The sequence below is a fragment of the Eubalaena glacialis genome, chromosome 3 (genome assembly GCF_028564815.1).
Source record: "Eubalaena glacialis isolate mEubGla1 chromosome 3, mEubGla1.1.hap2.+ XY, whole genome shotgun sequence".
Taxonomy (NCBI): Eukaryota; Metazoa; Chordata; class Mammalia; order Artiodactyla; family Balaenidae; genus Eubalaena; species Eubalaena glacialis.
This window is the reverse complement of record NC_083718.1, coordinates 123332556-123620913: the sequence shown is the minus strand read 5'-3', so window position 1 is coordinate 123620913 and position 288358 is coordinate 123332556. Positions and strand designations below refer to the sequence as shown.

Genomic DNA, 288358 nt, shown 5'->3' with positions numbered 1-288358 from the left:
TTTCTATAGCTTAGATATTTTCATGTATTTATGTACTTCAAGCTCAGGGAATACATTTATTTTCCATCTCCTCAAGAGACTATAAAACTGTCAACATGATCTGAGTGCACAAGTAGAAGTTCACTAAACGCCCAGTAGGATGCTAGCCATGGAACTTCTAGAGCCATCCTGGGCAAGTAGAACCTTTTGGGCCTGGCCTTTAAAATTAAAACAATGTATATCTGTATTTATTTATAGTTATATAAATACCCACTCTTGGGTATTTATATGAAGAAAACAAAAACACTAAATAGAAAAGATACATGCACCTCTCTGTTTATTGCAGCATTATTTACAATAGCAAAGAAGCAACCCAAGTGCCCATCAATAGATGAATGGATAAAGAAGATGTGGTGTATATATATATATATACATATATACAATGGAATATTACTCAGCCATTAAAAAAGAATGAAATCTTGCCTTTTGCAACATTTGGATGGACCTAGAGGGTATTATTGCTAAGTGAAATAAGACAGAGGAAGACAAATACTATATGATTTCACTTATATGTGGAATCTAAAAAACCTAACAAACATAACAAAACAAAAACAGAGTTATAGATACAGAGAACAAACAGGTAGTTTCCAGAGGGGAAGGACATGGGGAGAGGAAAGAAAAAAGTGAAGGAGATTAAGAGGTACAGACTTTCAGTTGCAAAATAAATGAGTCACAGGTATGAAACGTACAATGTGGGAAATATAGTCAATACCTATGTAATATCCTTCTGTGGTGACATATCGTAACTGGACTTAACATGGTGATCATTTTGAAACGTATGGAAGTACTAAAACACTATGTTTTATACCAGGAACTAACAATGTTGTATGTATACTATATTCCAAAAACAAACAAACTCATAGGAAAAAAGATCAGATTTGTGATTACCAGAGGTGGGGGGTAGGGGAAGGGGAATTAGATGAAGACGGTCAAAAGGTACAAACATCCAGTTATAAGATAAATAAATACTAGGGATCCAATGTACAACATGATCAATATAATTAACACTGCTGTATGTTACATATGAAAGTTTTAAGAGAGTAAATCCTAAGAGTTCTCATCACAAGAAAAAAATTGTTTTTCTATTTCTTTAATTTTTTATCTATATGAAGTGACTGATGTTCACTAAACTTATTGTGATAATCACGTCATGATTCATATAAGTCAAATCATTATGCTGTACACCTTAAACTTATACAGTGCTATATGTCAATTATATCTCAATAAAACTGAAGAAAAAAAACAAAAAAATTTAAATAATGTTTATCTTTGTTTATTTATAGCTGCAAAACTAGAAGATGTCCAAATTCCATAACCCCATAAAATATTATTGTTGAAATTATCAAACTATCCCTTATACACTGGATATAACTAAAGACTTGAGAACAAACTGAAACCCAGGTTAGAGTTCAACATTTGAAACAGTCTGCTAAGACAGATCACAGAAGCTCTTCAGTCTCAGTGGAATTCTCCCTCAGTAGGGACAGCCCAACACAGGGAAGGTTAATCAAACAACAGAGTGGAAAATGAAACCTTTCCACAAAAGTCCAGTGGTAGCTCTACCAGTTTAGGTACCTAAAGCTGAAACTGATTATACTCATGGTGTCCACTGTCAGGACCTTACAGAAAACGTAGGCAGGCTAGGCACACGGCAGTTAGGGTGAGCTGCAGAAGAGACCCACCAAGTGCAGTGGGATACTCTTCTTTCTGTTACTCATCTAGCAGTTTGACCTTTCCCCATTCTACTTAGTGAGACTAAACGTGCTGTGATTTTTCTACCCCTGTTTTCCTGATGCGCTCTGGCATTCCAGCACCTGTGTTTCTGACCTCATTTTCTTTGTGTTGTCTTGGCCTCACCTTAGGCCCTGAACTCTGTGCTGTTTACCTGGGATCCTTAAACTAGTGACCTAAGTGATCATTTCTCTAGATTCTATTTTCCCAACAATTAACCTGGTTATAGGGCTCCAACTGGCAGGACTTGGGCTACTTCTGCTGTCACTCATTCCGCCGGGTGCTTCTGTATGCCTGCTGCCCCAGACACCAGTGGCTTAGTGCCCTCCTGATAATGCTGGTGCTTTTGCTTTTGGAATAATCAGGCCAAGAGAAAGAGCTTCACAAAAAGACCTTTTGTGCTGGCAACTGTAGACAAGGCAGTCTATTCAGCGTGAACCAATCCAGTGAAGCAAGCCTGGCAGACAGAAAACAAAACAAAACAAAACCACAACCTCACACAACGAGTTGAATTAATCAACTCAGTTATTCTAGGGCAACCTTACTTGTTGAGAGTGCAGTCTCTCCAGTAAAACTGCAGGGTGCAAATCCATCCCTGGCTCCACCACTTGCTGCAAGACCTTAGGCAAATTATTTAACTGATGGGTGCCTCAGTTTCTGTGAAAAGGGGATAGATGTGTTGGAAGGCTAAATATGAAATCATTCATGTAACCATCTACAATAATCCTGGCATATAAGTAGTGCTCAGTAAGTTATTAATGGTTTGATAGAGAATCAACCCATTTCCTCTAACTTAGACACAAAATCATCAGCTCACTCAGAAAATGCCCTGACCTGGAGAAGTGAGAAAGAACCAGGGTAAAGTCTTATTATCTGTTTATATTAGGACATAATGTGAACTAATCTCTTCTCTACCCCAGCCCTGCCCTATGGGAGGCAGCGAAAAGTAGGAAATGAGCCTAACCTGTTAAAGGTGATTGATAACTACTGATTGATAAATAAAGCAGGTAAACAGAGCAGGTAAACAGAACTAACTTCATCAGAAGTCCTAGAATATCAAGCTTAGACTCTCTCTACTCCAGGGGTCCCCAACCCCCGGGCTGTGGATCGGTACCGGTCCGCAGCCTGTTAGGAACCGGGCCGCACAGCAGGAGGTGAGTGGCGGGTGAGCCAGTGAAGCTTCAGCTGCCATTCCCCATCGCTCGCATTACCGCCTGAACCATCCCCGCCCTCCCCCCCACCCCCCCCCCCGGTCCGTGGAAAAATTGTCTTCCACGAAACCGGTCCCTGGTGTCAAAAAGTTTGGGGACCGCTGCTCTACTCAACATACCAAGCAAATCTCAACCAGGTTATAGTGTTTCTCAACAGGGGAACTCTTAGGGTGAAGTCACTTTAAAGAAAAGAGTGTAGTCAATGCATTTTTCCTCCAAATAATTCTGACAAAATTCTCATTATTTTGAGTGTTTATTAAATGCCTACTGAGTACATAGTACTACTGGATGCATATCCACTTTAAGGTTTATTTGAATCAAGACAAATCACTGTGAGTTTCTGGCACCCTTGAATAGGATTTCTAGTCTATTTAGTAGCCATGTCTGAAGTGGCAAGTTATTTTTGAGCCCCGAGTAATAGCCATTAACACAGTATAACTTAAAACCAACTTTTAATTTTTGTTATTTTTGTGAAGCTAAGTCAAACACTAGGCTTGACAATATTTCTGTTACAATTTTAATACCTTTTGGCCTGAATGATTGCATTGAATAATCCTAACAAGGTTGAGACAAGCACGTGGTTTATTCAGACACAGATACAGAGTCCAGACACACACAGGGACATGACTCAAAGCTTTTGAGCCCCCGTAGTGCTTACTGTCTGTACTATACAGACTTACCACTAGGAGCTCCAGTCAACATTCACATTTAGTAGTTGAAAGTTAAACCATTTGGTGGATATTCTTCTCTACATGCCCTCCCTAGATGAGATATCTAGAGGATCAGCTGCTATGAACAGAAGTAGGGGGCTTTTGAGAGGAGAAAGGCATGCAATATAGCAAAAGGGATGAACAAGGTTCAGATCTCAAAGAAAGTAATAGAGAAGGAGGGTCAAAACCTGCAAGTTGAGTGTGGAAAAGCAGGGTGATGGCTTATAGAACAGAATGGAGAAGGACATGGTGAAAGGTTTTTATTACCACAGAAAGAAAGGCTTCATATGGAAAAAATCTATAAGCCGGAGCATTATGTTTTCAGTACACTGAGTAGTCTCACACCCTTTTGTGTATTATAGGATAGAGGCTCATTTCAGGTGAAGATGGTACAAGAGAATTCTAAGAAAAGTGACTGGTTCTAGAATAAGGGTAAAGAAAATTAGACTGAAGTGAAGTTGAAGAATGAAGTCAAAATAGACACAGGAAATGGAAAAAAAGGAACCAGTGATAAAGAAAGATATATTATAAGGGGGAAAAAAATACAAAAAATAATCTTATGATTTCCTTTGAATTTAGACTCACCTTTAGAAGATAGACATTTTGGGCAGTATATTTTAACATTTTGAGTGCTAACCATTGGGACACTTAGTTCAGGGAGATGTAGTTTTTACATTTCAAGATCCATATCCTGAGATCAACTTTAACATAGTAATGATCATACTCATCATAAGCAGAACATAATAACTGGATATAGTCAATTAAATGTCATTGAGTACTACTTTTACTTCTTACAAGTCTTGGGATCTTTTGCTCTTAATATTTAAAGGTACATGTGAATTTTACACAAACTATCTACTTTTTCTCTAAAAGCTAACACACTAATAGCCCCTGACTGAATTCCCCTTGGAAGCTATATTTTTCTAAGTAAGAGAAATCAACTGAAGACAACTTTTAAATATTTCTAACCAAGAGGACTGCAATATTCAATCAAGTTAATGTTATCAGTGTGGTGATTATTTGAATATCTTTGATGTCAGAGCCATGCCTCAGAATTTCAAAATTCACTTCACTTTGAAATCAAAGTATACATGCTCTTTTGCTACTGTAATATAAAATATATATATTAAAATTTTATCAAAAAATTGAACACACAAAAGGAAAGTGCAAACGTTGCCAAGGATTTTGATAAAAATTTAATTTGTTTTCAAATATCTTATTATCTATGAAATATATAAAACATAAGCTAGCTATGAATGTGGTGTATATTTTACTGTTTGTTTGACAAAAGACTGACGTTTCACTGCCATGGGTTTACATTAGCATATGCATTTTTAAAAGACAGATGTATGTATTATAATGGAAAAAAAAAATTGGGCCAGGATTTGGGAAGCCTATGTTTTAGCCTCAATCCTGCCCTTGTCTCCTAGCTGTGCAATTTTTTTAACTTTTTTTTTCTCTTTTAAACTGGGAATAATATGTTCCCTACCTAGCTACCTAGTTCATTGAGCATAAAAAAGATAGTTTCAAACCAAATCTGTAAAATTGTATGAATCATAATTAGTTATTTAAATGCAGTTTCCTTAGGAGTCATAAACAACTTCACTCACTAAAAGTTTGCTGTCCAATATATTGCTATCTCTCTCTTCTTCATATTGCCAAACGCTTACACTTTCTTCTACTAGTGGAAAAAGTCAGAGAAGGAAAAGAGAGATGAAAACATTTCACTTTTCAAATCCATCCTTTTATTATCATACTTTAAACTACACTGGTTGAAGATTTTGAGAGAGATGGCATTGAATTCAACACTTAAAATCAAGTGCTTGATGTCTTGTTTGTACCTTTTGACTTTGAATAGCTTCGTGTGAAGAGTTAAGAATGGAAGCAAAGAATGCAACAAAAAATAACATTTCAAAAATGAACACTCCAGAAAGAGGATGTTTTATTGTTAGGATCATTATTATTATTCTAGCCCTAGCATAGTAGGGGATCAGGGATATTTATGGTATGAATGAATGAATAAATGAATGAATGTTTATCGTTACAAGAAAAATTTTTATTCTTCTTATACTTAATTATTTGCCGTGGAGGCACTGTTACCACGAGTTTTTTTTTTTTTTTTTTTTCTTTTCTGTCCCCAAGTAATTGCTTTTCCCGGGATTTCTGAATTGTGATTTGTTACCTCTTTGTCAAATGTTAAGACCTATAGTCACCTTTTAAGTTTGGCAAGTTCAGTAGTAACACTTATCTCTTCTACTTAATCTAGAGGTGAGATTTCCAGAAGCATCTTAAAGAAAAGAGGAACAGGGCTTAGAGAATTTTAAAAATAAATAAATAAATAAATAAAAAGCCACTGTCCTTGCAAAAGAGTGACGTGAGAGTTAAGGAAGTTAAGAGACAAAACTGAACAAATGAGTCTGAGGAGAAAGCTAGCCTTTTGCAGAGTAAAAGGAAACAGAAAGATTGAAGTACTTTTGACCAGCCTAATGAAGGGTTTTGAAATTGAGGGTCCTTAGAAGAAACATGGAATTAGAACAAGTTAAAGAAGTAAAGAATGTAGGGAATGAATGGAGAGGGCTTGTTTGTCTAGAGTTGGTGCCTTAATAGAAAAAAAGGCAGGCCGGCAGCTATGGCTGCAGCTGGTAAATTGACATGTGTAAGAATGGGGGCAGGAAAACACAGTGCTAATGACAGAGATTTTTTTTTTTTTTTTTAAAGAGCACATGAACTAATCCAAAGGAGTTACTTAAAATTACAGTTCACTTTTTCTCTCTCTTTCCCAGAATTTTTTAAAGAGAAGAGGGAGAGGGAAAAGAAAGGGGTAATTTATAGGATGTACCTTAGGAACCATTATTAGAAGAATAAAAAAGAGAAATACTGGCAAACAGAAGTACATTAGAAATGCAGTAATTAAAAGGTTCTATAAGAAAAAGAAAAAAATCAGAGCTAATAGTCTTCTATTAACCTACTGTGACTTACAACTCACATTTCACGTTTTTTCTAGTACAAAGATCTCTGTTACCATGTGTAACATCCACATGCAATTTTTGTTGTTGTAGCCACGGATATGTAGTAATGAGTAGATCTTAACTGGTTTTTGTATGTTCCTCTAGTTCATCTCCTTTAATTTTAGGTGATGAACCATAGCTACTCTGTTAGTAACTGATATCTATTTTGGTAATACAGCAGTTATCAAAAAGTGATAAGGAGAAACAATGAAATGCATTACAACATTGAAGGAAAGGAAAGGATGAGGATAGATGTAACTGGTGTGAAGTGTATTTATTCTGGGAAAACTGAGATAGTATGTAAATGTTGGAAGTGAAAAGTTAGAGATATATGTAGAAAATAAAGTGGGAATAAGAAAATTGTAAACAGTGTGATGAATCAGTTCTTAAGGTAATTAACCTAAATTCCTGATGGGTGTTTAAGCATTCTATGAACACATGAAAGCACTTGTGTTTCTAAATATTAAATTAAGATATGCTCAAAATTTCATGAGGAATCAATATCCATTAAAATACTCGGCATGTTTGGCAATGTTCTAAACACTCCTCACATCGTCTCATTTAAAATACTTCTAAATTGTATAAGGTAGGAACTAATATAATCCCCATTTTATAAATGAGAAACTGATGAATAGAGTTGTGAAGCAGCTTGCCCAAAGTCACACAGGTAGTTAAGCGGTAGAAATTTCAAATACAGGTTAAGTCTGGTTTCAAACACAGGTTGACTCCTGAGCCAGGCCCTGGTAACCACTGTATCATCTGTGTCCAAGAGAACCATAAAGATAAAATATTACTCTTGTAAGTGAAATGTTTACAAAGAAACCAGCAATAGTATTTAAGTACTTCATTGGAAAGGCAGCACACTCAAAGGAGCAAAGAAAGATCTTAGTGTTCTCTATTCCAGGGCTGAAGATGGTCTCTCTCCCAGCCTTATTGCAGTGAACAAAGTGCTGCTCAAAGATAATGTCTCCCAGTGCCTAACTTATGGCAAGGCAGTGTCTGAGACATTGGTGAAAATAGAGCAGAAGAGCAAAATGCAACAACCAGATGTCCCTGTTTATGTTCCTCTTTCTTCTGTTGTATATGCTCTCCCCCGAGTCCAGCTCAAATTAAATCACACGAAATTATGTTTGAAGATTATCTGTGTGTTACTTGAGATGATAATATTTCATAAATTTTTTTAATGTTATCTGCAATAACTCTTGCACCTCACTTGTTTCAAGGACAGCATAGGAATTAATTTGAGAACAAACCAAAGTACTCCAGTACCTTAACGATCATTAAGCATTGAGTTGATAACAGAAAAAGCCAGAGATGGATGACTGCAACTCACCCTGTCAGTTCAAAGGGGAAGCATCTCAGAAGATGATAAGTACAAAAGCCTTTTGTCTTGATAACTAGATGCAGCATTCCCTTTGGGTTATTAAAGACCCATTGTGAAGCTAAAAAGAGAAGACTTCATAATATTAAGAAGAAAAATAGTTTAACTTTTCTAACAATATAAAATTTACAATGTGCATAGGCAGATATAGTCTCTCTTGATCTATCTCTCTGAGAAGTAGATAGCTCTGTATCCTTGGGAAAGTCACTTATTCTTTCTTGAGCTTCAGCTTCCTCAATTGTAAGATGGGAAAAACAGTGATTCTCCTTAAGCAAGTTACTTAACCTCTCTGTTCCCCAGTTTCCTCATTTGTAAGATGAGAGAAACAATAGTATTAGGTTGAAATTCAACAGTGTTTCACCTACAGAAATGCCAATTTCATATGGTTTATTCTAATAGCTACAGCGTGGTTGTGAAGATTAAATGGGTAGATACAACTAAAATAGAGCCCAGGGATTCCCCTGGTGGCACAGTGGTTAAGAATCTGCCTGCCAATACAGGGGACACGGGTTCGAGCCCTGGTCCAGGAAGATCCCACATGCCACGGAGCAACTAAGCCCGTGTGCCACAACTACTGAGCCTGCGCTCTAGAGCCTGCGAGCCACAGTTACTGAGCCCGCGTGTCACAACTGCTGAAGCCCGTGCACCTAGAGCCCGTGGGCCACAACAAGAGAAGCCACCGCAAGGGGAAGCCCTTGTACCGCAATGAAGAGCAGCCCCTGCTCGCCACAACTAGAGAAAGCCCGCGTGCAGCAACGAAAACCCAACGCAGCCAAAAATAAATTTAAAAAACAAATTTTTTTAAATCTCTTAAAAAATATAAAATAAAATAGAGCCCAGCTCTTAGTACACACTCAGTGAATATGATCTCAGTTCACCCTCATAATAGTCCTGTGAAAGATAATAGTGTTCCACCTTTGAATTTAAATTTATGTGAAAATACATAAATAGTATTTATGGATTTATAAGAGGAGAAAAGGGTAGCTTTGTCCTGTGGTTTCTAGGCTGATCAGTGTTTATATATTGTATCAGCCAGCTTGCAAGGTCTTTGAGCTGCTTTTCCCTCCCATTCAAATTTGTCATCCACGTGGTGGTTGGCTAGTTTTGTGTTTGAGGTTTTAATAAAACCTCATGTAACTTTGTTTACCTTATAAAATGGCTTGAGGCCAAAAGAATAAGTATTCCTATGCTCATCAATTCAGAGAAGGATATAAAAGCATGTCATGTCAGAGGAGATTTTTCAATGGATTCAGTACTGCTTGGTTAAAAAGAAATAAATTAAAATACAATTTATTATATAATATTATACTGCACAAGGATAAATAAAATGAAAGTTCAGAGTCATTTCTTTGTATATTCTGATTATTTTGTGGAAAGTTTTTCGTTTTGATTTTGATTTTTATAATGCCAGTTGTATGCTCCTTGCCAGTGGACATTGTGCCTTTGCAAGTATATGTGTATAATATTAACATTGGTATGTATTAAAAAGGAATAATTTATTAAATTGAAAGTATAGGATGCTAAATATTATGAAGGCAAAATGAGTAAAAGAAACAAATATTTTTAAAACTAACCTATATTTTATAAAGTGCCCTTGAGAATGAGCTACAAAAATGATATGCATATTGTGTAAAGTGTTCTCTACTGTGAATAAATGTACTATATAAAAGTCAAGATATTATTATAGTTAATAAGCCTTATTATTGGATTCTCTTGCCAATAATTTAAATAGTATAGTAGCTATTTTTGGCTACTGTTCTCTTCAAGAATAAGTAAACTAATTCAAACTTGTACTTTAAATATTATTTATTTGAGATAGAATGTACCAGGATTTTTTCCTGTAAAATATTTTTGAACATGTGTGAAATCTAAATAATTAAGATGTAGTCATATTTTGTGAACACTATCAAAAAATAAAGATCAACAGAAAAACATACTGTAGGTCTTTCTCCCACCCTTTCTTTTTTCTCAAATGATTACATTTGAGAGGATTACTGTAATTTTTGAAAGGATTGAAAGGAATAGAACAGTAATCTTACTGAAAAGGAATTTTGATAATTGAATATCAACATATTATCTTATTTGACTGAAAAAACAATTTTTCCTTTAATAGTATATATGTAGCGAGAGAGAAAGTGTGTATGTAGAAATACATAGAACCAGTATATTTTTTATTGGGTTTTTTGTTTGTTTTAATTCTAGGATCTTATTTCTAAGTGGTGACTTTAGACAGAAGCTAACATCATCTTCATTTTACCAAAGAGAAGGCTAGAGATAAGAGAGTAGGAGTGATTTGCCCAAAGTTTCACAAGTATCAGGAAGCGTTCAATCCAGAACTCAAATTCCCTTGTCCAACACTCTTTCTTTACATATGGATACTACTGACTTCTGTTTACTAATCTATCTTAGAATTAACCACTTTCATATTCTTACTTTTCTTTCCTCTTAATTGATAATATCAATTCTTTAAATTTATAATGGTATTATTAGAGTAGACATATACCTATTGAGGTAAAAAATAAAATGCCAGTTTTTGCTTGGGAATAATAGAAGACTTTTGGACCGTATCCACAACCTAAATGATTAAAATTGAGTCACTATTTGTGGGAGTTACTGAAATATTTATCTGGAAAGTAGCTAATGAACAATAGGAAGATTTATAGATTTTGTCTATCTCAATTGCTTCATTTTCTGTTCATTCTTGTTCAAGGACACATGAGCTCTATCAGCAGACTGAAGTATAATTCAGCTACTATGACTTTTTTTTAGAGATAATTATCTTTTTAAAAAATTTATTTATATTATTTATTTTATTTTTGGCTGTGTTGGGTCTTTGTTGCTGCACGCAGGCTTTCCTCTAGTTGCAGCAAGCGAGGGCTACTCTTCGTTGTGGTGCGAGGGCTTCTCATTGCGGTGGCTTCTCTTGTTGCGGAGCATGGGCTCTAGGCGCGCGGGCTTCAGTAGTTGTGGCGCACGGGCTCAGTAGTTGTGGCTCGCAGGCTCTAGAGTGCAGGTTCAATAGCTGTGGTGCATGGGCTTAGTTGCTCCGCGGCATGTGGGATCTTCCTGGACCAGAGCTCAAACCTGTGTCCCCTGCATTGGCAGGAGGATTCTTAACCACTGCGCCACCAGGGAAGCCCCAACTATGACATTTTTTAAATAAAAATAATTTTAAAAAATTATGAAGATTTTGTAACTCATGTAGAAATCCTAAGCAATATAAGAAAGTTTCTCTTTCTTTTTCTTTTTTTTTACTTTTTTGGCTGCACAGTTTGCAGGATCTTAGTTCCCCAACCAGGGATTTTACCTTCACCCTTGGCAGTGCAAGTGTGGAGTCCTAACCACTGGACCACCAGGGAATTCCCAGAAAGTTTCTTTTTCAATTTAAAAGTCCACTTGAACTGCTTCCTCAACTAAGGCTTTCTTTCCCTTCTACCTTCCCAATTTACCATCTTGTTTGATATTTTCTCATTTTTACAAAATGATTTAGATGCAGCTAAGAGTTCACTATAAATTTGACCCAAACTTAAAGAAAACCAGCCAACAAATATGAGAATAATATATTTCCCATCCTGAGAAAGATAATCTCATTGGATAAAATGACAAACTAATGACAAAAAAACTAACCATCTGTCTAAGACAGCTCACCTACCATTACCTCCACTCATTCATACTCTATTTTATCATCTTATTTTTCTTCTTAGTATTTACAATAAACTGGCATACCACATATGCCTGTTTGTTGTCTTTTTTCCCCTCACTAGATAGTAAGCTCCATGAGAACAGAAAGTTAGATAGATTTTTATTTTCTTAAAATGTGCCTGATACATATAGATTCTTCATAAATACTCGAGTGAGTAAATAAACTAGAAATTCGTTGTTTGGGGAATATAATTTCGTAGTTAAGTGAATAAAACTAACTATATTTGTTGAAAAGATTTCTAAAATCTCTGTAGTGACCATGGCAATATTTTGATTATGATTGAGCATCATATTCTTTTTTAGAACCATAATTCTGAATATCATTTATTATTATATAGTATAATATATGTCATGGGAGTTACAGTAAAATCCATACTGACTTCATAACTGACCCTGTTTTGAATAAATTTCAGTTTGGATGTGATTTCTTATGATTGGCCAATTTCCCTGAAAGGCAAATAAGTAAAATATATTGATCAATTGAGAACTGCAGCTAATTGGGTTTTTTTTAATAGTAATCTTTTATTTATTTATTTATTTATTTTTTAATATTTATTTTTTGGCTATGTTGGGTCTTCGTTTCTGTGCGAGGACTTTCTCTAGTTGCGGCAAGCGGGGGCCACTCTTCGTCGCGGTGCGCGGGCCTCTTCACTATCGCGGCCTCTCCCTTTGCGGAGCACAGGCTCCAGACGCGCAGGCTCAGCAGTTGTGGCTCACGGGCCCAGTTGCTCCGCAGCATGTGGGATCTTCCCAGACCAGGGCTCGAACCCGTGTCCCCTGCATTAGCAGGTAGACTCTCAACCACTGCGCCACCAGGGAAGCCCGCTAATTGGGTTTTTACTAAAATTTGTTATACTGGCACAGAGCAGGCACTTAATAAATATTTGCCAAATATGTGAAATCTAGTTAGTTAAAGTGGGCTTATTATTTTGTTTTTAGTTTCTCAAACAAAACGAAAACTTTTCAGTTAAGTCTGTAATATGCAGCAGCATTAGAATCCACACAGCAGACAAACAAGTTAAAAGTATTTCAAGTTCTCAGGTCTCTTCTTCTTTTTCATATTCCTTTCCCCTTGCCTTTTATGCTCTTTCCTTCCCTCTTTTTCCTGAGAAATTTAGGACTAAATCCACTGTGAGGGAACAAAGAAGGTAAGCATCCGTAGGGAGTGTGGACGAGGAGAGCCTCTGCAGCCTAAAGAGCAGTGTTGTGGCTCAGGAAGGGTGAGAAGGGTGGAGGGTGTGTTTAGCAGCAATAGGATACTGGTTACACACAGCGAGATTGATCAAATAGGTAACTATGTTAAGGATAATCGGGAGATAGGGTTTTCATTGTTGCAGGAAGTAGTTACAAATATGAAAAGAGAGAAACTGCATTGGATCCTGTGGCATTGGTTTGGAATGGAGATATCAGAGTGAACTCCTGAAGTTTCATAGATAGAGACAGAGGTAAATAGAGATGTTAATATGTGTACATACATGTAGAGATAGATATATAAATAGATGAATTTTTTCATACATATATTTCCTTGGTTCCAGATCCTGAGAACAATGACACACCCAAAACAATGGGCACATCTGCACACTTTCCTCCCAAACATTGGTTTCTAAATATCATTCTCAACTTAAAAAAAAAAAAAAAAGGACTTCTTAGAGAAATAGCTGATTCCTGAGCTGGGACATGAAATATACAAAAATGAGCCTAGAATATCTCATTATGCCACAAGTATGGAAGTTACTCATATGATGCCAGGGACATGTCAAAAAAGAAGTCAGGTTAATGGGAATCATGATGACCGTATCTGAGACTACTTGAAAATCAAACTGACTAATAGTAACAGCAGATTATATCCCACTGGATAAAATGTATATCCACAAGTCCATACTGATATAAATAAATAAATACTTAATATAGTTGTAAAAAAAGGGGAAAAAAGAGCAATTTTACAATGATCCCCTTAATCATGAGATCAATATTAACATAACAAGTAATGTGCCAACTGATAGGATACTACAGGAATATTGGATACTTTTCTTTAAAACAATATATGAAAGTACATAATTTTAAAAACTATGACATCGTAATATCAAATTTGTCTATAATTTAAATATTAAATATTTAGATTAGAATATTACCCTCATGTAGTGGAATAAAATGAAATGTTTTACTTGTGTTTTATCTCTAGTTTAGCTGGTCAAACAAGTAATAATTGTTACCATATCTGCACATTTAAACTATCTGGAAGATTGTCATTATTATTCCTATTACTAGCAAGGGATCACAGAAGCTGGCTATCTTTCCCCAAAGGAAAAAAAATTTAAAGGAGACTACCTTTTGAATACGCCTTTCCCTATTTTGAGGAATATTCTTTATTCTTCTGTGGAATTGAGTTGTGGTATAAGGGGGCTGGAATATGACTGGAGAGGTGAGAAGTATGTGGGTCCCAGGTTATCTGAGATTTGCTGGCATTTTATCGAAAAGATTTTGCCCCATGCTAAATGGATGCCAACTTCAGGGAGTTCCTTTTCGTCAGGCATGGTGGTGTGCTGACAGAAGCCAAGAAATAATAACAAGGCTTCTTGGACTTCATGGACTCTTTCTTAATTTGGGAGAAAATTAACTTTTCACAAATATTATCATTTGAAGAAATTTATGGTATTCATTTAAGAAAACACTCAGAATTCCATGTTACTAAGGACAAGTTAGGCTAAAGTCAATAACATACTATAATGGGTTCAAAATACAAATCTCCTGCTCTATAGTTATGGAAACTTAGACACGTTATTTAACCTCTTTATACCTCATTTTCTTCATATGTAAAATGAGAGTAATAATAACACCCAAGTCCTAGGATTATTATGAGCATTAAATGAGACAACACATGTAAATTGCTTAAAGTAGTACCTGGAACATAGGAAACACTCACTAATTCTAACCATTATCACAATTATTGGAGATCAAGGAACAAAGACAAAGATATCATGCAAAAACAGAAGCTATGTTAAGAAATCAGTGATTTCTTGGACTTCCCTTGTGGCACAGTGGTTAAGAATCTGCCTGCCAATGCAGGGGACACGGGTTTGAGCCCTGGTCCGGGAAGATCCCACATGCCGCAGAGCAACTGAGCCCGTGTGCCACAACTACTGAAGCCCGTGAGCCTAGAGCCCATGCTCTGCAACAAGACAAGCCACCCACCGCAATGAGAAGCCCGCACACCGCAACGAAGACCCAATGCAGCCAAAAATAAATAAATTTTAAAAATAAAATAAAATAAATCAGTGATTTCTTAGAATACATTTTGATTGATCGCTCTCTGAATAAATCTGTTTATTGTTATGTACCTGACACCATATTAGGGCACACAGATTTTTTTTCAATCTGTAAGAATAGGGATGATAATAGCAATATTCCTCACAGCATTATTATAAGGATTTAATTATAAAACTTAACAATTTGCCTGGCGCTATTAATAAGCATTCAAAAAACGCTAGTTGTACTACTATTACTAATTATTATTATCATTATGATATAATAAGATCAGAGTTTGAGAGATACTTGTGAGGGAATAATTACATTTTATAGTGTGAGAAGAACAGAAGAGCTAATATTTCAAGTCTTTTAAAGAATAAATACAGTTTTTCCAGATGGAGAGGAGGGAAAGAACATTCATTGATTCCCCATGTGTTTTACCTAAATTTGACTTGTTTTCAAAAAGTCAGTGGGCCCACAATTATTCCATTGAGAAAGTGCTTTTGAATTGACCATGTCCCCACAAGCTAATCAATCAACAGGTAATTGAGCACCAAATCTGTGAAATATACAGATAAAGTCCACATTCTCTCTTTGTTAGCATACTTTCCATGAGGTTGACATACTAATCTTCCTAAATGCAGTTTTCAGTATGCCATAACTGCCGGAAAACATAGAGTAGTTCTCAGATGCCTGCCGTATCAAGTGCAAATGACTGTCTAGCTTTAAGGATCCTCTGCCGTCTTGCAGTTCAGGGTCTAGCACCAGCACCAACATCATCTGGGAACTTGTTAGAAATAGATAATCTCATACCTCAATCCAGACCTACCAATTAAAGTCTACAGTTTAACAAGATCCAGAGATATGCAAATTAAAATTTGAGAAGCACTTCTCTACAATACCTATTAATCTAAACCAAACAAAATCACTAACCCATAATACAACCCATGGTCCCATCAAGAAGGATTAAATCCTTTCACTAATATCTCTGCATTCAAAGCAATTGAATTTTGCTCATGTTCTTAACTCTACTAGAAATACTTTATTTCCTTCCTACCTGCTATTTAAACCCCATCCATTCCTGAAGGCCCAGTGAAAAAATCTCATATCTTCTGTCAAACTAAGACCATTTCTAACTACACTAACCTTCCTGAATACTTCTTGCATTTAGGTCAACGCCATTTCATTCCTCTTACTATTCATACATTATTCATTGAATAATCATTTTCTGAATGCTTATTATTGTTTACCAGGCACTGTTGCACTGCCCAGAATGCAAACAAAAATGCAAATTTCCCCTGCCCTCATTAAGCTCACAGTCAGAGCAATAATGGTTCACTAGAGATACCTTAAACTCCACAGGTAAGAAGTGCAAGCTGGTAGATGTAGGGGTGCAGGACCATATTGGGTAAAACTACATGATTTGTGCTTTTTCTCAGTTAAATCTACTTAAATGAAGGAAGTAATGTAGAAATATATTAAAAGCTTCTGTGGCATGAAATAGATTAACATTTTAACTGATAGAGACAAAACAGAGATATTGTGCTTTGTTTCATGTTAAATTCATAACCCTGTAGATGATTGTAAGGATTTTTTAGGCCAGCAATGTATTTTTCTTCATTCATTCAACAAATACCAGAATTTTTTTTTTTTAACATCTTTATTGGAGTATAATTGCTTTACAATGGTGTGTTCATTTCTGCTACCAGAATTTTAAAGTAGCTCCTATTTGTCCTTTTGTGGCTCCTTAACTTTCTCGGACATGGTAGGCACTAAATAAATACTTGTTGATTGAAGACAGTCTTTGATCTAAAGTTGGGGACTAGGTTTACACACATGGAACAACCATTGCACAAATGCAGCCCTTTCCTTCTACTGCTACGCATGACATAAGGAAATGTTCATGAATTTGCAATGACACTTTGGTTTACTAGTAGTGTCTTTTGGATCAAAACGTTCCTCCAGGGTGCCATGGAAATATTTCTGTCTCTCTGTAACTTATGTTCGTGTTCACCAGAGACTGGTTGGAGCACAGCCAACCAAATGGGACTGGCTAGTAAAAGCTTTTGCGGGTGAAGATTTTGGAAACAAGTTTCAAGACCATTTGCCAGCAAAACCTCAGCAGGTGTAATTTTAAACAACATAATGTAAAGATTTGATTTGCAGAGGCCCGGAGGGGCAAGGGAGATAAAATACTTAATGAAGTATTAACATCCCATAGTCTTTGAGAGTAAAAATGCAAGTTAGCATTTCTTGGTGTTGCAAAACAACTCATCAGCTCTTTAGATTGAAAGAGATGCTTCTGGTAGACAGCCATTCTTCAAAAGATCTCATGCTCTAAACAACAGCACTGGAGTACATAACGGTTGGATACTACGCAAGACCTTTGTGAGCCCCTTGGTTCCTTCAACGTGATTCAAGAGAGGATCACACAAGGAAATTTCAAAATCAAACTAAGTAAAAAGACTATTTCCAACTAACATAAACTAGAACTTCACGGAATCTAGTATTACACAAAAAGTAAACATTACTTTGACTCAAGAATCAACAACTTCTTTATATTTATAACCTTCAAATAGGTTACAACTTTATCTTATTCAGCAATCTTGCTGAAGATGAGCATTCCCACGTGGAGTTCAATTTTCTCTTTAACTTCTCATTTCTCTGGGTACAGAAAAAAAGCTCCGGACCCTTAATTGAGCAATTGCTATTTCTTAAGTGAATATAGAGTTTGAGAATAATGCCAAAATCTTCCTTTCATCCAGAGAACAAGTCTAACATAGGCAGTGGTGTACACCTTGTCTGGCAGCACCCCAGCTTCAGGCAGAAGAGCCAAGTCAAGACTGAACGGGGAGCTCATTCTTCACCCCTATTCAATCCCTGCCATCTACTGAGGTTCTTGAAGGAATGCCAGTTAGGACCAATTTACGTGTCTCCTTGGAGGTTTTAGATAGCTCTTCACTAAGAACTGTTTGTTTATCTCATTTAGACCATTTCTCCAGAGTAGGATTCGCAAACTACCTGCTGAATATGCTGTTTGCAGACCATTGCTAGGTTTCCATACCAGTATAAAGCACTGGTACTTGAAAAATTCATTTAGACTCATCTGAACTCCCAGATCCAAATTTGTGGAGTGCTTCAACCACATTTTTACAACGTTGTCCCAGAATCAAGCAACAGAAAATAAAGGGTTCATATACAAACAGTACCTGGAATATGCTTAGACAAGGAAATTGGTGCTTCATAGCTTGTGCCATTGTTTAAGTAATTCTAATTGTTTTAAGTTTTTCTTTATAGAGAGCTGGAATCTGCTTTTCTGGAACTTGTGTCATTTGTCTTAGCTTTCTAAGACACTCAATGTCTCCTTTACATAAGACTTTCAAATATTTGAAGACAGGTTTCATGCTTCCCCTCCTGTATAGGTTTCTGTTTTTAATTAAACATCTATTCCTTCAGCTATTCCTAAGGTTATGCGGCTTCCAAACTTCATCATTAATGAGAAGTTAGCTTTTCAATAACTACATTTTGAACATAATCTGCTAATAATCAGCTCAAAGCTCAAAATATATGACTTGTATTTTACAGAATATTTTTTATGTTTGGTTAAGTTTTGATTGAATGCTATGTTTAGTGGTCTGTAATACATAAGATGCAATCTAGAAATTGCTATTAAAATGTTGGACTGGTAGAACCAGGTACAGAAAGCATCTTTTTGGTGGTCTCAATTAATGAAAATTTTACTAGACACTACTAAGTGGTGATTGAAAAACCATGCTGAAATATTACTGTCAGCTACTGGTATAAAATTTCTCACCAAAGAACTATCACAACTTCAGGATAAAATGTTTGTTATCTAAATACAAATTTATAGCAGCCACTAAAATTGTTAGGAAGACCTTAGATTACTTTGCTCCTTAATCACAGTTTAAAATAATTTTTATTACACGGTATCAAATTAAAAGTTACTATTTTTAAAAATTCCAAACATTTATAAAAATATAATAAGCTAACACTTTAAGTCGGACTTGAAGACAGTTTGAATATTCCTTATCTGCCCACAAAAGTTTCTCTAGTCTTTTGCAAAATGCTAAAGTGATGATTTGTCCAACAATGTAGATGGTTAATATTCACCCACGTGACATCAACAATTTAATGCATCATGCTTTCACTTCTCATTAAAATTGCTTCATTACTGAAGCTTAACCAAATTTTCTTCATGCTTGGCCCTCCATTTAAGTCTGTTACCCTACAGTTTTCTTCCTATATCAGATTTTGCTTTGTCTTGAATTATTTTCTTTCCTTCTTTTACCTGCTTTCAAGAAATAGAAAAAGCCTCTTTGATGTGCCAATTCAAAGTATGTTCAGATAAAAGGTAAATAATTCAATAGGCTTTTGAGGAGGGTTGACATCTGAATGTTGGAGGTTGTTTACTCATCGGCTCTCCTATTGAGGTCAGGTGACCCACATTAGTGACTTGCTGGAGTGAGTTTTGAATTTGTAAAAAACTTCCGATGAAGAATAGTGACAGAAATAGCAAAGAAATATCAATGAAGTAGGAAAGTCCAAGTGTATGTTCTTATCAAGTCTTATACTTGTCCAATAGTTACAAACCTCTCTGAAAATATTTATATGTGTGCGTGGAGGCAAGTTGCCCATTGTAAGAAGTGTTATCAGGTTTATCAGGACTTGGTTGTAAATTTAACTACACAGTTTTGGCTCATAGAGAAATGAGGAGGAAATATCTGATTAAAGTGTGCATTGCTGCTGAGGCAAGTGAATGTTGCCATAGCAATTGAGATGAAATGTGCAAGAAGTGAGATAATTAAATCTAACCCCTTTAGTAGTTTTGACAGTCAATGCACTGCCAATAGGAAAAGTTATCTGCAGTATTAAGATAAAACACATTCCTCATGGAAAGTCTCCTTACTAGTATTTTGTTGTTCCCTTTCTAAATACATTGCTTTAGGTGTCTAATTTGAATGTTCTTTTGTAATAATCAAATACAGTTTTGACCTTGGTCTGCAGCTGCCTAGAATTTCTGCTGGTTTATTGTATCATGGGAGTAGACATCTATAAAAAAAAAATCCATTTTTTTCCCCTCTAGTTCTTAAAAAAAAGTATACTAAAGCCAAAGCTGTCATATTTGAGCTTGAAATTCAATAATATCTAGAACGTGCTGCCCTCTTCAGGAGCTGATGCTTAAAAATACTTTGATTTTTTTTTTTTAGCAGTTTAGTAATTATAAATATAAGCTATAATATCAAAAGTTGTATTAATAATTCTTTAGAAATAAGCACTACACACAATAAAGTATTTCTAAGTCTAAAATTTTCCCTTGAAAATCTTTCATTAAAAATCAATAAATACAAAATATTTTGAAATAAATTATTAATATTTATAATTAAATATGAAAAACAGCTTTCTTAGGAGAAACTATGCTTGTGGGGAGAATTCCTCAATTATTACAGAATGTCAGACTTCCACATTTACTACCCAAATGTTTCTTTAGATTAAAAATGTCTAAAAAATGAGGTATTTTCTATGTGAAAAACTAAGTAGGACACCTTTCAAATCTTAATTTTATCCTCCAGCGAAAAGTCAGTAAATTTTGTCAGTATTTGTCATTTGAAATTTTCACTAATTTTCATTTACTGAAACATCATCTTTCTTGGAAATAATGATTTCAAGTTACACTAACACATTATAATTTTTAGTCAGGATTACTTTATTTGAAAAAAACATTGAAGGATCTGAAATGTCATTATCCAAAAATTAAAGTAAATCCCTTTTCTGCATATGTTATTTATGCTATCATCTAGTTTTAGCAGAGGGAGATGCACTCAGTGTGTTTTTCTCTAGATTAAGTTTATGATTCTTACAAAAACATAAAGGAACAGAAAATGACCAAAAGTTTATGATTCTTACAAGAACATAAAGGAACAGAGAATGACCAATATGTAATGACATTATATATCAGGATATGAGAAAAGCGTATTTTGTTACATCCTGACATGTTCCTTTTTTTTTTAAATATCTTTATAGGAGTGTAATTGCTTTACAATGTTGTGTTAGTTTCTGCTGTACAGCAAAGTGAATCAGCTATATGTATACATATATTAGAACTATTGACACTAAGAAAGGTTATTTTGTACTAATTATTAATTGTGAAAGTCAATGTTAATTTAAAAATTTTAAAGGACAGAATAAATTTAAGAACGTATATACCTTTTCAAAATACAAATTTGTTCTGATTCTTACCATGTGATGCAGTTAAAACCTGTTTTTAATCAACAGAAAACAATAAGAAAAAATGTAGCTCTTTATTACCACTTATTTAGTGTAGAAAAATAGGAGCTTGGACTCTTAATTCTGTTTTCAGCTCCTACATCAGATTTTCAATTCAAGGTTCCAAAAAGGAAATGTATTTGCATATAAATAGATGCAATGGTCATTAATGCTGACTTCAAGAAAGTAAAATGCCCCTCAGTTTTCCTTAAAGAGTTTTAAGTATAGCTGTCCTATCTGTTATCAATGAAAAATTCAACTGAACTAAAGGGGAGAAAGAAAAAAAAAAAACTTTTGACAGTATTCTCTTAATCCAATAATATTTTGGGGGGGAAATAAAATGTTTTATTCCTGACTTTGAAAGTACTTATCACAATAGTTGTTTAATCCTAAGGTAGCTCTGTCCAAAGGCATGTAATACACATTCAAAAATTCTTAGAACACTGATTTGTGTTTTCTGCAATAGATTTACTTCATTTTTGTTTTGGTGCTGATGCATTACATTTGGCAGTTAGGATCCCTGTGGATGGAGATATAATAAATAATAATATTTTCTTTGCTTTCCAGGGTATTTATGGCACAATGATAAATTTCATCTTTCCCAGAATGGTAAGTAAAGAGCTCTTTCTATATTTGGTAGTACTGAACACAAACAAGAAAAAGTGAATTGTTATAATAAAAGTGGAGTATCATATGCTAAATGTATTGAACGATCTGATAATTATAAGGTAGCATATACTCTTGAAATAAATGGATACCGCATTCAAATTCTATAAGCATTCCAAAATTCTCACCAACTATGCTACAGGCCCTTCAGAGGGAATATAAGGTTTTTGCTTTCTCTGTTGGTTTGCATTTGAACACAGCGTACTCCATATTTTGTTTTCTGCGGTAATTTATTTTAAAATACACACAGATATAGAAATAAATGTGGTTTACATTCTATGAGCAAAAAGAAAAAGCATATCTGTGATACACATTGAAAGTGGGTGGGTAAGAGTCCTTTGGAATTTTTACTGTTACATAAAAACTGATTGTAATCTATGTTTGACCAGGGCTTTGCAGCATCTGTGAATTTTAAAATGTTTGTTTTCTAAAAGTATATATCATAACTTCTCCAAGGCAAGCTAGCTACTGTATGATTTTGTCTAAACTCATAGTTTTGTTGTCTTTATGTTTATGTGACTTGAAATGGTAATAATAAATTTAGTCTTAATCATAACCTCTTTACAATTTAAATAACAATAAAAATCAATCTTATTGAATGGGAAAGGTCCATGTAAAATTATATTTCTTAACAAGTTATTACTGTCTCCTACAAAGTTCTTCCCCCCATTGGTTCTTGCATATTCCCTATAACAAGAAGGAATTTCTCACTGTAGAAAAAAATCACTTTGAAATAAACCAATCATCGAAAAGTGCTATGTTAAGTGAAAAAGCAGAACACATTATAAATACATTATATGTTGTGCACATTTGTGCTTGTGTATCGAGAGGAGAGAGAATTGGGATCATATTGTAGGCTTAGAAAAAAGACTAACAAAAGGCACACAAACAGTGGGAACATAGGTAGTTTAGTAGTCTTCATTTCTTCTTAATTTTCTGAATTTCCTTTAATAAATATGTATTATTCTTATCTGAATAAAAGCATTATTTGAATAACAGGCTATTCAAAACAGTATATTATTATTAACAAAATATATATATACATATATATATATATATACATACAGTTGAGGAAATACCTCTTTGTGCCAATTGCATAACCAAAATGATCTTATACAATTAAAAAAGAAAACAAAAACCTTCCAAACCTTCCTAATCCCATAAGGAACTAAAAATATAAATTGAATATTAATTGAGTAAAATTATACAATAAAACAATGAAGGATTTAAAATCAGGTTGAAGCTATTACTTTTATTAATTTTACTCTAATACAGAAGCACTCCTAGAATTCAGGCATATGTGTGAAAAAAAAATAAACCTTTTTAAACTGAAATAAAAAGATCTGCAGCCTCACATTGGTTTTTAGCATATAAGAATTTGGTGTTTTATGAACTTTTTTCAGAAGAAGGAAAAATCTATGTAGGAAAAGGCCAAAATATGAAGGTAAACCTTTTAAAATAAACTCACACTTTGTCAGTAGATCATACTAGTTAGTAATAGCAGAAAACTTTGATCTAAAATCTACTGTGTAATTTACCCAGCTACAACCAATTGTCATCTTTGCAACTTGAATGTGCAGACTTATTTTAAGGTCCAAGGTTAAAAGAAAACAAAGTATGTTAGCAGAAGAGATAGTTTTAACCTAAAATAATGTTAATAAATCATGTTAATAGTAAGCATAATAAATAACGCAAATAATCAAATATTTTTGAGATTAAAGATTTCTTCTCAAGAGTAATTTATCATACATTGTAAACTCAGCATTAAAATATCAATTGTAGTTACATCTCACGTGTCCAGCAACTTATCTGGAAATAAGCCAATAATTTTAGACTACAGTTCACATTAACACTTCCCAGGTCCTCACTTCCATCTTACTTGCTCTCAGTTTGCATAAAATTATGACAGAACTGGTTCTCTGATTGTCTAGCTCACAAACTGGAAGGCAAACTAGCAAAGCTGGGAGGGACCAGAGAAGAACACATTGAAAAGCTAGAGGCTTTTCACACCTATTCACCACCAGTAAGAACTGAGGAAACAAAGATTAGTTGTATGATATTGAGTAAGACATATCATACACTTGGGTTCAAAATTCCTGATCTGTTAAATTGAGCAGTCATACTGGAACATTTTTAATAAAATCTAAATTCCTTTCTAGCCCTAGAATTTTGCAATGAAATAATATATCCTTAAACTTACTATACAGAGCAAAAGATAATATTGGGCGATTTGGGAGTTGTTAAAATGAGAAAGGTTTTAATGATTAAAAGGGTAAATTTCATTTATTTGCAAAATTCACTTATATCGATTCAAATTATATACTGTAAATGAGAGATTATATACTGTGTATTTTGCTGATATTCTTTCCATATTACTATTTTTAAAACGTACCTAGAAATTTAACCTGAATTTTCTCACCTTGAATGAGGTACCACTACATTTAGTGTGGGAGAGAAAATCTAACATCAGCCCCTTCTAAAGAATGGGGAGCCAAATTCAACCCTATTTGTATATGGAAATATATATTTCTAATAGGTTTATGCTGCCAAGATGCTAAACTGAAATACCGGGAATCAAAAATTTTAATTTATAGTTTTATTTTTTGCATCCACTCTGTAACATCTTTAGTACAAGTAACATAACATGACATTTTAGAAAGCAAACAAAATTAACCTCCTGTCCATAACCAAGAGCAGGGTCAATGTAACAAATTATTGGATAAATAATACATCTGCTTATTCAAATTATTTCTTTCTGACTTATAAGTGTGCAAATTTAAATAAGCAGCCAAAGTTCTGAATTACTACGTGAAATGAGTTGAAATGTAAATATATATTTTGTTGACATGTATCTATTAAAACTGAACAGAATAAATCTTCAGCATTACCAAAAATCTTTAATAGATTGGAGATAAATGACAACAATTTAAATAAAGAAAATTTCTCAGTGTAATTTGCATTTCAACAAAATAGATGTTTCCTCTCATTCACAATGAACAAAGTTTGAGTGCATATTTCTGTGAATAGTCACAGCATCTAATCTTTAATCAACAATAAAATATACTTTATTTCTGGGGATATTAATACAAATTTGTAACTTTATTTCGTTAATGATAAAAGTGCCATGTTGGACTTAACTATAGCCAGTGGTCATTTTGCCATTTATTTTTTAAAATTCTACAACAGTTTCCAATATATCAAATGTCCATTTTTAGGTCAGATGATAATAATATTAAAACATTGTTAATTGGCCAACAGGTTGATTACTTTCAAGGTTTTGAAAAAAGCAAAGATAAAAACAGGCCTCTCCTTCTCTTTCAATTAAAATTGCATGCAATTATTCTTGTAGATTATAGATCTCCTTTGGGATTTCCGGTTTCAAACAACTTTTTGGTTCATTTCACAGGAATAATATTCATCTTAATTAGGAAAAACAATTGATGGGCTTTTTACAAGAGGGAGTTCACTCTGTGCACTGATTACTACCATTAGATTATCCTATTTAAGAAAAAAAAAAGCCCTGCTTTTAAAGCAGTTAGTTGAATATGTTATCTATTAGTAGCCATTGTCTTTGAAGACAGAATGTCTTTCTTGATGAATGGTTAATCCATTTTGTTTTAACCACCGAATTTTCCTAAGCAATATTCTAAATTGGCTTCTAAAATTATTTCAAATATATAAACATACCAATCAAATATATAAACTAAAATTATTAAATAAATTAAAAAATATATTTCTGGGGTGTTACTGAATTGTTTTACACAGTTTATAAGGTTAAAATACTTGTTTCCTTTAAAAATTTTTTATTGATATTTAGTAGCTAAAAAGTAAAATTTCAAATACATAATAAGTAACAAATCAAAAATACTTAAGTCCCGTTTCCCTTCTACAATTACTTAACCCTCATTTCAACGAGTTAAACAGTATTCTAAATTTTCTCTATCCCTTGTTTTCCCTTGTAATTTTGTCTCATGTATTTGCATCCCTAAACATACTTTTGTTTGGTTTACATGTTTGCAATAATATGTAAATGAAAGTTACTTTTCCATTCATCATTAAGTCTTGAGTTTCAACCATTTACTGCACATAACTATAATCCATTAGTTTACACTGTTGTATAGTATTCCATTTTATGACATAATTTATTTCTCCTCTTTAATGTTGATGGATTTTTGGGTTGCTTCAGTTCTTTATGTTTTCTTTTTACTATTACACATAGTCCTGCTATGAACATTCTTTAACATGTACAAATGGATAGGTACAAAAATTTCTCTAGGGCAAGTTGTTCTTAACCTGGAGTGATTTTGCCCTGAGGAATATTTGGCAAAGTGTGGAAACATTTTTGGTTATCATAACTTGGAGCATGCTACTGGTTTTTAGTAAGTAAAGGCCAGGGATGCCCTAAACATCCTATAAGGCACAAGACGGCTCCCACAACAAAGAATTATCTGAACTAAAATGCCAATAGTACAAGGCTGAGTAACTTTGCTCTAGAATATATGCTTGAAAATGAAATTGCTGAATCATAGAGTATGGAAAATTTCAAATTTATTAGATAATTGCTAACTGTTGTTCAAAGTATCAATTTTATACCCCTACCAGGAGTATAAATATCAATGTTCCAATAGATCTGCATTCTTGTCAGCACCTAATATTGTCAGATACTTTAAAATTTTTTATCAATTTTGTGAAGGTGAAATAAAAACTCCTCAGAGTTTCAATTTTCAATTCCTTGATTACTAATAAGATTGTGTATCTTTTCCCATATTATTGACAATTAGAGCTTCCTATTCTATGAGGTACTGTTTCCTTTTAAACAATTTTTAAAAATTGAATTTTAGGCAATACATATACTAATCCATTCTTCTTTATTTGTGTGACAAGTGTCCTTTTCTAGTTCATGAATTGTCTTTTCACTTCTTTAAGGTGCCCTTTTATGGACAGAGCTCTTAATCTTAATGCAGTTAAACTTAGCAAACACTCCTGTTTTGCTTATATTTTACATTTTCCACTTAATAAATCTTACCCTTTATCTTCTGTGTTTTAACATTTGCTTTTTACATTTAAGTCTTTAATCAATTTGAAATTTTTTTTGTATGATGTCAGGCAGAAATAAATTTTTAAAACTAGAAACCATAGTCTTAGCACCATGTATTGAATAGTTTATGCTTTCCTCGCTGATCTTCAGAGTTAGACTTTTCATGAATCAAGTTTCCATATACTGTATTTATAATCTAGTTTTTGGGTCTGTGTTTTACTGTACCTCTTTACCAATATTATACTGCTAAAATTATTAGAATTTTATAATAACTGTAAAAATTTGATAAGTTCTTCCATTCTTCTTCAAGAACACCTTTGTTCCTGTGGCCCTTTACTTTTCTATATTAAGTCTTGGGAAAAGCTTGTCAATGCCACCTCCTACACATGCAAAAAACTTGATTGAAATATTTTAGAATCTACAGATCAATCTGAAGGGGACTTATACTTGTATTATAAATTTTAGTGTTCCAATCCAAGAATATGGTTTACTTTTCCATTTGTTTGGATTTTCTATAATGTTTTTCAAAAAGATTTTATTTCTCGCATAAATTTGTTATATTTATCTCTAAATACTTTTTTAATAAAATATTTTTAAATTATATCTTCCAATAATTTCTTTTGTGTAGTGATAGTTTCTAACGTTTGAGACACAGAAATACAAATAATTTTGTATTTTTATTTTATTCAACAAATCTTCAAAACTTTCTTATTAATTATCATAATTTATCTGTATTTTCTCTAGGATTTCCTATGTAAGCAATCTAACTTCTGTTAGTAATGCCAGCTTTATTTCTTCCTTTCCAGTTCTTATACTTTCATTTTTTCCTTGTGTACTCCACCAACCAGACCTCCAGTTCAATATTATATAGAAATTGTAATAGTAGACAACTTTCTTTTTTCCTGATTTTTAAAATAAAATGCTTTGAACATTTCAACATTAAGTTGTAGGTTTTTTGGACTTCCCTGGTGGTCCAGTGGCTAAGACTCCATGCTCCCAATGCAGGAGGCCTAGGTTCGATCCCTGGTCAGGGAAATAGATCCCACATGACGCAACTAAGAGTTCTCATGTCGCAACCAAAGATCCCGCGTGCCGCAACTAAGACCCGGTGCAGCCAAATGAATAAATAAATATTAAAAAAAAAAGTTGTAGGTTTTTTTGCAGATATCCTTTATCAAGTTAAGAAATTTTCTTTCTATTTTTAGTTTGCTTTGTTTTTTGTTTGTTTGTTTTTAATCTTTGAGGATGCTGAATTTTATCAAGTGTTTTTTCCTACATTAATTTAGAGGAAAATATGATTTTTCTCACAAAGGATTGCTGAGAACTGAAGTATTTCTCACTCTAAGGGCATTTGCTGAGTGGAGTGAACATGAATTTCACTTTTCATGTCCTTGCTGGCACAAGGGGAAAGTGACAAAGCCCAGGATTCAGTGCTGGAATGCAAAATGGATATATCCTCATTGTTAACCTGATCTACAAATAAATCCATCCCACAGAGGACGGCAAGGTAAATTACAAAATGCATAACTAAAGAGAAAAAAATTCTCCCTTGAAATATCATAATCAGAAACCGACATTACTGTTTCCAGCAAGAATTTTATAATCTCAGTGGTCTAAAGACTCCAAGATAAGAAATTTAGCTTAAACTTGTCCCTAGTTGTACCTTTTGTGCCCGGCAGAATCAAAAGAAAATCCCCTCTGGAGAGCCTAACTTTATTCCATCTCTCCAAGAACTTTTACAGATAAAATTCCATGAGTACAAGCCCACAATCAGAAATCACAAAAACACTGTAAAACAAACAAACAAAAAAACAAAAACAACAAAGAAAAAATGAGCAGGAATCAGGTAAAAAAAGATAAAAAGCAGAATTAGACCCACAAAGACTTCAAATATTGAAATTGCCATTATCATTCTTTTTTGTCTCCTTCTCTTTTATTCCCATTCTTGTTGCCCATAAAACTATATCTAAAAATTAAATTATTTTTTAACATTTGATTTCCTCAAAATAACATAAACCCTTCTTTTCTATAAAATTAGAAATTAACAATATAATCAAGTTTTAACTTGCTAAGCTAAACCTAGTTACACTGAAATGGAGTTTGATCTTGACATTTAACTTTCAAGCTATAAGAACTGCAGTGAACAAAAAAAAATAAAATTAGAAATAAGAATAGGTACTTTTCTGTTTAGTTTAAATGAAGAAGTATAATTGTAAATATTGTATTAGGCTAAAAATAATATATTTCTGTCTATATAATATATTGCTGTCTATATTGCTGTCTATAATATAGAATCTTTTTTTTCAGTCTGCAGTGTTTTTAGATAGATTCCTTTTAGCTAAATACTCAAAATGATAAATATATTATAAATTATCAGAGTATCTCTAGGAGTTTCTTTTTTTTTTTTTTTCTTTTTCTTTTTTTGGCTGCCGTGTGGCTGGTGGGATCTTAGTTCCCTGACCAGTGATTGAACCTGGGCCCTCAGCAGTGAAAGCGCTGAGCCCTAACCACTGGACTGCCAGGGAATTCCCAAGTATGGTGTTTCTTTTTCAAGGACTTTCTTTACATTTGTGTTTTGAAAAGTTTTAAAAAGAATTTGTGTTCTCACTTAACCTTGAACCTCTGATTGGTCTTATGTTGGGCACTTGGCCAAAGCTGAGCCAGTCATAGTCTGTCCTTGTAATTTTATAAACTGGAATCACAGAACAGACTCTTAGGCAAAGAGAGAATATACTGGTTGATGAATCCCAGGGAAGACTGATTCTGAACCTTAATTCCAGTTATTAAACTTTCTAGGGATCCATGAACCAGTAAATTGCCTTTGCTGAAGCTTATTTGAGTTGTTTCTGTAACTTGCAACTAAAACAGTCCTGATACCCTTATATAAAGAAAATTAAATTCTGAGATGGTTTTCCTGCATGCTGGTAGTCATAGGAGACGATGGATGAATAATGCCTTTAATACCTTTTCCACCATAAGGGAAGGGGATTGGGAAGAGTTCCTGGGTGAGTTTTTTTGAAGCCCTGCCTGGACCAGAACATACCTCTCACCTCTGATTTATTCCTGAGGCAGGTCAAAGTAAGGATTACCTAAGATTATTCCTTATGACAAGGTTTAGGACCACTAGTATTTGGACAGTTAAACTTCTGGTATCTAGAGGGCTTCCATCAAGAAGCCCTTTCTGCATGTAATATTACTTTGCAGTTACTTTCTACTTGAGATTTTACATGGCCTGAATGGAAGAGGAAAGGACTGAAATTTAAGGGATGAATGTAACAATTATTGAGCATTTTATGCTATGTTAAGGACCTGGCTGGTCTGTTTTATTTCTAGTTAGTTGTTAAGGGCTGAATTATGTCCCTCCAAAATTCATGTGTTGAAGTCCAAACCCCCAGGACCTCAAAATATGACTATATTTGCAGATAGTCTTTAAAGAAGTTATTAAGGTTAAATGAGGTCATTGGGGGTGAGCCCTAATCCAATATGACTGGTGTCCTTTTAAGAAGATGACATGAAGACATAGAGAGGAAGATGACATGAAGACATCATAGAGAGAAGATGGCCATCTACAAGCCAGGGAGAGTTCTCAGAAGAAATAACCCTGTCTGTCAAATCTACCCATAAGATTTCTTTCAAATGTTTTCACTATTACTACCTTAATTTAGGCTGTGTTTTTCTTATTTGAAATATTCTAATAACCAGCAGCTCCTCATCATTCTAATTCAAGTATTCATAGTCATGTTAGCCACTAGATTGTGAATTTGTTGAGAATGAAATCTACTCTGTACTCTCTTCTTATCCTCAGTATATAGTCTACGGTTCCTAAACCTGGCTGTGCATCAGAATTTGGGGTGGCATTTTTTAATTACAGATTTTTAGGCCCCAGACCATATCTGTTGAGTCAGAATCTACAGGCTTGTGGGCTGGAAATTGGTATTTTTAATATGTTCCTAAGTTGATCATATAAGTAATGGACAACTGTTACTTTTATTTGCCCATCTTTTTATTAATGGTCATGTGATATCTTCCTCAAAACTTCCTACCTCGGCCTTTTGTCCTGTATTTCTTACTGTGCCTTCCATTATCACCGTGTTTTTTGAATAATAAATCTACTTACACTTTTTTAAAGTAGAGTGGTTATTCTTTTACATTGATGATGCATTTCAGGAATTTTCCTGTTGAAGGCCTATATTTATTGTAAGTATGTCCATACCCTGAGAAGCTACAAAAATGTCATGAAGATACTTTAATATGTATAATAGTAAGAATAAATGAAGCCTATCCAGTCTGTGCACTGTGAAACTGATTAAGCAGGTTTCAGAACTAGGATGTTCCCTTCACTACTGTCTCCAACTATATGAAAGAACTGGCAGAAACATTTGCTTCTCCTATAGTTATTTTGTGGCCTGGCCCTATTCATATTGGTACAAATTGTGTGGTAGGAACACAAATGAAAAGTGGGTTTAGAGTTCACCTTGGAAAAGAGGAAGTAATGTCTCAAATTCTTCTCTAGACCTCCATATTGTAAACTTAATTCATACACCTATCATATGGCAAAATTTGACAACTTTATACTCTGAAAAGAAAAATCACACTGCTTTTCTTACTTGAAAAAACAGCTTCAAGGCCTAAAGCAGTGGGTCTTTGTATCTACTCACAGATAGGAAACAGGAATCTAGAAAAAGATAACAAATAATGCCAATCCTTTGAGATAAACTCTGCTGTTAGTCTATACTTGAAATCAAAGGCACTCTTTCTAACCATACTTAGATAACAAAAGAAGAACTTGCTGAATATATCTGCCAAACTGATTAATTCTATTGATACTTGTTTTGTGTCTATTATATCAAGCATTATATAGTATAAGAAGATCAAAACAGACATGATTCCCGATTTTGTGGAGTTTTCAGTTTAGTTACTAGAAGTCCTGGTTTAAAAAAAAAAAAAAAGGAGGGATGCTTGCAAGAGCCTGGAATGCAGGCAGAGAGGTAGACTGTGTAAGAAGAGGTCATGCCCAAATGAAGCTTCCTGGAGGGACCACTTATTCTGTGCTCAGATGTCAACAGCCAGGAGTACCTTGGAACTTGAACAAACAAATGAGCGTGACCTTTCAGTACAGTCTTTACTACCTGTGCATACTTTGTGAAAAGGCTGGTACAAAAAATAATATTATCCATGGTCTACTTTTCCTGTTCTAAATGTATACATTCATGTTTTCATTACACAAATATTTTATTAAAAGTACTTATAAAATAAGACCCCTTAAGCAGTCTGAAAGACCTCAGTATGAAGTGATATATTAACCAGTGATATATTAACTACCTAGTCCTTGGCTTATTTAACCACACAGAACAATAAAATTTTAGTGTTTTCAGACTTGGGTTAGCATCTCCACGAACAGGAAAATCAGTATTTCCTCTATCAAGATACTGCATCTTTGAAAAATTCTGACTACAAGAGGTTCTGTTTTTAAACTGAAATAGGCCTCATTGTATCTTGCAGCATCTTAATTCAGCCTCTTTGGACAATTCAGAATAAAGCTAATCTCTCTTTCACATAATAATTTTTTAATTCAAAAAATATAGGTGATATTTTTATAAAACTAGGATAGGCTTAGTAAAGAAGATCGGGAAAATTAAAAGAAGTAGACAAAAGAAGGAAATAGCTATATTCCCAGTACCGAAAACAATCACTTTTAAAATTTTGATATATCTATTTCCAGTTTTTTAATACTGTAAATAGTTTTGATTCTCTGTTATTTCACATAATTTTATCATATGTAAACATACACACACATACATAATACAATTTAGTTTCTATCTATTGGGGGGAGCCTGCTGTAGAGGATAAGTGGGCAGTACTGGAGAAAGATAGACTTGGGTTCAAATGGAAGCATTATCACTCACTAGCATTTATGGCCTTGGGTATGTTACTTAATCTCTCTCAGTCTCAGTTTTCTAATCTATAACCAGAACGCACTATTGGGGTTGCGGCTAGCATTAATTAATGTAAAATGATTAGCACAGTGCCTAGCGAATAATAAATGATGAATAATGATTCAAATTATTATTATTATGTTTACAGTATTCCGATATAGCTATCAAATATAATGACTTTCAGGCTAAAAGTTCCTCAATTCTTTCAGCCTTTTCTCATATGAGATGGTTTTAAGTCCCTTTACCACGCAGGCTGCTAAATACTAGAAGTTTTCAAATCTTTTCATTCCTATCTTCCGTAAAATGTAGCTCTCAGAACTGAGCATGGTAATCTGAACAGCTCGAAATTAGTCAGATTATGTCCCCCATCATTCTATTCACATCTTAAATTTATTAATGCAGCCAAATTATTTCTTCTTCATCTTTTTCTTCTCTTCTTGTTCTTCTTCCTCTCCTCCTTTTCCTCCCCATCCCCCCATCCTTCTTGTAACCATATTATACCATTGATTCACTGCCAAGTAAAGCTCCTCTATTTTCCCATGAGTACTGTTACTACGTCATATATCCCTCAAATCGAATTTAGGTAGTTGGTGTTTTGGTCCCAAGGCAGGACTTCACAGTTATTCCAACCAAATTGTATATTGTTGGATTTTGTTCATCTTTTAATTGTTAAGAATTTTCAGATCTTAATCTTGTAATCCAGTGTATTTACTCACCTTCCTTATCTCATGTAACTGATTTTTGATAGGAATGCCTTCTTATGGTTTTATCTCAGTCATTGATAAATATGTTCACATTAGACAAGGCCAGAGACAAAGGCCTGTGGTATATCACTGGACAAACCCTCCTTCAGGCTGACGCAGATTCATTAAAATTGCCATTGGGTGCAGTCATTCAGCCAGATATGAAAACACATAATAGTACTATCCCTAAACCTATATTTCTCCATCTGGTCCACAAGATTATAAAGAAAGACCTTATTAAATGACTTGCTAGAATCCAAATAGCTAGTGCCTTGATATACTAGTTTATTAACTTTGTAGAACAGAACATATAAAATTGGGCTGAATAGCTTATTCTTGTTGAATTTACACTTTTTCCTAATAACCACTTTTTTAAAATGTGCACAAAATTATCTTTTATAAGTATGATCTAGGCTATTCTCCCCCCACACAACATAAGTTTCATGGATCTGAAGTTTGCAGACTCTGCAATTTTTTGAACATGAAGTATTCTTCTCTTATCCCGTCTACTATATTTTCTCAAAGGTAATCAGCTAAATACTCCATCTCACTTAGAAGTCTCTGGTAATAATTCAGAAAGGTCAAGAGGCATATTGTCAGCTATACTAGTCAGGGTCTCCCAGTATAGCATACAGGTAAAGTACTCAGACCATAGACTTAACCATCTTGGTTCAAATCCTAGGTCTATACTTCTCTAGTTGTATGATCTGGGACAAACTATTCAACCTGATATAAGGCATGCTTTATAGAGTTGTTATGATGATTGAGTGAATACATCTAAATACTGAGTGTATGCCACCTACTAGGGACTCGATAAATGTCACCTATATTATAATCCCTTTACCTATTTTGCCTTTCCATTTTTAGCCAGTGTCTAGTCGTCTGACTTCATTCATTGAACAAATATTTATTGAATAGTACTTGGTTCATACAAGGCCTGGAGATACTGTACTGAACAAATCAAAGTCCCTGTACTCATAAAGCTTACATCCTAATACAGCAGAAAGAAGTAACTTAAGTATGTAAAATAATGGCAGTCAGTGATTAAAGGAATGAAAAGTTTAAGGGTTAGAGGATGTCAGAGAGAATTATTTTAGAAAGGGTGGTCCAGGTGCTCTCTGAATAGGTGACATGTAAGCAGAGATGAATGAACCAGCAGGGAAGAAACATAAAGGAGTAAAGACATTTTGCTTTCTCTTTTTCATGAATGAATTTTACATTTTCAACTTTAGAAGATGGGTCTGCTCCTGTATGGATTTTATTCCTCGTTTCATGCTAAGGAGATCATTTTTGGTTCTCTTTAGTCTCTCTCACAAGCCGCAGCTCATTTTGTGCTTTAGTCTTGCTGATGTTATTTTTATAGGTCTATGCTACCTTCACATATTTGTGCTTGATTATGTGTCCCCTTTTACCATCTTTTGCACATGCTGTTTGAAATTCAGAGCCTGTCAGTAGGTCCCTGTGCAGCATACTGGCTTCTTTAGTTTCCTCCCCATTTTCTTGCTCATTAGAATCATTTGTGTTTGCATAGGCAGAACACTGCTTAAATCAAACTGCAAGAGCGCATGGTTGCTTCTCCCCAAGGTTCCAATCATTTTATTTTACCTACTGGTTTCTGTCAGAACTGGGTCCAGAGTAGAGTTCCCCTTACTGCTTACTCTGCCTTCTGGGAAATGAAATTATCAGCAAGGCTGGTCAAGAAATTGTCAGTGTGTTGCTTTCTGAGGAATGAGAGTTTCTGTGGATACTTTGAGACTAAAATCCCTAACACTAAGATGTGTTGCTGCCCTGATAATTTTGTGGCCTGCACTAGAAAAGCATCCTTCTGACCAGGAAGTCTGTAATGCAATCATATAATGCTATCAGTTCTCTGTGTTTTTCATGTCACGTTCGTCTAGATTTTTCTCCAGTGTTCCTTTACCCACTCTAATTTACATGTAGGTTCCTTGCTTCTAACCGGCAAGGATTATTCAGTTACCTTTTAATCAGCATGGTCTACTTATAATTTAAAATAGATTGGATTAAAGATTAAATTGTTTATGTGACCAAACTTTATGCCCAGGAAACCAGGAAGTTTCCATACAGCTTTATATTAACAAGCAGAGTGAAATCCTAGAAAACTTTGGAACAGAAGGTAGATTCTCTTCTAATGAAGCCATATACTAGCTTGCAGATTCATCACATGTCAGAACTGAAGGGCCCTTAACGTAAAGATGAAATGTCTGGACCCTCTACTTTTACGGATGAGCAAATTGTGGCCTAAAAAGGTTAGTTAGTTGACTTTTCCACAGTCTCACAGTTAGTTAGGGATAGTTACTGCAAGAAAAGGTTATTTTTTCCCTTAAGTCAATAAATTTCACCCCTACCACGTTACCTTCCATTAATAGCCCAGAGTCTTACTTCCTTTTCTGTGAAATCCAAATGATAATATCTGCCACCCTTCCTACCTCACGCAGTTGTTGTGAGAAGGGAAGGAGATAACAGATGTGTAATAATAGTGGTTGTGTAAAGTGGTATTATTATGATAATGATTTTAATGGTTTAATCTGTAGGTTTCTCTGGGCTTTTTTTCCTTCTTGTTTAAGTGATTTGCATTTTAAATTTAAATCTGTGGTGAAATGTGCTTACTTTGTTAAAGATTCACAACAAATTGTAGGCTGCATCACACAGAAGAAAGAGCCCTAGTTTTGGCTTCCCTGAGACCAAGATGGTAATCTTTATTTCCTTACTCAAGGGATACATGACAATGCATCCTCTTAACTTCTCTGATTTTCGTTTTCTCATCTGTTAAAGGGCTAAACATTCCTATCTTTTACAGTTCTGAAAACTGATACAGAAAGGCTCGATATCAGTGGTAATTTTTTTATTTTTTTTATTTTTTTCCTTCTTCCTCAGACTATGAGCTTTTTGCTGGCACACACTATTTATTTATCCTTGTATTCCTAGGGTCAGGCACTCAGTAGCTATACACTATGTTTGTTAAATGAATTATTTACCAAGGTGAACAACACAGAGTGGGTCTGAGGGTGGCAGCATTTTGTAAGTCAGTGTTTTTTCAACTCTGAAGAGCACAGCATTGAGTTTTGTGGAGGTCCTTCAGGACTGCTAAAATCAGTGATGAGGGCATAACTGAGAGTGAACTCTCGGCCTTTATCTTGCTTTAATCAGAGCAGGCATACTTGTTTCTTATTAATGTATTGGGCGGCTACGTAAGATTGTTTTCAGAGGAAAAGGGTTTTCAGCTAAAAGAAAACTGAAACAAGATGCTTAGGCGTTCGTCTTAAAGACACATCTAATACTTCTTTTACCATTACGCACCTTAGGCAAGTTAACCTTTCTTTGTCACAATTTCCTCATTTATCGTAGGACGTATAGCATTTTAGGTTGGTTATAGATGGGCAGGAAGATATCACATGCACACCTGCCATTTCCTAATGTATTTAGACAAGAATACCAAAGTAAGGAATTCCCTAGCGGTCCAGTGGTTAGGACTCCGTGCTCTCATTGCCTAAGGCCCAGGTTCAATCCCTGGTCAGGGAACTAAGATGGCCCAGGTTCAATCCCTGGTCAGGGAACTAAGATGCCACAAGACAAGCTACACGGCATGGCCAGAAAAAAAAATACCAAAGTGGATTCCACCTGGATCCAGGTGGCCACTTGTATCAGGAGCAGGTGCATGCAGATGCAGTGTACCTTGGCTTGGCCTTTCTCTTCTTCGGCTTCCCTGTGGGTCACAGAGCTGCCGGGGACACTACCGCCAGGGTTGAAAACCACAATTTTTTAAACTCAAACTGGCCACTCTAGAATAATTTACACTCATGGCCTAGATACTTGCATGTAAGAAAATGCTTATAAACATCAGGCTCTCCCAGTTCTAGAACCAAACTAGCACAAGCAAGAAAACCTTCTCTAGGCAGAATGGGGAGGAGCTGGCAAAGTCAGGACAGGGCGTCCCCGAGTAGTATCTGTGCCTCCAGCTTCCAGTGTTCCCGTCTCCCTGGAAGTTTATTTGGAAGATTAAATAAAGTAGGGGTAATACTAAAATATTTAGTAATGTGTAAATTGTTGGGCTTGGGCACTGATAGATCAGAACAGATGCTGGCCATAAACTACCAGCAAGCCTTGCCAAGTCTTGCCAGCTGAATGATAGCCCTAAAATGAAGTAACGTTAAAAAGTCTTCATGATATCTGACACAAAGATGGTGCTTGATTAAATGTTCATCCCCTAGCCTGCCCCACCCCCATCTCTTGAACAAAATCCTGTAAAAACAAAACAAAAAAAGGCAAATCCAAGAAGACATATCCCCAAATAACCTGAGAAGTCAAGCTTATTATCTCATTAGTACAATATATTAATGAGGGGATAATTCCTAACACCAAAATTCATTGTGGTCTATAGTAAAATAGATATATTCTAAAAATTAATTGTACACTATTCCTTGAATTAGAACCCAGCTGTTAAATAATAGTATATCTTAGTTATACCCAGGGGCCACTGTCTCTCTTCTGAGTTTATCATTTTCCCTGCTAGAAATGGTTAATTCATTAAATTTAGTTATACTCTCTCAGTTGTTTTAAGACAGTGTTTCCCAGGGTTGGCAGTGGAAATGCGGAACACTCTACCAAAACCACTTGGGTCTTTTTCTCCACTCCCTCAAGTCCTTCCAGAGATTTTGATGCCTTCCTTCCTATTAAACATCTGCCAGAACGAGCCTTTGGAAGTGTGTATACGATACACTAGGTAACTTAGCTCAGAGAAAAGTAAAACTAGCCTTTGGTTGGGGGGGTTTGTTGTTGCTGTAGTTAGAACAAAAGAGGAAAGAGAGAAGGTATCTGTGGAGCAGAGGCAAAACTGAGCTGTATCAACTCAATAGTGCAGAAGACAGGGTGGAGAGATGGACCAGAAGTAGAGAAGAGATGGAAGGACAAGTAACTGACCAGCTTCACCATTTAGTCAGGACTCTCCCTGATCTCATCATCAGGTCATGCACTTGCTGAGCACTGGGAATCTTATAACAGCCTTTCTGTTTATGTGGTTGCTAGAAAGACTAAAGGCAAATCTAAGGCTAGCACACATAAAGGCATACATCGCCTATACTGACTTTTCCTGCTTTTTTACTTTCCAATCCTTATTTTCTCTTTGCCTTATTACCATTCTTACTCTCTTTTTTTTTTTTAAATTGGGGTATAGCTGATGTAAATATTATATAAGTTTCAGTTGTATAACATACTGATTCACAATTTTTAAAGGTTACAGCTACTATAAAATATTGGCTATATTCCCTGTTTTGTACAATATATCCTCATGGCTTATTTATTTTATACATAGTAGTTTGTACCTCTTCATCCCTTACCCCGATCTTGTCCCTCCTTCCTTCTCTCTCCCCATTGGTAGCCATTAGATTGTTCTCTGTATCTGTGAGTCTTTTTCTTTTTTGTTATATTCACTAGCTTGTTTTATTTTTTAGATTCCACATATGATATCACATATAAATGATATCATACAGTATTTGCCTTTCTCTGTCTGACTTATTTCACTTAGCATAATAACCTCCAAGTCTATCCATGTTATTGCAAATGGCAAAATTTTATTCTTTTTTATGGCTGAGGAGTATTCCATTGAATTTATGTACCACATCTTCTTTATCCATTCAGCTGTTGTTGGACACTTAGGTTGCTTCCATAGCTTGGCCTTAGTTATTCTTATTACTTTTATTTTTATTTGTTTGTAAATCTCCTCAAATTATTTTTGGACTCTGAAGTGTTATAAGTGAATAAATATAAATTAGGATGTGTAACAGACAACTGTCTTTAACTGTATTTAGCTCTTACAGAGTATAATAAGTTTAACCAGATAATCTTCTAATATTATGGATTTAAGGAAAAACGAAGCACTTATAACTAAAAAAGAATGAAAATCATAAGCTATGAACGTAACTAAGAGTGAGTGGATTCTTCAAATTGCGAACAAAATAAAACAAAGTACCAGCAACAACACTGGCATACATATGATAATAAATTTTTATGTAGTCAATATAAAGCTGTATGTTTCAAAATGTACTTCCAAAATTCTTTGCTCTAATACAACCCAGTGTGTAAGAATATGTAAGAATATTCAAAAGTGCTACACATTAACTCATACAATTTTAGGCATTTATGTAGGAGTATTTGAAGAACTGTCAACTGTCTTATGCTATTGATGATACCAAAATAATAGCAAATATTTGAGGACTTACTGTGTGTCAGATACTACCTGTATTAATTCATATAACACTTACAGCAACACTATAAAAATACATGAAATTATTATTTCCCATTTTATAAGTGAGGAAAGAAAATAACAGTTAATTTAAAGATGAGCTTCCATAACTTATGCAAGGATACACAGCTTGAAAAAGGTGGAGCTGAGATCTGAATCCAGGTGGCCTGGTCCAAATTTTAAGCTTTTAAGTTACTTTGCTTTTCTGAAAAAAATTTTTTTAAAAAAAGAGCATCTTAAAATTAGCATTAACCAAAGTTAACTGAATTTACACTTTACTTTATAAGACCCTTTTCAGATCTTTTTCAACTGATCTTTTTTAAGGTAAGGGAGAAGAAAAGGTTACTCTTCAATATAGCCTTATTTTTCAAAAGTAATATCGTGCCTTTTTGGAAAGGATATGTCAAGTGCTTCAGTGGTGCTGTTTCAAAAACTTTTGGAGAGAAAAATGATTTAAAATGGTATTTACTAAATTCTTCACTGTACGAAATTGCAGAATTTTAAGTAAGAAGTGAACATAAATGATTTCACCTAGGTATAGACTCATGGGATGCTCATTAAGCATCAAGAAAAGAAATTTCACTTCTTAATGTATGTATTCTATTGAGTCAAAAATAACAGTAAAAATGTTTCATACTTTTTAGCATGGACACAGACTAAGTTAATTGGCCAAATTAATTATCCAATTTTATGAATTGAATATAACTTTTATCTTACAATTTGTCAGGAAAAGTGAAAAGGGAGAAAAGACAAATTTTTTGAAAAATAAATACTATAATTACTGGAAGCTCAATTTTGTTTTCGTCATTTAGAAGTGCCTTGCTTAGTGAAAAAAAAAAAGAAAACTTCTAATATGAAGGAGATTCAATCATATATGCCAGTGCCTGTTTCTAGGTTGCAAGGGAAATGATTCGTGATGATTTTCTTTTAAATGGTGTCTATCCCAACAATTGACAGATATAATTGTTCTAATAAAGTTTTAATGGTGAAGCTGCCTAGATAGCTTTGTTTTTTTTTTAAATTTATTTATTTTATTTATTTATTTTTGGCTGCATTGGGTCTTCGTTGCTGCGCGCAGGCTTTCTCTAGCTGCGGCGAGCAGGGGCTGCTCTTCGTTGTGGTGCGCAGGCTTCTTATTGCAGTGGCTTCTCTTGTTGTGGAGCACGGGCTCTAGGCGCGCGGGCTTCAGTAGTTGCAGCACGCGGGCTCAGTAGTTGTGGCACACGGGCTTAGATGCTCCGTGGCATGTGGGATCTTCCCAGACCAGGGCTTGAACCCGTGTCCCCTGCATTGGCAGGCGGATTCTTAACCACTGCGCCGCCAGGGAAGTCCAAAGATAGTTTTTTAATTAAATAATAAAATGGGGGTGGTGGGATGAATTGGGAGATTGGGATTGACATATATACACTAATATGTATAAAATAGATAACTAATAAGAACCTGCTGTATTAAGAAAAAGAAGAAGAAAAATGGTAGGCAGGTGTTTGTGTGCTTTAAGAAAAGAACAGTTAGTTGAAAATTTTGTAAAACTGTTAAATAGGGGAGAGCAGTATTTCAATAAGACTATGAAATGAGCACAAAGGTCTTTTCAGAGTGTATATATTACTCAGGATTTTTAACTGATACAAAGGATATTATGCCAACAATATAATTTATAGGAATTTTTAAATGCTAGCATGTTTAATATGAGTGATTCTCACTTTGTGGAGTTGTTCGTTATCATCACATTTTCTAGTTGGCATACCTATGTAAAATAGAGTTATAGTTCATGGGAAAATGTTTTGACCTATAATCATAATAGAAATTTGTAAATCAAAATAAAAAATAAAATTAGGAATAATAATAATACAAATAATACTAAATATAAGAAACATAACATATATTAGCAATAGTAAAAAAAAAAAAAATTTTCCTAACTCAGGTTCAGTAGATAATCTCAATTCTAAATAGTCTCCTTTGAAAAGTATAATCTTAAGAAAGAATATTTTTTGAACATATCTGAGACAATCAATTACTTCTAGTAATTTTTAGTAAAAGCTTAGCTTGTTTGCTTTAAAACATTTTGCACTTAACAGTTTCTGCTAAATTAACGTCTTAATTATTTGTTTAACTAGTAAGTCTTCTAAACTGTATGTATTAATCCTTAAAAGGGTGTTTGTTTCCATTTATTTGGTTGAAAAAGACTGGTTCCTTTCATTTGTCCTCCCTTGAGCTATATTTATGGGATATTAGGTAGTACAGAAGAATCAAAATCATCATTTGTTAATGCCAAAGTACCTTCCCCTGTAGGGAAACTGAACTGGCCTCAGAAAGAAAAGAAAGTGCAAGAGTAAACATCAGTGGAAGAGTGGTGGAAAGTAGTTTCAAGTGGGGAGAAAAAGAGAAAGCTATTAAATGTGAATATAAGTAGAGAGGATTAAGCCAATCAGTAAGAATAAGGGGGGCACTATAACTTTATTATTGAGTTGCGTAGTAAGTGCACAGAGGAGTTAGTATATATGTACAGCCTCACAGAAAAGCACTATTACTACTACTTAGTATATTTCTTCATAGCCTATAATGTGTATTAACAGTATAATTCACACATTTGTTCACATATAAACTGTTGGCCATTGGAGCTCAAAAATTAAAACATTTACAGGAGCCAGGAAGAAAAAGTTAGTGAGTGAAAGGCAGTTGGGAGAAATATATAGTCCTCTTGATCTATCTTTCCTTTCCCACTTTACAGAGATAGAGGTGAAGATACATTTCACTTTCTTTTAATGCCACTTTTAAAGTAGAACACAAAACATTATCACAAATTGGGTCACTCAAGGCACAAGACACTGCCTTGGTTATGAGGAGGTAATAAGGAATGGTGGAGAATGTGGTGAGTCCAAGAGTGGACCTTTTGTTTGAAAGGGAAAGCCTCTACTGCTGAGTGTTGCTATGAGGTAATATATGTCAAAGTTGCTGGATATTTCCTTTTTTTTTTCGCCCCCAGAAGCTGGAAATCCAAGTTTTAATTGAACCCTTCTAATTTTTAAAAGTTGATGAAAAATAGATTAAAAACAAAACAAAACAAAACACTGTGTGGCCCAACATCTATGGGGCTAATAAATTATCTTTGTTGGTTAGATTTTATATAGGTCAGTGGTTTGTGATCTCTATTATATGCTGTGCTAACAGTTGGGCATATAAAGTTTAGTGAGATTTTAAAGGAGTTTACTATCTAGGGGGGAGGAGTAAATCAATAAATACAGTGTAATAAGTGCTATGATAATCAATGTTCATTCTGATGGTCCTTCAACACTGAAAAATTCCATGTCATCAAAGAAAGATAAAATAATATTCAGTGTGATTTTCTTAGATAGCAAAGTACTTACTAATATATTTTGGTAAGTTTTTTTTCTTTTTTTTTTAAAAAAAACCAGGAATGTAAGCAAAAAGAAACAACATTTAAAGTGTCAGCAGAAAGTCAGAACATCTTCCTTGGAAATTTTAATTAATTAATTTACTCTTTTTTTAAGTTAATTTTTATTGGAGTATAATTGCTTTACAATGTTGTGTTAGCTTCTGCTGTACAGCAAAGTGAATCAGCTATACATATACATATATCCTCCTTTTTTGGATTTCCTTCCCATTTAGGTCACCATAATTTACTCTTTAAGATAATATTAATAACATTTGCTGGTGATTTGGAAGGAAAAAATTGATTAAAATGCTTTTTGGCTCTTGAATGTAGGGTTCCAGTCTTTGCTTAGTGAATCATAAGTGAACTAAAATGGAAGTATGATACTTTTTACCATAATGTATAAGATGTCAGATGTTTTGCCTTTAAATACAACCAAAGTGCCGGGGTGCAAAATATAACCCTTGAAAAGCTTCATGTAAGCCCCTCGATTCTATTTTCTGAGGTTCCCTAGACACATCTTTATCTCATGTAAGTTGTTGGGACAGAAAAAGTCGAAGGCAGAAGGACTGTTCTAGGTAAAATGGAACAGAAAACCAACTTTTCAACTTCTCTGAGTTGAAAAACTCAAATGCATTAATTAATCTTCTGCCTACTTCCTACCTCCCCAACACACACAGACAGAGGCACAGACACACGCTAAGATAATTAATAGTGCTAGAAACTCCTTGAACAATTGGTCTCTATTTGTTTTTCTCTTCACGTAAAAGCACACATACACACAAACATTGTTATTAACTTTAAAACATTAAAATTTCATTGTAATCACTAATTTGTGTAGATATTAAAATACTTACATATGGCCTATAAAAACATTTCAATAAATTGACTAAACAAATTTGTTAAGAAGTAAATTTATGTGTGTGTTGTTTATATGTACACTTGTGATAAGTACATTTGTACAAGATTTCTAGGTTGTTTGACTTATAATATCTACATCAGCAAAGCAGTGCTATAATATTTGTATAACAAGCAGCTGCCTTATTGAACTAAATATTATAATAGTATTTATGATTATAGGATTCTAACTCATTTTTCCATAAATGCTTTCCAACAACCAACTACAGCTCAGGCCCTTTGCTAGACAATAAAGAAGCCACTGTTCGTCAAAAATCTGAGAGTAGGAGAAATGATTAGAAAACGACTTCATCTGATTGGTGCATACCAATACCAATTGGTGCATTTGGGAGGCTATTTACATTTCTAGATACAAGAACATGGGTAGGGAGGAAGGTGCTTCCAGAGAGGAAGTTCCAGAAAGCAGTTTTAGACATCTAACGAACTTCTAAAAGACTACTGTCTCCCTAAGAGTTCATGATGCTACTTTGGTATATCAGGGACTTTTAAAAGTTGTGTGAGAGTGCTGGGTGATTTTCATACCTCCTTACTAAGATTTGAGTATTGTGGGTAATGGGTATACAATGGTACAGTGTTATAGCTGGTTTTACGGATGGTTGGACAAGTGGGAGAAGACGTGGAGAAGACAGAGACTTCAAATTTTGTTACATGTCACAAGCACAGATTGAGATTTTCATGTAAGTAAAGTTAGTACCTCCCTGGTAAATTAAAGTTAAAAGAAATTTGTTGAAAGGATGGATCACAAAATTAAAATAAAACCCGAATGAACCCACCAAAACTTTATATAATAGAGAGGGGAACAGTACTACAAAGGTAAAACTGGATGGAGTTTCCAAAAGAAAGGTGACTTAGAAGGTTTTACCATATATATATATATATATATATATGTATATATATATATATATATATATATATATATATATACACAACTTGTTTTGTTGTGTGTAGGAGATACATAAGTGAAAGCTTATTTTCCTGCATGTTTAAAAATAAAATTTATGATAACTTGTCATAAATTTATTCCATAACCTCACCAAAGTTGGAGAAAAATCCAATGGTTTCATTATTTTTGTTAATAAAAACGCATCTTCAGGGGAAAAGAAGAATAATAAGATCTCTTTGAGAGAAAATTTTGTGAAGTAATAGTCTGTGAAGAGAGTGTATATAGTTAAAATTCCTGAATGCCATGCATATTAAACATATTATATAAATTTTTATGTCCTAATTAGTTTTGTATACTTGCTTATAAATTTTTGTGTATATTCTTATTTATTTTCCATGTGTATTTGCCCTGTTTCCACAGATGATTTATTTCTCTGGGGATAGAGTATGTTTACTACTTTCCAGTAGCACCTAGAGCACTGAATTGAGGAAAGCAGGTTTTCTTAGTGTTGAATAATTGCCTTTATTAGTCTTGCATTTTGAAAAATATGTCAGCCTACAATCTCAGTAAAAATGCGGGATTAAAAATGAATATAGAAAATCACATGCATGTTTCTCTGACATTAGATCACCCTGCTGTGTCAAATGTAGCACAAATGGCCTTTTAACAGGGGTCCTGTGCAAACAGTGGGTGATCAAAGCACACATCGGCAGCAACACCAAGTCACACTGCTGGTGTCAAGGACAATGTATTCTGAATTCTGTTCTGTATTTCTTCTGTGATATTGTGCCAGAAGACAAATATATAGACACAGGTATATACATATACATGTGCACATATTTTACAGAAATTACATAATTCATTCAAATAAATTATTTAAATGATTTAAAAATTCTTTTGTCAAACAGATTAATGGAACCTTGTTATTCAAAAGATAAATCATTTTAAATGAAGTGGCAAAGACTTCAAGGGCTAATAAAGGTTTTATGAGAGATAAACTTTTAATGAATTAATACTTTTGCATGTACTTATTTTCTATAAACATAAATATACATACAAATGCTTACAATGATATTTATATCAACATTTCTGACTGATTTTTTAAGAAAACAGTATTCACAGTGTTTAAAATAATGTATTTTTATAGATTTGGTTTTTAGGAGCTGATGGATTACAATTCACCAAGCAAAGTAGAAGGAGGTTTAAATAATAGTGCCATAAATATTATTATTTGTGTAATGAGATAAAATAAACGAACTTTTTTTCTATTTGTAACTTACATGAATCCAGTGATCATTAGTCTTGAACAATTTTATATATGCCTTTTTCTAGGGCTTGAAATGTATTTAGCACTCAAGTCTTTTTGCTGTGGAGGTCTTAATCAGAAAGATATTTTGCTCTAGAAAATTATGGTGAACTAGTATTTGTATAACAAGACCTTAATACCCTGGGAAAAATTTTAAGGATTTTTATGAAGCTCAGTACACATTCTTCAGCTAAATTTTGGCATAGTTTCAATTGAGACTACAGTGAAATTCAATTGGTTTATTTTATAATTAAAAACAAGGAAATCATAGTAACAAAAATATATAATGTATAGCACTCGTGTTTATAATAGAAACATCCATAAAGAAAGAAACATGTTCTAACTTTTCTCATTACTCCAGAGGGAATTGCATCTTTAATCACACAAAGCACAACTGCTTTCTAATTTTGTTTAAAAAGTGTTTCAATACTTACAAAAACCAGATCAGGTTATTGTAAATTTAGAGCAAATTAGAATCATTGGCCTCTGCTCAGCTCTATGTAAGGTTTCTATGTAAATCATAAACTTAATGGCATACTAAGACACACATCTGTTTCACTTTTGTAGAAGTTAATAATCTAACTAGAGTATTTAAACACTTCTTTCATTAACTGGAAAATTCAGGCAAAGATAGACTTCCCTCAGTGATAAGGTATAATATTTTACCTCTGAATTTTGATAAGCTATAAATCTACCTAAGTAGTTAAAGAGTTTTCTAAAGATTGAATTTAGTATCTATTTTTGACATCACATGATTTCCTCCTGTATAGAAATATTCAATATAAACAACAGGCCAGCATTATCATCTCAAATCTACATCTGCATAATTCTTTTTGATTTATATAAATCATATTTAAAATCATTTTGTAACAGGGCACTGGCAAGTAAACACTGAATAATTATATGAAATGTCAAAATTCATTTAAAAAAATATTTTTCAGATTCCTTATTTGATTACCCATAAGTTTATTTTAAAATGATAAATGATAGTCTTCTGGGGATCCATATTATTTAAAAATAGTTTACATACTTTGATTTCTCAAACATTTACATTTTATAGCTAGCATTCTTTTCTCTGATTTTATTTTAAAAAATTCAACTTTTTTCTGATTTTAACAGACTATAAATATTTTTCATGTTATTTCCATAATCTCTTTCCTTGAGACATGCCACTTCATATATAGCAGTAGCAGAATATATTATAATGAATTATTGTGTTTCAATTATCATTAGATAATAAACAGGAAATTAGTTTTTCTTGCTGTGTATTCTACATTGTCTGAACAATGAAATATATGTGGTTTGAATTTGGGTCATTAAATTCAGGTAGTAAGGACATAGTACTAATTAAATTGCTGTCATAAATTACAGTCCCATAATGAAGGGGAACATTCTTTTAATGCACTAATAATCCTCTTTAGTTATATTGTAGATATGTGATTTTGGCAACCAGGATAGTTGGATAAGAGTGTGGATGGTTCAGTGCAGCACATCTCCATCACTGAATCAAAATCATTCAAAGAATATATTATCCAGGTGATAGTTTGGCAACTTCTTTTTAATGTAGAATAGCTGGAGAGATTATGTGTTTTTATTGTTTAACCTAAACCAGAATTTCTTCATTGAATATCACTCAACAAAACCTTATCACTACCAAATCATTTCAGTACCTCTTTGAGATATCGATGACATTTTAGTATGATTCTAAATTTGGATGCTAATTAAAAGAAAATAAAAGATTCTTTTCTAATGCACTTTTACTTATCACAAAAACGTATGCCTATTACATCATTGTTTGGTCTAGGACCTAAGTGAGGGATTTCATAGTGACTTTAAGAATGCATTGTAAAGAGTTGCAATAAGTTGAAAACTTAATTATAAAGATTTAAATTATTCTTGAAAATAGAGATGGCAACATTCTATTATCAAGAAACTATGATGAGAACTCGGTTGAGAAGAAAAATCTCTGCAAATTGCTGTTCTAGTTTCCACATGCTCAGACAAATTTATTTTTATTAAAATATATACAACCAATAAAGGCCTTTTAAAAATACAGTAAAAAAGATAAGTGTAGTTAAAAAATAGCCATCATATTAATTAGAGAACAAAATAATGAATGTTAGTAACAGCTTATACGATCAAAAAGTCAAGGTCAAACATCTCATGTTACACAAGTTTAGATTATCAAATATTTTCAAAACTGAAACAAAGCAATTTTGTGTTTAAAAATACTAAGATCACATATTTCAATTATCATTTTATGCTGTATCATTAGGATAACTTCAATGTATTCTAATATGAAATATTACAAGTGTTATATAATTATATCTTTGACTCACCTTCTAAAATGCCAAGAGGGCATTTGTGAGTTTGTTTCCTGACTCTTAAAAGCCTTTTGCAAGTTTTGCCATACTACAGTGAACTATGACATGAATAATCAAAGTCATATTCTCAGAGGCACTAAAAATTCAATTTAAACTTGCGTGAAATTGCTATTTCACAAAGACTTGTGCTTTTAGGTTACCTTTAGTTTAACAATTTAAAAAAAAAAATTAAAGAAATTTCATCTGTGTTGTTGACAGAGGTTTGCATGTATAGAAAAGGGACGAGGAGGCTCATTTTTAAACTACATACTTTAATAAGAAAACGTTTGGTTATGAGAATTTATGATGAAAAAATAATTATTATAAGAAGTCATAGACAGCTTTCTATAAAATGAGTGTTCTTATAGTTACACTTCCTGGTTTGACAGAAACATTGATAGAAGATCTATAAGACACGATTATAGAAAATCCTCAAGGTGCAGACATTACCAACAGTTATGAGAATAATCTATGCGAAAGCAAGAAGGACTAACTTTGAGTTGGGTAAGACTCAGTGGAGCAATATTATGAGGGGCATCTTTTATAACTCGCTTACTTTTGAGTATCATAATGGTATGAAAATTGTATAATCCTTTATACAAAATTAGACATATATAAATACTCTAAGCGCACAGAAAGAGTCAAGCTACCAGTTGTTTTGGTGGATATTTTTAAGAAGTATTAATTACAAACTGATAGGTATTTAATAATATATGTGATCAGGTACTTCTAAATAATATCATTAAGTACAGCACACCATAATCATATTTATAATACAGTTTAAACTATCATTATTTTTGGAGACTGCATCTCTACATTTTAGATAGGGTTTGGCCTTCTTGGACCAAGATTTACTCAGCCTGGAGAGAACTGGGAGAAGAATTAAAAGCTTAATGGCTTTGCCAAATGCTTTCATATGTTTCTTCTCTCATGGATAATGAGTTCTGATTTCTTTTCAGCCTACATGCATGGCAAAACTAAAATGAAAAACAATGCTAGGAAGGAACTTTCAAGGAGTTCTAGTTAAGTCTGGGTATTCACATAATTGCTTTGATCTGCTCTAGAGCTTTATAAGATTTATTTTCTAGAGTAGGGAAAACGTTTCAGCACTAAGCATCATTGAACAGTAACGAAGAAAAGGGAACACAACGTTTAGGATGAAATCTAGCTAATTTTATTTCTATTTCTGTATTAGAAACTAGAGCAGTTTCACATGTTTTTATTTGTTTTATTTTAGAACTCTCACAGAGCTCTCTCATCAAAGGCAAAAATAATGAATACAATCTATTCTCACTGGTAGTTCTCTACAGCTTGTAGCTCACACTTCACACAATTTCTGATCCAGCATCAAGACCTGGATCCTCTCTCTGCCCCACCCAAGTCCACCTCCATGTGGCCCCTTTTATAAATTTATTTATTTATTTTTGGCTGTGTTGGGTCTTCGTTTCTGTGCGCAAGCTTTCTCTAGTTGCGGCGAGCGGGGGCTACTCTTCATCGCGGTGCGAGGGCTTCTCATTGTTGTGGCTTCTCTTGTTGTGGAGCGCAGGCTTCTCATTGTCGTGGCTCCTCTTGTTGTGGAGCACAGGCTCTACACGCGCAGGCTCAGTAGTTGTGGCTCACGGGCTTAGTTGCTCCGCGGCATGTGGGATCTTCCCAGACCAGGGCTCGAACCCGTGTCCTCTGCATTGGCAGGCAGATTCTTAACCACTGCGCCACCAGGGAAGCCACCAGGGAAGCCACCAGGGAAGCCACCAGGGAAGCCACCAGGGAAGCCCTTTTAGAACTGGCTTACCTATATCCAAGTTTGCCGGGGTGGGGCATTGAAGAGGTTACTCACAGTGTTCTACTGTCTTATACTAACCGCGATACTTTGCAACCACGCCCATTTTCATACTTTTTCAGATTCGTTAAATTGGTACCCATATTATTATCATTCATATTTGTATTTTGACAAGTGCCTCATCACTTCCCTCTAAACGAAGATGCCTGGATGGTAAATAGCTTTAAAAATTAGCATAATTTCTGTATCAGAAATATGTGAATCCATTGAATAAAATAATCTTTAGTTTCATAAAGATGTTTAAATTAAAAACATGAGTTTCTACAGTTGGAAAAAACATGTATGGTTAAAATGTTTGAAGCCCATCAATCTCTCAAACCACATAAACTAATAAGTTCCTTCTGTTTTCTTTGAATGAAATCACCATGAGTGGTTAGATGTTGATTTAACATAAAACAAATGGAAATGGGTGTTTCCTTTGTCCTTTGTAGAATTTATTTTTAAAAACAATTAGCAAGTATTATGAATAAGTCAATGATTTTGCCATTACTTAAATAATAGTATAGATTGTGTAGTTAAATTGATTGGATTGCAGGGAATGCATAACATACTCCAACTCCCCTTAGCTTGCTAACATCTGCGGACATTATTAAGTTTCTCATTTCATTTTTTTCTACCATAACACCTGTATTGTTATAAATTATGTTTTGAATTGTCATGAAGTGTCAGACAAATTATGTTTTCTGGATGTGTGTGTGTGTCATTTAAGTGTTCCTTTGTAATGGCAGGTTTGTGGCTAACAGCTTAATCTTGAATATATCAATGCAATTAAAAGCTCTGTTTCAATTCTTTGTGGATACAAAGAAGGTTGAAGCATTATTATGTGTAAAGTGCAAGGAAAGAATTAAAAATTCTTTAATATTTAAAACATTATCCTAGAGAAGGGATACATTTAGATATAATTATAAAAACAGCAAGCTTATTATATGCTTAAGAAAAAAGTGTTGAACTCTTTGAACTCTAAAATACATATACTATTGAGTTAAAATTAAAAACTTGTTTGAGGCATTTCCCACTCCCTATAGATTTAACCCACTTCTGACAATTTCTTTCCCCTCCCATGCATCCTCCTTTTTTTGTAGTCTCTTCAGGAACATAGTGGAGAGTGACTCACTTATGTCCTGAGCATCAAAGTGCATCAGACCTAAGAAATGAAGACAGTGGGTTCTTCCTGAGATTCTTTCTGAGAGAGTTAAATAAACAAGTAAATGAGCCAACATATGGGCAGCTTAATTCAGGCAAAATTTTCTATTGATTACTTACTAAGCTTACTAAATAAAAACTTCAGCCCAAGTTCTGCCTCCCCAAAGAAAATAGCATTAAACTGATCCATGCACTCATTGGGACTTCTTGTGAATCATGCCTAGATGAATGAAAAATCTTCAAAGATGAACAAAAGAAAGGGCTAAAATTTTTCGGTAAATGCAAATTATTATCAGTTTGACATATCTTGGCTTACAATACTGAATAAAATAATTTTAAATTCCAAAGGAGACTGTGATATAAATGACCACTGAGGTCTGAGAATTCTATAAGTCTTCCTTCTTTTCAACTACTTTAAAGAAGCCTGATTTAGTTTTCCTAGGTAGATCTGTCGTATGTATAAATTTTGACAGATGTAAAAACGAAATAAGGTTTCACACTAGCTCTGCATGTGTTTTTCTTTTTTTCTAGACTAGTTTATATCCTGCATCGACAATATTTGAATTACGTTATCTAAGAAATTCCAAATGGAAGTGTTTATGTAGTTTAAAGCACCAATGCTCTATGTGGCTCCTCTTATCTTTTGTATTGGTGAGAATGTTAAAACATCAATACATTAAGTAGAAAAAAATGTGATCATCAAGGATTCTTCTTTGAACCTGAGAATTACAATGAATCAACCGAAAGAGCATGTTTCAGTTATTTGCACGTATGTACTTTTAACTTGTTTTTTTACAAGTTGAGAGAAAACTTGACTAAAAGCTGGATTTACTTTAGTACTACAAATATCTGGCTTTGTGACAAAACATAGGTATTTAGAGTCTTCACGTCTTTTGAACAATCTGCTGTTGACATTTTAATAACACTGTTGTTTGGAATGATTTCTGAAGTATGATGACTGCAACATACCCACAGCAACAAAAAGTACATATTGTTTCTGAAAGCAAAGAAGCTCAAGTTTCATCCTATTTTCTAGAGATTTTAAGTCTTGGAGAATCAGTTTTTCTTGAAAACCAACGCAAACATGCTTCTTTAATTGATGCCTTCATTCATTAGTATGAACAGTGATTTAGAAATACATCTTAGCTCAGAAATTTTGTAATTAAAAAAAAAATCCAGGTTTGATTTTACTCGTATGCAAAGGACACAACTGGCTTTCGAACATTTTTCAAGCACGATTTTCTCCGTCGTGGTCTATTCTTTTTAGTTTGGGTCCATCGTAGGCGCTGTCTGGTTGTTTGCTAACACTACCAACAGAGAGGCGCAAGGAAGTGTGGTCAGAGGACAAGAGCAAAAGCAGTTTCAATGTAAGGAAATGAGGGAAACAGACCTAAACAGCACGATGAATGCGCTTGCGAGTAGAGCCTTGTAGTCTCCTTTCCTTCCTTTGCTTTTCCTGGTGGGTTTAATCAAAAACAAACAAAACGCTCTTGTGAAATATAGTCAATAAAGTCAAAGTTTGGCTAGCTCTCTGTAACTACAAAGAAAAAGTCATCGCAATTTTAAAAAAATGTAACTTTCATTAACGAGCCCGCCGGAAATCTCAGGTATCAAAGACGCATTAACCATGGAGCGTCCCCCGCGCGCCCCAGCCGGACAGAGGCAGCCGAGGCGAACAGACGTTCTTTCTCCTCCGAGCAGTCACACAAAAGGAGGACCGCGGAAACTAAAAGTTTAGGGGCCTCTGGCTCGCCGCGCGGAGAAAAGAGAAAACCTGGAGACGGGGTGGGTAAAAGACGCATCCTGGGCGCCTCTCCGAAGTGCAGGCTAGGAGAGAGCTCCTGAGCCTGGAGGGAAGAGGGGAAGGGACCCCGAGTTCCGGGCCAGACCCCTGCGCCCCGCCTCGGAGGCCGGAGGGCCGCGCTCTCCCAAATACCTTTCACCCCGTTCCAGAAATAAAATAAATGTTTCTAAAGTGCGTGTGTGTGCACAGGATGGACAGCGCGCGCCGGCGGAGCGCGCGGAGGACCGAGCGCGCAGTGAGTGGAGTTTGGGGAGGTGGGGCTCGGGATGGAATGGGTGTGTTGACGCTGGGGGCTGGATGCGGAGCCCCGAGACCCGGGGGGGCGAGCCGATGGGGAGGGAGAGGAGGGGCGCTAGCCACCGCAGGCCGCCTCCGAGGCGCGTTCAGCGGCCGTGCGCGCGCGTCCCTCGCCGCCGCCGCCGCCGCCCGGACAGCCCTGCGGCCGCCCCGCCGGCGGAGCCGGGGCCGGCCTGTTCTCGGGCGGCTGCTGGGCCACCGCCACCCGAACAGCTCGAGCCCGTAAGTGTCCCCTTTCGCTCCCCTCCCCACCACCGACGCAGCTGCTCAAATGGAGTGGAAAATGGCCATTGGGCCGCAGTGAGTTATAGATTATCTGCTCCACGTTTTGTACTTAGCTGCCTGTAATCTTCTTTTGAGTTTGCCTGAGCCCCTTGCTGGAAAAATCAGGAGGGAGAGGTTTGGCCTTTGCCGCTGTACAAGTTAATATGTTTATATGATTAGCCGAACTCGCGGGGGTGGGGAGGTGGAGATTTGGGGTGGAGGAGGTGTTGGAAGAGGAGGAGGAGGAGGAAGAGAAGGAGGCTGGGAGGTGACTCCAGTTCAGACCTCGCGGAGAGTCTGTGTCAGGACTTCGCACTCCCCCGTCTCTCTCCCTCGCTCCCTCTCGCTCCCTCTCTCTCCCTCACACTCTCTCCGCGCGCACACACACACACACACACACGCAGAGGTACCGGAGCGAAATTGGGAGCTTACCGGAGAATCCTTGGGATCGTTGTGGGGGGGCACCTCCCCTCCGTTGCTGCGCGTCGCGCGTCTCGTCCCTACACCTCCCCGCTTCCCCGAGCCCCAGTCCTCGCCTTCAGCCAGTCTTGGGGCAGCGGCCACCGCTCAGCCTCGGCCCGGAGACCCGAAATGTGAGGAGGGGCCGCTGCAGTCTCCTGCCCGAGGCCGCAGGGTCGGCGCGAGGGATGCCAGCCGGCCGGCGCGGACGGCGGGCTGAGGGGCTTCGCCTGACGAACTGAGTTGGCCTCGCGCCGCCGGCGTCTGCCCGCCCCTCCCGCGTCTGCAGCTCGGAGGGGACTCCCAAGTCTGCGCACCTCTGTCGAGCTTTTGCCTCTGCCACCCCTTTCGCTCTGCTTCCCGAATTTATCTTTCCGAGGGAGCGTGCGGTCTGGGGGCGCGTGCGCGTGTGCAAAAGACCCCTCTCGTGGAGCGGCGTGTGGGAAACTGCAGGAAAATGTTGACCTAACCCCAGGAGCCGCCCGGCGCTGGCTGCTTGGCTGGAGGAGGAGGCGGCGGCGGCGGCGGCCAAGCAGGAGGACGCGCCGAGCCACGGCGCTGCCTCCCGCTCGGACTCGGCGGCCGGCGACCCGCTCGCGGCCGGCCTCGGCCCTCGCCGGCCCGGGTGGCCGCTGTCCTCTGCGCCTCTCTCCGCGCGGCTCCCGTGCCAGACGGCCCGCCCCCGGGGGCGCGCTCGCAGACCGAGGTAAGAGCCGTGGGAGCGAACAATGTGCCTCTGTGCCGGGCTACGGAGACCTGTTTGCTTTGCGCCTCCCGCCCGGGGGTGGATGCTGGAGGTGGAGGGAGCCGCGGGTGAGTTGGGGCTCGGCTGTTTGTTTATGTTCGGCCGGGCCAAGGGGGAGACCCGCGCCGGCTCGGGTTGCTCGCCCCCTCCTCTTCCTCCCCCTCCTCGGAAATCGATCCGCAGAACTCCCCTTCCCGTCCAGCCTGCTGCTGCTTCGCCCTGCGAGCGTAGGGACGCTCACTTGGCTGTAGTCTAGTTGCAGGGGGCTCCGGGAGGAGAGGGGAGGGTAGGATTGGGTTCGGCATTTTTTGATTTACTGAAAGCCTGGGTCAGAAGGTGCCGTTCGCTCTCTCACAGCCCGTCTGGGGAGGGGGAAGGTGGGGCGCACCCTCGGTGGGGCCGGAGGCCGGGAGGTGAGCGCGCCCCCGTCCCCCCGCCTCAGCTGCCTGCAGACCCGTCCCGGGCTGTGAGTGGAGCGGGGAGGCCGAGCGCTGGGGGAGAGTTCTGGGCAAGCGGACGGGGGTGGGGTGGGGTGGGGTGGGGGGTGGGGGGATGGGATGAGTTGTTGCGGGTGGTTTCTTCTCGTCGGTTAGGTGGTGTGGAGAGGCGAGGATGTCAGCAAAGCGCAGCCAGATGTGGCCGGGCCGGCACTGTGGCTAGCAGCGATTAGGGGCGGCGCAGCGGGGCCGGGCACCCGGCAGGCTCTGGGGAGGCCGAGTGCCTCCCGCGCCCGCAGTGAGAGGGCAGCAGCGGGCCGCGCTGGGCCTGCGGGCTAAGTTATGGGGTGTGGGCTTCTGGGCTTGGCGCTGGGGCTGCGAGTCTCTGGAAGCCTGGTCTGTGGGAGCCGGGTGCCGGGTGGGGTGCGGCGGGGAAAACGGCGTGGGAGGGGCGCGAGGCCAGGGAGGCCAGCCCCCGCCACCCGCGCTAACCGAGCGTGGGCTCGTTGCTTGGCTGGGGCTACCCGACCCTCTGGTGGAGAGGCGGGGGCGAGGGAAGCGACGAAAGCGCCGCAGCGGTGGGGAGGCACTCCTGCAAGAGTCCTTCGCTTGGGATCTGGAAAGTTTGTTCCTTTCGCTCAGACTGCGGGGCTTGGGTGTGGGGAAATCTCTGGAAGCTTTACTTTGTGCCAAAGTGTCAATGAGCGGCGGCTAAGGAACGTATGTCTTTATTCATATTTATTTTTTTATCCTCTGCTCACTCTGTCCCCTGAAAGCGTAGTTGGAGGGGCAAGTCCTGCGGTGTCCGTCTTCTTTCCCCACCTTCTGTGGACTCCTCCCCCCTCATCCTTTTCCCCTTCTCTGGCCCCCTCATTCCGTTCTTCCTGATGCAGACTGTTGTCTCAGATTCAGACCCAGGAAATGTTTTCCTTCTGTTTCTTGAAAGGTGTCAGGCTGCTTAGCAGCTTCTCCAAGCAGCCTGGGAGCGTCTGAGCCGCAGCCACCAGCCATATGGTTCCCGTTACAAAGGCCAGGTTCTTAGGCACTCTCCTCCTCGCCCCCGCCCCCAATTCTTAAATTTTCTTCTGCATTCTTTACACTATGTGTACTTCTCTTTTCCAGAGGCGTACATTTAACGGACGTTGGTTGGTCCATTCATTTCCCTGGCAGTGTTTGTCTGGAACGGGCCCCACCGAGTTTGCTCTTTGCTCAACTCGAGTTGCACAATGAGGAAAAGTCACATCCGTTTGGTAAATGATTGCCTGTTGGGATGTCTCTTACTAAATCAAGTTTGATCTTGGGAAAACCTTAAAAGACGGGCACTAAGGAGGCAATCTGCCTCCATAGCAGAAAAATAGAATAGTTTGTGTGGTGTCTTTGGCAACATTCCCAGTTGTGATGGGACTCTTGACCTAGGTAAAAGGTAACTGTAACTTAAATTTAGTATCTAAGAAAATCTACTTCTGTCCAGGTGTGTTATGGAACTTTTGGTTGTCCCTCCCTCCACCCTCCAATGCATTTATGCATGATAGAATACTGCAGAACAAATGTTCTGTTGTTTAGTTTCTTCAGACATTCCGATTCTCTCCTTTTGTTACTTGCCTCTAAAAGAGGTGCCATTTCACATCATTCTGCACAAATTGTTTGAATTAATGCAAGTGTGAATTCTTACCGTTTGAAGGGGACCATTAGCATATCAAAGGTTTCTTAGCTTCAGCTCAATTGAGAAAACTTCAGCCTGTCTTCCATTTGCTTCCAAGTGGAGGCCCAAAGGGCAATGAGAATTGTAAAGGGTAAAAATAAGGAGGTGGATTCAGGCTGTGTTTCTGAACTTTTACTGTTTTGTAATTATGTGAGCGAAAAACATTGTCTGTTGCTGTGGAGCCCTTCCAAATGGAAAGACAATTATTTTCTATTGATAAATGGTTTGTTCCTAGAAAAAGAGTGACCTTTTATTTTATGATAGTCACTGTTGCCTGTCTTGGGGTCCCTTCAGTGGAAGAGAGAGTGAGAGAGCTTTTCCTTCTAACTTAATACTTTTCTAGGGCCTACACTTTGTTATATTAGTAAAATGGCTGAGAAAGGCTTTTAATTAATGTATAAAACAATAGAAATCTTGTAATAAGAGGACACTCATTTTTATACCTAGGAAACTTTATTTTTAATATACTTGTTAAATTAATAGGTAAAAAAAAGTCAGTGGAGAGTTTTGAGTATTAAAAACTCAACATGGACTTTGTTAATGCAACTTCTGTTGCCAGTGTAAGTTTGAAAAAGATTTCTAAGTGATACTGAAATTTTTCATGAATTTCATATGGAGATAATTGTTTGAATATTGATTGTTTTGTCTCAAAATTTTTGTATTTTACCTAACAGTAAACTCTAGAGGTCAGCTTAAAGGAGGTTTTTCTTACTATATATAGCTAGAGTATACTAGTGCTTTTTTACATTTGCAGAGAGATACGTTCTCTGAATTTCTTTTAACAACTCAATATGCATGAATGAAGAAACAAATAACAAGTACTTGGGTCATTTGGGTCATTTTATGGCGAGCAGATGGGTCAAGGGAGAACTTTTATCTTCAACTTCTGGGGAAATATTAGTTTTATTTATTTAGCTTTAGATTTCCTAAAACCTAGTTTTAAGATGAAAGTGAATCTCAGGGACGGTTTGGAGATTTGTAAGCGCATATTTTTTTATAGTTTTACCTTTGATGGTTGGTTGATTTTGAACGTGAATTGATATCCCTTCATTAGAGGGGTCTTTTTTTGTTTCCACATGTTCAGAACTCCTTGTTTTTCTTTTAAAAGTGAAAATTAATAAAAAGTTTTGGAGGGAAAAATAATCATTAATCACCTAACATTTTTAGTCTTCAGTGTAATAGGATGATACTTTTTTTTCAGATTAAGATGAGGATTTTTTAGTGGCATTCAAATTGTATCTTATTACCCTGAAATCATTTTATGATAGTTTATCTGATCTCTTCAGTTGTCTAAGAAGTACTTTCGAGGTAAAAAGGCCCACATTGATGTAATTGCTATTATTGCACTTAAGTTGCTGTTAACTAGTCTGCTTTGAATGCAGAGTGCTATAAGGAAAACACATTATCCTTTAGAGCTATTAGTGATAATCTAAAAATTGTCTTGAAAACATTGCTCTTCATTTTATACGACGGTGATCGTGAATTCCGCAAATCTCTAAAGGTGTAAAATGCAGTGAAAAGAAGATTTTTCAACATTTAGATGACAAAATTGGACTACTTAGAGAAAAAATTAATGTGTTGTAGAAGCACTTCAGCTGCCATTTTCAGTCACTGGGTTACTATGTGTTGGCAACAGAAAACGAATTTAGAAATGCAGATAGCTCTGGGAGCAGGTAGTTGGGGAAATCAGAATATTGAATCATGTGGAGTAAGACAAACCAATTACTTGAGGTTTTAACTTGAAGATTTCCACTAAATGTAATTTTTTTCAGGCTTTTGACTCTGCTTTATTAATGGACTAACATCAAAGCAGAAAACAAAACTTGCAAATGTTATAAAAACTAGTATAAATATACAGATCTCACAAGGAGTACTACAAGTCTTAATTTAAGACAAGCAGTTGGAGTTTTTATTGCTGCAATTTTCACAATGAGCAGAAACGTTAACACCAAGCTTCTGGGCGTTTCCTTTCTTAAAATTGTCAAGAGGAGAGCTTTAAAAGTAAGGTTTACTTGGGGTTAGAACTTTGTTTGATGATTATTGGAGCTTTCTGTGTTTCATTAAAATTTTTAAAATAGTATTTTAGTGTCTTAAGTAATATAGGAACATATGAGCTAAGATTGAGATGTTGGGAAGGTCAGAAGGTAACCAGAAGTCTGCACACCATAGTGATAAAATGTTATTGCTCTATTTTCTATGAAAATATTTATTTGACCTAACTTTTGTAAATAAATATTCAGTAACACTGAGTTTACTGTCAAGTGTAGTATGAGATGAAGAGAGCATTACAGTATATTCTATTTTAAGGTATGAGCCAAACCCTACCTGATAGAAATCTGTTTTCATTTTAATAAGAATCCATACCACTTGCACAGATTAACTGTACATAGATTAGGAATGAAATGCAGTTTTGGAAATTTGAAGAATTTAGTGTCATACAGGATTGCTATTTAAAAATAGTAACTTTAGCTGCTAGACTTGGAAAGGACTTAAAATCCTGTTTGTGTTTTGGTCGTATCAGTTACTAAGGTAATTTGTTTAAATATTAGTTCACATTACCTAAATAGATATCTGTTTTGTAACTATTTTCAAGAAAGATTAAAACATTTCTATTTTAAAGATAGATTATGGTCATAGCTTGGTTAACTTCTCTCTTACATAACACTAATTAGTCTGTAGTCCCACCCAAATATTCGTCTCTTCAAATAATTCTTGATTGAAGGTTGAAAGGTTGAAAAGTATTTAATCACCCAGATTACTGTAATTAGACTTGATGTTATCAGAAAAATTGAAACTGTTATCTGAAATCTTTTTGCTACTCAAGATTGGTCAAATAGTGATTATTATTTTTTAATGCTTTAAGAAAAAGGTTAAGGAAATGGGTTAATTTAGAGATAGTTAATTATTGGAATTACGGAAGTAGAATCCTAAAATAATGTCATTTTTCTTGACCTGGTGTGATAACTTTTAAAGGAGTAACTATAACTAGGGTCTAATTCCTAAATTTTATTCACGACTGCAATGTGGTATTTTGAGTTTAATATATAGGTTTTGTTAAATATATGTTATAAACTATAAAAATACCCTAAATGCTATTCTGATGTAAGTAGGTATTGTTTTGAGTGGATCATTGTGTCATATGAGAAAAGGTCCTAAACAACCAAAAATACCTAAAAAATCTTTTTAGATCGTTTATCTGATGGACTTAATGTAGGCTACAATTTACAGACACTTTCCAATATATTCTTAAACAGTTTTTAAAAAGCTGTTTCTTACCAAAAAAATTCCCTTATTTTGTAAATAAAAATTACCTTAAAAAAAAAAAAGGTAGAGCGAATGAAAGAACCAAGTGCTTAACACCTGCAAGTAAAGTGCAGCTTATAGCAAAATGCTATTGATTGCTTTGGAAGCACAGAGCAAGTTTAAATACAATTTGTTTAATTACAACAAAAATGCAGTTTTATGAAGTAATATAGTTTGTCTTTGCAAAGGATTTTATGCATTGTGTGGTGGTAAATAAAATCCCATCAGTTGTATAAATTTGTTCAATTACCAGAACGGCTAAAAGAAAAAAAATCAATTTACTTTGAAAAGCAACAGAAATTAGATTACCTTGGTTAGGAGGAACTTGCTAGTAGTGTCTAAATTGCTTAATAATATCAAAAGTTACCATGTTTCACAGTGTAAGGATATTGGCGCCTGTTTTTATATGCATACATCTTGTTTACTTGGGGACTTTGGTTATGTGAACATTTTTTCTTTTTGCTTTCCATTTTTGTTTTTATGGAAGCTATTGCATGACGTAGTCGCTTTTCTGGATTTCTAGAATTCGTAATCAGTTGATATTTCAGATAAGTGTAGTGAAAAATCAGATGTAATTTTATGAATCAAAAGGAACTAATCCATCAGTAGGGATAGCTAGGTTATAATCAGCCAAAGAAACACATATTCAAAATTTTTACTGACTCGAATTATACGGAACTCTACATCTTAAATTCTTACAGCAGTAAAGTGGCATGGGATTCATCGGAGCAGATAGCTGGGCACCTGTTTTATTACCACCTGGATTCGTTCTGGCACCCAGATTTATCTAAGTGCAAGCACAGGCACAACTGCTCGTCACAGCTACCCGGCTGTTTTTAGGTCATGAAGTCAACTTCCTGGAATTTCTGGGGAAACCAGTTGAAAAGGGAGGACAAATGTCACTTTAAATAGAGATGTTTAAATCAGATTTTTGCCTGAGGGTAAAATTTAGGTCTGTTTTAGCCCGGATGTAATGTCTCCCTCTACAGAGCACAGCATTAATCACGACCTGACAGGAAAACGTATGCTGAGCAAAACGGGCCCCTGTTGGTCTTGCCATTGATTTTTCCAATCTGTGAGGAGTACATTATAAACATTAAAATTCACACACAGGGATTACACCTTAATCTCTGAATTTCAGTAATGAAATGAGTTGCTTAAAAGAAGCCTACTTAAAGCTGAAGATTCTTTGGGAGACTTTTTTTTAAAGGATAGATTCAATACTTTAATAAAAATAGAAATATAAGATTAAAAAGCAGGAAGGTTAAGCAGAAGTTAACTTCCTGAAATAATGACCAGATCTTAATTCTGTTTTAAGATGCGTGAAGTAACTTCAAAACTTTTTTTTAATCTGGTAACTGAAAAAAGAAACAGGGATAAAACTATTAGTTCTTGGACATGAGAGATAGGAGAAATTGAAAAGGTGGTTAACTTTAGACTTAGATCAATTCAAACACATATTACTTTCCCAGAGCAAAACCAGATACAACCCTGTGTCTTTCTCTAGATGAATAACAAAAACTTTAGCCATTGTAGTAGCAAAGAAGAATGCACTGTGAGATTCCTAATAAAAGAGAAAGGATTTAGTTTTGTTCTTTCAGTTATTAGATAATACTCTTTAACTCCTTTCTTGGTCGAATATATACACACATGTACTTACATAAGCATACATTTTTGGCTATTCTGTTTCTCTGTATACATCAGTATTTATTAACAGCTATTGGCTAAAAATTAGCACAGATACAAGTTTAAAATGTAAAATATGTATGATTAAGTTACCTGTTTTTAAACTGATTTTGAAAATGATATGACTTACTTGATCTCTGTTTGTTCTCAAAGGTATTTCCTGCCTTTGGACCATGAAATTCTTATGCTGTGCACACTTTGCCTCATTTTGTAGGTGTTTTTACATCAGTCCATACCTCAAACAGATTATTGGACTGGATTTAGATGACATAATAATCTAACCCCAATTACTGTCAAAAATGGTTCTTGGCTGTCGGGGGCGGTCTAGGTGACCTTGCATTTGACTAATGCTTTCTCTTGTAGAGGATAGTAAGTAGTGTTTATCTGTAGAGAGAGGAAAAGAGAATTCTCCTTGTTTTCTTTATAACGTGAGCTCTAACTTTAATCATTTATTCTTAAAATTAAATAGTATGACACCACTTCATATAATGGGTGAGTGTTTACAAGATTTTCAATAAGGTCTCTAGTTGATAAAATATTTGTTTTATGTAGATTATGTTTACTTAATCAGTTGTCAACTGCAATTTACTACATGAAAAAATCATGTTGAAAGCTATTTTCCCTGTGTCTTTACTTTGAAGAAAAGTATTTCTATTTGGAATTGTTATTTCTTTATTCCACTGGTACCTTCCCCGCAGAAATTTTATTCCTCTGCTTTAAAAGCCTACCATTTTTTACTGTTTATTACTGTGGTTATTGATAAGAAATTACAGAACACATTTTTTATATAGCATTTTCTTTATTCATCTTTTTAATCTCAGTATGCTTATGGCATGTATTAAATCTTAAAATTCTTGGCTTTTCTATGGTTAATGTCCAAGACAGTTTGGGAAACCTTAATTTTGGTGATGTAAGCTTATGCATTTGTATCCCAGTGATTGCACGTATTTTCGTAGAATTTGATAAAGGTTTAGTGTATTAAATGAAGAATTGATCCATTTTATATATCTTGTTTTCCATTTCAGAAGAGATGGACGTAATTCTAAAACACTTGATTTTGCTTCATATTCATCAACAAATAAAAATTACAGTAAAATTAAGATATCCTAGATATTTTCACTTTTACTAAGGACACTTTACTGTTTTTGTCCTTTTCAAAGTTCTGTTTGTCATGTGAAAGATATTTGACTATTAGGTGCTTCCTCTTGATAACGTCATTGATGATGAATAATGGGGGGACGTCCCCTCCCTTTGTTTTTTCTGCTGCAAATGCTTTGTCACCCATAGCCTTGATGGAAGCCACTTTTTATATTGCCTTTGGTTTTAAACTAGGTCTGCAGCCTGAATATTTAAAAGTATAAGTGAAACAAAATTTTATTTCTTTCTTGTAAGTAAAACCTCACTAAAACCTCTGCTTATTATACATTGCTTTTCCCATTAACCTTCTTTTCTTTGTTTAATTGGAAAAAAGAAATATAATTGATATATCTGTATATTTCTATATGTTTCAGTATGAAAGTTAGCATATCTTTCATAATTTTACTTGTTTAAGAATCTTAGTTTTAAAAAAAAAATCACTTTTTATAAGCCTGTCAATTCATTTATAGGTAAGCCAAACTGAATTGCCTCAAATTTACAGTCACTGCTTATATGCTATAAAGGTGGGGTGTGCATATTAGAAGGGGAAAATCTTAAAGGAGAGGGGAAATAAACATAGTCCAGAAAATTTTTTGGCAAACCTTGCCCCCAAGACTTTGAAATGGTTCTTAACTTTGCTTTTTTTTCCTCCCTTGGCAGAGATGCACCTTTATCTCTGTATACCTGGGGAAAGGAACATAGCAAAAGAGGAGAATGTGTAAACAAAAATCTAAAACAGATTCTGAAAAAGATATTATGGAGCGGTAAAGAACATTTTTCAAAGCAATTCAGTTTCTTTTTCCTTTTTGTATTGAATTAATGAAAATATTTTTATTTTTCAAAAGTAAATACTCTCTGGTTTAAGTTTATGAATTCTAAATAAGAAGAAAATGTAGTTGTTTCTGTGGTCATTTAAAATTGATTTTTTATCTTTCACTGTAAATCAGTCGTAAGATGCCGCTTTTGATTGCTTACTTTGCAGACAGAAGATGCACCAGGTAAATGGGTTGGGCAGCTTTGTGTTGGGTGGTCTACCATTTCAGGCTGGTACTGTGTAAGCAAGGTAATGTTTTCTTTTCCTTGAAATACACTTTGTGAGAGTAGCTCTTGGGTGACTGAAAAGTTTGTGTATCCTCCCTGCTCTAGCTGCATTCTTAACCAAGATGAAGTACAAGAATAATAATGTTGAACCACAGATTTTTAGGAGCAGTTATTTTAATCAGATAATTGGTAAGGAGGAGGGAACAATGCTAGATAGTAGCATTTTTATGCAATGGTGACCTGCATCTTTACGCACACAACTGCCTCCATGTTTCAGATATTTTTGCTAACCATTTTGCCAACCTTTGTTATTACCTGTAGAGGGAGCTTGCATATGAGATAAAATAATCAAAGCAGTATAAATTGATTATTTCCCTTTTGAAAATGATACTTTATTAAGATATTTTTTATTTTTGTTTGAGAAAAATTGTTCTAAGGAAAATAAAGCATTTTGAGATTAGCCAAATTCTAGTGAAATTTAATGCAAGGTATTTATAATTTTATGTATTTACAGATTACATTTTATTTTCTGTATTTACCTTTTCTTAATTAGTAAAAATTGCTAGAAAGATAATGAAAATAAGGAATCAGGTTCATTTTGAGATTCTTATTTTTTTAAATGATTGGCTAAAGCTCTGGGAGGATGGTCTCAGACCTCTCGTTTAATACCTAATAATTGTTAAAAGAGCGATCCGAATTTTTTAGGTAATTTTCCAGATTATGTAAAATGTAAAACAATCACTTAACAGTAAGGAGTAAATTACATTCCTCTACATTTAATTAATAGATCAAATTAGATGTGTTGCATATGCTCTTCTCTAAAAACAAACATGATCACCTTGGATTAGTGACTTTTACTTGCAAAAATGGACCGATTCGTGCAGTGACACTTAAACAAGGAAACTGCTAATAAGGACCTTCTGTTAAGTGGTTTAGGAAACTGCTAACTTGGTAAAAAATGAATGCAGACATGATAGACTGCTTGATTAAAAACTGAATTCTGTTTATGAACCCCGTGTCAACTAAATTTCTAAGAAATTATTAATCAGATACTCAGGAATAACTTGAGAGTTTTGCAGGCAGGTGTTTTGGTAATCCGGGTGGAAAGACTTAAGGAGCATTTGGATCTCTTTAGTGAGCGAATTTTTCACGTTACCTGTGTATGTTTAATTGTGCCAGGAAATTTAAGGACAGGATATTGTGTTAAATTCTACTAAAAATGAATCATTTTATTTTAATTTTACATTTTGGTATAGTAACATTGCTTAAGAATTTGCTTGTTAGGAAGAAGGAAGGTTATCTACTTACTTATCCATCCTTGAAAAGAGATATAATAGTTCATTTTTTCCCTTAGTTTACCAAAGGATGAGATGACAAATAAAAATATTTGTATTTTAAAAGGCTGTTTCTTACTGAAATTTACCGTTGTGGATTTATTATTTTATTAGCTAATCTTTACTAGTGTGGAAAGTTATATTATTAACTGTTATACAGAATGACCCTGTAAGTTTGGAAACTGTTGTCTAATAAAGAGATTTATGGTACTGGCATGGGCTTTTGTATAAGTATTACCCTCTCAGCATGGTCCTGTATTATCTTAACAAGTCTGTGCTACATTTATGCAGAACATTTTCATACCAGGGTAAGAATATTAACAACAGCAATTACATTTCAATAGGATTACGATGGTATGTTTTACAAAAGTGTCCAAATACTCCTTTCCATAGAATTATTGATAGACATCCTGTACTGCCAACTTTACTTCATTGCCTTAAATAATATGATAAAAAGATTTCTTATCATAGTTGGTGCTAAATATGATAATATGATAAGCACTGGAAAATGGAATCTGATATTACAGTTCATTACCCTTTTCCCTCAAATATCACACCTCCCTTCACAGTGAGGTAAGGGTTACTAGGGAGAATTCATTCCAGGAAAATTATTGCGTGAGGAACAGTAAGTGTCACGGAGTGCATAACTTCTGTGAGGTTACTGGAAAAGCACAGCTAGGGTAAGTTCTACTTGTTTTGTCTTAAATCTGAAGGTAGACTAACTACTGAGTGATTTTTAAAATAATGAAATTTGAATTGTGAAGAAAATGTGTTATTGAAAAATTATTGTTGTAAAAGGATTATTGTTATTTCATTATATTGGAGATGTTTATGATGAGAGAGTTAATTGGCAGCTGCTTTTCAGTTTAAAATAACCCGACATTCTTTGTAAATTACCAAAGAAATTTTTATTAAATATTCTCGAATGAATAATAAAAAAGAGTATGAATTATGATAAAACATCCTGTCATTTGTATAAATGTTAAGAGTAGATATGTATTAGTTGTTCCTGCATCTATATGAGCAGATCGCTTTTTTAAATAAGCTATGAGGATAATATAATATAAAGAATAATTCTCCAGATAAGGGTAATATGTGTTATGAATGTACATTTGAAATAATCTTTTTAGTATAAGTTTTATAAAAATAGAAATTCCTATAAAAAAAAGACTTGATACCTTTTATACTGTTTGAACTGAAGCCAAATATTTTAACATGTTAACATCTTAAACAGAAATTAACAACTGTAGTAAAGCCTAAATAATATTTCTTCACAATTTTGTATATACCTATATGAAGAGTCTGGAATGCAAAACTGTGAATCTGCATGTTTTCATAAATGTATTGGAAAATAATTTTTAAATGTATTTTAAATTGCCTTATTACCAGGATTTAAAAACTACAGTTTTCATTTTAATTATAAAAATAAACAGTATTAGTTTCTTTTTGCCTTTATGTTTCAAAGGCGTTTCCTTTCGTCTATTTGATAGATATATTCAAATTGAAAAAAAAAGACTTTTTATTATGTATACTTCGTATAACATGATTTTGTGACATTCACATAATATTGTTAATTGAAAACTGCATTAAAGAGTGAAAATGTTAAGACCCTAGAATATCAAATTTCTATTCATTTCTAAAAAGAGTAAGTTATAAGATGTTATGTATTTTTAATAAAAAGTATGCTATTTTTGTAAGAAAAAGATATTACAAATTATCTCCAATAATTTAGGCATAATTGTATTGCCTTACATAAAAATAAATACAATACCTAAGGAAATATCTGAAATTCAAAATAAAAATACTGATGCTTTTTACTTATGGATAATTTTGTCTCATATTTGCTTTCCATATTTCAATATAAATATGATTCATAAAACCTTTTTTGAGATTTATATTTAAGAAGGAAAAGAAAACCTACTGAATCGTTGAATTTTTATGTAATGTTTTTTTAAAAATTAGTTTATATTTAATGCTCTTTAAATCAGTTTATTGATTCAAAAGGCATTTTTGTTTTGACCAAATTTAAGTCAAAGCAGAAAGGTAGTTGAGTGGCCCTAAGTAAAAAGTTGGTTTAGGTTCAAGAAAAAGGCTTAGCCCAGCATTTTACTACTTGTCAGAGTATCATAACAAATGCTCTGTTATCTCTTAGTAGTAGTTACTGGCCCCCAATAACTAATGTAAAAATAAATACCTGGGCCTATGAAATGACTTGAATTACACTTCAAAAAAACCTTTGTTTTAACTCTTTGCTATGTGGGATTCAGATAACAGCTGCAGCACACTAAGGTATTTACGAACACAGGTCTCAAAGCACTTTCCTATCTTCGTGATCGCTATAGGAATTTAGGGTTGATGGGCGCTTGTAAAATATTTTGTAGAACTGTGGTGACATAGAATTATAATAAACTTGATGGTCAGTCGTAACTTTTATACTTGGCTGTTTTAATAATGTAGTCATTCTCCCACATCTCCCATGTGTTTTCTTTTCTTAACTAATTTTTTGGTATTGTGTTATACGTTAAGTACATAAGTTCTTTAGACATTTCAGCCTGGAAACCTATAATTGGTTTCATTAAAATGAGAATAGATATCTTTTAAGACAATTATTATTCAGTTAATAATACTACATGATTAAAAAACCCAGGTACAAATCTTAAGTATCTTAGAATTCACATTTTCTAGAGTTGAATTTTTCAAAAACATTTAGAATTGATTTTTAGTAGTTTAAGAATATTCTTTAAAGAAATTAGAGAATAAGAATTAGAGCTCTTAGAACAATACTAAGTTGAAAACCCTATAGTACAACCATTGCTTAAGTATTTTAAGAATATTGAGAATCTTGTAGATTACATATACTAATAGCTTCATTCTCTATATTGCCTGTTAATTCTGTGAAAACCAAGAGGAGCGTATCAAGAGGGTTGCAATTAACTCACCAAGATGTTAACTTTTAATTGAAAATAAACTAAAATATAGCTTTAATTTGTTAGCTTACTTTATTAAAACTGATTTTGCCTGTTTTTAAGGAGTAAGTCATCGCAAACTCCAACATATTTATAAAATTGATGATAATGTCAGATATTTTTTGCATTCTTCTTAAGAACATCATTTTGTTATTTTGTATATTGATTTAGTATTTTTGACATTCCCTCTGATAGAATGTTTTCTTCAGGAGTTGTTTTAATAATTGGATGTTACTCATTTCTGAATTGATGGCTGAGGGCCTTATTTCTCCTTTTAAAAAAATTGTCATGTTTTTCATTTGACTTCCCAAGTAAGCTGCTGTTTGACCTCCTAAAGAGAGCCAAGATAAAAATTTAGTGATCTCTATCAGTGTACAGTTTTTTTATGTAACGTGGAATCTCATTATTTGGTGGTGGTCTTCAAAGTGTTTCCATATGACTTAATATATATTAAGGCCTCCATAATTAAAAAAGGATATTTGCTATACCTTTATGCTTGGCATTATTCAACTCTTGTAAAACATTCTTTTAATGTTGGGCCTGATAATTGATCATTCATTATAGCGTATGTGTGATCTTTTTATATTTGCATACTTTTATTCAACCTACAAAATAAAAACTATTTCATGCATTTTTTTCTCAAAGAAAATATAGAAGCTTTTCATTGAAGTATCTTAAATGACAGTTTGAGGAATGCATATATACTGCCATCCTATAATTAAATTTGTGTTACGAATGAAATTATTTAAAAGAAAAAAAAGGTAGTTTGTGTATAAAAAAGATTGGTATGGGCAACTACGTCGCACAGTTGTTGCCTTTGGCCTGCCATCCTACTTTATTTAGATTTGTTTCAACCAAAATATGGTAAGGAAAATATATGTATTAGTTCTTGGCCAGGATTTGGCTGAAAATTAGGCTCTGTCTATTATCTAAACTTACAAATTATTGCATTATGTGTAAGACAAGTTTCTATTGATTTTCTCTCATCTTTTCTGTTAGAATCTACAACTTAGATAAACTTTTGTGGTACTTTTACTGTTTTAATTTGTTGACATTATATTTATTACATAAAAGAGATCTAAAAAGAGTAGAAAATATGTGCAGCCCTGTATAAGAATAGGCTTTTAGATAGGGAACTATAACAGGTGTCAATAAATCAAGTAGGTAGAAAGTCAGACTAAAACTATTAGGAAGGATTCCAGGAAACAGAATGTAATTTTAGCTAAAATTTTCATTAACACGGCTTATAAAGGTTAACTTTTGGACGGTATCACAGCTATACCATTCTGAATTTTTAAAGCTCTGCTTATCTATTTGAACATTCATTCCTTACTTATCAAATTGACTTTTTAATGCTGAGTGCTCATTAAAGCTTCAATATTTTACATCATTTTAACATACAATCAAAAATTGATGAAGTATAAGTGTTTGACATCTAGGTTAAAATTTTTTGAAATCACCTATCATGATGGTATAGAAACAGGTTTAAAGATGGGACTTCAGTTCATTCTTTTTGTTATTGTTGCAAGATTTATGAATAGATTGAAAATTATTTTAACAAACAATTCAGTGGAAATTAGAGGCTCCCTGTCTTTAGTAGTGAGATTCCTTTATATGGACTTTGAGTTTTATTGATTCTGTGCAAACACAATAGATAAAGAATTGAATGATAATAAATCTAAAACAGCATAGTTTTTGGTTTAATATGTATGTAATATATTACAAATATTAAAAAATTGAAAATTGTTCTTAATTCTAAATATAATAATCATAAACTTATCTTTATCTTTCACAGTATAGTGCAAATACCTAATGGTGTATTTGGTAGTTTAGCTGAAAGACAGATTTTCCATTTTTGGTTAACTTATATTCAAGACTGTTAATCTACCTAAAACTCCTTAAACCAACTTTTAATTTATAGGGACATTTATAGGGTACAAATAAGATCATAAAGGTAAAATTGAAAGAAGCAAATCTTAATTTTTGTGTCAGCCTTGTCACCATTCTATGTTGTGCAATTTATAGGTTTCTCAAGGTCAGAAGAAATCACTCAGCCAGAGCGATCCAACTTTTGCTATTATCCTACAACTTACTCCCAGTTTTGATAAATTAAATTGTATTCCGATGCACAGTCACAGAGAATTTTTACTATATAAAAGAATTCTTTTGAGAGTTTAATTAAAGTAAAAGTCATACCCAAATCTTCTTTTGAAATATAGGGTATTTCACGTGCAGGTATGTTCTCAAAGTACATTATGCTTCTGTAGTTCAGAGCAACCTTTCCTGGCAATGTTGCATGTGTATAAATGACAGGTAAGGGCTTGGATTTATTTTAATGATTCACAGTGTTTATTATGTTTTGGATTTTACCTTCAAGATGTTATTTTTGGTTTCTTACAATGCCACAGAAGTTATTATGACAGCACATGTGGTTTTAAAAGTGTGACAGAACTTCTAGTACCAAGTTTGTCAAAATTGCCAGACCGAAAATATGTATTTTGTTTCATTGGTCTTAAAGTCTATATTTTGAAATATTCATTGCGTTTTGCTCTTTACAAGAGCAGTTTTATCTATAAGCACATTTCATCTAGGTATCCATTAACTTCGGGGCTTTAATTCTTCATTTTAGATCAACAGCCATTTATTAAGGCCCTGCCTGAAGAAATGTACTGTATAAGGACTGTGCTCTCTAGGTACTTAAAATCTCATCAGAGAAACAGACATTTCCACAAATAATTATAATATAAGGCATACCGTAATGACATGCCAACCTGAAGTGTAGAGGAAAGACTGTGGAAATATAGGGTAGGGGGAGTGAATTCAGAATGAATAATATAGAAAAAAGAGAATCCATTTAAATAGACCTGAAGGCAGAGGAGGATTTCAGCAGATGCAGGCTTTTCGAGGAGGAGGAGAAGTCAGAGGTAAAGGTCAGGGAAAACAAAGGCAGAAAATGGTACCTTAAGGAGAGTGTGTATGGAGGGTACAAATTGCCCAGGAAGTGGAAGGAGATGAAACTGGGATGTTAGTTAGGGGCGTGTTTATGAAGAGCCTACTGTGCTATGATTAGACTTTCTCCTGAAGGCCATGAAAAGCTGTTAATATTTTCTGTTGAGAAAGTGTTACATTTAATTGCTGACTGTCATGGTGGTGTAACCAATGAACTAGAGTAGGGAAATACTGGAGGAAACGGAAACCTACTTAGAAAGTGTGGATGATAGTCCAGGTGAGTGGCATTGGCAATAGACAGTGTGGAAAAGTTTTGTAGTGATGGGACAGGATTTGGCCATTGATTGAACTCAGGGTAGAGGAAGAGCTAGGTTCTATACGAGTCATTCATTCCTGCCATTGGCCTGTTGCGAGCAAAGGAGGAGGAACGAGCCCATTTTTCTGACAATACTTTGAGATGTGTGCATTACGCCTAAAGAATATTGGCTGTGCAAAAATTGCTTCAAGTTGATACGTATATTTTTAATGTGACCTGTGAAAAATTATAATTTTGCGTCCTTTATAGATGTCTCTAAAAATATTCTTGAGTATATACCTGCATATGTTTAAGTGATATTCATGTTTTTTCAAGTGCTGATTAAAGTGAAAATTTTTATTATGTGGATCTGAGGCTGTAAGGTTTAGTTTTTTGGTTTATTTGTGTTTTATTTATTTATTTTTGTAGATTCCTTCGGATATTTTTAATTTATTTTTTATTTTATATTGGAGTATAGTTGATTTACAATATTGTGTTTCAGGTGTATATTTGTGTTTTACATGAGGTTCTTGTATTCATAGCAGAAGACTATAAATTGCATAATATGAAACTGAATAATAACTATGGTTTGATTTAAAGTATTAATAAAATCTAAATTTGTACATTGTAGCTGTAGGGTTTCAAGATTTTAATTTAGTGAAATGCCTGAACAATTTCTTGTATTTAGTTTGATGAGTATTATGTGAGAAGCTCGTCTTCCCAAATTAGGACAGACATATATATTGTACCATTTACAATTACCATTTAATTTTTAAAACCTGTTGAATGTCATATTTAATATTTAGATATCTTTCTGCAAACGAACTGCTTAGATTTTTTTGTCAACATTGTTTGACTTGTATATTAAAGTCAGTTTAATTGCAAATGCTAGTCTGAGGAAGGATGGAAAGTTAGGATTTAGAAGTAGCCATGGTTTTTCAACAGCTTTAGTAAATAAAAAATGCTAAAAAGAAATAAATCTGCAATGCCATATGCATTATAGGCAATGTCAGATACCTTAATTGCAAACTAAAGCTGAAGTTTAATTCCCAGTGTGAAATTTACTGTTTTTTCATATAGAGGTGAGATATAAGCCCAAGATTGGCGTTGAATTAAGAGTGCTAACTCAGTCCCATAATATTGGAGGAGAAAAGAGGTGTGGATTTTAATGTTTTTATTCTTTGTTCTGAATGGTGATAAAACTGTATTGTACCTTTATGCTGACCTTTATTTAAAGCTATTGACTTTTGGGAGGAATTTCACTGTTGGAAACAGTGTGTTCTCAAATTCAAAATATTGCTGGGAGAATATGTAGATGTGGAAGCCTACTTTGTCAAAAATGTTTGCAAGAAGAAATTATCTTGCACTTTTAGTGTACTTTGAAAATAAATGTCAACTTTGTTTATTTACCCCATCCTGTTTTTATTTAAAAGCAAATTTCTCAGGTGTACTTAATATAGTTTTATATAATTTCACATTCTCTAATACTTTAAAAGGTTTTAAGTTATTTTCAGTATTTCAGTTATTGAATTTTCAAATACAGATGGTTCTCGATTTACGGTGGTTTGAGGATTTTTTGACTTTACTGTGGTGCAAAAGCGATATGCATTCAGTAGAAACCGTACTTCAAATTCTAAATTTTTATTTTTTCCGGGCTAGCGATATGCAGTACAATACTCTCTTGATGCTGGGCAGCGGCAGTGAGCCTCAGCTCCCAGCCACCATGACAAATATCTGTACCTATACAGTCATTCTGTTTTTCACTTTCAGTATAGTATTCAATAAGTTATATGAGATATTCAACACTTTATTATGAAATAGGCTTTGTGTTAGATGATTTTGCCCAACTGTGGGCTAATGTAAGTGTTCTGAGCACATTTAACGTAGGCTAGGCTAATGTATGATGCTTGGTAGGTTAGGTGTATTAAATGTATTTTTGACTTAGATATTTTCAACTTTCATGGGTTTATAGGGATTTAATCCCATCGTAAGTTGAAGGAAATCTGTATTGTAAAGAAAAACTTCATCAGGGGATTATTCTACTGGAGTTTGGCTGGACCTGAATTGCATGTTTAGTTTTCCCACTCACTAATTGTGGACATTTTTGCTTCCTCACTGTTAGTGAGGAGGCCCAGTGGTTTTTAAAACTTCCTTGAGGGAGTTTATTTGACTTCTGTAAATGATAACAGAAAAGTATTTTATGCCAAACAGTGATAAATTAAACTTGTGAAAAATAGCCATTTTTATTTTTTGTGTCTTAAATTGGCAATTCCTCAATATTTAATTAAACATTAAATATTTCAAAAAAATGCTTGAAAATCCCTATTTTAGGAGGTCTCTACGTTTGTTTCCAGTTTTTAAAAAAAATTGTGTTTCAGTTTTGTACTTCAGTTTCTGAATTCATTCACTTTTCTTCATCTTTCCCTCGATTCATGGACATTACTTCCCATAGTTCAGTTTATTCGTTCACCCCTTCCTCCCTCTCTCCTTTCTATTTACCTAATTTCCTCCCTTCTTTTTTGTTGAAAATATTTATTATATGCTATTTGCCAGGCATTATGCAAGGGTACCCAGAACTGAGGTTATAGATGTGAAAGCCATGGGTCCTGTTTTCATTTAGCTCACAATAATTTTGAAAATGATACTTTTGTGATTTTGTACACAAATGACAGTGTTCCTCTAGTGTGTGCTATGGAGGTTGAGGGAAGGAGGAGGGAGTTAGATCGTCAAGTGATCGGCCTCAACTGAGTCTTGGAAAAGGAATAGTGGTTGGCAGAGGGGATTTCAGGTAGAAGGAATAGCATAAATATGCCAGGAAAGGTGCAAAGGGAGGGTAAGCCTCCTAGGTCCAAAAATCGAATTAATTACCTTAATAGTTAAAGAGGAAGAACAGGAAATAAAAAAAGGATGTTCATTCCCAAGTTCAGATGTTAGCCAAAAAAGAAATCCATTGAAAATTATAATAATTTTCCAGAAAACTGGTTAATTTATTGTATATTCACTCTATTAATCACCAGGATATTACACTACTTATCGGAATCGATTAAAGGGATGAGCAAAAGCTGTGGTCCATAAGGAGCACTTACTTTCTTAATTACATTTAAGTACTATGTAAAGTTATTTGTGCCCTTGTGTCATTTCCTTATCTTCCACATCATTGTATTTCTTGCAGTACCAGCCTCAATGCTTCGAACAGAGTATGTATCCTGGACATTTTTTTGGTTTGGTTTGAAGAGACTTACATTGAAGAAAGATAAATATTGAAAATTTTGACAAAAGAGGTTTTAAAAATAGTTTAAAAGCTTAATTGAAGAAGAGTTATAAGACAACCCAATAATAACTATTATACAAATGGTACAGATAATGACTGTAGGAATTTTTCAAAAGAGGGGTGTTTTTCAGTTAGAGGTGATCCAGTTGGCTTTATGTCATAGGTGGCTTTTAAACCTGTTAAGTCTGTATGGAATTTTCTTAGGTGGAAGGAAGGGGAATGTTTTCTATATGGGTAAAAAAAATCTTGAATATAAGTCAATTTGAAGGGCATATTCAGAATCACTGAGCAAATAAGTTTGACAGAAGTAGAGGGTTGAATTATTTTTGAAGTTAGATCTGTTTGGGCTCTATTCTTGTTTTTTGCTTTTTGCCACTTTTTTTTTTTTAAACTTTTTCCTTTCACCACCGCCCCTCCAGTCCCTCTGCTGTTAAAATAGAGATACTAGGTTTGTTGTGATAATTAAACTACAGTGAGATAATAATATATGTACTTAAGAGAAAATTTGAAAATCAGCAGTTCTGAGGTCTGCCTTTGTTAAGTTACAACCCCAAGTGTTTTCTTTGTCTTATATATAAAGCGATTTCTAGAATTGGTTCCAGTTTTACACATTTTTATGGTTTAGAGTGAAATTAGGAAGAGCAGTCTAATGGAGGTTGGCAAGCTGGATGGAGGGCAAGAAATTAGCCACGAGATTTTTACAGAAGTTGAGAGAGAGAGGTTAGGGCAGAAAGAATGAAAAGAATGAGAGGGGATTAAAACATTTCAGAAAAAGAATTGATAAAACTGTGAGTGAATGAGTACCACCTTAAAATGAAGTACCTTTTATATTCACAGAACTGTATTTTATCCAAACTTACCATGAATAATGCTCCAGAGGATTTTTGGTTTTAAAAACTTAGAGACTGAGTTGATTTCATTTGTGTGTGTATGTATTTGCATGCACACTTAGCAAGCTTGGGTCAAAGGAAATCTGTTACTTCATAGTGGGTGTGATTTTTTTATTTTACCATGTCACACTAATGTATTTCTTTGTTACTGTAAAGCATAAATGTGTAATTCATGTTGAATCAGTATTTTGGCCTAGAAGGTTTTTTAGGAGACTAATAATGGTATAGAGGCTTCATTAATACATATGACTATATAAAACATTATTAATGTTAACAGATCTTGCACTTTAATCCCCTAGAATGATTGTTTGGTACCAGCAGGAAATTTATTAAGCCTGAATTGTGTGAAATTGTGTGCGCATAAGCTGCTACTTAGATTGTAAAAATGCTATTGAAAACAGTTAAGTTTTAGTTGTAATTGGCAGAGAAGTATTAACTGTGCTCAAAGAAGTATGTGTGTATGGTTGGCCCATGCGCCTTAACCTTTTTATCATTTATCTTCTTGTATTAATGTCAGTAAATTATTAATTCATGAGTCAGGGTGGGAAGTGTGAAGGCACCATTTAAATGTGTGGCAAATCTATCCTTATCGCCAGAGACATGAAAAAAGTCATTTTGTGTTATCTGTAAAATGGAAAGGACATTTTAAAATTTCATTTACAGTAATCCACTTCACTTCCAGTAAAACACCTAGATTATTACTACCATAATATAATGCTCTTATTAAAAATTTGTAACCTCCACTCTTTTGTCTTATATATATATATAGATAGATAGAAAAGTTTAGCCTTTATGTATTTTAAATGTGGTTACCTATTAATTGTAGCTTAGAAATATTATTCTTATGGCATGTTATAGTGTGAGTATTCAATTTTAGGAAACATTAGCTTGCAGAAAGTAAAAGTATTTATTATAATAGTAACAGTCAAATATTGATTGGGAAGAGCCTAGATATAAGGAATTGGAAAACTCTAAAAATTCTTTTGTTGTAACAGAAATGTATGCATTTATTGTGACTTCATAATTTTTTTGGAGTAAGATTGGTGATTCTGGCCTTGTAGAATTTTTAGCTTTATAGCAGAAATTCAACAAATTAGAATTTAGTAGTTTCCTTTTGAATACAGTGTGGGACTGGGTTATATCCAGTATTTCACATGGGTGAGTAGCAGTGATGACAGAAGTTTCACAAGTTTGAAGCCACTTCTACCAATAGGTATTTGAAACCATCATACTAATGGTAGAATACCTCAGGGGTCTTGTCCAAACCTCATTGCTTTTCAGCCTCCCATTACTTACTGTTTTGATTGGTTTTACATTCTCTCCTGCCAAAGTAGTAAGATAGGTTACTGTGGTAATGCCTTTTATTTTTTTTTCTGGAGTTTCTCCCCAAGCACTGTAAGCTGTACATATGGCTCTGTTATACACACACTGAAACACTAATTTGTTTTGGTCAGTATAATGCTGCTTTATTTTGTTTTTCTCATTCCAGCATAGTTAATTTACCTTTACCTTTACATTTAAATTAATTTCTTAAAATAACAGACTGAAGTTGGTTTGAATATTCTGGTAGATGTTGATAGTTATTGGTCAGTTCATTATTTGACCGAACTGCATTCAGTTATCTCCATCTTGTATCGGTTAATCTATAGCAGGAGTTAGTAAACTGGCTGACTGGCAATTTTTGCAGTAAAGTTTATTGACACACAGCCATGCTCATTCATTACACATTGTCTATGGCGGGTTTCATGCTACAAAGGGAGAAGTGTATAGTTGTGATGGAGACTCTATGGTCCTTAAAGCCTAAAGTATTTACTTATCTGGTCCTCTACAGAAAAGTTTCCTGATCTCTGCTGTATAGTATCAGTCTACATAATTCCTTGCTTCTAATCTTTCTAAACATAATGGGATATTATTGATAGTTTTTAGCTTAAGAGATCTGAAGAACTACTGGTTGTTATCTTTGGAAGTTATTCTTATTAAGCTCAGTTTTTTGCTTTATATGTGGCGTGGCAACGAGGGATATATTTTCCTCAAATATCAGTTTTCTGATTTGGAAAATTTATAAAAAATTAATGAAATACTGCAAAAATAACATGTCTTTTACGAAGTAAGAGAGTCTTGGCAAGTAATTCAAGCTTCTAGTCAATTTTTCTCAGCTTTTTATAACCTATGTTTCTTTTTATTAAACATTGCTTTTTTTTTTGGGTTTTTTTTTTGGCTGTGTTGGGTCTTCATTGCTGTGTGCGGGCTTTCTCTAGTTGTGGCGAGTAAGGGCTACTCTTCGTTGCAGTGCGTGGGCTTCTCGCTGCGGTAGCTTCTCTTGTTGCGGAGCATGGGCTCTAGGCACGCGGGCTTCAGTTGTTGTGGCACGTGAGCTTAGTAGTTGTGGTGCGCAGGCTCAGTAGTTGTGGCTCATGGGCTCTAGAGCGCAGGCTCAGTAGTTGTGGCGCACGGGCTTCGTTGCTGTGTGGCATGTGGGATCTTCCCGGACCAGGGCTCAAACCCATGTGCCCTGCATTGGCAGGCAGATTCTTAACAACTGAGCCACCAGGGAAGTCCTTGAAATTTTAATAGAGGTTATAAAATTACATTTTAATGTTGAAAATCCCTTTTCTAAAAACCACATACCTCCCTCACTCCATGAGTCACTAGTTAAGAAGCACTAGACATAAAACATGTTATGTTTTAAGTTTTTAATGAACTAAAGTTTTAAATATTTTTAACATTTAACAATCATTAAAAATGACTCAGTCCATTATGTTTTTAAATATTATCTATAAACATTTTTCTTGCCTTCCCATATGTCTTCTAATGCTCTTTAGAGAAATCAGACATGCTGACCACATAGAATATCAGTCAAACACTGGAAGTAAGAGTCTGTTCTTGTTCATTCACTTAAACTGAAACTTTATTTCTAATGTTGTTCATTAAGTTAATTTTCAGAAATAATTGGTATATACTTTTTCTTTACCACTCAATAAAATACTGTTATTTTGAGTTTTGCTTGTAGACACAGAGTGTATGGTATGGGATGTAGGGCTTAATGGAGACTAACGTGGGCTAAGGCACAGGAACTTGCTTTTTCTGGAAAAAGCATGTCGTCTTGCTGTTTGGTCATGTGCGTTTTCCCACAAAGGCGGGGTGTGAAATATGTGAGCTGAATGAGTCTCAGGTTATTGTATTATGGCTGCCGATGTAATAATCTGTCATGTAATCTGTAAGTAGGTTTCAAAAAGTGTTTTTTGTAATAGCAACTCTTTTAGATGTAATTTAAAAACTCTGAATTATTAAAGTAATTGCTGAGAGATATTTTGATAAGAGACAAGCTTTTAGTGAAACATATTGCAATAACCCTTAAAAATCTCCTTTAAGATTACTTAAGATGGAATCAGGACCATAAACATGTTTTTGGAATAATTGAGAAAATAATGGAACAGTAAATTTATTGTGTATTCCTATCCTTGTATATAGTTGCTGAACTTGAGGCTTAGATGATTGTGATTTGTCCCAGTGCTCACAGTGGTAGGTTAAACCAGGATTCTAGACTGTGTTCCTCATCTCAGTCTTGGGCTCTTGTCATTAAGATGATATTGGTTGACCTAACTACACATCTCAAGGGAAACACAGGTCTATAAACTGCTTTTATTTCTCTTTTCTTTCATTATTTTGGTATAAAATATATTTATTATCACTAAGTTTTTGGGAGTTTAACAGTTATTAATTAATTCATATTTGGAGTTTTAATCATTTCCTTATGTATTTAATTCTCCTTAGAAGATTATTAACTTTTTGAAAGTGACGGTCATATCTTCATCTGTTTATAATCCCTTTAGAGCCTAACACAGGGCCAGTATATAAAGTAAATATAATGAGTGAATAGGTAACACTCATTTCAGTACTCAATATCAAAAATATCTGGAATGTAATCACCAGATAGTCATTGACCTAAACTGACATACATGCAATTTTACTGTTAATATTATTTATTTTATTTTAGAATTGCAAGTTGAGATGACACTATATATATTGACATAGCTTGCAACTGAGTTTTATCATTTATTGATTACAAAAGGCAATGTGCTATATACTTCAGAAAATTTTTTTCAGCTTCTTACCATGTGTTCTTTGTAGTTAATTTTTCATTTTTAAGTTCATTTGACATATTTTACTCAGATTACCTCATTACCTTTAAGAAACTCCTGATGGTGATATTGATGATCTAATATACGACAGATCCTGGGTCATTATTATTTCATTTAGTGGTTGTACATATAGACCAAGAGGGAATCTGAATATTGATTCAAAGAATGGCTAGTAACAATGATTTATGAACAAAGGATCCAGTGTAGTGAGCCAAGGATAAGATTGCATCTCATGAGCAACATTGGATTTTTCCTTTTCTATTTGCCTGAACAGTGAAGAGACCATAATATCACAGAAGTTGACATTAAAATGTTCTTTCCATGACTATTAAGATTCATTGTTAATTATATTTGAGGGAATACTTAGGTTTATAATTTTGACTTGTAAGCAACTTCTCAGGTATTTCGGCTCGTAAGATTCATCTAGAATAATTTGTTAGTTTATAACATATATCATGAGCACTTTAAATAGCACTGTAAATGAATAAAATTAAGATAGCTTAACTGGAAATACTAAAAATTAAGTTAACATTTAGCTATCATTACCTAAGGGATGTTAGTTTTACTCATGTAAACATTTTGAAAATCAACTCATTATGTTTTTGGCATTTCATCACTTTCATAATCCCAAAATGACTTTGTTCTATTTCTATTTTTTATTCCAAAGGGAAAGATAATAAAACACATAAAGTGAGTAGGCTTATCTGAACTACTTAATTCGTGGCAATAGTGGTTTTAGAACATGGTCTTATATCCCAGCCCTGCTATTGTTTACTGTCGTTGTACAGGTTAGGTATTCTCATTTTAAGGCAAATTGGGGATAATAATTTATATTTCGTCAGGTTGTTGTGAAGATTTCATGAATAATATAAGTAAACTATTTAGTTTATCTGTGTAGTTTATCATTTTGGAGGAACCTAATTCTGTGCCAGGCAACTGTAGCTTTCTATTTAGAAAGGGTTATTTTTGAGCTAGAATGTAATCTCCCTGAGGGTTAGGAGTTTTGTCTCTTAGGTTCCTCAGTACACAGCATGTAATAGATCCTCAGTAAATGTTTGCTGAATGAATAACTTAGCAACTAAGAAAGAATGTCCTTGTAATTAGCCTTGATTGGAATTCAAGCTTTGCTACCTGCTAGCTGAGTAACTTCCAGTAAAGGAGTTAACTTTTCTTTTCTGAACCTCAGACTTCTGACCTTTATGATATTGACCTTTTAAGGATTAGTGATATGTGTCTGATACAGTATTTCACGCGCAGTAGGCACTCAGGAAATATTTTTGGCCTTGGTACCCATAATTTATATTCAGCTCAAAAATATTGCATGAGAATTCTAGACCATTAGAAAGTTAAGAAGAAATAAAAAGTTTTAACTTTGGAGAGGACTGCTATTTAAAAATAGCTTTCCCTTTCCCCCAAAAGGGGAAAAAACTAAATTCTACATTGTAGGTGTATTATAATTTAACAATAAATACAAAATATTTTAAACTAATGGATTTATGATTTTTTTTGATATAAAAGTTGGGGACGCCATCAACTTTCATGTTATATAAGGTAATATTTTGAACTGGGCATGTAGCTTTATTTTTTTCCTTTTCTTTTGAAACTTCATTTGCAGCTTTATGTTCAGTCATAAAATGTCCTCTATGTTGGTTTGAAAATGACAGCCATTTGTTTTTATTATTTCAACTGGAAGCATTTTAATGAAGACAATGGCAGACTGCCCTGCATTGTGCCTCCAGAGTCCACAGCTACAAGCCTCTTTTGCATGCTCAGCATGACTCCTAGATATCATAGCAGATAGCAGATATAATTTACTGGGAGCATTCCTGAACTCTTCTCCTTTCTACTCCTCTAAGTCCTCTCACAGGAGAATTTATACCTTCACAATGAAGAAGTTTCAATAAAGGGTAAGATCAAAAATGAATGTTAAGGGGACTTTAGTATAAATGGTGTAATTAAAGTACTCTATATTTGATACCAATATCTGCAGAAATGAAACAGAGAAAGAGGGTGGCGACTAGTGGTTGGCCACGTGGTTTTAAAATCGCTATTAGCATTTCCAACCCCAGCCCTATCTTTGTGAAGGGAAAGAAAATAAACTCCAAGGCAAAAAGAATGTCAAATGTCTGGAGCTAAAAAAGGCTTTCTGATTAGTGATAACAAGGGTTTACTTAGGCAATTTACTGAAAGAAAAATCCCAAGGGTGTTGATGTTTTCTCCTATGTTAACAAGAAGGGGAAATTCTGCAATTTATTTTTTATTTTCTAAACCTTTGCAGTGCGGGCAGAGTGGGGTTAGTATCATCCGGTTGCTGTTGTTATTGTTGTTTTGGTAAAACATAGAAAAGCAGCTTTCTTCCGTTAGTAAATTCTGTCCCATAGTGATTATAATTTTATAGCACAAATTAGATCAGAAAGACTGATTTTTTACAGCTGTCTTTAACTCTCATTTAAAATTGACATACACTTAGTGCATAGAATTTTAAGCTTACCCAAAGCGTGAATGTTTCATTTTACACAGCATTAGTGCATAATAACAAGGATGGGTAACTTTGGTAGGTTTCCTGCTTAAGATGGCTCTTTGCCTTTCCGGTTCTCATGCTTATGGTTGTTTGGGCATAATATCCGGTGTTCACAGTAGTTCAGTGTCCATGAGTAGAAATCAAAGATAAAGCTTTAGATACGAATCTTTAGTGGCTTTGCACTTAATAGAATATCAACTCAGTTAACCATTTTTAGAAAAATTTAAATTATCTTTTTCTCTCATTAATTTGAAGCATGCTGTATCCTACTTATTGATGCTTTTCAACAAATGGGTTTTATTTTTTTTCTATGTTTGCTAGACAGATATCATCATATATAAGGTTAAATGTGATTTCTTAGTAATGTAACATAAATACACAAATATTAAAACTGATTAGTAATGGTTTCTTAATTTTGCTGACAGTTTAAGGCATGGGATGTTTAATGCAGCTAATAAGTATAAGCAGGTTACTGTCTGAAAGGCTACAGCTAACTGTACATTGTAAGTAGTGTATAAAACATTGAGGACTGTTGGGATATAAACAATGCTGAGGCATGTTCCTGGAAGTCGTTGTTCAGCTTTGGAAGGTTTAGTAGTAATGATGCATTAATTGACTTTTTACATGACAGAGTAATAGGATACTTACTCTAAAAAAAATCTTGACAGAGGTTTGGTAGACAATGGCAGGTGGTTATAGAAACAAGTTTAGGATGAAATAGTTTGAATCTCCTTATTTGAAGGAGAAGAAAAGAAATAGTCATTTGTAGTTTGAGTAGAAATGTTCTGTTTCAGTTTTTATTAAGCAATGAACTGTTACTTAGCATTATGTGGGGTTTCATCTGTGCCTTTACCCTCCCAGTTTTTCCCTGAAGTTCTTGGGAAGAGTTTTTCTAAAAATCTAAGGACAAACTGGTTTTTAATATGGGGAATCACTTAATCATTTCTGTTTGTTGAAAGAAAGTTTAATATCCCTTTTCTGGTTTTGTTCCTTGTTTTTGTTCTTGTTTTGCATTGTGAGACACTTTTACTGAGCTTCATTTTGCAGGTAGTTATATAGAGTCTGTTGGCTACATCTCTGCCAGTGAGTATCTTGTGGCTCCAGTTTGATTTAGGAGCAATGTTTTCTTGGGATTAGCTTCACCATGTTTGATTATTTATTCATTCTATCCTTAGCTGATTATGGTCTGCTAAGTATTTCAGTTTTCATTAAATTTTTTAATGGAAGGTTGTTTTTAATTTGAATCACAGCAGTAAAATCTTCTGACTGTTTTCAAAATTGCATTTAAAGCTTGAACTTTAGAAAATAATTTTATTTGATGTGAAAGTGATTGGATGTAGATAGTAGAATGAGAAAAATAAATTCGATATTCTTTTACTCATTGCACAGACAGATGGATGGACTTAAGCTTTATTTGGGCGAAAGAAGCCATGATTTTATTACATTCCAGAATCTCTTTCTGTTTGTTAGAAACAATCATTTATACTAAGTCTCATAGTTGACTAGAGCGTATAGTTAAAATCAGTTCATAAAATATTCTATCCTGGCCAGAGACCACAAAAGAGGTATGGGTTGTGTGGTTTCCTCCTCCTTTTCCCTTCACTAACAGAGGTTTTCCTATCTTGGCAGCTGTTTCTTACAAGGCAGTCATCAGTCCCTGATGTCTTCCTTCTCTTTCTTCCCACAAACAAGGACTCTTTCAAATAGCGGATGACCAAAGACAGACTGATCTTGGATTGCTTTAAGAAAGTGGAAATGTGTTCAAGGGCTGTGCATGTGGGCACGCAGCCTGTATGCATTAGTTCATTGAAATGAAAATACCCATTACAACCAAAACCTGGGTAGTCAGGATTCTTTGCTTAAATCGGGAGCATTCCAAAGGCTACTACAAGTAAAATTAATGCACCTCTTCCACACATTAAAATTATTCTAATTGCTTGAGCCAATCATTGACCAGTCAGTGGGATGTAAGAAATTGTTCACTGATTAGCCTTTTTGATATGACAGGCCATGAAATTATCTGACTTCTCTCTGTGCTTTATATAAAATAGCTTGCAGTTTTAAGGCAGGTACTTTGCACAGCAGTTGTAAATGGAAGGTTTACTTTTGGTTTTGTCTTTTGAATAGTCTTTGGGAGCTCAGAGTGAAAAATGAATAGAGAGCCAGCCAGTTTTTCAGGGTTGTGTGCCATGTGTCTCCTCCATCAGATTAATTTTTGATGTATTATTCTTCTTTTTATATTTATGGCATGCAGAGGAGGAAGCTTGCTTTTCCCTTTGTTTTTGTTTTATTTCTAAGAACATCTGAGGTGTTCTTAGAACTTGGTGATGCCAATTCTGATTCCCTCATTATGATACCTAATTGTCTTCACAGGTTTCAGAGAGAGCTAAAAAAACTGGGCTGATTATGGATCATGGAGGTGTATATGGACGCAGTTTTATCTCAGAAACTATAGGCATGATAAAATAAACTTCTTATGACAAAAGTATCTTGCTAGTTCCTTTTGTGGTTTTATGGGTCTTCATATTTAAACACTAGATAATGACTTCAGATTAATTTTTTACCTTCTTTCTGTGTGTTTGTTGGTGAAGCAAGATAGTGACTTTTTAGGATAAGTGTTCCAAACCATTTAGCATCTGACCCCTTTTCCATTGAAGTTACATTGTAGGGAAGTGATAGCAGAATATAGTGACCTGCTAATAGAATCACATATGATGCATTAAGAATGTAGCAAATGCAGAGTAGCTCAGATAATGTGAAATAGAGAACTCAAAGTTATCTAGGGAAATTTGGTTTTCTAAATTTTCTTTATGCTTTAGTGATAGCATCTAAATTATGTAAGAGTTCATTTGATTTGAGTTATAGACACAACCTCATGTAACTTTCAGTGCTCCACTTTAAAAAAACTCTTTATTTGCACCAGGTTAAGGATAACATGGGAAAACTTTAAAGGAAGAATTTGTAATTTCTTTACCCTCAGAAGCTAGATCAGGAGGTTGTATATATTTTGGAACTGCCTTCATAGTATGTGTATTGTAAAGCTGGTATTTACTCTTTGATTCCTCATGCTACCCTAGAAAGCAGTAAAACACTTCAGTAGAACCCAGCAAATAACCTGGTTTCACGTGATCCTGGGAACTTAGAAATGCTGATTAAATCACTTCTGAAGTTTGTGTATCCTCTGCAGTTGAAGAACTGTGTCCTTAAGGGCTGGTCAGAATTAAACTTGGCTCTTGGTTTTTATATTCTTTGCCACCGCTCCCTTGGTTTTTTAAAAATAGTGATGCAACCTTGGAGATATAATCATCATGGTCTGCGGTTTTATTTGGGTCCAGTGGATGGACTAAACTGCTCAAGGATATGGGTTTGATCTTACTAAGTTTTGCTGTAAGAAAAACTGATATATGAAAATCTAAAAGTTTAAAATGAAATAGTTAAGAGCAATCATTTTATTAAACTGCTCCCTTTATGAATAACTAGTAGTCAGATAAATAACAGTTTGCTATGTGGTGTTTGGAATGCCATTATGATATAAAGTACAACCATATATTAAAAATTGTACACCCTTGAATAGAAAAATAAACTGTTTCATTATATCTGTAATGTACTTTGCAAGGTAACAGGATAAAAGAGTAGATAATACTGCTGTTACCATCACTAGAAACAAAGAAAGTGTATGTATTTATGAAATTTTGTTGGAGGTATTGTGTACCAAAGCTAGTACTTTGATAAAATGACTAATACGTGGCATTGAAAGGCAGATATATTATTCTAGAGTAACTTTTTAATCTTTTCAAAGAAAAATTTATCTTTGGGAATTATATAACTATTATGTGAGTTCATATGTTCTGATTACCTTTAATTTTGGGGGGTTTTGATTGTTTCCAGAATGCAAAGCTCAGATATCCAGTGTATAGGAGCAACTTCCTGCTGCATATAGAATCAAAATATATGCCATTTTTTTTATATTTAGGAGAAAGAGGGAGGAAAGGAGGGAAAGAGAGGAGTTGTTATTATTATTTTTTCATCTTTTGTGACATTGCAGGACCATAGAGTAAATGATGGATTTGTTTGTTTTTCAGATATGAGGATCAATGATGCACACTGCTGGGTTCGATGAAGCTGGACATTTATAACTAGATTCATTAAGGAATACAAAGAAAATATTTAAAGGGATCAATAATGGTGTCTTCTGGTTGCAGAATGCGAAGCCTGTGGTTTATCATTATAATCAGCTTCTTACCGAATACAGAAGGTAAGGTGACTGTTTAAATTTTATTTTTTAAGTTCAGGAGTACTTAAACTATGCAATCTTCTTTTTATGTAGAAGTGGCTCGAATGAGTATTTTTTTATTATTTTAGAATTAAGTGTTAAAAAGATTTCCTGAATGTCATATTCTTTTTCTGGTGGTTGAATTATTTTCATTACACAGCTATATATTATAGAAAGTGATAGAAATCTGAATTTATATTTTACATACATTTGTAAATATAATCATTGTAAATAATCCTGAGAGAACTAAATGAAAGCTTTGCTTTGGTATATATGTTACATTTATTGACTGAATTTATGCCAGTAAAATTGAAAATATTTTGTGGCAACTCTTTCATTTCATCTTTAGTTTTGTGTGCTTCTTAAGTGTGGTCATTGTTCTAAAACTTCTAAGTAAAATTTTTTTATATTTTCTGGAAAAAGTTATTTTTTGTAGTGCTTCCTTTCTAATGTTATCTTTTTTGAAGACAGACCTGATTTTTAAAGAAGTAAAGACACTTTAGAGGGTTAATGAAATAATTGAAACCATAATTACTATATGGATTTTCTGGTATCTGTTATTTCTTTAGTCTTACATGTTATTTCCATGTGAAAATAACACCCTTCCAGGTGCTTTTTTACAGAGCAGGTCAGAAGTTAATGTGGGGCTAAGATGTGTTAATTTTATAGCTAGTTGGTAGTGGCAGTCATTGTATTCAGCATGAAATTATATTAACCTTGTAAAATCTGTGAAAGAATGCAAAATCTCGGAGAAATGCATGTAAAATATAATGGATTTTTTGGTCACAATTAAATATTCTTGAAGAAAATGTTTTAGAATTTTTAAATTGGCTTTATATGTACTTTTAAATGATCCCATTTATACCTATTAATAAAATCGGAGATGGAAAAAAAAGGCATACTGTCAACTAATAGATAGAAGCTTATTATTCTGATGTCTTTGTAATAAGCTTCAAAATGTTAACATTTTTCCGAAAGAATTCTATTTGAATTGCTTGTTCCAAAATTATGTTTCATCACTTCTCCTTGCTGTCCCAGTCCCCTACTTTCAACATATTGACATAACTTAATAATATAATTCAGATAAATAACAAGTTGAGAAAAATTTTAACATAAGAACTTCTGTATTCAGAAAGGAAATAATGCTCACTTAGATTTGTCACACATGAAAGTTACAAATGGGTTAATATTTTATTTTCAGAAGATATTGCTGTTTGCATCAGAATTGAAAGATACATCAAATCTGACATTAAAATGCAATGTCTGAATGAGTAGTACTGTAATGATAAACAACGAGCAGAAACTGAGTTAATAATATGAATCTCTGGCTTGGGTTGTTATGAAAATCTTGTGTATAGTCTATAATTTTGCATCTGTTTTTTTGGAGGGAAAAACTAACTGAATTCCTGCTGTCATGTTTGAATGTTTTTATACATTTAAAAAGATTCCAGGTGTAGATCAATGGCTCATTAGTCCACATAATAAAAAATTTTCCAATCGAGATAGAGACCACTTTGCTGGCACAGTAGCTTAACTCAGCAGGGGGCTAGCAAACCAGAGACTTTTTCATGAGATACTGCAGTTTTATTTCTAGTGTCACCTATCAGGTCAGGATGCATATCTGCTGTTAAGAGAAATTTCATTTTTGGCGCATCAGGCCAGGGGTTGTTGGTTTTGAAGCAGTTCCCTCCTATAGGTAAAAAGAACCTGGGACGAACCCACACTACTAACTGTGAGGGTACAGAGCTACTGTGCACTTCACTGTTAGAACATTGATCCAGCGTCACGTGGTTTTGTCTTAGAAAAGTTTTACGTGACATGATAGTCCTTTATTGCCAGCAAGCAGATAATGCTTTGTGAACACCTATAGAGAAAACCAATCAAAGTTGGGTATGAGGGCACAGGAAAGAAGATATAAATTTAATTATTCAACCATTAAGTTTCTTCGGGGCCCTTACATGATTGTTACCTTTTCAAATCTTATAGCTATTGAGAGCACTTTTCAAATCTTACAGCTATTTAGAGCACTTTTCAAATCTTATAGCTATTTAGAGCACTATATATAGAGCACTTTTTTTTAAATCAGCTCCTGGATCTTTGCCGATAAGCTCAGATAAGGTTTTCTAGATGGTTTCCTCCCTCCTTCCTCATTTATTGAGTGACTAAATTGAGCCAGGTGCTTGGGGTTCAAAAATGCACAAGGCACAGGTCCTCCTCTTCAGGAGCTTGTGGTCTTGTGCAGGGGTCAAAACCTCAAATACCTACCTATTTGGCCAAGCAAGCAAAGTAACTTGAGTGCAGCAGGCCAGTGGAAGTCTGCAGCAAGCAGGAAAGTGCTTGCTGGAGGAACCATGGTTGCCTTTCCAGTGTTTAGCCTGGTTTTGCCGGTCTTCTGACTTTTCAATAGAAACCAGTCGTTAGATTTTTAAGTAGTAGCAACTAACTAAGATTTTGTTTTTAAACAAAACAAGCCTGTGTATTGTATTCAGCCATGGACAGTGCCTTCCTTTTCAGAGCTTTCTTTTCCCCTGTTTACAGTAGTGTTTTACCTTAGTGTATAATTTTAAAGGCTTAACATAATTTTGGATTTGTTTTACATCTGTATATATGAGAGGTAAATTTCCATGTATGCAAGGAGGAATTATGTATTTGTTCTAAGTCCAGGCAAACATTATAAATGTGTCATGTTTTGTGTGCATGTTAAAGAGCAAATCTCTAAGCATTTTTTTTTTTTTAAGTTTTACCATGGTAAAAGCTAATTATATAAAGTTTTTTTTTTTAATTTTTTAAAATTTTATTTTATTTATTATTTATTTATCTGTTCGGCTGTGTTGGGTCTTCGTTTCTGTGCGAGGGCTTTCTCTAGTTGAGGCGAGCGGGGGCCACTCTTCATCGCGGTGCGCGGGCCTCTCTTGTTGCGGAGCACAGGCGCCAGACGCGCAGGCTCAGCAGCTGTGGCTCACGGGCCCAGCCGCTCCGCGGCATGTGGGATCTTCCCAGACCAGGGCTCGAACCCGCGTCCCCTGCATTGGCAGGCAGAGTCTCAACCACTGCGCCACCAGGGAAGCCCTATATAAAGGTTTAATTGTTAGAATTAGCTTATCTTCTCCATTTCTATCAATTAGTGTTTAAGAATAAAGTCTTACCCGTTAAAATTTACTGGTTTTTGCAAAGTAGGAACAATGTTTTATTTATTCTTAAAGTCTCTCCTGTGTTTTTTTGAAAATTATGTTTAGAATTTTCAAATAAAAAATGATTATAAAAGACCAAACTTTCACAATATTTTGTGTTTTTAGAATTTATTTTACTCTTAGAGGACTAACATCAAGCCCTTTAAAAATCAGTTTTGTTGAGAAACTGGGGTGCTTTGATTCTTTTGGCCAATTTTTACAAGCCAAGTAACCCACTGTGGAAACATGTATCAGTAAGTAGGAAAGTAAACTGAATTTTTATGTCCTAGAGAATTAAATTATGCTATATAATGGAGCCCTGGCCAGCATAAGTCAGATATATGAAGGCTTGCTCAAGTGACAAGTTACAAATAATAGCAGTTCTTCAGTGAAGTAGGTAATATGGATTTCAGGTTGAATTGTTTATGCAGTGAGTATGTAATTAGATTTCATTAGTCGAAATTTTAGTTAATTAACTCGAATTACATTGTTGCTTATCCTTATTTCAAAGAAAATATGCCAGGTGAAAATGCCACATATGCCAGATACAGCTTTACATATTTATTTATATACATCAAGAACATTTAAGAACATAGCTGTAGAAATAGTATCTTAGCAGTTTTTACTGTACTTTTAAATTCTCTAAGCACATTTTACAATGATTTTTGTGTTAATTATGTCTTAGTAAAAAAATGATGTTTGGCTGTAGGGTCTTTTTGCTAGTTGAGTGGCAGGAAAATAGTAGATCTAGGGGTCACTTATGAATTTAAAAAACCTGTTTTGGCCTATAAATATTTTTTTCAGAATGGTCTATAATTTAGTGGAAGGAATAGTAACTTCGTTCTCCAAGGTTAAACTTAAGAAAGATTAGAATAATTCAGACCTATATTTATTTATTCTTTTTGTCTTTCATTCTTTTATTGATGCATACATGTAATAAAATGTACAGAATTTATATTTACACACACACACACACACACACATACACAGAATGTCACCTTCACAAGGGCAGAGATCTTTTTTGTTGTTCATCAACATGCAAATGCCTAGAACAATGCCTGGCTTATGGTAACCACTTATTCTATATCCATCACTGAATAGCATAAATCTTTGAAGAGGGGTGTGGTCTTAATAGTTGGAAGAGGGGACAATAAACAGTTGTAATAACAGGGTGATAAGTGCCATGATGGTGATATTCCAGAAGCACTGGGTGTGTGTCAAGAAATGCTTCCAGCCTGAAGTGATGATGATTCTTGAGCTGAATCTCAGTATGAGCTGCACAAGCTAGGTAAAGGCAGTGGTGAGCGTGGTGGTGGAGAACAAACCAGCGGAGAGAGAACAGCATGGATGTGAAATAAAGTATTGCAGTAGTTCTCAAACTTGAGCAGAAGAATCACCTGGAAGGTCTGGGGTGGGGCCCAAGCATTTGCATTTCTGAAAAATTTCTGGCAGGAGGCTGACGTTGCTCCGCATCACACTTAAGAACCGCTGTGATCTGGTGTGTGGGTAGTTGAGGTGAGGTATATGGTTGCATGGCTGTGGCTATAAAGTAACTTTTGAAAAGTTTTTCCAGAAAAAATGATGATTTAATTCACTGTGATTCAGAAGTTGTAACCAGTTATCTATACCTTTTCATATGGTTCTTTATGCGTCTGATCAGCCTCCTTGGGCATAATTTTAGGCTTCAAAAAGGGATTTTTTTTTTTTCTTTACTCTTTTTAGACATTGTACTAAGAAAGAAAAAAGTTGGAAAATTGACTCCACATTGGAAAAAACAGAACGTATTTTCTGTGAAGGGTAAATGTTGTTTTCAGCGCTCCTAAACCACCCTTGCTTTAGTTTGTCTCTTCTCACTGTTATAACCTTGTTCTTTTTCTTGTTGGGATTAACTACGTGGCCATTGCCATCATAATGCTGAATTGACTTTACTGTAGGGACTTTACATTTCCCAGTCTAGCAAAATTGACTACTTTTGTTCATTTCAGATTATTTGATTAGTTTAAAGCTAGGAGGTAAATTTTCAGCAAGGTACATGGGGATTTGGCCGTATGACTCCTGTTAAACTTAATGGGGGTCACAACTCCCATTAAATTAATAGGAATTGTACGGCATATCTGTGTTTGCTGCAGGCAAATGTACCCTTATTTTTTAAATTTGCAAATTATGTAAATTAACATTGATTTAAAACAGAGCATTTTTTAAAATGATTTTATTTATATTTTTAGTGCAGATTAATGCGATATTATTCCTTAAGAAAGTACCTAACTATATTGCTCTTAGGACACTAAATATTCTTTATTGTGTTATATGAGTGCAATGTAGTTTGACTGCAGCAGCGTTCTTCTGCATAGGTACTGATGTAATTCATTTTCAAAAATATAAATATTAATGCCACTTACATATTATATGACGTTGCTTCTGATCTTGTAAAAATGAAATGCCTTATAGTACTCCTACCAGGATTTAAGAACAAGGTATACTAGTTCTGATTATGACTCAAAATTGAAAAAAAATAAGATTAAACTTATTGGATACCCTGGCATCTTTAAAAAAGTTAATTTGGAGTATACTTTTGTCATTTTAAATACCAGTATTCAGTGTTAAATTATGCCATATTTAGTATATATGGAGATTAAGTTCTAGTGCTTGCTTGTTGATTTTTTTCTTCTCCCCACTTTTCCTCCCCACTTCCCACCCTATTTCATCCTCTTTTGCTTCTTTTTCCAGTGTTTAGAAAGGTTGACTTATCCATAATCTCTGTTGATTCACTAATAGGTCTATTGCTGGTAGAAAAGTGTTATAAATCAGTGTGTTAAACACAGACCTCAATAACACTGTACTGCTTGGCTGTTTAATTTTTGCAAACCTCCATATTCTGACAGAAAAGACTGCATCAAATATTTATTTAATAAATCTGTTATGAAGTAATTTGCTAAAAGTAAAGAGGTCATAAAACTTGTCCATACAAAAGTAAATTTTTGAAATACTGATTTTACATTCATATTAGACATTTATCACCGTTACGGTTATATTTTGAAATAATCAATAGTGTATTAAAGGTGGCTTAATTAAAAGCACAGGGGACATGTAAAGCACCTTAATTTTTCTGAACGGTAATTGTGTTCATTACTCCTTACTAAGTAATTTCAGTCGTGATGAGTCTCTTGCCTCATTTTTTGAATTAATGTACCTTTTCACTTTTTTATATACTAGGTAGTGGTATTAGAGAATAAGATAATACAAATGATTGAGCACATCTGAGTATTAATGTAGAACTGGTAGTTCTCAAAGAACTATTTATCTGCCACATTACTAAGGGAGTGTCTTACTGAAACATATGCTTGGTACCCTATGGTAGTCTTTATTTTATTTTCACCTCCTGCAAGACAGAGAACGACATATGACAGCCGTGCAGTCTACATGTATTAGACATCAATGTGGATTAGTGAATATCTCATGACATCTTTCAACCCTATTCTTTTACTCCTTTTGTCAACTTGACAGAAGTGATTCCAGGAGAATATCTAGCCTCGGCCTTGGGATCTTTTGGCTAAAATGTAAGGCTGAGAAGGGAATTCCATATAATAGCTTCTGGAAGCAAAAACAACATTTATAATCCCTCCATATCAGCATGGGACTCTCCTGAATTTGACTTTTATGTTTGCTATTATTCTTGCTTTGAGGGTTTATTATTTCTAAAAGTTTTCCCCTCCTCCTGATTTTGAATGTCATACGTTCTTATGAGAAAAGAGAAAAAATAAGAAAATTAAGATAAGCATTTAGAATTTTTCATAATTCTAGACCTTGATATAACCACCATACATTTCCTTCTTTTTCACCAACACACATGATAAAAACAAAATTACAATGTATAAAACAAAATTAGGTTCTTCGTTTCCATATACTTTTATATTCTGATATTTTCCACTTTATTATCATAACTTGTATTACCCTGTCATTATATATGTAGATAATAGATTTTAACAGCTGCATTGTAATTTATCATGTATATGTCAAAACTGATTTAATCCTCCCTCTCTACCTGTTGGCCATTTGAACCTAACTTCTTTCAAGTATAAGTAAAATAAGTATCTATATAAATCTTTTTCATCATATTTGGTTGTTTCCTGGGACTGGAATTCTAGAACTCTGATTATTATATCAGGCATGTATACATCTTCCAAACTGGCTTTTTGGAAGGGTTATACCAATGTTCTCTTTGACTACTGTGTGAAAGTATCAATTTATATGCTTTACCAGCACTGATTTTAAATTTTTAAAAGAATTGACACTTAGATATGTGAAAAAGGATATCTGATTATAAATTAAATTTGTAATTTGGGGGATAATTGTGAGGACAAAAACATTTTGTATGGATTTACTTATTGGCCATTTGTAATTTTTTTTTTTTTTTTTTTTAACTTGGCAGTTAAGACACTGTTACAATTTCCCTCTGCACTTAGATGGGTTGGTCTATCTTTTTTTTTTTTTTTTTTAATTAATAGCTACTTTATTTATTTATTTATTTATTTTTGGCTGTGTTGGGTCTTCGTTTCGTGCGAGGGCTTTCTCTAGTTGCAGCAAGCGGGGGCCACTCTTCATCGCGCTGCGGGGGCCGCTCTTCATCGCGGTGCGCTGGCCTTTCACTATCGCGGCCCCTCCCGTTGCGGGGCACAGACTCCAGACGCGCAGGCTCAGTAGTTGTGGCTCAGGGGCCCAGTTGCTCCGCGGCATGTGGGATCTTCCCAGACCAGGGCTCGAACCCGTGTCCCCTGCATTAGCAGGCAGATTCTCAACCACTGCGCCACCAGGGAAGCCCCATTTGTAATTTTGATGTGAATTTTTTTGTTCACTACCTTTGCCAGTTTTTCTGTTTATGTTGTTACAGCTTTTCTTATTTTTTAAACCCTTTGATGATATCCTTTTGTGATCTTTATTATGAAAAATGTATTTGTTTGCCTTTTAATTCATACTGATTTTTTAATGAAAATTTCAAACAGAAGAGAGAATTTTGTAAAATAATACTAGTCACAGATTTAACAATTATCAATATTTTACTTGATTTGCTTTATTTACCCCCTTTTCCTCTTTCCTACTTTTTGATGTTTAGCTCTTTTCTTTTGTGAGATCTTCCATTATTTTTATCCTTAAAAATCTTGAGATTAGTTAAATATTTATTCACTTGCATTTCCCTGTAGTTCTTACATGTTTTTATTTAAAATTTTAATCCATTAGGAATTAACTTTGTTATAAGGTGAGAGCCAAGGGAGTAAACTAATATTAATCATTTGGAATGAATCAGATTTTAACTAACACAGTAGATAAAGTTAGGACATACCTAAATTAAAAATGGATAATAGAAAACAGTTAAAAAAAAAAGAAAGAGAAGGAAATGAATATAATTTATGTTTACACAGAATGAACTATGCATGAAAATGTTACTGTTCTTTTGATTCCAATAATAATGCTACTGAAATGATTTCGTTTTGCATCTAGTCTATTTAATAACGTTTATTTTTAAGGTATTTTTGTTGTTGTTGAGAGAAAGAGCTAGTGAGAGAGAGAGAGAGAGAGAGAGACAGAGAAGCAAAAAGCAGGACAATAGAGATTAAAATACCCTATAGTGAAGTTCTCCATTTTGGGAATTTTGGAATGCCAAGAAACACCACAATTTCTTGGAAAAAATAGAGGGATTCAGATAAAGTAGAGTTTTGTTTTGCATAAGGGTTTAATCAAAAAAAGAGGTTAAGTAAAATTCTCATTTATTTTGCTGGTTATTTATAGAGTACTTCTTACTATGGCTTTGTATCTATCTCTTTGTATCTAATATATGTGTGTGTGTTTATATTAATAATCATTAGTTCTCTCTCCCCTTCCTGATTCTTTTTTTTCTCTTTGTAGTATTAAAATCTAAACCAGGTGGTACATACGCCTGATATTAAATTCAGGTTTTGATTAGAGTCAATAGAATATGTTATTAAGAGTCAGGGACTTAATAACTTAGTCAAACACAATGAAAAGGATGGATAGGGGCATTGCCGGTGGTTGTGGGGAGAGAGCTCTCTGCTGGATTTTAAGACACCCACTTTTATATGACAGAATGCTGTAATGAGGTGATTGGTGGTAGCAGGTTGATTCCAAAGTTGTAAGTAAAGTGAAGGAGACAGGTGGTGCCGGTTAAGTGTATTCTATTGTTTAAGGAAAGTACTTTTTATAATTTTCTTTTTTGGTTGTTTGTAGTAGATGTGTTGAATACCTGAATTTGTTTCCAGGCAGAAAGAAAGGAAATGGGATCCAGTGCAAAGATAGAGAGGCTCATCAGCAAAGGAGAATGTATATTTTGATACAGGGAGAGGAAGATTCAGGAAGAGATGTTTACAGGAGAAGAAGAAGTTTAAGGGAGGTCGTGCTGGATGTTTTTAATCTTCTTTATCTATAACAGTGCACCTCAAAATTTACATATAATTCACTTGGGGATCCTGTTAAAATGTAGATTCTGATTCAGTAATCTGGGATGGTCCTTGAGAGTCTGCATTTCTAATAACCTCCCACGTGATGCTGAGGCTGCTGGTCTGTGAGAGGACATCTGTATCAAGGAGTTTTAGGTATTAAAATGTTTAGTCTAGAAAATCAGATTTTTCATGATAGTGATTTCTGCCTTTGCAAATTGGGGTTTATTTCTTACCTTAACAACACAGTTGAAATATAGAAATAACATCACTTTCAGTTTTATAATTCATTTCATTTAAAAAAGGAACTAAGCTACCTTGCAACTTTTTACTGCACATTTTTGTATTTTGTTACACTTTTAGTCCTATTTTATATGCTTTCTATTGACCTTTTATCTGATGATTTGTATTGAAAAATCCCTGAGTAACAATGCAGCCTGACCCTTTCTCCCTAATATTTTCCTCTGTTCCCCATTGATCTGTCCTGCTTTCATTCTGTTACATGGAAACATCATTTGAATAGCATTTTACTATAAATGTTATTACTTAAAGTAACATTACAAAATCATGTAATGCAAAGTGTATATTATTAACCCATTTAGGAAAAGTTTATATTTCACTAATTTTTCAAAGTCAACATATTTTAAAAACTAAGAATTGTTGTCATTTTCACTTCAGTATTAATACCCTGACATGTTAACACCATAAAAGAGTATAGGATGGGAGTACTTGAATGTAAACTGGTTATCAAAAAACAGCTCTGCTTAAGATCTAGCGATTTTTCCACTTTATAGTATTATACTTAATCAAAGATTTTATTTCTTTATTATTAGTATTGGACATGATTTTATTTTCTTTTCCTATCAGAGATAAAGATAAGTTACTGATCTGATTTATTTTAGCTTTACTGTAATACAAATCACAAATTACATTTATTTCTTCATGAAGTTCATTAGATTCATGATCTTTTTAAAGCCATATAAAAAGTAAGTAAATAGCAAATTTTAAACATATTGGTATCTCAGAGATCAAAATAGTTTTACAAAATTTTTTGGTAGAATTGAAGAATTTTAGACTTAGAATCTCAACTTGGAGATTAGCAGTGTAGAAGTTTTCAGTTTACTGATGCAGAAACAGGCCTGCCAAGATTGTTCCTTTGCCAAGCTCTACTTACTTCCGGTCCATTTTTCTTTCTGTAGAACTTAATATTTAGCTTCAGATCATCGGTGTATTTTCCTGCCTTGTTTAACTTAATAGTGATGATCAAAAAAAAATGACTTATTTCAAAGCTTTTAAAATCATTACTATTTCAGATTAAAAACTGTATTAAGATTGACTGTATTTTGCAATATATGTAACATATGTATTACAGAAGGACCAGTCTTGCTAACTCTCTGCAACTTTCAAATAATCTTCAGAAGTTATACAGCCACAGGCCTATATTTTTAAAAAAATCAGTATTTCCCTTTGAAAATACAAATGATTGCTGAGAATGATTAACTACCCAGAACACTGAAAAACTGAAATAACACAACAATAATTTTAACTTTTACTATATTTATCAGTTAACACTGATTAGCAGTCATCAATAAAGCAGTTAAAGGCATGCCTTTGCAGCCCCTCCTTCAGGTATGGGTTTTCGACATTATCTTTTCCCTTTTGTTTGCTTACCCCAGGAAGCTAGTTTAATCCTTCGCTTTGTTTTAGAGTTTAGGCAAATAGAGACTATCCCTGTTAGCTTTCAAAAGCTCTTACTTTTGTTGCATTAATGGCACTCACTGTAGATTCTGTGATCCTGGTTTATTTACCAGAAAGCTTACCTTTGAGAGCTGTCACTCCATTGTTTCAGTTGTGTTGTTAATTGACTGATAGCAAAGATTGAGTAGAAAACCTTTAGTGACAAAAGACTGGATATAGGTGTGACTCCAGTCTGAAAGGCTGGTGAATCTTTGCATCTTGATCCCATTTCTATTTGTACTAAAATACTAAACATGGACTAAAGGAACAAAGTACATTTAAAAGCATTCAGAAATGTTAAGCAACAATAAAACTCTGTAACCATTTAAATGACAGCAGCTGACTATTTGAATTAACTTTATGTTTGGCTTAATTTGGGGCCCTAATTATTCCTAACTTACTTGAGTAGGTTTCAATTATAGTATCCTGCAGGGATTTGTAGGTAAGGCAACTAAAAGAATCATTTTACATGAAGTACTTTTGTTCAACTGATTAGGCAAGTTAAAACATAATGATGTAAAATTGAAACCTTCCTGACAAGGCCCAAACAAATGTTTCTAGTAATTTTGTTAAAAAGAAAAATTGAACTAAGTTTAATTTTAAATAATATTTTGGTCTTTTGGGAAGATTGACTGTAAATCAATTGTACATTGTAAAACTGATCTAGATGTCGATGTGTCTTAAGATTACATGTTTTAGTGAAGTAGTGAGGCATTAAAGATATGGACAAATTTGTCAGTGGAAACCTTCCTAGGTAATGTTTATTTGCTTTATAATCCTTGATATACAGTTTGACAGCTTGAAATACATAGGCTTAAAAGAAAAATACAAATAAATAACTTGAATGAGTAGCACCTCTTCTGGATTTTGGAATGCATTTCAAGTGAACACAAATCAGAGACTCATTTATAGATTTGAAATGCTATATACCAAGAAGTGCAAGGACACAGAATATGGTTGACATTGTGCTACAGTCAGTAGACACAACCCGTATTTAACTCCTCTTCCTAAATACTCTCCCCATTACAGAGCCCACAGTAATTTTGAATACCTTTATTAGACTGAAACCACTTTGTGACTGTTAGTGGTAGATGCTACTTTGATTCCTTACTAATCTGTGTTATAGAGCAAAGTATAAAAAAGCTTTTGTTGGCATCAGTAAGACCATTTTGAAGCTTAACCATTAACATTTCATTAGAGTCTCGTAGCTGCTTAATGTTAATCTAGCCTAGTGAAGAGAGTTAAGAGGCAGCAGCTCTGTTCTCATTCTTACCTTCTCAGTTCCCCTTTGTTATCCTCCAGCCCCTCTACTCTTCTTCATCCTCTCTCTCTCTTCCCCCTTCTTTACCCCTTCTTTCAGTTTTTGAACATCTAGTATATGTTAGTTACATACTTATATATGCATTATTCGATTGTCAGTTCTATGACCAGTTTTTCACAGAGTTAAAGTCTAAAAAGTGTAGCATGTAATTCAAGGACCTTGGCTTTAACTTCAGAGTGGAGTTTTCCTCCTGCAGTTTCAGCCAGGCTATATCACTAAAAGTTCCTTAAAAACAATGACAAGAAATCCACCCTTCCCCCTATTCAGTTCCTGTTTGTTCCTTAGGATACTACCTAGTACCTTTAGGAGGCTTTAAATGGGAGAATTTAAATGGGAATTCTCTGAATTTATATAGCAGCACAGTTCAGTAGAGTAGGTCACTAGCTACAAGTCATTATTGAGCCCATGAACTATGACTCATGTGACTGGAGGGAAACATTTTTTTCAGTCTTTTTTTTTGGTCACTTCTTATATCTCCTTTTCATAGTGCTTGGGCACTCAGAAAAATATTTCAGTTAGTTGAGAGGTGGTCAGGGAGTGTTAGTACCAAAACAATATTTAAAATATATACTTCATGCATGGTACAGCAGTTTCACTGATTATCACCCAAAAACAATGTGGGGAGTTTGTGAATATGGAAAACAAATTAATGTAGCTGTAGCTATAGTATGCGGCTTGCAGGAATGGAGTCTGTGAGATTAACAGCTGAGTATGTGTTAAGTATACTTTAAGACTTAACAGTAGCAAACCCTAGTTGCTGACTGCAGGCTCAGTTCTTAGATGATTTTGATAGTTCTCGAATTATCTGGGTAGTAATAACTTACATCTAACTAAGTCAGCTAATGGTGGCTTCTATTCCCTAAATGGAGCTTCCTTCTTGAAATCCAATGATGAACCCAGCTGATATTGCCATTTGCTTTCTATGGTTTGAGAGCTTTAGAAAATAAGTAGTTATGAAGACATCAGTTAAAAATGATGAGTAATGGATATCCCTCGTCATTTAGAACATTCTTGTGATTTTGGCTTGTGAACTTCTTCTTTTAGTCACTAGAAAATTCTTCTCTAATTTTAGCTTAGATATAAGAAGGAGGAAAATTTATCCTTATTATAGAAAATGGTGTCTCATTATGTTATTTTACATACTCTTATACATCACACTTGAAAATATATTACTTTTTTGGTTAATATGTTCTTAATGATTTTATTATTAATATTAACTATTAATATTAAAATGTTTATAGCTTATAATAAAATTGATGGCTTTGTTGGAGAAATCTTCGTAAAGTGTCTTTTAATTATATATGTGTGTATATATATATGTGTGATATGTGTGTATGTGTATGTTTATGTATGTATATATGTGTGTACGTATGTATACTGGCAGTCAGAATGTTTTATTCTCTATTTAAATAACATTTGCAAATGAATATCTGGTTTAACATACTGTGTCTCTGATTTAGAAAAAAAATGACAAATTCTATATTTAGTAGAAATTGAGGTAGATGCACAGTGCAACTACAGGAAGTATTTTCTATACTCATTAATTTTGGAAAAGAAAGCATTTGGCTTAGAATGGTGAGTTAAAAAACACTATATTCTATACTTCTACTAAATGGCCTAGCTTTAAATACTTTGTAATTAAAAGGTTTGCTTAGAAAACTTGAGTTTTCATTGACATGCTCAACATTGATTTGTAGTTTCAGAAGTGCTAGTTTCTGAGCATCACATCTAATAGTTCATTATCACCTCTTGTTTTATAACAATAATGGTGTCTCTCGAATTGAAGCATTATTTTATCAACTTCATTCCTGAATGATTTATTTTAGCAAGTCACTCCATTCTTTAAATGTAAGTTTGGCATCATTAAAAAAAAGAATATGTTGCCATTTCATAGGGTAGATATGAGAGGGGAGTTCCAGAAATGGTTGAGCTGTGCCATGGCTGCATTATTAGAACAAATGAATAACCATCCACGTGACTACCTGGAAGGAGAGGGGATAGTTTGTTATGGGGAGAGGTATTTATGAATATAATCTGGTATATATGTAGAAAAAATAAACAGTAGTACTTTATAAGCACAGTTCATATGTTTGTTATTTAAATATGAAGTGAATAAGAATATAACATTTGACTTAATTGCCTGTTTATAGTTGTTCTTCAAAATATGATCATATGAAAGTATCTGGAAAATAAACCTGCATAGATTTAAGTTAAATTTCTGTTTCTTTTTTATTTAGCATTTGCAAGTGAATATCCAGTTTACTGTGCTGTCTCTGTATGTCTGTCCCTCTCTCTTTCTCTTGCTTTCTTTCTGTGAATTTAGAAAAAAAAATTAGTTAACTCTATATTTAGTAGAAATATGTACTTTCATGGTTTTGGCAGCTGAGAAGTATCACACTATATAAATTAAGATACACTGACACAGTGAATTTTTTTTTACAACTTCATTAAATTATTTTTCTTAACTGCATAAGAAAATTTTATTGGTATTTATTCTGCAGGAAGATCCAATACTTTAAATTTATCTTATGAATTTCAATTTTTTTGTTGGTACAGTTGAAAAAAGTACCCAACTGTCAGTCCATTCCAAAAGTGAAGAAGGCAGATGTAGCTGGTCCAGAGGAGAGAGGGTCTAGTTGGTGCATACAAAATTCATGTCAGCATTTTGACACTGCATTCTTTTGGGGTGTCTGTTATCACTGAATAGGAAACTGTTTCAAATTGACAGGCAGACAGAATGTTGTGCTGAATGTGTAAATTGGAATTATCACATCTAGCAGTTCCCTTCACCAGGTGCCGGCTTGGAGCTCGGTTCTGCACTAATGTTGAGAGAGTGCCAGGAATAGTTTTATTTGCTAATTATCCCTTATCTCTTCCTATGTCTAGTTTTTTAGTAAACAGCTTGCCCAGGTGTTTTTAGGAATGCCTAGCAGGACAGTGCAAGACTGCAGGTGCTTATGAGGAAAGGAGATGCCATACAGAACACTGAAAACATCTGTATCCATCTCTGTGAAGAAGATTATTGCTTTCAAGGGTTTTACTCCCTAAAGCACTGAAAACAATACTTGTCGGTATTTTGTTGGCCCTGAGATACTGGTGAGGGCAAAAAACTGGGCGTGGTGTTTTAAGCTAGAACATTTAATGAGGCTTTATGTTTGAGTCTTAAAAAAACTAAGCAGTGAAGTTTTCCAAGATTGTAAAAAATGAAAGCAAATCAAGTGTTAAAGGAATATTAAATATTTTTTTGTTTGTTTCTTCAGACTTTTTGATCTTACTGGGAAGATTTACTACTACATGATATAACTGTTTTATTTTCTTTCACTTTTTAGAAGAAATTCTTGTGTAATATAGTACTCTGTTTGAAAGCAAAATTTAGAATTTTTTTTTGTTTTATGAATTTATATCACAAGCTCTTGCTAAGTACTGCTCAAATTAATTTGTGCTTGAAGCATTTATAATAATTTTACTTTTCTTGAAACTTCATAACTTGAATCACAAAATTATTCATTAATTTGTTCTGTTAATTGTTTTTTTTTTTTTTTTTAATTATTATTTATTTATTTATTTATTTGGCTGTCTTGGGTCTTCGTTTCTGCGCGAGGGCTTCCTTTAGTTGCGGCAAGCGGGGTCCACTCTTCATCGCGGTGCGCGGGCCTCTCACTATCGCGGCCTCTCTTGTTGCAGAGCACAGGCTCCAGACGCGCAGGCTCAGTAGTTGTGGCTCACGGGCCTAGTTGCTCCGCGGCATGTGGGATCTTCCCAGACCAGGGCTCGAACCCGTGTCCCCTGCATTGGCAGGCAGACTCTCAACCACTGCGCCACCAGGGAAGCCCCAATTGTTTTTTTGATGTCATAAATAATTTTCTTAAAAGTTTATGATCTATCTTTTGCCTATCCTTTGGGCATTGAATTTTCTTACTGCATTTTCCATTGTAGATTGCTTTTTCATTTTCTTTTTTCTAATCATTTTTCCATTATGGTAAGATAATGAAGTACTAAGTGCTCAACATATGAAGATTTTTATGAAGTTTCTTCTAGTTTGTCTAGGACTGTGAAAGTTGTCATGGCTTTTCGACAGCCAGTCACATTTCAGTGATACTGCTGAACCGTTCACAGTATTTATCCTGTCAGCTTTGATTTAGGATTAGACATTATTGTCTTTTGTATTGATGGTTTCTGTTTCCTTTCACTGACATATGCTGTAGTGAAATTACATTTATACCAGAGTTTCCCATGGAAGTGAGAAAGGCTTTATATAGTCAAAGGGAGCAAATTTTAGTATAAAGTTTATTTATTCAAATTCTGACTTTTACTAGCTATGTGAATTTGTTTGAATTATTTCACTTTTGAGTTTGCATTTTCTATTAATTATAAAATTGGAGAAATACCTGCTTTTTATAACTATTGACACTTAGAAAAGCGACGTTTAAAAAATCATTCATTAGTAATTATTGAACACCTGCCACATGCTGGGATTATGCCGTTTGCTAGGTATGGTTCTTGCCGTTAATGAACCTTACAAAAACTGTGGTATGTTATGACACGTGCAAGGGGACTAGAGAGAGGGGAAGGTTTTCTGGCAGAGATGCCTGAACACATAATAATTGACCAGCTGAAGAGTGAGGCATTCCAGGAGGGGGACTAGAGTATACAAAAACGTTGCCACTGAAAAACGTGAATTGCAAGTGGTCCAGTGTGTTTGCAAGGTGAGAGGTGACAAGAGATGGCACTGTACGAAGAATATGGGCCAGATCATATGAAAGAGTTAGGATTTTATCAGGTAGGTAACAGATGATGAATAATTTCAAGGGTGATTATAGATTTGTATTTTAGAAGCATTTATTTAGTTTGCATGGGTTTACTGCTGAAAGCAGAGAGAACTTTGAATAAGTTCTTGTGGGGTCAGGCAATTAACATGAAAAGTGAAGCAGGTAGAGTATAAAGAAACAAAACAAAACTGAAAAATGCATGCTTGTCTAAAGTAGACAGATGCTACTTCAGGTGATTAATTTGTCATTATTTTGATCCTTTGTCAAAGTGAGTATATTGTCAGTTGATCTTTTTTTTTCCCCCAAGAAAACCCAAATTGGTTTTGAATGTTGCATCCACATACTTTGAAACCTTGGCAACTAATTCAAGCACTGAGGGGGCAGATGAAATGTACCTGTGAGCTGGATTCATCCTATGGTCTGCCCATTTGTATCCTTTTTCTTTCTTTTTAATATTTATTTATTTATTTATTTGGCTGCGCTGGGTCTTAGTTGCAGCATGCGGGATCTAGTTCCCTGGCCAGGGATTGAACCCCGGCCCTCTGCATTGGGAGCTCAGAGTCTTCACCACTAGACCACCAGGGAAGTCCCTGTACCCTTTTTCTTATGTAAGACTGTCACAGTGATCTAGGTGAGAAAGAATGAGAGACTGGCAAAAATTGCAGTGGGACTACACAAAAAGGAATGAATGGATGAGATTTCAGAAGTAGAATTGATGAGGTTTGGTAAATCACTGATGAGGGAAAGAGTGATTTATTAAAGTTTGTTGGTGGTAAGGAATGGAGAATAATGGAGGTTTCGGAATAAAATAAACTAGATTCTCCCAGGGATTCATGGAGAGTAACACTGCCTTGCTGTCTTGCCCTTGTGGAGTTTGAAAGATGGAAGAAAACTGGTCATCATGTCCAGCGCTGACCCAAGATTTGGAGTAGCAGGCGTTTCTGGGACTGTTTACTTGCAGTGGGTTCCCTTTGTATCTGCCTGCTCTTCTCCCAAATACCAGTTGGCATTTCTTTCCCTCTACTCTTTCTTTTCCTTATCTTTTCTCTCTTTGCCTTACTCATAGTTTCTGTTCCCTCACAGTTTTATCTTAGGATAGCTTCTAGTATACTCCATCCAGCCTTGTTGCATCATGCAACTTCAACTTTTTCTCTAATTCTGGAATTGCCCCCTGTTTCCCAATTCAGATTCTTGAGAAAGAGAGAAACTCATTTGCCTCACTCCTGTTTTTGCATGAAGCCACATCATACATTGCTCTTGGGATCATGGTCTGACTCCCTTGAGTTCAAGAACCATGTCTTGATCAATTGTGTCAGGTTGCTGGTAAGATCTCATAGTTGGGTTGGCCTTGCCTTCTCACCAGTGCCTATGAGCAGACCATTTTCAGTTAGAGTGAACTCAGTGCTGGCAGAAATGGCAGTTTATATTTAGGAATGGTGAGTGATGAGTGTGGGGAGTCAAGGTGCGTCATGAATTCACCAAGCTGAGAAATATAAAAAGAGAAATGGATTTGATGTGTAATTTGTGTAGTCAGTTTAATAAAGTTACTACCATCAAAAACATAAGTAATGATAGGGAGCTGAGACTTAGACAAACTTGTCAGTGGCCCATACTTACAGAATTTAAAAAATATAAGAATTAGAAATTTAGTATTAATATTTCATATGGCCTTAATATTCCATAATTTATAATAAACATATAACATGAGGCTTGCTTTAATTATTAAATAATAAACATGAATAAAGTTTGGAAAACTTCTGTTATAGATATACAGAAACAATTAGTATTGAATTTCTCTCCCTAATTTGTACTTTTAATTTAAAACTAAAAGCAGTGGCTGTCCTTTGTTGGCCTTGTTCTAGATATCAAGGACTGTGCTAGGTGTTTTCTCTTCATTGTCCTGGGTAATGCTCCCAGCAGCTGTATGGGGTTTGTATTACTTTCTCAATTTTATACCTGAGGAAACTTATGTACGTTAAATCAATAGCATTAAATCAATAATAAAGGCAGAGATGAGATTCATTCATTCCCATGACTGTCTGATACAACATTCTTGATGCTCTTTAGTTTGTGTAATAATGAAAATCCACTTTAAGTTTCAGTTTTGGAATGTTTCCATATGTATATAGCATGGTGCCTACAATTTAGCCATCCATAATTTAAGCAGTGCATACGTGTAAAAAGGAAATGGCTTTTAAAAAGGTTCATAAATGAACATGCACTATTCACACTCAGGCTATGTCTGTTTGATGCCTTGACAGCCTATTGAGAAAGTGGAAGATGTAGGCATTTACCATATGCTTTTTGTCTCTGGCGCCAGACATCTTACTTAGCTCTATTTTTTCACTGCGTTGACTACATATTTTGGCATTATGTCGACAATCAGTAGAAAAGCCTCTATCAGCCCACAGATGGTTCCTTCTGGTGGCAACCTCTTCGTTCAGATTCACCATCCATTGACAGCTTCTGTGCTGTGCTTTTGTTCCTAATCAGTAAACATACAACTGAAAGATTGTATTTGGTTTGAATATATTACTATTTTTAAAATGTGTGCTCTGGATATATGAGAATATTTAAATAGTTAATGAATAAATGAATAAAATTTTTAAAAATCCATGTTGTGACATATTTAGAGAGAATATCATTGGCCAGATATACCTTTGATCTAGCCATCTTTGGATCCCTTAGAAGAACTTTTCTTGCGTTTATACAGCGATCAGTCTTTTTCACTCTTCACTACTGTCATCTACATCTTTACTGTTATATTGGTATTTTGAGACTGGCCCTTGATAATGTATGGGAATGGTAAAATTAATGGTTAGTTTGGAACAAGGAAATAAGGAAATGTAAAGATTAATATGACTACATTTAGACTTAGGGAGATGAAACTGGAAATCAAGGAGGATGAATGTTAAATATTATAATACTCTAACTCTCTGAGGTATAAGCAGTTATTTTTAGCCACTGAAACTTACTATTATTCTACTGGAATAATGGCAATGTTGGTTTAAATGAGGCTACATATAGGAAATTTGAAATTCAGTACATGATATGTCAGAATGGAGAAACCCAGACCTAATAACACTTAGGACATAGAACAAATGCCATTGAACCAATAGTACAACTACTCCTTAACTTGATTTATTCATAAACTCATTTGTTATTTCTTTCAGCAAATGCTGTATTTATTGAGTTCTTACTATGTGCAACATACTTTTGTGGTTGGTGGTGTGAGGAACTGAAACTAAGAAGAATAAACATCATTTTTCCTATTTTTATAAACTTACTCTTAGGGCAAGAACAGATGTATTATAAAAATATTTAGAGCTAAGACTTAAGACTACATATTCCTTAATCCTTTCTTTGCTGCCTTTCAAAGCATGGCACATCCTCACCCCTTTTGAGGTTCAACTTGAATAGATGGGAACAGGGTCAGTATTTGACTTAGTGTTCTTATTTCTTAAATTACTACAATTGGGGATGATTACTTATATCAGGGCCAGTAAAATTTTAGTACCTTTGAAAATGATAGCAAGTGTACAAAGACCTGAAAAAAAAATCATTTACAAAGTTTAAAAAACACATTTCATAAACTGTAGACACATTTAGCATTTTTTTCCCTGAATGTAATGTAGAATGAGAGGGCTGTTTGTAATTGAGTGCTTACTTTTTAATTGGATATGACTTATTTTCAGTCTGCTATGGAGTTTTTATTTTAACATGCCATGGAGTTTATAGGCATATAATGTTTATCATTGTTCATTTTTCCACATGTTGGAATGTGTTGGCTGAATAAATACAGTTTTGATATAAACCTCTATGAAATTAATTGTCCAGAGTTTATTAAGTAATTACGTTTGAGCATTCAGATTTTGATAATTAGCAAAAATTGAAATGATGCTACCAATAAAGTTGTAAATAATGGACACGGTTTAAGACAGTAAAGTAAAATATAGTGACTGAGTTTTATGATATTTTAATAATTTGAGCATCAAATTATTCAAAAACATTTGCTACTTTCTGACATGATTGTGCATAAATGTTCTTTTATTTTTATGAAAAGATACTGTGTTTAAATCATTTGTGTCCATTGAACAGCATTATTTTTGTTTCTATTGTGTAGAATTTTTGAAATGTTTCATTCTTCTACCCCATATGATTAGAAATTCTCTTATTAGTAAAAATGACCACAAAAAACAAAACTTTTAATATTATTTGATTAGTGCTCATTTTTTTGGTTGTTGTTGGTTTTTGGTCATTTGGACTGTAATATTGTGTGAGGCTTTTAAAAATATAAAGTAAAAGTAGTTTAATGGTTTTATTGAATTCTAAGCAAATCCAAACTAGAAAACAAGAAAGAAAAAATTAAAAAGGATTTGAAATCCTGACATCCAGAAACTAACATTTTCTTGGAACATCTGTTAGTGTTTTTTTATAAAATTTAAAAAAATACTTGGTTTTCAGTATTTTAAAGAACAAATGACATGCTATTACTTTGAACGCTTTTTTTTTTATAGCATACATTAAAGTGTTAAATGTGCAATACATTTCTGTTAAATGTGCAAAATTTTATAATCACATATTATATGGCTTCAGTCACTAGGGTCTTTATGTTACCTGGAAAAAAAATGTCCTATGGTAACATGACAAAAGAGGTGGTTTGGGGGAAAAAAATAATTTCTAGGAATCCAAGATTTTGGATCTTGGATCTGTGTCTATTAGTTAATTTCCCTTGTCCAGTTTCCTCATCTTAATAAGTTAGGAAATTATTAGATTGGAAGGAGGTGAATATGCTCAATCTAAACTATGAAGTAAAGGTGCTTACTGAGAGTATTTGTTTCTAACTTTAAAAATCTGCTTGCCTTTAGTGTACTTTTTCTTTTTTTTTAAATTTTGTCTTACAATACTGCTTTCAACATGTGGTGGTGATGGTTAAATGTATGATTGCTTTCCAGCTGCCTCACTCATTTTCGTTACATAGCCTCATTAATTTTAGGACATGTACATTTCACTGAGTAGTTACTAGGTAGCTACTCTTTTCATGTAACGAATAGATCTTGATTCAAAGCTCGTTTTTTTGTAGTTTTATTGTAGCTTCACGAGGGCAGGGACCATGTCTTCTGCCAGTGTGTATTCCTAGATCTCAGGAAAGTGCAAGGCACAGCAAATATTTTTAAATGAATAAATATTTGATAAATGAATGGATAAATTAATGAATGAATGAATTCCCCAGCAGATGACTATATTAATAGAACATGAGTGAGTAAGCCTTTTTTAAAAAAGCTGGATTTGCTTTTTATAAACCCTAGAGAAAGAAAAGAAATATTTAATTTTTCATAGCACTTCTATTTTTTGACCAATCAAGGTCACCTTTCACTTTTCTCTTCTACTGATGTCTCCCATGCAACCAGCACAGTGTGTATACATAGAGGAAATACTAAATAGATATTTGTTGGAGAAGTGAATACATGAATGATCCTTTTTGTATTCACATTATTGTAAAAAAAAAAAAATCAGACCTTGTTTTGAAAACAAAAAAAATTGCCCATAAAACCAAATAACATAAAAACTATGCTGGTTTCTAAGTACTAAGTCACAAAGAAAAATGAGCAAACACTGAAAGGCTGGGAATATGATTTTCAATGTCATGTTTGTACTTTCTCATAAACAATATTCTGTATAGGTTTTACAAAGGCAAGGGGTTTCTTCATTTTATGGAGGGTCTAACAGTGAATTCAGATGATTTGTTTGTGATCAACAGCTAGGGCTAGCTGGTGTAAGAACATGAATTTGGGACTAACGTGTACGTACTACTATATATGAAATAGATAACCAAGGACCTACTGTATAGCACAGGGAACTATACTCAATATTTTGTAATAACCTATAAGGGAAAAGAATCTGAAAAAAAATAGATATGTATGTATAACTGAATCACTTTGCTGTATACCTGAAACTAACACAACATTGTATATCAATTACACTTCAAAAAAAACCAAATTAGTTTGTATGGTTCCCAGGCTATTGATCTTTGCCTTGTGTAGGATTGATTCCTTTTTGGCTGTAGGCCCTGTCACATATGAATTGAGGATGGGCAACAGGCAGCTCATGTTGATCTTCATATTGTGTTGCAAGCTGTTGAGGTTTCCAAACCACAGGAACCATTGGATGTGACTCAGGGTTGCTTGATCATAGCATTTTCCTGTTGCCTCCTAAGTCTTGCTTAGGGCCTGAGGAGCCTCAGGTTTTAAATGATAGTCCCAGAAAGGATCCTCCTCTAGAAACTGAAAAATCAACCAAAGCCCTGCTGACAGTCATTTTCTTACCCTAGCTGCCCTCCCTCCCCCATCCCCCAATTTGAGGAATGTGATATTTTGCTCTAAACAACAGTGACTCTCTCCTGTGATGATTCTCAAGTTGCTGAGAGTGGGTTGTAGTGAGCAGATTAAAAGATGGCAAGATGAGGAGGAAAACCTCAGTCTCTTGCTGTTATTTAAATTTGATGTAGTGTAAAGTGAGATTTAATTGTTTACATTAAGGCTAATTAAGGGGGGGGACCCAAGAAACCAGATATTGTATGTTGAGAGCCTACAACAGTATAAACGAGCATGTTTTCCCACACCAAAAGATTGGTAGTTGAGTTATATACATTAGTTGTAAAAAAAATAATAATGAAGTTGTCTGAAAAGATTAGAAATCAATACATTTGACCCTAACTTATTGAATTATGTGTCACAAGTATTAAATCACCTCTAGCCTTGTAGTTCCTTAGTACCAGGAATTAAATTTATCTGGAGAGCAGTAGATATTTTATTTTTCAACAGGTTTAAGTATTTATAGGAACAACATCAAAAAATGATTACAATTTTCTGATATAAGTAGCAGTCTATTGTGGAGGAAGAGCTAAAAATGCTGGAATTCAATTTTTCTTTATTACAAGTTACTAAAACTATGAAAACAGTGTTACATTTTTAGCATTTCAGATCTTTTAATTTTACACTTTACTATGCGCTTACTTACCATAGATAGCGGTCAACAATGATATGACAACAATCATAAACATCCTAAATGGTAGGTTGTTAAATATGTTTCATGGCTTAATTCCATATATCCTTCTAACAAAAAGGCCTTCAGTGTGAGCCCCAGAACTGTCAAGAATGAAAATTTTGTCATATGCAAGATTAATTGCTAAGTAATGTGTCTGAGGACAGCATATCATTTGGCAAATGTGTATATATTTAGTGAGGACCTGCTTCTGATTCAGAAGAATTTCAGTGTGATTCCTATAGCATTGATACAGGGCGTAGAAGAATTCTTTTTCTTTTTCCTCCAAATAGCGGTAATTGACACATGTAGAATATTGCACCAGCGAATGCATGGATCAATGAATTGACCAGTAGCTTATTTATTAAGGGTAAAATTTTAAAATATATATATATAATTGCATGATTATTACACTCTTTCTGTTTAATTTGACATTTAGCCTTATTTACATCTTTGTTAATATGGGAGTTTCAATTACTATAAATGTATTTATAGGGAAATAGGACAGTGAGATTTCCCCATCTCCTTAGATTTGATTGTCCATTTTACTTTATTTCTAAAACTTGTGAGAGCTCCCATGTACTGCTTTACAGATAGCAGATTCTTCATATGTTAGCATCTCTGCCCTTTTTCTCTATTCACTATTCATTCTAAACAAACAGGCTTAACTATTTAAAAGAGACATTAAGTTAGCTAAAGTGCTCTGTTGTCTTTCAACTTCCCATCTATATTTCTAAAACTGTAACCTTGAATTAATGTTTTTCTAAAGTTTAATGTAATTTTAACTGTGAACAAAACTAGTTGTGACACTAGCCAAAATTTTTTACTTCCATGCCATCATTCAGTTCTGACTTATTAGCTAAAATATGTTGAAATATTGAAAGTTGATGAGAGTCCTGTATGATTCCCTAATTAGACTTTTACTGATATGAAGATAAATGTGAAGTATTAAAACTGGAAGCATTTTAGCAGCTTTCATTACATTGCAGCTATTTTTTGTCACTTTTATTTGGGAATATGGAACATTCATATAGTTTCTACTTTAAAGATTATAATTTATTCAACCTTCTTTCCTTCCTTCATACCATCCTTCCAATATGAAGAGGTCACTTTTCTCTGAGCACGATTGTTTAGGAGCTTCCTGTTCTAGGAATTAATCTCTGATTTTTCCTAACTTATATTTTTCTCAAATGTGAGATTAATAGTTTTAGCTACTAATCTTGAGCCATTGATTCATTCCTTTTGAGAGATAACCCACGGAAGTGAGGTAGCCTTTGTAAGTAACCTTTGCTGTATGCCCCACAGACAGTACTGAGAAAAGAATTGCCAGGGTGACAATTCATCACCCTAAGGGTGGGGGAGAGAGGGCTTACATCATCACTTGCCGTGAAAACTTGATTGTGTTAAGGGACATTGAAAATTTTGTTTTAAGGGTCATTTTAAGAGACATTTGAAATAATTTTATTTAAAATGTTCTACATAGATAGTGAAATTTAAAGAGAAAATGGTATTTGTTTAAAGTTCCAAAAGATAAAAGTGACACCAGTTTTGGAAGAAGCAAGGAACAATTTATTGGGTATTATTTGTTTATCAAAGATATTCTTGTCAAGAGTCATAAAGTATGGATCTTATTTTCTACACTATGTGGATTAGGGAAAAGGGGCTTAAAATATTTTGGTAACTTACTGCCCAAGAACATGCAGTTATTAAATTGGTATAGCCGAGATTCAGATCCAAACTTATTTATTGCAGAGTCCATGTTCTTACTGTTAATTCATGCTGATCTTAGAGGAATAGGAAAGAAATGTTAACATTGCATGCATTTGCCTTCTTTCTGTTTCTGGAACATGTAGACTTTTTCTTTTGCCTGAAAGTCATTCCTCTGCTTGTCACATCACTGATTTTTTTCCTCATCCTTTAGGTCTTGCCTCTAATTAATGTCAACCCCCAGAGAGGCTTTTCATAACTATCTTATGGGAAGCACCTTCCAAGTTCCATCATCCTATTTATTTTCTTTCTTAATAGTTCTAGTATCTGTAAATACTATATTTGTATGTCTCTCCCCCTATAAACTCTATGAGGACAAGGACCTGTCATTTCCTCTTTTGTTTCCTCAAGTTTTGTTTCACAGAATAGTACTTGGCACACATTAGCATATTTAGTAGTTGTTGGTTCAGTGAATGAACGCAACTCTTTATGTATTTGGCTCCCTTATAAGTATGTAGAGATAAACTAAACAAGTACTATTTCCTCAAAAAATTTCTTAAAGAGATAATTAAAACTGCACTTTGGTTTTAATTTCCAGTTGTTACAGCGGCAGTCAGAAGTTATTTTAAAGAAATAATGAGTTATATATAAATTTCCATGAAAATTATTGGAAATTCTTAATTGAAACTCTGGTTTACTGGTAAAAGCCATTTTGTAATTTTTACATTCATCTCCCATACAAGACCCACTTTTGCAAGCATATCTTAATGATTGAGTTATTAAGTAGATTGTGTATCTTACACAAAACAAGGTAATCTCTTACTGAATTGGGGGATTTATATGATTTTTAGTTTTTTATGAAATAGGTACTCTGAAGACCTGTGTATAGCATGCATTGGAATATTACGCATCTTAACATTAACCAAGGGTGAACTTAAAGTACAGAATTGTTAGTGGCTAGTAAATGCTTCCATTGCTAGAATATAAATTGCTATCTGTGGCTATAAATAAATTATACAAAGTTATTTAAGAACTGCATTATGTTTCTAGATAGAAGAATTTGAGATCTGTGTTATATAGAATAGTGGTTACTTTTTAAACCTTGGGAAGCAGAAAAAAATTCCACTAATTTAAGTAGTTTTTCTTAAGTAAATTTAAGTAGGAACTTTTTCCCTTTTAGCCTAATAGTTAGGATAGAGGAGAGAAAATAAACCTAGTAAAATATTTTTAGTGATCTAATAGTAGGCAATTGATTCTGCTAGTATTTTCATGACAGAATTCTAATGCATCTTACTTGGCAATAAGTTACTATTATGATTAGTGTTTGATGATTACTAAAATCACAATGTTTTAAAATGTCTACTTTCCAAAAGTAACAAAAAATAGCCTGGATGTAATAGTGTTTTGCTATACTGGTGGACAAAGTAGTGTTGTTGCTGAGCCCCCTGAGAAGAGGGGAGCACTGTTTTGGGTGTCTATAAAAACAAACCAAACTTCTTCCCTGGGGGGTTCTGACTTCCCTTGCTCTGTGCACATGGGCCTGTGCCATGTAGCTCTTTTTTAGAAAGTCAGAGGCAGAGGCAGCTCTATTGATGTACAAGAGAGAAATAAAAATGAGGCTGGTGAGTTTTTTATTTAATTCTACATTTGAAAGTAACTATTTAGTTTGTAAAATGCTATCTGTTTATCTGCAGATTAATTTTTATCCACAAACATTTAAAAGTATGATTGTACACTGCTTTTCCTTACTTGGAATTGGTAATACTAAGTATTCAAATGAAATACAGTCAGTCATAAAGGAAAACCAAATATTTAATTGAAAAGTAAAGAATAAGTAATGTTCTTTAAAATTTTAGTCCGTATGATACTTGCACTTCATTTGAGTGAATGTCAGGAATTAACTTATCCATCTATGAAGAATCAACATTCTATTAACTTATCCATCTATGAAGAACCAAGGTTCTATTTCATCCCCTGTTCTGTTTTAGATTGTTATCTATGTTCTGTGACAACTCTACCTTCTAGATTTATGGTGAGATGTAGGCTTTAGTGGTTCTTAAAATTTTGGAGCTTGTAGACTCCTTGGAGAACCTGGTAAAAGCTGGGTAACAACTCCCATATAAATATGAAGGTTTATATAGACACAAAGTATACCTGTGGAATCTACTTAATAAGAAAATTCAACTTTGGAATGGGGTGTGAGTGTGTGTGTGTGTGTGTGTGTGTGTATTATAAAAATTACTGACTTTGGGCTTCCCTGGTGGCGCAGCGGTTAAGAATCCGCCTGCCAAGGCAGGGAACATGGGTTCGAGCCCTGGTCCAGGAAGATCCCACATGGCGAGGAGCATTTAAGCCCGTGTGCCACAACTACTGAGCCTGCGCTCTAGAGCCCGCGAGCCACAACTACTGAGCCCACGCGCTGCAACTACTGAAGCCTGCGGGCCTAGAGCCCGCACTCCGCAACAAGAGAAGCCACCGCAATGAGAAGCCCGCACACCGCAACAAAGAGTAGCCCCCGCTTGCTGCAACTAAAGAAAGCTCGCGCGCAGCAACGAAGACCCAATGCAGCCAAATAAATAAATACATACATACATACATAAATAAATTTACAAAAAAAAAATTATTGACCTTTTTCTTTTACTCTTTAAGGGTTTCATTGGTAATATTCATCTCTACCACTGCTATATCCCAGAAACTGGTGGTATTGTTGAAGAAAAGCCGGACAAGATTTAACTCGCACTTAGTTAAAATGTGGGGGAGACGTGCATTAACTAAAAAAAATGACAAATGGGGCTGGTTTCACAATGATGGTGCTTCGTGCAGTGGTCACTTTCATCCATGTCCCCCGCTTTCTCCATTTATTCTCCACAGTTTGACAAAAGTGAACTCAGTAAAAAGTAAATTAGGTCACTTTCTTTTCCTATTAAAAACCCTCTGGTGGCCTCGATTGGTATAAACCCCTAAGTGATCTAATTTAGGATTCTCTCTCCAACTTGCATGGAGCCAGTCTTCAGTAGGGTCCCTTGGCTTCAGGCATACTAGTCTTATTATAGTTCCTGTAAACATCTGCCTTTACACCTGTAGTTTCTTTGCCCAGAATCATTTGCCTCTCCTCTACTCACAATTGCTTCTTTTTTTCCTGTTTTAGATTAAAATTTAAATGTTCTTATCTCAGAGAAGGTACCTGCCCTTGTGACCTTTGAGCTACATTACTTTAAAATACAGTATAAAGATATACAGATCAGTTTTTTTTTTAAATGGAGACTGTAATCTTGCTGTTTCTTTCTTGAAAAAATCCAATTACTATTGGCCACCCCTATTATTAATATTAGATCACTATGTATAATGACTCTACCATGTCCAAATTGGACAAGTAGGAAATGCACATTTTCCTTTATGAAATGATAGCAAAAAATTAGTAACACTCATTATGAGATTTGTATGAAATTAAAGACTTGGCTTGTGCCAGACAATTATTGAGTTAATTTCATACATACCGGTGTGTGTATCTGCACATAAAACTTTTTATACATATTCATGAGAGTTTTTATTCATGTGAATAAAATGTAGTTCATTTATTAAAAATACATTTTTGATAGCCTAACATTTGTTGAAACTGAAGACTTGTACAAAAACTTTTATTTACTCCTAATTATCTAAATTGGAATACTTGGATTCCTTACTCAATCCAAAAAACAAGGAATAACCAGTGTTCCTTTTCCATTCATACTTGAAATGCTCTAAGAGAAAAACTAAATACTCCTGTTTATCCTTTCTTGAAACATTTTGATATACAAACACAGTATGACTTTATAAAGTAACATTTCTAATTATAAGAGTCAGTTTTCAAGTAAAACAAAGGTAGAAATGGATTTTTCTTAGTCAGTTCAAATAATAGTTTCATATTTTAGAAAGTACCCATAATGATAATCTAATTTTAGCTTATCTGAAAATTATGGACTATGAAATTATTTTCAAGATATAGGAATATAAACTACATTTTAAGTTGCCAGAACTAGTTCTAATGAAGGCATTTTTACATTTATTTGCAGACAGAGAATGTTATTAAATGATCAAGGTTCAGGTTTTTATTGGTGTTAGTACTGTTAAAATAAAAATGGGTTTTGTCTGTGCTGTACTCATTTACATGTTAGCATAGATAAAGCAACCAAAAACACATACTTTTTTGGGGGGGTTGGTTTTCATTTTTCTGGTCATGAAAATTTTAATGTTTGTATTGGTTGGCATTTATATAAAACTACTATACTTTTTAAAAAACTTTGTACCCCTTTATTTAGTTAAAGCATTAGTAAATGATGATCTTCCCAACCTTTTTAGAAGGCAATATTTTTATTGTCTGGTCGGGTGAGCTATACAACATAAATAATAAATGACTATGTTATTGGTGGAGATTGAAAAATAATGAAAGAAAACTGTACTTTTCAAGTTACATTTCAATAAATCTTACTTTATTTCCCGTTGATTTTAAATATTAATTTGTCACTAGACACTGATACCCAGAGAAGCTAGAATTGTTTAGATATTTAGCATCTTTTTTTAAGATTAGGATGTAGATTGGTTTGTTCCCTACCTATTTTGTAATTTCAAAGGAAATGCAGGTGCCACAGTAGTAGTGAAAAACTTAGGTCACAACCTGCTGAATTTTAAGTTCTCGTGGATATAGAGACAGTGTTCTTTAGAAGTCTGACTTTAGTCTGAAAAATTTCAGGTAGTATCACCTCTCCTCCCTGAAAAGATTCTTATCAACTTATAAAATATGTAATTTTAGTCTTCAGTATTTTTATTTTCAAAGTGCTTGTACTGCTGATGATTTGAATAGTCTCTGTAACCTTTTTGAATTGACATATTCCTCTCACAAAGATTTAATTTATTCACACTGTACTAAGTATTGGATGTGATTGACTTTCGTGTTTCAGTCTGGCTCTTGTAATACTAATGTCAGGCTAAGTAGCAGGAGGCATATGTCCCTGGAAATTATTTTAAATATTAAGTATTTTTATTTCTGAAAAGTCATTGCCAACAGAAGACATGAAGATATTTTTATACATATATCTATGTAGATATATTCTGGACATCGTAGGGCTAGTACATAGCCAATATAATAATGACTTCCCCATTGTGATGGTGTAAAAAATGTTTTAGTGTTCATCAGCATAAAGGAATACCGACAAGTCTATGGTGTGCAAAAATAAATAAAATAAGAATATAAGAAATGTAATTTCTTACTGGATCATTTATTAACTCTATTAGCTTAAATGCTTAAGTCTTCAGAGAACATGCAGGATTAAAATAAGCAAATTTATGGTATGAAACCAGTATGTGAAATGTAGATTAAAATAACAAACTAAGTACTCTGTTTATTCTGTATTACTGCATCTTGTAGAGAAAATGATGAAGTTAAAGCTCAAGTTTATTTTTAATTCAGGGTCTTGACTGAAAAGTAGAGGCATTTTAAGCCACCTACCTATTTCGAAGGTGGGATGGATAGATGCCTGCTGGTAACACGCTGTAAGGAAAATGGAGAGGTATAAATGAGCTTTGGTGATTTGCCTGCCTCTGAATATAAATGAAGCTGAAAATCTGTCCTATGCTCTTAATAGTGAACTACTAGAGTGTTCAAATTTTTGTGCAAAAAGTAAAGGCTGCTGTAAGGGATGACTATTAGCTTATTTTAATTTTTTTTTATTATGTGAATACTTGTTAACACTGGATGATTCAATATAATTCAGTTACAATAAATATTTGTATAATCTTTAATATTTCTCTAAATATAGTACTTTGTGAAAATGCTTTGACACATTCTGATTGAAATGTAGAAAAACCTATTTTATTTGAACATCATAAATGATAGATCAGAGTTATGACTAAACATTAGAGAGAAAATAGAGTAGCCATTACAAGGCGTACCAAATCAACTTAGCTAAAGTAGTAAAAATGTTTTTAGAATTCAGATGCCTTCCACATGACCCAAAACTGGTGAAACTTGTCAAGTGTAATTAGATGGCAGGAAGCTGGAAATTTTCAAAAACATGGTTAGTATATTTTATGAACAGTACTGTAATCTTTTGAGTAGAGAATGAGGGAACTTGAGATAGTCACATGATTCTTAGTTGCCCGCCTCAGTGTAGCAATGTCTAATTCATACCAGTGGACACATCCAAAGTGCCAGTGTTGCTGAAAAGAATTTCAGTTTTGTTTTAGTTAACCCTTAATAAAGTTTGTTATAGGCTCACATTCCTTGTGATGGTTGTATATCAAGATGAGAAAAATATTCAAAACTCTAATTTTAAATGTAGGTAAAAAGAGTAGTGAGAAATTATATTTTTGAATACTTATTTAACTCCAGAGTTCTATTGACATTTGGATGGTTCAGTCTTAAGAATGTACAAAGAGTTTCCTAGATCATTTCCCACTCATAAACTTTCAGAACCACAAAGTCATGATTCATCTTGCGTGGTGGCTGCTCCAACATGCCCTCTTTGTTTTTGTCCATGGCATTGAAAACTGGCCATTCCACCCTTTCTGCATGCCTCTATTTGGAAACAACCTAATTGTATGATATTGTCCAAAGTAGCTTAGCCCTTTTGAAGATCATAGTTCAAGCTGAAAATTAGAGGTGAGCCTTGCTTTATAGTGTCAGTTATACCTTTTGGAGCATTGGTGGAATATTGATCAAACATTTTAATAAGTTTCAGTCCAGATTAATTTACATTAAAGGTAACAATCAACACAGAATGAAACTGTGAAATGTTTGATCCTGGAGGTTCCTGTCTTTTACCCTTGATGAAATTAGTCATAAATGAAATTAGTCATAAACGTTAAAATCAGGGAAAAACTATAAGATTTTATCCTCAAGTTTCCCTAGAATGGTTCTCCAGTTGCTATCTTCCAGATCTGAAGTCTCTCATTGTAAAACAACAGAAGAGCAACATCTTAGTATTTATTAATATGTGCTTGTAAATACCATTTTGTGATTAAATCTGTCTTTTATACAATGTCATGTAGATTTAAAGGAAAGAGGATCAACGGAAAAGTCATTTGCTTTTGTGATACAGCCTTAGATTTTAAAATTAGTATTAAAGGGAAAACGTTTGACTTAGTGAGCAGAAAACTTTTTTTAAGTCTTGATTTGCTCAAGCTACCAAAAGAAAACTACCTGCTTGCCTATGTTCTAAACTCTTAATTCTGTGGGCCGCACACACTTTCTTCCCCAAATCTCTGCAGCAAGTGACCTTGTCAAACGGAAGTGGGGAATAATGGGAGGCAGCCCAGGGAAGGTGGCTCATTTACAAGCAGCTGTTTGCTACTGTCAGAACAAAGGCAAATCAGAGTTGCATTAAGGGAATATGACAGGCAGAGTGAACAACTGTCCAACTGCCAGCCCACTTCCCTAATAATACTTATCTTCTGCTGTTTGGTTGAAAAACTGACTGGCTTGAGTAGTTATTTCTCAGGGTATGGGATGAAAATGTATAAGAAAATAAAGATCCATTTTTATCATTAAAAAATACAGAATTATGAAGTAAAATTTATTAAAGCACCTTTCTAATGCTTTTGAGTAACAGAAACATTGTGAATAACATTACTTCCTATAGACTTTTAATGCAGTACTCATTGTTATGTAGTTTTTGCACCATGTTGTGATTAGATTATTGATGTACTTTTGGAAATTTGGAGCAACAGTTAAATCTTATTCTTTAAAATAGTATTTGAGTGCAGTACCCTTCTTACATGTTCACATGGAAAAAGATTTGCCGTTTATTTGTGGCCTGATACATGATCTGCCCTTTTGTTATTGTTTTGGAGGGGGACTTAGGGTTTACTGTGTGACTTATGTGCTGATGTGAAATGGAGAGCATCGCCTGTATCTTGCATTTGCATTTTTTAAATATTGCTTTTAAAATGTTCCAGAGAGGTACACTTTCTTCCAACCAGCCTCTTTTATGCACAGTTAATAGTATGTCCTTCATTTGAAATTTTTCCCCCATAAATCAATTATTCATTTGCTGTAGTAGTTCAACTTTTTAAAGTGCATAAAGGAAAATACTGTATATCAAGTGCTTGTGGAATGAGTCTTTATTCATTTGAGTAAGAATCTAAACCTTGAGAATTTTCACATTTTTGTGTCTTTCAATGAACAGTTAAGGTAGTTCAAAAAGTTGACATTTCTAAAAAATTAGCATATTTGAGCTAATTTTTAGAATATTAAGAAAAGCTAAACTATCAAAATGCTTTCCAAATATGACTTTATGTGATATAAATGCATTCAAAAATATGAAAAGTTTTAAATGACTGCTCAAAGTGGAATTCAAGTTGATTTTATTATATGCTTTGAATATGTTCCTGAAATATTTTTAAAGCAGATACTTGTATATTGATCTCTTTTCTCATTTACTCCTATCATAACTTTGTATGTAGTCTACCATGAAATAATATTTAAGAATCCCAACATTTGTTTTTAAGGCTGTAGCTTATACGTATTATTTTCTTGAAAAGCTTTTAGTAATACTGAAGTGGACAATGTATGATCTTTTACACTCATTCCAATGTGCTATAAAATTACTTTTTCTGTTAATTAGACCATTTCAGATCATGAGAGAAATCCCTGATCTACTCTTAACAGAGCTTTTCGTGTAATAACAAGTAGAGTTATTTGACTATTAATAAATGCTTGTTTAACTTGAGTGACCAAGTTAAAGACTATAGAAGTTTAAAAGGGACTTTGGAGATAATTTAATCCACCACCTTCATTTTTGATTTGAAGAATGGTTCATGACTTGATGTTTATTCAGGTTAACATAGTAAGTTAGTGGCAGAATCAGGATAACTCAACCCCTCAGGCTGAGAGAAAAATTGTTATTTCCTGCCTTTGGTTTATACAGCTTATCTACTGATGGAAGGTTGGCTTCAAAAGCTCTCAGCCCTAGTTTCCAAGCTATGGACTGGTGGGATATGTGTCACTAAGCTCAGTCTCTTATGTAGTAGAGTTGAAAGTGGAATTGATTCTTTTACTGAGACAGGATTCTCCAGATGCTCATCTTTTTTTTTTTTTTTTTAATTATTTATTTATTTACTTTTGGCTGCATTGGGTCTTCGTTGGGTTGCGCGGGCTTCTCATTGCAGTGGCTTCTCTTGTTGCGAAGCACGGGCTCTAGGCTCGAGGGCTTTAGTAGTTGTGGCTCTCGGGCTCTAGAGCACAGGCTCAGTTGTAGCACACAGGCTTAGTTGCTCCCTGGCATGTGGGATCTTCCCGGACCAGGGCTCGAACCCATGTCCCCCGCATTGGCAGGCGGATTCTTAACCACTGCGCCAACCCGGGAAGCCCCAGATGCTCATCTTAACCACTCCTGCTCAGCACCTCATCCTACAATGTTGAGTCTTAATTCCTACTCCTGTCTCCCTAATTATCACCCTTTAAAATGATTGTTTTGAGAGTGCCAGTGAAGTAACAACATTTTGTTATGATAGATAGTCTCACTTTAAGTGACCTAAAATGGGATCATTCTCAGGATTCACTTCCAAACTAAACAATGTTTGCTTTTATCTCTGTCCATCAAAATTTATTGCTGCAATTGACATGGCTAAGGTGGCATGCCATAGTGCTTGAGCTCATAGGGGCCAGAGTAGTTGAGTGTGAATCTCAACTTGTTCAGTCTTTTAATAGGAGTGTTCTACTGTTGGTGACCTTGGGCCAGTTACTTAACCTCTCTGTGCCTTGTTTTACTTATCTTTAAAATGCGGATTATAATAGTACTGCTAGGAGGATTAAAGAAATTAATATTTGTAAAGCACTGAGACCTTTTGTTTAAAAAAATAAAAACCACTTGCTATTTTGGGGAAAGAGGTTAGAGATAGAAGAAATTTTGCTACTGGCTTAAATAGATAGTTACATAGTTACCTTGCCCTTAGAGGTTGTTGAGCATGGCTTATCTGCTTAATAGCAATCAAAACCATTTAAAATGTTTGCCAGGTGTTAATCACGAGTCAGGCTTGACAAAGACAGTTTGATTGTGTTTGACAGAAAAAAAAAAAAATCCCTGTAAATCATGTTATAGATTTAAATAACAGACTGGGACTATTTATAAGAATCTATAATTTTCCACTTGTTTACTGTATTAGAATACTATGTAGTTTTTTTTTGTTTGTTTCTTTTTTAATTGGGGTATAGTTGTTTTAACCATTTATGTAGTTTTAATGAGTAAGCATTTACAGTTCCTGGTTCTAAAATTGTACTACAATTGGGGGGGAAGTTTTATTCTCCTTTGGTAAGCTTCCCTAGAGATTCAGGGAAGCCACAGTTTTCCAAGTGAGTAAATCTCTTCTGGTCAAAGCCCATCCCTTAGGCACAGGAAGACTATCATGGTGGCCTTCCTTGCCCTTCTTCTGTAACATAACCTAGCATGATGGAGTTTCTCATTAGGTACACAGCTTATGCACTTGCTATAGGTTCCACATTACACATACATAGAGATTACTATACTAATTACTACAGTGTAGGTCAGAAATCTATTATTTGATTTGACATTCTTCTAATAATTTATTTGTAAATAAACAAGTATCACTTTACCCAACTCATTGAATATTGACAACATACATCTTTGGAAAATGTTTCAGAATACATGAGAATGTAACAACCTGTGAAATTTAAGTTACTACGTGTGTGTTTTTTAAATTACATATTTGGAAGATATGTATGTTTGGGACATAACCTATCTATGTATGAATAGATTTGAATAAATCATGAGAAAAATTGATAGGAACTTTGCATTTTAGTTTGTTGATATATTTCTTGAATTAGTGTAAAAGATAGATTGTAGAAGATTTATTTATACTTTTAAAAAAAGCATGCATTTACGGCTTCCCCTGGAGGTCCAGTGGTTAAGACTTCACCTTCCAGTGCAAGGGGTGCAGGTTCCATCCCTGGTCGGGGAGCTAAGATCCCACATGCCTAGCGGCCAAAAAACCAAAACATAAAACAGAAGCAGTACTGTAACAAATTCAGTAAAGACTTTTAAAATGGTCCACATCAAAAAAAAAAATCTTAAAAAAAAAAAAAGCATGCATTTAAAGGTTATTCTTTTGTTTGAAAGTTGTAAATAATAAATGAAGAATGCTTTTTACATGGCCCTAAATCAATCTGTTTCATTTTTCTTTTTCTGAATTTCTGTCATTTAATGGTCCCCTTCTCGGAGCAAAGGAGGACATTTATTCATCACTTTGCCCAAATAATACTACCACACTAGCAGATGGTCACTTTCCAACTGGTTTGTCTTCAAAAAAGAAATTAAAATATTATAGTACCAGAGAGAGAGAGATGTTATAATGTGTCCCTTTTAAATTAACAGGTCGTTCTTTTCAACTATTTTGTAATTATAAAATAGCTCAATGTCACATAAAAGACTAAAAGCTAGAGTAAATGGCATCATGGGAAACTTGAAATAAATACAGGCCTATGTGGTTACAGTCTTATTCTTGAACACACTAGAAATTATGATTTTCTTAAAAAGATACACATTATATACTATGGTAGCATTTTGGTTCTGTTGGATTCTGGTACAATTAATTCATATCAAAAGTTTGCAGTTTTGGGCTTCCCTGGTGGCGCAGTGGTTGAGAATCTGCCTGCCAATGCAGGGGACACGGGTTCGAGCCCTGGTCTTGGAAGATCCCACATGCCGCGGAGCAACTGGGCCCATGAGCCACAACTACTGAGCCTGCGCGTCTGGAGCCTGTGCTCCGCAACAAGAGAGGCCGCGATAATGAGAGGCCCCGCGCACTGCGATGAAGAGTGGCCCCCACTTGCCACAACTAGAGAAAGCCCTCGCACAGAAACGAAGACCCAACACAGCCATAAATGAATAAAATAAATAAATAATAATAGTGTTAAAAAAAAAAATCTGTTCTATTTGCTCTTCCTAAAACAAACAAAACCCATCTTTAAAAAAAAAAAAAAAAGTTTGCAGTTTTAAAACATATATATACATTCTGAAAGAAGTTGCCTCCCCCCAAAGCCATTTAATTAAATCTGTTAGCCTAACAATGAAATCACATGTTTATCTGCTTCTTCCTTTTGCCCATACCTCAGCCCTCTCAAGAAGTGATCTGTTCCTCTGATTGGCTTTGAGACTTGAATTATCCCCAGTGTAGGACCAGACTGAAAGTAGCATTGTAGGTTTAGAAATGCAACATATAGATGAATAGATCTGGAGTCAGTGGGATTAGGAAATGTCTGGAGAAAATGAACTGTTCTTAAAACACAGAGTCATTATTGAACAAACTTGGGAAAATTTAAAAATACCTATGAGTAAATGTTTGAAAAAACTAGAATCATTACAGTTGAAAGGAAATCATTTGTTTTGACTTTTCTCTGCCACTAAATTGCCACTAGATATGTATCCAAGGGCAGAGATTTAGATCTGGTCTATCATTTCTTCATCTAGAACATTAGCCAATTGGATTAGATAAATCCTAAGGCCATATTTTAAGCTTTGTAACTAATTGATGGGTGATTCATTACTCAATCCAGAATGAAATATTTAAAATGCATTTGACAAGTGAGCCAGGTATATCTGTAATAGAGTGGGAGTTCTTACAATGACTCTTCATATACTTGTAGTAAAAAATCAAGTGTTACAGAAACTAAAATATGGAACAATTAAATCTGATTTCGAGTTCTAATTACTAGCACTGTGAACAAAACAAGTCCTTTAAATATGTTGAGGTTTGGTTTCTCGTCTGAACAATGGTAATAATAATACTTCAAGTTACCTCACTGTGTCTAAAGAGATACCCTGATGTTTGCTCTTTTCAAAGAGTGACCGTTTGAATATCCTTATGAGTGCTCTAGTTGGAATGCTTTCTAGCATATTACTTGAGATTCAGATACTGTTGAGGGAGTTATTTCTCAAGTAGTTGGACATTCCTTGTCTCCCTAAGAGTAAAAGCTATGAAACAACCTTCTCTGATTTATACAGAGATGGACTATTAAGTCAGCCTAAGTTCTTAATAGAGGTTTTTGTAGAAAGTTTAAGATCTCTTAGCTCCACCCCTTCAAATTCTGCCTTTAACCAGTACAACAGCATCTCTCAGGCTCTAATACTGTGGTGGTTATTACTCCCCCCAGGCCCCAGATCTCATTTCTTTCTATATTTGTGTGAAATATCAGTATACTCAAATTGCATATTATGGATACATAGGTTTATATGCTAAGTGTGAAACTATACATGGTTATGAAATGGTACGGGGATTGATGGATCCAGGCCACAAAATAATGAGTGATAGAACTTTTTTTTTGGCAGGGTGTGTAAGGCCTTAATTCCTGTGTACTTTACTTAAATAATAACCCCATGTTAATGTTTGCATTTTTCTCATCAAATTACTTCTGTTATTTTCAAGTTGTTACAAATAGCACCGAGTAAGCAAGCGAGCCAGCTGCCTTTGAGGTTGTTCTTACTCCTGGTTGTCCGTCCTCCTCTGTTTTCTCTCTTGCTCATCCTTCAGGGTTAAGCTGAGATCTTCTCTCCTACATAACATAATCTTTCACGTTCCAGTTCTCGTTAATCTCCCTTTACTCCCAGTTTTTACACCACACAGTTTATGCCATATAATTGAATATTTACTTATATATATTTCCTTGAATGGAGCTGTTTCTTTGCTCCCTCAGTAGACCTCAAACTATACAAGATGAAGACACAAGACATTGTCTTCGTCTTGCCCTAAAGCTGCCTCCGACGGTGCTAAAGCACCTCAGTGGTGGTCAGTGAATACTTGATTGATTCATTAGTTTGTTCCTTTTTCTCATTATCCATTTTCTTTCATTGAGTGTGAAAAGTGCCTAGTGATCTACACTCCCTTTTTTTCCTGAGTCCACCACTTCAACTGACCTTCCTGCTTTTCTGCTGTGCCAACATAGATGTACTACGGAAGCCTTTAGGTTATACAGAATTTGCATAATTTATTTTATGATTTTAGGTATCTGAGGAGAAATGGGAAGATAGAGAAATGATGATTCATGACATAGTGTTCTAACTAGAAATGAGAAAGTTAGTTAAATATCCAAAAATCAGGTCATTGCTAAGTAGTCAGAGGTGGTTTTTCCGCATAATCCTTGCGGCTTCCAGGGTTTACTGATGTCTACTGTCACTAAGAAACACTGCTTTCCAGCAAACCTGTTGAAGGATTTTGTCATGCCAAAGATACTACTAATAATTAAAATGTACTGTGTAGATTCCGAGCCCTTTTGGTATTCATCAGAGTGAAAGTCATTTTTATCTGAAAAATCACAGTAAAAAAACCCTTTTTTTATTTTGCAGTAAAAAAAATCATGCTTTCTGCAAAGCATGTCCAAACAACCAGAGCTGTTTATGTGGATAATGACACAGCAAATGTGAAAGCAGTTTGAAAAGTTAGAAACATTGTAAATATAAAAGTTAGCTTTCTGGTTAGAAGATACCCCTGAGCGAGATATTAAATGCCTTTTGTAGGCATCACAAACTGAAAACTATGGAGCCTGTTCTCATCAGGTGCTCTACTAGCCCCTTTCAACTAGTTCCAGTAGAAAATTTAAATCTAACATATCCATTGTATGTAATGAATCAGTTTCTCTCCATTGTAGCTAGACGAGCAGAGTTAGAAAAATAGACCCTCAATCATTTTATGTAGAGCTTTATTCTTTTGTGGAATCCTCATTGAGAAAAGCTATAAAATGATCTGTTTTAACGTTCATTTACATAAAACTTTATTTCCCCACAAATATGTTTTTGTGAGCTTTCTCCTTCTACATTATTCTTATTTGACCCAATTGGTTAGTGGTTAAGATGTGTTGACTATACAATGTAGTCCAAATCTGGTTGGCCCTATTTGTTTTCAAAGTTTTAAATGTTGTAGCCGTGTTTTATTGACAGCATTTTTTCTACTTAATTATGTCTTTTATTGGCAGCTCAAACTGTCTCTATTTACTCTTATTTAGAATGCAGCTGGCAACAGCAGTTGGTTTGCGAAACCAAAGCACACAATTAACTTCCCCAGTTATGGTATGGTGTATTTCATTGGGAGAGTAAGGATTTTATGGGATATGCTGCTTTAGTCTGAGAAGTTATGCAGTTTATTTTCAGGATGATGTATTTTACGTGAAGAGAACTTAAGCAGAGAATTAAAAAAAAAAGCGTATCATTCTAATATTACCTGAGTACTAGTTAAAGTACTACAAAAGTACTTTAATTTTGTTTTTAAGTTAACAGTTGAACCAAGAAAATCAGATACCAATATTCAAAAGTCATATTAACTTTATTGGAGCCAATAGGAATACTTGGGAACCTGTTCTTTTCACATCTATTTGCATGAATAATCAAGGTTTGACTATATTGCTTTGATGTCAATTTTTGAAGAAACATAAATACCCTCCTCTTATTTTCGAGGACACTTTGTAGTTACTAAGTCTTAAAAAAATATAAGTAAATCCATTTATTTGAAGTAAGATAAAAAATGGGGAGAAAATATTTAAGCAATAAATTTCATAGTATGAGATTACTATGTCCTGGCAACTTACTGGGTTTCTACTGATACTTGAACCAAACTTTGATTCTAGATCTTCTTCCAGGTATCTGCCAGTTCAATTTTATTATTTTTTCCATTTCTAACACTCTACCTGAATTCCCATAATTGTTACACTTTCTTTGTTTATTAGTTTTAACTAGTTACTTTCCTTGCTTAGTTGCTTAGGCAAGACACAGGTTTTCTTTGCTTTTTAAAAACTAAGGTACATGGTATTTTTGAGATCAGAATTATAGTAGTAGTGACACAGTACAAAGATTAAAAGAAAAAGTCTTTAGCTGCTATTTTTTATACTCACAAGTGTTTTGGATTGTTAAGACACTTTTTCTCTGTTTTCAGATGAAACTGTTTTCTTCGTTGTGCATCCCAATTGAACAACCTCATGTTTGTGAATGATTTGTTAAAGAATCTTTATATCTTTTTCTTCCTGGAACTGTATGTTGAGAGAATATAGTTTCCTAGAGGCTACTGTGGAATCTTTTTTTACTAACATTTTACCAAACTTTCTACCTGCTCTTCAGTTTACTCCAATAATAAAAAAAAAATTTACTGCCTGATATTTTAATTTTAAATTAAAAACGTGGAAGTTGCTAATACTGTTGAAAGCTAAAATTTATTGAATGCTTTCTGAGTAAACAGGTGTTGAACAGAGCTAAACACTACGTATGCGTTCTTTCATATAATACTCTATAGTCAATATTATTATCTTTATTGCTAGTTAAGTGTGACCAGCTCTAGAGAAACACGGTTTGTGTGTGACCCAATATTGAGTTTAAGTAAATAAAAGAGAAAAGAATGAATACGTACCTTGAATTTTGGAAGTTGTCCTGCTGATGAGGAAGATAATTTTGATTTCAGTGTAGACAAATAGCATTAAGAAGTACACTGGTAATTTTACTTTTATACCATTTAGTAGTTGAAGTGAGTAGAGAGAACTTCATGATTGAGTGATCTAACTGAGTATTCCAGAATACACAGCAAAATGAACTCAAGAAACACTTTTGAAAGCAGATTAGAATTATATTAGAAAACAAATGCTTTTAAAAAAATCTAGTTAAGGAAGTCAAAATAATTAATAGAAAACAATGGAAGCGGTGTATGGAATTAGAGACATAAAACTGCCCATTTATTTCAGGATTTTATTTTATAATAATTACTAAAAATGACCAATATACAAAAATAGAAGTAAGGAGGAGAAAGTTAACTAAAACCATTTGATCTGGTGATACATATTTGGCACTGCTTTTATTGTTTTATTTATAATATTTGGTTTATAAATATTAAATGTAATGTTTTGATGTAAATATTTGTTTTATTAAACCTAATATTTGATCTTTATTATCAAAGGAATTAAAAAATTGATGTTTAACTTTAAAAACATTAATGATTACTGGTTCACAAACAGGTCTTCTGACAATAAATCAGTAACAGTAAAAACTTTCTACAAACACAGCTGCTAAAACCTGCCAAGGCGACATGGTCCCGTTACTTATCTAAAGCTTGATAGAAATATACTGCTGCTTACTAGTTAATTACTGTCTCCAGATAAAGGAAAGGTCTTGAATTCAGCATTTGTATGGTCGCATGGCCCTGTTCAGTCAGGCTCAATGCATGTTACATGATTGCCTGAGAGGAATAGAAAAGCTACTTTCTCAGTCTCTGACCAGAATGCATGATGAGGCTTGGTGTCAAAGGGGGCAAGATGGGGATCACAGCAATTATGGCAAAGGCAAAGTAGTTTCCTTGACAACCAGACTGAGGATTCGTTGTGATTTATTATTTACTACTTCAAAACCTCATTCTGTGATTTAATTAAGCATTGGGATTTCCATAAATTCTGTTTTTTTCCCCCCAAATTTGAGTACCCTATTAACTGTTGTTAAAATATACACTGAAACAGTCCCAAACTGATGTTACTTGAAAACAGGGGCAAATTAGGCTTACCCTATAGCTTTGTGAATTTCTAGGCAGGTCACTTAGATAACAGTTAACTGAAAGTAAAAGGATCTTGTGTTGGGTGATGTTGTTAATCAACACTAACTAAAAACTTAATAATGACGCCCCTGCGGATCTTCAAAGGAGCGTGTTTGCAACAAGTGGATTTTACCTTTTTTGTTGAAAGCGGTTTAAAATAGTTTGTACGTGATTTGTATTTCGTGTATCATTTTAGATGTAAAATACACATGTTATTTCTTTGCAATTACCTACATAATTACATACTTTTTATATTGCCCAAGTTACAGTCTTTTAAATTTGGTAGTAATCAGGTACTTCTTTGCTAGAAAGCAAAAGTTCAGCTCCTTAGAGGAAATTAACCATCAGATAAGTTTGTATTTCTTCTGTTATCTCTTCCCAAATACTCCTCAAATACTTATTACCTTTGCAGATGAAGCTCTAAGTTGACTAGTTATTCTGCATTATTAGTAATCAGTGTGATAAGCTTTTTAAAATGTGGTTTTTATTTGAACAACAAAACCTGCCAAATAAGAATAATTTTAAAACTTACTGAATTCCTATTCAGAATGAAATATTTGCATATACTCTTTTTAATTAAAATAGCATCTGCTTAGCTCATTTACATTCTTTCTGTCAGAATTTCTGCCTGAGGATTCCATATATAATTAATGTAAGAAAAACAACACAGTAGTCCCTTGGTGGAAAACTGGTAATGGATTAAAAGACCATAGCTCTGAAATTCCAGGAATGTGACACACTTTCTCAGAAAGATGCACGTAGTCCTGAAGTCTAGAGATACTGAAAATTGCCCCCTACTGTAATTAGCCAAAGATAGATATTCTGAGTATATGTTTTATATGTTTAATAGGGATTATTATATGTAAATTTATGACTGGTATTAAATATGAGAGGAGGATCATTACTTTATCCAGAATAGTTGAGTGTCCATTGGAAGCTTTAGATTTCTTACTGAACCAATTGATAGAATACAAAATGCATATTGAGAATGTGCAGAACAGTTGCCTAGGCAGTGTGACCAATGTCTTAGAATATGGTGTCTAACGGTAGTTCAGGAACCTCTGGGAAGTCACATAACGATCCTGGGCCCCTATTTCTTTATTTAAGGATTTGGACTAGATTGGTGCTTTTCAAATTGTAGAGTACCACCCATTATCAATTTGTGAGGATAGTATTTAGTGGGTTATGATCAGCACTTAAGGAGAACAGCAAATGGAGGACATTATATATAAGAATACTTTTTCATGAAATTTGTATTAATTATATGTGAACCCAATAAGTATATTGTTTTGATATAGAGTATCATGCCCGTGGGCATAGATTACATGTGTGTGCGCGCGTGTGTGTGCGCGTGTGTGTGTGTGCGCATGTGTGCGTGTGTTTGTGTAAAGAAATACTGGATGGTTCATCCTAAAAGTCTCTCCCAGTTACAACGCCCCCACATGAAATTTTAAATGTTTAAATTTCTCTTAGATTGCAATTTTTTAAAAAAATAGAACTTATCACTTGCAGATACTTTTAGGAATGCAAAGATAAATAAGGAAGACGCAAGTCTCGATATTCTAAGAGAAATAGTACCTATATAAACTGTAATTATTCCTAATTACTAAATGTGATAATTTAGGCCTTTCTAAAAACTGTGAGAGCATAGAGAGCAAGTGATTAGTTCTGATCGTCAAGTTCAGAAAATACCCCATGATGTTAGAATATATCCTTGAAAGATGAGTATGATTTTATTCATTTGGGGTAGAGAATTGAAAGAGATGAGTCTGGAAACTTTGAATGTGACTAGAAAGTCAAGAGGTCTTGCCTGCCGTACTTGGGCATTTGGAGTTTACTGTGGAGAACTGGGAGAGCTGTCAAACCTATTAAACCTGCTAGAATTAGATTGGTTTTTAGAAGGGTAAAGGTAGCAGAGTGGTTGTTGAACTGAAGTAGAGAATGACTCAAAGTACGGAGATGATGAGTGATGAGAGAATTTCAGAAGAGACATTCATGAAATGATGAGGGTGGGGTCTGTAAACAGTGAGTCAGAAAGTCCTCTTTTGATAAACAGTAAAATAAAAATTAGTTTTACAGCCTTTATGCACACATTAATTGAATTTTACTGAGTTTCTCAGTACATTGAGTTTTATTTTAGTGTTTTAGAAATACTGAGCAGTTTTTGATACCTTTGCAAAATACCCAAGTAAACTTATGTGAAATGTTGAAAGACTGAAATGAGGCTAGCTTTGTTGATTAAACAGAAGCTATAGTGAAAAGAAATGTTTTGATGGGATGCTTTCAACTATGCCTTCCATATATTGCAGTTTCGTTTAAAAAAATGAAAGTTCTTACAATTAAAAATAGTAATAGGTTAAAAAGTGAACTTGATGTGGTCTTTCTGTCATTTCACTTCTGATCAGATCCTTACCTATTTCAGTTGGTATAGTCTTGATATTGGAGATTTTAAAACATTGCCTTTCCTGAGGAACCTTCCTGGACACCACCCTGTTGAGAGTGCTTTCTGTCTTTTGTGAAATCATTCACCTTTCACTGTATGAGGTGCTCTGTGTCATACTTTTAAGACTGAAGTGCTTAAAAGTCGAAATGGAAGAATTTATTTTTAGTATACTGTGTCTTGTTTATTTAGCACATGGTGACCACTCAATAAATGTTTCAATGATGTATAAGTGACCAAAAAACTGAAATACAGTAAAAGCAGGGGAATTCATAGAAAACTGAGTTTAAAAGATTAAAAATGGAATTATTGCAAGAAATTAAAATTTGATCTAATAGCATTTAGACATAGGTTATGTTTGCATGTTAACATATACAATATTTATTAAGTACCCACCTTATTGGGTGCTGTAATTATGGTTGTGAACAGAATAGAAACTATCTATACCCTCATACAGACTTTTCCATCTTTAATCAGAAAGCATATGAATTCAAATTATAGTATAATGGATGCTGGGAAGATATCGTGAAGAAATTCCTAATTATATCTGAAAAGGTAGTGGAGCTGCTATTAAAGATAGTTATATAATTTCTGTTACTGAAGTTATTGGCGTTAGATTTTTTTTTTTTAATTTAATTTATTTATTTATTTATTTTTGGCTGTGTTGGGTCTTCGTTTCTGTGCCTGGGCTTTCTCTAGTTGCGGCGAGCGGGGCCACTCTTCATCGCGGTGTGCGGGCCTCTCACTGTCGTGGCCTCTCTTGTTGCGGAGCACAGTCTCCAGACGCGCAGGCTCAGTAGTTGTGGCTCACGGGCCTAGCTGCTCCGCGGCATGTGGGATCTTCCCGGACCAGGGCTCAAACCCGTGTCCCCTGCACTGGCAGGCGGATTCTTAACCACTGCGCCACCAGGGAAGCCCGGCGTTAGATTTTTGACATCATGGTATCCCATTTTTGCAAATCATATAACATTTAACACATACTGAGTGTGAATGGTGAGAATATTTGGATATCTGATTATTTTGGTTCAGGTAAAATTGTTAGTGAAATATAGGAGATTAAGATATAGGGGTCTAGGAAAGATGACAACCCCTACCTAAAAATATAAGCGGTTGTTTTCCAGCTCCAGAAAGCACACTCTGCTGTGTTCTGTATGGCTTAAGAAAACAGTCTGTGGCTCCTTATGTAGAACGATCTCTCTCTTTCCAATTTCCAGAGGGCACATCCATACAGACTTCCAATATACACTTATTACAAAGTAATGTGTGGCCAAGCACATTTCCTCAGACATAATGAAATGGAATTTTGGTAGGAGGATTAATTTATTCAACAAACTGCCTTTGTGCTGGACACTGAAAGCAAAGGTGAACAAGGCAATAGACCTGGACACAGAACCTTTTAGTCTATTTCTTTTGAATCCTACAGAGGTTTCTTACAGTCTTCCATCATTTGGTTTGGGTAATAAAAAATGTTGACATCTGAATGGTCAGAAAAAATTGTAATAATGTTACATGTAATGAAGTTTTCATCATTAAAATGTTTGTTACTAACCTTTGGCTGACTTTGAAATTTTGCCTATCAGATTTCCAAATAAAATTTCGACTTGTGTTAACACACGGAAGTGTTACTAGGTGAGGGAATTACATATTCAAACACATAGTTTACAAAACAAGTTTAATGTAACCTCTGGAAAATCTATGCAAAATTTATTAGTGTGCCACTTTAATGTGCATTTGATGGGTTTATTTTAAATGCCTAGGAAAGGTTTTGAGGGATTTCTTAGAATTGCAGTGATGCCCATGGTAAAATAGGCTAAAAAGGTGCTGACGTGAAGTGGTCTCGAAGCTCAGAAATAACTATTGATAGGACTTGACAAAGGTACCATGGTATACTGAGAGGAGCATTAAGGCCAGTCTTCATATTCCTTTTGTAGTAATGTGACCTTGGATAAATACCCCAGAGCCTCCATTTTCTGAGCTGTAAAATTAACATGACATATGTATTAAGTGCTTACCATAACCAGGCATTGTGCTAGATGCTTGGCATAAAAACAGGAATAAGTATCCATTCCTGCCTTCAAGGAATATTTAGTCTTAAAAGGAGAGACATATAAACGGATAAGTTTGAAACCATGTGATAGTGCAGAGGGTGTCCATGGACGTATTGTCAGAATTACGACACAGTTCAGGGGGTGAGGTGGGATAGCTTCAGAGAAAACTCGTCCGAGGAGGTTTTTCCTGTTTCTAATCTTAAAAAGGGATGTAAGAATCCACTAAACAGCCAGGATTCTGTGGTTTCAGCTAAATCATAGTGATAATTGAGATAATGTACACTGTGTCTAGAATATTATAAATCCTTGCAAGTCATGGTCCCTTTTCCTGACCTATTTACTAGTGTACTACTGTGCCTGCACACACACACACACACACAGTTGGCAAGTGAACTTTGTGCCCTCAAAGAACGTATAGGAGAGACAGATGGGAACAACAGGGACTAGCTTATTTCTCACTACCTATAATTATGATTTCATAATCTGCAAATTATCTACATATAATGAGTTATTCAATTATATCTGGTTTATAATTTAACCAATTAGGCTGTTTCCTTAGTTTACCGAAGATGGAACCCAGAGCTTATGACCAGGTGTCAAATGCAACACTTTTTAAGAAAAGTATGTTGACAAAATTGAGTACTTTACCTTGTCAGGCACTCTTCTGAATACTTTACATGTAGTTACTTATTTAATCCTCACAAAACCCTGTGAGACATAGGAGCTATTATCCCAATTTTACAGAGAAGGAAACTGAAATACAGAGTTTTACCAAATCACCTGTGGTTAAGAAGTTCCTAGAAATAAGACTTCTTGTTCCAGAAGACTAAGACTTTCAAGATATATGTGCAGCCTCCCAACAACTAGGTTTTAAAGCACACAGGAAGCAAGCAAATTAGCCAGCCTATGGGATATGTAAGTGGGTACTTTTCTACAAGTGAATGTGGTTGACAAGCTTACAGAATACTGTTGCAGAGTAGAGCAGACACTGGAAGTCAGAAGGCCACATCACCAGGGAGATGGAGAGAGCATCTCTCTAAAGGGCAGGAGTGGTTCTTTGTCTCCGCATTCTTGGGGCATCCTTCGGAATCTGGATGTGCTGGCTCTACTGTTTGCCTTTTCAGTAAGACTCAGTGTACAAGAGCGGTGCATGTGGGACACTGTGATAACCAGTGACCCCTCCTTTAATGCTCTTCTCCTTTGACAATACATTACTTTTCTTTGAAAAACCTAACATTTGTTAGCGTGATTTGGACAGTCTTATGCACATAATTTGTATAAGTGCAAAAGTATCATCCTGTCTTGAATCAAGTCTGGTTTTTGTTAGTTTCATGATAGTTTTATGCTGTATCTTCTGCTAGGGAAGGTTTTAAGAGAAGGGAGTTTTTGAGCCCTTAAATGAGAGGGAGGCCCTAAAGCTGAGCATATAGGAGAGAATTCTAAGTGGGGAGAATGGCATGCAGAAAGTTGCAAAAGCAGGTACACATGTACTATATTTTAGATTACAAATGATTGACTCAATTCCATAGTGTAAGCAGATTAAGTATACATTTTAATAAATTGTATGAAAAAATAAATTATTGGAATTTCCTGCATAACACCTTGATGTCCCAGGTATCATTTGCTTCTTTCTTTTATATAAATAGTTAATTCCATAAAAATAGATGGCTCACTCACCTTTCAACATGTAAGGGTTAACACAAACAATAGCAAAGTGGCCACCGTGGGATGTCCTGGTAAGAAGCCTGGATTGAGTTGGGGGAAATTTGGAGCAAACAGCAAGAAGGTCATTATGAGTTGGAAGAGGTGGGGAGTAGGAAAAACTCATGTAATCTATAGGAGACAGGCCTTGCTTTAGCAAAATATTTCTTTCCTTATTGAATCAGTGTGTTTGGGCACAGACCACCCCAGGAAAATGGATCTCAGATGCAATGAGGGAGTTGATGTAAGGAGTAGGGATATATCCAGTCTTTGGGAAAAACCACCATGTCCACATAGGCATCTGGTGTGCAGAGTCCGGTAGCTCGGAACCAGGAGGGTCTAGGAAACACTTTGATTCTCAGGGTGAGAGATGGTATATTTTCAGATCATTCCCCAAAAGGGGAATAGGATTTCATTATCCTACTTGGAAGAGTGCCGTTTTGTTCACTTGCTCACTTTAACCCAAGTTCTGCTTCTTGGTACCTCAGTTTGGATGGCCAGTTTTCATCACCTCCCCGATTGCTGAGCCCAGTTGGTTTTGACGAGCTGGTCACTGTTATCCCAAAAAAAGGGTTTCTGCTTCCTGGGTCTCTTTTTTCCCCTTTATATTCATGTATATCTTCTTTTGCATAATTCTCTAAGAATGCATTCCCAAATCACTAAATATTATTTATTAAATTATTATTTATAATATTTATTACTTATCATTTATAATATGGTTTATTAGGATTGTATCATTCTATTTTATCAATGTACTTTTGAGCCATTTTACTATTTTGATTCTTTAGTTTGTCTCAAACTTATCATTATGAATGTCTTTTTACCTAAATCTGTCAAATGTTGGATTCTTTTCAGAACATATATATATATATTTTAATTTATTTTATTTTATTATTATTATTTTTTTATTTTTGGCTGTGTTGGGTCTTCGTCGCTGCGCACAGGCTTTCTCTAGTTTCAGTGAGCGGGGGCTACTCTTCGTTGCGATGCACGGGCTTCTCATTGCGATGGCTTCTCTTGTTGCGGAGCACGGGTCTAGGCATGCAGGCTTCAGTAGTTGCAGCACGCAGGCTCAGTAGTTGTGGTTCGCGGGCTCTAGAGCACAGGCTCAGTAGTTGTGGCACATGGGCTTAGTTGCTCCGTGGCATGCGGGATCTTTACGGACCAGGGCTTGAACCCGTGTCCCCTGCATTGGCAGGCGGATTCTTAACCACTGCGCCACCAGGGAAGCCCCAGAACATATATTTACAAAAGAAATTTGGTAAGAGTCTTTTCAGAAATATTGTATCAGTTTGTAATCTTAGAAGTGTATGTGGCTGTGTGTTTTACAATACTCAAACAAATAGATATTTGGTAATTTGATAGGAGAAAATTTCATCATATTTTAATTTTTTGCCTCCTTTTGCTCTTACCAATTAAATTGAGCATTGTATATGTTTGTTACTTATGTTTATTTCATTTTCCTGTTTTTTTTTTTCTTCACCTACTTTGAAATTGATACTCATGATTTGTGAGTACATCTTATATAAAGTATTTAAACTTTGTGGTATTTGTTTAGACAGTTTATCTTGGGAGATGTAATTTTCTGAACCATGCCTGTTGTCATTATAAATCAGATTCACCTAAACTTACTCTCATTTTCTGATAAGAAGCACTTGTTTTTGAGACTCTTATCAAGCCTTTCTTCTTTTTTTATAGCAAGGGAGCTTTTTTATCTGGCAACATTCAGCTTCATAAGGGTGAAATTTAAAGTATTTGAGGTTGTAAAGGGAAATAAACATTTAAAGCAGCAGTGCCCAACCTTTTTGTCACCAGGGACCGGTTTCGTGGAAGACAGTTTTTCCACGGACGGGGGTGGGGGGGGGATGGTTCAGGAGGTAATGAGAGCGATGGGGAGTGGCAGTTTCTGAAGCTTTGCTCGCCCACTGCTCACCTCCTGCTGTGTGGCCCGATTCGATTCCTAACATGTACCGGTCCGCAGCCCAGGGGTTGGGGAGACCTGATTTAAAGTAGAGGGAAGGGACATTAGAGTAGTACACTGAGACATAGCAACACGGGCTGAAACAGGGTTCCTAAGAGCCTTTTTTCCTTACAATTCCTTATAATTCATTAGAATGTCTGAATCCAGAAGTTGGAACTGCTCTGTTGCCTCTGCGCTGTTGGTACCTATACAAGGCAAGCATGAAAGATGACACTGGGCTGTGTATGTAAGGGCAGGGTCTATACACTTGGACCTGCTACCGTGCTTTTTCTTGTTCTCTTGATGTTCAACTTGGCAGTTAAATACAAGAAAGGATAAAATTTTCACTGCAGGCAAGTCGTACTGTTTGTTCTTTAAGAAGGCAACATTTTTGCTGTGCAATGTCAGATTAAACTTATCCCTCCCACCTCTACCTCCCTCCCTGATGCTCTGGCGACACAGATTTGAGAACAGCTTGAGTGTGTTCTTTAAAACCTCACCTTTTCATCAAAAACTGAACAAACCTCAACATCACAATGCAAAAATAATAACACCGAAACCACCCATGAAATCAAGGTTATTATATTGTCATTTAAGGAATTATATGATAACCTTCATACCATTTGGGGAAGCAGTTTCTGTTTTCACTCAGAGTATCACAGTAGAATACTTCTAGAAGTCATCTCTTTTGTCAGGGAGAACTTTTATCATTGAGTGGGCTTTCTGTAGTTCGTGAAAGTGGTGGAGTTGCCTCCAACTTGAGAATTTCAAGTTTCTTCTCTCCTTTTTTTTTTTTTTTGGATTTGGGAATTATGAGTTTCTGTGGCTTATCTCAGAATAGTCTGGTGGAGAAGTTAGAATGTGCTAAGGACACAAATACAAGTGGATGAATGAATGAGCAATAAAAGTGTTTAGGTGTGGCTACCAAAGATGTTAGTAAGAGATAACTTTGAAATGCTATTTTCCATTTGGAGGTGGTTTTGATTATTTTGAGTCTGCATTTTGAATTGAAGTTCACAAAAATGGGTTCACGACTGCATTTGGTTTCATTTATTTTGCAGTTTTTAATTGGTCCAGGAGTATTGAAAAATGTAACAGCACAGTAGTACAGTGTTCACTGGAGTAAATCTTTTAATTTTTGTTTTATAGATCTTATTACCCACTTGGTTAGTTACTCCAATAGCTCTGTATATCTTTTAGAAATTTATCTTTACAACTTGTTCATGAGATAAAAAATAGCCTTTATTTATAAAGAAAGAGTTACATCTTAGTAGTTACAGTCTAGTTTGGGGTTTCAGAAATTCCATGTATGTAGTATAATTTATTTTTTTTATTTATGTTTTTTTAAAGTTTTTTTTGATGTGGACCATTTTTAAAGTCTTTATTGAATTTGTTACAATATTGCTTCTGTTTTATGTTTTGGTTTTTTGGCCACGAAGCATATGGGATCTTAGCTCTCCAACCAGGGATCAAACCCGTACCCCCTGTATTGGAAGGTGCAGTCTTAACCACTGGACCGCCAGGGAAGTCCCTGTGGTATAATTTAGAATAAAATTTTAAGCATCATTTTGGGGAAAAGGGAGGAAACTAAATAAGTCAACTTTGGTCTCATGAGTTATTTTTTTGAGATGGGAAGGGACCTCATCCTTTAAGGGTTAAGAAAGTACTTTCTCTTAATAATAGAATTTCTCTAGAATTTCTCTTTCTAGAACCCTACTGGAAGATGCCTTCTCACTTCTAGCAGAAAAGCATTTGTGTCATCTTCGATAGTATTAGTATGTTCAGTTAAATAAATTTTTGTTTAAAAAGCCCTAACTTCCTAAAGTCCTTTGAGGTTTTAGGGAAAGAGTGCCTTTTATGGCATGTAGGAAGAAAGACATGAAATTTCTCCCTTCTTTGGTGGGGAAAAGGTTAAATGCCTGACATGTTTTAAGTGATCGAAGTGTTAGTGGTTAGTGTGGGTAACAGTTTGTGAAAAGTCAAGATAAGAGTTGAGACTGGTTTCAGGCTGTGATAATCTTTCCTACCTGAAGTGAGAAATAAATACCTCATAGGAATGTATGTGGAGATATAATGCCTTTCCCTTCTAGGACACTTGTTTGAGTCAGCAGTTGAATGTGATTACCTTTGGATTCCTGTTTGGGAAAGAGAAATGAGTGGGTGGTTTCCTGCAGTTTCTGTGTAGTTAAATAAGTTTTAGAATTGGTATTAATTGGCCCCCTTATAGATGCCTTTAATGAGGAAGCTGTTGTAACACTGGTAAATTAACACCTTTAGAGTTCATTGTTACCAAATAAAAGTTAATTGACATGGAAGTCTTATATACATTGTTGTCCCTCTTGTGATTCAACTTAAATGTACCTTTTAAAAAATGAAATTATGGTTAATAGTTTTTGGGGGGTTTGGGTTTTTTTTTTTTCATATTGTTTATGTTTGGATACAAGATATTAACAAAAAGGCTTAGAATCTGAATTTTGACTTTCTGATCTGGGAGACCTGCCTGGGGAATATTTTAAATGAGGTCTCCACTCCTAGGTAGTTGTATTCATCAGACTAATACCGTGACAGGAGAGGAATAGAATCCTTTAGCCGGTATGGCTTGGGGTGAGCCACTGGATGAAGGAACGAGACTCATATTTTTGTGTTGTTGCTTTGTTTAACCGCTTTTAAGAACATATGTTCTGAGGTTGGGTGGGTGAGGGGAGGTAATGGAATTTCTGATAACAGGAAGGGTAATTAAAAAAAATAATAAAATTGCTAGAAGATTATAGTAAATAATCAATGTGGAAGTAGAAATAAATTGTTGTACCAGAAGAGACGATGAAATTATTTTCTTACTTATTCTGTGATTATTCTCTAGTTTTTTGTTGTTGTTGTTCTTGTCAGTGAATACTTTATACAGAATTGCTTATGAATTTTGATTTGATAGTGCAATGTAAATGACTTGAGAAATTGCATTTCCGATAGTAACTTCTTAATGTTAAACTGGTTTTAACTAGTTATTAAAAATAATAAATATTAATATTAATATTAAATATTAAATATTTATTAAATAAATAAAAAATAAATATTAAGTGTTTACTATTTCCTTGAGGGAAGAAAAAGGGGAGTGGTGAAGTTGCTAGTCTGGTTTTTGTGATGCTTTTACATGACCAATGACCACAACTCCTGGATGATTTTTAACTCTAGCAGGTGGTCAGTCTTTTAAGGGTGCATTTCATAGTTGAGTCCCATTGATTTGGAGACTCTGGTGAAGATGTCATCTTTGTTACATTTATATATATTTTTTAATCTCCTGACATAAAATGTTTTAAATACAGCATTTCCTGATAATGTACATAGCTTAAACTTCAAAACTAGAAACTTTAAAACTAACATATATAAAAAGATAAAATTGTGGTGTGTGTGTTTTCTCCCCCTCTATAAAAACATCTTCATTTTATGTTCTTGGGTATATTTGACAACTTTTTGTACAAGGAATTAAGGTATAAAATAATGCATAAAATAAAATTAAGCAAAAGATGATTGCTGACTATGTACCATGCACTGTGTTGGAAACTAAGGATACAAAAATAAATAAGCTTCACTTCTTTCTATTCAGCAGCTCAGCGTTCAGTAGGAGAGGAATATAAGTAAAGAACATGTTGCCTGCTCTGATAGTGGAGCTCATAATTGTTCATGCACTCATTCCATTCCTACACCTATTGTTTTAACATGTCTTTATTTTATGTCCACTATAAAGAGACCACTGTAAACTGACTCTTTATCAGGCTTGGCATTGTAATGGTGGATGATATCTTTCCTCAAGGAGAACTCACTCCCTATGGAAGCCACCCAGACACAGTGATCATTGTCATTTTTTTCACTTGTTATATCCCAAGTGTGTGGAAGAGTGCTAGGCACATAGTAGGCGCTCATAAATATTTATTGGAAGAAAGAAAATAGATGACCCAAACCTGAGCTCAGGTTCTTCATTCCCCATTGTTAGGGAAGCTTTGAACTGGATTTTGGAGAATAATTGTTTCCTAAGAGAAAAACGAGTAGAACATCCTGTGCAGAGGGCATAAGCACTGAGTAGTAAGGGTAATACTGAGGCTTAATACAAAATTCACTAATATTTAAAAGTAGATCAGAATGAAAGTATTGTATGTTTGTGAACTTTCAAGAAGTTATAACTAGCTATATGCTGAGACTATTAAAAGCGTCTGTCTGTGGCATATATTATTCTTAATAGACATGCTTACCAGGAATTTTTCTTTTAAAGTTCAGTATTAAACTGAGAGTAATTTATAACTTTTAAATTGCTATATTTTAATGGCACTTGTGAATTATTAATCAGTGCCAGATAATTTACAGGTTTTTAAGTGGGAGAGATCAATTTCTTTCTAATAAGGAATTTAATCTCCAAATGTTTTGAAGGACTTATAATGCATACTTTCTCCTTAAAATATTGAGAGGCTTTTCAGGAGTAGTCATATTTGAACCTAATAGCTGATGGCATTCTTGCAGTATATTTTTACGTTTTGAGTGTCCAGAATTTTGTTCCTTTTAACAAATCACAGAGGTAGAGTTTTTCCCTTGCTGTTTATGTAATTGGATTTAATTATGTATTAATTTTTTATCATGTATTTATTTCTTAGGAATTTTTGTGTATTCCAATGTAAATCTTAGTATTTTGTGTATAAATTGCTCTTACTTGAAACTGTAAACATTCTTCTAAAAATTTTTTTGTTTGAAGTGCTTCATAATTTAAAATATATCCAAAATAGAAAAAAATGTTTTGTAAACCAGAAAGACACAAGAAGCTAAGGCATGTCACACATACATGGTGAGTTGACTATTTTGTAGTTACATGACCTTAAATTGTTTGAACACTTTCTTTTGCAAGAACTTTATATTTTTGTAAGGATTTGATTTGTGTTTCATGCTAACCAAGTTTACTTAACACACAAATTGCTACATTTTCAAGGCCAGGGTGCTGGAAAATGACATTGCATTCCTTTATTTTCTTTGTTCTTGGCATGAACACAAGTTCAAAGGTGAAAGTAGTTTTTTTTACTGTGCACATGCCATGGTTTAGGCTCCTCACATAATACTGACAAGTTAAAGAATTATATGTTAATGAACACAAAAAATTAGATATTTTGGAGTTTGATTGATAAAGCTATTTCTTAAAATGGACTAATAGAGTAACTAAAACAATAGAGTGACATTCTGCAAACTTACATGGAATGAGTTTTTAACATACTGCCTTTTAGTATACAAAGGTAAGTTTTATTATACATCCTTGATTTTAAAAATTTTGTTATAATAACCTCATGAATATGCAGAGATAAATTGAAAAAGTTGAACTATTAGTGAAATAATTTATCTTTTAGGTTTACTTTGAACACTGACTTTTCACCTAAATTAAAATGAAATGGAAATAAGTTTTCTGGAAGCTTCTAAACTAGAGTTCAGCCTGGTGGAAATCATGCCCCCCTCCTCATTAAGTATTTTTCTTATTTCCCTTTTAGGAAGAAATCTTATTAGCATATATAAACAGGAGTAAATCAGAGATTTCATATTCCATCACTGGTAATAGACGATGGTCTGAGTTAATGTTTCTGTAGAGCTTGAAGTCACAGCCTCAGTCCCATAGAGGACCATGATAATCAAAAGGAGTGGTGCTTACTGGGAGCCTAGCTGGCATGAGCAGGGCATACATGACAGGGTTCAGTTCAAAGTAATTAAGGAAAACAGTACCAGAAAAGTTGAAGTTTTTATATTATAGCTTAATAAGAAGTCTTTTATTGGAATGTATGATTTTACAGAAATGTCCAAAGAGCAGACTGAGGGAGACAATGTTAGAAAAGCAAAATGTTCCTAATCAAGAGTTTGAAGTCCACCACAGGCATAAGCTTATAGCAGTATACTATTTATTGCCAGAGTAGCATATTTTCTTGCAAAAATGCTCATAAATGATGCGAAATCCAATGTTAGAATTCCAATTCTGGTCTTACAAATTCCCATCTCTTAGCAGTACATCTGTTTATTAGGAGTTATTCCCTGAATGTGAAAGATTTCAGTCCTAAGTCACTGCACCTGTTGACAGGAGGTGTTTATTCCAATCACTAGCCTAAAGCACAGAGTTATTGCTTGACATTTTATAGCTTGGGAGGGAAAAAGTGTCTTCAAAGTCATTTGTTCAGAGTGGAGAATATGGAGCAAAACAGTTCTTTTTACTCTAAGCACCACTATTTGGCAGTGTGTTCACATTTGCACAGCAGAAAGCTGCAATATTGATTTTTTGCTCACAGAGCCTCCCACAAGTTTTTTCTTCGATTGTCAGATGGATTGGATTACACTTTGCTTGTTGGGATGCTTTTTTTTTTCCTTTGTTGAAACAAATATATTGAAAGTACAGCTTAGAATAAATGTCATAGTAATAGTGTGATTAAAGAGCTTTAATTTGGGCATTTCTTTATGTTGATTATGTTGACTGAGCAATTTCATTGACTACTTGACCATCAGACAACTATTTCCTTCCTTGCCCTTGTTCCTCTAGGACTAGAGGCACCCAGTACACCCTAACTATGTTCTGTACAACAGGGGTCCCCAACCTGCTGCTAAGTGTCATTATCATTTGGAGAGGCATTAAAGTCACATGGAAAAACATGAGTTTGGGAGCTGAAGTATTAGGTTTCAAACCTTGATTTCATTCTTATTGGATGTGTGATTTTGGAAAACATAATTTTTCTGTGCCTCAATTTCTTCCTTTGTAAAATAGTGATAATAATAATACCTATCTCATATGGTTGTTATGAGGATTTGTAGTCAGTATATATTTGTAAAGTCCTCAGAGGGACTTCTAGTGATGATGGGGTGAAGAGGGTGACAAATCCTCTTCCCCCAAACAAGTATAAAACTGAACAAAATTGTCAACAACCACCATTTTACGGCTCTGGAAATTAACCGGAGCCAAATAAGAAATTGGGAAGGATTTCTTTCAAAAAAAAAAAAAAAGCTGATGGAACTTTTGGTACACATAGTTCAAGTTTAAAGCCTTCTATCCTGGGGCTGCTCCTCCCCCCACCCTGCACTCTGGCTATGTCATTGTGGTTAGTTTTGTCAGAGCAAGGCTGGCCTTGAAAATCTGTGACTGAGCTGCCAGGGAGAGTTGGCTTGATTTAGAGTAGAGTGTGGAAACCCTTGCCCAGCAGTGTTGTCAGTAAAAGTGGTAAACACTGGAAAACAGATGGGGAAAACCCCTAGCTCTTGCTAACCTGAGGTTGTGGTCCCAGGTGGGGAGACTGAGTGCCAGTCTGAAACATAACCAGGAAACCTTGGAAATGAAAGAGCCAAACCTTGGAAATGAAAGAGCCAAACGTTCTCTGCGTTCTTGACTGACTGAGAAGCTACACACAGAGCAGAGGAGATGCGAGGGGACGTGGCAGAAAGTAAATAACCAAGGCTGACTTGAAAACTGCTTGAACTTTGAACTCTCCCTAACATACAGATCAATCAGCAGAGGGTGGAGACCTTATTATGGGTTCATGGTTTTTGTGCAAAGTCTTTGCTCAGTCATTGGCTGATCACTAAGCTATGCAGAGACAGGTGTGATCCCAAGAAAGTCAAGCTAGAAAATAAAAATAAGAATTAAAATAACAACGACAATAATGAACAGAGACACACAGCAGCTGCAAAGTACAGGGGAAGACAGAGTCAGCAGATTAAATTCAGTCAGAATGCTAAAAAGAAAATATCACAACAGCAACAATTCTCAGGGGAAAGGAATCTAGAATAGCTAACAGTATATTATTTTAAATGTCTAGTTTTCAACAACAACAAAAAATTTGCAAGCTAATGCAGAGAAACAGGAAAGTTGACCCATACTTAGGAGAAAAAACATTCAATAGAAACTGCCTCTGTTGTGGGCCTGGATGTTAGATTTAGCAGATAAACATTTCAGAGTGGCCATTATGAATATGTTCAAAGATTAAAGTAAAACTATATTAGAGAATTAAGAGGAAATATGATGATGACTTAACAAATATGTAATAGAGAAAACCTATTTTAAAGGGCCTTGGAGAAATTCTTGGCATGTCTTAGTTATTGTATCAGTGTGTTGCAAATAAATAAATTTTCTTCCCCAAATACAGATATCCTACCTTCATCTGAACCCAGATATTCTGATTCAGTAGGGCTGGATTCGGGCTTGCAGATATGTCTTTTAAAAAATACTTACCAGATGACTCTGATGCAAAGTCATATTTGGGAGTCAGTCATATACTCTTAGCAGTGATTTTTAAAAAGTCCTGAAAAATGTGCAATTAAACAATTAAGGATGAATTCGTGTACAAAGGAAGAAAGTGCAATTAAGAAATGGTACTGATACCTGTGATGATTTCTTCCTGTGACTCAGTATAGTAAGTCATTAATGTGATATAAATAAAGGTGTAAATAAGTGTTTTTAGGAATAAGTTTTGTTCTGCCTTTTCATAAGATTTACTTAGTGAAAATGTTGAATTTTAAAAATTAATATTAATTGCAATAGTTTTATTTAAGACTTTCCAAACTTCTTTGAAGTTCCATTGCTGGTGGAAGAGTTTGAAGCCATAGCCCTTGAAGTTTTCAGGAAAATAGAGAGAAGTGGCCAAAGAAAGCATAACAATTTACATTTTTCTTAAAAATTTATGCTTTCTACCATCCGCTGCTGCCATGGCGCCCGTGATAAAGCTTGTGGCGAAGGGGGGCAAAAAAAAAGAAGCAGGTACTGAAGTTTACTCTTGACTGTACCCATCCTGTAGAAGATGGAATCATGGATGCCGCCAATCTTGAGCAGTTTTTTCAGGAGAGAAAGTGAATGGAAAAGCTGGGAATCTTGGTGGAGGTATTGTAACAGTCGAAAGAAGCAAAGCAAGATTACTGCAACTTCTGAGGTGCCTTTTTCCAAAAGGTATTTGAAATATATCACCAAAAAAATATTTGAAGAATAATCTACGTGACTGGTTACGTGTAGTTACTAACAACAAAGAGAGTTACGAATTGCGTTACTTCTAGATTAATCAAGATGAAGAAGAGGAGGAAGATGAGGATTAAAGCTCAATTATCTGGAAGATTTTGTATGAGTTCTTGAATAAAACTTAGGAACCAAAAATAAAAAAGTTTATGTAGGTTTTTCTTTTCATTTAATAATTGGCCCGTGTTTATTTTCTCCCTTCCAGTAAGTCTTTGGTTAAAATAGTTAATCCAGAAAGATGTCTACTTGTGATTTGTATGAATCCTGACTAATTCATCATGTACTTTTGAGAATTTTCTTGGCAGTACCATACAGTCTACATTATTGTGCCATAGTCCATCCATGCTAACATTCTCATGTTTATATTTTAAAGAAATAGAGGAACAAATGTCTTAATTGTTGACCACTTGAAAATGTTAGAATAGCATGTATACCTGATTAAAAGGAGCTTGCCTGTTTAGAATCATAGATTGGTGAAATTTGATAGGACTTTGAAATGACTTTAATTCTTCAGAAAAAGAAATTAAAACCCAGAAAAATAAAATGACTTAGCCAAGTTCACAAGGCTGACCCAGACACCTGTACTGTTCAGTACTCTTTCTGTATGTCCATATTTGCACAGTATAGATTTTGCTCTCTTAATAAGTTTATGGCACACATCGCTACATTTCCACAAATACAATTTTCATTATTATCTATATGTTGTGTGAACCTTTAAAATAATTGTTTCCTGTCAAATTCACTAACATTTTTTGGGGAATTTCAAATGGTATGAAGAATTATAAAGTAAATCTTGTTTGTATTATCAACATGGTGGCTTGAGAAGTCACAGAATCCTTTTCTGTTCATGGCCATTACTAAAAGCGTGGGCTCTGGAATCTGAGAACCCTGTATGCATTAGAATCTAACTCACAGTAATCCTTGAGACTCTGAATTACTTACTATTTAATGCCTTAGTTTCATACTCTGTAAATTGGTGTTATTACAGTTAACTACTCCATTGTTTTTTGTTGTGTTGATAGTTGTTGATGATGCTGGTGATCATAAAAAGGGTGATCTATAAAAAGCAGTTTGGACAGTATCTAAACATTGTAATTGCTATGTAAATGTTAGCTACTACAATATTTACTTTTTATTTTTTCTTCATATTTGTTTTAAATGGAGATACATATATAGATATATAGATATATATATCCATATCCAGTTGGAAACACAGATTTAAATAAAGGAAGGTTCATAAACATCTGTCTTTGTGAGAAACACTAATGAACCCCATTGGTACCTAGAAAATAATAAATTGACAGAATTTAAACATTTCTTTCTTTTTTTGAGGATATAACATAATGTTATTGATTATTAAGTAATTTATCTGTTTCTTAATGCTCACTCTTTGTTTTCACTGCCAAAGGAAATAGATATTACAGAGGAAAACGCATTTTAATTTATATTGTTTTAAACAGATACTAGTTGTTCAACTTAGCAATTTGGTTTGACAGCAGTTATTGGAATTATGTATCATGTACCAATCTAGGCATTGGAATTATAACTAACTATCATCAGAGTCTAGCAGGGAAGATATATATTAAAAATGAATATCCACAGCACCATGTGGTAATAACAAGCGATTTTTAAATTTTATACATAAGTATAAAGTTCAATGGAAACAGAGGTGAGAGAGCAAGAATTTAGGAAAGAGAACACATGATTTAAGGCAATAACATTATAGCGTTAAATAAAGCAACATTCACCATTAAGAACTCATTCAGTTCTATGCAATGAAAGTATAAGTGCCATGATCTGTTCTTCAGAAAATTCTATATTGGAAATCTACTACATTAGTAGAGTGTGCTGATCTTTCTATTTTTTTTCCTTCTCTTTTTCCATACTTTATCTTTTTGGATGACTAATATTAAGGCTTTAAAAATCCTTTCTCTGAATTATCAAAACAGCAAGACTTCTGCAACTTCTCAAATATCTTTCAAAAGCAGAGGAAAATTCACTTAGAACCATAACTATAATCCTGCAAACTATCAACAACAAAAATTATGGAGCTCAAGTTAAAAACCACAGTGCTTCAGAATCAATTCTATATTTTTGACAAATACTACAACTTGTGAATTTTGGCTCCAAGTCAGTCTTACAGTAACATTTTCTCATATTTGTAATATTCTCTAATATGATTTACAAGGAATTATAATTGCAAATCATCTCTGGCTTTAAAATATGCAGTGCTCCAAAATTTTATATGATGTCACTTGTTTGAAATTTCACACAGCTTTTTGCCACAGAAGTATGTCCGCTTCTGAAGCCCTAAAACATATTTTCATTTAAAACAAATATAATACTAATTTAAGCTGAATTATTTGTATAAGCAGTACAGTATCAGCAAATGGAAGAAAGCAATAACATATGTAAAAGTTTATTTATGAACTTGGGAAAAGGTTGAAAGGTTGGCCCCTTTACTGTTTGTCATGATATTGCCCAGCTCCATTTCTGTATTCCTTTTTCATTGATAGTGCGCTTCTCTTTTAGTAATCTTGTAAGACCATAAATCTTCTTAGTGAAAACCTACCAAGGCTGGCGTTTGCCTCAATCCCCTGAAGATTTCTGTGCTCTAAACTGTGTGCTTTTCTTCTCTCTCCATCCCAATTACATTTTTAGTTTTCTCAGTAGAACTGAGAACTCAGCCAAGTTTGAGAATTGCTGATTTTCTAAATCATACCAAGGTGCAACCCACTAACTAATCATTTTGCAGGATTATTTGCATCTTAGAAAGAAGATGCATGTTTATCCAGGAGACTGTTTATTTTATTGTATTAGTGAGAGACATTGTGCAATAGTTAAAGAGAACAGGTTTTAGCATTGGATTGACCTGGACAGAACCTAGCTCTTCAACTTAGAAGTTTATGTCTTGGAACAGTTTACTTCTGAATGTCATTTTTTTTTTCCAGTAAAAAGGGATATAAGGGATAACTCATGTGATGCAGAGTAATTAAAAGGATAGAGATAAGAAAAAATACTGAAATTAATGCTAGTCTTTTATAAAAGAAATGCTATAGATGGCAACAAGTTAGAGAACTGAAATAAAAAATTGGGTCAATGTAGAAGTTTTTGATATGGTAGGTAACCCATAGGTAGCACATCAGCACACAAAGATGTGCTTCTTCCACACATAGTTGTTCTTGGCTGTTCTTGGCTTTCTCTGCTTTTACCTTTGTTCTATGCTCTGTTACTACTTTAGAGGACCCCTGGTTGAAAACCGTGATTAAAACCTAAAATTCTAATTTCTTATTCTATTTGGAATCTTTTTTTATAGCACTCATGAACAGTGGTTATCTACATTCCACCTAATACACCATACATAAGTTCATATGGCACTTTCTATTAAGTGCTTTTCTGTACATTACCTCATTTTAGAGTCACACAGGTAGGAAAAATAATAACATCATAGATGTTTCATCTGCATTTTGTAAATGACAAAACTGAATCTCAGAAATTTTGCCCCTTTTGGGGGTTTCAGCTTTTTGGACTGGATTGGAGCAGTGCTGGCTCCTTTGAATGCCCATCTGCTGAATCCTTTCCTTTATGTCAGTTTTCAGTAAAGAGTCTACAAATTGAAATAAGTTATTGTGCCATAAGTATGATACTGTCATAGTGTCTTAGTTATTTTGGGAGACGCTAAGACAAATGTATTTTTAAGATAATTCTATTAACAGCAATTAATATGTCTACATTAAATGGGTAAGTAAGGCCAGTGTCCTGTATAGCAGAGCTTTGATTTCATTTATAAATGAAAACCGTTCCTTTATTAATTGTTGCATTCTGTATTTGTAAATCTTGTCACTCTTTGTAAATCCATTGATCAAATGTGTCATTTTTCTTTGGGTTTACTCAAAAAGGGCCACTTAGTTTCTGATTGTGACTAGGTTATACAGAAAATATTTTATTAAGGTAATTTAAAATTGTCTTATAAAGATGAATAATCCAGCTAAAGATATATATTAAAAATTTAATAATACATTAGTGATTCATAGTAAAGATCCAGAGAATTATTTAATAAATGTATGAATGATGGCTTGAAAAACATACTTTGTATGACATCTCTTGGATATAGACATGACTCATATTACTTGAAAATGCCTTATTAAAATAATATACTTCATAAATGAGTTAATTTTTTTTTTCTTTTTTAAGGTTTCAGCAGAGCAGCTTTACCATTTGGGTTAGTTCGTAGAGAATTATCCTGTGAAGGTTATTCTATAGATCTACGATGTCCCGGCAGTGATGTCATCATGATTGAGAGCGCTAACTATGGTCGGACAGACGACAAGATTTGTGACGCTGACCCATTTCAGATGGAGAATACAGACTGCTACCTCCCAGATGCCTTCAAAATTATGACTCAAAGGTAAATGTTCACGTGTTATTATCCCATTTTAGTTACTACATCCAAATTCGTAAAAGTATTATCATAACTCCAGACTGGACAGATACAGTCCATATCTCAGCCTATTCATTAAACTGAGTTAGGGTTTTACCTACTAATGTTGATTTCTACTTTATAATATTTCAACAACATTTAAATCTCTGTATCATTTTTATATAGATTGACATATCAGAAGGAATATGTATTACATGTTTTTTTATACATCATAAAATAAAAGTAATTGAAATGTAATCTTGTTTTTTAAGCCTTCAAAATTTTGAAATGTTTTATAATATCAAGAATGTTTAAATGTGTGGGTCTTTGGCAATAATTGCTCCTTAATTTTTTTAAATTAGTAAACTTTATTTTTTCAGCAAAAATGAGCAGAATGTACACAGAATTATCATACTCCATCTCCACACATGCAAGACCTCCCTAACCATTGACATCCTGACATCCCCCATCATGGTGGTACATTCGTTATAGTAGATGAACTCACATTGATACATCATCATCCCCCGAAGTCCTCAGTTTGCATTAGGGTTTACTCTTGTCGTTGTACATTCTGTGGGTTTTGATAAATTTATAATGACACTTACTCACCGTTGTAATATCATCCAGAACAGTTTCACTGACCTAAAAATCTTCTGTGCTCCACCTACTCATTCCTCCCTCCATCTAACCCCTGGCAACCACTGATCTTTTTATTTTCTTACAGTTTTGCCTCTTCTGGAATGTCATATAGTTGTAATTGTACAGAATGTAACCTTTTCAGATTGCTTTCTTTCACTTAGTAGTATGCACTTAAGTTTCCTACATGTCTTTTCATGGCTTAATAGCTCATTTCTTCTTAGTGTTAAATAATATTCCATAGTCTGGATGTACCACAGTTTATCCATTCACCTACTGAAGGATTTCTTGATTGTTTCCAAATTTTGGCAATTATGAATAAAGCTGCTATGAACATCTGTTCAGGTTTTTGTGTGGACATAAGTTTTCAGTTCATTTGGGCAAATACCAAAGAGCATGATTTGTTGGATCATATGGTAAGAGTGTGTTTAGTTTTGTAAGAAACTGTCAAACTGTCTTCCAAAGTGACTGTACCATTTTGCATTCCCACTGGCAATGAATGAGAGTTACTGTTGCTCCGCACCCTCACCCGCATTTAGTATTGTCAGTGTTTTAGATTTTGGCTAGTCTAAGAGGTGTATAGTGATATCTCATTGTTTTAATTTACAATTCCCCAATGACATATCGTGTTGAACACCTCTCAGTATACTTACTTGCCATTTGTGTATCTTTATTGGTGAGGTGTCTGTTCTGGTCTTTTGCCCCCTTTTGTAATTGGGTTGTTTTCTTATTGTTTAGCTTTAAGAGTTTTTTATTTTTATATTTTTATTTTTTTGGCCACGCTGCGTGGCTTGCAGGATCCCAGTTCCCTGACCAGGGATCGAACCTGTGCCCCCTGCAGTGGAAGCACGTAGTCCCAACCACTGGACTGCCAGGGAATTCCCTTTAAGAGTTTTTTAAAATATAGTTTGGATAATAATCCTTTATCAGATAATGTCTTTTGCAAATATTTCCTCTCAATCTGTGGCTTGTCTTCTATTGATCTTCAGTTTTAGAAAAACAAACAAAATAAAAACAACAGATTAAGAAAGTTAAAATATATAGTGCTCATTCTCTCTCTCTTTCTTCATATATAGATAATAGGAAGGAAGGGAGGAAGGGGGGAAGGAAAGAAGGAAGGAAGGAGGAAAGAAGATAGAAAGTTATTTGGGTAATATACCAATTTTGGTTAATTTTGTGTTTTAAAAATGATGTGTTGGAAAGTGTGTTATAAACTATAAAATATATGAATGATATCTCTTAACTGGACAGTTGTGTTTCTACAAGTAAATAGAATACAAAGAACTGCTGACAATGGGTATGGACTTTCCTCTGCCTTAACACAGAGCATCTAATTCTTGGCATCTTTTTTTTTTTCGTAAATTTTGGTACTCTTGGCATCTTAATTAGAGTTTTCTTATATGTGAGGTATTAAAATTGTGTTCGTTTTGATTGAAAGTAATATCCAGCAATCCCAGTTATTTGGAACATAGAGACTCTCTGAAGGAACACAAGTTTCACAGAGTTATACAATGTTGATTTTGTATTTTGTTTACTGGGAAAACCCTTTATCTTTCTATTCAAAGCTTACACCCTCTCCTCCTCCCTCTTTTCCCCCACTGAAAACAGTCTTCTGTCCAGTTTTGTAGCTTATATGCTAGTCTACCATAAAGTAGAGCAGCAAATTTTCTAGACTGAGGTCTGATCAGTGTAGGTACAGTGAAATCATCTAAAGGTGGTAAGAGCGATGAAGGAAATAATGGAAAAACTTTTTAAAAAATCCAGTCTATTAAGAGTGTGGGTACAAATTGCTGTAAAATCTCTAATTTCAAACAGAATAGGTATTAGCATATTTTTATTGATAGCAGATTATAGTAAGTTTTTTGTTAATGTTGATACTGAGCAAGATATTTTTAATAAACAAGAGGACATATATAATACTTTTGAAAGATTTCCATCAAAATGCTTTTATTTTTAGTTTTTAAAGGGTAGTTATTAAAAAATTAAAGTAAAATCTTATTTGCACAAATGGCACTGGATAAAGGTTTTTTGTGGTTTTTTTGTTTGTTTTGTTTTTGTTTTTTTTTAAAAACAAAAGTCCTTTATGGACTATGTAGGATTTGAAATCTGGCTTGTGAAACAAACTACGTAGTATAATATACCTTCTTTGGAAGAATGGATTCTGTGCTCCAATAAAATTGTAATAGAACAATTTGCACATAGTATTTAAAAAATTGAGAACTGCCTATAGCAGGCAGACAATAAAGGTAACCCCTGATAATTGACCATTTATTCATTCTTAATATGTTGATTCGACTATTCAGTGGTAGTGATATCACATGAGCATCTAGAAGTAAGCCAGAGAGAAATAGGAAGTGAAAAATGATTATGTACAATTACCTGTTTTTATTAGACTGACAGGCAAAAAGCAGTGGGAGTTAGTACAAAGAGAATCTGAAAAGAGCTGGCCCTGAGGAATTGTACTTTGTAGGTAACTTACTTTTGTTTGGGGGTTATACATTTAAATACATGGTTGAATATCTAGCACAACACATAAGCCTTATCATACTTGTTAATATAAATGTAATTACATATTATAGGAAATGTACAAGATAAGATAGCAAGTTATTTTCATTGTTTCATTATGTTATAAAAGCAGGGCTACATTTTTGATAATACATTTTAAAGGAACTAGAGTTTGGGGTATTTAAATTCGGTGAAAGCATACTGTAATTTCCTTGTTATCAAAATCTCTGAACAATTTACGGTGTGTTAGGGAAAATAAGGGGTTAGTTCCAAAATTGCCTGTAGAAACTCCATTTTTATATTGTTGAATTATACTAGTGGCTTATAATTATTTAATCAACACAAAGACAATTTAAACATGAACACTTTATTGACAAGGAAGACAATGTTAAGATGACTTAAAAATGAGTTTCATAGTGGTAATTTATAAGTACTCATTCTGTGTATGTCAGATTATAAACCCTAAAGGAAGTCCACCATATTTGACTATTACATAGTTTGAAATAGCTGTAAGAAAAATAGGTAGACAATATATTTGCAGCTGAATTATTACAGAATAACTATTGAATGTGTAGAATACTTGTCCCTATTTTTTTAATTTAAAGATATTCTTTCAGTATTTACAAATAAAGTAAGAGTTATTTTCACCAAACTCCTAATAATTTGGCAAATTTTTCCATTTATAGTCATCAAAAAAATGTGTTAATAATGTAGAAAATCAGACTTTTTTTCTTTAATGTAGGAGATTTCTCTTTGGAAAAATTAAATAAAAGCACTAGATATTTTTCTATTAAATTTGAAACTCCCTGTTTTCTACATATAATAATGGATATAGGCACAGAAATTTCAATACCGTAAAATATGTTTATATTATAATTCAAGGCTTTTCTACCCCCCCCCCCCCCCCCACTGTCATCACTTCATCAGTTGAGAGTCAAGTAAATAAACACACTTGTAATTCTTGACTGTGGTGATAGTAAAAGTATCAATAATTGTTATTTATTCTCTATTTTCTATTTCCTGCTCACTTGAAGGTATGAAACCAAGACTCTATTGCCAACTGATTCTACTTGTCTTTTAAGTACACTGAATGGCTCATCCTAAAAAGTGAGAAATGAAACTCTTTCCTAAAATGATATGTTTTAATACTCTATAAAATAATCACCATTAGAGATAATTTTTTTAGCACTCTTTGAAGATAATTGTAGTGGGTAACTTAAATATGAAACAGTTTCAACACTTTGAATTCATTAAAGCAAAGAAAAAAAAACACCTCTTATTACTACTCTGAAGTATTTGATGAATAAGTAAATTAGAATTTTGCTAACAATACTGTTTCTTTGTAGCACTGGGTACAATCTAGTTAAAGTGATGTGCTAAATTGTACCTGAGATCCTCTTCTGGTATTGCTTATAACTGTCCCTTTGTTCATTTATTCACTCTAAGAACTTGCCAGTTCTCATCAAGGTGCTTTGGTGCCTTAGATTATGCTTTGTAATTGTCCTTAGGTTTTTCTTTTTTTATTAGCACTCCAGCCAAGAGATCTGAAAGTAAGAAAGTATGTAAATGTTTACTGGGTTTTAAACAAATATTAAATGTAAGGTTAATGGGCGTAGGTAGGTCCAGTTTTTCAGAGTCTTAACTCATACTATCAGATGTACATCAGTGTACCTCTGTCAGTGCAAAGAGGTTCTAAAAGTAATATGTGCTGCTCTCAAGAAGATGGTAAGAATACATGCCTCAGTTATTTCCCTACAGTAGGAAAGCTGTATTTTGTGTAGTTGATTCAAAGATAGGCCCTTTTTTTGTGTGTTGAAATTGCCCAAGGAAAGTAAAATAGTGTCCTAGACTTCGGGAACTAGCCTGATTCCTTCAAAGATTTTAGCCAATTTTTTTAGCCCACTTATGGATACCAACTGGCTAGAACCTCATAGCACAACTACAGTAGGTTACTTATTAAATAAAATACAGTATATTTTTGGTTGTTAAACTACCGATTTAAGTTCCTTTAAGTTATTTGGGAAACATGGTGGAATATAAATAAATAGTTCAGCAAACAGTTGTTTATACAGATCTGGCACTCACAAGAGTGTTGAAAGAAGAACATACAGATGAAGCAAACATAAACATATAGTTGGTAGTTACAGGTGAACAGATGATATTACCTATAGAAGTTATGTGGTTTGAGCGTGCAAAAAGCTCTAGAAAACACCTGCATTTAAGGGGTAGAGGTAAAGTTACCATCAAGGAAATCAGAACAAGAACAGGAGGGTAGTGTCTCATAAGCCAACAGTAAAGTATAAAAGAGATTCATTTTTTTCTCACTGCTGCTGAAGATTTTTATTCTATTTAGCTCAAATAAAAGAACACATTAGGATTTTTCAGGATAGGAGAGTTTCAGGATAGAAGTTAAGAAAATAGCATTCAGCCTTGCATAGGCCATATGAATTAGATACCACTCTAGTCACAGTCATCCAGGCAAGGAATAAATACATAATCTAGATTTATGAAGTAGGAGTACAACTCAGAGATTTTTTATCTTAAGGGGAAAAAAATCTAGCTTCTAGAACATGGGAACAATTTAATTAAATTAAGCTAAGTAAGAGCCAAAACTTATTTCAGAGCCTAGATCTTGTCCACAAAGGTTGGGATGATGGACATAAGCTCAGAGTAGGGACCAGATTAATCTATTCCCATCCTACACCCCATTCAATAACTTCTCTATCCTTGAATTTTCCTTTTCTAAACCTACCAGTGTCCCAACTTATTATCTTCAAGTATAATAATTATATTTTATTTAACATTGTTAACCCAACAGCAATTCAAGTGGTGATAATTTCTTGTGTGCCTGAGGATTTGAAGAAATGTGTTATTTTATACATAGGTGCATTACTTTTTTCTGTTCTATGGTTCTTTACGTTACAGTAGGTTATAGAGTGAGACTGGAAAAATGAGTGCATTGGCTTCTTCACCTCCCTTCTTGTTACGAAGCAAGGCACTTAACTCTCATAAGGACTCTTTATGGGCGGGAAAAACCATAGGCCATTGCTTCTATTTTAAGGGAGTTACTGAATAACAGATTTTTGGAACTGCCAAGGAATTTGGGACTCATCATAGTATAGCTCTCTCTCGTTTCACTTGGAGAATCAGCTGTCATTGCAGTCAAAACACTTCATCCACATTGCAGCATGTATATTCTCCTCACTTATTTTTAAAATATCTTTGAGAAGGAATGGCAACACGATATCCTTCTTTTTACTTTGTGAACCTTTAAAAAGGTTATTTATTTGCCACAGAGGCTGAAACCTCAAATCGTCTATACCTGGAACCTCATTAATTAATATCTTAGTTGCATGAAAATTGATTCTTAAATAATATTTAATAATTATTCTTAAAAAATTCTGTTACCTAGTTTTGTATATATACTTCTGTTATTTTCAAGTATACTAATAGATATTAAGTGTGTGTAAAATATTTAAAGAAAGGAGATACTTAAATACATGCACACATCCACAGAAAACCTTCATATGACAACTGATGCATGTTGGAAGAGTCTCAGAATTTAACCAAGAAAATCCATTAAAATGTAGTCACAGTTCTGCCAGCGTTCTCTGACAAACTTCATGATTACAGATTTCTGTGTGGGCATACTCTCCTTGACATACAACCCTTTCGACTTTTATATTGATGATTCAGTCTTCATAAAGAAACTTTGTATCCAAGTCAATGCTATATAAAAGAGGTTTTATTTAGTTAATTTTTTGTTCCCTGACCTCTTTATAGGTATCAATAAACTTAAAACTCTTCTTTCTAAGATATTCCTTATTAATCGCATTTTTTAGAGGGAAAAATTAGCTAAATCTGTTCCATCATCTAATTTGATGTTTTGTAATATTTTAGGGGTTGGCATATTTTATTCTTGCGTTATTATCAATACTTGCTAGTCAGGGGGTACCCTTCTCTTGCCTAGTATTTATTCAGTGTACCTATTCATTCTCATAGGGTCTAAGCCTGCCATTTCTGAGAAACTGCAGCCTTACCTTTATGCTGTTTATCCCAAGTGCTTTTATCTATCTGTGGTGTCAGGTTTATCAACCATTTGTCCATTACGATGACATGCATCTGGGCAAAAATAAATAACTCAGATGCTGCTAACTCATCATCTCTGCGATGTATTTAGGTTATTTCCTGTTGGGTGATGGATTTGCACTAATTCTTTCACTCTTGGCTGAGTTGTTTTAAGACAGCTAACTGGAATTACAAGCACCTCTCTTTGGCCAAGGATTGGGAGGTTACTAGCACAAACTCTTGAACCTTAGTACAGTAATAAATAACAATTAAAGCTCTAATTGGTATATCTAATTGAGCACATACTTTGCATGTCACTTACTGATAGGCGTTTAAACCAAAGCACGCATTATAGGAAGGAAAGACTATTGGCAGTAATAAACATGAACCATATTAAACATTCACATTTAGTGTGTAAGAAAGACTAATAAATTATAAAATGGCTTAGAAGACAAATCATCTTAATATCCCTTATGACCCTCCTTATCAAATGTGGAAGAAAGAAACAGTCACATCAAAGATTCTGCCTTACAGGGTCCTCTGTTTCTCCTTTTGAGATGAAAATTAGTAAAATAATTCTGCTGGATAATAAACACTGAGAGTACAAGTGTGGCCTGCTGGTTTTTCTGGTGCTTAATATGTGGGTTTTACCTTTGTGTACTGGTGGTCAAGGAAGCCAGAACCATTTTCCCTAAGGATTATTCAGTGAAATTAAGAGCCCTAAATAATACCATGAAAGTTTGAATTTGATTTTATTTTTGGACAGCTACTGTCAGATGAGAGATAGGGAATATAGTTTTTAAAAGTAAAGACATATCTCATTTAAACTCTGGTGTTTTTATTATTATAAGTGGTTTTTATTTTTTATTTTTTTTTAACATCTTTATTGGAGTATAATTGCTTTACAATGGTGTGTTAGTTTCTGCTTTATAACAAAGTGAATCAGTTATACATATACATATGTTCCCATATCTCTTTTATTTTTGAAACTAAAGTGGAGAGGAGAATAAATAAAAGTGAATATGAATATCCATTTGAATTTTAATGTTATAATAATCTTTTCATAGTCTCAGTTATCACTTATGCCAGCTTTCTCATTTGAGAGGTGAGTGTTATGGATGAGATGACAGTGGTATTTCAGTAGTACAAGTATTGTCATATACCTTGTAGATCTATACTCCCTTAGAACATTCTCTACTACACACTAAACATGGGTTTCTATTTACAAAGTAAATTTAAACAAATTAATTTATTAAGTGACAGAAACCAGGTCTAATTCAGCATTATATTACTACAATGTATTGGACAATCAAATGTTAAATAACTAGATGAAAGCACACTAAATCTGTTTACATAAGACTATTTTCAAATACTCATTTGAGTACTTTGTTTTGTACCTAAGTATGATTTCTTTTTAGTGTGTATCTGCTTTCTGAAGTCATACTACTAGAGTCAGTATATAAATATGACTTACAAGCATCCTTTTAAAAAGTTATACTTGGAACAAGTAAATATAGTTGTTTAATCACAGTTGTAAAGAATAGAAATAAAATTTTATTTTAGAGTTTCAAATCAAGACATAGCCACTATCTTTCCTTTGGATATGGCTTTTTCTTCTGTTTTCTCCTCTTACGAAAAACTCTTAGATAAATGCTACTGAACTGTAATATAAAGCATATTTTCTACCAGTATAAAAAATTAAAAACAAATTATGAATTGTAAGTTCACTTAAGAATTTGGAATTATTTATCTTATGCAGTTCATATAGGCATTTTTATTACCAGGAAATAAATTTATGTATTCATTGAAGCTTTGGAATAATTCCACTGTCTGAAAATATACTGTTTATTATTTTATACATTTTATTATGTCATAAATAATAACAAAATATAATTTTGAGTAAAGTTGAGAATTTTCCATTCTCATTATCCTTTTTATTTTACTGAGATTTCTAATTAAGTTAAAAAAAATTGCCTATATGTTATTTGGTAGAGAAAATATTTTTAATTGTTGGTTTACTATAAATCCTTGTTTTATTTTCTTACTAGCAGCTTAGCTGCTTGACTTTGCCACGTCAAAAACGGGATAGAAATTGTGAGTCGGTATCATTCATAATATACTCTATTGACTAATTTTATTAAATGAAGAGAGAAAAAGATTTGATATCAATCGCTTAAAAACAGCTTAAACTGTCATTTATTATGGCCCTATTAATTTTTCCATATATTATATAATGAGATTGCACATCTATACTATATTAACAACAAAAGCAATAACAGAAAACACCAGTATGGATATCTACTTTGTATATTGCCTAAGAAAAATTATTGTGGGTAATTAGATTTCTGATAGCATTTTACTAATATTTATGTCTTACAGATTTTAGAGACTTATTCTTTTTACTTACTATTTTTTTTAAATATCTTATAGCAATTTAGTTACAGTTTTTAGTGCTGTTTGCTATTCCACAATTAGGATGAGAGCTAACATCTCTCAGATGGTTCTAGGAAAAATCTAGTTTTGAAGAAATACAAAGAAGTGAGCAATTCTGTAATCTTAATATTTATTTCATATAAACCAATCAAGTGTATCGTGTAGCTAATATGTGTTGCAGTTCTCCCAATATTTCTTCACATGTCGTATGCAACCAATAAAGACATGGTTTTAGAATGCCCCACGGCCTTGAAGATAATGTCTGAAATGAGAGTCACTCTGTATAAGTTGTCAATCTCAAGATAGTTTTCTGTTTTTCAGACTATAGGTCTGTCATTTTTAATGAATTCAACTGTAATTTGTGAAAAAAGTACTGTTTCTAAAGGTGGATTTATCATGAAGCCAGTAATGAATCTTTAATGTCAGAGCCTTTTGCTTGCACAGGCCTCTTCCAAGGCATTCTCAGGGTCCCTAGCAGTGGGCTCACAGGGTCATGTTTTTGTAAAATTTGCTGAAGTATGATATTTAAACACCATCTTTTAAGGTTTTGGTTTCATTCTCTGACTTCTCTCTTACAATTCCCCTCATTTATGGTTGCTTAGGGGTAGCTAAGAGCATTTGGGGATTCTGTTAAGTGGAGGTTCAGTTGGTGATAAATTCAGTTTGAGTTTAGTGGGGGTATCTTTATGTGGCTTGTAGACACTCATGTACAGTTTAGTTATTGTTAGCTATTCTGGTGAAGAACTGGCCTCTAGAAGTACTCCTATTACTCATTATACTGCCTTACTGATTGTGACGTAAATGTGCAAGGCCAGATGTCATATTACAGTTTAAAAGTGTCCCATGGCACCTGGCATATGTGGCCAGGTGTGGAGAAATAATGTTTGGAATAAGTGGAACCAGAAGCTAGACTGGAAAATTCTTTCAGTCATTAAAGGGTTCTTATAGATAACTAATCAAAACAGAAGTTCTCTCCTGTATATTCGTGGTGGATTATATACAGTAGTACACAGAGAACATATCCAAAGGTAGTACTGACAATTGTAAATGCCCCATACTGTTCTCCCCTTTTAATGAGTATCATATAAAACAGAATGTATCAGAATACCTGTGTCTGTGGAGCACAGGCTGTAGCGCTTCAATGCACATGAGCACCTGTGACATTGTAGGTACATGCCTAAAGTATCCAAACCATCAATAATGAAAAATAAATTTTGATCAGCTGTTTAGGAGGAAAAGCAAAATTATAGAAAGTGACACTATGAAATTGTGAAGAGACAATCCTAAGATACATGGTGAAAAAATTATTAAGGAAAGAATTGTAAAGGAATAGGAGGCAATTAAATTACTTAAATGTTTTTTAGTTTTCTGGGTTTTGTTACTTGTGATACTTTTAGGCTTTCTGAAAATTTGTGTTGTTTGTTGTGGTTGCCCTTTTTTTTTTTTCTAAATAAGTATTCACTTTGGTACCTTATTTTCTACTTGTAATTTTTTTCTATTTTTTTCCTTAAATTGGTACCCCTAAGTGTTATAAGCTGGAGACCTTACAAAACTTGAAGCCACCCCTGCTATTTTTATTTATAATGTGTTAGTTTCTTGAAATTGGCACAGTGTTCCACTAGACAGTCTTAGGTTGGTGTGTACATTTTAGGATATTTCTTTGTATCTTTTTAATTTTATCTCATTTTGTCTCCTTTATCTTTAATCTCCAAAGATTTAGGGTTTCAGAGAAGAAAGTGAAAAATTAAAAAAATTTAACAAATCAATTTATTAATTTATTTAATTAAGTAGATAAAATATTTATTCATTCAGTAAAAGAGCTGAGATAGAAAAACCCATTTTCACAGTTTATGTTAAATAAATGCTTGGTTTAAAACCTTACTATTATAATATAGACTAAACTAAGGGAGTTTTTAAACTACATGATTTTTAAACAAACTTTCAAGAAATTATACTAATGAGCTTTACTTTTATACTTTCTTCCTACTCTCCCAATTCCCCAGTTTGGGAAGTTTCCTTCACCCTCACCTCCCACTCCTATTAAAACCTTTATGTGGAGAAAAATATTATTTTTAAATTACTGTGTGATGATTTCATAGTAATCATTAATGATTAGTAAGTAATGATTTCAGTAAATTTCTATAACATTTATAATCAAAAAATCTTTTAGTAAGTCAAAGCCTTTTTTTTATTATTACTCTTAGAACTTTCTAAAACAATACAGCAAGAGGAGGAAAGAGAATGAATGCTGAATTTTCTAGGACATTTTAAAATTCGGTAATTTTATTCCATACATTAAATTATCTTATGACGCAGTCCTAAGATGTTCTCATCGTTAATTCATGGAATTCTGTATATATAATTTAAAAGACTGTTTATAAGTAACTTTTGAACTCTAACTGTGAGTTATTATGTGAATGAGACTATACCTTTTAAAAATGTATATAAACGGGTATGTTGGATTGAGATATAGATAATGGTCATTACAGGTATATTATCTGATACATTGATTTAGAACCTTTATATGTGCATTGCCATTTATTTCAACCCTTGACAAGTAGACCTTTATTAAGCTGTGATGATCACTGAATATGAAATGTAACCAAGATTATTTTTTATTCAAACATAATTTAAATATTCATCAAAGAGAAGTTATGCTTGAGACTGACAGAGACTATTAACATCAAAAAATATAATTAACTGCATTGGGTATCATGAAGCAGAGTTAGCCAAATAGCCGAGAGGTCTAATTGCTCTAGAATTTGAGAAGCAATGGTTTTGTTTTATGCTGTAGCTGTGAAATTAATAGTAATGTGGTTTCCTATGTGGGCCAATTAAAAGCTGCCTGTTCAGGTTCATTGCTGTATAGGAAACCCACTGAATATCCCTTAGTAAACAGTATTGACATGTCAGTATGTACAGGAAGATAAAATACAATAAAACCCGTGACAATGAGAAGTGGTATTAAAAGACCTGTTTTTGAAAACAGTCCATTAAACTCTTTACACCATTACAGTGTTGCAGTGGATGTTGTGGTATGCCCTCCACATTCCCCCTTCAGATCAGGCCCTTTTCCCCCCAGCTGCCAAGGGAGTTGCCAGCAGATGGGCTCACAGTGAGTCCCTGCCCAGGAACTGCCATGGGCTGAAGGGATCTTAAATCCTTCTGCCTAGAGGCAGCCCTCATTGAATGCCAGAGTACAAAGGCTTGGCCTTCTCATCTTTTGCTTCATTTTGAGACATCTCTGAAGGGTTCTCCCAACCTCAGAGCTCCCTCCCTGAGGAATTTGCTGGGCCTTTCTCACTCTACCCAATCCTGCTTCACTCATGGCCACACTGATAGCTCTAAGAGCATTATAAGCCTCTCAGAGCTCCTGGCTCAAATTCTGCTTGCCGTGTTACCCAACCTAAGGAAGGTACTGATATAAAAACAAGTCCTGTCAGTGGTATTGGTTACATACATTATAGGAATCTGACAATCAAAAACTAAAATGGTTTTAAAGCAAATTTTAAAAATGCCCAATTCAGGTCTAAAACATGGCATTTTACGTTGTAAGGTTTATCTTTGTCATGTGGTCCTTTTTCTTTAATCAAGGTAATAGGCTGACCTTTGTGATGCTATTCTGCTTTTTAGTTGAATACAAAAAGAAAGCATTCCTGATTGAACCCAAAAGATTTTGCCTTGCCCAGGCTGTAGAGATTTAAAAGTGGGCAGACATTCTAATGGCATTTTGACATTAATGAGGTTGCTGAAATGGAAAAGTTGAAGGGTCAAAGATAAGAATGGTAGCAAGATCTTAACAGTGTTTCTTTTCCATAATAATGACATATCAAATATACTTAAGAAATGACTGTTATTTCTAACATAAAATATGTAATGTTATGTGTGAATGTACTACTTTAAGTATTAGACTACTTTTTGTAAATAAAAATAATGCTAAAATTAGCTATAAAATGTGCAACTTCAGATACGGTTTATTAAATTAGGATAATCTTATTATTTTAGCTGTAATTTTTGTAAGACATTAAAAATCTTAAAATAGCATAATAGATTTTAATGTGTGTAGTGTAATTAGGTATACATTGTGTCTTTAATCTGCAGTGATAAAGATGTTTTCCTGGTCATTCATTACTTAATATGCTTACCCTGTTTATATCTGTGGCTTAAGAGTACATGTTAGTTTTCAGAAGAGCAGTGTTGCTGCTTCGCAGCACACAGCCCTGTACTCTCAAGCCTGTACATGGTGTTAGTGGTATTTAAAGCTCTTGAGTCTAACATTTTATAGCTCACGATGAACTGAGCTTTTCAGACAGGTTACTGATTTGAAGCTAATTCAAGCTAGGAGTATTACATGGAATGGAAGCCTTCTACCGTCAACTGTTAGAAACTTTTACAAACCACGTAAATCAGAGAAGTTTTACTTTGGTTTATATCCTGGTTATGGAACTGTGCTTGACTTCTGAAAATTATATCTTTATCTTTCATTCATTGATTTATGCCTCCAAATAATTACTGAGTGGTATGGTGGGCAAGCTAATGTGTCAAACACTCTAAAGATATTTGTGAACAACTGGTAAGAATATACATTTTTAAGTGTATGGACTGGTGTTTATGAAGTTAATACATTTTAGAATAAAGCACAGTGTTATAGACGTGGTTCAAAGATTCTTAAAACAGACACTCACCTCTCCAAGATATTATAATCTGGTGAAGAAGATGAAATATATATAGAAATAACTATGATACCAAATCTCTCAGATAGCACAGTACATTTCTAAAAACTGATAGAGAAGGGAAAGCGATAAGCAGTGGCATGAAGTGGGAAAATTGTACTATTTGTTGAGGGAGTACTAAGTAACTGTTAAAGGATTTATTCAACTTCTGTCCTCACTCCTTTAAACTTTCTTTACCATGTCCCATCTCATTAACTTTCTTCTTCCTTTTGGGTATTCTGAATTCTTTTCTTGCACTTAGACTTCGGAGGAAAGGATTTTTCAAAGATTGTGTTCTTTATATTTCTCAAAATTATGGAATAGTTCTATAAGATACTATATTTTAAAAATTGTTTTTAACTCTGTAATGTCAATATAGAAGATAACACTAGGGTTTTAAGCCCTTCATACTGACTCTGAAAACAAGGAGTTCACTCTTTTTATAGCAGAGAACAGTAATACGTAAGTTCATATCCATTTGTTTATTTTCTTCTACTTAGATATTGTTTGGATGTGGTATAATTAGTGTATCACAATGCTTTCAAAGTTGTAGGTATTCCTATAACTAGGATATAGCAGCAGATAATGTCATGTATCACTGTTTCTAGTGCCAGAACCACAGGTGGATATAAAATTATCATTTCCTTCCTTCCTTCCATCCTTTCTTCCTTTCTGTCTATTTATATATCATTTATCTATCTGATTTTAGATAATTTCTTGCCTTTGTGACTGAGATGTAGCAGAGGACACTTCCCTTGATCTGTGCTTTTTAAAAAAGGAGCACTTTTGGTAGTACGCTGTAGACTGGATGCTTACGAGTAGGTATTCAGTTATTGAGAATGCCATCAGCAATGCCTTGTTGTTTTCTTATCAGCTTCTTCCTGCTGTCAGCTTGGCATTTATTTCAATAGAAAAGGATTTGCATCAAATGTAATACCTTATTATATACAGCTAACACGGGGTTTTTAATTGTGCAAACACATGAGACTCCAGCAGTGATAGTCAATTTGATAAAAGGATTAGATTATGAATATTTTGTCACGATTAAAGATTAGTTCTGATTTATCAGAAGTAAGCCAGTGAAATTTGCCATATATTTATCGTCAGGTGAGACTCCATTAATTTTGAGAGTGTATGAACCACAGAATATCCACCTCTTTATAATTCTCTGATAGATTAGGTTATTTATATTCAGATAATGGGTATTAAGGATTATTTTTAGCCTTCCACACCTGCTCTACTGCTAAGAGTATCCCAAGAGTCTGTGGTTCCAGTCTTTTGCCTTTACTGTTTCTCATCTCTTGTCTTACAGAACAGTTCGGTAAACATCTGTACAAAATTTCTGCAGTTTTTATTAAGGGAGACAACAGTGGTATGTATCAACAGGACATTTTGAGTTGTTCCTTCAATTAAAAAACCCTCAATAAAATATAGAAGAATGAGAATTCCAATTTAGGAAGTATTTATTGAATGAGCACTTCTTGCCCTAAATAGGACTAGGCATTCCAAGGAATTTAAAAGAAGCCTAACAACATCTAACTGGAGAGGTAAGACTAGGGTCCTAGAAACAACTAAAAGGCATTCATGGTATGAGACCTGTTACGATGAAGTGCCTAGCACTCTTTGGGGTGTTTGGAAAAGAATATAAACAGAAACGCAAGGAGTTTACAGCTTAATTTTAACATGGAAAATACTTGGTGAGTTAAATAACAATTTTATGCAAAATACAGAAGAGAGCCACAAAGCAGAATATGATTAATTGCCTAATTAATTATATAGACAGTTACTGGAAAGGAGAGAAAGATCACTTCAGGTTCGGGAAATTGGGGAAGAATTTAATACTGTTTGGCCAGTGTAGTTTATGTGTTGGCCTTCTCTATACCTCCTCCTTAGCAGATGCTTCCTGCAAATGTGTGTGCTTCTTAGGCTTGCATAAAGGGCATCACTGTGAGTTGGAAAATAGGAGTTCCTCAGACTAGTGTCCTAGGTTCTAAAAATGTTCTACCTCAGAGACAAGATCCTTCAAATGGTTCTTTGTATAAGGAAGAAATCGTTCAAGAAGTGTATTGACAGTAATTTCCGTGGGAATTCAGTTCAGATACATCTTTTTAAATTAGAAAGAACAACATAAGGAAAGCACAGATAGTGGTTTTTATGAGGCACAAAGTTAATATCAGATAATTAATAAAAAAAGATTCATGACTTACGGAATAATTGCATAGCATTTTGTTTTCCGAATGAGAGTTTTCACTTTGTCGACCATTAACTCTATGTATTTCCCTCTCCTCCAACATTAATTTATACTATGAAGTTCATACTATTCATAGTATGAATGCTATTAAGATATTGCTCACTTGTTCATACTATTAAGATATTGCTCACTTGTCCTTTCACATCCCCTTTTACACAAAGCATTCCTATATGCTTGTTTATAAACTATGTCACATATTTTACTACCAAAATATTTACAAGTTGCATGAGGAAAATAAATTACTGTAAAACAAAAGTAATAATAAGAAAAGTGCACTTAACTGAAAAACAAGTTTGATGAGGAAATAATAGTACTAAAAGTCATGAAAGATTTCATACTGAAAATTCATTTTCGGTAAAGAATAGCTGTGCTTTCTTGCCTCTTGGTTAAAAAACCCAAGCACTTATAGAACGTTGTCATTTTAATAAAAAATGGAAAAAATTCCTGAATTGCGTAAGTACTTTAACAAAAAGTTGTACTTTGTCTTAACTTTTGCATAGATGGTAAATTTTTAAAAGCTACATCACCAAAAGTCTTATGATTTTATGTCTATGCTTTCATTTTGATTACATAGGAAGTTCTGTGAACATTCATTGCTGTGCTATAATCAAAGTGAGGTCTGTAAAAGAGGAAATTATATTAGCTGTCAATTAGACTAGAGATGCATTTCTTTTATAGGCAGAGATTTATAATACTGACTAAATGACATCCCATGAAACATGTTGGGAGGCAGAAAAAAAATATTTATGGCATAATTTTCCTGTTTGTCAAAATCACATCTAAACCAAGGGAGTTATCTTTAAGGTGAATTTAAAATAGCAACAACAAAAATCTAGTTTACTCAGTTTTGCACTGTAAAACTCCTTTTAGTTGCAGGTTCTTTTACATTATTTCAAACTCTAATCTTCTGAGCGGGTAATTAATGGACCAGAAAAGCCATTTGTGGAAAAGAAGAGCCATAAGGGTGAACATATTTCTTCACAGAATGATCTTTAAGAAGTAAATAATTACAAAAGGAAAAGATTTGGGATGACCAATCTAAATCTGAGGATAATTAGAAGGAATAGAGTATGAAAATCAAAGTGCTTGGCATGTACAATTCTCATATCATAACAAGACTAATTAAATATTTAGAAACCAAAAATCCCCTCACAATTTGAAGAAAAATAACCCACGACAAAAGGGTCTGTAACTTTGCAGATAATTAGCAAGGGTTACAGGAAGGAAAAGCATCACAGATTGGCTCCAAGGCTCTGAAAGGTCATGTCTTATTATGGTGTGTCTTTTATATGGTCTGGTAACAAGTTTCTTGCTAATTTAATCTAACTAGGGCATCCCATAGCGATATCCCATTTCCCTTGTTAAAAATGTGATAGTTTCTGCAAGTGCAAACTGTAGTAGGTTAACATTTTTAAAAATAATTGCTCCTAATTGATACAGGTCATAATAATTTTTTAAATTATTAAAAGCAGAGGTCTTGAAAATTTGGACTCAGAAGCAATATTTTTAAAGTATTCCAAAATTTTATAGCTTTTATCCCCACTTGAATTATCTTGTTCCTTTCATTAAGTAGTTAGACCTGATGACCCTGTGAATGAAATTTAGTCTCAGTGGCATGCTTTGTAAATAAATATTTCTTATTTTGCTAATAAAAGCAAGTGCATTTATGTTGAATGTGCATTTCTGCAAACAAGAGATTTTGTACTGGATTAATAAGGCTCTGAGTGAGTCCAACCTAATTTGCATTAAACTGACCCCAAGGTCCAGTAAAAACTGCAAGGAATTTCAAAGGTTTGTAAAACATAGAAAGTTGTTTTTAGAAAATCAGCATTGTCATTTCAAAATCCTAATTTTAGTAATTAATGTGGAATTTTTGAGAATTTTTTTGAGTTTCTAAGATGCCAATTTAACTATAAATATTAAAGTATGCATACTTTGTGGTTTTAATTCCTGACACAAACTGATTATGGAAGGTATCACTTTCATGTTATTCCTGTTTTCAACATACTGAAAACTAGAATGACGACAACCTTCTGGATATGAGCCTACACAGGATTTTATTTCAAACTTTTGTTGATTTGCTGTAGGTTAACTGATACTTATTTTTTTGGCTTTCTATTTGTTACATACTATACACTTTTTCAGTCAAATAGGTTTATGTTTATATATCGATAGTCCAGACAGATATTTTGTATTCTTGCTTATAGTTATTTAAATAATAAATTGACTTCTTCTATACTTTTTTTCAAATACAGTTGTAAAGATTTAATTATAGTTGCAATTTTTAAAAAATTAGGACTATATTTCAAATTTTTGAAAACACCAGTATATAGGAAACTGAATGGAATAAAATTAATATTATTTATTTTTTCCAAATTATGTATCCATGCGTGTATCAGTATTCAAGAGTATTTTCCTAGAGATTTCGGGTAGCAACTTTAGTTCAATAATTCAACTTTGTTTCAAGGATTTTAAAACACTTTAAATAATACAATATTATAATGCTTAGAGTATAATATCCTAACATGCCTAAAGAATTAAATACTATATGATGGATAGAAATCTTCTACAATACACAAATTATTAAATAAATTATGAGAACATAGTTATGTGACAAATGGGAACATTACTTCAGAACACCTCTTTTTTACCACATTAATTACACATCATTTAGCTTCCTGATGTTATGTTTACCTAGCAATTAGTTAGGCTTACAAATCATCATTAATAAATATTTTAAAAATGCAGGACCACTTTCCTTAGCTCTACAGAATGGAAGTTTAGATGATAAAAGGGGATTTCATTACACAGTTTTAAAAAAGGCTTGACAACATTCAACTCAGTTTCCCTCTGTCATCTGTGAAGATGATTATAACCTTGTATCCTGGAGCATAACTTCTTTTTATCCCCCCAGTTTATTTGATTACTTTGTTTGAGCAAATTTACTTAGGAACTTAACTATTCATGTTTTAAGGTAATCTACTATGTGTATAAAAATTTATTGTAAATTTGGACTCAAAAAAGACAGGGGTTCTAGTGCCTAGAGTACTGCATTCATTCCTTGGTCATTTGGAATTGTTAGCGCATGAAAAAGTTATTTGGAAGCTAAAGGGTACTTTTTCCTCCACCCCTTAAATAGATGTGTCTCCTTAGTGTTGTATTATTGGCTTTCATGATACAAAACTGCTTCCAAATTGACAGAATTCTCTGAGAATCAGGTACAGCTGATTGAAACAGAATTGGACGTCTGATATTTATTTTCTAATAACTGTGTTTATTTACAAGCAGCAGTAGTCAGGCTAACCATTCATCATTATTTCATTCATTCAAAAACAACTACTGAATTCCTGTTATGTGCCAGGCATATAGTCACTTCCAATAAAAATGTATAGGTTGACAGTGACCTTTTTTCTTTATTTTCCTTTTCTTTTTTGCCCTCTGTGGTAATGTTTCTAAATTTAAAAAATTTGTGTACTTGAAGAGAATAAAATTTACTTATTGACATATGATATTTTTTTTGGTAATTGAGGCTCAAAAATGAATATCATTTCTAGTCCATTAGTTAGAGAATAGGTTTATAACATCAACTGTAGATGTTCTATTCAGTTAGACGATATAGTTCCCCATGTGGATGTGGTTTAAACTTCCACAGTACCCCTGTGAATGTTCTGTTTATATTTGGCACTTGGGAAAGAGATATCATTACATGTTTCCCTAGTACCTTGAAAGCATTTATTTCATCTCCAAAAAGTAAGCAGTTTTAACTAAGACAGAAGGGAGCTCAGGAAAGAAACAGACCTGTTATTGCTAGTATTTTATAATTGAATTTAAAAAAATAACAGATGCCACTAAGAGACTGAAATTATTGACGCAGTCTTCACTGAACAGACATTCTCAATAAAGAATTGGACTAATTGTAGAGGATGACTCCAAATTTCAGCAAACATTAATTTTTAGTTTCTGTCATGATATACTAAGCTTTTCTGTTGAATGCTGGAGTATTTGTTCAAGTTGGTAGATTTTGCATTTTTAATCTTCCTTAGAACTGTGGTGAATAATGGCCCCTGGCAGGAGATAATGAAATTTTCTTAATTTATATTTTCAAGCAGAAGCTTCTATTGAAAATGGCATCCTATGGCCTGGAGACATAGCTCTAGTGCAAGTTTCAGGGGAGATGCAATAATAATGCAGTGCCACCGAGATGAGGAAAGATGGGACAGTGAAGAAGTAATTTAAGGAAGAAAAAAAGAATGTACCAAAGCTTTATTATAGCATATCTAATGATCTGTTGAAGATTCCCAATGGTTTTTGGAGCATGACTGGAGAAACTAATGTTATCTTGCCAAAACAGAAGCCCCTGCTTAATCAGCAGAACAAGACTATTGATTAAAACACCTCTCACAATAGATTACACATGGAATCTCATCACCATACTTTGCACTTGGTAAAGTGTAATAGTGAGCGTAAGATAATCAAAAGAAGAGTAAAAGCAATTTGTTGGGCATTGTACAATTCAAAATTAGAATTGGAAAGGAAACAAATTTGCATGAATACTTCAGCCTGTTTTTAAAGCTGTACATAGGAAATCATATGGGAAATATAGGGAATACTCTGGAAGAACAAAAGATGTTCTGCCCCTTTAAGATTTGCAAATCTATGTCCATCTCATATAAAGGAGTAATACTCTTATTACTGATATTTTTGTTGTTGTTGGTAATCCATATTTGTTAAGGGATTGTGCAAAGAGTTTGCCTGCATTATCTTATTTAACCTTAACGACAAACTTCTAAAGAGGGTATTATGGTTTACAGGTGAGAAAGCTAAGGTTGAAAGGTTTAATATGTTGCTTATGGACTCACAGTTAAGTAAGCAGCAGGGCTGGAACTAAAACCCCTATTCTTTTTTATTCTAAAGCCTCTGCTTTTAAACACTCATCTCCCCAGTTAGCAAATAATTTTGCTTCTGAACAGAGTCCAACGATATGCTATGCTGGTGATTTTCATACAGCTTATTCTCAGCTTATAATAACGTGTGCATTGTTCCTTCTTTCATTTACAGTTTTAAAAGATTAAGGAAAAGCAGCATATTAATAGTTTGTTTGCATTATTAATATTTCATTAGTGATGAAGCACTACTGTCCCCTAAATTAAAAGATGTTTCTTCAAATTCTGCTGTTTAATCTGTGCATGATAATTTATACATAATTTCCATATACTAGTATGTAAATTAATGATAATATACATTTATAAAATGCATTTTTATCAATTACACATTTTTCTTGGCAATATTTATCTTAATTTCAAAAAATATTGTGGATGTCTTAAAATTTAATGTTGAAACCTGAGAACATTGACTACATCTAGAAGATAAAATAGACTTATAATACTTTTAACTTCTTACCATCTACTGATTGTGATGGTTAAGAGATTCATTAGATATTCCTTAAAGTATCTTTCTCTTACATACTGTGCACAAACCTAGACAATGTCACTGACTTTAAATATCGTACTCTAAGTTTTGCTAATAAGCAAATATATTGGTATTTCCTTATGCATGGGAAGTAAATTAATAAACTATTAATCTCCAAAATTTTTTGTTTTATTTTCTTCAGCTTTTGAGATGTACATTTAGCTTTATTTTTGAATAGAATTTTTTTTCCCATTTAAAGTAGAAAGACTTACAGGAATGAATTTTTAAATAATTTTTTAAATTCAGATTTTTTTTTGCTCCATTTAAAGCAGCTCTGTGGCCTATAAAGCAGGATTTAGGATTTTCTGTGTTATGGTTGATGGGTTTTATGATTAAAATGTAAGTTTTATGAATATTAACATGAGATATAATACTTTTATTCTGGTATTTCAACTTAATGTTACCAAGCATTTATTATTGGATTTATTTTAGTTACCTATGGGATTCTCAGAATGAGTGTTGTATTCTATATATATTTTAGATTAGAAAATTAGAGGAAGAAATATTTAATATGATAGAAAGTTGCAACCTAAAATAATGTATAGAAATAACATATAGGTGATTTTTTTAATAGTGCTTTTAAACCAATGATGTAAAATAATGTTTAGCCTTTTATCTACACATGCCAACTTGGAAATTTTTGGAAATGTGGTTAGAATATTAAAAATGATCATACGCTTAGATCTGAGACTGAGTGCGTATGTAGTTTTACATTAACTTAGTAGGTGGTATTAAATCATACATTATATCCCAGAAATTGCTTAGAAGTAAATTTTTGCAAGGGCTGCCTTTATGCCCCGTGAGTTCTTTCTAAAAACAATTGTATAGTATAATGTTTTCCTATAGTTGAGCCACTTTATTAAAATGTATTTGAATAATAAGTCAAAGGTTGACTATAGAAAAATTTGCAATGATTATAGTGGATCTTGTTTTGGTTTGTTATTTTTAATGATACCTTCCTTCTAGGGAACACAGTATATTTTTACAGATTGCCAAAATTTTATTTCCAGATTTGTTTAGTGTTAGATATTTTCATTAGCTAGGAAAAGATTATACTTTCCTTCTGTTGTTGAAAATGGGCTTACATGTGATGTATACATGTACTTAGAAATTGTACTTATTTAGACCCCTCAGGTTAGGAACTTATAAATAACTAGTCTGCTGGCTCAACATTAGAGCAACTAAAACCCTTGATTCTTATGATTAAAATTAGCAAGAGAAGATATGTTAACATTGTAAGCTGTATTATGTACTTGCTGCATAAATCATAGTCATCACTAAATGCTTTTCTATTTCACTTGTATTTTATTAAGCTTCATAGAGTAAAAGCATGTGTTCGCATATATAATTTATTCTTTACTAAAGCACCTAAACCTGTCTCTAACCCAGTGGTCCTCATAAATCAGAATCATCAGCAGCGCTAGTTAAAACACAGATTGCTGGGTACTAGCCTCCAGAGTTTCTGAGGCTGTTGGTCCTGGGTGGGACCTGAGAATGAATTTCTAACAAGTTCCTAGTTGATGCTGGGGCTGCTGGCCTGAGGACCACATTTTGAGAACCAGTGCTTTAACTATCCTCACTCATCTGTGCAGCCTTACAAACACCAAATAAAATAAAATCAATCATTTAGAAGTTGAAGTGTTTCTTTATAATGAACAGTAATTGCATTTCCTTCAAGTCATAATTAAAGGTCCACCTATTTAAAAAACCCTATTTATCCTCTTCTGCCTTGTTCTCATTTATACTGAATTTTTATGTTTCACATTTAGGAAAAATATAAATTTTTAACATCATGAATCCACATGGTATTACTAAAATATACTGATACTTTAATTGTTAATGTAACCATACCTTAACTGATAAATCTTTTTTTCTGGAGGAAGAGAGAGAAACTCATGAGGGGAACTGCACTTAGGGCTGAGAATGCAAACAACTGAATGCCTTTCCTTTCTTGGCTTAGTTGTGACTTTTTATTTTCATTAGAGTGAAAACTTGAAGCTGAGCGGTTGGTGGGAATTTACTTTGCTTCTGTGGCTAATTGCTTTCTCTTTCCCTATCATCTTGAATGATAGCAGTTTACAGTTTTACAGCCTTACCAGCAGTGTATTGGTTAAGGAATTTTCAGATTTTTCTTAGTACTAACAGCTCACATTGGGTATTTCCTTTTCCCTAGTTTCCTCACACTTTCTGTATTTGGAAACTTAAGGCTACTTGCATAAAGAAATTTACATAGTCTGTATTTTTAATAATTTCCATCATTTGGTCCTCTAAAATTTTCGGTTTTCTTATCCATGAATCAAGATACTAGTATGCAAATCTGATATTCTCATACCTTTGTGTTCCTCTTCTTGCTGACCCTTTACTGTTTTAGCACCCAAATTCCTTTTTTCCTCAAGATTAATTTCTTGCACTTCTGATATATAAAATGAACCTTTTTGACATCTTGAGAGGCCCTGAATTCTAGAAATCTTTATAATTGTATTTGCAGGAACTCCATTAAGTTTCTTTACCTTCAATTTTACTTAAGCACACAGACCTAAAATTAATACTTTTTGCTGTCTTAGAGTGAATGCATTGTACAATGTGATTATTAAAAGAAATTTTAAAAATTACGTGGTTGATATAAACTATTATAATTGCTTTTGACATTAATTTGAACTTGTAATTGTGGTCAGGTGACTAATGCAGAGTTGTTCAGAAAAAGAGTAAATATGAGCAGTTATTTTTCATTTTATGGTGTTTGTCTTCTTTTAAACAAAATATAATGAAAACAGGACTACTTATCCCTTGTATACTTCCTGCCAACATACTGTGACATTGACTAAAAGATATTTCAAATCCCATTTTAAAGTCATATTTATTTATCTGCTCTTACAGTGGGAAGAAACCTGGAAAATCGTCAGTATGTTCTTTAGTTTTGAAAAAATGATATAAATTTCCAAATCCTTTGAGCAACTTCCTTCTTCACCTTGGTCCAAAGTCCTTCGTGCTCTTGGTCTATTTCAACCTTGAGTACAGTCCCCTTTCTCTCTCACCTGTTCCTGGTTTGGTGGGGAGGGAGGCTCCAATGGGAAGGGAAGGGTGATGAAGTATATGAAAAGTTTACTCACGAGTGGAATTGTTTTTTTTGTTTGTTTGTTTTGTTTTTTTCCACAGCTGGAATTGTTGTTTTATGGGATTTCTACCATGAATATATTTTGAATAAATATTAAAACCATTTACAACATGGCAGAGCTTCATTAATGGCTATAAAATATATATAGAAGGAGTGTATGAAAGGGATATCTAACTCATAGGAGTTTAGATTTCTTTGTTTCTGAGAAGTGTGAGGGTGAGATAAAGGGACGATCTTTGTAGGTATGAATAAGTACAAGCAAGGAAATTAAAGTTTTTAATTTTTGATGGGGACCAGGTTAGTAGCTGAGAATTCCTGAGATCAAGAAACTTTGAAAAGAAGCAGTGAACTCTTGTTACTGTAAAATTTAAGAAGAAAATGAAACATTAGTTCAAACAATAGACGTTGGTCTGCTGAGAAATCTTAAATCCATTTGCTGTTTAAAATTTTAGGATATAAAATTTGTTCCACTATTCATGTTAAAATAATTCATTTACACTAAATGGAGAACCATTGGCAAATTTTTATAAATGATTGAACCCATTTAAGAGAAATACGGAATAAGGGGAGTAAAACATGATGTTGCATAAGAATGTGACACTGCATTGTTTACATTATCCGTGCTTTTGAAAATTATTTTATATGGTATGTTTAAAAAAATATGGCATTAAGGTATTACAGATTATGATAAAAGTTATCATTAGTTTAATATTTGTACAAACAATTTTAGTTATAATTTATTTAATATTTAAAATGTCCATTTGAAGTTCATTTATTATACCTTGACCTATAAAATTTACCTGTTTGATCCTATAGAAGTTTTCAGGTCTTGCTGCTCTACAGGGACGAATCAACCTGGTTTGAGTTGAAGTGGCTCTAAGGTGCATGACTTTACATACCTACCCCTCTCTAACACAGTTCTCCTTCCACCCTCCGTGAATTAGTTGTGCTAAAAACTGGGCTACTTTTTCATTCTTTATTTGCCATGCTAGAGTCTAGTTATTTAATATACTATAGAATGTCTGGTATTCAAATTATCAAGTAAATTTTGTTAAAATGCTCTTGCTCTGCTTGCTTTGTCTTCCTAATTTATATACCAGCAGAAAATACAATAATAACCCTGAAAATATTACATCCCATTGGGTTGTAATCAAGTTAAATATAAAGGAAATGGTTCTTGCCTTTATATAGCTTATAACAGGATCATTTGGACAAATTCATAGAACTCAAATAAATATCATCTTGCCCTGGAATTCTAACTTAATTCTAATAATCTCAATGACAATGAATTAATGACAACACAAAAATAAGAAAATACTTCCAATAGGAATAAATAGGACATTCTAGGCATCATGTTAGTGACATTCTTTTTAATGTTGTATTTCAGGGAGTACTAATTTAGAAAAACCGAATTCATCGTCATATCATGTTGATAGTATAAGCATATTGCTCTATGAAAATAGTAAGTGTAACACAATGCTTAGACACTCAGTATTATGTACCACGCACTATGCTAAATGCTTTAAATTCATTCTGTCATTTATGCAGGCCATAGCATGGAAGGTGTGATCTATTAGCTTGGTATCTGGTATTCAAGAGTGTATAAGTACCTGTAATAGAACGCTTAACACAAAACGGGATTTAGAGGATAAGCTTAAAACCTGGCTCTTCCTTTGTTTCAGTATGTTGTCAAAATTTACTTTCAAGCTATTCAGTTTATGACTCTGTTTTGTTCAGTTCCATTCTTGTTCAGTACCATTTTAAAGTCAATTTTAATTCTTAAATATTATGGTGAGTATCCAGGTAAGTTTCTTTTTTTTCAGTACATGTTGAACATGTCAAAAATTCCAATTAAAATGTATACTAAAAGAATAGAGAACTGTTAGTGATTTTCTTTTTATTTCCAGTTAAAATTCAGTGTGACCCATGATACAGAAATATCACAACATAAAGAAAATAGGACTTTTGTAACTCTTTACAGCAACCTAATATCAGTTGAATTTTTTAATTTATGCTACTAGTTGCTTGAAGAAAATATGGATCAGTTCTCTATTATATTTCTTTAGTAAAAATAAACAAATACATTATTGTTACACAAGTTTGATTTGTTTTGTTTTCCAGGTGCAACAATCGAACACAGTGTATAGTAGTTACTGGGTCAGATGTATTTCCTGATCCATGTCCTGGCACATACAAATATCTTGAGGTCCAATATGAATGTGTCCCTTACAGTAAGTATGAAGCTTGTATTTTTCACTTTCTACAGCATTCCTCGATGATGCTGAAAGAGGACACATGTGAAAGAAGCATATGTTTATGGCCTACAAAACTATTATGCATGCAGAGCACTAACAGACTCGGGCCTCCAATTAGTTTCATGAAATGTGGACGGAAGCCATAGTGTGATGCTGGCCAAGTGTCTGTCTGTGTTCTTAAGTGTTTGGCTTTTAAGGCTAGTGTTTTTCCAGAAAACAAACTTGAATTAGCTATTCAATAGGGCAGATAGAAATCTGTACTTTTGCCCAATACCAATTGCTGACAAATTGGTTTGGCTCACAGTTTTCTAAAGAAGGAATTGACTTCGGTTTTAATCGTGAGCTACTTGAATGGCTACCTGCTGTTGTGGTAACTCTAATGCCTGGTGAAAGCTACCATTGCAGTAACTGAGGCAAGTGCTTTCCTTTTTGTCCCTTGTCCTTAAGAAAGGACTCCTTTACCAGATTCAGTGACTAAATCTTAACACTAAATAAAACAAACGTAACAAAGCCTTGCACATATTTTTAATTTTGCAACATCCATTTTTAGTATTATCCTTTAGAGGAATATTTAAAATTCAGTTGGGAACTTCATAAGTAGGCTTCAGCTAATACTGTAATTCTGTGTAGCTTTCCTCCTAATCTCAGAATTCATACTTATGAATTGGATTCTGTATTTTCAACAGGAAAAAAACATTTTAGGCAATTAAAAAGATTAAGTATATTACTTAATTTTCATCAGGTAATTTGTTTGGTTTTGTTCTTGACTTCTTTACTTCTTAAATTGGATAAACGTGTCATGCCACCTTAATTCATAGGCATTTGAATTAAAAATTCTTTAGCAGCAATTTTATGATTTGCTTTAGAGGACTTCCGTCCTTAAAAAAAGATGGACTCAAACTAATAATGAAATTGCTTTTTCCAGAAGCTCAAAAACCAGATCACTAGTTCTGCTAGATTCATATGTTCAAAGTATCAATATTTCTGAAACCAAAGGGCTGATTTTACACAGATATACTATGCCCAGTATGGTTGTAATACATACTTACACATCCTGTGAAGGCACTGTCTCTCTCTTCTCTGCCTGCAGTTTTGATAAATTGGCTTTTTGTGGGGTATCAGTTAAAGGCCAAACACATTATCTTTTCATCCCTGCTCTGTGTTGTGTTACTGTGAAATGGAGGCTTTTTATGTTTTCAGTATTTTCTATACCATTTGTAGGATTGGAAGCCTACTGAGTGCACTGATCTTTATATCGTTTCTCCTGTGTGTAGTGTTGGTGGCTTACATAATCATTCTCCTGTGCCACTGGAGGAACATTGTATTCTTTTGAGCTAACCAAAGTTTTGTTCCATAAAGTCACTTTCAGTTGAATTTAGTATGGTTTCTGTCCTCAAATTAGAAAAGGAATACAGCATCCATTCCCAAACAGTGGAATCAGTCAGAGCTGCCAAGAATTATGTCTTTCTGGAGCCAGTTCCTGTAATCTAGTCTATAGATCAAGAACAGTGTTAAGAAAATATTATTTTCAGACTTTTAAGTTATTTCTTGCGCTGTTCAAGAAAGGAAAATGTGGATATCTTCTGGAACATCTAACTTTCAAAATTTACTTTTTCAGTTCTCCAGAAGTAATGTACATTGTGTAATAAACTTGCAAATAGCTATACTCAGAGAAGTATTTGTTCTTTTTAGTTTTTGTCCTTAAAAAAAACCCCGGTAATTAATTTGCTGTTACCTTTCTAGATGTTTGCACGAGACAGAAATAAGTCTATGGCTTTTTTAAACTACTCCTTGCTAAAGAGTAGAAGTAATTATAATTCCTATATACTGTACAGTAGTGACACACTATAACTTGCATGATTTTCACTAATATTAAAATTAATGAAAAGGATCTTTTTAGATTGTTCTGATCTTATTTAGGACTGTGTATCTTCTCAATCTCTTTTCCCCATTATCCTCTCCTTTTGTTTCTTTATGCTTCTGTCCTTTATAACCATCTCTTATACTTGTTTTTATTTTAAGAGTCTAGCTTTCACTTTTCCCTTGTTTTAATAGTATTTGGTACTTTGTAATGTTTGCATACTCCATTTACACTTAGTTGATAAAAACTGTCACTGTCAGATAACATTTATTATGTGTCTGTTACCACCTGGCTTTATGCCAGTTTCTATCCAGAGCAAATTCTTCAGGAGCATATCCATCCCAAACTGTTTCCACTTATTTAAAAAAAAAATTTAGAAATTTTCCATGATCTTTGAAAATTTTATAATAAATTTACTCAACAGAGTCCATTATAAATGCTGTTGTTTTTTAACTTTGTATGTTTATAGGCAGGCACATATATTATATTTGATTAGTAATTGAATGAATGTGTGTTTAAAAGAAGTCATAAGGATCTTGTAGGATAAAGGAGAGTAATCAGATCAGAATTTCCATATCCTACAGGTGTGATTTGGTTTGATTTTTGTACCCTCTTATCTCAAATTATCATTAAGTTATTAAAGTTATACCATAAATTCAGCTATGTTTTATTTTATGAGAAAAAAAAACTTTTACTATCGATTGAATCATTATTAATGAATAAACATAAGATTATTCAAAATGAAATAGTGTGTCACTTCAGATACAGAGTATGTAGGCTTTAGTTTGTTTGGGTCGATTTCTTGTCTTGCATAACCATGTCCTTCACTGATGTTAGTGGGTCACGTATTTATGTTTGTTCTATAGCATAGTAAATGTATTGTTATGAATTAATTCATACAGTCTCTTAAGACAAGTTGCAATATATATTTGTGATGAAGAATGCTAATTTCATTAATTTGATTGTATTTTTATATTTTTCTCGGTTGAGAGAATTTTGGCTGATTTGACAGATATATATCCTTTGGGTTGTCATAAAAATCATAATGTAAGGTCTTTTGTTTTGAATATCCATATTTTATGCACTTCATCAATCATCAAAAGTTTTATTTAATTTTTTTTTTACTTTTACATTTGAATGTTACTTCTCAGTTTTCATTAGAATTATAAATTATATACAATATATATCCATTTTATTTTCTTTAATATAAATATAATAGTTAAATCGTAAATGAAGTCATCCCTATTTAATATTTTGCTCAGTAACTTCACTGTCATTGTAATGTATCAAATAATAAAACCCAGCCATTTTCAATTAATAGAAAACAAAATATATTTTCTACATCCTTTATTGAACTTGTTTTAAGTTCTGTTTTAAATGCATAACATATTTTAAAATGTATTATTCCCATCTTTGCATTTAATTGATGTATTTCAGTAAAATCATCCTTTCCTAAAAATGAAGAATATAGCTGTGTATAAAGATAGTCTGAGCAGACTCAACACTAATGATTTATTTTATCCTCATTTTCCCACCATGCCCTTCCTTTATTGATTGTAAGCAGGTATAATATTGCTCTTCACTGAGCAGTAATTTTAGGACCAGTGGTTTATAAAAAAGAATTGTTCCACGTCAGTAACACTGAATTTCCTTTTTACTGGATGTAGTCAGGTTTACGCATTAATAGAGCAAGTATGTTTCCTGAAAGTGGTTAAATAGACCAAGCTAGATGGGGGAGGTGGTGTCTTAATGTGGAAGGTTTCCTATGGCAAAAATATTTGTGTGATATGTTTCTCCCTAAGGTATTTCAGGAGGTCAGTATTTAATCTTGATGAATTATCATAATTTTAAAAAATTAATCAAGCTAAGGCATCTTAATGAAATGTGCAACTACAGTATCTTTGAGTAGTCAGTTTGGAGATACAGTATTAGCACACCCTAATGCATTTTAATAAGGGAAGAGGGAGAATCACAGACATTAATCTGGTCACTTTATGAAATTCAGGCAACATACTTCAAAACCTACATACAAAATCTAAAACAGTATTTTATGGTTTGTAATTATTAGAATACGATTTACCAGCGAGAATCTTACATAGCATACTTCCTAACTGCATAATCCATTTCTTTAAACTTCTTGGAGGGAGGATTTTTTTCTCCTATAACTCTACTAATCAGGTTTGTTTTATGAAAGCATTTACCTTTTATGGGGTCTATGGAATCAAGGTATTTGCTTTGAATGCTTGGTATGATTGTTGTTGCATGCTAGCTTGCTTTTGTGTAAATTGATGATGGTAGACAATGTCATAATAAGCTAACCATAATTCTTTCTTCCTTTTTCTCCTTGCCTACTGTGCTTGCTTTTTCCTTGTATGTATTTTGCTTACTTTTTTTTAATAGACTTTGTATTACAAGTTTGAGATATGTGATGTAGAGAATTTAATAAGGATTTTATAATATAAAGTATATATAAATGTAAATAAGTAAATTTCCTAATTATTAGTGGGGAAGAAAGGTACTACCTTAGCCTACCCTTCAAAATAACTATTGGGGTAAAGGGGGAGGCTTGTATATTCCTGAAAAGGAGGCAGATTCTTTATAGTTAAGATAGATTTTTCTAGAAACAGAAAATTTAATAGAAAAAAATTGAAACATACTGAGATGCATAATTATATATTTCTTCTTACGTAAGTGTCTTTGAAAAATGTAACAATATCAGTATTCATTAGCTTTGACCTGAGCTTCAAAATTGAGTTGCCATGTTTATAAATATATTTCCCTGTTGTTATGCTTAACCTAATTTTAGTCAGCTTAATAATGAGTTCGCATGATAAGATAAATGGGGATGATACACCTATGCATGCATTTGTGTCTATAGCCTACCTATTGAAAGTAAAACTTGATAAGAATGCTGAGTGACTTGGGAAAGGCAAGAGTATGTACACCATGCATTAGTGAAGAGTTTCATTATTTATTCAGGTACACTAAGTGAAGCAACATGCCAACATATTTGTATTGCCTCCTTAATCTACTAAAATGATTGATCCATGTTCTTTTATGTAACTTTAGTATCTTTTCTCCTGCTAGGTTTTCCTGTTGTGTTTCTCTTTATCCAAAGTAGTGCAGCTCTTATTCTTCCTATATTTAGCATCTATTACGAATTCAATCTTAGACTGTCAATTTATTTTAATCTTTTTTCTTTTTTCCTTGCACTTTTTTTTTTCTTCCGATGCTTAAAATAGAAGTGGAGCAAAAAGGTAAATAATGTATACAGTTTGAACCCCAGCTCCCTGTTATGTGCCTTATGGATGTTACCTTCTCCCTTCCCTTCCCCTACAACACTCCTGACATTAATATATAATCAGCAGGATCTCATAAGTGCACCTCATAAAGAAGTCAACTGTTTACAATGAAATTATATGACCGCTAAATCTGGTGACAGGGTAAAATTTCTGAAGTCGGCGAGGGGGAGCTGTCCTTTCTCTGTTTCTTTTCACTCTTTATCTCTTTTTCTGATACCCTTGGATATTTTATTATTAAAGTGTCATCTTGCCTGGCTTCCAGAACCCTCTCCATAGCATGCCGTGGTTACAGGGTCTCCTGGTCGTTTCATCACTCCTTTCCTCGTATTTACTTTTCTCTGCTTCTAATTGCATTTTCCGAATATTTATGTTCCTTCAATTGAAGCACTTTTGTTTTCAGTCTGAGTTCCATAGACGTTCTAAATAAGCCTTCACATTGGGTTTGTTTTATTTGCTTAATTTTGGTGTTCTGCTTTCAGGGGCTTATAAGTGGGCTAAGGAAGGGAGGGTACAAAGTTTGGTCTAAAAGTACTTTGTTCACCCTTATGTACAAAGCTCAGAGTTTTAAAGCATAAATTACCGAATTATAAGATAAAAACACATAGCAAAAATGTACATTGTTAGCTCAATCATGAATGATCTTAAACTTAGGTTTGTATTTGTGAAAATAAACCCCAGCCGCTTTGTATGCTGGTACATCAATTATGGTAACTTGAGGAAAGAAAGGTAGTACTTGTATTAAGTATAATTTCCGGTAAAATTGAATGCTAATAGAGTGAATTTTTCTCTTTTGGTCTATGATCATTAAAACTTGCGTTTGCCTGTATAGTCTTTTAACTTTGCTTAATTCTTGTCTTTTCTCTGTGACTGTTAGTTTTTGTGTGCCCTGGGACCTTGAAAGCAATTGTGGATTCACCATGTATATATGAAGCTGAACAAAAGGCAGGTGCTTGGTGCAAGGACCCTCTTCAGGCTGCAGATAAAATTTATTTCATGCCCTGGACTCCATATCGTACCGATACTTTAATAGAATATGCTTCTTTAGAAGATTTCCAAAACAGTCGCCAAACAACAACATACAAACTTCCAAATCGGGTAGATGGTACTGGATTTGTGGTATATGATGGTGCTGTCTTCTTTAACAAAGAAAGAACGAGGAATATTGTGAAATTTGACTTGAGGACTAGAATTAAGAGTGGAGAGGCCATAATTAACTATGCTAACTATCATGATACCTCACCATATAGATGGGGAGGAAAAACTGATATTGACCTAGCAGTTGATGAAAATGGCTTATGGGTCATTTATGCCACTGAACAGAACAATGGAATGATAGTTATTAGCCAACTGAATCCATACACTCTTCGCTTTGAAGCAACGTGGGAGACTGTGTATGACAAACGAGCTGCATCAAATGCTTTTATGATCTGTGGAGTCCTTTATGTGGTCAGGTCAGTTTATCAAGACAATGAGAGTGAAACAGGCAAGAATGCAATTGATTATATTTACAATACCCGATTAAACCGAGGAGAATATGTAGATGTTCCCTTCCCCAACCAGTATCAGTATATTGCTGCAGTGGATTACAATCCAAGAGATAACCAACTCTACGTGTGGAACAATAACTTTATTTTACGATATTCTCTGGAGTTTGGTCCACCTGATCCTGCCCAAGGTAAGAATGTTTGCTTGCTAATGCTTATATCTTTTATGAACAGTTTATTTTTAAGACATCTTAATTTTTTTCCTATTTATTTTCTTTCCCTTTTCGTAGTTCAAGGGCAAATGATAATATTGTGGCATTTCAAATTGTCACATACTGTGTACATTTTAGGCTTATATTGGTCCATTTTCTTTTTCTGAATTTCTTCGTTTACATATTGGTTTCAAAAAATTGTAGCATCCTTGGTTAGTTTAGATTTTCATTGCTAAAAATGTAATGCCAACTACAAACCTGTTAGCTTTGTGTGTTTTTTCTACCTGACTTCTGAATTGATTATAATCTATGCGCAGACCTTTTAACTTCTTGGCGCCAGTGGTTAAAGGAAATTTTTGTTAGGAAGTCCCAGGAGAATTGCTAGGCTTGATATACAATGGCAGGCATAAGTATTCTGAAGTTTTGGCCTCTGCTCTCTGGGTAGGAGAAGGAGTCATCCAACATCTTACTAGATCATCGTGTAAAATAACACATTTTTATTTCCCAATAAATTTGTGACCGTTTTAGGTCAGTATTTCTGTGACTTTAACTGTTACACATGGACTAAGCATTAAATGATCCCAAGTGTTGATTTATGAAGACAAATCCGCTAGCATTTTTTGATTTGTGTTCTCTTTAGGTATCTTTATGGAGGATCATTACTTAATAAATCTTTGGAAGTATATTTTAGTTTAGCAAGTTAATTCAGTTCTGCAGTGAACAATTTTTGAGGGTAAATGAAGTTTTGAATATTTCATTAAAACAAGATTACCTCATACTCATGATAAAAGAATGACCTCTTAATATATTATTATAGAGCTTGCACTTATTATGTCTTTTCTATTTGAGCAATAATATTTGTGTTTCAAAGATCTGAATTATTTCAATTTTCTGAGTTAATTAGAATTTTCACATTGAGTTACTTCAAAATTGTAGGAGCCAGAATGTTCCTTGGAGTGACTAAATCAATCTCTTCAACAAGGTGGAACATAAATTAATATCTTTTTCTTCTGTTAAAGCAGTATACATTCACATACTTAAACACAATTACATATACCCACACATAGTTTAGGGTATAATGTTACTAAGTTCTAAATATCGTCATAGGGTTAGGACCTCAAAAGCAGAAGCCTTGTGTAATTGAATTTCTAATTTGAGTTATAGAATACAAAAATATGTGATTTTTCTTCTTAACATAAGGGCAATAATGACATATGACTTAGTATAAGCCCCCTTTTTCTCTAATTCATGTATGTCTAGAATTTGTTGGGTTAAAGTTGTAGCAATGTCCCATTGTTAAACTTTCAACAATGAAATCTGTTAGGACATAAAAATCTTTGTTGATAGTATCTTAGTATTCTTTATTTTTAAATTCAGACCTATCTTTTTTCTCTTGAGGCCAGCAATTTGGTATGGTTCCTATATCTCAGTTGTTTTTCTAAACGCTAGTACTATGCTTCTCCTTTATCCTATACGTTTGTAAAAGGCAAAAAGTCAGTAATCGACAAAATTTGACACTGTGGAGATACATGTGTTAATCTTTTTTGTAACCTGTATTACCCTCACAACTGTTAAATTTATCTTGGGTAGCAGTAAATCTCTTTCCCTCCATTAGAAAAAAAAGAAAATAAATTTTAAAAATGTAAATTCATAATCAGGCAGCACCTAAAGTTGAGTACAGATGCAGCTCAACAAGGAATCATTGCCTCCCTGCTTGTCACGGAGTACTTCATGAAGTACAAGATGAGTAATAATGTCATTTTCCACATGTGGCTTATGTTCTGGTAAATAACTTGATCCATTTCAGATGAAAGAATCTTTGATAATTTGGGTGCTTTTTGGGAAAAACAGTTACCAGCTTCGAAAATGAGAAACTTAGCCATATGTGGTAACTGCATTCCTACAGCTGTGTTGTGTTATCCAAAATAGTTAACCATTCTTATATATTCTCAGAAAGTGAAAATTCGTATTGACCCCTTATTAAACCCTTAGTGGTAAAAAGTTTTATCTGACCTAAATTTCTTGCTGATGTTTGAATTGTATTATCTTATTCACGTGTTCTTTATAATTTATCTTCAAATGCTTTTGGAGAGACTCCTGTCTCACTCATCTAAGATATGTGCTGTTATCTAACTGCATGTAGATGGGGCATTGCAGAACTATTGTGGCTCATACACTTAGGTCAAACCAGTAAGCCACTGTCAGCAAGTCTTATGTACTGGCTTTGCTACCGTGTATATAACTGAAGTGTACATTGTGCTGTAAAACGGATAATTTTTCATTGTGGACTGTTTCACACTGTATTAGCTTCAATACTTTTCCCCATTTATAAATCCAAGCCTTTCATTCCTAACAGCACAAGTATATTATTGCTTGGCCTTGATAATGTTTTCAAATACATCTTTCTTTTTTTCTTTAAATTTTTAGCTTTTTGTGATGTCTGCATAGTTAATTTGCTCCATTTCCTTGAACTAGGTCTGTTTTTCCTCTTTTACTTTCTTTCTCTATAAAATGGGCTTAGAAAAATCCCATTTCAGTCATATATTAACTCTTTTCTATGTCTTAATCTGAATTGATTTATATATTTACTTCATCTGTCTTCAGATGTGATATCCCAAACATTATTGAAAAATATTGTGTCTTGAGTTTTGACAGTTTCTGAATATCTGTCTTAGAGTAATAATGAAGTATGACACTTAAACAACATGAGGGAAATTTTTTATCAAGAGAGCCAGTTAGGTCTATTACTTAGGAAGTATTTAACATAGAATACATATTTCTTAAAACATCTTCCCACTGATAATGGATGCTAATTAAAAGATGATCAGTGTTTTTAGACATCGAATAAGGGTAAATTTAATAAATCTGCAGTTTTGCCTTACCAGGCTACAGACTCACTCTAATTGGACTTCATTCAGTGAATAATGGGTGAGTTTGGGGACTTGGAAGAGGGAAATAACCACCCATATTGTCCTTAAAATCTTTTCACACAGGAAAAAGCTGGTGATAATTAGCAAGTTCTTAGTAAATACTGTCATAGTAAATTGAACCATTCTGTATGTGTTTGTTGAAATTTTCATGGGTACCTATTAAATATGTTTATTAGCATTATTGGCACCGTTTCTAGGTCTCTGTACTCAAATAATAAATGGTAGGTAGAATGTTAAGTCATTAAATCTGTGTGTTTGATATGGCACCTGATAACTCTGGGACAGGCTCTGTAAAGTAGGGTTTAGATTTATGATATAAGTCTATTGTGAGTTGCCATGTTTTCTGTTACCATTTATAGGATATTCTTGAGTTTTGAGCCTTTTGCCACATATGGTTCATTATGAAACTTTTTATTGCTTCAGTATCTTACGTTCCCACATTTTTTCTTCTTTTAAAGATTTACGCAGAACACAGTGTCAAATGCTCCAAAATAAGGGCAAATTGCTTTGTAGGGTGCCATACTTTCCCAGAGTCTCTGAAAATCTTTTACCTAGAAAAGTAAGATCATAATATTTAAGAGTATGGACAAGTGAACCTGAACAAATTGCTTAACTTCCTCCATGGCTCAGTCTTCTCTTTTGTAAAAGGAAGATAATCATAGTGCCTACTTCATGGGGTTGTGGTAAGGATTAAATAAGATGATCTGATGACCCATGAATGGTGATTAGCATAGCATCTGGTACGTAAATGCTGAATAAGTGTAAGCTTTTATCATCATGGATGCCCTGTTGTGTCCTGTCTTCACCTAAGGAAAGAAATATTAACTTTTAGAAATACCTCTTCATTTCTAGCTTCAACATTAGAAAAAAATGCTTTGCTTGAAGTTGTTAAACTTTGGCCTTGCAAAATCTTATAGTTGTCCTCCTAAAGGGTTTCATTTTGCCACTTAAAGTTGACGTTCATGTTTATTTTCATGATACCCCAATATTTCATTGATTTACCTTTGAAGAATGTGTTGCTTCCCTTTAAACTTCTTTTGATGAACAAAAGGTAAAAAGGTATGAAAATTTATTATCAATGACACATGCAAATAGGGTATAGAATGTTGCATGAAATTTTTTACATTTAATAAAAGTCATTTTATTGCCTACTTTCACGCACTTGTTAGGAATCTTTACTGATGCTCAGCAAACAGATCACTAATTGTAGTATAGTTAATACGTATTTCAGTGATTAAATATGTACGAATTAGCACAGTGTCAAAGGATACATCAGAAGGTGTAGCACTAAACCATTTTGCTCTGCCCTTTTCTCTTTGCTCCGAATCCCCCCCCCTCACCCCGTCCCCGGCTTTTAGATTTCATTCAGCAGCATTCACTTGACACTTCTGCAAAAGATTGTGATGCTTTTGACAAATGTTAATTGAGAAAGCACTGAAAGCCTGGCTGCATTGTAATCAAAAGAAAATTACGAGGTTTAACAGGATGTCAGGGAAGCGCTTTCCAGAAAAAGATAAACAGGTTTGAATAGGTTTCTGCAGCAGCTGGCTAGGCATGATGCTTGGCTAATGTACACAGGCTTCTCTCATATGGCCAGTAACTGATGCCCTGGAAATAAAACATAGCTTAAAAAGTTTCTCTTGTGATAGAATGAAAAAAGGGTGTAAAAAGTGTCTTGCACTTACTGATAACAAGAAGTTTCTCACTACTAAAGAACTAGAAACAAGTGCACATTACTTTTTCTGATAAACTTAGCATACTCTGTCATAGAGTCAGAATTATGTAAACTACTTATGGACCAGAGCTTAATATTATCAGTGATAATATGAACTTGTTTTCCAAGAAGTTTTAATGTTCTAGCTTGTTTCTTATGTATAGCAAAGCCATAAAGTAAGTTAATGTTTTATAAGATTATTTTTAAAAATAGCTATTTTTAGTTTGCTCTACTCAATTTAAATTTAAGGCATCATATTTATAAGGTTTTAAGAGCCAGTAATCTAAATGTTGATAAAACTATAGTGTGATCACCTAATAGATTTTAAATGATGCCATTAAAGTTTTACTGACAGAATTTTTGTTGTTTTTTTAAACTAATTAAGTGTTAATTAATGAAGGAAACATTAAGCTCCATTATTATTTTAACCTAGTGGATTTAACAGTTTAAAAGTAATGTTGGAAGTCCAAAATAACCTTAAAATTGTTTTCTTTTAAAATTTCTACTTTTAAATCCACTTTTATATTTTTAAATTCTTTTATACTCTCTGTTAAGGGTCAACAGGATATGTAGGGTTGTTTTCAAATAAGGCATTATTTGATCGAACCCGTTATCTTGATATGAGATTACATTGTAACCTCTGACCAGAGCTAGTTTCTTTTTCATACCTGTGTTTTCAAAAGTAAAAATGTGGAAGCCTCAGATGTTTCCTTACTGAAACAGTACAAGCATGCCCAGCTTATCTTCTGTTTGGATCTAATCAGGCATGCTCAAAAATCTCTCAAGCAAGAATGGCTGCTGGGTGGAAAGATGTTACAGTATTTGTTTTCCTCCAAGATGCAGAGTGGGTGACTTGAAATTTTCTGTTGTCCTAATTATATGTAATGGTTAGACTTTTGCTGATACTTTGAATTTTATTGTTTCAGCCTATGAAGTTATATAAGAAACGGATTTTTCTAAATTATGTATTTGATATGACAATGTATTTGATATGTACATTGAAATTTTCTGTATGAAACTGTCCTTCATTTCCTGTTACATGATATATGATGAAATTGTACATAAAATTTATTATCAAATATTTCATTGAGAAGTAAGCCTAGCACAATTAGAGTCATAGAGCAAAATCTATGGTAAATCCTAAACTGCCATTGCTTAGCCAACAATATGAATAAATTGGAATAAATGAAGAGATTTAGTCTTCCTCCCACCCTGCGGATATTCTCATTGATTTCTCATTCTGTTGGTGTTGGGGTAGTTGGATGGGTAGGGGTTTTGTGTGTGTGTGTGCTCACGCGTTCACATATGAGTGCAAGTGTGTGTTTGAGATTAACATCCTCGTCTTCTTTCCATAGTGCCTACCACAGCTGTGACAGTAACTTCTTCAGCTGAGATGTTCAAAACCACAGTATCAACCACAAGCACTTCACAGAAAGGCCCCATGAGCACAACTGTAGCTGGATCTCAGGAAGGAAGCAAAGGGACAAAACCACCTCCAGCAGTTTCTACAACCAAAATTCCTCCTGTCACAAATATTTTTCCCCTGCCAGAGAGATTCTGTGAAGCATTAGACGCAAGGGGGATAAGGTGGCCTCAGACACAAAGGGGAATGATGGTTGAGCGACCATGTCCCAAGGGAACGAGAGGTATTTCCTGTCAAATACTATATATACATTTTAAAACTTATTTTAAGTAGGTTCTGAATTACACAGGAGTGATTTTATTTGAGGAAAGAGATATTTACAATAGCTAACTTCATGGTTATTTTTGTTACTTTGGTAATATAGCACATGTAGACAACTTAAAGGTTTTTAAACTGTAAAAGTCATTTAAGGTCAGGCACTGAATTACCTCTCCCTCTTAAAGACCTAGGTCAAGCCTGAGATTTTTGCCCATGGATTCTCTAGTGAGGCTTCCTTACAGCTGTCTTTCTCATTGCAATGTATCATTTTGGATGAGTCCCAAGAAAATCAAGGGCTTTTTGTTTGTTTGCTGTAAATGTCTGATATTTCTGTGCTGACTTTATATTTACTGTTTATAGTCTGCATTATACCCTACTTTTCATCAGTTATTGTCAACTACTTCCATTAATGTTTATTCAAAATTTAACACACGGAGTAGGATCATCATAGCTGATTTCCCGAATGCATGCAGAAAAAATGGTTTCAATTTCACTGTTGCTTTCTACATCTGTTGTAGGAACCGCCTCGTATCTCTGCATGCTTTCCACTGGAACATGGAACCCTAGGGGCCCTGATCTTAGCAACTGTACCTCACACTGGGTAAATCAGCTGGCTCAGAAGGTTGGTTGGAACCTTTTAATATGATACACATTGGTGATTAAGGGCTTTAACTTCTAACATAAATAATTTAGCTTTGTATGTTAAAACCAGCTTCATTGCTCTTTGTTCAGTGTAAAAGTAAAAAATTATGCATAGCTTTGTCTGTAAACTATTTATTCAAAGTTACATATGTTTTAGGGCATGCTGTTTTCTATGTTAAGCTTTTTAATGAGTACATACTTGCTTAATTTCATTCATATTTAGTTTGTTCTGTTTCTTTTGATGTTTGTGAGACAAATAGTGTATTGGCCTAATAAATCAAATGTCATTAATTTGCAACTGAATCCACAGAATGCAAGCAGATGTTCATATAGCAGATGATTATGATAGAATAAGTAAAAATGACTTTAAAAAGCATTAGTAACTTTAATATTACAGTGTAATGCAGTGACATTTTAGTTTCTTCTTCACCATCTACCTTTCTAAGATGCAAGCAGTAGATAATAGCCCTCAGTATTGTATTGATTACATTCTCACTTAAATTTCTGGACCATTGGAATAAATAAGATTTTTAAATAGCAGTTTTAAATGGTTGCAGTGAAATGAGAGAACTATCTCAAAAATTTTTTAAAGGATTTCTGATTTTTTTCCCTTTTGTTTCTTTAAAATGTCTGATTAAGTATGTCTTTTTGAGGATCTAAGAACCTTTAATCATCTGAAATGAAGAGAAAGTTATTGGTCTCAGTTGCAGATTTGGACATATTTGCAAATATTTTTCTCACCACAACAGAGATACTTGGGAAAAGAACAAGAAGCCACAAACAGAACAAGAAATCTTACTGAGATAATATAAACTGTCATTTCAGATCAGAAGTGGAGAAAACGCTGCTAGCCTTGCCAATGAACTGGCAAAACATACCAAAGGGCCAGTGTTTGCTGGGGACGTGAGTTCTTCAGTGAGGTTGATGGAGCAGTTGGTGGACATTCTTGATGCGCAGCTGCAGGAACTGAAACCTAGTGAAAAGGATTCAGCTGGACGGAGTTATAACAAGGTAGGTAGAAATTTTCTGTTATTTTCAATTAGATGTTTTGTATGGCTGCTCTGGATTCTTCCAGCAGTTGACTGCCTAACTTTTGGCCCCCTTGACGTACGCATAGAAACAGAACTTCTAATTTGGTTCATATCTCAAGAAAGAATTATAGTTGGGAAAGGAGCAACGTGCACACCCATCCCCACCCACCAAATGACGCTAATTACCTGAGGGAGATTTTAGTTGGTAAACTTCATTTGCCTGGTTGTGGTCAGTACTCTCACTTTGGAAGGCGCACTAGGAGAGATTGTGTTATACAACTCATACACTAATACAGTCAACTCTTGTGATTGTAAGAAAATTGTGATGCGTATAGGAATGTTAGCCACTGAAATACTGTTTTCAGTGGTAGGTTTTGAGAGAAGGACAAGTTTCCTTTGCTAGGAGTATAGTGTGTTAGTGCTACTAATTTTTCCTACCTTGACAAAAATTTGATAGCTATTTTAACCATACTATAAAGTGTTTATATGAAATTCATATGAATCTGAAATCTGTGGCTAAAATTGTTTTATGGGTTTTTTTCTTCCTTTTCATCACATACTTTGTCTCTAGGTTTATCAAGATACTTTGGATTATCATGTTTAGTAAAATACAGCTGAAAACTGAATACACAATCTTGGCAATCAGTATAGACTCACAAAAATCCAGAGGATTATGGTACATAATAAACGCTGAGCTCAGGACCACCAGCTTAATTTTTGAGGATTTCTTCTTTCCTCAATTTTCAACAGATAAAAATCTAACCTGATTTTCTTTTCTTTTACTAAAAAGCTCCAAAAACGAGAGAAGACATGCAGGGCTTACCTTAAGGTATCTCTCCTATGCTGTCACCCTGCTTTCTCCCTTCTTCAGCTACCTGCTACGCTTTATCATCTTGCTGCATGATCCAATGTATTTCAGTCTTTGATAATTATATAATATGCCCCATATCAGCTGTACAAATGTTGGCTTTTCACAGGTATATTACTCTCAGAATAAGCAAATAATTTATTTTTATAATTTTTGCTGTTTTTCAATTCATCCAAACATACAAGAATTTTAATGAAATATCCTCTGAATTGGAAAGTAATCCTGAAGTCTCATTATTAACTGTTGTCATCTCTGTGGATTAAAAAACAACTTGAGGAAAACAGCTATGATATATTCTTGGCAGTTTATCATATCAAAGACTGTGTAGTCATAATGTATGTGCATGAAAAAGTCACTGCTTTCTTATCTCTGTGGTGTACTCTTAAATAAAATAGGCTTTGTCTTGAAATTTTTTGGAGTCATTTCTAGAATCAGGTTGATATGGGGATGGGTTACTAGAAATAAAACATAAATAATGTGACAGTGCTCTCGATAAATGTTATCTGTTGGTTTTTATCGAGATGATAGAAACAGAAAGCCACTGTTTGGCTCAGAATCCTCGTCCACTGCAGCCAGTTTTTCTCACTGGTATATCCAAGTAAAATAGGAAACATGGTGAGGCTAACAGTGGAATTATGCCAAGCCAGTTCTGTGTGGTAGATCCAAATAATAAAGAAGTTCCTTTTGCTGGGGATGGTTACTTTCTAACCCTACTCATCTGGGGACCATATTCCTAGTCAATCAAACCTTGAAGAACTAATCTGTACATGTATGAAAACAAAACAAAAGAACTTTGTAAGTTTTGTAGACTAGAGATTATTCAGAAGATATGACTTCACTGGTTTTAGTTGGCAGGATCTAGAAAAAAAGAATAGCATTTCACTAATGAGTAATAGACATTGTTGCATCTGAGAACTTTACAAGAAAAGGCAGTGGGAAAGTCTGTTTTTAGGTGGTAATGTTTTGAAAGTCCCTTATTAGCCTGTTTAATGGGGGCAAAGAAATACATGCTGAAGTGTATAGAATTTGTTATACGGAAATTTTCAGCTCACCTTTAAGGTATTAGTTAATGTGTGAAATGTAATAATCAGTATGTTGCCCAGGACATATATCTCAGTGAGAATAGAATAGCTTTTTTTCTTTGGCAGGGAGACTACTTCAGGAATATGATTAGGCTAATGATCATTTTGATTCCACTGGAAAAATACAACTGGTAATAACTAAGGAGCATTACAAATGAATAAAAGCATGCCATCAGCGAGCTATGTGTATAGGTAGTAAATTGCAGCATGACCTTGATTTCTGACCAGTGTCATTTTCAGTATGTCTCAAGTGAGCTTCTGTGTTCAGGTAAAACTAATAAAGCTCCTGAAGTTACAAATCAGAAGCTGACTTACACTATGCAAATGAAACGAGTTACTGCTTTGTGACAGAGGATTCATTTGTAACTTAGGTTAGAGGCTCCAGTCTGTGTTTCTTGGTGACTAATGAATCTGGCCTCAGCAGACCAATTTCTGTTCCACTCTAGTTAATGGCTGCAGCAGTGTCCGTGTGAGCATTCTGACTATTCTATCTCCCGTTAGAGAGAGAAAGAAGCCTTTAATGCCACCTGCGAGTATCTTCTACCTGCCAGGAAGGTCGTGGTGGCTCACGTGGCAGACAGAACGAGGATATTAAGATGGACTAAGCTAATTAATCTTAACTCCGACAGTAGCCTCAAACAACTTTTCCCCCTGCTCATTTCAATATAGTACCTCAAACTAGCAATTGTTGTGGTTGTTCTCTGTAGAGTGTGTGTTCTTTTTTCTCAGTGATTATCAGTAGATCAAAACAATGGATATTTGGGCTTAATGACACATTATGTCTAGGTAAATGGGAAAGAGTAAATAAACTCAGTGGTTTCAGCTATCCAAGCCATAGTCAGTGTACAGCTACAGTAAGTATCAGTACAAAAGCCTGCCTTCAATTGCTTAACTGGCTGGGTTACATTTTTATTTAATGTTGTTTTACATGGTAATAAACTAAACCTACACATATGAATATTTATAACTTGGATATTTATTAAGACTTCTTTGCCTTTCTGTTTTTATTAAATTATTAGTATAGGTTTTAAATATTTTGACTGTTCTCTTGATCTCCTTAAAAACAGATGATTGTTTATGAATTAAGGTATACTCTCAAGTGTTTTTTAGCTGGCCAGGCAATTGGAAGAGTGAAAATGTTCACAGATAATTTATACACTTTGAAATCACCTTGTTTTTTTCCCAATGATAATAAGTAGACAATGTTATAAGGCACAATTTTGGTTATTATTTTAGTTCAGGTTCCAAAAAACAATATGGTTTAATTTTCAAGCATAGATATTAGGCTACTCTAGAGACACCAGTGTTTTCTATTTAGAACATTTAAGTCTTGAGCTTATATGTAGGAGTGACCATGCATGTAGGGGTAATACCTCAGGTTAAGAGCTGACACTGGTTTTATTTCTTTTCAACAATTGAAATATGATTAGATAAACAGAAACGAGTCATCTCTTTATACTTAGTCTTTATAATCAACTAGTAGTCTACTGATCTTCAGCTAGTTCTGTTTTGAAAGGGTCAGACATCAAGTTGGCCAGATATATGTTGTCCAGGTGTTCTTCCGTAAGAGTAAATCATCATGACAGATAAATATTACAGTCGTCACTAGTCAGTGATTGAAAATCACCTTGGTACTAGAAGCAGTCAAAACTAATGATAGTTTTCTAATGGATGCAGGCAATTGTTGACACAGTGGACAACCTTCTGAGACCTGAAGCTTTGGAATCATGGAAGCACATGAATTCTTCTGAACAAGCGCATACTGCAACAATGCTACTGGATACATTGGAAGAAGGAGCTTTTGTCCTGGCTGACAATCTCGTAGAACCAACCAGGGTCTCAATGCCCACAGAAAATATTGGTGAGTGAATCCATTGTCAGGTGTAATTTTGATTTAGAAGATAGATGTTTAAGAGAATAATGCTTCCATTGAGTCTTTTGAGTTATTTCCCAGTGCCGAACTTCTATTTTGTCCAATTATTTTTGTCCCTTAATAAGAGATATTATTGATCACACTCATAAAATTAATGCAAAAGCCAAAATCTATCCTATGTCTTTTAAAAGTTGGTTTTATGTGGTTTTTTCCAAGTGAAAAATCATTAAAGGAAAACAGTGTGTAGAGTACTTAACTGCCAGAATACGGACTGCTTACGTAATGAAAGTGCTTGCTGTGGAGCTGTGGCGAATGCCTTTCCATTTTATACAATACGTTCCTAATGAGGTTAAATTACTTTCTGGAATGCGTTCTCCCAAATATTTTAGGCACGCAAATATTTGAGCCAAACGTTTATATTAAACAGAACTGCTTTCAGGTGAAAATGTGGTCAGTGAACTACATCACCCATAGAGCAGAATATCCATGCTTCATAGATTGTAAAATAGCTGCAGATAGTTTTGAAGCATCATTTAGAATTTAAATGCTGGCAGTGAGAGGTAGGAATTCACTTTTGATGGTATTTGAAAGAAGTACTACAGTAAGTACAGAAATTATATTAATTTAGGCTTGACTGATTTAGAATTGTTATTCAGTGGGGTTGAGCTCGGATGAAGTTTTAGTATCCCTTAGTAAAGTAAAAAAGTTTCCAAAGCATAAATGTAAAAAAACCCCAAAGGGAACACAGACTACTACTCTTCCATTGAAAGAGTGCATTGGAGCAGCAGATATTGAATGAAGTTTTGCTATCTGGAATGCCATATCTTATTGCCTTATTGTGCCTACCTACGTATGAGACTTTTATTTAAAAATACAGAGAAGCAAGGTGTATAGGAGAAATAGGCATCAATCAGATTATGATACCTGGATTTAAATTCAAAGCCTTAAGTTTATTTTAAATAACTGAGTTTTTAGAAAAAAAGGTATAGTAAAATCATGTTTTTATTTACTTTATGAGGTTTTGAAATGACAAATAACTTAATAACTTTAAGTTAAGTGAAATCAAAATAATTTGGCCTGCTTTAATGTGGGAGACCAGTCATAAGGAAAGTGATATTCTACCATAGCTTAGTAGGAATAGAAAATGAATAAAGCTCCTCTTTTACGTCTAAAGCTTTTGTTATTTTGAGGTTAATCTATTTAGTAGTCTAATAAAATTCCTAACATACACATTAAACAATTCTTCTCAAATGTTTCCAGGGACGTACCTGTAAGGTAAAGGAGTGTGGACTTGATTGTCTCAGAAGATAAGTCATAAAAAGTATCGTTTGAAGTGTTGTGTTGTTACCTCAATTTGTTTTCTAAATCTTCTGAAGGCTATTTTAAAAACAACCAAAAAACATAAAATTTCCCATGTAAACTCCTACCAAGAGTGCAAAGAAATTTTGATAGGCCAGGTCAACATCCTCTGCTCCCATCGGCTTCACGTATGCAGAACACGCTATTATTATATGTCTGAGATATTTTTATCTCAGTTTGAGAATGGCCAGGAATACTTTTTCCCTGATACTTGTGTTTTTCAGAGTTCTAAATGTTTATCCTTTACACTGGTTTTTTAAAATTTTTTAATTAAAGAAAGAACATTGTGGGTAGAGATTCTCATAGTGTGTAGTACACATTTTACTGCCTTCTCAAAAATAATGCCCTGAACTTAATGTATGCATGTATTTATTACCCAAGAATTATCGATATGAAGGTCATTTTACATATTCCAATATATTTCCATGTCTTTTATTTCACAATTTTGTGAAAAATAATATCCATAATTTAATACGACATTCAAGATTCAACATTTTCCTAGGACTTGTTCTCTTTTTAGACATGAGAACTAAAATAGCCCATTATCCCTTTATGTCTTCACTTTATGTTCTTATCTGAATTTAGGGTGTGGATACAGTATCTTTGATTATTAAGACAATTTGATTCTCCTCCTTAGTGGTTTCTCCTTGAATCCTTATTTTCACTTGATTATATGATTTACCTTTATGCATGACCTCATAAAATGGTATAATTATACCTGATTATAGCTTTTTAAAATCAACTTTGAGGTATAATTTATATACAATAAGAGCAGCTGTTTTAATGGTACTCTTTGATGAGATTTGACAAATGTACACCCATTTAACCAACAGCATGTTCAGTATTTCAGCCACCTCAAAAGGGTCCTTTATAATCTTTGTCAGTCAGTCTTGTTATACCCCCAGCCCCAGGCAACCACTGATCTGTTTTATGTCACTATAGTTTAGTTTTGCTTTTTCTAGACCTTCAGTTGAATGGAATCATAGACTATATACTCTTTTTGATCTGGCCTCTTTTACACAGTATAATGTTATTGAGATTCATCTATGTTGGTGCCAACATCAGTAATTCGGTCCTTTTTATTGCTGAATTTCCATTATAAGGACACAACACTATTTGTATATCTATTTGTACATTTAGGTCGTTCCCACTTTTTGACTGTTATTAGTAAAGCTGCTATTTTCCCAAGTGGTTGTACCATTTTATATTCCTAACAGCAATTAGAGTTCTAGTTGCTTCACATCCTCATCAGCATTTACAATTATCTTCTCAAATGTCTTTTTAAATTTTAGCCGTTTTAGTGGTTTGTAGTGGAATCTCATTTTGGTTTTATTTTGCATTTGTATGGTTGCAAAGTTATGTTTTGCTGAAAACTGTTCCAACTTTTCATGTGCTTATTGGCCATTCATATATCTTTTTGTGAAGTATCTGATTTTGCCCATTTTGAGTTCTTTGTTTTATTATTGGATTATAAAGATTATTTATATATTCCTGATACAAATCTTTTGTCTCATATATGTATTCTGAATATATAGTCCCTCAGCATGTGACTTTTCATTCTAATTTCTTAATGATATCTTGAGAGAAGCAAGTTTTTAATTTTGATAAAAAAATCCTCATTACCCAGCTTCAACAACATCTAGCCAATCCTGTTTCACTTATTCCTCTCACCACTGTATTATTAAAGCAAACCCTAATATTATATTATTACTATAAATACTTTAATATGTATCTTAGACATTAAAAAAAACCAAGCCATTGTCATACTTTAACAAATTATCAAAAACAGGAAAGATAAAAAGGGGATTTCAATTATTTGATTTTTGTAAATTTGTTAATATCTAATTTGTTTAACCAGGATACAAACAAGTTCATGTTGTACATTTGACTGATGCATTGCTCTTACTGGAAAGGAAGAGTTTTCCTTCTACCCTTCGAGGTTCTTTGGCTGGTCTAATAACCTCAGGTTTAAATCCCACCCCCCCCCCCAATACTTTCTGTTGGCAGCTTATGAAAAGAAGCACATAATGTTTGATTGTCTTTCTTTGTGATCTGAAGATTGATTATGTGGTTTAGTTATTATCAGCCTACTCCAGCATAATAAAATTCCCTATCATTTATTTTCCCAATGGGCTTAGCAGCCAGCTTGATTGTATACCTCAATTTAAGCTTAGTTATACTGCAGTAACAAAAACCCTAAAGTCACGGCAGCTCTCAACAACAAAGTTTATGACTGCTTTACTCCATGTCACCTGAGGCTTAGCTTTACTTTGCTCCCTACCATCTTCAGTCGGCTCCATGTTGCTTTTACCCGGGACTCAGGCTAATGGAAACTAGTACACTGCCGGTCTGCTGGCAGAGGTCCTAGCTTTTCCATTTTACACTGTATTGCTTTTCTTCCCCTTTCATCTCACTGCAGCCACTACTCAGTGATGAATTTGACAAACAGAAGGACAGAGAAATATATTAAAATCCTATCTTCAGCACTGGCTGTGAGTGAGGCTCTGGGTGGCTCTCCTATGAATCAAGTGTGTTCACTTTCAGGAAATCTGTTGAACAAAGCATATATTATGTCAACTATACAAAAGTATAGAGAAAATCATAAACATCTGTGTAGCAATCACCCACTGAGCCACATCTTAGCATTTTACCATATTTGCTTCAGGTTTTGGGGAAAAGAAATAGGTATATATAATCTGGAAATCCCCTGGGTCCCCTCCTTCCTGATCAGATGAAGAAGGGGGTAACCATCATTCTTACTTTGTTAGCATTAGTAAGCTTTTATTTATTTATTTATTTTTGCTCTACAGGTATGTACATTTAACTATTATTTTTCATGTCTTTAATGTTAATGATTTCACACTATAAATGTAATTGTATAATTTTTCCTTGCCATTATATTTTTCATATTTATGCACTTTGATATGTGCATCTCTAGTTCATTCATTTGCTCTAAGAATGCACAATTATTTAACTATGCCTGTGATAGATATTTTAGTGGCTTACACTTTTTTGCTGATATTATGAAAACTGTGGTGAAAGTTTTTGTATGCCTCTTACTCATACATTTGTGGCTTTCAAGATATATGTGCGTGCGCACACACACACACACCACCTAGAAATAGTTTTTGAGTGATAGAGCATGCCCATGTTTAACTTTACTAAATACTGCCAAATTGCTTTCTAATGTTGTTTTACCAATTTACATTCTCACCAGTAATATTGTTCCCCATCACTCTCTTTGTCAACACTTTATTATTGACATAAATTTTGTCATTCTAATAGATTTGAATTGATCACATTATTTGCAGTTCCCTGATTACTTAATGCATTTGTTGGGTATTTTGATTTTCTCTCCTGTGAATTTCTTGTCCACAGTTTTTTCCTGTCTATCTCTTTCTCTGTAGGTAATGCATTCTGGAAACTAATTCTTTGAAGATTATATAGTTTGCAAATGTTTATTCTGTCTGTGCCTTCTCTTTTTTACCTTGTTTATTAATCTTTTGTTTTACGGAATAATGAACTCAAATTATCAATCTTTTCTTTTAGGATTGATACTTTTGGGACCTTGTTTAAAAAATATAGTGTTTTTTTGGGTTTTTTGGTCCCCTGCTCAAGAAATTTTTCTCTACTTTGCAGTGATAAAGATTTTATACTTTCTTTAGAAGTGATAAAGCTTTGCCTTTTTACATTTATGTTTTTAATCCAACCTGAAATTTATTTTGTTTATAATATTAATGAGGGAACTAATTTCATTTTTTTCTATATAGATAATCAGTTGTTTCAGCACTTTCAGTGCATAAGCCATTCCTGTCCCCAGTGGTTTGTAAAGATATCTCTGTCATATATCAAGTTTCTGTACATGTTGGGAGTGTCTGTTTTACATTGTTGCTTTTGTTTTTGTTTCAATAATATTAATATCTGGTGAGTTCTTTCAACCCTGCTCCTTGAGGAATCGGATTCCTCTTGGCTGCTTTTTGGCATGTCTCTTCCATGTGCATTTTAAAATCGTCTTGTCAAGTTCCACATGCTCAAAAAAATCTTGTTGGAATTTTTATTAGAATTAGACTGAGTTTGTAGATAGATTTTGAAAGAAGTGTCACAGATTTATCTGTTGAGTTCTCCCAGATTGAACCATGATAGAATTCTCCATCTGTTGTTAGGTTTTCTAAGAAAGTTCTGTATTTTTCCCAATAATGTCTTGTACTTTTTCAATTAGGCTTATTCCTAGGAAACATACACTAATTTTTATTGTGAATAGTATTTTTTAAAAATTACATATTCCAGTTGTTTGCTGATTGGTGTACAGTTGATTTTGCTGATTGCAGCCTTGCTAAATTCTTTTCCTTCTGATAGTATAGAGTCTCCCTCCCATTACTATGTAGTTAAGTATATTTTCTATAAATAATTAACACATTGCTTTTTCCTCCCAGTCTTTGTACCTTTTATTTTTCTTGAATTACTGCCTTAGCTAGGTCCTTCAGTACAGTGCTAAATAAAACTTGTGATAGGGATGATCCTGACTTAAAAAAAATTGCTTTTAGAGTTTTGCATCATTTTTTTCTGTAGGTTTGGATACATAACCATTACCTGATAACAAAACCTTTATCTAGGCAAGGAATTTTTCTTTTATTCTTATTGTTTCATAAAGATTTTTTATACTGAATGAGTGTTGAAATTTGTTGAATTCTTTCTGTTAATATTTTTCTTATTTAATTTCATAATTTGGTTAAAGACATTAATATATTTTCTAATGCATTAATTTCCATATGCCTTTTTTTTTTTTTAATAAATTTATTTATTTATTTATTTTTGGATGTGTTGGGTCTTAGTTTCTGTGCAAGGGCTTTCTCCAGTTGCGGCGAGCGGGGGCCACTCTTCATCGCGGTGCGCGGGCCTCTCACTGTCGCGGCCTCTCCCGTTGCGGAGCACAGGCTACAGACGCGCAGGCTTAGCAGTTGTGGCTCACGGGCCCAGCCGCTCCGCGGCATGTGGGATCTTCCCGGACCGGGGCACGAACCCGTGTCCCCTGCATTGGCAGGCGGATGCCCAAGCACTGTGCCACCAGCGAAGCCCCTCCATATGCCTTTTTGAGTTAAACTCAATTTGTTCAGGATATTATATTTAAAGTGTATATATAATTTATTAACTATTTTTACATACTTTAAATAAGTGAGGGTATCCTATAATTTCTCTCCTTTTACTGTTTTATGCATTGAGAGTATATATTAGTCTTGTGAAATGAGTTGAAAAACATTCTCTTACATTCACTGGAGCAGTTTGTTAAAGATTCAGTATATATTTAACCATGAGTTCATTTTCTTAAATGGTCATAAAGTATTGGGGTTTCTATTTATTTAAGTCAGTTTTATGTTTCTAGAAAATTTTCCCTTTTGTCTGTCTGTTTATTTATTTATAGTATAAAGTTGATTGTTGCATCTCTACTAAGATCTATATTAATGATCCTGTTTTTAAAAGTTCAAATTATTAATTTTTTACTATGGACATGATTTTAATCTTTAATAAGTAAATATTTATTGAATGAAATTGAAGTTTGATAAGTAAATATTTGTTGAATGAAATTAAGTCTTTGTACATGTATATCTATATTTGGAACATTTACTGAAAACTTAAAGGATTTCTTTTTTTTACCCTGTCTTCTGTCTTGTTTTAAGAATAATTAATAATTGAGAACCCCTTTTAGTGTGAAGAAGAGAGAGGTAGATATTAGATTTATATTTTTGTCACTCATTCCCTTCACCGACTACCCACGAACATGGAATCTGTTATGAGGACAGGTGATCATCCACATACCCACCTGCTTAATCTTTCTAAGCAAAGTATCTCTACCAGCTTCTGCAGCTGATAAAATTCTAGGAGTTATATAACTCTCATTATAAACTTATATTTCAGGTGCTTGACATGTGGTCTCATAGCTTATAAAAATTTCCAATGTTATGATTTCATATTTACAGCTGAATCTATATGTATTTTGCAAAACAAAGTTGAGAAAGATTTTTAAAAAATAGCATCCAAGAGTTACTCTGTAATGGTATGAGTCCATTTTGCTAAAAAGAGAGTGGGTGAATTCATCATACTCTGTGTGTGTGTGTGCGTGCGTGCACGCGCACATGGCACATACAACACTTATACACATGTTTGTCTAAGTATAGAAATAGCTATTCAAGGGTATATGCCATCAGAGAGGGTGAAATTCAGAGAAAAATGTATGGACTGTATTTATTGAATTATGTGTTACTTTTTAAAATTCAAATACTGAAATGAAAAATTTTCATCCAGTTCCTCTCATTTCATCAATAAATGGCACATTCTAATTACTAATATGAAATAGTTTACTTTAGTGGAAACAATGATACTTTTTCATTCTTCTAAATAATCATATGCTGATATAAAGTATTGCAGTCTTTATTGGAGTTACAGTAGACAGCATTTATGTTGAAGATGTTACTATTATATTTTTAAACAAAGTTAAACAACATTGGTTTTGTTGATCACATAAATGTTCTTAATGTTTATGTATTGTCTTGTTTTTCTTACATGTTTTCCAGTGTTGCTACTTCATTTGAATTTTTGAACTTTGGATTATACTGCAGTGGTTGGCAGACTTCTTCTATAAAAGTCCAAGTAGTACACATTTTAAGCTTTGCAGGCCATGTGGTCTAAGCTGCAAATACTTAACAGCCATAGACAATATGTTAATGGGTAATCATGGCTGTGTCCCAGTAAAACTTAATTTACCCAAACAAGTGGCAGGCCAGATTTGGCCCACAGGTCCTATTTTGCCCAACTTGAATATGTAAAAATTGATCATTACTAGTGAGAATTAATGGGAAGTTTGAACATAATGCCAGACATTTTCTCTTAAATAATGCTGTGCTGGGCTCCCTACTTTTAGAAACTAGAGAAAACCTATTACTGCAAAATTGACCTATGTAATCTTATGTATTGAAATATGTTATATACATAGAACTAGATGTCTACATGCAATAAAGGCATTCACATTTATACTTCGTATTTTGTTTTACCATTACCAAGTGATGGTCATTGAAAATTACTTAACATAGAGTCAAAAATCATTTTGAAATATTTTTGTTTAACTTAATGATTTAAATGAAACTTTGATAGTCGTGTACTATAAATCAGACACTTCTATATTCGTAGGCTAAAAGACTGGAATTAGTTGACAAAAGATATAAAACTATGAAGAAAATGTTAAAATGATTACACCAAAATTTTTAGAGTAGTAAAGTTTAAGACCTCTTAGAATAAGTTGTTTGTTCATTATTTTGTTGTACTTGAACACTAAAATTTTTTACGTAGAAAAAAAGGAAAACAGTGGTTTCTTTGCAATTATCATTTGCCTCTTTGTAGTTGAATTTAGAGAATACCCCATTTTCCCCCTCCTTTATCTTTTGCTTCATCCAGTTCTGGAAGTTGCAGTGCTCAGTACAGAAGGACAGGTCCAAGACTTCAAATTTCCTCTGGGCATCAAAGGGGCAGGCAGCTCAATCCAACTCTCTGCGAATACCGTCAAACAGAACAGCAGGAATGGTAAGATGGAACAAAGTCTTTTAAAAATTGATAGGGTTTTTGTTCAGTTAAACCTATTAATTCTAAAATGCTGAGCATTTGACTCCTAATATAACAAATACAGCTTAGCATTTAAAAGCAGATTTAAAGTAATGCCTTCTCTTTCCCAGTAAACTTAATCTGAATAAAGATTCCATAAGGATTTGTTTCATTTTATTCTTATTTTATTGTATCTTATTCATAAGCATATTTTCTGTAAAGACATATGACTTTTTACCTTCCTAGGTCTTGCAAAGTTGGTGTTCATCATTTACCGGAGTCTGGGACAGTTCCTTAGTACAGAAAATGCAACCATAAAACTGGGTGCTGACTTTATCGGTCGAAATAGCACCATTGCAGTGAATTCCCATGTCATTTCAGTTTCAATCAATAAAGAATCCAGCCGAGTATACTTGACAGATCCTGTGCTTTTTACCCTACCACACATTGATGTAAGTTATGTATGCTAATGAAGTAGTGGAAGGTTATAAAACCAGTGAGGAAGGAAAGCAAAACTAACATGCTAGAGAGAGAGAGAGGGGGAATGGGGAAAAGGCAGAGAGGAAAGAAAAGACCTTCCCATTTGAATTTCAAATGTTGGACTAGGTCAGAGACACAAAGTTTATTTAAGTCTGTGAACATAAAATTAAATGAGCCTGGTTCAGTGATTATTAGAATTTAAGTGTATTCTTAACGAAAGCTAATTCAGTAATCAACAGGAAAATGTAAATGACTATAATTTGTTTTAGAATGAAAATTAACTGTTACCTTAGCAGCATGATAGCTCTGCCTTTTTAGTATGGCAGGTCTTTTTGGTTTGTTTGTTCGTTTTACAGATCATATAAACACAATTGTTATCAAGCCCTGTGTTTTTAAAAATATAGAATTGAAGAGATGCGATTCCTCTGCTGTGCCTTAGAATGCAAGTTGGTAGCTAAAAACACTGTGTTGGAAGATTGTCTGCAGAATTTGGCTGTTGTTATAGTAGAGAGAATAAGTGCCCATAGATAGCCACGTGAATCTCCAGAATTCATTTGTGAATACATTTGTGTGGCTGTTCTCTTCTTATATCTTCTGCAGTTGCTTCACTCTCTTAAGAGCTTGACATACTAACTACAGGATTCAGATTGTCCCTATTGGGTCATTTAGAGCAAAAATGGGCCCCAAACAAAATAGATTTTAAAACACTTGGTCCTTACAGAATTTTCTCAGAACAAATTCATGGCTTTAATTTTGTCAGAAAAGAAAAAAAAAAAATGATTCTGATGTACCATCAGTATGTAAAATCATAAGATGGAAGTTGTAATTGTGTAAAATGGGTCTTTGGTAATTTAGAGTACACTTTAGAGTGTTTTGGACTATAAAGCCCCTTTTAAGTTAGATATCTGCCTTGTATACATAGTCTACAGTTCTGCTGATGAAAAACTTTATAGTCCGAAACACGAAAAGTTTAATCTAAATTACCTTTTACACATATTAAACAATTGCTATTGCCATCTTAGAGTGTAAAATCCTAATTTTATCTTGTCATTTTATTTCCCAGCCTGACAATTATTTCAATGCAAACTGCTCCTTCTGGAACTACTCAGAGAGAACTATGATGGGATATTGGTCTACCCAGGGCTGCAAGCTGGTTGACACTAATAAAACTCGTACAACGTGTGCGTGCAGCCACCTAACCAATTTTGCAATTCTCATGGCCCACAGGGAAATTGCAGTAAGTATTTGCACTTCTAATTAGTAGCAGAGAAAAACCTCAGAGATTCAAAACAGCTTGTGTAATAGTCCCTTCTTTGGGTGTTTATCGTAACTAAAAAGCGAACAAAGTAATGTGGATTTCTAATTGCTTCTACATTGTCCATATATTTTAGGAAGTCTTGGCACTATATTTATTGCTACATCTCAAAAACATGTGCTTTATAGACTCGTTCTAAGCTTTTCCCCTTTGGGCAGGTGTCAGGAAGAGGCGGTCAGGGATTTAAAAAATGAACAGCAATAGGTTATACGAAAGAGACAGAGGGCTCTAAAGTTTAACACGCCCTCACCATCTTGAATGTTTGAATATCATTTCAAACTTTTGTTTTAAATTTCCTAACGACTTTGCACACTGTACAAGACTGCAGATTTCGAAAGATCAGAATGGCTTCCGGAATATTTCTTAGTATTCATTTCTTCTTGTGATTAAGAGAACATAAGCCAGGAGATAAAAATATTTAAGAACTATAACATGAAAGCTCTCAGATCTATTATCTGCTTAACTTTTAGTATATATATATATAAAATATAAAAACTCAAGGAGAAAATTAAAACTTAAAATTTGACTACTTGTTAGCCTGGCAAGTCATTAAAATGCCAATTATTTTGAAATAACTAAGTAGTCTTTAATCTATTGTAAAATGTTTTCTATATGTTTATGTAAGTAATATTTTGGTCATTATTTTCTAGGTAAAATCTTTCATAGATCATTCTTTGAATATAAAAATCAATAAGATAATATTGAACTCTGTTATATGATCGTAAATTTTTTTTAGTATTGAGCCCCGTTTGAACACACATGAATATTCAGAGTTTAGTATTAAAAGTTGAGCTATCACGTGTGAAACCTATCTTACCTTTAGTTAATGTAATGCAGGAATACTAAAGTTCCTCATTTTTTTTATTTTCAGTACACAGATGGAGTTCACGAATTACTTCTTACAGTCATCACCTGGGTGGGAATTGTCATTTCCCTTGTTTGTCTGGCTATCTGCATCTTCACCTTCTGCTTTTTCCGTGGTCTACAGAGTGACCGTAATACTATTCACAAGAACCTTTGTATCAACCTTTTCATTGCTGAATTTATTTTCCTAATAGGCATTGATAAGACAAAATACATGGTAAGTACTCCTTCCGTTTGTTGACCTTGGATCTCTGAGAATTATTATTATAACAGGTGTATCCACATATGCTGCTGTTAATATTTGACCTTGTAACTTACAATAATTGACATGGCAATACTGAAGGATAATTTGTAATAAAACACAACCCAATCATTAAGTAATATTATTATGAGTTAATTCATTTCTTGTATTAAGGTACAGTTGCATTTTTCTGGGTTGTTGTTAAAACATGTAATTTGAATAGAAGAATGCTGGGTATACTAAAATGAAAAGATCCGATTTTTAAATTTTTCATTTTGTTTACATAGTCATTCTAACCAGTGATCATTTCCTCATATTCTGAGCAATTTATTCACCATCATGAGGTCTCAGTGTCACAAAGAGAACTTAATAATTAGTTAATGCTTTACTCTGTATTCATCTGCACTGGGATGAATTTGAGACTGTTACACATATAACAAGAAAATGATGTTAAGTAATTAGAGCTGGGATATTTATCATTAAAGCAAATTTTTAAAAATTCTGTAATAGAAAAAAATAGAAATAATATATTTGGAAACAACTGTTCTAAAGACTTGGAAAGCAACTTATCTACAAGTAGAATATTCAGATTTAAAAATGAATAGTTCTGGAAGAGAAATTAGTATGTTTTCTTATTTGCACTTACTTTTGCTATAAATAATAATGTCTTACAATGATGATATTTCTAGCACACCTAGCATTACACTCCATAAGCATTAAGCCAAATTTGGCAGTATTTTCATCTATGGAAAAAAAAATTTTTTAAGAAGCAGTAATTTTCTCTAAATAATGGTGTATCTTAAAGACAGTAGTGAGTACTATCGGTGAATATTGTTTAGTTTTAGAGTGAGCTGTTTATATTCCCATGTTCTCTTGTGTTTTTTGCTTCTTTCCTTTATAGATTGCATGCCCAATATTTGCAGGACTTCTACACTTTTTCTTTCTGGCTGCTTTTGCTTGGATGTGCCTAGAAGGTGTGCAGCTCTATCTGATGTTAGTTGAAGTTTTTGAAAGTGAATATTCAAGGAAGAAATATTACTATGTTGCCGGTTACTTGTTTCCTGCCACAGTGGTTGGCGTTTCAGCTGCTATTGACTATAAGAGCTATGGAACAGAAAAAGCGTAAGTAATTGCAAGTGACCTGAGTGTTTTTCAAGTGAATAACTTTTTAAAGCCTGTTAGCTGTCAGTGAGGGTCCCCGACAGACTAAAATAGCATCTGAAAGCCTTATTGGTAAGAAAATGGGCATGCCATGCACAAGTTACAATCAAGTCTTTTGTAATTTTCTAGGTTGAGAGGATTTGTACTCTGGCAACGCAGATTCTAAATTATGGACTTTCTTTTTAACACAAAAGATTGACCTGTAACAAATTGAAAAAGTAAATAACTTTTTGGCCTTAGAAAGATATTAGGTAAAAATTCTTCTGAACTTAAAGCATCTGACAGATTTAACTATTCAGTTTTTAAGCTAATGTTTCATTAGCTCTCTTTGTGCAGCGGACCCTCTAGGTAACTCTCGTTCTGAGTTGTGACAGTACCACATTCCAGCCCGTATGTTTTACTTTGATAATATTTTATCAGGCAGTTTGAAAGGATTAAAATAAGTCACTGTCATTCATTTATAAAAAAATATATTTATTGAAAGTGACAGAAGGTAGACCATGTTTCTAAGGATTTTATTTGCTAGAGGCATGAATTTGCTTTCCAATTCTGTTTATTTTTTCCTTTGATAAAATTAGTTATATAAAGATTCTTTGGACTAAAGATAAAGCTTTTTGACTACACAGATGATGAAAGACAAGTAAAAGAAATTCATTGGGGATTTGATGTTATATGAAAAATGAACCACTAAGTAAAATCTGTCTTAATAAGTTTATGCATCATTTACTCTAATACAGTATGAATTCTATGCTTTGATTTTTTTTTTCTAGTATTCATCCATTCCCAGTTGAGGTGTTATATTTGTGCTATACTGTTTTGCAACAAACATTACATCTGAACACTTATTTTTTTATCTCTTATGTTCCATAGGGTTAAACATTTTAGCTCAGATATAGATCCAAAGGCAAATTTTGAAGATAAGAACTTTAAAAAAATGAGACAATTTGGAATACCAAGTTTCACTTTTTTCTTAGTAAAGTCAGAGGTCTTAACCATCAGGATTGGGGTGGGAGGGGGGGGTTATTGTTTTCCCCATATAAGCATAATTATGTATGTCTTTATCAAATTTAAAACCTAAAATGAAGAACAGTAGAATTATTCAAATTGTTCTTGCCCATGATAAATTAATTTTCAAAGGTAAGTGTAAAGATACATTTGCTTGTTAGATTTTTAAAATTTTGCTTTACTTGTGATGTTGAGCATCCATTGAAGCTACTTAATATTCTTTTCTTTTCATAATAGTTGCTGGCTTCATGTTGATAACTATTTCATATGGAGTTTCATTGGACCTGTTACCTTCATTATTCTGGTAAGCAGACTCTATTTTTCCTTCATTTTTAGCTTGCTGCTTTAGCAGTACAATTGAAACGGGGATAATTTGTTTTACTGTTAATTTATCTGTGCATTCAAAGGTTTATAAGCATGTCTAGCTTACAGAATAAAATTATGTAGTATATTTTACATTTGATATCATTATTGAGAGTTTACACTTGCTAATTAGTACTATTTTTAAAAACACTCTTTCCTTTAAGAAATACTTTTCCCTCATTTGTAATTTAATTTGCAGAAATTTCAGGTCTTAATCTTTATGTTAAGATTGTATGATTTTAAAATAGTTTGATAATTAGAAAGGAATAACTGATATGTATAGTATATTTTGGTTTTGAGTAGTGAAATTTTTTGTTAAGAGGTTTAGTTCAGGAAGTTATATCTTTAAAATCTATAGTATTAGCTGTGCACCAAGCCTGTGTAGCGTTTATGAATTGAATGTTTTATGGAAGTGAAAGAACATTAGCTTAATATTTATCTTCATTTCCATATAGTAAGTTAGTACTTTTAAATAAATGTCCACACCCTAAATTCTTTTTAGGGCACAAAAAAGGTTTTTTTAAGCTTAGCGTAATAAATAAATATTAAATAAATTTTAAACTCATTAGAAATAAAATTACTTTTCTAAGACTTAAAATACCAAATAAAAATATTGGTTTCTAAGAAATTTTATTTTAAAATAAACCTGATACAACTTAAGTATAATGACATTAAGGTATTTTTTAACTTAAATTATCACTAGTCAAATATTTGAAATATAGTTGAAATTTTTTTAAAAAGCTAAAATATTTGGATTTAAAACTTTTCACTCAGTTTTAGCATCATGCTGTTACAAATAAGTGTTATTGACCATTAGAAGATTGAAAATGAAACAATCAAGTTTATATATTGCCTATAACTGTTTATTCCTATTAAGGTTGTTTTTTCTTTTAAAAAGGTGACACAAGTAAGCTTATTAAGATATTTCTACGGTTAATAGTATTACAATTATAGTTACTAGTATTTCAATAAAATTAAAAAATTTTAGTAGTTCAAGGAAACTTAAAACTACTTCAAGTATATATACTTTTGTCACTAAAATGAATTCTTTTATACAATTACTTATGAAAGCAAAATGAAATTTGAGATGAATGCCTGTATGAATCGAACCAGTAAAACACTCTCAAGTGTTCCTAGGAAAGCTGATTTCTCATCAGAATTATTCAATCCAGATGATTGTCCCAGTTTTTGTTCTTGGTTTACTTATGCTGACACAGCCTAAGCCTATCTTGAATTAAATGACAAACAGCTGACATGAAAGGGGTATGATCCTTAAAGACTCAAGCTTTTTTTTTTCCCTGACCCCTTGGCCGAACATACTGATACTTTGAAAATTGTAAAAATCATTTTAGGGATATTTGATCTATACTTCTGTCCTACTGCAGTTTTGTTTATTTTCTATCTCTGAAGATAAATACTGACTTTAGAGTATTAAAAAACATTTCACTGGGCGAAAGGAGTTAATGTTCATATATACTCAGCTTCCAGTAAGAAAAGAGGTAAAGGATGTTTTATTATATTGCCCTTTTATAGCGAGAGCCTACCATTATTTTTTAGTCTTGTCATTATTATCCTTTACCAAGTCATTTACGTTGAGATGTGAAGGGCTTTGGTGTTCCCAACTTAAAAACAAAACAAAACAAAACAGCAGGTAGCAATCACAGTACAGATCCTGGGAGTAATTCTTCTCCTGCAATTGCTTTGCCCTCTAATCGTCCCGACACAGAAAGACAGAGCGGTATTGAAGTGTAAAACATTATCTCAAATGTAACCTAAAGTGAGGTATGTGATTGTACAGCACATGTTTGTTGAGTATTAATATATTTACCTGTATATATCCTTATGGTGATACAGGTCATTTAAAAGTCAGTTCAGACACAGTTTAAAAATTTATACAGTATAAATTATATTGTATACTGTCCTTTTAAGGAGTAACAAACAGTACCTATTGATATTCCTAGAAAGCATAGTTTTGCATTTCCAGCTTTTCTGAATTGAAATCATATAACTTAGTAGTATTAAATAAGTGTACATTTTTAATAATTTTCAGTGAAGGAAAAAAACATGTTATGGAAGATAAAACTTCCTACTTCTGTATTTCTATAGAATGTCTTGCCTACAGGCACTAGAGTTATTATATCTATGAGAAAAGTGCTTGTAAGTAATGAGCAGTGGGAAACCATTAGTATGCCTGAAATGGTTTAATGAAAGCTTGGATCATGACACGTCAGGAGCTGTTCTTATCATTTGGACAGCTCCATCTGAATGGTTAATAATTAATTCAGTTCAGTAAGAGTTCAGCTCACACACTCACTTAGAAGTCTTCCTCAGAGAACACCTCTCTGGCCGCTAGTCCCAGGGAGAAATAGGTTTCTGCTTGGCTAACAGCAAAGATCTGGAGATACAAGTGCAGTTTTAGAGTTGCATTTGCCAGGTAGCAAAAGCTCTAGGGAGGGCAAAAAGGGTCAGAACATGTGCAGTTCAGTTAGGTTACTTCAGAGTGGTGTTTCTGTTCTTCTGTCTTATCATATCCATGTCAGGACGGCAAGCTTTGGAATGAATTTTAAGCTGCTAAGCTCAAATGGATATGATTCAATTGAGCAGGTCGATTACTATAAAACAAACTGCGCACTCCTATAATCTATGGTACCTTTTTCTTTCTTTAAACTCTTTGTATTTTCATGTTCATCAATATGGGTGAGGATTAGCTAAGCCATGTCATCAAGTAGTGATGAATTTTATCAGCAACTTACACTGGCAGATTATTTAAACAGTAATTTATGAAATTATTTTTGGGGATAGATAGAAGAGTATTATTTGTTATTGAAAGAGAAAGAATGCCCCATTTAGTGATTTAACTCTTTTTAGCTGAATAGGAAAATTCTTTTCTTTTTAATTTGGTCTCACTCTTTCACATAGAATTCTATTAAGAGGTACCCATCTACCTATTTACCTGTACACACACACACACACACACACACACACAGAAGAGTTAAAATCTGATTAATTCCTGGATGAGTTGCCTCTTCAAACTTAATCTTCAGTATAGGCATTTAGGCTGGTGAGTTGACATACAACATGTAACACAATCCTATTAACTTGTACTTACTAGAGGCTTCTACATGAATGATTAATGACATATATACCAGCTATAGACAATCTTTATGTACATAGCTGTAACTCCATCTTTTTCCTTTCTCATTGATGCATAGCACCTTTCAACCTATCCCAAAATACTCTGTTTAAACTTAGTAACATTTATGTTAGAAAGAAAAAACAAAAAACAAGAGGGCAAAAAATGGCTGCATTGGACTTGAAGGGAAAAGAACAGCAGTTGGGTGGTGGAGACAATTCTTCTCACCCTTTTTGCCTGCCTTCCAGTGAGAAATAGGGAGAATTCTGCATTGATGGTTGTGATTTCTTTATTTTTTAAATGCATACCAAATGCAGAAAAATAAATTGGGAAGAAATAAAAGTGAGGAGAAAGAAATTGCTTACTTTAACCAGAACAAAAAAAGAAGCATAGGGCTTCCCTGGTGGCGCAGTGGTTAAGAATCCGCCTGCCAATGCAGGGGACACGGGTTCGAGCCCTGGTCCCGGAAGATCCCACATGCCGCGGAGCGGCTGGGCCCGTGAGCCACAATTACTGAGCCTGCGCGTCTGGAGCCTGTGCTCCGCAACGAGAGAGGCCGCGATAGTGAGAGGCCCGCGCACTGCGATGAAGAGTGGCCCCCACTTGCCACAGCTGGAGAAAGCCCTAGCACAGAAACGAAGACCCAACACAGCCATAAATAAATAAATAAAATTTAAAAAAGAGATAAAAGAAAATCAATAATTTAAAAAAAAAAAGCATAGAAGTATATGGCTAGAAAGAGCCATTTATGTCATAGGGAAAATGATAAGAAGAAAGAACTCAGTACATCATTTGAAACTAAGGTTTTCAGTCTTCAAGTGACTATTTTGGACAATAGATTTTATCAAAGATTTTTTTTTGCCCCCTCTATTTCTTGTTCTGATTCCCATAGTTACATTTTAAGAGAATAAGAGTAGAAGAGAAAAGAAGAAAATCTATTGAAATGTTTTATTATACAAAATTATAACTCTTATTAGAGTGTATTGCCTCCTGAAAAAGATCATAGGAACAGTATTTATCCATGAAACTAAAAATTAGCATTTACATTTTTAGACACTGGAGAAAATCAGAGAACTTTAAAACCACAGTTTAAAGAATTTGTTAACACTTCAGTAAGTGTTCTATTTAATTCCAGAAAATATTTCACTCACATATATTTTGGTGGCAATGTATTAAAATGTTCAATACCTAAATAATAGACGTTTTTTCGGTAAATTTTTTTAATGTGGAGTTGAGGAAAAGAAAAATATCTCACACTTAGCAGTTTTTGCTCTTACGCTGTGATTCACAATAAGTCTTGCATGCGTTTTTTCATAATTACTTTGTCTTACAGTGATGTTATTTTCTCCTATTAAAGATACCATTGCCTCAGTAATTATATATCATTGTCGTATTTCAAAGACTAAATTAGTGTTGGATTTAACTAAATTTCTTGGCAACGTAACCATTAGGGTGTTGGCTAAATTTTTATTTTCAGTTTCTGTAAATTGGAGAATTCAGACACTTGTGAAACAATCTGACTGCAAGAGTCCTTCTGTGGTTTTATGATTATTTTTCTAGGATTTTAAGTTGTTTTTAAAGAGACTCACTTTTCAAACATCTTCTTGAAACATTTGATTTTAAATATGCTAGAAACAATAGCTTTCTTTCCCCACTCGGGTTTTATGGGTTTGTGTGATGTTTAGCTGTGTATGAATATAACTAGCACAGACAGGATTAAGAAAACACAAATAACTGTTCAAAGTACAATTTGGCTAGTGGGAATAAAAGTGTGTGGACGTTTTAGCTATTTGCTGATTATGGGATGGTAGCGTTTTGCAAAGGAAGTGGAGAATTGGTTATTATGGCAAGCCCATCAAGTGGAAATCATTTGAAGAGCACACCTTCGTATGTCATTAAGGATTTCTTTGATAGTGTGCTCTATGTATTAATTAATTTAATATTATATCTTCAACTCATTGGTCATCTCTGATTGAGTGGTAAATTAGATTACTCTTTATAGAAGTGGAACCTTTTTTTAAAAAATACAAAACTAGTATATCTTTGGTTTGTTAGAAGACTCCTAATTTTCTCAACCAGAATAAACTGGTTAATTTTGTTGACAAGACTGGGCCATGGAGCCAGAAGACAGTATATGGAATCTCAGCATTGACATTATAGTAGCTAAGTAGTCTTTGGCAAGATAATTAACATCACAGATTTGTAAAATGGTTATCCAAGTGCTACCTACTACCTCTGGAGATAGGATTATACGTTGTGGGCGGGGTGTTTTTTTTCCCTGTAATTTTCTGAACTTTATGTCTTTTGACTGTATTATCTTTGTAGCTAGGAAGAAACACTGAACACATGTATAACATTAAAAACTTCAGTAGTGTGAGGAGAGATGCATCTAACAGTCTGTTTTTTAAGGATTAAATGAAATATGTTTTCTGTGGCATTTTCAAGTTGGTTAGTTCTGTCTTAACAAGAAACAAATGTCTTTGTATCAGATTTAAGCTTTAATTCTATTTTTACATAGGTACACTTCATTTTCATTTCAATTTTATTGGAAAATGAGCTAGTTCTTAAATAACTGATTTTTTTCTTTTTTTGGCCTGGTTTTTCTTCATTGAAAAATATGTTTGGATGGATGTAACCCCCACGAGTTCACATTTTGTACTCATTTTCTTTTTATAGCATAATACTTGGTACATCCACATTTTTTTCACATTCACATTCTTTACTTTCCTTGTGGTTTAGACATTGTGGTGGGTAAATAACTTTTTTTCTTTCCTTGAATGTACTACTATTATTTTATTCCTGAGGGGATAAGTAATATGCTTAGAAAATAATGAGCTCCAAATTGTGGCCCTATTGTGCTTCAGAAAATTATTTAACAAAAGGTGTTGGGGTAGAGGGCAACCCTAGGTCTGGAAGTTTGTAATAAAAGAAATGAACAGTTTTATCAGGACATTCAAAAAGAAGGGTCAGGAGGTTTAAAAGGTTTTGATTATGAATCTGTTAAGGCAGCCATTCTTACCTAAGAGTTGTAACTACTTTGTTTCCTTATATGGGTTTTGGTTGGTTGGTTTGTTTTTAGGATTATTTGGAGTACTTGTTTTTAACCATTCCTATTGTCCTAGTTAAGGCTTACTGCTATATAAAATAAAAAGTAAAAGCACTACTGATTTTGCCTTTAAAAAAATTAGAGATAACCTGTACCATACTTCTTTAAAATCAAATTAAGTATTCATTGTACTATCACAAAGATCTCCCTAATTTCTCAAAGGCAAAAATGTGTGTCTTATCCCTATACAATAAGCACATTCTTGTGTGGAGCAGTAAGGTCAATAAATATTTGTTGAATGAAATGAATCATATTGTAATATTCCTGAAAATGTAAGCCTTTATTTATGTATGACCAACTGGACTTCATAATCTTCAGAATATAAAGCTAGACTTTTTTTTTTACCGATTTATTTACTTTTTCTCTAGACAAGTATTTTAAGAAATTAATTTTTAAGTACTTTTTTAAGCAAAGAGCTTCTTTTGTCCTCAAGTAATTAATGGAATGCTGTCTGCCAGCACTTGCAAATTATGCCTATTTTAGTCCTTAAGAGGAAATTCTACATCTAAGAGAAATAACAAGGCACGGTAGACAAAATGACTGATACACGGCTTAAAGCCTTTGCTCTGTTCCTTAAACTCGTTAGGAAGGACTTGGAAATTTTCTTTATTGCCTTACATCATTTTTCCTAGTTATAAAATCAGAAGTGGTGATGAATGAGTAAAATAATGTTATCATTTTATCAGATGGTATTGTGACTCAGTAAAAATAATCACGTTACTGTAACAAAGTTATGTCAATTATTTACTACCAAGGAATTGCTTTTGTCTCTACATATAAATGGGTCCTTTTCTGAATATACCCTTTGTGCCTTCACTAAATCACTTAATCCTCACAAAATAACTTCATTTTGTCTTTTTTAAAGTAATAATCTGAAGTAAATAAAATGTCAAAAAGTCCAGGAGCAATTTAGCATAGTTTTATTTTTAGAGCATAAAAATGGAACTGCCTTCACTCCATCCAGCATTCTGCCAGGCTTCCGTAGAAGCAAATGCAAATTACAAACCTTTAACTTTCCTCAGTCAAAGCAACTCTTTTCTTCTGAGTTCTCTCAAGTTGACCTGCCAGACTGTCCTTCCATGTCAGGTTCTATCTTCCACAGTTGGCATTTGTTGCACCTACATTCTTTGTACAACTGAGTGTTTAGAGGGACTCAAAACAGCCTTTGGAATTTACCAACTTCCATACAGTATAGAGACATCAGGAAGAAAGAAATGATGGTCTTTAACACTTAAATAGCAAATACATTTATATATTTTAAAGTTTATCTTACTTTATGTAACCAGCTAACATTTTTCATATATTTTATCTCATTTGATCTTCACCATTACCTTACAAAAAGAGTATGCAAATGTTATTTTTCCTCATTTAATCAGTCAAAATCAAGAACTAGACTCTCAACTAAGTCTTAGGGTCCCAAATTCAGGGATCTTTCCATTATAGGCTGCATGATGTAAATGCCCCTTTTAAGGAATTCACTTCTGTGTTTTCATTAGATGGTTTTTAGGCCCTGGAGTACTTCTAGCTAAAGAAACTAATTTAGGCTGTCTAATTTATTTAATCATCACCACATGATACTGATTTAATGAGGTTTCAATTTCATGTCAAATGATCTATTAAAAAATCGATCATACGTAGCCAGAGTATTTTTTTATTTAGACTCAACTTGATCATTGCATAAATAAACTAGAATTGAATCAGTGAATACCATATACTCGTGTTATTCATATTTAACTGCATTAACCCATTAAATATATTGGCAAAAATGTATTAATTTTTACTGTTTGTCGTAGTGATCTAATTCTTTATTTGTTGTAACAGCTAAATATTATCTTCCTGGTGATCACATTGTGCAAAATGGTGAAGCACTCAAACACATTGAAACCAGATTCTAGCAGGTTGGAAAACATTAAGTAAGTATTTCGTATTTTAATTTTACTGCTTGACAAACTAAGTGAAAGGTATTCTCCACAGGGAATACATGAATACCATCTTTCACCTGTAGAAATTATTCAGAATGAAGTTTTACTGATCAAGGTTGAGTCTCACTGTTACCATGTCACAGACATTGGTCAAAAATTAGGTACTAATTTCTGTCTTGATCGAAAGCCAGGAAATTGTTTCAGTGGCGTTGTGGAAATTCCATATCACTGTAGCAATTTCATTTGAATTTAAAATGCAATTCAATATGATGTTCCTGTTTGCATGACTGATATGATTATATTGTTTGTTTTGTTAAATGACTTTTTGATTTATTAAGGATTCTGAGCAGTTTCTACTTCTAATCCTGTTTTCCTAAGAGAATTTACTCCATTACTATTGTTAACTTGGAGATTGTCTGTTGTTTTCATGATAATTAAATAAATGTTTACTTTATTTCAATGTTGAAAAAAACTGCAATATCCTATCAATGGAAAAAATGTTATCTAATTAACAAAAAATTGATAGCTGTTGATTCATTAAGTCATCTTATAAAAGCATTTTCAGAGTAATTTTTTTAAACGTGAGTTAATTTAAAATTTGAGGAGGTATTGTTCAAGTTGGTTATAATGGGATGTGGAAAATATTTTTAATGTTAAAAATGGCAAATCTATAGTAAGGGTAATTTTTTTTAAATTAGATAAAGTTTTAGATAGGTTAGTGCCAGCTTCATTGCATGTTGCATGGTAAGAGAGAGAGCTAATCTTTAGCATCTCTCTCTTTTCTTCCTTTTCCTCTTTCTGTCTTCTCATCTACACCAGTAATTACCGTGTTTGTGATGGCTACTATAATACGGACTTACCTGGGTAAGGTAGAACCCTACATTAACAAATTTATGGCATGATTTATATTTTTTACAAATCCGTCAATATCATGAATTGCCCTTAATTTTTATAATTATTTTGGAATATCTTATTTGCTAGAATATTTTAAACTATAATATGCCTTTATTTTTTAATTGCTTGCCTCTGCATTTTGACTTTCTTAATTTTGACTAATTTTATAAAATATATAAATGCTTTCTTATTACTTTCTATTTTAATTCTGTCTAATAATTTTGTTTCTCTTTTCTGCTTATAATGCTTTCTAGCTATGAAGATAATAAGCCATTTATCAAGTAAGATCATTAGTTAGACATGGAATGCACTGACTTTAAATCCTCTCATTCCGTCCTATTTTCTACAGTTCCTTTCTCCTTAAGCTATTCATGATGAAATCTCTCCAAAATTATTTTATTTTGAAGTTGTTCTCATGTTTTTGTCTCATTTCAGCTAGGCTTCTTCATGCTTCAGTTATAAAACCTTAGGTTCACCTAAGATTAGTTTCTTAGAATCTGAAGTTTAGGTGTTAAGTGATTATCTGCCATTTAACCTTTCTGTATGTGTCACATTATTCAGTGTCTTGAGTGCACCACAGGAATAAAAATATAGGAGTAAACTAATTAAGGACTCCTTAATTTCTTTTACCAAAATGCACATAAAAGACAATAAAGTCACGGGGGATGTTTTACACCTTGTATTTTAATATAGTTTTCATACCTTGTTTATTCTGAGTAAGAAAAGGTCATACCTGCTGTTGCTGTTTTCACTGGAGACTGCAGTACTAAATGCTATTGTTCTTTCTTTAATCAATGAAAGGTTAAAGCCAAAATGCTGTTGAATTTGAATGTGAACATAAAGTCAACTGCTACTACTGATATGTTAATATTTAAGTGTGATGTGTGTTGTTCTCTCATTGAACCTGTTAATGAAATGCACTTTATTTTTTCAGGTCTTGGGTGCTTGGTGCTTTCGCTCTTCTGTGTCTTCTTGGCCTAACCTGGTCATTTGGGTTGCTTTTTATTAATGAGGAGACTATTGTGATGGCTTATCTCTTCACCATCTTTAATGCTTTCCAGGGAGTGTTCATTTTCATCTTTCACTGTGCTCTCCAAAAGAAAGTAAGTGAAAACACTTAGAGGTTCTGCTTAACTTGTTCTTTGATTTGAAAATAATGCATATAATAGGGAAGGTTTTAAGTTACAACTGGAATATTATTAATAGCATTATATTTTAATCATAAATTAATTGTAATGTGAGTCAGAAAGCTCAGGCTTCACATGTAAAATATGTCAATACCAATCATCTCTTGAATGTCAATTTGGGAATATTATAAACTAGATACTTACGTTAAGATTTCTTCTTTGGAGTCTACAAAAATGCTTTGTGCAAAGGGTATACAAGAAAAATAAAAAGTTAAATAATCTTGTTCTTTGCTCAATAAAAGGAATGCAGTGGTTCAAAACAAAATTGAGTATAAGGATAAATGGTCTAAATTTTAAAAGCACAAGATATACCAAAAAATGAATATCAATGTTGTCTTGAGTAATTTTGAAAGATCTTAAAACCCAGCAATTTCATATCTCACATCTTATTATTTTGTCCTGATTTAATGTTAAGTGGAGTCAGCAAAACTGATTCAAAAATTAAAGTTGAAGGTGAAAAATTTTAATCTATTACAAGAAGATGTTAAACCTAAGAGAATAGCTTAGCTACCATTTGAGTTTAAAATGTGTATGCCTATCACCAGGTATCATCCTTTCCCTGTCTGCATATCTAATGTAGTCTTTTTATTCTGTTATTACTAGTTGGTCACTAAACTGAACAGAGAAATAGAGTTGTGAAAGTGAAAACTATTATGTTTTCAGTCCTGACAAGATGATAGTGTTGTTACTTCCATCAGTTCTGAATAAGCTATAATTGTGAGATAATGACAGTGGAATGTGCAATACTGACAGATATAATGTACATTCACAGCAATATAGGCATTAGGCAAAACCAACACCGGAGGGTATTATTTGGATAAAATACCATTTTGATTGCCGTTGTCTTGGTTATATAGGATTTCAGAGCAGTTAATAGCCATTAAGTGTGCCGAAATTTTTTGTGAGGTATCATGTATTATTTAATAACACTGAACCTTAACTTTCTAAACATTATACAGGTATAACCTTGTAATTACTTTGGTTTTTATATATTTTCTGCATAGATGAGCATTTTATATACATGCAGATAATCACGTATTCATACCTTCTGTCAAATGTTTTTGACAAAGCATAAACTTAGCAGAAAAAGGATGAGGTCATTATTATTTCCTCATAGAGTTTGTATATTAATTTTACAGAGATTTTGCTATGCTTTTTAATTAACAATTACATTTTAAAATCATTGTGTTACATTTCTTTTGAACAAGTTCTACTTAGTCTTGGATATGTCCTATTGGGTGCTGCCAGGATGAATTGTTAAGAATATAAGATGATTTAGTTAAAATCGTGGTTCTAACTGCTTGAGTGAGCATATTTAGGCAGAGAAAATGCTTTGAAAATTCAACCCCATTGTTATTTGTTCTAATAGATATAATTAAATAAAGCTAAGAGGATGAAAATTCAAGTGCACTTAGATTTAAAAGGTCATTAGTGACTTTAATTCTCTAATTTCCCAAGGAATAAGTGTCAAAGTTTTGGCCTCTGCAGGCAGATATTGAGCATAGAAATGGGGGGGGGGGCGGGGAGGGGGAAGCCTTTGAGTGTTTTTTGTAACCTACTAGAAAAAATAATTTCTTATGCAGCCTCTCCTTCTTCTGTCTTGTAATTTCAAAGTCTGGCTCTTAGCCTCAATGAAACCTGTTTATATGCCAGTAAAGCTACACAGAATCCAGAACTCTCCCCCACTCCTCCCAATTCTTGACCACCTAAGTGGGGCCCTATTATTTAGCAGTTGTTTGGACCTCACTTTTTAAAGTTTCAACTTTCTTTTAGGCCTGACAATTTTTCTGTCTATTCATATGTGCAAGCTTCAGGGGAAAAGGGAAATTACATGGGTAACTCATTAATGTGAATGGAAATTGCTTAAATAGTTCCCTTGTGTGCTAATAAAGTGAATAGGCATCTTAGACTCTCTACACTAAATGTTAGAGCTAGACACATCAGAAAATGAAGAAAACATTCCATCCTAATTAATGGCATATGTATCAAAGGACTTTTTTCCCTTTATTCTTGTGCCAAAGTAGTCTTTCATTATAAAGAGGTCACCTGCAACACCATGCAATCTAGTAAAAGAAGTTTATGTACTGACCGACCTAAGAGGACACGAAGCACATAAACCTTAAGTGACTGAATTACAAGTGGTTAAATGTAATTAAGCAAGGAAGATACTAAATTTTTTATCTTATTTTCTTAGCATGAAATAGAAAATTGGGTTTACTAAAGCTATAGCTAGAATAAGGCTTTTAAGATATTACCATTGTATTAATAAATAACATTTGCATAATGAAAACAGGGTATAAAGCATTTCTACATTTGATATCACCCTTTAAAGATCCTACTAGCCAGTCTAGTGGACTAGAGGTGTTTTTCTGATTACCATTTCACCAGTTTCAATGGAGCTTGACTTTGTAATCTCCACGGAAAAGTGTTAGTGGGACTTCTTGTCTTGTCTGCTCATTTAATTAGAGACAGAGAGAGGAGCAAGTATATTTATATTAATCCCTTGGTCTTGTGGTTATTTAATGCAGGTACGAAAAGAATATGGCAAGTGCTTCAGACACTCGTATTGCTGCGGCGGCCTCCCAACTGAAAGCCCTCACAGTTCAGTGAAGGCGTCCACCACCAGAACCAGTGCTCGGTATTCCTCTGGCACACAGGTAACAAAGAGTTTGACAGCATCTTTAATTAATCTTCTTTATGGAAAGCCTTCTGAGACGTGTTCTTTTCAGATGTACTAATTGTCTCCTCATTATAATGATCTAGGTAGCAAATACTTGCCTTCTTAGTATTTTGGTTTTAATTTCTTCCTAAGTATTTCTTCAAGGTGTTTCTTTAAGTGTAAACATCCTTTTTTGAGAGGTATACTTTTTTAAGAAGTATGTCATAATCATTAGATATCCTAAGCTCACATAGCACAGGACTCAGTAGGCATTCAGTAAACATTTGTTGACTAACTAGCCATCTCCACTTTAAAAAAAGACAATAAGTGAACACTTTTTAAGATTGGAAAATTAAATACTCCTTAGTAGAGAAGCAACAGAGGAATATAGACTTCCTTAGTTTTAGAACAGAATCAACACACATTTTTTTTAAAAAAGGTCAAAAGATAATTCTGCACAGATTGTTTAGGGTACATCTTTGTGTGTCTTCAATGTAAGGTAAGCTTGGGAAAACTAACATAACATATGTCTTGCTATTTTATGTTAATAGAGTCGTATAAGAAGGATGTGGAATGACACTGTGAGAAAACAATCTGAATCTTCTTTTATCTCAGGTGACATCAATAGCACTTCAACACTTAATCAAGGTCAGTTACTAGGAAAATTTGAGTTTACAATTTAAATTTTGTGCCTTTTGCCAATTTGCAATAATTCTAGAGAAAATGCTGAATTTTCCTCTCAAATCGGTTTATATCACAAGCTCTTAAACCTGTTGAGTCATCTTTTATCCTTTATTAAAGTACATATAAATTCTTTTTATTCAATAATGTAATGCAAAAAGTATGATTTCAAATACCACGTTAACAGAGTGAGGCTGGAAAAAGTAATTTCTGAGAGCATGCTTTGCCTCAGATTTAAATGTTTTCCTAGTGAATACAGATTTATTCTTTCTAAACATACATTTTTGAAAGTTTTCTTCTTAAAACATTACTATAATTAGAATAACTACTATTCACATTAAACAGTGCCAGTTTTGCAGTGAAAATTCTTATTTGTAAAATTCTTCTGTTTTTACGTTTCTTTCAAAAAGTAAAAAGTAAATGTCAAAACATTTATACTAACTCTTCATAAACAAATAATTAAACTACATGAGAATTTACAAAGTAATTTTTATATTTGAGTTATTATTTAATGTATCTACAATTATAGCCTTAAACTTATCACATAATCAATATAATTCCAACTTAAAATAATATGGCAAATAAAATAATTTAGCCAGGTAAGGGCACAAGTACATGTACAGACACATATTCCTGAGTACAAGTTTAGTAAATTTCAATTTATTTTGAAAAAAATCATATATTATTGGATATATTCTTGGAAAGGTAATTTATCCAGGTAATTTCAGTTTTGATGTACTGTTTTGTAATATAATATGTTATATTTTATCACAATGTAGTATGAAAGCCATTTTTCATTGTTGACATTGTTCTGATGAGATTCTGGTTTAAAGTGAGAAAAAGCACATGTATGGCATCAAAACCAACTTGAATTTTGAAATATTTTTAGCCAAATTACATTAGCTATGCAAAACGCATGTTTGATAAGTATTGAAAGGTTTGTAATTTGTCAATTAGAATGAGTGAAATGTGTGTTTATTCCATTGCTCTGATGTTTTACCTAATTCTGTTAAGATGACTATCAAAAAGGAAATGAATTATTCAATGATTCATTTTTGAAACCTGGCAAATAAGGATTACAGAAGGAGAATTCTTGTTGTATAGAATTTGTGAATGGTCTAATAATTCATTATACACAGTCTCTTTTTTCCCCTCAGCATGTGTGCTCTTGCATTTACTAAGAGAAGCTTGGTGCAATGTGTCATACTTTTTACCTGTTTGTGAAAGTTGTTTTTCCTCCTGCTTGTATCAGAGTTGGTATTAACACGATGTTTTCATGAGGGATAATCCCACACCTGTAAATTCTGAAAGTTTGAGATTCCCTCTTCTGGGCCTCAGTGGTTAGTTAGGTTTTTAATATTAAGCAGTAACATCTTGAAACATAATGTTGATCTCTGTGCATTTAATTGCCATTTTTGTTTAACAGTGATTTTGTATAAATTAGTAAATGTCATCCTCAGCAGGTGTTTACTTGGGGGACTTAGAAAGCACCTGTGAATTGCTGAAATTTAACTTCCCTCTTCCCTTTCTCCTTCAAATTAGTAGTTCAAATACAGTCAGAAAATTTCAGCAGATTTTCCATTGCCAACTTATCCACTACCCTTGATGAATACGAAAAGTACTTTACTGCAACTGCAACACTAAAATAAGAGAACTGATGTATTTTTTTCTGTTTCTTTGCTTTAGGAATGACTGGCAATTACCTACTAACAAACCCTCTTCTTCGACCCCACGGCACTAACAACCCCTATAACACATTGCTCGCTGAAACAGTTGTATGTAATGCCCCTTCAGCTCCTGTGTTTAACTCACCAGGTGTGCTTATACTTACGAATACAACTACCTTTCTTTGCTGCTAAACAGAACTCTGATCTTTGCCCTCTTTCTAGAACACTCAAGTTGCCATATACTTACTATTACATCCTTAATTTCTCAGTTAAAAAGCATTATGGTATTGCCCATGCCAGGCTTCTAAAACTGCACTATATTATAGTAAAAATTCAGTCATGATAGTATTTACCAATAATTATCCATGTTTTTGACACAGGTGGCATAAATCTTAATATATTATTACAGGACTGACATCACATGGTCTGAGAGCCCATCTTCAAGATTTATATCATTTAGAGGTATCCTATCTATGTAATATACTATTCAGTTGACTCTAAAGCTTGCTGACGGAGTTTGCTTCTGGCATGACTTAGCTAATAATTTGGATGCCTAGGTATAGAAAACTACATCCAGCATTATCAATGTAACCAAACTATAGTATAGTGCAGCTTTATGGTAGTTTTTCTTTCTTCTTAGAAAACGTTAAGAATAAAGTTAATATTAGTCAGTTTACACCTATAGTTTTTTATTGGGGGAGGGGGAGAGATTGTCACTAACCCATCCTGTATTTTACTGTATTTTCTAATAGCTTATTTATTTAAAAAATATATATATATTTAATATTAACAGAATTTTCAAGAGTTTGGTGAAAGTTATTGCATAATTACAGTTAGCATATAATCTTTATTTGTGATTGATATTTGCCACTAAATTAAACACAGAACTTCGTTTCCGTTTTGTTTTTTTTTTCTTGACATTCTTTTTTAACGTAACTGCAGCTTCTCTTTTCATTCTCTTGTTTTTCTTACTTTCCTTATGCTTTCCTCTAGCAACCTACAGAGAGACAAGTATGGGAGTAAAACTTAACTTTGCCTATCAAATGTAAATTTTTTCAGCATGATTTTTAACCGGCACAATTAAAACATAACTAGCAGTCATGAAGTAGACTCAGCGGGCAAGTGGTTCACAATTTGCAACTCAAATGTTTCCAAATTCAAACAGTACATCTATACGTACTGCCTTTTGTCAGTAATAGAGGTCTGTAGCAAATGCTGTCCATACTTAAATACATGCAATGCTGAAATAATTTGCTCTTTAAAGCCTGAGGTACTGTCAACCCGAATGCTTAATAATTGACTTATCATTTCTGCATTCCCACAGTAATCTTGCTACAGGCTGTGGAAAGTCTTCCAGTGAATTACCTGAACTTGGGCAGAAAAAGTTGCCTCTTCAAAACCAGCCAAAGATGTGCTTAAATCTGCAGTATATCATAGAAAACACCTTTTGGATTACCCAGTATATATTTTTATATTTATTAAACAACAATAAAAAGAAAAATGACAAGATCAAACCTCGACAGAGGAAACAAATGCTAGCAACTGATCCCCGTGTCACTTATAATTTAAAACATCAAATGTTTCCTAGTAGTAGATCTTCTAAAGTTTGTGGCACATATATAAATTTATAAAGCTGGAGATTTGTGTCAACGAGGCTAAAGGAAGCCGTGCAAAGAACTATCGTAACTTCATTTTGTTAAACATGCCTTGGAGCATGATACAAATCGAATTGTCAGCTTTTCAAATGTAGAAGTTGGATCAGAATTTTTTAAATAAGATGAGTCAATAATAAATATGACCCCCCCATTTTCTCATTTTCTGCTAATGATAATTAATTGAGCATTTATTAGGTATTTATTGGTCATGACATTGAGTTTTCTAGGATAATCTGCAGCTTTAAGAGTGGAGTGAGCACTAAAAAGGGAAATTTCCTATTGTTTCAAAGAATTAATTTTTTTCCTAAACTCCTCCAAGCCTTGCATACAATGCAGCAGCCTCACAGTGGTCAGTCTCATTTCAATAACATCATTTCATTCTTTTTTTTTCCAGACCTATCTGTAGACAAGTGATTTTTTTCTCTAGGATTTTGAGAACGAATAACCTAACTTTCCATGGTACAGACCATTTAATTTTCTCTAAAACCTTTTTTTTTTCATCTGCCTGAGAAGCACTGTGATGTCTTAGTTTACATGTTTATGTGTCTGTAGAAAAATACAACTCTGATTCAAAGAGAGCATGTTACCATATTTTTTTTCCTCCTGAACCTCTTTTCATATCTTCAGCAGACGTATCCAATCTTTCATTCCTTTAGAAATAAAAATATATTAGCCAAGGCTGACACCCTTTTCCCATTCCACAGTTGATATTTATTCTTGGTTTAATTTCTGTGACCCATACTTAAGAAATCTCCTAACATTTCTGCGTTTAACCTCCATGCCCATGGTGTCTGTGGGCCAGTCTCGTACAGTAGACTCTGCTGGTTCATTCGGTGCTGTCACTGTGACTGATGCAGACTGCAGGGCTGCAGCCAAACTTTGACCAATAGGAGCCTGGGGCCATTGCTATTAGAGAGAGTATTAGTACCAAATAAAAGTTCAAAATAATAAATATTCAATGAAAAAGTAAAAGGCTGCTATTGCTGGTAATCTAATTTGTTGAACCCTTGCTCTGACTAAGTTGCTGAGAAGCTTAGAAATTCTTCATCATGTTACAATAAATCATTTTACTTTCTTTTATATATCAGCTACTCTTAGGCCAGATAGCCTGAGCAGACAGACATGATGTGAGTTGTCCAAAGTGAGTCATTCCACCTGCTGTCTATCGTGTTGTTGGATGGTGCTTGTGGGCCCCTGGTCCAGTCAGTATGAGAGACGGCTGTCTTTGTTTAACATGAATTCTTTGTGTCTGTCCATTTCTTCATTCTTTTTTTCACTTCATCTCCAGAAAAAGGAAATGTTAGAATGTTGTTTAAAGAGTTGCTTGCCAGTTATGTGGGTTTATGTTGTACATTTGCCTTCAGTTTTTGTATGTGACTTATTCCTTTTTAATTTAGTGTTGTTTAGGACAAATTCTGTTAATTTTATTTTTATAAACCATAGTCTCGTACTTTAAAATGTAAATGTCACTAATGAATTGCTTTGCATTAACTATGCAAGGGCATGGAGTGAAGTCTTTATAAGAGTGTCAGAGATTTGACCAAAAATCAATTCATAACTACTGTCTCCCCGAAATTGATAAAGCAACATTCTCTGTACCATCTTCCCTCCCTGGAAAACAGTATTATTCTTTCACACTTGTTCCTGTTATCTAAGGGGTTGCAACTGTCGACAGTTGGGAATGCAGGAAAGCCTGGCACTTTCCAAGTGTTAGCTTTCAAATACAACTTTGTCCTGAACGACATTAAAAAGTTTTGTACAAAAGAAGTAAAGATTCTTGAGGAAGGAACAGAGGCAGTAACCGAGCCCCTCCCTCTTCTGTTTCAGGACATTCACTGAACAATGCCAGGGATACAAGTGCCATGGATACTCTACCGCTAAATGGTAATTTCAACAACAGCTACTCACTACGCAAGGGGGACTATAATGACGGCATGCAAGTCGTGGACTGTGGACTAAGTCTGAATGATGCCGCTTTTGAGAAAATGATCATTTCAGAATTAGTGCACAACAACCTACGGGGCAGCAGCAAGGCTCACAACCTCGAGCTCACACTACCAGTCAAGCCTGTGATTGGAGGGAGTAGCAGCGAAGATGACGCTATTGTGGCAGATGCTTCGTCTTTAATGCACAGCGACAACCCAGGGCTGGAGCTCCATCACAAAGAGCTCGAGGCGCCGCTCATTCCTCAGCGGACTCACTCCCTTCTGTACCAACCCCAGAAGAAAGCGAAGCCCGAGGGGACTGACAGCTACGTCTCCCAGCTGACAGCCGAGGCCGAGGACCACCTACAGTCCCCCAACAGAGACTCTCTTTACACAAGCATGCCCAACCTTAGAGACTCTCCGTATCAGGAGAGCAGCCCCGACATGGAAGAAGACCTGTCTCCATCCAGGAGGAGTGAGAACGAGGACATTTACTATAAGAGCATGCCAAACCTTGGAGCTGGCCATCAGCTTCAGATGTGCTACCAGATCAGCAGGGGCAATAGTGATGGTTACATAATCCCCATTAACAAAGAAGGGTGTATTCCAGAAGGAGATGTCAGAGAAGGACAAATGCAGCTGGTGACAAGTCTTTAATAGTGCAGCTAAGGAATTCCAGCGGCCCCATGCAATTGTTAGTAAATAAAGACAGGCTCCGTGGCCTGATACAGCTCCCTCAGACTCTGCTTGAAGAGATGGCTCTGTTGACCTGTGGTTCTCCAGTGTAAAAAAGATGACTGAACCTTGCAGTTCTGTGAATTTTTATAAAACATACAAAAACTTTGTATATACACAGAGTATACTAAAATGAATTATTTGTTACAAAGAAAAGAGATGCCAACCAGGTATTTTAAGATTCTGCTGCTGTTTAGAGAAATTGTGAAACAAGCGAAACAACACTTTCCAGCCATTTTACTGCAGCAGTTCGTGAACTAAATTTGTAAATATGGCTGCACCATTTTTGTAGGCCTGCATTGTATTATATACAAGACGTAGGCTTTAAAATCCTGTGGGACAAACTTACTGTACCTTACTGTTCCTGACAAGACTTGGAAAAGCAGGAGAGATATTCTGCATCAGTTTGCAGTTAACTAACTGCAAACCTTTTACATTAAGGCAAAGATTGAAAACATGTTTAACCACTAGCAATCAAGCCACAGGCCTTATTTCATATGTTTCCTCAACTGTACAATGACCTATTCAAAAATGGCTAAAGAAATTATATTTTGTTCTATTGCTAGGGTAAAATAAATACATTTGTGTCCAACTGAAATATAATTGTCATTAAAATAATTTTAAAGAGTTTGGAGAAAATATTGTGTAAAGCTCTTGGTTGCACATATGTTATCAAATGTTTTTTCTTACACTTTGTCATTGTAAGTTCTACCCATTTTCACTTATTTTCCACCGTATACAGTGTTCTGCTTTGACAAGTTAGTCCTTATTCTTACATTTAAATTTCTTATGGCCAAAAGAACGTGTTTTATGGGGAAAAAAACTCTTTGAAGCCAGTTATGCCATGCCTTGCACAAATGTGGTGAAATCTAGAAAAGATTGTTTGTCACCCCTCTGTTTGTTCTTGAACAGGGGGCAAAGAGGGCACTGGGCACTTCTCACAAACTTTCTAGTGAACAAAAGGTGCCTATTCTTTTTTAAAAAATAAAATAAAACATAAATATTACTCTTCCATATTCCTTCTGCCTATACTTAGTAATTAATTTATTTTATGATAAAGTTCTAGTGAAATGTAAATTGTTTCAGCAAAATTCTGCTTTTCTTTTCATCCCTTTGTGTAAACCTGTTAATAATGAACCCATCACTAATATCCAGTGTAAAGTTTAACACGGTTTGACAGTAAATAAATGTGAATTTTTTCAAGTAGCTAACGTGCACTTTTATGTATGATACATAATTGGCTTTAACACACCGGTCCTTTGCCACCCCGCTCCCCTTGGGTATACTAGGTTCCTTCACAATATAACCCACGGATATGCAAAAGAATACAGTTCAGCTGCCTGATGGTTCTATATCCTGAAAAGAATATATTTGTATTCTAATTACCATTACCTATGCAGAAAATCTGGCAGATAGGTTTCAATAGGGAAATATACTGAAAGTATTTGTGTCTGTTGCATTGCAACAGAGCCAAAACAAATAAAAATGAAAAAAAGAAGACGTGTTGGAAATCTCAAGTCAAATTTGGGCATCGTTAAAACTGACTTTTCAGCAGTATTGAGAAGCAAATCCTAAAACATACTTTTACACTTTGAGGATTATAAGTATCCCTATAGGCAGCTGCGATTGACAATGTTTGTTATCATGGAAAGGTTCAAAAATCATATAATTGAATCTCAACACGCAGATTTTCTCCTGTCTACATCATCAGCATTTATACCAAATTCTTCTAAAGCTTACTGGTTCTCTCAAGGGCTTCCACCACATTAGAAATCACTTTATTTCATGTGGACACACTTAGCCTATTTAAAAAGAGTAATAAAAACATTTTAAAGTATATTTCTCTAAATGTGGATGCAGTAAGGTAGACACTATGTAATAAAATATTACCAATATTTAATAGTAGGGTGACAATGGAGGAGTGTAATCACATATAGTTAATAACAAGTTGGAAATTGACTATAAGAAATTATATTAATATTCAAACAGATTTAACAATCCTCTGAGAAGGGTATTCATACTTCCTTGGGTAAAATTCTGCAGGAATTTACAAAACTTTATTTACTAGAAGGGGGCATTATATAGTCAAGCATTTTCATTTTCTATTATGTTATATTTTTTGCTGTCCAAGCCTGAAACTCTACAATGTTGTGTGATCTGTACTTCCTAGTATACAGGCCAACTAGGGTTAGGCTGGTTCAGTGATGAATTGCCAAAAAAAAAAAAAAAAAAAAAGGCAACATTGATTGTTCAATTTGTGGCATTTCTTTCTCTTGAGGCTGTTCTTAAAACTGGTATGATGTGAACAAGTGCAGAAGTACCTAGTACCTAAATGGTTAATGTTCTCTTCAGAATAGGTAATTTACAAGTCTTCACATTAGAGAATACAGTTTGGAAGCTATCGTTCATCTTTGCCACCGAAAGAAGAATCGCTTTTAAAACGGATTTCTTTTTAAAAATATATAAATATTGCCTTAAATTCTATCCAGGATTCCCCCTAGTACAGATAATTTCTTAGGTTTAAAATTATTAATCTATTGACTAATGCATTACTGTATTTATTAGCCTAGTAGTTTCTTTGAGTCTGTCCAGACTTCACTTGGATATGCAATTTCCACCTTCTTAATTGTTTCTCTTTGTAATAATCACAACCGTGACTTTTTATAAAGTCACATTATTATACCTTATCTCAGGGACAGTTAGTCAACAGGTCTATTAATAATAAGGAGTGGTTGTTTCCATTTATTTTAGATGCAGCTTGATAAATGTTAGTCAAGATCTCTTTTATTTTAAAATATAGGCTTGTGTTTGTTCCATTCACCAATAGAAAAAATTATAGCTTATACATCTGTATATATTCATGTTACAGGCTTTTAAAATCATTTATGTGGAAGAGAATCCATTAAAATCCATAAATTGCTTAAATATGTCATCAGCTCAACTCATCCACATTCATTTGAGGGTAGTTATATATAATATTTTAACCAGAAAAACAACAGCAACAATTATTTGACGGAAAATCACTGTCACTATCCTTTCCCCCAAAAGAAGTAGTATGCACAAATTCACTGCCCAATATCAAAAGAAAAGTTCATGTGTACTTGTTACAGGGTGTATTCAGGATGCTTGCTTTATGTATTTATTTAAATGAGAAAAGAGAATATGTAATTTTCCATCAATTCAACTTTGAACCTTCTTAAAACTGACCTTTAAGATGTTCTCGTGGGATAGAGTGTTTTGTAAAAAACTTTAACTCAGTAAAATTTTTATTGTGGTTATACCCTTCTAAGTAGAAAAACTTGAAAGAATGCATACAAGTTGAATTTCTGAAATGAAAGCAGCTCTTCATATTTTATTGACACTGAAAATTTTTTTAAAGACAGTAATCCCTGAGTGTTTTACAAATAAAACTTAGTACCAAGAGTTCACATGATCCTATGTTCCACATATTTTTCTTTCCATGAAATTGTTGCATTAAATCTCAAATGTCAGTATGAAAAGTTACTGACATGTTGAATATAGATGAGGATTGCTTCACTGGGTAATAAAATTAGTATGCTTTTTGGTGAAAATGCCATATCACCTGCTTCCTGCTAGTTAATGTCAAGTTCATTGTGAGTAGTCCTTAAATAGCATGTATTGGCAGACTGGAAGCATTAGTGCTAAAGGATGAGTGAATAGTAGTGGGTTTGGAGATTAATTTATGACAGTCTTATCATTTGAATGGTATAACATGCGAATTTTCTGTTATGTCACTTTGAGTCTTTCTCCCAACAATCATAGAGACACATTATGTTAGCTAAATGCACCAAACAGAAAAACTTGAATGTTGAAGGATACCACATTTTTGACCAACATGTACTTTGTGCACATTACTAGTGCTTTGTTCCAAAATGTATGGGACTGATGGAAATTCCTGGACATTATCCAAGTTCATTTCAAGGCACTATGGGCACCGAGCTTTCAAGGCCAGGATAACATATCTCTGTCAGAGGACATTGATAATAAGCTGTAAGCGCACCATGTAATTAGGCTAATTAAATATACTCTGAGTGTTTTTCAAATATTGGGAATAGACCACCCCGCATCTCTTAATAAGGCTTCTTTGGAGTCTTCATCCTTTTCCTGGTGGCATTACTGTTTACTGAATGTGCAATTTCTCAGCAAGAAAACTTCAGAGGTCAGTTTCATATTTAAAGCCTGTTATTTTAACTTGTAAATTTTTTCTGAATTCATGCATTGTGAAATGCTGTTAGGCATGCTGGCACTTAACGTTATAAATCACTGTATGAAATAAGAAACAACAAAACAGGTAACCCAGTACAATTGAGCTAACCAAAGTCTTCAGTATGGAAAAAAATTGCCCCATGAATCTTTCACACATTTCTCTATTACGTGTTTATTGAAGCTCTTAGAAATATTTAAAAGGCATAGTTAATCTTAAGTAAACCAATGTTGGGTGAGCATAGGAGACTAGTGATGAATGATCAATTTTTGAATGGTTTTCTGAATATGTTTTTCATAAGCATTTTTAAATCATAGGTCAGAGCTAAGCTTTTTAAAAAGCAACATGGCTTTCTCGTTTGATTTTATTAGGCAAAAAATGACTGATCTTTTTTTGATATTTCCTTAGAAAGACTGACAGCTACTATATAGAACACCCAGGAACAATGATAGGTATCAGAGATATTGATCATGAAGGATTCATTTATTTCTCTGCTGAAATATCCGTCTTAATAAATAGATGGCTTTTAACCAAAACATAGCAGTAGCACATAGTAAATTCCTTTAACACTGTAATAAAGGAACTACAAGACAAGAATTGCTGTCTAATTTTAAAAAATATCTCGGACTAAACGATTTGGTCCCTTTAATAATTTTGCTAATACTGCAACAAGAATAAAAGTTCTAGCACCTACCACTTAATAGATGCTCATACATGCCAGACTCTGCACTAAATACTGTGTGCTTTATTGCACTTAATCCACTCAACAATCCTCCAAGAAGGGTGCTCATTATCCACTTTTGCGAAAGAAGAAAAATAATTTGCCCAAGGTCTCACAGCTGGTGAGTGGCCGAGCCTGCACTAGCATCATGTTTAGCCCCAGAGCTTGAGCATTTAACCAACATGTGTCACCTCTGGTTTTACTCAGAGTCCCAAGAATATCTCTTGTACCTCATGGACTCTTTCTCTGCTGGTGGTTAGAGAAGGTTGGTTTGTTTTGAGTCTATAGAGCTGTAAAAGAAAATGAAGTAAAAAAGTCAGCTTAAATAAGTCAAAGAGTTTCAGAAGAAGATACCCCTCCTAAAAGATAATTATTTACCTCAAATCTTAGCAGAAGCGGGCCTCACAACTGTGGAGGGTAAGTGTTGTTACAAGTGGGGAAACAGTACTTCAACTCAACCAACTGCACAGCAGTGGGTGGGAATTGGACCTTAGCTGGGTGCCTGAGCCAGGCTCGTTGGATTCTGCCTCTGGGGACAGCCTGGCCCACGGAGAGCCCCCAAGGGGGGAGCCCCCAAGTCAGTGCCACAAAGCCGTGTGCTTCAACTTTCTAAGGAACTGCTCATTACCTAGCTGGCCCTGGGTGACAGGGGTAAGAGAGAAAGCGCAGGGGACATGAGACCTTGTACTCTGGGTTCCCGTGTCTTGCCCTGGCTGCTGCCCCTGAGGACGGTCTGCACCGCCTTTTTGGTCCTCACTTCTGTCCGTGGCTGCTTCCTGCCCTGCTTCACCTCTCTCTCTCCTCCATTTCTTTCCTCTTCAAGCCTTTTGTTTTTCTTTTTTCTTTTAATTTTCCCCGCATTTTTTTGGTGTGTTATTTATTTGATTTAAAAAAACGTTTTAGTTCTTAATCATATCTACTTTTATATAACCTCTTTTCATTTCATAGATTTTAGCCTTCTTCCTCACCAGAGTGTATTTTAGTCTGGATTTCCCCTTTCATCTCCTTGTCTTCTAGATTCTTATGCTTTTTTAAAAATCTCATATATTTTAAATAATATTTTAGTATTAACCTTTAATCTTTTTTGGAATATAAGCCTGCTTGTATTTGAAGTTTTCCTTAATTTTACTTTTCAATTTCCTTCTAGGTTTCTTCTTATTCTTCACATTCTTTAAACATTTTTGAAAATCCTTCTGTTTCTTTTTAATTTTTCTCCCTTTTTTTTTCTTCCTTAACAGTTAGCAAGAGTTATGGCCACAAAGATGGTAGCATTGAAAAAGAGTCTCCAGCATTTCAAACTTACTTGTAATTCTTATATATTATCCAATTTTAGTGTTCATTTTATATGATAAGGTATTCATATAAATAAATTAATGAAGTACAGGTATTACGGTTATGGAAACTTTGGATTCACATAGACATAGGTTTAAGCCTTTGCTCTCTCTTGGGCAAATTACTTAACCTCTCTCAAATTGTTTCCTCCTCCGTAAAATTGGAATCAGCCTACCTTGCCAAGGGTTGCTCTACGGATTAGAAGTAATGAATGTAAAGTGCCTTAGTGCAGCTTCTGGCATATGATAGGCACTCAATAGATAGTAGCCTTTTTTTTCTTTCAGAAGATACTGTGAGAAGCATAAACATCTCATGACTCTGAGTTTTATAATCAGTCATCAGGACTTCAACTGGATTGCCATTATCCGCCTCAAGCCGTGTGGCCAGGGTATATCAGTAAAATTTTTATGAACACAGCAGGTACAGACACCAGGCTCCCCCGTCTAGGGGACAGGTGACTCTAGGGAGTGCTCAGGGCTGCAGGGATCCAGGTTAATGAGAGCCAAAGGGAGTGAGCCTCTGAGTCTCCTTCTGGAGTATTACTTTAGCTAATTAAAAAATATTTATCCTATGCAAAGAAGTTTGTCATTCAGTTTTTCTACTTCTCCTCTTTCTCTTTTCCGTTCTTTTGCCTTCTCCTTCTTTCCTACAAAGCAATAGGCAGTCTCTTGCTTTGTTTGTTTAGTTCATCTTTCTTTAAAAAATATTAGTTATCTACTACATGTTCCATGTATAAAAGTAGGGGGTGGAACAATGAAGATATGAAGGATGTCCCTGCCCTTAAATTAATAATGGTAATGCCTAACATATATTGATCACCTACTGTTTGCTAAGCTCTGTATTTAAACCCTTCATGAATATTATTTCATTTTAAAAAATTCTAATTTTTGTAACAATTCCATGACATAAAAACTATTATTATCTGCATTTTATAGGTGAGAAAAGTGAGGCTTAGCATAGTGAAGTAACATGCTTGAAACCGAAGGGGATATTTAAAAGGATAATTACAACACAGTAAGATAAAGGCTTAACTATTGTGAAAGCACTACGGAGAGAGTGATTGACTGAAAGGACTACTGAGAAAGGCTTTATTGAAGAGATAGTGTTGGAGCTGAGTCTTGAAAGATAAGTAGGAGTTTGCTAAGTGAACAAAGTAGAAAGGGAGAATTCTAGGTGAATGGAAAATTATGTGAAAGGCAAATAGGTGTGAAAAGACAGGAGATGATTTGAGTGAGAAGTTCAGTGAGGCTGGACAAATATAATGTGTCTGATAGAGTGTTGGGGACCAAAACTCTGGAGATAGATTAAAGCCAGATTGAGAGGGGCCTTGAATGCCCCTTGGGTGCTGGACCTGATATCTGCTGTTTTATGCCCATGTTGGAAGAAGGAAAGGGAATTTGTACTAGTGTGTAGTGAGTTCTCTTATTTATATTATTTCATGCCTTATTTACATTATTTCACTTAATTTTCACGATCATACAGGGAAGTAGTCCATTATTATTATTATTATTATTGGTGTTATTGTTATTGTTATTATTATTATCACTTAAAATATACAAATTACAAGAGTAGCTCTTCTTGAATTTTCACAGAATGAATATACCAATGTAATTAACACCCAAAACAGGAAACAATATGGAACTTCAGAAGCTGCCTTGTGTCCTCTTCTAGTCATTACACCCCCAAGGGTAACACTACCTGACTTCTCACCCCATAGATTAACCTGTTTTTGAACAGTGTAAAGTAGAATATCGCAAAATAGAATCTTTTATTTTGGTTTCTTTCCTTCAGCACTATGCTTGTGAAGTGCATTCATGCAGCTGTAGTCCATTCCTTTTCATTGCTACATAATGTTCCATTGATGACTATATCATAAATTATTCATCCAGCCTCAGAGTAGTTATTATTGTCTGTCTTTCACAAATCATAAAACTTGGATAAGGTAAATAACCAGTTTTAAAGCACAGAGGTAGAGAGTGGCAGACCTGAGACTTTGATCCAGTATCATCTTATTCTAAAGCCCAAAAGGCAGTATAATATGGGATTTGAATCATTCAATCTCGAGGCACCAATAATTTATTGAATGCATTACACAATAATCTACTGTTTTCCAGGTGCATTTCTAGCTACTGAGGGCATAGTAAGGAACAGAGCAGACTCGATCCTAATAAACATTTAGACAAGAAGATAACATCAGCTACCTAAATGTACTATGAAGAAGATAGTAATAAACACATATAGAATGCTGAGTTTATAGCAGGCCCTGTTCTAAGTGTTTTGCCTGTATTACTGCATGTAACTTCAAAACACACCCATGAGATAGGTACGATAGCTGTTCTCATGATCCTAATTTTACAGATGAGGATGCTGAGGCATGGAGAGTCCAAGTATACTTCCTTCTGCCCCACAGTTGGTAAACAGAGGAATTGGGGTTCAAATCCAGACAGTTTGGCTCCAGAGCCTGTGCACATAACACAGAGCTATGAAGGGTAAATGATGGAGAACAATGCAGCGAGAAGGCAGGGGTAGATAGGATGCTGGGAGAGGCCTCCCTGCAGAAGGCCCTCCTGATACGGAGACCCAGCTAGCGAAGAGGAGGTATTTGGTTGCAGATGTGGAGGCAGAAGATCCCAAGCATGTGGAGCAGCAAGTCAAAAGGCTCTGAGTCATGGATGAGCTTGGCATGTATAAGGTCAGAAAGAAGGAGGAGAGTGGAGGGAACTGAGGTCCTGGCCAAGTACAGGTTGGCAACTATAGAGACGAGGGTTGAAATATCACCTTCAACACATTTTTCTAGATGTTGTTTTTCTTTCTAACGTGCTGTTTCCTAATCCACTGCAAGGGTCTCTTCTGTGGAATAAATGTAGTGATCCATCATATAACGGCTTAGAGCTCTGACAAGGCAAATAGTAAGTGTTCATACTTTGTTCTTTTTTTTGGTCCTTGCTCTCCCATGCCATTCCTGCCCCGATGGCAGTGGTGCAACCAGGAATTGCGGGACATGTCAGTAGCTTGTGAAAGAATGTGACTGACTCATATTTTCTAGGAGTTTCCTGCCTGCTATATGTCATTACTGATTGCGAAGCACCAACTGGGATTTGAGTTGTCACGAAGGGCATCTCAGGTCAGAATCTTTTCCATGTTCGGGTAGCAGATGTGACAAGGGCCACAGGGAAAGAAGAAGAGGACAGAAATAGCAGGTGGCCCAGTGAAACTTTACCAGGGCACCTCTGAAGCCCGGAATTGCTAGAAGTCTGTCGGGGTGCATTTCAAAGGAGACCACGGCCTCTGTTTGGGATTAGTTCTTAACTTCTGAGACAGGATGCTCTGCACTGTTTCAAGGTGAGACAATGTTATGTGCTGCTCGTCGGGTGAACCTGTTCTAATTATATGCCTCCTTGATTATTGTTCAGCAGATTGATTAGAACCATATTCAAGACATTTGTAGATCATAGTTCCTGGACACTTCTATATGTTAGCAAATCAAGTGTGATTTATCCCTGGAATTATTGGTTACGGACGGCTTCTTTTTTTCAATGCATGTTCTCTCTAGCTTATAATTTTAATTAGCGCTTGCTCCCAGTTCACACCAAGCATAGGGATGATTGTCACTTCAGCACTGAAGCACAGCCTTAGCTTGTAATGCAACTTTGACTTTTGCATTCAGATTCCTTAATCAATGCCGGATGGAGGATAAGGGACACTGCTGAATTAAAGTCCCAGTGCAATAGGAAATTGACTAGTCCTTCAGTTTAGGAGGTGAATTTGAATTAGATTCCTCATAGACAAAGCTGGATTTGACAGTACAGGTTTCCTTATCTACCAGGCCCAGTTCTGGGTAGATCCTCCTCCTCCTGCCCTCCGACCCACCTACAAGTGACTAGACCCCCACGCTGGAGAGGGCCCAGTACCACTGGGGAGACTCTGATGTCAGCCTTCGCTGTTGCTTGCAGCTTCTTGAGAAAATGAATTGCGACCGTCACTGCTGTGCTATTGCAGCAGCTTCTCCTGCTTAGGCTGCCTCCTCATCTTTCTTCCTGCCACACAGAGACATCGAGTGTTCTCCCTTTTTTCTTTGACACTGAGAGAAGTAAGCAGAGCCTTCCTTGGCATTTATCTTTTGCGGCAAACATCTGTGTATGAGGGAAGTACAATTCCTCCCCGAAAATGTAAAATAACCACGAAAAACCTGCTTTGAATTTCTGATTATCCTCTTTCTACCCAAGATAATATTGTGCTGTTTCTTGAAAGATCTAGTATCTTGAACGAGATAATTATACTCCTCCCGATATTCAAGTAGAATTTTCCCTCTATGAAATACAAGAGAGCTACCTATTTCAGAAAGGTTTAAGTTCAAATTTAATCACTTCGTCTCTGAACTTCAAGTGAAATTTAATTATCATCGTCTTGACATACATTGACGAATATACAAACAGTGCCAATGAGAGCAGAAAAGTGAGAATGTATGCTAAAGGAAAGAAAAGAGCTGAGAGGAGTTTGATGGAAGTTTGGAAGTTTCAAGAAAACAATCTGCTTCTCCAAGTTCAAGCTCTTTTCTTCCTGAAAATGTAATTGGTATTAAAATATAATATTTCTTGGCAGTGCAAATATGAATATTTAATGGTAACGAATTGATGCAGTTTAAATGTTCCTGGGCCCAGGTTTAGCAGAATTTTGTAAGGAAGGTTTACTTTCATAAAATGAAAGGAGGTGTTTGAAATGAAGTAGAATATCCTTGAGGATTTTTATTACCCACTAAAACTTAGAGAAGGCTGTCTTATCATAGAGTTGAGTTTAATCATCAGAAAACCACTATAAACTTTGCCCTAAACAAACAGTCCGGGTAAGGAAAGAATTTTTCTAAATAAAATGAATGCTTTGATACTTGTTGTATTAGTCAAGATTCTCCAGAAAAACAGAACCAATAGGATGTGTATATACAGAGAAAGAGATTTACTTTAAGACATTATCTCCTATGATTTTGGAGGCTGGCAAGTCCAAAATCAACAGGGTGGGCAGGCAACCGGGACACCCCGGGGGGATCTGATGCTGCAGTTTAAACCTGAAGGTCATCAGGCTCAAGAATCCCCTCTTGCTCGGGAGAGGTCTGTTTTTTGTTCTGTTTACACCTTCAACTGAGGCGTATGGAGCCCACTTCCCTTACTTCTCAGTGACAGTAAAATAAAATTTTCATTCTTGACGTTCAAAGGTCTCTATGATCTGACCCCATCCAACCGAGACAAACTATTGGCATGACCTCCATGCTTGCCTCCCACTAGTTTCTAGTTCAGCTGGGTTATACAGTGTCTCATCCCTAGCCTGGGATGCTGCCTTGCCCTAAATCTTACCCACCATTCTACTTCTAAAGATTCTCTGACTTCCTGACACCATGATCTACAATTTGATTAATGCTTTAACCAATTATTATCTGTGCCAGACATTTTGTCCCAGTGTAAGTGAAAATTAAACACTTTCATATCTGTATTTCTTATTTGTGATTTTAACTCCAATAGGGCAAGTAACTTGCCTGCCTTTTCTTCATGGTATTCCCAGTTTCTAGCAGAGTTCTGATGCATACTAAGCACACATTAAATGTCTGTATATATAGAACATATATATTAATAAACTTCGGTTTCTGGCAGTAGAGGTCTAGTTATCCTGACTGATTCTCTCACTGAATATACTTCAAAACACTAAACAAAATATTTTAAAATGTCACTTAAAATGCATGGATGAGCTAGCCAGAAAGTAAAACAAAAAGCTAAGAGAAAGATAGAATCTATAGAGTTAAACTAACCTAAGCTGAACGCTGAAAACAAGGGCTTATACTGAATCTGGGCCATTCGGTTATCATGGTGTACTGAGTCATAGGCATCGGAAGACAGTGCCCAGGGACCTCTCCTGAAATTGTATAACTTTAAGTTTGCTCTTATGTGGGTTTGCACCTCAAATTCATATTGGGAAATCTCAAGTTTATAATTATTTTAGAGGGGGCCTGAGTACATAAAAGAATAGTAAAAAGTTGACATTTCCTAAATATGTATCCCTAAACTACTCAGAATACCAAGGGGCTTATCGTCTAATGCTCAGGCCTTGCTTTTGGATGCATCTTGAGAACTAGATGCACGTTTATTTCTCTTTCTAAATCCATTAAGTAAAGCAAATAGCAAAGAGAACATTGAAATGACCAGTACATTGCATTCTGGGAGATACAATGTCATAAGTCATGCACTTTTTGCGGCCGGAGTCAGGAAGAACCGTGGCATCAGTGCATCCTGGAAGCTGTTGCTTTTCTTGAACCCCACCAAACTGAAACAGCAGAGGTCCTGGTATTGCCTGGTCTTGCCTCGGTCAGGAGAGTTGTTTCTCAAGAATACATATAATCATTGGTATTTGGGCTAGGAATTATTTATATCAACCTGCCCACCCGCTGAGGAGCTCAAGAGATTGTTCTAGGAAGACAAATGACAGTGACCAAGGACAGTCATACATACTCGTGAGTAAAAGAGAAGAATAATGTTGCACTATGATAAAATGTTATAGCAAAAGGGAAAGAAAATATCAGCATTCTCTCTTATTAAAAAGTTATCTGCTTCAGTTTTGGAAAGTGAGAAAAGTTCTGGAGATGGATGTGGTGATGATGGTTGTTCAACAGTGTGAACCTACTTAATGCCACTGAACTGTGTACTTCAAAATGGTTAAAATGGTAAAATTTCTGTCGTGCATATTTTATAATTTTCAAAATTTCTCTGGGCTATCATCCCATGTTCAATTCCCTGTTTATCATAAAATATCAATTATTTAATTAAACATTTATTTAACCTATCTACAACTGATATAAAATAGACCCAGAGACCAATTGAAAACAGTTTTTCCTAAAGCAGACTCTTGGTCTATATAATACTTTAACGTATAAAAAGGAATATCATAAAACTGTAGGAAATATTTTTACTTTTTGGGGAAAATGGATAGCATCTCATCTGAGGTGACATGCAAAAAACAAGCAAACAAACAAAACAAAACAAAAGCATGAATGTTAAAGAGTTAAGTATAAAAATTGGGATTTTTAAAGTTTAAAAATGTAGATAAAGAGGTTTGGGTATAGAAAGATCTTATAAGAGCAATGAAGCCCAAACAATATAAATATGATTAGATCACATGAAACATAAAACTATCCATAGAAATAATTTTAAAATTATCAATCAATATTTAATAAAAATATTAAAATATATTCAAGTTTACTAGTATCAAACAGATATAAATTATTACCAGGAGGAACTGGTTAGTTCTAAAATCATAGCAAAATGTCTAACTAAAGAACCTGACTTACTCTTTTTACTAAGTTTATCAATAGTGAAACCAGAATTCTTCGTACTGTTTTGGCCTTCATAAGTTTATGTGGGAAGTTTCTGGGCAAGTTTATGAAGAGGAACCTAGATATTTAGGCTGCAGCAAACCCAAAGAAGCTGGTATGTTTTTAATCTAGAAAAAGAGGTGCTTAAAATAGTAAAAGTAGAATTATTATTATATCAAAGGGCACTAATTGGTTTCATTTCTACAAAAGAAAGAAAAACAGAAAGTAGATCTTGCAGAATAATTTATATTACAGTGAAGGCATTTGGGATATTCTGAGACACCAATTTTGCAGTAGGTTATGAAAGATAATTCGAAAATCTTTTCAGATGATATTTAAAAACAGAAGAGATTTTCTTCTATCTCAGGTGCTTCTGTTTTAGGTTAGAAGCTCTACTAAAAGCCTTCTCAAGGACCCCTTTGGTTGCGATTCCAAATCCAGTCTTTATGCAATACAGGTGTAAAAAACCATGTTTTAAATAGATCTCACTGCTCAATGAAACCAGCTTTCAGGCTCTAGGCTGAAATATTCCTCTAATGTTATGGAGTCCACTTACACATGGGAATTGATTTGTTACAAGATCAAGCAAATGGAGCAAGTTATTCGCTCCACCAAAAGAACTCTCTTCGGGGTTTGAAAATTAGGTGTTCTCTCAGGGTTCATATAAAGTGGATTAAATGAAATAACAATGTGAAAATGCCTAACCCAGGGCCTGATCATAGGAGACACCTCAGCAAATAAGACTTGGTACATTAACAGAAAATATAGTTGAGAATTGGAAAATATATACTGATACATTCAAATATTCAAAGTCGGGCTTATATTAGTGCTACGAATAATAATATTTATGGCCTTAATGCAGATAATGCTTATTATGTGCCAGACACTTATTTAATCCTTCGATATTGCTGCGAAGGAGGTACCATTATTATCCAGTCCTAAGATGTAGAAACTAAGGCACAGAATGGTTATGAGCAACGTGGAACGTAAAAAGAGGAGGGGGACGATCCTGTTGGAAAACGGTCTGAGGACAGATTGTGGGAGATTTAGGACACTGTGAAAAAAGTTTGTGTTTTATTCTACATAGACCGATGCGTGTTTCTGAGGCGAGGAATGACCAACTGCAGGTGTGCATAGAGCATTGTGTGTGGTTCTTATTCCAGCGATGAAAGGTGGTGGAGGGGAGAAGTGTAGTCTTGAGATGTTAAAGTGGTTTAGATATTAGATGGAAGAGAGATAAGTGGGAATGGGGAGGAGAGCTTAGTTTGAGGGGTTATGGAGGAAGGATTCACAGGACTGATTGCTAATGGTATGTCTGGGAGAGACAAAGGGAAGTTGAGGGTATTTTCTCTTTATTAACAATTTTTTAAAAGTAGGATTTTTCATGAATAGTATCCACACATAGATGACCGTAATTTCTGAAATGCATTGATTATCCACATCATTAACTTTCCTAATTTTAACATTTGTTTATTCAGATTTTAAATATCCTGCCAAAAACCCAGGTCTCTTCATACATAAAAAACAAAGCCAAGCATATTTTTGAATTTGTGACTAAATAACAAAGAGATTCAAATAGACTCGGGCAGTTAATTAAATAGAGTAGCTCAATAAACGTTTCTTGAAAACTGACCGTCTTACCCAGATTATGGTGAATTCTTCTAAAGTTGAGGACTTCTTGGCAAGAGCCTAATCAAAAGTTCAAACAACAAAAACACTAGTCACAGTGTATGTAATATGCTCATAACTGCCAACAAAGTACAGGAACAGAAGAATTTTGAGAATCAGTACTTCCAGTTGTGCGCGCAAGGAAATAGCACCATGCAGATCGGTAGTGCAAGCAAAGCAGCAAGACTCTCTCTTGACTTCTTTCATTCATTCTAGTTATTCTTGGCATCCTGATCTCTCGAACCATTCTCCTCTCTCCTCCCATACTAATTTTCTTATCACTCAATTCAATTTTTTGCCCTTCCTTCAGTTTCTGCTCTCCATTCTGGAGACATCTCAACTTTCTCCTAATTGCATACTTTTCTGCCTTCCCCTCCCTGTTTCTAGAGCCTTTCCCCTGCTCGATCTGCCAAATACCTTCCCTTACAGCCTTCAGAGATCTCTTTCATTTTTTCTTCCCCCTGGTAGCTCATCACAACTAAGTGTGTGTGATTTTGAATCTCTCTTTTATTCTAACGTGCTACTGACTCACTCCACAAAAACCACAACTGCTGAACTCAAAACATAACGTATAATCCTTATTTAGAATAGGTTTGCTTTTGCTGTAATATCACCCAGGTTGGATAATTCTATTTTGATCACATTAATATTGTGTGGTCTGAAATGCAGGCATGTAGACAACAGGAATTGATTCTATTTAACTCGCTTAGAAAAGCATAAGCACAACACAATGAGACTAAATGCACTACTAATAAGTACTGCAGTGGATGGACTTGGAGGGTATTATGCTTAGTGAAGTAAGTCAGAGAAAGACAAATACAGTACGATATCACTTATCCATGGAATATAAAAAATGAAACAAACTAATGAATGTCACAAAAAAGAAACAGACTCACAGGCATAGAGAACAAACTAGTGGTTATCAGTGGGGAGAGAGAGGAGAGGGACAAGATAGGAGTGGGGATTAAGAGGTACAAACTACTATGCATAATTTTTTTTTTTAAGTACTGCAGTGAGTACCATTTTGTAACACTCATACTAGGAATCAGATGAAGGCTGTGTGCAGAATGACCATATTCTGAATGTGTGTATTTGTGTTTCATCATGCAAGGCTTGAACCACGGGCATAAAGATTCTCCGGAAGTAGAGATTGTGGACAAGAAAAAGAAAAAAAAAAAGAAAAAAATCATGTTTATTTCATGAAACTCCTCGTAGTCAGTCTGCCCTTTCATCCCAATGGGAATGTGTTAGTACCCCCTATACCCTGGTTTGGGCTGCTGTCATTATTTCTTCTCATACACTCTCCCCTCTGCTCCATTAGCCAATCATAGAGCAGGAGCTGTTCCACCAGCATGCACTGTTTCATCTCACTCTGCAAGTAAAACTAACACTCACTGCTTAATCACTTTTCTCTCAATAGGTAAGGATAATAAAACAGTGGGGAAAATGACAAAATTTAGTGCACCATTTTCCATGTTAGGAGTCACACACTAACTTTTTCTTTGACATTCAATCACTCGCGGTAGCACAGCGAGAAGCTCACGCAGGTGCGACCTCAGTATCCTCAGTCCTGAAATATGAATCAGCAGTATCTTCCAGTTCAAACCCTGGGCTTACGGCGCCTGCAGAACTGACTGCGAGATGGCAGTAGAGGTCTGAGCAGAATCCTTGGGCCATCGCTTCTGTAGGACTTCTATAGGCCCCCACGCAATCGAGGAAAAAAACATGAAATGGAGATCTGGAAGGGACACTTATCAATGGCACCTAGCTCAGGGTCCTGTTTATAGACTAAGAAACCAAGGCCCATGAGTAGAAGTAACTTGCCCAAGTGACTTAAATGGGAATTGAGTAATCTGACTCCTGTGATACATGGCTGGGTTAAGCAGCATCAGTGAACTCTGATAAACATTTCAGGTTTTGATTTTATTGTATCTCTGGTAAACACTTTTTTTTTTTTTTTTTTGCATAAAACATTGACAAGCAGTAACCACCTCATACGTGTGAGTTAGATTATGATAGATTATGGTAGACATTACCAGTGTTTTTCGATATGAAATTTTCTTCTCTTCCTAAGCCCACTGAATACTACCCTTACTAGCCTTCTTGCAGTTCAGTGAAGCTAAAAGTCATGTGTGTCTCCTCTGAGGTTAGGCAGTGAAAATTTGCATGATTTTTCTAGCACACACATTCTCTCTCTCCCTTCATTGTCTAGGGTGGAGGCAATGGGTTGAGGGTTGAGGTGGCTGAACCACAGGACTGAAGCAGCCTGGATCCCTGAGTCATCACATGGATGATTAGCTACTCTGGAGAACTGTCTGAAGGAGAAAAAAGCTTTTTATGTTTTAAGGCACAGGTCTGTTCCTGTACCATAAGTATAGTGCATTCTAAGTAATAGGAAGATACTGATATTTTTATGAATTTGTTTGCTATTATTCTCACTCTTTAATATTATGTTGTGCAGACAGGATATATTATTATTTATGAATTTATGAATTTGTTTGCTATTATTCTCACTCTTTAATATTATGTTGTGCAGACAGGATATATTATTATTTATGACAGATAAATTGTGATTTGAAAGAAATTTTCCTTGACATACGATTTATCTTCTGTGGTACTCTACCAAACAGATCCTCTGCCTGTGATTCTGTGATTCCCATTCTGGGCTGTTGGTGATGGCTTTCTCTCTTAGGCCGGCTTTTCTAGAAGACAAGCCTAAAGTGAAAGTTTAAGTGCTGATAGTTTATGAAAGTGGAAACCCAGTGATGAAAAAATGAGGTAAAAGGAAGGTAAGGCCAGGACAGGAGAAGAAATATTTAGGAAGTAAGTTATGGAGCTGGCCATAGGTTTGTGATCAACTGGCGGCTTGGTTTCTTAGGATGTCTTTAGAGAAGGTGAATGAAGCTATGGTGCCTTCAAACAGTATGAATGGTGGACAGGAAGAGAGAAAAAGATATTCTCTCATCTTCCTCTCACAGTGGTCAACCTTTGACCCATGGAATTCCCTGACGTTTCTTTCTGCTTTGCATATGTACGGATGTGGCGCATCTCACGCGTCAGTCGTAAAAGGGAAGTCCCCAGGTGTGAGCTGAGGTTGCTGTGCTGCGCCTGTGAGCCACATGTGGCGCCGGGACCATCCACCACAGCTGACAGCAGACACTGGCTCCACAAGGGAGGATCAATGGGGTGGTTACTCTAGTCACCCCAGGTGGATAGCACGGCAGATGTGCAGACCTTGGAAGATGAATAAACTACTTTGGTTAGAGTTTTGTAACTCTGAAAAGACAATAATACCATGTCTTATTTAAGGACTAAAAGATATAACGTGCTTAGCACAGGGCCTGGCACAAACTAATTGATAATTGGAGGCCAGAAAAAACAATGTGGTAATAATATAGCTTGTTAAATATGCATAGGACTTTTGCATATTTATTATCCATTGTCCTTCTATTAGATTCCTGAGCAGTAGGAAGGGCAGCTCTTCTTCCTTTTTCACTGTTGGGGAAACAGAGGCGACAAAGGAGTTAAATTATTTTCCCAAGGCCAGTCTGGACTGAGTGGTAGAGCTGGAAGATCCAAGAACAGAGGCAAAATTTCCTAAGACCAATATGTCCAGTCCTCTTTCTTTTAGACGCTTTCGTTCTTAAGTCACCATATTTTTTTTCCAGTAACTTAATTGAGAACTGAAAGAGCTAGACAAGCAACCAAAATCCAATATGACTGTTAGGCCAGCGTTCCATCTTTTACTTGATACCTGATTTTGGTAGCCATAACAAGCTGAACGTTCCTAGCAAGAAAGAACTCTTTTATTCCTTTTACAACTGAAGAATGGGTGAACCATTAATTCATATCTGATATATAAGGCTGAACCATCTGGAGAGATTAATACAGTAAATATTGTGGAAAAGTAAAATTCAGTTTTATTTTCAAGTCACGTTTTCATGAGGAAAACTAAAGAAATCAATAACTGTCGTTTTGGGCAAGGAAACAGATTGGAAATCTTGGGTATCTGGCAAAAATGGGTGATGAGAAATCTGACACTCTTGACATTTCTAAATAAAAATGTTCATAAAATATAAATTTTGGCTTGTAAGACATATACGAAATATAAGGAAAAAGAAAAGAAATTGATACACAATGTCAATAGCCAGAATTAACTTTATCTAAATATCTCAAAATCAATTTTCTCTTTCATTCTCCCTTGCTTCCTCCCTCTCTCCTTTCCTTCCCTCTTCTTCCCCTCAAGCTCTCCCTCCTTCCTTGCTTCTTTTCGTTTTTTCTTTTTCCCATGCAAACTATTTTGTTTTTAACTGGCTTTTTATTTTCAATATTATAATCTCAAATAATATTTGGAATTCAAAGGAAAATTTTATTCCGACAAATTTCTACTGCTTCAACGATTGTATCTAGTCATTCTCAGAACATTTCTAATTAGAGGATTCCACTTGACAGTTGTACAACCTCCACCCAGGGATGTTTTCCCAAAGGTCATGTAGTCTGATATCCTAAGAACTTGGCTACACTGGTTCATTCAGTGAGAGTCATCGGTTCGCTTGACTCTTCCCTCCCCATGTGTACTGCGTAGTGACACACAGAAGCACTGGCCCTAGTCACACACCATTAGGGGTTGCCCCGGGGGTTTACATTCTTCATGATGAAATGTTGATTTGCACAATCACAGTATTGTAAATTTGCAGGTGTATTAATTTTTAGAATTTCAGAGATTTCAAGAATGCTCCTAAAATTGACTGAGTTACTAATAAAAAATATCACGCCCTTAGAAGATTCGGTTACCAAAAGCCATCAGCCCTGCAGAATGGGAATCATTCAGGAAAAAATTCAAAAAAAAAAAAAAAAAGACTCCTAGAATAAATTTAGAATAACACATTTTCTACACTATTTTCATAGCCCATGCCATTCTGTTCAGTGTCTGTGCAGACAAGCAGCATCAGGAGAAAACAGCTCTTTCACTGAAAAGGTACAGAGATGCAATTTATGACACCTTTGCAAACACACTGGGGACTGGGGCATCATTTCACTTTCAGCTACTCGTGCGTAGGAAAAGCAAAGGAAAGTATTAATGTGTTACATCATTGCCTTTGGAAATTGGGAGAATAATTAAGTTCCTCCCTGGTTCCCATTAACACAGTTTGCCACTTGCTATAACCATCCAGCCACTACACACACCTTGGAATGCTTACTTTATGAAAGAAAACAATGAGAAACCCCAAAATTTGAGACAAAAATTCTACAAAATGTGCCCTGGGAGTGCCATTAGTAGCACAGCAACATTTTTGGTGGCCCTCACTGGATATCACTTCATGGTTTCAAACTACAAATGTGAATGGCAATTGGATTTTGTATAGTCGATTCAGTATATCAATCAGTCACATCGTTCAAAAAAAGCAATTTCGTTAAGCGATTTTGTTGATTCAGTCAAAAGGATCAAACTAGTTGTGATATAACCACGATCATGGTCATATTTCTTAAGGAGGAAGTTAGAAGCAGGTGAGAACAGATAGTGTGGAGAGGTCAGAAAATCTTCCCAGAAGAGTGAGATCTGAGTAGTAGTCGGGCTGGTCCTGAAATTATGATCATAGTTCAGAGAGGAGAAGTAGCGGTGCAGAGTGGAGGGCAGAGCAAAGGGTCAAATGCAAAAACAAGAGGGAACAGGGCATTTTTTAGTTTACTCCATTAATTTAGCAAATATTTGTGGAGTGACGTATATGTGCCCCACGTTCTGCTGGAGAGTTACGCTAACAGGACAGGCATTGTTTCATTTCTTGTGGAGATTTCAGGTAACCCTGACCAAGTCACGCTGGCTGTAGAGTAGAATGAGATGACGGTAGGAGAACGCATTGAAGGTCAGAAAAATTCCTGTCCTCTCATATTATATTTCATGCCCCCGTCCACAGCCATGCAAGGCATGCCTGAATGGTTTATAAAAGTAAGTCGGTGTTGGCGCTGGGGGCAGACCTACCTTGCCGAGGTTCAGTGATGTGTGTATGTAGACGGTGTGGCTTAGGGTGGAATACATCGCGTCATGATCTTATGTGAATTGGTTCTCTTAAGAGCAGGTAGGCCCCGCTTCTGGTGTGCAATGGTGGGTGAAGGTGAAGGAAAGAAGGGGACCTACTATGTGCAAGACCCTGTGCTGGATTTCATCCTTACAACAATCTAATTATTAATATGATCACAACAAAACTATTATTGCCATTATGTAGATGAAGAAACTGAGCCTTAGAGACATTCAGTGGCCTCTCCAAAAGCATACAACTAGTTAAAAGGGGAGCCAAACTTGTAACATACATGCAATTAATTCCTCTGGTTCTCTCCTCTCCTCTCCTCTCCTCTTGCCTTCCCGCTATTGCTTTTCTGCTATATTGCTACTGAGAAAAATGAGGGTGTTAGGATCAGAAGCCATTTTAAGAAGGAATATAATGAATGTAGCAATAGATTTAGAATCCTATTCTCTGTTCTCAGATATAAACTTCTGTTGTAAGGGATCTGGGTTAATAATAATAGGTATGTAGGAGGAAATAAAAAGAAAAATTAAGGAAAGGCCACCCTAAGGGTAGTAATAATTAAATTTTAACAAGAAAGGCCTATGTAGACAGAAACCAATTACATTTAGCAAAATATATTTGTGCCTTTTCAAATGATTTCAAAGTATGGCTTTGGCTTTGAACACAAATCTAGTGGAGGCTACGGCTTTTGAGTGTTCTTCCACTGGCAAAAGCCATTTGTGGTAGGTAGAGTAATGGCTCAAAATATGCCCACTTCCTAATCCCCAAAACCTGTGAATTTGTTAACTTACATGGCAAAGGAGACTTTGCAGATGTGATTAAGGTAAGGCTCTTGAGGTGGGAGATTATCCTGGATTATCCGAATAGGCCCAATGCAATTGCAAGGGTTCTTATAAGAGGGCTACGGAAGGGTCAAAGTCAGAGAAGGTGGCGTGGCGATAGAAGCAGAGTGTTGGAGAACTTCATCGAGAGAATGTGCCCACCAGTTGGCCCACCAGGTGGACCTGGGCAATCGGAGTCTCCTGACCCTCTCCTCTGTCCTTGGAATGTGCATCCTACTTGCCTACCCTGTGCTAGAAGCTACCCCAAGGACACAGCCTTGAAATAGTAGTGTGTTGTTGAGACCATCTGGATGGTACACGTGATACACCCATTTAAGACCTCTACATAAACTTTTATGATTTGGCAGGCATGTGCAGAGATCTACTCATCTTGTGGCAGACCAAGACAAGCCTTGTAAGTTCTCTTGATTGTTAAATCTGCCGCCTACCCATCTGAAGTGGTCTGCCTCTTTCTTTGATCTCGCCTTGCCTTCTGTGTATGGGGGCCAGTTTTCAAACCAGCAGAGAAGGAGTGAAGGAAATACGACGACATTATGTGGTACCCTGAGCCAAGGAATGCAAACCTCCTCTAGAAGCTGGAACAGACAAGGAAATGGATTCTCCGCCAGCGTCTCCAGAAGGAATGCAGCACTTGTCAACCTATTATAGACGTCTAAGCTCCAAAACTGTAAGATAATAAATTTGTGTTGCTTTTAGCCATTTAGTTAGTGGTGATTTGTGACAGCAGCAATAGGAAACGAATACATTATATGAAATACCTGGTACAAGTAGTGACTTTGGAGCTCAGTGATTTCTTTCACCAACTACCAGGAGTTGGGCCAAACTTCACAGTTAAGGTCATGGTCCTCTACAAGATTACCCTCACTTCAGCTGCAAGCTTGGGGTTCACAGGCCACTCTCACATCTGACCAACTGATACGATGTCAGGGGTTCTCATTAATTCCTCAGTTTTGATAATTTGCTGGAAAAACACATAGAACTCAGGAAAGTACTATGATTACAATTTTATTATAGCAAAAATATGTAAATTAGAACCACTAAAGGGAAAGATGCACAGGGTGAAGCCTGGGAGGGTCCCAAATGTGAAGTTTCTGTTGTCTTCTCCCACTGGAGTCAGGGTGCATCACCGCCAGCACATTGATGTGTGACAATAGCAAAGCATCACCAGCCAGGGAAGCTCACCCAAGCTTCAGCATCCAGGGTTTATGTTGGGTCCTCATTACGTAGGCACAATTGATTGAATCAATGGCTATGTGGTTAAACTCAATCTCTAGTAACCTTCAGAGGTCGGACTAATATCATATGGTTCAAAGCCCCAATCCTCTAATCACATGGTTGGTCTTTCTGGCCTGGCTATCCCCCATCCTGAGTCATCTTGTTAGCATGAACTACCTAGGGGCCCACCAGCCTATCATGAGTCATCTCATTAACATAAACTCAGGTGTGGTCAGGCTTACCATGAGTAACTCAGAACATTCTATCACTCAGAAAATTCTAAGAATTTAGAAGTTACCTGTCAGGAACCAGGGACAAAGGCCAGCCACATTCTTTATTACACAGGAACTCTGTCTAAAATTACTCCTGAAATACCAAGCCTATGTTGACATGGAGATGAGACAGATGCTGTGCCCACAAGGTCTAGGGCAATGTGGCAGATGAGGAATGTTGTGCCTATCTCAGGAATACTGAAACTTGGTTTATAGCAGCGAGGTTAATTCTGAAGTTGGGGAGCTCACTGATCGGCCAGCCTTGGCTAGGATTGGCTAAGAGCTTGGGAGGAAAGAGATGAAGAGTTAAAATCTTTGGGAGCTATGAGGTGGGCAGATAGGACTACCCTTACCTGCTCTCTGTCTTATATATCAGTCCTTAGAGATGAGTCCCTTCCTTGAAAGTGTCCTGAGATATAAATAAAATGCAGTAAAATCTTTTAGTAGTAAACTACATAAGTGAAAAACATTGAACTCTCTCATTTTTAAAAAAAATTTTACCTGCTTTAGGCTCATGAAAAATCCTTAAGTTTGAACAAATGCTGTAGATTTTTTCCAATGCAAGTTCTTTATTTGAAGAAGAGGTGACAGTACTTTTAAAGGACTTGTCAACATGAGAAAATGTCCCAGAATAGTGAGGGCTTCCTGATATCTGACAGAAGCCCAGACTTGCGGGAGAAAAAATAAATAAATAAATAAAAAACAACACAAAACTGAAAAAAACCTCTCAAACCAACCTAATAGGAGAAAGATATTTTCAAGGGAAGAACAAGTAAGGGAGGACATGATTTCAATAGTTGCTCCTGAAGGATCCCATAATAAAAGACTCATGTAGTTGGTAAAAGTCCTGGGCAAAATTTGTGCCAAAATAAGAAGCCAGGAGAGATAGATGCCTCAGGACATTAGCAGTCTGACACTGGGTATTCTTCAACAAGACTGTGACAAACGTAAATTACGGGTTGCTCTTCACAGAGCTCTTTCTTCCCCGTCACATGATCACTGTGATTGGATTTTGTAATGGGATCAGTGACTCAAGTGTTCTTGCTCCTATCTCTCCAGAAATTGTACAGAATAACCATTGAATGACCATGACTGTGTGAGTGGAAATCTTGGGAAGGTGACTGTAGCAGGTTGAATGGTGCCTCCCAAAAGATATGTCTATATTCTAACCCCTGGAATCTGTGAATGTGATCTTATTTGGAAAAAGGGTCTTTGCAGACGTAATTTAAAGGATCTTGAGACCCTCCTAGATTATCCAGGTGGGCCCTAAATCCAATGACAAGTGTCCTTATAAGAGACGCACAGAGGAGAGATGCACAGAGAGATGAAGGCCATGTGAAGAATGGAACAAAGATTGGAGTGATGCAGCCACAAGCCAAACAATGCCTGGAGCTGCCAAAGCTGGAAGAGGCAAGGAAGCATTTTCCTCTCGAGCCTTTGAAGGGAGCAGGGCCCTGCTGACACCTTGATTTGAAACTTCTGCCCTTTAGAAATGTGAGAGAATAAATTTCTGTTATTTTAAGCCACTAGGTTTGTGCTATTTTTTATGGCAGCCCTAGGAACTAATGCAGTGACCATATAAATACATGAGTACAAGGGATTTTTTACACATCCCCCTTATATTATAAAATGTATTAATGAATTTGCTTTCACAGATTTCTTGTGGCAGTTGCCCCTTCAGCTCTAGATACTAACTCTTTAGATAATTGTCATTAGGAACAGCACAAAGAACACAATGTGCTATCAAAAATGAAAAGCTGTAACAAAAAGACAAGAAGTCTACTGTTTACTTATTACACACAAGATTTTACCTTTATAATATCTGTTTTTAAAAAGTATTATTTATTTATTTATTTGGCTGCGTCCGGTCTTCGTTGCGGCACGAGGGATCTTAGTTGCCACATGCGGGATCTTTAGTTGCGGCATGTGGGATCTTTTTTTTTTTTCTCAGATGCGGCACGCAGGATCTAGTTCCCTGACCAGGGATTGAACCTGGGCACCCTGCATTGGGAGCGCAGAGTCTTAGCCATTGGACCACCAGGGAAGTCCCCCTTTATAATATCTTAAAAGAGCTTTAAAAATATTTTTAGTGGATTTGAATTTACTTCTCAAATAAGTGCTTTCTTAAGTGTGGAATAAAGGACCAGGGATTATTTAAATAGTGGTAATGTATTTACTTTTCAACCTTGGAACCAAAAGTAATATTTAAAGCTTGTTAAAGATGAAGCTTTAAAATTCACAATTCATGTCAACCATAAATATATGAATCAAAAATAAGTACAACTTTGACAATTATTTAATAAACGCAAAATAAAACATGAATCTGAATAATTAATGCTGCCAGGAATATATGGGTTATTTTGGTAACCCAAATTATGAACATTCATTATCTACTTGAGCTATGCTTCTTTGCTGACTTTTTCTAATTTTGTATGTCAATTAATTATTTTTTCTATTTTAACAGAAGCAGTAATTTCCTTCCATTTTCCAAATCTTTGTTAAACGTTATAGATAAGAGTTTACCAGCTTCTTTCTAGGGCAGCCTCAGAATATCTCCATGCTCTGAGTTATATTGTCAATTTCAGATCATTCCATTCTATGCAACTTGCAAAAAACATCAAACCTTACATGCAGAAGAAAAGTAGATTAAGTCAGTGGATAATCTTCAATTTCATGTAATATGGAATTATATATGAAATAGTTCCAATTATATTTAAAAGTTTGCACTTGGAAAAGCTCGGCATAGTTTTTTTGTATGATGGATATACCTTAGAATGGAGGCTCAAATGATAGGTTTAGGAAGATGGACCCTGGTAATTTTGCCACTGATAATCCAGGTTGATTTAGGTAAATCATCAAAACTTTCCACATTGTTAAATGGCAGTAATAGTACCACCTTCCTAGCTTCCAGGAATTTGTTTTCAGGCTCTAAGAGTGGCATGAATGTGACAGCACTATTGAATATTAGGGATTATTGTCATTTGACAGCTAATCTGACTGTAACCAAAATGCACTTGTACTTATCCTTCAGAACATTCTCCATGCAGATTATTTCATTCTCAAGTGTGATGATCTTTTGTATTTAATGTCAATTGTAGTTCATTTAGAAACTAATCAGAAGTACCTAGTTGAGTTTTCATTTAAGCTCTTTTGGCATCAGTGAGTGACTAAAATTTCAATAGGACAAATTAGGCCTTGGATGAAAAGTTTTTTGCCAAAACCTATGGTATTCTCCAGTACCTTTAATACTCACCCTTAAGTGAGAGTTGGTGGATTTTTTGGAGAAAGTCTTGGTGCCTAGAAAAGAAAGTCTGGGCTTCCTCAATGTCCTAGTCATCTTCAGATACGTGAACCAGAGGAGATCGACTCTGTTGTCACTGCAGGTGCCTTTCACAAGCACAGCTTTAGGAAGGGAGAATGGACCCTTGGGGATGGACTATGTGACTTGTGTATCCTCTCCATGGGGTACCACCTTCCTCCTTTTCCACCTTCTGAATTGTCGGTCTGTCAGACTCAGCTGTGATCCCTTGTTCCTTAAGCAGCTTTTGCTTTTGGAATTAGGACCTCATACCTCTTGGTGTTCCCATCACTTCTCATGATGCCCTGGTGTACCACTAACCAACTTGATCGTAATCATTCCTTTTCATCCTGCCTCTCCCCTTACTCTTGAGCTCAGGGGCTGTGTCCTTTGTTTATGTTTCCTGATAGTGACTCTCCAGGGATGAACTCAAAACTGAATGTTGAATGCATGAATGGATTACTTCTGTTTTTATAGTAGCAATGTATTAGGGCAAATCTTTGATTTTGCTTTTATTTAAATTCATTTAATGAATAGCTAAAAGAAAACATTTCACTGGCTTCTGATATTTTTTAATTAAACTATAACTATGGAGGTAATTTTTCTAAAAATCAATGTAGTAAAATGCCCCAAAGTAATGACTTTGATTTTGTGATATTTTAGAGTACAGCTTCAGAAATAGCTAATGTATCACCTTAATTCCTTCAACCAGGAAGGAAGATAATTTCTATCCCTGATAAGTTACCAAAAAAAAAAAAAAAAAAAAATCAAACAAACAACACCACCTTATGTTCCCAAACAAACGAGATAAGCTTTTTTCCCAGACATGGAAAAATTGGAGGCTGGCTGTCTTCAGGGCCGGTGAAGAGTGAGATAATCCTTATAAACCTGTTGGCAGCTTTCTTTCTGACTTGAGGGCCAGCTGGGGCTCCTCTCTACCTCCCTTCCCCAGTAACCCTGCCATGACCTGTGGTCGCCGTCACTGTTCCGAGACCCGGAAGATTTCTTTTCTTCCCTTCTCTGTCAATCACATCCTGGGTCCCAGTCAACGTTCATCTGCCTTCGCCCATCATTCACTCTCCTCTGTCCTTTCTGGCCCCTGCATTCACGTGCCTGTGTGTAGGTGAAACTTCCAGACTTAGGGCTGCACCTACCGGGAGGGACACACAGCTTCTGCCCCGGCCTGAGTGGTGTCTGCAGTGGCTCTGGAGGAATCCATGGGTGAAATCGGATGGAGCCAGGGTTCTAAGCGAGCTGCCCATTTGCTCTCTGAAATACAAAACCCAATCCATGGAAGGCAAGAATGTCCTAAAAAATGAAGAAATTTCTCAGACAGCAGGCATAATTTTCCTAAATTTCTATTGAGCTTACTGGAATGTGTATAAGCCTGACTTAAGCCATTTGGAACACACCATTCCCATTTCCTAATAGGTTTTAAACTCATTTTTCACATTAGAATGTATAATATTCTATAGGAAAAAGGCAGCCTTGCCAATATAATTTCAAGGCGACTGCATCTTTTATATAACATATGTCTAACACCCTGGGTATAATAAATACCACTGTGAAACATCCCCTAAATTTCCATGGGCAATTAATTGATAACTGCTCTGTGGATGTTATATAAACCTTTTATTAAAACACATAATTCAATAAAGAGAGATTTAAATCGAAAGCAAGTGAGGGACAGCATTTGGGCTTCTTTGCTTCCATGTGCGGCTAAATTGGGGCCGCCAGGTGGGGACCATTGCCCTCTTCAAGGATGGGGTGATCAGTCCTGGAGAAAAGAAAGAAACAAGCAACCATCAGTCCTTTTATGTCACAACTTCAAATTAAACTGTGAAAAGCACTGCCATCCGTGAGGCCTGTCTTCTGGCTGGGGTTAGCTTCTGTGGTTGGCATTGGAACTTTCTGTAATGAAAGACAAATTAGCACATTGCACATACAAACAGGGGAATCGACGAAACCAAAAAGAAGCTGCCACAGGAAAACAAAAATTAAACGGGAGACAAAGAATGATGTCCTCAAATATTGGAAATGCTCCTCATGCAACAAAAGGCTCCTTTGTATTGTTTTGCTAAAGCAGACCGTAATTTTGATGTTTCATAAAAATTTAAGTGGAGATTTTCTTGCCATGGTAGACATAACTCTCCTGGAGGAAAGATTTTATATGTAATTCCCATTTTGTGGTGCTAAGGAAACAAAGAACAGGTGAAGATTTTACTGCAGGTAATTTTGTAAATTATTAAAGAAAAAGCCTCCCACAGCCATGCCATAAACATACTCTCTATCAAAAGCCAAAATAGCGAATCAACAATGCCTATTTTAGGTATTGTAAGATACGATACTCAAACCCTAAACTAGAAATAAAACAGCCTAGAAAAATTTACTGGTGAGATGACTCTGTGATAATAAATAGCTCTTTCAAACCAATGCAGAAAATATCAAAATACTGAAATGTACCTGTGACTGAATGTGTAAAATACGCACAATCTAATATATGCAGCAGTTAGAATGTGTATGTTAAGGCTTTGCTGAAAACTGCATCCATGGGATTTTAAATTATTTAAGGAGCATAAAATAGTTCCTTACATAACTGTTTTTAAGAAAGTACAGAATTAAGTGTATAATGGGTCCATTCATAATGTTTAAGAGGCAAGTTTAAGAAATTTTAAAATTATTTTTTTCAATGTGGCATGTGTGCAGCTCAAGAAAGTTCTTTCTCATGTGTGGGAAACAGTGTCGGCACTTGGCAGTTTGCTAACTTCCACCTTTTCAAAGAAAGCAAAAGAAAATTTGGCCTGAAGAAATATTGCTTGAAAGAAATGGGAAAGCTCTGTAACATTGTTTGATCAACATCTTTATCTTTTGACACAAAAATCCATTGTCGTAGATTGTTTATTTCCCTTGATTTTTAGATAGCCATAAAAAGAAATTATGTTTGAGGCTCATTTTATTGCTAGAAATAGTTTAATTCTGAGAGTGTGTATCTTACTTTGGTCGAGAACCTACTGGCAAGTTTCTATCAAATGAATCTACTGTTCTAATGACATAAACCTAGAAACATCTTATAGGATTGTAGCAGAATTCTAGAGAAATTAAACATATAGTGAGAGAAAGAAAGAGAGGCAAGGGAAGGCAGAGTGACGGAGGAAAACAAAAAGCAGAGAGATAGAGAGGGAGAAAAGGAGAGTAGGTAGAGAGGGGCAAGGGGGGCAAAGAGATGGAGACAGAGAGAGAGACAGGGAATGGAAAAAAATGTTCCTGGTGAGCTGCCGAGAGTCCAGTTGTTGTTTTCAAGGTAAATTGAACAATCCTTGCCAAGTTAGCATGAATTTAATGTGATTGGTGTCCTGATTCCCATTTTTGGTTATCATATGATTATGAATATACATTTGGACAATTTGTTATGTCAGTCTGTTGCTCACCACTCTTCACCTATGGATTCATCTGCACAGCATAAGATTTTTAAAAGAAGAAGTGAAAGAGCAGTTCATTCTGCATCCCTGTGCCACCCAGCCCCAGAATGAAGGGCATTACTCAGTGGTTTACCTAAAAACCCAGAAGCTGCAGCTCATTAATGTGAAATCTATCTAATGCCTGGCTCACTCGGGCAGACCCCTGGGAATTTCATCAGAGGTTGGCAGTCATGGTATTTGAAGAGAATGTTGCAGCAGCTTCTGGTAAGGATCCCGCGGAGCCAATTTGAATCAATCTGTCAGTGGTTTCTTCAATCTGGGGTTCCATTCAGAACATCCTAATCAGGATACTTCACCTTATTCTTTCTTCCTATCACAAGCCAATGCATAGGTTAAGCTGAAAGACCAAGAGGGAGTCCTGTAGGCTACTCTGAGCTGTCTCTGTGGAGCTGGCCCTAGGGCATGTCGCAGAGTAGCTAGCGTCATGCTGGGATGGAATTGCTCTTTGCACACTTTAGAGAGAGTGGTTTAGAGCCTAGAAATAGGAATGCAACACTATATACAACCTTTATGGGTCTTCGCTGGTTCCAGTGATGTGTTTATACGACCCAAGTGACTCCCTCAAAGCCAATCCAGCCCTCACTAAAATCTCAGGGTACTCTGATGCTAAGACTATGTGCTCAGACTGTGCACAGGGTCAGTAGATCCAATTTTAATACGAGAAGGTTAATCTGCTCCATGCTTCCCATGTAGACAATGTTTTTTAACTTTATCCTCTGACCAGTTTTACTGGATGATTGATTTTATTTGCTTTTTCTCATACAGATTTCACTGCTTTATGAATAGTCTACTTCTTTGTGTGGGAAAGACATTTGAGAACTTTCTCATGTTCTTATCTACCAAAAAAAAAAAAAAAAAAAAAACCCCAAAAAACAAAAAAACTTTTGGCCACCAACCTAATCCAACTTGTGAACGCTCTCCCAACTCCCCATACACCTTTTTGAACATTATATTCTAGAAATTTCCCCTAAATTTAAAATTTCAGGCTAGTCTGCCTTTGCGCACGCTACTCTGTCTGTGAAGGCTTCTCCTCTTGGCCTGTCTGGCCACACTTTCTCATGTTTGAAGACTGGGTTTCAGTTTCACCTTCTCTAACGTCTGTTCTCACCAGCCCTCCCTCTTTACTCCTTGCCTTGTAGCATAAACACTTCTATGTCCTATAGTGCTTCCCAGGATGGAACTCCTGACCCCCTAAGGCAATGACTATTATTTTAGAAGTCTTTGCATTCCCAGAATATGATCAGGAACATAGTAGGTGTTCAACGAAATAAATGAATGAATGAAATAGTGGAAAGAACTTAGACTTGGTCTCAATCAGATCTGTGCATGAAAATCTAATTCTCTCACTTATTAGCCATGTGACATTGGGCAAATTACTGTTTCTTGGTTTCACAATAGGCATTTGTAAAATGGGGCTAATAAAAATAGCTGCTTCCTAGTGTTCTTATAAAGATTAAGTTAGATAAATATATCAAGAGTCTAGCAGCTAAAAAGAACTAACTAACGTATAGTCCTCCTTCCCCCGTGAATACATAAATGTGCGAATTAAAGATTGAAATAACTAAGGTCAGTAGAAGGAAGCATCTAGAAACCTGGCATTTTGGTCTTTTCAAGAAATCTTTCCTTCTCCCTATCTTCTAACTCACCATAGGAGTCCTTTCTCATGATTATGTGTAACTGAATAAACTTTTGGATTTAGTAACTTATCACTAATGCTTGAAACAGCTCTGATTGGCTCTTCCATTTTCTAAAATGGTTAGTTAAAAATTAATGTATTTAACCATCTTCACTCATTTATTTCAAAGAAGATATTTAACGAGTATGTTTTTACTTTTACAATTGTCATGATCAATTTTCTTGTCCCCTCCAGACTTATTCTATTGGGTGTGGCTTCTGGAAATGTTCATTATTTGACTGACAGTATTTAGAAATTAATAATAATAATAATACTAATCAGTAATACTTCAGATGAAGCTAGAGAGGGGGTGTTTTAAAAGAAACAATAATAAATGAATGTGAATTTTAAAAATGTTTCATTCAACAGCTAAGGCTTCGAACTATCTGAGAGATTTAATGGTTCGTCTTAGAGCTGCTGATAAGAAAGAAATAATCTATTCGTATGTGGCCCTGAATACAGAATGGTAAATACACAAAGGTTTGTAGTCATTCAAGCATCTTTAGTTTGTGTTCTGGAAGACAGAGATGGGGCTTTATATTGTCCATCTAAAATGGGAAATATTGGAAAATGAGAGTCTGCACAATAATAATTAATAATAAATTCTTGCGATTACAAAGCATCTTTCATCCCAGCATCCTCAGGAGTTTAGCATTTTTCCCAAAGGCACTGTTCAACGCTCCTCTCATGCAATTGACCTCCAGCACACTGACATGGTGAATCAAAGGCCAAATAACACTTCACTTTGAAAGACTGAGCCACTGCAGTAAGACCAAACACGCAGCTCATTCTGGTAAACTCTGCTTTTTTTCCTTTAAAAAATGTTGTTTTTTTAGAAGCTATTAAAGCCAGCCAAAGCTTTTAGCCTCTTCCCACAGTCAGTGCTCTGAAACTTGGACTAGCCCTTTTCGTGGCCATGATAGGTCAAATTAATTCTTCATTTTTATGCACAATCATGGCCCTTCTCTTTGCTGGCCCACTGGGACATATATTAATCATTTTTAAATAGCCCATTAGGTGTAGTCGTATCCTGTGGCAAACAGGTCTCTATTAATTTTGAAGTCTTTAGCTTTATGCAGCATATCCAATAATACATTTCTCCGTCTGCTCAGGTTAAGAACGAGCTTGGAAGAAATGGTCAAAACAGTCCTTTGTAAGTTTTCATTACATCATATGCTTTTGGTGGGGGGAGATGGCGGCAATACACTAAATTATATGTGTTAACTGTACAGCATGTAATAGGATCACTATTACCAGTAAACGCCAGTAGATTTTTCAAATCAGAGTGGCTAGTCCACCATCTATGTAATAGATACAAAGCATGAATAAATATACATACATTACATTCCTGTTTGGACCTCAATAAACCTGTTTCTAATAAATAGCAATCTTGCTGCATCTTGATGGCTCCTTTTTTCTGAAACCTGATTCCTGGACTGCATAATGTTTAATATTTACACATGGGATATGGTACATATTAAATTTGGACATAGTAGTAACGATTTGGTTCTAAAGAGAATTGGCATTTATTGAACATCAATATGCCTGGCACGTCATCTCAGATAATTGTAGCAATGAGACGTTGGGATCATTTTCAAACTTGGAGATAAGAAACTTGAGCCTCAGAGCAGCAAATGATCTAACTGACTGAATGATGTGCCCAAGATTATTTAGTTAATAAATTAAGATTAGCTCAAATTTTACACTGTGGTGAAGGAATTTCCTATTTATTTAAAATAAATAAAATTTAAACTCTTTAAACAAATCTAAATTTAAAATACTTTAGATTAGAGTTTTGCTATATAACAACTAGTGTGCAATCTCCAAAATGGCAAGGACTGCGTTCCTCTTATTTATCACTGTATCCACATGCTTATGTAGTGTCTGGCACAGATTAGGTGAATAAATATAAGTAAAATAAATGAATGAATGGAAGCCATCTTTCATGTTCATGCCTGTCACCTTATAAAATGACCACACATGTGGGCATTACCTAGGTTGAGCTATGCCTTGATTTTATCTTCTAGGGAGAAATAAAGCTCATTTATTATGTTAGAAATATCAGAAGACATCATCCTTCATAAATTATAAGAAACACTGTTGCTCTTTGTGAGAGTGCTCACCATGTTTCTGATGGATTGCACACTTGCACAATTTTGATTTCATGAATTCAGCAGATACTGCTTTGTTGCTATACTGAATAGTAGATATATGAGGATGAATAAAATCGTGGCCCTATCCTCAGTAACTGGCATGACATAATGGAAAACAGTTGGATGCTGGGGTCAGAATAAAGCACTAGAAACCTGTGACCTTGGGCATATTATTTAGTTTATTTCAGACTTGGTTCTCTTATTTGTATTATTAACTGTTCACTTTCTGTTTCTTTATGTTTTAGGAATGCCTCATGTAAATTGCATATCTCTGGATTTTAATTCACATGATATTTTAATTTTATTTGGAGAGCTTAGGCAATGTATATTACATTAGTATGTTTGAATTGTTTCTTTTCCTTGTTTTGTGCTATTTGTCCTGTTTCTTCTGTTACTTTTTTTTTTTTTTTAAGACTTTACTTTTTTTAAAGCAGTTTTAGGTTCACAGCAAAATTCGGGGAAAGATACAGAGATATCCCATACAACCCCTGTGCCCACACAGGCATAGCCTCTCCCTTTACCAGCATTCCCTATCAGATTGATACATTTGTTACAATTGATGAACCTACATTAACACATTATAATCACCCAAGTCCGTGGTTTACGTTATTGTTCACTCTTGCTGTTGTAGATTCTGAGTTTGGACAAATGTATAATGACATGCATCCACCTGTTACTTTTTTCCTACTCCTTTATTGCCTTATTTTGTATTGGATGAGTCTCCAACCTGCTCTGCTCACCCCTTCCTGCAATCTTTCTCCTCTCTCCCTTCTTCGGAAATTGTAAGGTTTATGTCTATTCCTTTAGTGGTTTCATAGCTATTGTAAAATGCATTAACCAAATCTAAAGTTGTTCAATATTTTCCCCATTGTTCAAGGAATAAAAGGACTTGAGAAAGCATTATTTATTTTGAAATATTTTCAACCTAATTTGTTCTTTGATGTCCCCACCTTCAGCAAATTAGTTATTATCATTGTTTTATATAGCTTTGTATTAGCCTGGAAAGCAGAACCTCAGACAAAGATTTACAAGCAAGTAGTTTATCTGGGAGTATGTTAACTGAGGGATAGTGGAGGGAAATAGGGAAGGAGGGAGAGCCAGTACAAAGATGGTTTGTTGAGTTAACCACGATTAGAGGTGACTGGCTTAGGACCATGACATGAACCTTGATAGATGAGTCTCAGACTGTCCACTTTGGGGAAGAAGTGGGGGGCATTATTAATTGGCTCCCAGTTCCTATTGGTCAAAAGCTCTGGTTATTCTTTGAGACATTAATTACTTGCTAGTCCTAGGTTGAGCATGTGTGAGACTTGCTAGGGAAGGTAGTGAAAAGTGCAGTGCTGTCAGGCTGAAGCTGTGTGAAGCTGATTGAAGTCTGCATGCAGACTTGGCTGGTGCATCTGTGGCTGGAATCAAAAGGTACAGCCAAGAGAATTTGAAGAGGCATAGAAGAAACGTCCAATTCAACATTTTTCTTCTTGCTTCTTAGATCATTTCCTTCTGCTAGAAGATGATCCTTTGTAGTTTCCCTGAGTGAAGGTCTTTTTGTGGTAAAAATATCAATTTTTATTTTTAATCGAGAATGTCTGTTTTTCCCAGCCTCCCCAGTTTTTGAAAGATTCCTTCCAGGTTTCAACTAGAGAAAGCTCTATGCTGAAAGCTATTTTTTCTCAAAACATTGAAGATTTTATTTCACTGTCTCTGACTTCTATTGATGGTATGGAGAAGTCAGCCATCAGTTTAATTGCCTTGTTCCTTTGTAGAGGAGCTGCCATTTTTCTCTGGTTCTATTTAGGTTCCTCTTTTTTACTTTGTACCCTACTGTTTCATTCTGATTTATCTAGGTATGCTGTCCTTATAATTTCTTGTTTGGGATTTTTTGAGCTTCCTGCATATGATAATTAGTGTTGTTTCATTAATCCTGGAGATTTCTCAGCCATTATCCCTTTGAATATTGCCTCTTTCCTACTTTCTCCATTAATTCCAACTGGAATTTGATTAGGTTGTCTCCTTTTTATTTCTGTAAATCTGTGTCCATATTTTATATTTCTTTGTTCCTCTGTTTCTTTTTTATCTTCCAGTTCACTAATTCTCTCTTCAGTGCTGTCTATTTTTTAATGCATCCATTGGTTCCTTTAACTTAAATCATTGTATTTTTCAGGTATAGAAGTTCTGTTTTGATTCTTTTTCAAATATATTTAGTAATTCTTTTAAATTTCTCATTCACTGATCAATCTTCATGCTTTGCTTTAAAAAATGTAAACAGATCAATATTATTCATTTTATATTCTCTGTATGATGGTCAATTTCTGAAGTCCTTAGAGGCTTGTATTTTCTTTATGTTGTTTCTTCCCTTCTCTTCAGATTTGTTTTGTAGTTGTTTTTTTCTTTTCTCTGTCTTTTTTTTTTTTTTTCTTCTGTGAGTGTTCTATTTTCCTTAATCCTTATATGTTCGGTGCTATTCTTCAAGAACCAGGCTGAATTTTAATTCTTTTAAAGAAGATTTATGTTTGCTTCTGGCATTTATCTGTTTCTGTTGGCACTACCAACTCTGAATCACTTTATATTTCATGAATTACCCACTTCTTTATTTTATGACCATTTAGGTGACACAAATTTGGATCACTAATCTTTATGTGGGCCAGTTGCATTTACAAATTATTAGGAAAAATTTTTTTATTTCCTCCACCAAGAACCAAGATTAGGCAAAAAATTCTCTTTGCTAATCACTAGTATATGGCCTATTTTATTTCAAGTTTACTCTTACATTGAGAATAGAGACCTTTGGGATTTCATTCAATGCAGACATCTTCTACTAGATACTCCATCTTGAACCACCTTTGATTTTTATCTCCTGTCTGCTGCTCACACTGTATGAGGATGAAGGATGAAGCTCAAGATTTCCAAAGCTTGGAAGAAACTCTTAGCGCAAAAGCCAAATTTGGAATCCATTTCACTCCAGGACCTTGTTACTTTGTTTTTAGTTCTATGGATTCTTTAATATAATCATGCCTGCTTCAGAATACATTTTTAAAAATTCTTTTATATTTTATCTAGCATCTTGATTGTTTCAATCAGGAAAATTTAGGAACCAGGAATACAGTTTTTAATGTTGGCCTCCGATTTTTCCCTCTAAACTTATCTTTTAATCCTTTAAATCATTTAATCTACTTAAGCATTCTCATTCTCCTTTTTCTGGTACCCTTTCTTCTCCAGGTTTTTATTCCTTTCTTTCCTTTCTTCTATTTCCCTACTTTTACTGTCCTTTCTCTTCCTTGGTAAAATAAAAATTGAAAAGAATCTAGTATCAACGATTTACATTTGATGATTGATTTCTTACATCTTAATGTAGTTTTAATCTTTCAGTCACTTACCTTTTAAGTATATCGTTTTCTGCTGTATAGAAAGAGTACTTTCCCCCTCTTGTTTGCTGACATTTGAAATTCTTTTACTAGGGGATCAATAGCTTTGGGGCATAAATTCTACTGAATCTCATTTTCCTTCTAGTCTGTGCTGATGGTAAATGTAATTTAATATTTTAGCTAATAATAGCTCTCTTCTATTGAATACTTGGTATTTTTGGGGCACCATGCTAAGTGCTTTATCTACATAATCTCAAATCTTAAACCGCCTGATGAGGTGAATACTATCGCCTTTAATATATTGATGAGGAAGACTGAGGTTCCAGTGGGTGAGGTGATTTAGCCAAGTTTTCACAGTTAGTGAGAGTCTCACTCTGGCTTGCCTGGTCCCAAAACCTGTTTTTCCCTTCCACTGTCCCACACACTCTCTTTTTAGTAGCTGGACTTAACAAAAACTGCCTCATGACCTCTCCCATTGGATGACTAATAACTTTATGGGAAAAAATGAGAAGGCTTAGTTCTAATTGTGTTTCTGGGTGACTTATTTTCAGATTCTGGGTGGAGGCTGGAGGTCTTAAGATGGGGATATTGGGCCATATATATACTTGCTTCTCACACACGTTTGTTTCTTCTAACATCTGGAAGCCTATCTGAAACTTTTTTATTTTCAGACTCTCCAAACCCAAAGTTTACCCTTCCTTTTTTCCATAAGACTCTCTGAATCATAATTTTATTCTCTAAAACATCTGATATTATTTCCATTAGTGTTGGTGATATAATCAGACCATAATTGGCTCCTTTACTGACATACTAGAATATTTCCCTAATGCCTCATATATTTTGAGCTCTGGTAATAAAGTTTCTGACAGTAAAGTGTGCTATTTGAGCATAGCTTCGTTAATAATAGATGTATTACTCTACTTCCCTAACAAAACCTTTTTTGGATGAAAACCAAGATGGACCAGCCTTGTGCTGAAATCTGCTATATTCACTCCAGAGGGCTTCCAGAGCACTGCTTTTTAAACTCAGTTATTGACTCAGGTTCTCTTTTCCCCTCAGGCAAATGAGGACAATGCCTTTCCTCTCATCTCCTTAGATGATGAGGGTATGAAGTGAGTAGATGGAAAAGCCAATTAAATGCTTTGACCTCCTAAGACAAACTATTATCAGTCAAGCTACCATGATTACAAAGTTTATTCCATTTTGCAAAGAACAAATTTAAATAGAGTTGAAATTATATTTAGCATGCATAGTTTATATAAATGTGGTTTTAAACTATGTGTATATAAACAACTGCATAATATAAAATACTGTATGGTTGTACCTCCCAAGTTTTAAAATAACCTCTTCCAAGCTGCTTACCTAATTAGCTATTTTCTGTGTACTAAGGAATAGTTCCCCATGAGGAGGACTTACAAAAAAAGCAAAGGTGAGAAAGCCTGGGATTGGGTGACAGGAGAGCATTCTCTAGGTGGCCAAACCCACGCCCCGCCCCTTTGTGTTATCAGCAATCACATGCAGGAGTATTGGTACAGCTGTCAGGATAAGCAGTGATTAGCTGAAATGGCAAATTTATCTCGGCAGTGTTGTGGTTGTCCAAGATGTGTACTATTCATTAATCTGGGAAGAATTAATGGTATATCTATTCTGTGTTGGGAGCTGGAGATTCAAAATGATTAAGATGCTGTTGTTGCCTTGGGAGAGGTGTGACACTAAGTTATAATAAAGTGTGGTAAGCTCTTCGCTCAACTATGGACAAAGACTCATGGGAAAGTTCTATCCTGGGGTATTAAGGAAGGTGAATACAGATTACTGTGAGTAAAATATTACTGTAATACTAAAATAAAGTCCACTGCTGTTAGGATGCTGTGCAGTTGGGTGCTGCGCTTAGCACTCTACCCACATTTAGTTTTTTTAGCTTCAATGCAGAGAAAACAAAATTCAAATCCAGTGTGTGCAGTGGGAGGACGCGCATTCAATTTTCTGCGTCCACCCCTTTCTCCCCCAGACTTCACTCTCTCAAAAGGGAGTTTAATCCGAATAAAGAAGGTGAAACATGACACTTTTGCTCTAAACAGACTCAGTCACCAAACTGTAAAATGAAGCATCGCAGGCATTTGATTCTTTATTGGCATACATTCTCTGTTGTGTTTCCACAAGGCAGCTCCTCTCATTAAGGTGACGTCCACCCACATCAAAGGAAAAAAGGAAGCCTTTGAGTGTTCACACACCTTCCCGAAGGGCGTCTCCTCCTTTCCAATCCCTTTCTCAGTTCTGTTGAACTGTGGCACTTTGAAGCCTTGCCTCACTCACCAGACTTCCCCAGTTTGGTGGGTCATAGGAGTTTTTTTCCGTTCAAGCGTCTAGCAGGAAATGCACTAAGCTGGACTTTATGGGAAGTCTGCTAAAAATATCTTCTTTAGTGTGGGGATATTTTAAAGAAGTATTTAAGCTGCTAATTTTAGCCCATTTTTACGGGAACATGTTTGCATGGTCCAGGGTGATGGTCTCCAGTGTCTCTTTACAAAGCAGAAGGTGATGGGGCTGTCTGTGGGCTGAGTGTCGGGGTTTTGCTCCCCTTGTCTTGTGGCCGTGCTGGCTTCTGCCCTCCCTTAGATGAAATTGACATAGTGTCTTGTATTTCTGGCTGGAGTAGATCTGGACCAGGAAAGGACATTCCAGGATGTAAATCAAGGTCCACTCATCTGATATTTGTTTCCAGGGGGATCCTTGAGACAGTTCATTCCTTGTCTGCAGAGTCCCGGTGTCTTCTTTCAACAAGAGTTGGGTGTTTGGATGAACTTTAAAGCTTCCTCAGTTTTGATGTGGTGTTGAAACAGAAGCTTTGAATCTTCAAGCTGCTGACTGCAGAGGAAATGCAGGCTTTTACAGATTATCAGCAGATGTACAGAACATACAATAGCCAGAAACTTTTCCCTCCATAGTAGAAACGCTGGGGATTCCACAGCTTCCATGATAGCAAAGGGCAGACTAAGTATATTATACAGAGTAGTCAAGAGCTGGTGTCTGACTCCTGTCACGTCCCAGCTCCAGGCTGTTCCTGTTCCCACTCTCAAGTTTTCATCATAAGTGATCTCAAACCAGCCATGGGGGAACGTTTTGTCTCTAGGCATTTCCGCCTTCCAACTTCCTTGCCTAGAATGCTCCTTTGTTTTCTTTTCGTACTGGTGTATTAGTTTTGTAGGACTTCTTTGACAAAGTACGGCAAATCGGGTGGCTTAAAACAACAGAAATAGGTTGCTCACAGTCTGGAGGCTAGAAGTCTGAGATCAAGGTGTTGGCAGGGCCCTGCTCCCTCTGAAACCTGTGGGGGGATTCTTTGACTCTGCCTAGCTTTTGGTGGTTTGCTGGCAGTCTTTGGTGTTCCTTGGTTTATAGATGCAACACTTCACTTGGTGTATTCTCTGTGTGTCTTTACATCATCTTCCCTCTGTGCCCATCTGTCTCTGCGTCTAAAATTTCCCCTTTTTATAAGGACACCGGTCACATTGGATAAGGGTCCACCCTAATGACCTCATCTTAACTTGATTATCTCTGTGAAGACTCTACTACCAAACAAGGTCAAATTCTGAGGTATTGGGAGTTAGCACTTCAACATATCTTTTTTAAGGGTGGGGCTGGGAGTGCTAGGGCACAGTTCAACCCCTAACACCTGGCTAGTATCTCCTCTGAGAACTCAGCTTCTGAGCAGTCTGTGATCTCCACGCTGAGATGAAATACCCTTGCTGTGAACTTGGGATCTCCCCTATGATGGGCTTAATAGACTGTGTCGCCTGCTTAATTGTTTGTTACAATAAATGGTAAACTGCTTGAAGCTGTTTTGTATCCCTGATAGTTGGCAACATGCCTGGCGTAGGGAGCACTTACTGAACTCACACCAGTAAGATATGAAGTGGGAAAGAAATTCCACCCCTGTGATTTTGCAAAATGTTTAGCAATTGCAGTGAAGTTTTATATTAAATAAGAACACAGCCTCTCAGTTTGCTAAATAGATTTTTTTGCCCTGAAAACGACCAAATGGTTATAGTTTGCTTCCGTCAGGAGAATTTGCAATGAATCAGAATCGAATTTGAGAAGTGAGAGGGGTGGTTTGAGCATGTCCACAGACCCCTTTATAGAAGATGAATTGGACAGGGGTCCGGGACAAGTGTCTCTAATAATGGGGTGTGTGGGAAAGGATGCTGCTGAGGTGATTAGAGCATGGGGCAGCTAATCCAAACAGTTGGCTTCTATTCCTGACTCAGTGCAGATTCACTGTGACCTCCGGCAAATCTCTTACCTTTTGACGCTCTTTTAAGTGAGCTTTAAAGTAAGAATGGCAATTATGAACATGTAAACATATGGAATGTGATGAGGACTAATTTTAGGATAGAGTTTAAAGAGATTTTCCTGAAATCTCTTACTTACTTTAAATGTTGTGAGGGTTATGAACTGGCAAACTGGTTTTAACTAAGACCACAAAAAGGTAAACTAGTTTGAATAAGTAGATTCAACTTCAGTAAGTTTAGAAGCAAATGTCTTTCTTTCCTCTGGTAAGTAAGCCAGGTGTATAGAAGACAAACAGCTTTACAGGAAAAAAAAAAAAGATTCATCTTAACCTTTTTTTCCCCCTGAATCCATTTTGTTTCTTTCTGTAGAGAGTTAACTGGAAAACTGATCCTTGGAGAGAGGCTGGATGGGAACCAAAATAGCAGAAGTGAAGAGTTTAAGGGAAGTAGAGTTGACTACACCAGTCCCTGGAAGATTTTGAAGGAGAAAATAGAACTAGAGACTACACTCTATTATCTGCATGAATTTTAGAGGAAAGCAGTGGAAGCAGCTCCAGACTTTCTGTTTGTGCTGTTTAATGATGGTAGTGTTGTTGGAAGGGGTACTGGTGGCCAGGATGCTCGAAGTATTGCTTGTGGAGAAATTTACATTAAATTATAGAATTAAAGTTAAACACTTCAGAGGATGGTGGAATGGACATTTCTATAATCTCCATCAAACTGAAGTGTTTGATGGGGATTATAGACATGATTCTAAAACCTCTAGTTTCCCTCTTAGATACCCTCTAAGCTGCCAGTGGGTTCTGGGGCCAATAGAAGGAATATAGGCAAAAGAAACATACAGTTACATACACAGCCATATTCCAACTGAGAATGATGTGCACTCCTTTCTTTTGGAGGATCAATGGTAAAGGAAACAAAGAATACATTCGAATTTCTGCAGCAAGTTTTCCCAGTTGATCCGCATAATAATCTGCATAACCAAACGTAGACACTGACCACCTACTATCTTCTCTGCAGTGTAAGTGGTGTGGGGCTATTCAAGAAGGGCAGGGTGAGAAAATATGAGACATTGTCTCTGCTGACAAATTGTTTCTAGTTTGGTTATTGAGATGAGATATAATAGAAGAATACAATTGTAGGATAATACATAACATGTAAATTCTGTAATAAATTATGAGACGGTAAGAAATGTTGTTGCTGGTTATAAAAGGAGAGACCTTTAGGGGCAGAAGTATTCAAGAAAATTATGAAACATATGCGACTTCAGCTGAACCTTGAGGAAGATTTGAGTTGGCCAAGGGGATGGGGTAGGCAGCGATGGCAAGTATGTGTTTGCTTGCTTACTGTCTCCTCTTTTGTCCATGGCAGACACTGTTAATCGACCACCCAAGAGCAGACTTTTCTGTCCTTAGAGAACTATCTACCTACTTTCTTAAATTAATAATTGATAATTGGGTTTATTTTCCGATTATACTGCAGTCTAGTGTAAAAGTTAAGCTTTGTTTATCTCTGAACCTACTGACACCTGGACTGAGATCTTCCCTGTATCGCTTGCCAATTGTTCAAGTGACTTTATCTTTCTAAGCTTTGGTTTTCATTTGAGTAACATGGTGCTATAAAAAATGTCTACATTATAAGACTATTGTAATGATTCAAGAAAATAATATATGTAAAGTACTTAGTACAGAGTAGGCACTTAATAAATGGTGTAGAAGAAACTCACTGTAGTGATGATAGAGGTGCGCTGCAGACTCTTGCTTCAATAAAAAACTTGCTTTTCAGCTGCGAGGAAGTAGTTAGCTGGTAGACTCTACTTGCAGTGATTTAGGGATCTGCCATCACGGCAGCATTTCAAGGTCTTCTGGGCAACCCCAGTCAATGGCTGAGCACTTTGAGGGTAGGAGGATGGGGGCCTAGTGCTTGACCATTTCTGCTGTTTGCAGGATACTGCTTCAGGGCAGTGTTTGCTCTGGAGCTCCCCGTTAGGTTGGCTGAGTATCAGGTATGCATTGTAGTCCAAGACCTCCCCTGTCCAATCCTGCTTCCTCCCCCTTTGTCTTTCACAGTCAATACCGCCTAGTTAACCTCTTGCACTCCTACTGCAGTTTCAGTGTCTGCTTCTAGAAGGATTTGCATCGACTTAGAAAAAGTTTATGAGATTGAATCAAGTTGGTGACAAGTTTTCCCTGGATCAACTGTTTCACGTTGTCTAGTTCCAAGTTGAGCCTTCATTCTGTCATCTACAAACATTCTGAGCACCAACAAAGTTTTAGGCTCTGAGGTAGATGTTGGAAATTCAAAGATGAATAAGGCTGATCCCTATCTTTGACAAGACAGACTCGTAAAGAAACTGAGACTTAAAAGATGAGCAACATGTTCAAGACTTTTCTCCTAAGTGGCCAGCTGAGTTTTGAATCCAAAAAAGGGGTCTTCATACAAAGTAGGAATCTGAAACTGGTACAGTTACATTCACCAGTGTTCACATTACTTTGTCCCAGTTCATATTCCCCTAGGGAGTTCTTTGGAACACGAATCCCTCAAGTGTGAATGAACCTGTTAAATATATTAAAATAGCTTTCTTGACTGCAGTTTGGGGGATTCTTTTATATGCTAAGGTGTGCTGTGCATTTGCAAGAGCAGGTCAAGTAGTTGATGTTTTCTAAGCTTCTTTGGTTCAGGAATTGTTTTACAGTACTTCTTTAGGAATGCTATCCTACCCAGTGAAATCAATTGGTGGTATATTACTTACTACAAGCAATAACTGACATCTATTCAACATTTTCTATTTGCTATTCGCTGTAAAGCACTATTAATGACCCCATTTTTCAGACAAGGAGTCTGAGACAGCACAGAGGGTTATGTAACTTGCCCTAAGCTACAGAGATGGGCACAGCACCCATGCTCTGCCCCACTCCCTGTACTCTCCTGCCTCCCAGTGTCTTTGATGTGTTGAAGCCAGTGAGCCTGCCTCTTTCAGAGAGCAAGAGACATGTGACTAAAATTCACCAAGGACACAGAAAAGTACATGTGAAAAAAACTACAGCTACCTTGCTCATCCACAGGGACTGTGGGTTTTGTACAATTTAGTGAGACATATGTACAAAGAACTGAAAAGAAGGCTGGCTTGGATGAAGTTTAGTGGGAAAGATGAGAGGCTGGGCATTAATGCTTCCATCTGGCGGTCTGGGTTCTCCCTCTGAGAATCAGCACCTCTAGAGCTGATTCTCCGTTCTCTCCAATGTTCCTTCACCTCCCTGTTTTGTACCCGCTTCTGTTTTTTAATGCCCAGCACCCTGTCCCTTGCACCCCAACACATAATATCAGATAGAAGCCGACGGATATAGTAAGGACCAGGGCTTTGCAATCAGACACCTGGACTGAGATCTTCCCTGTATCACTTGCCAATTGTTCAAGTGACTTTATCTTTCCAAGCTTTGGTTTTCATTTGAGTAACATGGTGCTATAAAAAATGTCTACATTATAAGACTATTGTAATGATTCAAGAAAATAATATATGTAAAGTACTTAGTACAGAGTGGGCACTTAATAAATGGTGTTGGCTGTAAAGTCTTCTCTCTCTAGCTGTTTCTGAAATTAAATAGTGACCTCTTAAACTGAATATCCTCCCAAACGTAAGGGGAAAAATATCTAATTTCAGGCACGATGCAGGTATTAGGGAAGGGAGGAAATATTTTGCAGGGGGATGGTGGTTTTAGACCCTCTCTAAATAAACCCCCTAAGTGCATGATTACTGTATATAACTCTCAATTGTAAAAGAGACCAGCTTTGGTTTATTTTGTGCTAACTTCTGGCACCACAGGACCAGGTAATCTGCATATGTTCAGCGGGTTTGCTGGCCATTGGCCTGTGTTTTCTTAAGACTTTCTCTTGTCACCTCAGTACCTTGCTGGTAATTTGAGTCTTTGAAGAGGTGGAGAATGAGGGTTTTAGTTGGCTCTAATGTCTATTCTGTGGCTTTATTTGCCTCGTTCCCAGAGATTGAGCATTTATGTCTACAGGCATAAGATCGATTACTGCATTGTGCAGCGGAAATGAAAAGGAAACATTCTTTCTTACCTCTCCAGCTCTGCCTGGCATTGGCTGCAGCAATCAGCCCTGTCTGAGCAGTCACATGTCCTGAGTGCATGGACACAGCAACTGTAATTGCACACTTATGTCTGAGACAAAAAATAAATGAAGTTGCTATCTAATTTATTCAGATGGCTCTCAAGATGCTGCATTTCATGTATGGATTTGATTTCCAGGAACTAGAAGTAACTATGAATGCTTTGTTAGGAAAATTACTTCAGCACAAACGAATCCTCTTTTTTTTTTTTCTTTTCCAGCCGTAGTAACTAATAGCTTAAGATATAAGATAAATTATATAGTATTTTGTAATTAATATTTTAATTTACTAAGAAGAGAGCTAAATGGTGACTAGACTTCTCTTCCCCTTGATAATAATGAACCCAGGCAGTTTCAAATGAAGGAGAGCAGCCAGGAGTTTAATACCTTTGATTAAGAACATGTTTCCACAGTGGCTATTATGTTCCTATTTAAAAGAGCAAAACAAAACTCAGGCTTATTTTATTTTGCAACTGCAGGGGGTCCTATGGCATCAAAAGAAGACGAGAAAATGTTTAAGGATAATTAAAGGCAATTTGCCTCATCAGGCTTTTTTCCTCCTCCCTTTTTCTCTTCCCCTTCTTCTCCCCACAATACTTGCTAATTGCTGCTTCAGTGACCTGAGGATTTTTTTCTTTTTCCCTTCAAGTAACTTGCCTATTTGGCTGTTGCCCACCCTTATAATTGACTGCATAAATCAGTGAATCTCCATTAGTTCATTTAAAAAACAGAACATGAGTTACTCCCTGTCTTATCATGCTGGCTAGTTAGACATTAGGAAAGCTAAAGGCAAGAAATGAATGACACATGTTAATTCATTTCATCTCTGAAAGAATGTCATGATGTCCCGGTGACTGAATAGGAAACCAGAGTAGCTTGATTGGGGTCCCGCTGCTTAGGGTGAGATTGGAACTCGAAGCTTTGTTTCCACTCTATTACCTCTTTAAGTTAAGCCTTCCCTGTTTCTTTATTCATTTAAAAACTTTCTATTTAGAATTTTCATTCATTCCTTCGATTTGAATGCCCCTGACCAGCATTTAAGCCTATAACACTTAGGTTGCAAAGAGTGAACTTGATGACTCTCAGAAAAATAAATTGTGGAAAGTCATTCATAGCAGCTTCCCCCAGGGACTGAGGAAACTCAGTCACCTCTGGAAAAATTTTAGCTAAAGTTTTAAAGTAACAGAACTCAGGGTAGAAACTGAGCTCCTAAAATGAGAAGGGTTTTAATTTGACATTATGCTTTCAACTCTGAAAGTTGATAGTAAAGGGCATCGCACTCCAGATAAAGTGACTTCCTGGGAAAAAGAGTGATCCGTAAATGTTTGACCTCAAAGTTTGCACAGGTTTTCTTTAAACTCAGGTGAATTGAACAATGTGGACCAAAGTGTCGTATGCTGAGTAAGTGCAGAAAAAATGATGCTGAATTAAGTAAAGGATTGAGGTGTGTGTTATGGGTGGGAAACCCCACAATGGCCATGAGTCTAGGATAGGGTGGTGGTACTGCTGGTTTGGAGAATGGGCAGCACAGAAGAGATGGGACCAAATAACAGCGACTGCACATTTATTCATTGGCTAGAAAAAATATTGGGGAAAAAGTGGGGGGAAATCTCAATCTGATTGAATATGTGAGCCTCTGAGTAGTGAGAAGTGGTTTAATTCATCTTCCCAATTTGCTTTCTGCCAATAACTCCCTGCCATCCCCAAAAGTACAACCATGTGCACACTCTTGACCAATGTGTGTGTGGAGTTTAGGTTTTTGAGATTTTCTATTTTTGTTTTTATAGCTTTGATTTTCAACTACATTTTACACGTAGAAATAGCCAAATATTTGCATATGAAGCATATTTTCTCCAAGTTCTAATTTCAAAAAATTTAAAACAGAATAATAGAGATAAAGAAAGGCTTTGGAAAGTAGCGTAGAAAAGAGGATTGGAGAGTGCCCTTGGGGTTAGCCTAACCTCCTTAGATTCTAAGGATAATAAGGTAGGGCATAACTTTTAGCTTGAACATCGTCAAAGAGAAAGAAAGCGAAGTGAACCAGATTCTAGCTCTGTTCCTCTGCCACCCTTTATTCTATGCCTAGGGAGATGGTTTCGATCCCTAGAATCATGTAAAACATTTTATATCCTAGAAATTCTACTTAGTTTCTGACTGACTGTATCAAAGTTAACCCAACCTTATTTTAAAGAAATATTCAAGAAACTGGAATTAGTTAGAATTGGAGGTGAACTTGTGGATTGAGAAATTAAGATACTCTTTGAATGATAAACTGCAAGTGAAATAGAAAATTATGAAGTTTGAGTTAATCTGGAGTCACGTGCATCCTAGGTTTGACATGGTTTTGGAGAAAACTATCTTTAAGCAGAGTGGTGGATCCAGCCCTGCATACTAGCTATTTTCTTGTCCTTATTTCTAGCGCCATCACTATGATTCTCCTCCTTACTTACTAGGCACTAGCCACACTGGACATCCTTCTGTTCTCCACATTGCCAGGCTCCTTCACACCCAGCCCTGGCACACACCATGTCTTCAGCTTAAAACATTTTTCTTGGATCCTTCCAATTCACTTTTGGGATAAACTTCTGCTCATCTGTCAGATGACTAGTTAAAACGTTTCTTGTTTTGTTCTCATACTACTTTGTATTTTTCTTTATAGGACATATAAACATAATTGAAAATCACTTGTGTAATTCCTGCTTTAATATCAGTCTCTCCTTACATATTATGAGTCATAAGAATAGAGGCTGTAATTATCTTATTTACCATTATATAGTAGTTCTAGGCCATAGCCAGACCTTAACAAATTGTTGTTGTATGAATGAATGTATGAATAATATTGGACTTCAAAAAGAGGATGAATACTGAGCTGCTCAAAGCAACTGATGTAGAAGTCACATCTCAGTATTGAGAATGAACTAGCCTAGGATTCGAAATGCCAAAAATAGAGGAGCAAGGGTCGAACAGATACTGAGTGGTGAGGGGCGCTGGGGAGACCAAAAACAAGCAATGTTGATTATCTGATGTTGAAGCAGAGAACAAAAATGAAGGTTTACCTGGGATGACTACCTTACAAGTGATGGAAGGGGTCTGGTATGCTAAACCAGTTTAATGGTAGCTAATTGAAAGTTCCTGGTATCAAACATGCTATTCATGGTAACACAAGTCTGTCAGTGAACTAATTTCTTGACCTCTGACAAGGCTGGGAGATATGGATTCAGTGCTATCTGTCCACACACAGAGAATGCACTATTTCTCATCCTTCTGGATTTCTCTGTTACCTGACATTCCACAATATTCTCCAGGAAATTTTCTGAGTCTTGTACCCTTTCCTTATAACCTCATAGTGCCCTCTCCATCTATCATTGCATATATTTACCTATTTATTTCCTCTACTAGACTGCAAGCTTCTTAATGGCAGTGGTTTTTTTCATTTGTCTATATATTTCCATGACTGGCTCAGTGCCTAGAATTAGACACCTGAGTAATATTTGGCAAATTCAATGGAATTACACTCATTTTATTTAAATTCTTGTTTCCTTTTACCAAGTAAATACATTAGTTGAGAAATGGTTAAAGGTATATTCATGTAAGGAGCCTAGCAGAGTAGGTCATGTAGTCAGACAATAAAGTTTGATGTTTGACCAGCTTTAGTTATAGATACTTTGACAGATTGATGCAAAAATCACCTCATCTCTGCAACATGACTTTGCAGCATCTCCCATCATGAGATGGAGTCTCTTTACCCAATCCTTGAAACTTGGCTGGCCTTGGAATTTGCTTTGGCTAATAGAATATGACAGAAATGATGTTGTGCTATTTCCATGCCTTGATTTTCCCTCTGCTCCCTTGAAACTCTTGCATGCTTTATGAACAAGTCTAGACAGCTCTTCCAGATGAGGCCATCCTAGACCAACTAGTTCCCAGCTGACCATAGATGCATTGATTGAGCCCAGCCAAGACCAGAACTACTCACATTGCTGACTTGCAGAATTTTGAGCTAAATAAATGGTTGTTGTTTTAAATCATTACATTTTGGGATTATTATGCAGCAGAAGTTAATTATTATAGATATGTTAATTTTATTAGGTTAAGTTAAAATAGCTGATACTATATTTTGCTAAGAAGATGGGTAGTGAGATCTGATCCATGAATAGAGCATATCTTGGAAAGGACAGCCCTAGGTAGAATGACTCAGCAGTGGAAAACTTGAGACGTTAGATACCTTGAGTGGGAGTTGGAAAGTGATGAAGGAGAATATCTTCTTTAGGGAATAAACAGCAGTGAAAAAATAGGTAGACCCCATGAAGCATCTCATAAAGAGTGCAAGCTTCCTCAAAATTAGACGTAATTTCAGAGGACAAATCATACATAAAGATGAGACAACTTGATGACTTGATATTCAGGGAAACAAGGCATGCCATTCACAATGCTGGGAGGAGCTTGCATTAATTAGTGATAATTGCAGTCTATCTATATTTGGGAAGAATAAACATCATAAGCAAATAACTATAAGCCACGGGATTAAAATTAAGGGTGATTTAAAGAAAAGAATTAAGGAGAAATGCCTATAAGGATGAAAAGATAAATAATCCTTCTTGAGTGCAGGGGTCTGAATTTGCTTTCTATCACTACCATTACTTGGCTTTAAGAAAGTCAGTGAGCCTCATGCTCTTCCGGTGGAAATTAGGTTACTATAACTCTATTTCACAGAGGGAATCAAATAAGATAACTGTCAGGAAGGCACTTAGCTAATTGCAGAGCACTAGAACAATGATTCTTAATATCTAAGGTTAATATTGGAAACTCTAGGTAATTTTGGATGATCAGCTCATGGACAGTCATATAGAGATTTTTTTAAAAAATCTATGACTTTTGTCATTTATATCAACCTCCCCCATTGTCCTTCTACTAACCTCTCTAGAACAACCTTGCTTATTGCAGACAGTGGCAAAGCCTCCTTTTTGCTGAAGTAGGAATGTTCACTCACTCTGTGAATCAGGGTGATGATACAGCTTCATGTATTTGAGGACAATTCTGCTTTTTATATTCCTGTGACGTGCTCTAGGCCACTGGATAGCAAAGGTATGTTAGAGAACAGAGGAACAGATGTGCCCAATGCTATTTTGTTACCCAATCTGTTGGAATTAACTTCTTTTTTAAAATTTGGGGTAAAGAAGGTGTGCTTTTGAAACTTCCTCTTCTGTATTTTTAATTCCCATTAGTTCGTTGGCTCCATAATCCCTCTCACTGAGTTATGACATCCATGGCTTCAGGGGGAGGGCAGAACCCAGCCAAGAACAAAGGAGACAATGTTCAGTTTTTGAATTCCAAAACATGCTCTTGAAGCTAATTTCAGAGACAACAGTTCTGAAAAGCCAAGGCATTCGCTTGCAATACCTAGGTATGTTGAAAGAGAAATCAGAAGCTTTGCTTTAAATATTAACTATTCCCTTAAAATATTAAGAAGTTAAAGGATCGAGGAAGAAAGATTTACTAGAAGCCACAGAATACAGAACATACACAGTGTAACACAAAGGTAATTTTCCAATACACGAGAAGAAGAAAACTGGTGGGGAGGAGTCTGGAGAGAAAAGATAAGAGGAAAGCAAGATTGCTGAGTCCTGAATTGGGGCTGCTTCTTGGGCCTGGGTGGATAGAGACACCAGGTGATTTTAGAAATCATTAATTAGGGGGAACTTGGTTCTCACATCTTGCCTACAACTCTTGATGGAGATGATTTCTTCAAATGGGGCATCCTTAGTAGAGCAGAAATTATGATATTATGTGTATGGAATCACCAAGCCTGAATTAGCACTGTCCCCCTGCCCCCCCCACCACCCCCCCGCCGGCCATCGCCAAGTCTCTTTGGATCCAGAGAGGACACCTAGGAAAGTTCCTAATATTCTTAACATTGGAGCATGGGATGATATTTAAGAATATATACACTACCAAATGTAAAGTAGTTAGTTAGTGGGAAGCAGCAGCATAGCACAGGGAGATCAGCTCGGCACTCGGTGCTTTGCGACGACCTAGAGGGGTGGGATAGGGAGGGTGGGAGGGAGGCTCAAGAGGGAGGGGATATGGGGATATATGTATGCATATGGCTGATTTACTTTGTTGTACAACAGAAACTAACACAGTATTGGGAAGCAGTTGTACTCCAATAAAGATCTATTAAAGAAAAAAAGAAAAGAAGAGAAAACAGCATGTCTGCCAGGAGCCTGCCACAACTTAAACTGGAAACTACGGATTGGACAGCCCAAAGAAGAAGCCATATATGGATGTGGCTGAATCTCAGAATCTGAGAATGCTGTGCATCTTAAAGCTAAGTTGAAAGCTTGAGGATATAGGCAGAGGAGATTGAGCCACTTAAAAGCTACTACTTCCATGCTTAAGAATCAGACCATAGATATCAGCATCACACGGTTTAGTGAAGTGATAGAGGCTGGTTGGTGCTCAGACACCAAGCAAGAACCAGAGGTCCTTTCTCTAATGATAGGACAATTTGTAAGCTCCTCAGCGATAGGAGAATGATGTTGGGGAAAACCTGGAATTTGACTATCTAAAAGAGATGAAGCTTAAAAATGAAGGGTCTAAGTTACCTTGAAGTAGGAAGATCTAGTTTTTGCTTCCGCTATCAATGAAAATGAAGGCTCACAGTATGATGAGTCTGGTTCTGTATCATATATAAGTTTGGACCCCACGATACCACTATTCGAGGGCTGTGTGGGACGTATATCAATTTGGCCCACTGATGTGGGTTAACCCCTTCTTTTTTTGTGTTCTGTCTAAAACCACTCTCTGCACTGAATTATTTGTGTACATGTCTATCTCCCCTACTTGACTGCAATCTTTATGATTGTAAGGACCCGATCTCATTCCTTTTTATATTCTCAGCTCTGGCACAGGATCTGGCATATTGATATTTCTCAAGAAATATCTGTTGAATGAATCCATGATGACAAACCAATTGGGTACATTGTGAACAGTTTTACAAAAAAAACTGTCTGTAGGATTCTAGAAAATCTGATGATTCTTGATTTAAGTTATCAGGATCAACTGACCATTTTGTCTGTGTTGTGGAAACATATCCCATTTATTAATAATTGTGGAACGCCTACTATGTGCATTACTCTAAGCACCTTTCATGTAGAAATTCTTTAATACTCCCAAGGATCCTATGATGTTGGTCTTGTTGCCCTCAGTTTATTGATGAGGAGACTGAAACATGAAGAAGTTAAAAAACTGATCCAAGATTCCATAGCTACCAAGAGGACCAGCCAAGATATGAGTCTGGCTCTAGCCTATGTTCCCAGCTACTATAATACAACCATCTCTAAATGCATACAAGAGCGTCCTCATATGAAAGTAGTCAGAAAATTTGTATTAGTGAGCAGCGACAGGAGAGCATTCTCTTGTACAGTGCATAAGATTTCATACATATGTGTACTCAAAACATGGTTGGAGAGTTCCAGTAAATGATGAGATTTCTCCCCAGCAATGTGGAAAGGGGGATATCTATGTTCCTTAGCAATAAAAAAAAGTACTACTAGGAACTTGTCAGTGTTGCTTGTTTGTTCTTTCAGGTATGGAACGTCCTAGTGAGGTTAGACAGGGGCACGGAACCCTCTCCCATAGTCCCTTTTGTGACATTCCTCGTGCCTGGAAAATGGCCCTGGGCTCCTACACCACTGTGATTCTGGGAAGAGCCCATTGAGTGGGGCTTTTGGGGAGGAAGAAGAGGGGGCAAGGAACCCTTGAAGGTGAAACTGCAGTGCTGGGTGCCTGTCCTTGACCTAGTCCCTTTCAGGAATGCAGGAGTGGAGAGGGGCGCCTGGTGGGTGGGCTCTTAGATCACGTGACTTCTTTGCTCCTTAGCAGAGTGTGGAGTGGGGTGAATCTCTCTTTCTCTCTCAACAAATCCAGGGGCAGAGTGTCATTCTGAGGGACTGCTTTGCCTTTGTGAGTGCTGAATGCGACTGGGACAGTGAATGGTCAGCAGAGGCTTGGGAATCCCTGTAATTATGCAACTACAGCAGGCACTACAGGGGCATTCAGCAAATTTCGATTCTGGAAAACAAAACTAGCTCTTTGGACTTACCCCAATAACAGGGTAGAAAATCGGTCTCTAGTATTTGGGGGTTACCTCCACGGGGCTTCAGGCTGTGCTGTGCCAGTAGGCACCAGTATGACTGAGTTGATTTTATGCAGTTTGATTGGTCTGTACCTGTGCCACACTGGCTGTTTCATATGGTAAATGTCACCCATGACCTTAGGAGAAGAAAGAATGTTCCCAAAACAGAACTAGTTCTATGAGACTATATTGAGACATAGTCTTTTTTACACTCCTAAAATTTTTTTCATAATTTTTCTAGCTTCACTGTAGGAAGGTAATAAACATCAAAACTGGCATAGTCAATGATCCCTTTCCTGAGATATGACCAGACAAGCCTCCTTTCACTGGGCTCCTGGGGAAAGTACATTCCCAGGTGGGGAGAGGAACATTTAACCATGTGTCACTCATTCTGCGGGAATGAAAATGTTGGTTTCCCTGGCTGTAATAATTTAGAGATTAAATATTGGCCATGTGACTGCAGGAAGGCTGTGATTTGTTTCCTAAATCATAAAATCTCGTTTCCATTTCTCATCCTGTATGTATCTCCTTTGGAAAGCTGTATAACTTGTCCAACTTGCCATTGTGTAGAATTGTGTCAGTGAGTCTGTGGGCCTCTCGATACATCATGTCAAGTAGAGACAGCCTTCATAAGCCAATCCCCCACCTGGCCACAATCCCCAGGAAAAAAATTATGCTTTGTTGCATGAGATTGGAAGCTTCCAAATCGGTCTTGGCTATTTTCTATTACTTAGGTCCTTCTAACTTTCCCTTAGCTATTGTAGAAAAGTTGCCTTTGCTAGACTCACCAGCTTCTGGTGCCCTGAAACTTTATCAGAGGGAATACCCTCTAATCATTTTCAATTGTGTGGCAGTTTGGGACCTGACTTCTGATCACCTGTAATACTCAGAACCATGACTGCCTTTTATTTCCTGCCTGCTTGTCACATCTTACTGGTAGGAATATAATATTTGTGGCTTGCAGAATCCCAAACCTGACCAAATGATGGATGTACTGTAGATGATTAATCCATATCTTTATGTAGTTTTGAGTCTATTCCTTTTCAGTTGTTTTGTGCTGAGGGTTAAACAATTAATTGAATGACTGTTAAGACTTGAGTCTTAGCCCTAATACTTTTCCTACGTGTTTGGGTCTACATTCTCTTGAACCTGCTGATGGTCAGATGGGCTATTATTATAGACAAAACAAAACAAAAAACTCCATATAAACTGACAATATACAGTTTAGTTAAACATGTCATTATGATCAGAGAGTGCTATCTCTCTCTCTGTCTCTCTGTCTCTTTTGGGTCTCAGATGCTGTTTAATCATACTCCTTAGCTCTTGGCAGACAAATTAACATCTGTGTGGTGCAGAGACTCACATATTTGTTTGTTTCAACTTTATCCCTTTTTATCTCTACTCCACCCGTTCCCCTCAGAGCAGAGGCAGCCAGAATGGAAGGGATTCCAGAGCCTTAGTTTGGAAATCTTACCCCCAGGTTCTGC

General features: G+C 34.9%; 1 protein-coding gene and 1 pseudogene across 9 annotated transcripts; both read left to right on the top strand.

The window, feature by feature from the left end:
- Positions 1-53815: 53815 nt before the first annotated feature.
- On the top strand, positions 53816-233878 carry ADGRL2 (adhesion G protein-coupled receptor L2). 9 transcript variants are annotated; one of them, XM_061183962.1, is made up of 21 exons: positions 54024-54122; positions 56928-57055; positions 87125-87297; positions 152404-152617; positions 179940-180049; positions 186111-186911; positions 192932-193222; positions 193776-193879; positions 194725-194910; positions 198558-198741; positions 207559-207684; positions 207949-208154; positions 209246-209419; positions 210369-210578; positions 211504-211724; positions 213006-213072; positions 221192-221283; positions 223121-223289; positions 225902-226030; positions 226584-226680; positions 231863-233878. In XM_061183962.1, the coding sequence occupies exons 3-21, from the start codon at positions 87225-87227 to the stop codon at positions 232615-232617; spliced, it is 4209 nt and encodes a 1402-aa protein (XP_061039945.1). In that variant the 5' UTR covers positions 54024-54122; positions 56928-57055; positions 87125-87224; the 3' UTR covers positions 232618-233878. The 9 variants fall into 9 exon arrangements, with proteins under 9 accessions (XP_061039946.1, XP_061039945.1, XP_061039948.1 ...); XM_061183965.1 differs by lacking the exon at positions 56928-57055 and adding an exon at positions 228790-228842 and having other exon boundaries at positions 231863-231958; XM_061183966.1 differs by lacking the exon at positions 56928-57055 and adding an exon at positions 228761-228842 and having other exon boundaries at positions 231863-231908.
- LOC133088453 (large ribosomal subunit protein eL22-like) lies at positions 147909-148289 on the top strand (annotated as a pseudogene).
- Positions 233879-288358: the final 54480 nt, after the last annotated feature.

Bases quoted from the DNA above. Each gene is read 5' to 3' on its own strand.
- ADGRL2 (XM_061183968.1), top strand. From the start codon at position 87,225: ATGGTGTCTTCTGGTTGCAGAATGCGAAGCCTGTGGTTTATCATTATA. The intron at 152,618-179,939 runs GTAAATGTTCAC...TTTGTTTTCCAG, and splicing joins TTCAAAATTATGACTCAAAG to GTGCAACAATCGAACACAGT. The intron at 226,681-228,399 runs GTCAGTTACTAG...TCTTTGCTTTAG, and splicing joins CACTTCAACACTTAATCAAG to GAATGACTGGCAATTACCTA.